This window comes from Netta rufina (genome assembly GCF_964035555.1).
Source record: "Netta rufina genome assembly, chromosome: 8".
NCBI classification, from domain to species: Eukaryota; Metazoa; Chordata; class Aves; order Anseriformes; family Anatidae; genus Netta; species Netta rufina.
In genome coordinates this window covers 28,097,605-28,385,962 of record NC_140131.1, presented here as the reverse complement: position 1 = coordinate 28,385,962, position 288,358 = coordinate 28,097,605, and the positions used below count along the sequence as shown (strand labels likewise).

The following is a 288,358-nucleotide window of genomic DNA, read 5'->3' as shown; positions in this document are numbered from 1 at the left end:
AAAATATATCCGATCTACTGTAAAGCGGATTTTTTTTCTTTTCATTTGACGTCCCTATATCAACAATTTGCAGGCTCGTCTTTCAAGTCTTTTCAAAGGGAGATAATTCATAAAGAGCTTCCCTGCTTTATTGTTAAGACACTTTCATGAAAAATGAGACATACTCTGTACGTTGCCGACCTCTTTCAGATTGCTGTAGCATACTTTAAAATGAAATGGTTGCATGAAGAATTGATTTTAGCCTTTACCCTCTTCTTTTGGAGATTATGAATACCTACCTATAAAGATTTATTTATTTCTTTTTATCTTACCATTGTCAGGAAGCTAACTCTAAGGTTTAAAATTTTTAGTGATAGAAACACGATCTCTGTACTTAGACCTAATTGTTTTTCTTTTATTACATTTTTTCTTTATTTTTATGTGGCCTTTTTTATTTGACACCTTCAGCAAAAACACAGATACTTGGTTGTGCATTGAAGATGACCCTCCATATCTGTTGGTAACCCTCTTAACCTGAAGATTCTTCCTTGCTGAAGATTCTGTTTCTTTAGTAGCTAAAAATTTCACAAACATGAAATTCAGTGCTCTAATGATCATATTTATTTTCATCTCTATAGATAAAGCTAATGAATGGGCACTGAAAATGTTTCTAGAGAGAAAGTAGCCTCTAATGAAATAACAGGCCAAGGTTTTGTGTACTGTTTGTTCAAGGATAGCAATGAGGCCCATAGGATTTCCAGGCTGCTTTGGACTCTTTTGAAGAAAAAGTTCCCCTAGAATGTAAGCAGAATTTTGTTCAGTTTCTTAAGGTGTTTTTGAGTTCCAGCCACAATTAGCAGTAGTCTCATAGTCTGGTAAATATGCTGAAATAAAATGTTCAGTTTATCCCTTAGACTGCTGAAACTTTCATACTCCTCTCAGCCTCTCATGATGTCTTTTGCTGTGTCAAGATGGAGGACTTTGAGTATCTGATTTTGTTTTGCTTATCCTTTTCTCATTGCAGTAAGCATGATCTTGAAATCATACTAAAAGCCCCTTTGAACTCTAGTTTTCTCCCCTTCTGTTTTCCAAGGAATATCCAAACCTTCCAAGGCAAGTGCTGGCTTGTATCCAGTGTGTTCTGACACTAGGTGAATGGAATGGATTGGAACCCTTGATCTCAGTGATGTCCCCTTCTTGATCAAGAGATCTCAACAATAAACAATGACATTTTTTGACGTTATTTTTTTTAACATATATTTAGCATATATATATGTTACATAAAGCAAATGCTTATTTTTCAAGTATAACCAAAACCTGAGATTTTGGGGTTATAACACTTAAAACTCCTACCCATCACTTCTGAATGTTGAGAGAAATGCTGAGATAGAAACCCAACCTCATTCAAAACATAAACCTTTCCTATTCAGAAGGCCGTAGGATGGTGACAGTAGGGCCTTATATCAGTAAACCTCAAACAATCCTTTGTGAGATGCAAGACCCAAAAAGAGAAATAAGGATAGCAAGACCAAATGACAATAGACTTATGAGTAAGGCAAAATTGATAAGAAATTCTATGCCCTGCTCCTGAGCCCAGTTCTCGGTTCTGTTATTCCAATGTATATGCTACGTAATTCCACTGAGCATTTATTTACAATGTAAATAACAGATCACAAGGTATTTTGAGGTGCAGGCAGCAAAATGGTAAGGGTACAGTTTTATGCAAATGAAAAATAAGGGCAAATCTGTATACTTACTAGTGAGTTCACTCTGAGAAGTTAGGTGGCTCTAGGGAAACTATGGAAAAATATATTTAATTATTTGAGTTGGACCTGATGATCTCTTGAGGTCCCATCGAAGCCCTAAAATTCTGTCTGTTAATCTTCCCTGGCCAGAAGAGTTAGAATTACGCTAAACACACAGAAATGCAGCTTGAGAAGAGGAGGTACATAGCACCTCTGATGTGGAACTGTTCTTATAGAAATGCTTTCTAGCTGTAAGTTTTTCCTTAGTAGGAGTTATAATCAAATCCTTGGCTACTGTACATCTGTTGCTTTTATTTTTATTTAATTATTGATAACATCTTTTTTTTCATCTGTTAGTCACTGAAACATGCTAGCATTTTGGTGTATTCCTTCCTGATGCTTCCAAGTCCATCAAAAATCAGGCTATTTGTTTGACTCTTGGGTTTGCTGTGAATGATTGCTATAGGTCTTATGCTCACCCTTTTTTTTCCACTTCAATTTGTAGTTAGCTAGTTTGCCTGGATCCCAGTAATTTGTTGCTATGACTGTTGGATGCTGTCCCTTGCTTTGTGTGTTCTAATGAGCTCGATAGTTCATTTTGAGCTTCTGCATCTGGTAAAGATAATAAGCATGACATCTCTGTTAGTCACAGCCGTGCCTGCAGTGAAGGGCACACTGGGTTTTGAGTTTAAAATAGATTTCTCTTTAGTCTGTGTGCTCAAGCCCACAATAATTACTGAACAAAATGTTCTTAGACATTTGCCCGAATAGCAACAATCAATGGCACTGCTCATGAAGGAGAATGCTATTTTTGAGGCATAAAGAGAATATGCATATAAGCTGGCATTTACTTTCCTGAACAAAACCCAGACATTTTTGTTTTCATTTTAATTTAATCAATAGGTACACTTTGATCATGCCGCTAAAAGTCTGTATGTGCTCCTTCTGTAAAAAAACAGGACAATGAAAGGACCACTCCCCTTTGTTCTGAAATAATATACTGTTAGTTCCAGGAGAGGCTGTATGCAGTGTTACATCAATAGCTGTATTGGAGTGGCTTTAAGGAAAACTCATAAAGTTCAGCTATGCAACAGGGAACTGAAGGTAACAGAAATAAAATCCATGGATAATCTTTATGTACTGAGCATGCAGAAAAGGCATGGTGAGAGTGTGGATGAATTTTGGTTTATACATTTTTAATCTCTCATTTTGTAGACATTCTCATAGACTAATTTAGCCTGTAATTTTTTCAGGTTGTTCTTAGTAGTCATCCTCTTGACAAGTAGAGCTTCAGAGTAGATCAGGCAGCTTCTGTGGAGATCTGTATGTTAGCCTCTTCAGTAAAAACATGTAAGAATGTATCTTCTGAGTCAGCTAATGCCCCTTTTGCACCTTCAGTAGACATAGGATGAATTGGTAGAATATTTCTTTTGAAATGCTGTAAATTGGCTGTGCTCCATAGATTAGCAAATCAGGAAGTCATGGTTATCTGAACAGAAAGATCAGTAATTAGAGCATACTCATACAAACATGTTGCTTCGGAGTGACAGGTTAAGACTGTCAGCTGATCTGAAAGAACTGCCATAAGGCACAATCTTAGTTGGTCACAAATGCAATTAGAATTAGCTGAGCACTGGGAGTTGTCCAGGCGTGTAAGCCATTACTTAACAAAATATTATTTCTGATATGCAAGTTACTCAAGAATGACAAGGGAGTAACTGTGTTATGACCATAGGATACAATTAGCTTTTTGAGAAATGACAGTTTGGAGGAAACAGCAGTACTATTCCTGAAACAAATTATCCAGTGTAAGTACTTATTTCACAGGTCTAGTTCTCTGATAAAACAAAATCAGGATAGGATAAAAAGAATTTTAAAGTTGGAGAAGAACACAAAAACAAAACAGGACATTTCCAGTCCTTTCCTCCTGATATGAGGAACAACTAGGTCCATGTGGGTGTGAAAAGAAGCAGTGATGATTTCTCCCACCAGGTGAAAGAGGTCATCCAGATTGTATTAAAAAAGTTATTGCCTGTGATTCCCAAAGGTGAAAAGTTAGTAAATTGCAGGCTAGTTAAACCAGATCTCACATTTGATTTTTTTCCCACTTGAAAATCAAGAGGGGGGAGAGTACAAGGGTACTGTTTTACAATCTACAGAACCCAGATCTCTAAGTGGATTTACAGCAGCTAAGTTTTGCTTTATAAATAATAGAAGGGAAAGGTGGTATGTTCTTTATGGCAGCACTTTCTGATGAGTCTTGCACAACAGATGTGAATTGTGAAACATGATGTAAATAGGAATCTGAAGACATCCAGTAACGATTTAAAGCCGAATATGTAGCTTTAAAGTACTTAGCACATACAACTGTCATTTTGAAAATATGTGTTCATATTTGTTTTAGTTTGCTACTGCTGGTGTACAAGTAACCAGTAAACAGTCTGTGATTATAGAAAGCCAAATCAGTATCATATGACAGGTGGAGGTACAAGTAATAGTTTGATTGTCTTATTTTAAGGAACGCAGTCTTGTCTAGGAGCTTGAAAAAACAGTTAATTGAAAACCAGTCTTTTACCATGCGAAGAAATATCTGCATTATTTCATATATTTCTGAATCAGGGTCTAACACAAAATTGATTTCTCAGAAGATTGAAGAGTACAATTTCAGTTTCAGGCACTGTAGACTTCTAAATGTAGAACTGCCTACATATGCCATTTCTGTTGACATTACTGTTAATACAACTAGTCCATGTCTGTACAGGATCTAGACTTTGCATGTTCATCGGGCAAGTGCTTTGTATATGTAGGTCACATGCAAATAGAGAGACAGAGATGTGTGAATTTGGCCTTGTTTTCCTGCTGGATGCTTTGTAGAAATAATGTCAGTAAATGGCATTTACTCTTTTGACTAAATGGAGAAAGGGAGAAGATTTTAAGTGAAAGCCATGTTATTTCAAATTGTAAAGGCGTATGACATGAAGTGTATAAGTTCGAGTCCATCTTCTGTGAAAGTGAAACAACATTCATAAAAATGATTTAAAGGCAAATAGTGTAAAGTTTCCTGTTGTATTCTGGGTACAAAGTCTAAGTTGTTGAGACACAAGGATAAATAAGAAGCCTATTTTGTACCTTACATTTGTGCTGACTGAAAATGCAGAACTGAACTAAAATAGGTCACACTTCTCTTGTGACATTTACTCTAGAATCCTTAAAATCTACAGAGAAGCCTTTAGGATCCAAGAACAGCTTTTACAAATCAGATTTCTTTATTCTAAATTGAGTGCATCCATCAAACAGGCAGCTTGAAACTAGCATGACTTGGAAGAAGTAGATCTTTTCAGGATGGAGGGTATGATTAAGACAAGGATATGACTGATAGGATATTTTCCTCCTAAAGGCCTGCTTTCCTGGTTGGCAGACTGACTCAAGATGGTTGTATCCAACTATTTTATCTGCATAGAGCTCTTCAGAGTTTTTCCAGTCTGTAACAGAAAGTTTCACCATATAAGTAGTGTGATGAAAGTGTATTATGGAAGAGGGATGTGATAAACATTCTCTCACAATATTTAATGTTAATAAGATGAAATCCAAACAAGAATGATACTGCTTCTAACGTACATTGTAAGTTCTGGTGCCCAGTCACATCACTCTGATCAGCCTTGTTCCCTTTCCCATGTTTGCATGTTTCCTTCCTGTGTTCCCTTGGGAATTGTCAGGAAAGAAGCCTTGACTTTACAACTGCATCTAATATGGGAGCAAAAAGTTGCTACCGCTAAATTGTTGCTAGCCATATTAAAGCTATACAGAAATGGTAAATACCTCTAATTTTGCTTCCACCTCCAAATGCTAAAAGTAAGATTAAACAGGAACTTTTATATTCCTTTATATTTTTTTTTTCCCATTTTAACCAAGTTCCTGGAAGAAATTCTACTTATCTATTAGAAATCACTTTAATTTGATAAAAGAGCAGTCTGCCTCTACAATATGCAGAAGAAGAGACATTAATAATGAAAGGAAAACAGAACACAGAACACAGAATTTTCTAGGTTGGAAGAGACCTCAAGATCATCGAGTCCAACCTCTGACCTAACGCTAACAGTCCCCACTAAACCATATCCCTAAGCTCTACATCTAAACGTCTTTTGAAGACTTCCAGGGACGGTGACTCCACCACTTCCCTGGGCAGCCTGTTCCAGTGCCTCACAACCCTTTCAGTGAAGAAGTTCTTCCTAACATCTAACCTAAAACTCCCCTGGCGCAACTTAAGCCCATTCCCCCTCGTCCTGTCACCAGGCACGTGGGAGAACAGGCCAACCCCCACCTCGCTACAGCCTCCCTTGAGGTACCTAAAAAGAGCGATAAGGTCGCCCCTGAGCCTCCTCTTCTCCAGGCTGAACAAGCCCAGCTCCCTCAGCCGCTCCTCGTAGGACTTGTTCTCCAGGCCCCTCACCAGCTTCGTCGCCCTTCTCTGCACCCGCTCAAGCACCTCGATGTCCTTCTTGTAGCGAGGGGCCCAAAACTGAACACAGTACTCGAGGTGCGGCCTCACCAGAGCTGAGTACAGGGGGACGATCACCTCCCTAGCCCTGCTGGTCACACTGTTCCTGATACAAGCCTGAATGCCGTTGGCCTTCTTGGCCACCTGAGCACACTGCTGGCTCATATTCAGCCGACTATCCACCATCACTGCCAGGTCCTTCTCTGCCTGGCAACTCTCCAACCGCTCATCTCCCAGCCTGTAGCTCTGCTTGGGGTTATTGCACCCCAGGTGCAGGACCCGGCACTTGGCCTTGTTCAACTTCATGCAGTTGACCTCAGCCCATTGGTTCAGCCTATCCAGATCCTCCTGCAGAGCTTTCCTACCCTCAAGCAGATCGACACACGCACCTAACTTGGTGTCATCTGCGAACTTACTGAGGGTGCACTCGATGCCCTCGTCCAGATCATCGATGAAGATATTAAAGAGGACCGGCCCCAGCACCGAGCCCTGGGGAACGCCACTAGTGACTGGCCTCCAACTGGACTTGGCTCCATTCACCACGACTCTTTGGGCCCGGCTATCCAGCCAGTTTCTAACCCAACGAAGCATGCGCCAGTCCAAGCCAAGAGCAGCCAGTTTCTTGAGGAGAATGCTGTGGGAGACGGTGTCAAAAGCCTTGCTGAAGTCAAGGTAGACCACATCCACAGCCTTTCCCTCATCCACCCAGCGCGTCACTTTGTCATAGAAGGAGATCAGGTTCGTCAGGCATGACCTGCCTTTCATAAACCCATGCTGACTGGGCCTGATCGCCTGCTTGCCCTGCAAGTGCTGCATGATGACTCTCAGGAGGATCTGCTCCATGAGCTTTCCTGGCACTGAGGTCAAACTGACAGGCCTGTAGTTTCCCGGGTCTGCCCTCTGGCCCTTCTTGTAGATGGGCGTCACGTTTGCTAGCCGCCAGTCGATTGGGACCTCCCCCGATAGCCAGGACTGCTGATAAACGATGGATAGTGGCTTGGCCAGCTCCTCTGCCAGTTCCCTCAGTACCCTTGGGTGGATCCCATCCGGCCCCATCGACTTGTGCACATCTAAGTGCCAAAAACAGGTAAAGGAGAACTAGGAAAGCATAAGGCAGTTGCTCCTTCTATAACTAACATCTGTACAAACTGCAAACAATGGCATGAGTAACTGGGATTGGGGTAGGGTCTAGTGACCAGGAGTGGAAAATGTTTTAGCTCAAATAAGGTAGATATGGCAAATTGTCCCTTTGCAAGCAGCCTTACTATTCTGGGGACTAAGCACACTTACTAATTGTTGAAAACCTCTCAAAGTGATTTTCCCAAGAAATTAAAAAGTATTTTAAACAGCTACTGTATGTATAGTTTGCTTTGTTTATGTCTGAACATGAAACTGTAACTGCTTCAACTTTAATGTGTGACAGTTCCTCAAGAGTGGTGTTTTATCACTGAATAAGTTTTTTACTTGCACTTGCCACTGTAGCAAAATATAGGAACTTATTTTTAGAGGTGTATACTTTTGCTTAGCTACACAATAATGTTAGGTAATGCAGCACAATAGAGGGGAAAAAAACAAACAAACAAACACGAATAACATACAACAAAAAATGTTTATCATTGTGAGGAAGCACTGTCTAACTCACAGGCCAATTTTAAACCTTTCTAAGTTGCAAATTAAATGTAAATGCAATTTCCCTTCTCATATATGCTCTCCGCTTTGAATTTCTGCAGGTTAGTCTGGGTCACAGGTTATCTGGATACACTAGAAAGAATAGGGTCTTGGTGGGCTCTGATTCCCAGGAAACATAAAACTGAGATCCCAGTCTGAATAGTAATGTTCACAAAACAGTCTCAGTTTGTGTGTTTAACCGAAGAGATCTACTTCCTCATAGTGTCTGATTTAAACTGTTTTGAACCAGGTATTTTGAATGGCTCTCCTGACATTATCGTTGATCAAAATCAGGAGGAGCTGGGGTTGCTCAGCATCTGGCAGCCTTACGCAGTGTAAGGATTAAGATCAGTGGGAAACTTCTGCTGACTTCAGTGTAGGTTGGGTTGGGAGCTCTGCAGAATCAACTGCCAGGAGAGCTGCTGAATTGTGGGAGAGATGTGTGAATATGACCATGTACTGATGCCATTGAAATAAGACTGAAGGTGTTACAGCTCTTGTTCTATTTTGCAACACTAGCAGGAAATAATAGAAGAGGAATAGTAATTGTAAGAAAAGTAATGTGACAATATGTTACAGTTACCTCTGGGACTCAGGTGGCAGGCAATTACAGTGCCAAGCAGTTAATACTTTGTTAAGGAAAAGGTAACTTGGAGCTGGTGTTTTCCAGAGCTTCAAATAATCACCTACATGTTTTATACTTCTTTCAAGTCTGTGTGACATCCACATGGTTTCTAAAATGTTTAGGTCTTGGCTTTTTGAAATTGGCTGGCAAAGGAGAGTTGTTTCAGGCATCTCCTGTATACAAAGTAAAGCACCTGAAGAGGTCTTCAGAATGCATGTAGACCGATTGTATGCTCACACTGTTATTTGCTGTAGTCTCTTGGAAAAGAGGACTCTTCAGAACTTAGTGATCACATAATAATATTGTAGTGCCAGTGCAGGAAAAGTCCAGTGCAATTAAAAGTTTGTTCTAGGATAGACTCGGATACCTTTCTGAGAATCCTGGTTTAGGATTTGCACCATAGAGATACTAAGTTATATGGACTGGCAAAAATAATAATAATAATAAATAAATAAATAAAAGGAGGGGTGGGGAGAGAAACTGTTTGTCTTGGCTGTTTTGTAGTTGCTGTTTTTTGCTACTGTAGGTGTTAAACTGGGAATACACAGAGCTTTGGGATTTAATACCACCAAAGTTCCTTCAGCCCAAGTGAGAAAAGATTCCATTCTGGGCATTTTGCTGCATGATGAACTTCTGAATAAGATCCTATTTCCCAGGAATTATTTCTAGGCAGTCTGAAGGAACACACTCATTTCTCTAATGTTCTTTTATCCCTGCACAAAAAAAAAAATAAAAAAAAAATTACACACATAATTTCAATCTGTGTATGTAATTATCATAATATCAGTTAAGGATGTATCCAAGAAAGCAAGCTTTTGTGCAGTTCTCAGAGCTTAACAGCTTCTAGAGCCCTCTCCTCAACCAAGGTTTCATAGGGGTTGAAAATAAAGTTTAGTTTGATAAGTGCATAATATTGCAACTGAATTGCAATATGCAGTGGGAGAGGACCTGTTAAGTCTCTGCAGACTATATTTACTTAAATCTGAATAAGGATGATACATGAACATGGAGATTTCTCTTTGCTTTCTTACTTAAGCTACAAAGGGAATGTATAACCAATATATTTTTCTTATTCCATACATTTTCATTATAGCAGTTTTGAGGACATATCACTTAAAAAAAAAAAAAAAAGAGTAGAGGTAAAACTCTAATTGTATAAAAGCATTAGCACACTTAAAGACAAGTCTTTACAGATGAATACATTACATTAAATAATGTAATTAATACTTCAAAATAAGAGTTTTAAAAAAGTGCTCTTTCAAAATAAAATTTAGTAACTTTTCTAGCATTCCTATAAAAAAAAAATTCAATGGCATGGGAAGCAGCAATTTTAGTTTTGTACTGGTCTGTACTTTCTTCCAAGATAAAAATATTTTTCAAAGTGGTTGAATTCTGGCATGAAGTCCTACTGTCAGCTGTGGCTGAATTTACAGAAGTGCTAAAGCCAACATGTCAGGATAGCTAGAGAGACAATGCATGGATTTAATATCATTTGCCGGTGGGAATTCCTGGGGCACAAAGTAATGTCTTCTATGTTAATGTGCAGTGAAGTGAATGTAGTATTAATCTTCATTGAAAGTTCAGTTCTTCTGAGACTGTAGAAGGGTAATCTAAACTCCATTAACAGAAAGAAGCTAGGTAACATCATATAATTTTAATCCAATTGAAGAAAGTATCAATACTTTTCATCTCTGCAGTTTGTCAGAATTGAGCATTCAGGATGACAGATAACAAGTGTCTTGATACAACGAGCACCTGTATATGTGGCTCATACATCTTGCTTTAGTTTGAAATTTTAACACAATTCCAAAAAAAATATTATTTCTGAAATGACTATACCATCAACATTTATGCTATTGTATCTGAGGACCTGTCTACATTTACATTATAAATACCTTATTTTCTGGAGGCTGCAATTGCCCTGCAAAAATCATACCTTAAGCTGAATCTTATTTCATAATGTTGCCACCTGAGAATCAAATATTTAGTGGTACAGAAGATTGTTTGGTTGTTTATGAGGAAAGTGATGGAAGGTGGGGTGACTTCAAAAAAAAAAAAAAAAAAGTACAAAAGTGTACAAATGGAAATACATACCCATGGTTTGTCTTTTTTTTTTTTTTTTTTCCCCTTTACAGACAGAAAATCCTTGCAGAAGTAGTTTGTTGTTCTTTTAATTAAAATAACTCTGACATTAACTTTAACTTTCCCCTCTCATGGCATTATTCCTTTCTGTCAGTGTGATTAGAATGTCTTCACTTGATTTTAAGAACGACTTCACTTCAGGACCAGAAGGATGTGGGGTAAGAAGAAAGACACCCTGATGGTCATAGAATTTGATCTTGCAATTGAAGGTGTTTGTGTGTGGGAAGGAATGCTGAGCTACAAGTGTGGGATTTGATAAAGAGGTCAAAGGAAGTAGGAGGAGTAGAGTGGTGATATGGTAGGAGAGCTGTGCCCTGCATTCACTATGACATTTGTGCAGGAGCAGCAAGAGCTTTTTTTCAGATATGTCAGAATAGGATATCTGTCTCTATGGCTAACCCGTGCGACAGTTTCAGCTTACGCTTTTTGTTAAGGTCAGCTCTCCAAATACTTGGACAAAGCAATGCTCCAAGGAGGCAGAAAGAGTAGGATGACAAGGGGACTCTAAACTACATGTGTATTCACTGGGTTTTACCTAAATCAGCATGACCTTACCATGCCTGGTCTCTGCCCTGCAGCATAACTTCTGTCTCTTTGCATGTCAGGCGTGTAAAATTACTTACACTGCTGAATGCTGGGCACAATTTTACACCCCCAAGTTTTGTTGCATGTTCATTTTTTCATCACATCCATCTGTTTTGGTAGCTGAGGAGTACAGGGCTCATGTTGTGATTCCTTGTACAACATAACTTTTGGTGGCGTCAAGGGAATAGGGCTATCTAATGTCTTGGTTTACACTTGAGGAACCATTGCAATTCTGCCTTCAGTGAAGTAGTAAGGTTTAATTTATGGATGGTCATGCAGCACTTTGAAATTCCTGGATATACGTATCACTCAGTAAGCAGCGCGGTGCAGTTTCCTTGCAAGGTTCTTCTCTTTCATAGAAGCAGCCCAGACTTTCGGTAACTGTCCATAAAGTCAGTGAAGCTAGGTAGATGAATGCAGTTTTGGCTGGTGAATATCTCAGTTATTCTTGATGACAGTAAATAATTACAAAATTCCTTTACCAGTCAAATCCCACCGCATTTTTATAAGGGGCAAATGAATTTTTTAGTTAAAACATTTTTATCCTGAAAAATGCACACAAAATTATGATTTTTGCATGAAATTCACTTAAGTGCTTTGGCTAAAATAAAAATTGAGTGGAAAAAATTATTATTATTTTTTTATTTCTAAAAGGCACTTCTCAATGCTATGCTGGTTTGCTATGCAATTAATTGTCCATCATCTCCAGTGCTTCCACGGTTATTCTTTCTTGCCTGTTTTTGTGAGTGGAATTCAGACGTGGAGAGATTACCCTGTTTGCTGCTTTGTTCTGTGTGCTTTGTTGGGCGTGGGTTCTAGCATCCCACCTGGCACCACAGGTTCTATGTACAGCAAACAGAGGAGAGGAGGCCAGTGTGTTTTTTTAAATTTGATTCTGTCATTTCCACTTCTTCCTTAAGTTACCATTCTGTTGCCTAAACATACAGACTGTTTCCATTTGTTTGCTGTTTGACAGTGACTCCTATGAGAAAAAACTCAGATGTTTCCTCAAGCATATGAGTATCACATTTTTATTCCATTAGATATTTTCTTTTTTCCCTGGATACAGAAAAACTGCTTTCTGTGTTCAAAAAATTGTATAACCATATACAACTGTTTTTGTCTTTCCATTTGAATTTTTCATTATCAGGTTACTAGTATGTGACTCATGTACATGCTTAAAGACTGATAAAGCACAAACCAGTAAGGGTGGTGATAAATGTAGCCAACAAATTTTAATGGCTACTAAGTGAACAAATGCACCATGTCAGGGCCTTACTTACTAACTTCCTTTGCTGTAGTACTTCTATAATTAAGTCTCTCTTCTCATCAGCTTACATTAAGTGAATAAGGTTTACAGTTACTCCAGGGACTGCATCTTTCCGTCTGCAGTGCCACTGACAAAACAATGGAAGAAAAGGATATTTCAAGCTGCACCCTGTGAAATATACATGCTGAAAAGAAGGTTTTAAAACAAACAACAAACAAAACAAAAAAGGAAAGGAAAAAAATGCCCTCTTTGAAAGAAGATTTAAGCTACTGTACCCATAGGCAGCAGTAATTTATATTCAACCTTTTATGAGTGCTTTCCTGACTTCTTCATTATTCAGTGAAAAAAATCAATTTTAGCAAATGCTATATTGACATGTACTATAGGTATTTCTAGGACATGTCAATACAGTATTTTGCATTAAAGGTATGCCATTTTCAATGCCTATTACTAAAAAATCCTAAAGAAGATTGTTCTAAAGATTGATTGTGTGTGTGTGTGTGTGTGTGTATATATATATATATATGTATATATAATATGCATCTCTTCAATCTGTTTTTCTAATAAAGCTTTGAACTCCACGGGTGTATGTCAAGGTTGGTGGAAGAAGAAGGTACTAGGGCACTACTGCTGTGCATGCTCTGCAGTTTAAAGAACATTAAAGTCATTTAGGTCTTTCCATTCATTATGCTGAAAGAAAGGGAGTATATAACTCTTAAGTTGTTTTCTCAGTCCAGAAAGGACTAAATCCTGCACTAAGATCTGTTTCAGATTGCTGGCTTAAATTCATAGTCATTCACTGAAATATCTTGAACAAGAAGGTCTTCTGTGGCCATGATGGAAGGTTCCAGGGGATAAACCTGTGTGTTGTCCTTCATCCTTAATTTAGGCTCTTGTAGTGTAGGTCACCAGAACCATGTCCTTATGAGACTTTCTAAGTGGACTTCCAGCTGTTCTATACAGAAAACACAGTTCTTTCCTGTTTCAAACTCGAAAATGATTTCAAATACCTGTTCCCAGACCTCTTTCTCCTCAAGAGGGCATATCACCAGTCCTTAAGAATTCAGATTCTAACCTAAAGTTAGGCTCAATGTTATTCTATGTGTCTGCATCATACAGAAATGAAGACAGAAAACAAAATTCAGAAAATAGGTGCAGTGTGAAAAGGTAGGACAAGAAGGAAAAAGTAGGGGAGAAATAAGAAAAAGATGGTAGTAGTAGAGCAGGAAATAATAGCAAGAGAATAAACAAAATATGAAGACCACAAGGAAAGTGCACCCTGAATTCATTCTGCTTTCATTGCAAAAGATTCTGGTGCGTTTGGGAATATCTTGCACCAAGCTGATTTTTCTATTATTTTGCAAAAGCTCACAAAAATGCCTGTGGGAAGATTGTACTCATTGAGGTAAACAAGTTCAAGGGCTTCCACAGACATAGCACACTATGCAAATGGTATTTCAGTAACTGTTTCTGGTGAGGCAACAGTGACTTAATAGATGTGCAAGGAAAAAACAGTACTATGCAAATGATGTCCATGCAAGCTGATTTCTGGTTCTTTTTGATGCAAAATCATTATTACGTTCTCATACTTTTTTTTTTTTTTTTTTTTTTTTTTTAAATGATCTCTTCAGTTTTCCAACTTTTAAAAATAAGTAGAATGTATCTTCCAAAAATACACAGAGATTAGGTTTTATGCTCACAGATACTGGAGAGTAATATCGGACTTGTCATTCTAGTTGGGAGAAAAACCTCACCTCATGCAGTACTAGATTTGAATCCATTGGGTGATGTTCCTTGAGTTATAGCAGTATGTTTATCTGTATATGAAGAAGAGAAAGTTTCAGATTGAAAATCTATGCATGTAGGTGCATAGGAATTTTATAAGGAAAATAAGGAATTTTGCAAACTAGTTATTAAACCAAGTACTCTCTATGGCTTCCTCACGAGTAATGGAAAAGGTTATGTAACACTGATACTCTGGCAAACTTTTGGCCATCATTCAGGTACATTTCAGCTTAGAATGTGCCTTGCACGCAAGTACAGATTGTACAGTGGACAGCCAATGTGTCAAAGATCATATACTGAAGATGGTGCTATTAAATATAAGAGGCTGTAGTTTATAAACATATTGATCATGAGATGTTTCTGTCTCTTGTGTTGCTTGGTATTGGTGAATGAAGTAATGCTAAATATTAGCATCAGGAATGTATGATTTTTATTTATTTTTTTTAATTTTCACTCCAGTTTATACATATATGTGTTCATGTGGACTCTGTTTCTGTATCCTATGTATGTTTCATAGGTGGTGTGTCCAGGATTTTAGCTGACCTTGCAGTTCATCAAAATAAATAATTTGAATAGAATGGGGAAACCTTATCAGGAAATTTGCACAACATTGTAGCCAATTAATTTCTAATACCTATAGACAATTAATTTCTTTACTAATCTCCAGTGTTTATTTTCAGTGGAATACAACAGGGTGTAAGCTGTCTGTGGTTCTGTGTACTGTCATTTGTATTTTTGGGAGTGAAATAAAGTTAGTGAATTGATGGCTTCTGTCATAAAATGTGAGTATTTGAACAGGTGAGTTTAGCTTTCACAAATCGTCATGGAAGTTAGATTCCAAAGAAACAATGAAACTTAAATGGACACTCATCAGTAGTACTGGTAGATGTACTAGGACTGAATGAATAGGAATTTCATGATGTTTTTAATGAAGATACCTGTACCATAAAACTTTGCAAGATGTGCCATATTGTAAGTGGTGCAGGAATTACTATTTCACCAAATTTTAGGCAGTAGTTTTTATGCTCGAAATTGCAGTCAGGGCAACACGTGAGTATTTTTCCTGAGACCTCATTAAAACAAATATATTTCTCCAGACTGCAAGTCAGTGCTCCTAAATGGCCTTTCTGCTCTCACTGTCTTTTGGAGAACATAATTTTTTACTTTGAGAAAGTGTAGGAGTCAAGGATAGTTTTATCTTAGGAACCTAACACACTTCCCTCAATTATGTGTTACAAATTTCGCTGGCAGTCAAGCTCATCCTCAAGAAATTTAAGCAGTCACCATTTTATTCTGTGAGTGACAAAACTGTTAAGATTATTCAAATCAAGGCTGGTCTGTGACATCAGAAAAAGACTACTTCCTGAAGGCATGGAAATCTACTCACTGTAAATGCAGCTTCACACTTTATTGTGGTACTTGAAAAGTTTCAATGTGGATTGCTAGAAGCTCGGTTTTGGAAAAATTAATGCTACCATTGATAACATACTTTTTTTTTTTTTTTTTTTTTTTTTTTTTATGTACAATTCAATCTCAATCATTTCATAGGAAGTAACTTCTTTCTCTCTTTGATCTTTTCTGGGTGAAATAGATTGAGGATTATTTAAAGCTCATTTATTACAGAATGGAAACTGTGACATTGTGGCAATATTTGGGATAGCTTTGTATCCCTATGTCTTGTTTCTCATCAAGTTATATTTGGTATTTTTTAAAATCTGTAATGGAGTAGAAATGTACATCATTTAATAGCAAAAATCAAATCATTACTTCTTCCTTTTTAGTACCAAAATGAAATCTTATAATCTGTAGTGAGTCAAATGTTTGAGTGAGTGATTACTGGAAAGAAATGGTAATACAGAGACATTCATTGTTTGAACTAATAACAATCTTTTCTGCAAAGCTATGATTTAAAGCTACAGTAAAGGAAAAGCATTCAGAGTTCTTGAAAGGCACTCAAGGAATTATTATTATTTTTTTTGTCAACTTGATAATACTCTTGCCTAAAGATTAGAATGTACAGACATCATAAAGAGTTTTTATTTATTTATTTATTTACCTTTAGAGGGCATGAAAGAGAAAGTATTACCTGACTAACTTACAGGGAGAAATAAAATCTTTCTGAAGTGAGAGAGATCATGTGTGGTGTAAGGCATTGATTCAGAAATGCATTAAACTCATGCTTTAGTACTTCCCTGGATCTATGGCCTAACTGTGCAGCTTCATTGGCTGAAATCCTATGCAGGTGTAACAAAAGATGCTCTGATGTAAAGAACGTGATTATATGTTTTTTGTTGTTGTTTGTCTTTTTTTTTTTTTTTTTTTTTTTTTTTAAGATACAATGTGAGCTTTCAGTATATTTTATGGAATTTTCAATATGTTTTTTTTTATGGATTTTTCAGTATATTTTATTTTATTTGCAATTTAGGATGCAAAGAAAGTTCAAATTTACCAAAATTTATGTGGAACGTTTTCAAATGTACAGCATTTAGTGTAACACAGGGTAGAGAAAAAGAATTGTTTTGCTTTCTTCATGGTGTTTATAAAAGCAATAGAATATGGAAAGCTGGGGTGTGATACTATAGCTAAAGAATCTTTATGCTTTCGGATAAAAATGTTGAATTAATAGAATTTTGTGAAAAATCGGGTTGGAGGGGACCTCAGAAGGTGACTTAATGACTTAATCTAATCTTAATAAGCTTAATGACTTAATCTTAATCTTAATAAGCTAATGACTTAGCTTATTTTCCTGAGAGGAGATACGTAAAGTGTGGCTTCCTGGAAAACAGCTTTGCTAACAGGATACAGTGACGGGATATGTTTTTCCATTTAGATCTTACAGTTCAGAAAGAGGAGGAAGAGATTTGGTATTTGGTATTTGAAAAATCTTTGAGGCTTCATTGTTTTATCATTACTTTCCATCAAATCAGACTGCATGGAAAGGGTAATAACAGAAAGATGGGAAATACTCTAGAATTAGGAGAGAGAATTTCTGTTTATGTATTTCATAGACAACTTGTTCATATGTGAACTTCAGTAGCGATAACAAAGGGAAACCAGTATTGCAGAGGCTTCTTTACAAACTGATGAATGACAAATGCTTTGTTTTCTACTGTATTTTGTTTTGTGCACAACAAGCTGCTGGAGGAAAATAATGTCATAATCGTAAGGCAGAAGAGTGGGTTTGCAAATGGAGGGTTTATTTTCAGTCAGAAAAGTGGAAATGGAGGCAAATTATGTTGATTACTACTTTTCTTCTTGTGGCTGGGTCTCCCAGCATTTTCATGCTGTGTTTAATTAACATGCCATTCATATTTTATCAACTCTTGTTTATTATTAGTTAGAGATTTTTCTTCTTCACTGCGGGAATGTTAATACAGATAAAACTTTGCAACATGGGCAAGTGAAGACTCTTGTTTTTTTACTGTAATAACAGGAAGCGTATCTCACATTACATATTTTAATCAAGGCAATGATAACTGTTTTGAAGTTTTACTGTGCTCCCTGTGAATTGTACTTTCAGATAAAGGATGTTTGTTTCTGATTTCTTTCTAAATGTTTTAGGCACTGCTTGTAATAAGTTTTTGTTGAGGAGACTCTTTTTTTTCTTTTTTTTTTTTTTCCTTTTGCCATTAAATAAAAATAATCCTATGATTTTTATTTTAGTCTCAATATGTAGTATTCTATCTCTCAATATGATTATTCTTGGAAGTGGGTAGTTTCATTATGTTTGTAATGCAGGTGACTCAACTAGCTCCGGTGGGATGTTAAGTGATTAAAATCAGGAGTTGGTTTATAAGGATGAAGGCCATGTGATGAGGAGGCCTGTGCAGCCCTGAAGCCAGATGACAGCTGGTTCCCCTTCTCAATGTAGGTACTGATTTCTTAACTACTTCCATTTGCTTCAGAAAAATCTAGACTAGTCTATGATTTATGGAGACATTCAGATTAATTTCTAATTCCATCACTGTCTTTGCCCTGCAGTCCCATTATAAGTTACACATTCAAACTTTGAGTGCTGCTGGATCCTGATTAGATGTATCTTTATTTTTTTTTATTTATGTTTTTTTTTGCCTCGATATGAGAGTAACAATGACAAATCTTGATCTCTTTAATGGCCGCAGATGTTTGTTTATGGAAAGTTATTCACTACTAACTGTTTCTATGTTCAGTCTTAATTGAGATGAAAGACTTTGTATCCATAATTACCATTCCTCTGAGATTATTCAGGATAATTGTTCAAAGGTAATTTAAGCATTAGATTTGTAGATTAAACAAGAAAGTGTTTAATCTGATCTGTGTAACGTGGCAGTTTTGTGGCAGCTTTTCTTCAGGCTGTTTTTGCAAAACACATACTGAACTGATCAATGACATCTGAGAAGGTCTTTCAAGGCTGCATCATCCAATTCATTTGTATTTTAGTCCCTTTATTTGTGAACTTGGGTTGCTGTAGAAAACAGGACCTATTGCATAAACGAATGCTAAAACTTCAAGTCTTTTAAAACATTCTTTGTGAACTGTAGTTGCAAACTAAAATACTTCAGCCACTGAGGTCACAACAGGCTTATTTGGCTGACTCTTTAGTGAAATTTTTAAGTCCACTGCAGGAATGACTTGCATTCTGCTTTACTGTAGGAATGACTTGCAATCTGCTTTTGTTGGGATGGTGTATTTTTTAAAAAATTTCACAAGAAATGACTAGTTTCTCTACTACACTCTGGATAAAGTGCCATTAAAACAATAACTGAGATGAAATTACCTCTAACCTGTGTCTAATTTTGTCTTATATCCAAGTTATTTTTTTTTCCCTCCGTATATGTCAATGCAGCTCTGAAAGGTCATATTTTAAAGACAAATACAGTATTTCAGATTCTTTGCATGAATTATTTTGCTTTATGCTTTCCATTGTCATTTTAATGCCAATCTTATTTTTATTGATGCTTTTCTACCAGTTCCACAATGCATACAATTATGTTAAATTATTTTGTGAACATTTTTATTATCCTGCCATGAAATGAACAGTACTCTGTTTGTCTTTGGAAAAGTATTTTCTGCAGCATTTTCTGATCTTTAATGTTTCTTTCCATGATTCTAATGTATAGAGTGGTCATAAACTTTGTTACAGTGGTTATAAGAACATGTTCCTTGTCATTGGACTAGCCAAATATAAATTTCAATCCTTTCTGATATCACTTTTGCACTTACATGACAGTACTTAGAAAAAAACAATTTGGTTATATTGATGTAAGTATGCACTTACCTCACAACTGTAGCCTATATCAGAAACAATGTTAACTGGGCAGAAATGTAGAAAAGAAAAATATTCTTTGGTTTTACTGCCATATACTTCTTAAGCTTGCTTCTTGTTGTGAAAATACCATTTTTTTCTTCTACTTAAAAACAAACAAAAAATCCCACAAAATTTGCAGCCAACAGATTCCAAATTTTATTTCTCACAGATGGATAGCATCACTTCTGTAGTAACAGTGATGTTCCATATTTAAATTAAGCAAAACAGAAGAGATCAGAATAAACAGAAAAAGGAAATCTTTAAGGGTTCTATTCCTGAAAACTCAAAATATTCAGAGCAGAATGTAATTTTCTTGGACCATAGCAACTGTGATATGGCAGTGGATTTTGTTGTTAGCATAGGACAAAATAAAGCAAGTATTGCTTCACATCTGAATGCAAAAAACTATGTGTAGTCAACTTTTATTAGAATTTAATCCACTTCCCACTGAAATCAATATGAGTCTTTCACATGAGTTTAAAGGAAATTAAATAAATATTCTTGCCAAGATATGTGATGCTAAGAGTCTGGTTCATAAAGTAAATGGTAATTAACAACTCTGGTAACAGAAAATGCTCCTGAAGTTTTTTTGACTAGTTCTTTGAAGAATTTCCTATTTACATAAGTAAAAACAGTCTCCTAGAAAAATAATTTAGGTGACAGCTGTAAGATTAAAAAAGAATACAGTAAATCATAAGTTAAAAGTTTTCTTATGAACAAGGCTATCCACTTCAATCAATAAGCTTCAGTATCTGATTTTAAAAGCACACCGTGTTCTCTGTTAGAGAAATAGAATTCAGAAAATCTTTAACCTCTGAAAAGTTAGTTTAATGATTTAATTTAATGATTTAATTTTTTTTTTTTTTTTTTTTGGATGGGAATGAGAGGCTGCCACAATGTTTCCTGCCATTAGGGCTTTATAGCCTTCTTTATTTAATATAACATAATTGGTAACATTTAGATCAAAAAGGAGTATGTCATGCAAATCTTTTATTAAAGCACACTTTGTGTGCTTATGCAAAAGAATATTAAAATAGATATTTGAGGGTAAAACTGCTGCTCTACCAAGTGGCTGCTGGTGGTAGTTCTCTGAAAGAGCCATGTAGTTTTGGTCTGTTTGGAAGAAGCAGTTTAATTTTTTCTCTAAGTATCTTATTTATTTAATTATTTATTTTTTTCAGTGGTGGATCAATCTCTTTCCTTAAATTAGATTATTTTTATTTTCACATAAAAGAGTTTTCACATCATGTCTACTTTCCACAGAAAATACTGACTTTCTATTAAAAACAAAATGAATAATTACAGTCTGAAGCTGGGAGTTTACAGGACTGTTTAGAGTTGGATTGCATGGCTGCGAGAGAATTTTTCTTTTTATAATTTGCATTTAACTATTTGTCTCATGTTCTGGCAAGATGAAAACTGTTTGCTCTATATCTACCACATTAGATTTTCACAGTAGGATTTAAGGATTTAGACAGAGCAGGAAAAAATCCTCAAAATATTTTAAATTCTTAAACACCAAACTTTTTTTTTTTTTTTTTTTTTTTTTTTTTTCCCCAACCCCAAACCTTCTGTGTTAGGAAAAATAAAACATGATACTTAATGTTTATGTAAATTGTGTTTGCAACAACCTCCCCCTCCCAAAGGGGGGATTAATTCCATCCCCTATTTCTACCTGTGAATTTGTTGTTCTGGGCTCTGAACAACTGTGAACAACTGTCCTGCGCTCTGAATAACTGTCCGTCCTGCACAGAAATGTGCAGAGAAGTCTTAAGAGATTAAAGAAAGTATTTTAATGGTTCACAATGTGGTAATTCATTTTACAGAGCAACATACTAAATGTTGCTGGATGGTCACTGTCGCTACGATGTTGTGGGAGTAAATTGATCAGTTTATAATGTCTGAGTAAACAATCCTAATTTAATCTTATACATCCAATCTATTAGGAATTGATTCCCCTAAGTATCTTAAAAGGCTCAACTGTGTTCGATTAACATGTTCATAAAATAGAAATATGTCTTCATTATTTAGAAAATTGTGTTCTATACCTGAAATGTTAAAAGTAAAAGGTTTCAGATGTGTGGAGATGAAGCCTATGCTCCTGTGCATAGTCATGCTTCATGAGGAAACTTTCAATATAGCACTGTATAAAGTCACAGCTCTAAACATGGCTACTGCAAAGATGGTTGGAGAGTATCCTAGGAGTTTTCACTGTAACTGTGCTGTTACACACAGATGCGCAAAATCTGAACCAGCTGATCAGCTCCAAGGAGTTTGGAGGATGAAAAGGCCAAAAAGAAGGTGATGAAAGTAAAGTAGCGTGGGAGGACTTCGAACCAAAGGCTCCTGTGCCCTACCCATGACCTATAATGCTTTCTTTTAATTTCTTAAAATGTTTTGGATATGGTAAGGAACAAAAACTTTTATAATGCTTAGATCTTAAAACACATTAGATATCTTTTCTAGGATATCTCTATTTCTTAAGATGCCCCTCTTTATTTCTTTGTCCCCTAACCCAGAGTGTGTGCACAGAGAGAAATTGCCTTGAAGTAAAATGTCTTTATACTTGCTGGATGTAGAGGGAGCAAAAGACACTATGGCCTGATGGGAAATACTTTTATTTATAGGAAAAATGTAGTACAAATTGAGCTGTCTGGGGAAGCCATATAAGTTCCTCAGATGTGATCCAGAAACTGTCATCTTGGTTCCGCCATTCATCTAAGTGACTAAAAGCAGCACTGTTGCCTTGGCCTTTAATGAGTGATTCAAATATTTACTCCTGTGTATTTTATCTCTGCAGACACAATCTTTTGGTCTGTGTCTGGCAGAAGTGTATTTCACCCTTAGATAGCTATCTGTATACTCTCGTGTATTTTGATTTAAACTAGTGATGGGCATTGTTGCTTGAGAAATTATGCAATATTATTCCTATTAGGTTCACTGAAGTACTTGATAAAAGTTTTGCTCAAGAGGCTACATGGTTGCTGCTTTCTTTTAAGCTGTAGAAACTGTGCCACAGAAAAGAAAGAATCTTTTCTAAGATTGACAAAAGCTGATGATGTCTGTTACCAGCTATTCATGGTCAAGTTATATTTATTGTTAACTACAAATTGAATTCATTCATAAAGCCTGAATGACAAATAAATGGTTACTGAGCACAAGAAATGGAAAAAAATACAATTATACAAATTAAATATGTACAAAGAAATTAATCCATTTGTAAGGTTTGGTCATTTTAGAAAAAACTTTTTACTAATGCTTTATGTCCTACCAGAAAAAAATCCCTTTTTTGGTCTTGACTTTCACATACCATTTGCTGATAAAAAGCTGCTGCTTTTCAGAGACAATGATGTTAGGGGAAATAAAAAAGCATGCTTTGTTTGTTTGTTTGCATTTGGGAGGACAGGGACTATAATATGTTACCATCCAACTGAAATACCATCACCTAAGAAATCTGAAGTTTAATCATATCTACTTCCCCCATTCGTATAGATTTGGGAAGAAGTATGCTATTCTGCTGAAGCTCTTTTTCCCATGGAGCTTTTCTTGAGCAGAAATTGACACCTACATTTGGGCACTGTAGTAAGGGAGATTTAGATTCTTTTCTAATCATTGCCTTTATTACCATTTCTAACAACAAAGCTTTACTGCAGTGATAGTAAACAACCACTTTTCTTCCAGCTGTTCTGCATTACACTGCCTTGTTTGCCTTGTTCTGCTGTCTTCCAGTGCAGACTAACAGCTGCAGCACTATTTTATTCGTTTTTCTTACACCTAAATAATTTTAGGTTTAAGACAGATTTGGGCTGTAGGAGTAAAATGCTGGTTATACTTTTACTTATACTTTTTATTTATACCAAATTAGAAAAAGAATAAGATTCAGAAACATCTGCATAGCCATTTTCAGTTGCTTTAAATGGGTTAATGTTGATTTGAACAAATTACGTTTCTAATGAAGTAAATGGCTTTGTAAAAATTATTTTTGAAGGAAAAATTGTTAAGAAATTTTAAATATCTTTGCACGTTTTACATCAAACATTTTTGGTATTAGGTAGCATTTGGGGAACTGTTGGAAAAAAACAAACAAACAAACAAAAAAACCAGAAATTGTGGAAGGCAGTAAAAGTTAATGAGTAAAACTTGAAATGTGTTTTCTATTTTTAAATTTTTACAGAACTCAAAATGATTTCTGGGATGACTACAAACTTAAACTTATGTATTGAATTTCTAGAGATGAAACCCAAGTTTGGAGCTCCATTTATGACAGTAATCCATATAGAAAATGGTCCAAATTCTCTTCTTAATTAACAAATTAAGAATGTCTGCCCCAAACATCTCTCTAGGCCTCAGGGAAAAAGCTAGAATTTCTATGCTATTGATCTATTTTACGTGAGGCTAACTAAAATCTCTTTTGGAGAAGAGAACAGGAATCATTAGTAGCACTGTGGACCAGGGAGGAAGTAGATGTGATGAAGGCAGAGCTTGACTAGTGGTTTTGTGGTGGGACAGAGGTAGTCCTTGTGAGCATTACTGTGACTGGTGCTGCTGAGAGAAGTGGTAGGACATAATAGGGAAGCTGATATGTCAAGAATGATGTTACTAGTAGGACATGATAGCTTATAAACTGTTAATTCTCCTGCTTTTACTCTCTGCTTTAAAGAGAAAAGTGAACAGTTTTCATAAGAGATGTGCTTAATTAGTCAGGTATATTCAGTCCCACCTTAATACTTCTATGAATCATAGACCTCAAGTTTCATTCTTTTTGTAATCTTGGTTGAGCAAATGGAAGCTTTTTGTAAAACTCATGCTATCTTGTGTTTTCTTCGTATTAAGCGTTATTTCATTTAGCATTATTGATTTGTTGCTGTCTTAATAATTTTTTTTTTTTTTAAATCAGTTGACTAACTAAAAGCAGGAGTTTGCATGTGAATGAATGATATTAAATTGATATTGTTCCCTTCAAAAAGCTTTTTGTTTCTATTAGTAAAAGGACACATTGGAATACTATCACTAAAAAGGGTTAAAAGACTTAAAAAATAAGCAGCTGCCCTCTAACAAAAACAAGTAACTCCCACCCTCACCTCTCAGCCCAGTATATATACATATATATATTTTTTCTGGACTCCACCTTTATTGGCTTTTTGAGTTTTGACAACTGTCAGAGTAAGCTAACCTTAATTTCTACTTTGAATTATCATTAGGCTGTGTTCCTCACTGTCTGTGTGGCTCATCTGCATGACATTGAGGAGAAAAAGAAAATGTTAAAAGAAAAAAAAAAAGTCCCCCTTCCTGTGGGCTATATCTTTAAAAGAATGTGTGTCCTTATTGGAGAGACAGCAATGGTTTTGTACTTATTTTTGGACAAGAGCATACTGTGCTAAATAATAGAGAATTTGCTTTTCTTTTACCTATTGCTATTTTTCGTGTGCTTCACCAGCTTTTCACTTACGTTCATTCTGTGATTACAGTGATTATGTTGGGAGATAAAGGTGTGGTGGTGGAGGTGTGTGTAGCTTTATTTATTTATTCCAATAATATAGTTGCTAATGTTATGGGTAGGTTAGGAAAAGGAAGACATATTTGTTTCTGACATGACCAATGACTTTTTTTTTTTAATTATTTTTTTTTGGTGGAATTCTTAGCTAAAATCAGTTCTGTCACTAATCTCAGAACTTTGCTTAAAACCTTACGGGTTTCTTTACCACAGTTTTCATTCTTAGAATTGTAAATCAATACCCTTTGATCTAAACATAAAAGCCTGCAAGGCTTAAGTTGCATATATCTTCCCCAGTGCCTCTCTTCATTCAGTTCTCTTGCTAAATCTGGTATAAAGAAATGAAATGCGATACTGAATTGACAATTAGTAGCTCTGCTCAAGACTACCAGAAAGTAATTTTTAAGAAGCTTGGAAACACTTTGCGTTGTACTGCTCTACTTTATTTCTCTTCTTTAATACTCCATTTAGGATATAGAAGTTGTTTTCTGAAACTAGAAATAATTGAAGGTGAAATTTTTAAGTACCATTTTCTTAAATTAGAAAATTAGAATTTTATGTATAATAACCCTCTTTCCCCTTTCCTTATTGAAACAAATCCAATGAATGTATCTGAAAACGTTAAAAAATTCTGAAGGGAAAAAAGGTACTTTGTAAAATCATAGAATCGTTAAGACTGGAAAAGTTTGGACCATCTGGAGTAGAATCATAGAATCATAGAATATCCTGAGTTGGAAGGGACCCTTAAGGATCATCAAGTCCAACTCTTGACACCGCACAGGTCTACCCAAAAGTTCAGACCATGTGACTAAGTGCACAGTCCAATCTCTTCTTAAATTCAGACAGGCTCGGTGCAGTGACCACTTCCCTGGGGAGCATGTTCCAGTGTGCAACCACCCTCTCTGTGAAGAACCCCCTCCTGATGTCAAGCCTAAATTTCGCCTGCCTCAGCTTAACCCCGTTCCCGCGGGTCCTGTCACTGGTGTTAATGGAGAAAAGGTCTCCTGCCTCTCGACACTGCCTTACAAGGAAGTTGTAGACTGTGATGAGGTCTCCCCTCAGCCTCCTCTTCTCCAGGCTGAACAGGCCCAGTGACCTCAGCCGTTCTTCGTACGTCTTCCCCTCCAGGCCTTTCACCATCTTCGTAGCCCTCCTCTGGACACTCTCCAACAGTTTCATGTCCTTTTTATACTGTGGTGCCCAGAACTGCACACAGTACTCGAGGTGAGGCCGCACCAGCGCAGAGTAGAGCGGGACAATCACCTCCCTTGACCTACTAGCGATGCCGTGCTTGATGCACCCCAGTAAGCTGTAATTACAAAAGAAAGTATATTTACATTTTCTTTTTCCCAAAAAATAAATTTTGAAGCTTTTCGGGGTTCTTTTAGGTTACCTCTGCAGACTGGCACTGAATGGTGTGTCATCCCTTTTGATTGCTATTGCACAGTGAGCATTGATGTATTTTTCTTTTCCTTTTGGTTGAAGTCTGGACAGCAGAAAATAAATGTGCAAAATGTTATTTTTCACTATGATTTGTGAGATTATTTCAGTGATACAAAATGAAAATTTGAGGAGGAGAGAGGCCTAGTTCTTCTGAGGAGTTTTCTGATTTTGGCCAATAAATATTGCAGTATAAAAGTCTTTTGCTAAATTAGCTGCTGCAGGCAGCTAAAATTTAAAACATGGCATTGAGGTCTGTGAGATCATCAGAATCTGTTCTATGGAAAAAAGTTAAGCTCAATGACATGTCTGAATGTAGACTTCAAATTTAATTATATTAAAATATAATAATCATGTTGGGATCAAGCTCTTGATATTTTAAACAGTACAATCCTTTAATGTTTATAAAATTATTTTAAAATTAATATTATTTATGATATGTGATGATGGACTAATGTTGAAAGGACTGAGGACAGTGAAAAACGAAATGCCAATTTGTTTACCAGAACTTGTACTTCTAAATTATTTGAATGTCTTTGAAAATCCAACCCTCCGTGATTTAAACCCAAAGGATGTCAATTCCTCTCATTTCAGTTGAGAACTGAAGCTATAATTTGATGGAAAGTTCTTAGAAGTTTCTAGAAGAAGCTTTGGTTATACTTTCAGCTCAATCCACTTTGCAATTGTGTGTGTTGGCCAGAATGGAAGAGGCTGTGGTGACAATTTGTGGAGGCCTGAAGAGAACAGGACTATTTCTTTCACATGAGGCAATGCTGTGTATGAAGCTCAAACTACAGCATTTTATATATTGCTGCATCTGTGTGCACGATACGTACAGTGTATGGATTCCTAAGGGATGGAGAACAACAGCTTACTTTAGACAATGAAAGAAGAATGAGAAAATGCAAAGATAAAGTGCTGACAAGAAGTAGAGAATTAGGACCATTGTAAAATAAATTTTAATGTGTATGGTAGCAACAGAGTATAAATGTATCTTTGTAACATAAATGTCATATGTAGCTATGTGATCAAGAAGACTCAGAGGTGAAGCAGTTTTATGGGCCATTTGTAAAGCTACCTTCTCATGAAAGCCATTACATTTTTGGCAAGTGTCCCGTCCACACTAACAGTTTCCAACTTGGGAAAAAAAAAAGAAAGAAACAAAGACACAAACAAATCAACAGAAAAAGCATGAGGTTTTTCTTTGTAAAGACTCATTTACCAGGTCTGTCTGTGTTGAGGTTAATTTTCTTCAAAACAGAAAATCTTGTTGGGGAAGAGGAGCTGGCTGAGGTGTGTAGCTGCAGTCCAGGGCTAACCCACAACAGCTCAGAATCTCTCACCAGAGAGATCTTGCTCTTCCCAGTTACTGCAGCTGCAAAGAACCAAGATGATAGTGAAAGAAGTTATTTGAAATCCCGTAGCTACATAAGGTGAGAGCTAAAAAATCTGAGTAGTTCTCATCCTTCCATTTCTCTCATTGTTGGCTCTTGACTTTCACCTTCTCTTTGTTCCTCAACTGTGAAAAATGTAAATACTTCCAAATTCCAGTTAGAATGTAATATAGATTTTAATAGTTGAGAAGTAAAAAGTAGCTAAGCTGATTCAGTTAATACTCTTTTTTTTTTTTTTTTTTTTTTTTTTCTTCCCCTTATTATCTTTTTACTTTTCTAGGAGTTTTTTATTTTTTGTAGGAAAACTGCTTAAAGAAAGACAAGGATTATAAAAACAGAAACACTCTATTTTCATATCACATGTTTATTTCATGGCATTTTGTTACAGTAAAAAAAATCTTAATTCTTCCCCTTTAAAGGAAATGGCGATACTCTGATTTTAATCTTAGTGACAACATGAACACTGAATGTTTCTGGCAGTTCTGTTCTTTATGTGACAGGTCTATGGATTAGAATAGCCAATTAGGTGGGGAGGTGGTTTTAGTTGATTTTTCTTTGCATGAATGCAATTTAAAAAACACAGTGCTTTTCAAAATGTTTTTTTTTCCTGATTAGTGCCTTGATATATTAACATCACTGTGGCATATACTTCCCTTTTCTATTGAATACAAATATATTAGGACTCAATAAAATGGCAACTGTTTTATAGTACGTTAATAAATGTACACATTGTGAAAAACACAATTTGTGAAATGTCAAGTGAAAATGTAGACACAGGCAGTATGAAATATATCATTAAATAGATTGTGCCATATTAAATTCAAGCAGATTAAATAGACTGAAAATAAGAATAATATTATGTGTACTAGTTTTTACCACAGAAGTAAGTTCTAAAGTTAACCATGAGGACCTGTGTATAGGATTGCTTTTCAGCTTTCAATATGAAGTTCCTTAGCTTGACGTACTTTCATTTAGCTCAAATTCTCTTCTTCTTTATCCTGAATAATACCAGTTTTGAGCCTTTTTTTTTTTTTTTTTTTTTTATATTTGATGTTTTCTCTGGGCTCAAAAAAAATCACTGACATTAAATCATTCTGTTGATCTAATAAGTCTCTGAAAACTTGTTCACAGTTGCAGTAATTAAAATGGTTCACGTATTATTGTTAGAATTTGGGTTGCTCATAGTTCCTGTGTGATATTGATAACTTTTTAAAGAATATCTTCTGAAAGGAGAGTGAATTCCAAATTAGCAAATCAAAAAGTTATCTCTTATTACTATTATTCTGATTTAACTCTATGGGTGGCTTTGACTATTTTAAGTTTCTTTTTTTTTGTAATGCTTTCAAGTGGCATAATTAAGTTTATGCTATATGATTGCTGGTATTACTGTAGATAAACAGAAAACTCTATTCCCAGAATGGAAAGTAGGAAAAGCTGTTGACTTCTGAAATGAAGAGTTATATTTTTCATATTTGTAATAATAATAAAAAAAAAAAGACTCCTAAGGGACATTCTCCTAGGAAATAGCAACATGCATGTTTGTCATAATTTTTCAAATATATTGTGTTATACAGATTGCAGAATAATAATTCTTTCCTTTTCCACAGCATCTTTCAGAGATTTCAGAGCATGTTGCAATTAAACCACAGTACATTCCTTTAAAGCAGTTGTTATTATGTGTATTTTAAATAAGAAAATAAGCACTGACTTCAGGTTCACAAGGTGCAAATGGGAGGATGGGAAATAAAGACATGGATTTCTTCTGCACTTTAGTTCTTTGGGGCACAGTGCAAAGATTTAGGGAAACCAGAAAGAGGCCACAGACTGTATGCTGGTTCCTGGGGTCAGTATGAAACTCTAAATATCAGTAAGCTAGGCTAAGCCTCAAGAACTGAGGGTTCTGTATACACAGTATGTTATACAGAATAGTCTGTGGACAGTTGAGCAATAGGAGGTTTAGTGTCTAGCATAAGTAATTTGTCTACTTTCCTCCTGTAGTTAGAAGAGAGAAAGACTTCTAGAGGAAGCCTCATCCCTTCCTATCTCTCTCAGGCTGCAGACAGAACCTAGGCAAGTGGCCTGTGAGAGATGCCTAGATGCCAAAGGAGTACAGTTATTGAGGTGAATTGGATGCCCAGCTGCTCCCTCTTCTGGTACAGGCAGGGGCAGGTGAATAAACGTGGAGGCACTGAACCAGTGCCATGCTGAGGAAGAGTAAGGCAGAGTATTTTGTGTGTGCTACACCCAGATTAGGACAAACTCCAAACTCCAAATCTTTACAGTAAGAAAAATCTTTACAGTAAGAAATGATAATAATAGTAAAAAAATAGTTATTAATAATAAAGGGCAGACCCTTGCTTTGTATAGGACATATTCTCATCTTGCAAACTCTCTATAAAACCGGACTAAGGATTCTAACAGCTTCATGTGTTTATGACATTGTATGATAGGGTCAAGGGTACAGGCATAATCTTCTATGCCTTGTTCATGTGAGTACTCCCCACAAAGTTGCTGTAACTATTTGCATGAGGAGTCAAGTGAAAGTGCAGGTGTACAAAATAGGGACTTCAAGTCAGATCTTTGTTTCCACAGATGTGGACTTCTCAGCTAATGGACTTTCGAAATAACTTTTCTGACCAAAATCACACTTGAAACTCTGAGCACACAAATGCCCTTGTAAATCAGCTTCTTTTGGTCCGTTATGTGATGTGCTCTACCAGATGCTGCTTATGTTCTACCTAGTTTATTTTAAAGAGGGACAACATATGTATTTAAGGCTATGTTCTTTGGATTCAGTTTTTGTCTTTGAAGTCTTACAGCCTTGTCCAAAAAAAATTAGTAATGTTTTTTCTACAACAGTAGCCATTGCCTTTTATCTCAGTTTCTGAATTAAGGAGGCTCATGTTAAATTTCATGTGCTATACATTAGTAATTAAAAATAAATATCCATTACCTTAATGACCTTTCATTCTAATGAATTATTCCAGGTCCTGATTAAACAAATGCAAATGACTGAATCAGTAGAATTATAGAAGTTATGAGAATTATTACCACAGGAAACTTGTATTGCTTGATACTCCCGTGTATAAGTCAGTGACATGAAAGAGCTCACTGAGATGAAAACACAAAGCGTCTATGACAGGAAGAGCTTGAAAAAATTGCAAGGGCTAGAAGGCTAAAAATTTTTGCCACTGTGTTCTCTATGAACCATAAAATAAAAGTTCTTTATATTTAAGGAACATAACAGATGATAAAATACAGTAAGTCAGTGTGCAGCAGGAAACAGAATATCTCACGAAGGAAGTCAAAAGTCACTGGTAAGAGCAGTTGCATTTTTTGCGTATATGAAAGTTATGAAAAATTAATTTTCCTAGGTATGCTGTGATTACAGTATATTGTGCTAAATTGACATGGGTAATGATAATACAGTTTAACATCCTGATGCCAGGATATAAAAGTTTTCCATGCAAAATCATATTAAGTAGATAGGGGGTATAACTACGGGGCAGGAGCTGCTATTTCCTTCAGGTATTTGAACAGTAGTTGCTATGGCATCATTCTGCTACTGTTGTTAACAGCAGTTGGTATCTTAACCATTAACATGTGAAGGGTGCTGAATTTGTTTAAAATGGTGGCAGTGAACTCCTGGAGTAATGCTAAAGAAGTTAGTTGCTATTCACTGATGCATGGGGAGACTCTGAATGGGATTTTGTGCAGTTTTGCTTTCTAGTGAAATATGCAATCTGTCTTCTGAATTGTTATTATTCAACTAGAGTAAAAGTGTTACTTTAATGTCTCATGTTAGTCATCCTCACACAGTGTGGGAATATGAACTATTCGTACTTATAAAAGAAATGAGAGATGCATGGAGGGGAGTTGTGCAGTTCTTAAAATTTTCAAATATTCTATCTGAAATGTCTCATTGCTTTTCTGCTTAATAACATTCACTTGTGCCCTTGCTGCTTGCTTCATGTGGATTCTCACACTGCTGCTCATGAAAGAGGAGAATAACTAATACAGAACTGTGAGATGCAAGTGCAGAAATCCTCGAATATTTTTGTTCTCCTTTTCACTCTAAAATAGCAGGAGATGGAAAAGGAGGGAATGTAACTGAATTGTTTTGCTAATTCTCCTTTTAGTATCATTAACCTAGGGACATGACATTAATTTAGTGTTAGAATTTTGTCATGTGTTCAGATCTAAGTGCATAGGAGAACCTCAGAGGCTATAAGTCACTTTCAGTGTTGCTCCACCTCCCTGAGCAGCCTGTCACAGGAAGAATGCCATTGCCTGGAAGTTCTCTTCCAGTGGTGATGGGAGCCTTGACACATGGGGTGAACTAGTCTCCTGATTGCTTGGTACTATGTGGCTAATGTTAGATGGGGTGAATCTTACTTGTGGATCGTCTGTGACTTCTTTAGTCAACCTGTTTTTTGTACCACTGGTACCCCAAAATACCATTCAGTAAGCTACTTAGGTAGATCCTTCACTTTAGGTGTATATTCATGCCTTATTTATTTTATTGGTGTACTTGCGAATTCCAGAAATTCATCAGGGATTTGTTTATTGGGACCAAATATATATCCTGACATGGTAAATCAGTATTGAATGACTACAATAAATTGTAGTCATAGGACTATGTTGTCTTGAATACCAGTGCGTAGTTCTTCCTCCCACCCAACATAATGCTCACTGATTTCTAACTTATTTAAACTGTCATTTACAACATTGGAAGACTCACTAAAACGTGCAGTACAGCTAATTCATTCTTTGTTGTGAAAAATATTGAAATTTATCTAAATGGAAACTGTGATGTAAGAGTTTGCTTGCTAGTACTTTTGATCTTGGATTATGCTTTTTCCATATAATTCTGTCATCTATTTTCCAATCTTCACCACCACTGTGTCACCACCACATAAGGGAAGAATGGATTTTCAAAATACGAAAAAGAAACTTTACAGGATCTGTTTTGAAGAGGTAAAGGGAGAGGTTAATGGTTAGATAGGTTTGGATCCTTGTGAAATAATGCTAACTCATTGTAGGTTGCTGTATTATGTGGGAGGTGGTACATTTTGTGCTTTAGTGGGTGGAAGATTAATTTTAAACTCTTTCTTTATTAATTTATCATTTTTGCTGTTTCTAATGTATTTTTGAAGTTTGCATTTCATTAAATCAGAAGGAAAATTAAACTACATATATATATATACACATATATATTTTCTGAAGAACTAAAATGGTGTTGTTTTTGAACTTTTTGTGACTCACCTAAAACTGCAGTAGCTCCACAACCATAGGTAATTGTGTAGTGGCTAGTCTGCCATTTTTTGATGAAAATAAATTTTACATGGTAGTTTTTCAAACTGCAGCGAGAGATAATAAATATTTAATATGTATACACATGTGTACGTAATTATTTATATAAATGAATTCAGCTGAAAAAGGATAATTTAAAGTTATTCAGAAATAGTTTAATAAGACTGAATTTTACATGCTTTATATGAATATTTCTGTCCTGTTCAAAACAGCAAAGGTAAAAATCTCACAGACTTTTAGAGGAAGCCTGTCTTTTCCTGCCCTTTTTTTTTTTTTTTTTTTTTTTTTTTTCCTGCCCCCTTGCTCTTAGAATGTACCTGAGTGGACGTAGCTCACACTACATCTTCCCAACACTGACAGCATTCCTGACTGCTTCAAGACCTGAGAAACTGACACTTCCTAAATCCAACTTTGTCTTCTCTTGAACAAAGATGCCAAGTCCTTGTCCAGATACAGTCTTCTGAAGTATAAGGACCTTTTTATTTTCCCTTGAGTCAAGTGGGACTATTAAGAGTATTCTTCACATTGACAGAGATATTTTATTATTATTTATGCTTTTTGCTGAAACAGTTTTATGTTCTGTTTGGAGAAACTACTGTCTATCAGATACGAATGTATAACAGGTAGTTGATATTTATAGATTCAGATGAAATCCAGGGAACAACAAGACTAAGCTATGCTAGTTTGAAAAGGAGCCGTAGTCCTGCTTATGACACAGATCTGGTGCTGTCAGTGAAATTCTGACAGTGAATCTGTGAGTAGGAACTAATAGAGAGAAGGTAGATAGAGCAATGCAAATCTGAAGAACTTCCGAGACACAAACTATGTAAGCAAGATTTTGAAAATATACATTATGTTGCATCTTACTCTTACACCATCTAACACACCTCTCTCTTTCCTCTCTTCTAAAAAGCATTATGATGAGACTTCCTTTAATTTAAAACTAGTAAGCTTTCAAGAAGAGCAGAACTTCCTCTGTGATGCAGGAAAAAGCTGTCTCCATGGAAAAGTCCCTAATGGGAACTCTGATGACACGTTCCCTGAGGAAAGCTGCCACCTTAGACTGTGTCTCTGCGGGAGAGAAAGTGAACAACTTTCCAAGTGAACGATATTCCAAGTACAAAATGTGTGTGCGCATGTGTGTGGTGACATGACATAATGCTTTGTGACAGTTAATTTTATTCTGGGTCCTTCACATGACAGATAAAATGATTTCTATAATTATTCTTAGGTATAAGACCCAAAGCCAGTTCTATTAATGCATATTCTTGGACTGTTTGACATAAAATACATTTAGATACCTTATTTAAACACCCCTTTGGAAAAGAAACAAACAAACAACAACAACAAAAATCAACAAAACCCAACAAAACTGAGGAGGTCAGAAGTGACTGAGTAGATAAGCTGCATTTGTATTGCTCCTAGGCCCAGGAAAAAGGCAAGTACAACTGGCTGATTCTCATTGGAAATGTCTCATTTGCAGTGAAATTTCATCCCAAGGCTGCATAGTCAGACTTCCTTTTCTTGTAGCTAAATTAGCTCTCATTTTACTTCTTAGTTAAACTAAGATCATTGCCATTTTATGCTAAGGAGTAGGAGAAAATTTAAATATGTTTATATATTTTATCACCATACTGGTGATAAAATGTTATTTGTCATTACAAGTTTATCACTGTTCGTGATGAAAAATTAATAATAAAACATACTGATAAAGAAATTACTGTATATAGAGCTATGTCTTCTTATGGGTTATTATTTGATGGGAATATGTAATATCTTCAAAAATATCCAGTATAATTAGTAAAGTAAGAATGAAAATGAATGTAGTCTACTAAAGGTAGAAGCTTAATTCTGTCTGTATTTGTCATGTAACAATAATACAATTTTTATTATTAATTCAGAGGAAATTTGCTTTAGTTTTGGTGAAAAATTTTCTCTTTCTGAATACTCAGTGTGTCTTTCATCATGTATTTTTAGGTTTCCAGCAGAAGTGTTTTGTTATTCTTTCCAGCATTGAAACACACATTCAGCTGGTGTGCTTGGTTAAACCTACCTCAATGGTATATAGGGTCTGCAGAAAAACTTTTTGCAACTTACATAGTTGAGAGAGGGAACACATCCAAAAATATTCCCCAAGTCATCTATCAAAGGTGCTACCACAGCCAGTGGCTTTATTTCTCAGCAAAGCAAAATGGGAGGAATGGAAGTAGTGAGTGACAGGGAGACTTTTGATTGCTTTTTGGGAATATTAATCTGTGACTTTTTTTTTCTTTTTTTTTTTTTTTTTCTTTTTTTTTTTTTTTTCAAAGCATGTAATTTGCCTGAGGTACAGCAGAAATAGCATGAAAAGCACTGATGGAAACTCATTCCTGGTTTAATTCTGTATCAAATGGTGTGATTGTATCAGAATTTCATCATGAGCTCTAGAAGTCTAGAGACAAATGTGGTTTGATGTGTTCAATAATGTTAGCCTTGAAAGATTTACTGGAAGAAAAAAATGGAAATGGGAAGGGAGAGAAATTCTTACCTATCTCAGTGGACCATTCACATGATAACGAAGAAGCTAGCATTTTTCCTTTGGTCTGTCTTTGCTTAGGCACACAGGTGCACCCTGTACTAGCATGCCAGAATGATGGATTGCATAAGGCACAATCTGCGTGCTTGGGACTAAAACAGTACAGATGCTCAGAGTTAATACAGGTGCTGTGGAAATCTGAACCCTTCAAAAAAAAAAACTAGGTACATTTTATTATCATTGTCATCAGGAGCCTTAAAAAATGCCAGTCTTCTGTAGTGTGCATTTGTCTGGTATATGCTGTTACACCCTTCACTCCTATGCTGTCTGTCGATCTGAACGCTTGTGAACCCAGAGGTTTTTGAAAAATTCAAACAAGCTTAAAGCGTACTAGCAAAGGTAAGGCACAGACAAGGTCAAATCCAGATAAGACTAAACACTCTGGGAGAGAGAACAGTAAAGGCTAATAGAAACTTTTGCTATCTGTAGGTATTTTGGGAAGGATAGGGAAGATTTACTTCTAGTAGAACCTAATTTGTTTGAAGTATATCAATATTAAGGTAAATACTGTGACATGAGTTACATAATTCTGATGCACATTAATAACTGAAATATGGATAATAATGCTGCTTTTGATCTGTTATTGCTTTATGTTAAAATGGCCAAAGTTAAATAATTCACAGGGATACACTTGACTTTGTGAAGTTCAGGTAGTTCTTTGTTTCAGAAATAACAAGCTTGATGGATAAAATATTGCAAAAGCATATTTGTGCAAAAATCCTCTCCTCTCCAATATTTGTTTAATCTTAGAGTGTTTTGCTATTAAAACCTCCAAATAGACCTTTCAAATATAATTAATGCTTCCAACCCAAAGATTGGCAGCCCTGTGTCTGTGCCCACAGCAGGGACACAGTAGCAAAGGAAAATATTGTGTTCCTTCCCCTATGTGATGCTGTGAAGGCTCTCTGAGTCCAAAAAATCTCAATTTACTATGGCTGTAAGATAAGTATGGATTCTTTATTTATAAATGTGACAGATAAGACAGCTGAGATCAATTATGATAAAACTGGACTAAGTATATTCATTCATTACACACACAGAACCAGACAGCCATAGATTAAATAGTGTGGTTGGCTTGTTTCTTATACTGTGGGCCAAGTTAGAAATCCTGACTAAGGGAAACTGTGCAAGGTCTTAGTTCAGTATATGTATTAATGGCATAGAGATATAAACAACATTTACTTCTTAGCATTATTTCTTTAGTCTTTTGAAAGCCAAGGGCTCTGGTTACAAAAGGCTGATTGCCCAGTTTCAGTTTTTGGCTCTTTTACCCTGAAATTATTTGAAAAAGCTCCCCCCAAAATTACATCTGAATTCAATACATAAAACATGGTTAACTGTGGCAACTTTGCTTTTTAATCTCTCTCTTTTTTTTTTTTTATTAAGTCTTTGATTTTGTTTTCTGATCATATACGTAATGATGTAAAATGCATGTTTGTATCCACTTGTGAACTTTAAGAAAATTTATGATGATAGACTTAACATTCTAAAATTTATCTTTGACTGAAAAACTTATTTCATCTTCTTCCTAGTCCTTGTCTATGATTACTAAATCTCAGAGACATGTCAGATTAATTTAATTTCTCTAGATGCTGTGGCCTTTATTCATTACAGGATCTTGATCTTTGCTAGTTTTCCTTAGAAGAAAATGACCATACAGGAAGTCTTGTTACCCATAAATTAGTACTGATATCAAAGGAAAAGAGCCCTCATTTTTAAAATTTTATGTAGAGAATGTGTATGTCATGGTATCTTTGTGCATGTATCTATAATGTGCATGTATTACGTATTCGTATGTATATTAGCATAAATTAGTTATGTGTTGGCCCAGAAATACAGATACACTAGGTCTTAACTAGTTTTTTGTTTAAGCTTAAAATTCTTTAGGCCAGTATGTGACACATCCTGATAAAAGTCCTGAAAAGGGTCAAAGGAGAATGCATCTCTTTGGGGACATTTGTTTTGTACATTTCTCTCAAGAGGAGAAGGTGAGCAAGCCATGGAAAAGAGTTTCCAGGGCTATTGTTTATCACCCATGAGGGGTAAGGGACCTCAAAAAAAAAAAAAAATATAGTTTTAGTCCAGAAGGTGGATAGCAGCAAATCTTCCTGAAGAGTCAGTCACAGTCTGGATCTGATCCTTCTTCTCTTAGAAAGTACAGGGCCAGAATATTACTCTATTTGTCCTGTCTTGTGAAATGCTGCATTTGACATTTGTGTTTCCATATTAGAAGAGAAGTGTAGCAGAAGGACCAGCTGATCTGTGCTCACTTCTACCTCTTTCTTATTTGGAATGTCCTATCTTTTCATATGGCAGATAGATTTTCTGTAGGGTTAGAGAGAGAATGGCATGCATCTGCTACAGTCTTTTTCAATGATCCCACCCATTTCTTGTTCTGCATGGCTTCTCTGGCATTCATTACTCAGCAGTTTGCTATCAGTAGTGACTGTAAAGTATTGAGAGTTTGATTTTTAGAAGATATAATTTCCTTGTTCCTTTTATTCTATTTCCACATACAGCATTTCACACAGAGGATAGAGATGAAGTGTCAGAGAAAGAAATTTCAGAGGAATTTTCTGTGGAAAAGTAAAAAAGGCCAACTGAATGAAATCATGACTCAGTGTTGTACAAAGAGCCATGTCTGAGACATTTGCAATGTTTTGAGAAAACAGGCAAAGGCAATTTGAAGCTTGTAATAAGAAACAGCATCCTATCCTTATGGTTATCCATTTCCTATATTCTCCTTTTTTTTTTTTTTTTTTTTTTTTTTTTTTTTTTTTTTTAATTTGGGTGAATAACAATACTTAGTCTTGTTTCCAACAGACTTTCATCTGAGGCAAAAGACTTAGAAATTATCAAAGAATTTTAAAATTCTTTGGCTGATTTACTGTATTAACAAGTTTTTGTTTTTTTTTTCAGAGGAAAATGATGTTGTCTGTACTTCTTCCTGAGTCACTTCAGGCTGATCAGTGAGCATAAATTAATGAATTCTCAAGGGAGCCAAGCCAATATAGCACAGAAGAGGAGTAGGCCTTTAAGTTATTTGTTCTTTTGTCTGAGGTGTAGCTGCATTTACAAGTCAGTGGTGGTATGGTAAATTCTGACTTTCGAACTGTTAAAAGACAAAAATATGTATAATCAATACAAGGAAGACCAAGATGTTTTACAGGTATCAATACCCTTATTCCATCCAACTGATTTAGACTAAAATTGCATGCCTGTAAATAATTATGAGGTGTAATACACTGACTGACTTACAAGATCAGTTTCTTTCCCATCTGTGTGCTGAAAGCCTTGAAAATCTACTAGTTTATGTTCAGAATTTGTATTTCATAATTGAAATTTTTACAGAAGTTTTGTGGAGGACTCATTTTTTAAGGAATTAAAAACAATTCAATGTTTATGCATGTAACAGGTGAAAGGTCTAAAACCTGCTGAAATTAAATTTTGGTCTCAGGTACTAACAACCCTCATTGCTCTCAGAGCTGTAGCATTTCCAAAGAACATAGATAAGTTTTCCGAATCACAGAGTTTAGTCTATAGCCATATATCAACATCATTAACATCCAATTTTTGTAAAACAATAATCTCATTGCTGGAAAATACTGGTTCAGCAGTTGAAGATGCAGTGGCATATTCCTTCAAATAAATTGAAATTACAAAGTTGCAATAATTGGATGAAACCTCAGAGAATTCATCTTACAAAAATAGTATTAAAATGAAATATTTATTAATGTTTCATTACTTTAGCTAGAACATTCCATTCTAGTGCAGTTTTTTTTTTCTTTCCTTTTTTTTTTTTTTTTTTTAAATATTTTTTTATTTTTAATTCTGGTCTGAACAACATTCTTTCATTATGCTGTTACTTTGTGATATCTAATCCTGTATATTGTAATTGTATCATCAAACAATCCATAAGCTGATGCTGTGAAGCACTTTTGGTAGCTAAGAAATCTCCTGTTCTTTGACAGGCTTATATTTGATTATTCCATTGCTGCTGTACTTGTTATTACATGCTACTGAGTGGTACTTCTGGTACTGACTGTGTGGGAACATGTCTGTCTTCATCTATTTCAGTCACATTCAGCAAAGAAAGGGATAAAGCCCTTCCTTGCTGAAATTAGATAATTTCAAGCTAATACTTAAGCTAATACTTAAGAAGTTTTTTGCAAAATTGTCTGCTTGAGGCTACTTTACTGAGGCCTAATGCTTGTATCCATTCATCACAATTAGATAGTCTTAAGATCTAAGAAAGAAACTTCAGTTTTGAGACTTGATTCAGCCTACATTCAAAGAAAAGGGTGTGTATAGGAGTGGATTTTCACACGATATGGAAACTAAGCATCAGACATTAAGTGTTATGATTTCTTCACTGTGTCATGGAATAAGATAATACATCTACCAAATGCATCTTGAAAATTTCTGCCTTCTCCGCTTTCCAAAACCATGATCCTACAATTATTTAAAAGCAAGCAAACTTTAGTGGAAAGCAAAGATGAGTAGTTGTAAGGATCAGGTTGGAATTCGAGAACTACTAGCTGAAAAAGACAGTGCTATATAGCTAATAGTTCAACTTATTTAGATGTTTATGTGGAGAAATGTATGTCCAGTAAGCCTGGAGAGAAGCATGATTTACAGGATTAGGCATCATTTTTTTCCTCCCAATCCTACCGATATAGCTAGGAAAAACTGAGAAACTTGTAAGTATAGAAGCTCTTTTGTGACTATCATGGCTTCAGGAGCATGGAAAATACTCCTGCAAGATGGAATCAGATAGGCTTAGATTTTTTTTTGCTAGCTGTCTTGTCAGTTATGTCAAGTGCACCACTGTCAAGTGTAAAAGTTCTCAAATGGTTAACTTTAGATCAGATCTAGAATTTTCGTAAAATACGGTTTGATCCCAACACTGCCTGTAGAACCTTTGAATCTTCCTATAGATTTAACGTTTTATTTGTATAGTTAGGAAAGGTATTATTGCAATAATAAATGCAAGTGTATTTCATGGACAAATGTATAATTTAAGATTATTAGAATCATTGTAAGAGAGCTCTGAAGTGTATGTGCCTTACCTTGAAAATAGGTTAAATAAAGCCAGTAGGAAAGACTGTTAATTACATCTCTGTGTAGAGAGGAATAACTGTCTGATAGTACAGAACAAGAAGTTCACTGTTTCTTCCTTTTATACAGAACTGTAAATGTGTAAATGAAATACAAAAACTAGGGAATGGATGGAGGGAAACCAATATCACTGGGGAAGCAAAAATAAGTATAGGCAAACTCACATGTTTAATGAATACTGGACACGAGTAATTTGTATTTCCCAGAGGCTTATATCTTTGATTATATAACTACACAGTGTAGCAAAACCACTGGTCACTTCAATGTACAAATCTACTTTAGTATAGCTTGTAAAACTGCTAGATCCAAAGAAACTACCCAATCATATTTTATGTTTCAGGTTATTTCCTTATAACTGTTTTTACTGATGCAAAACTTCTGCCATCTTGTACTATTTGTAAGTAATAGAAAAATGTTTTGAGAATTGGGGCTAGTGAAATAATTTTCTATTTTTACGTCACATCTCAAAGCAATGTGAACAGAACACTTTGTGATCTCTATTATCTGCTCATGAATGGATGACAGTTCCATTAAATAAAACTGATAGATAAGTCACATTTTATTTTTTATGTCTGTGCTTTGATTCTTGCAGGAATAAATACAACAGTTCTACTAACGTGCTTTATAATGACAGGTCTAAAACTTAGCATTGTTCCCTGAGTGTAGCAGGGTACAACTGTAACAGGGTATGTGTCCTGAGGCTGCTGCTTTGGATTGTCTGCTGGGAATGCTGCCAGGAAGGAAGCAATGGGGACAGGCCTGGGTGAGAGGGATGGAGCAGCAGTGAGCAAATTCTAGTCAGACAGGGCAAGGATCTGCAATAAAGAGCTGCCCTGCTGCCATTCAGTCCTTTGCCCTTGTTTCCTTCACATGGCTGTCTCTGAGAAATTTGGGAGATGTTTGTTTCCAAATCTGGGGTTTGTCGCCTGTTGTGTGTTTTATGGTCATTCAGTGAGCCACTGCCTTCATGCCACTGCTTCCAGCTTCACCTACAGGCCTAGTCATACCACTCTTCCATCCTTTCTTCCTAGCAGGTTCCTCCTGATGTGCCTCTCTGCAGAGATACCACCTACTGTCAGTACCTCACTACTCTGAGAATTTTGTGTGTTTCTGTAGACCATGTCTTGTAGGAAGCTGAAACAAGCTAATTAAAAAAGTGATGCTGAGGGGGCTGCTGTTCCACCTAAACAATTCCATACAGCTAAACATATTGCTATAGACAGGTGAAAAATCACACTGGATCAGACTTCTGTGTAGGCTAAATTTCAGGAGGTAACTAGATTGAATTTGTTTAGTGGAATAAAGGAAAATGCATTCATCTGAAAATTATTTGGCATATCTGATAATGTACTTTATACATGATAAAATATTTTAAGAACCTCTTGATACTTGCACAGAAAGAACACAAAATCCAGTGAGAGTTCCCTTCTTAAATAATTCTGAAATAATGTACCTATGGGTAGCAAGAAAAATAAACCAACATTGTGATATGCCAACTTAAGGCTTTCAGAATAGTTCAATGTATGCTAGTTAATGCCCTAGAGACATTACTGAAACATGGTTTGAGGAGAAGGAATGATTAAGACTAATTTCCTTTTAGTATTTATAAGGAATAGGTTCCTCACAACAGAGGGAAGGAAAAGTACAAGAAAAAACACAGCAGCACAAATATCCTTACTGACTAGAATGATTTTTGTTTTCTGTTTAATGCAAACACACGATATGTTTGGCCATAGGATTCCCCGTTTTTTGTGGAATTTAAATCTAATAAAACAGTCTACTCTCTCTGCATGGCTTAATTTTAGGTCTTCAGTGAGATCCTTCGGCACTTTAGCAAAATATTATATGGGCCCACATTGCTCTGAATTAATGTATCTGAAGCACAAACAAGGATGCTCTGTCAATACAACATACTAAGGAGGAGAGGTGTCTAGGGCAAGCTATAATCCCCATAAGAAGAAGGTCCATTTCAGTTTTTTGGTAACAACATTTTCAAGCTGCAGGTAACAGCTGAAAAAAATTGTTGTACAGGTAGAGACCTTCTCCTTGAAGAAAGAGTCAAGGTTGGAGTTGCATTGATTTCCCCAAAAATACTTGTATTAATGCATTTCTTCTTAATAAGAGATGTATTGTTTTGTGTGTGTCCCTTCTCTGCCCACCCCCATCAAAAAAAGACCTTTATAATGCAGTAGATTTTGCTTCTCGGTAGTGGCTGTAGTGGATCAGAGAGTTTGTATTTAACAATTATGTATGTGATATATACACACCTTTGTTATTATATGTATGTGTACAATATGTATACACTATATGTATGTATATACTTACTAAATGCACATGTATTTATATTGTAGGCATGTACAGTTATGTAGAGGAACATAACTGGGGGAGTATAAAATGAGGGAGTGAGAGAGAAGTCTGAAGGCATTTTTAAGCTCTGTTGAAGAAACACAAGGTAGCACTATTATTTCCAGTATGTGTCCCTTGGGAAGTGTTGTTAAGTATTATTGTTGACTCATAGTGACCCCCTTCAATATTTGCTCACTTCTTCAAGCAAAGGCATGGCATTCGTTAGGGTTATTAAATTCTTTCCTCTGTTCTTTATTTTCTCCCCTGAAAAAAAAAAAAAAAAGTGTGTTGTTCCTATTGGCATAGTTTTTAACTGGTGCGTTCTAAATGTATTTACATTAACGATTCAGAGTTTTCATATTTCTCTGGCAATGATACCTAAAATAAAAGATCCAAGCACCTTGGATACTTCTGCTGCACTTTTGTCTGCACCTGTTTTCAGTGCAGGCCAACATACTACTTCCAGATGCACCATGACAGCCTATACTCCCTTTCTTAAATCATTATTTTTCTTTATCATTATCTTTCATCATTTTATTAAAAAAAAAAAAAGAAAACACAGGGCAGGTTGAAATGGTATTCCTGTTGGAATATCAGAGCAATATCTTAGTATTTTATAGGATTCCACATTTCAAATGAACGTGAAAGACAGCTAGATTTTCCAGTAATAAAACACACGTCTTTAAAGTAGACAATAAATGGGATAATTTTTATGATATTATAGCTTCTTGGATGAGTCTACACTGCTACTTTTTAGGTGGAGTGTTAAGAAGTGCTAAGTCTAGGGGCAAGGTTGAGGCTGTGTCAGCAGAGTTTAAATTGTGCAGTTGGTGCCTGGCTGTTTTCAAATACATCTTTTAGTTCAAGGTAAGGTTCTCACAGATGATTTGAAGGAAGAAGGTGCTGGTGTAAAACCAGTGTAGGGCGATGGCTTGGATATGGCTATAACTCAGATTAAGATGGTGATTCAGAAGGTGCTGCTAGGCTAAGGTAATGACTGGTGCTAATAGGGACCTACAAAACTTAGGTATGTGACTTCAGGGGCTGGGTAGAATACAGTAAAGTGAAAAAGAGATTCAAGTAACAGAATAGGTGTGATTCCAAAAGTGCTGGTTAAGGTCACTTTTTTTGTTACTAGAAAGGATGTTTAGAGCAGATTTGAGTTGAACATTGGACAAATAAGCTAGCATAAGGTGTGAATTCTGAAAGGGGCTGTTACACTGATCTCAGACCTGAGACCTGTATGTGCCACCTGACAACAAGCTTTTAGCTCTGGTGTGAGAAAAGATCACTTAACTAGGGATAAGAGTTAAGATCTGAAGTTGGTGTTAAGGTTCAAGTACCAGGGTCATCAAGTTGGAGAACAATTCATATTCAAATGCTTTGTCTATGTTTAGTACTGATGTTGAAGGGTCATTGGACCCCTGGTGGGACAGGGGGCAATAAGAATGTATGTGGTAAAGGATGACATGTCCAGAACAGGCTGCTTCATGATGTTGATCATTGGAGCTGGTAACAGTACTACTATAAGCTATTGCCTTCTGATGAGATGTCACAGGTGTAGGACACAGAGGGGGCTGGAAGCAGTCATTCATAAAAGTGATGAGTAAGTGTCTTGCATGGGGTTCTATGTTCCTTCTTGAAAGAATATATGAATGGTAACACACAGGCATCCTTACCCATGTAAAACAGCTGTCACAGTTACAGAAAATGTACATGTGCAACTGCAAGTCCATATGTGTAATAATATGTGTGCAAGAATTATTTTAATAAGGGCTTGCAGAAAATAAAACCAAACATACAGTTTTCTCCTCGGTATGCAGCGTATATGCTGTGGATGCTGTTACAAAAGGAGATTGTGAAAGTAAAACAATTCAAAGAAGTGAGAGAGAGAGCAGAGAGATGACTGGGTTTACTCCTTTGTATTTGAAACTATTTGCTTTCTAATGCTCTAATTTTGTAAATCATATTAGCATTTGGTTAACCTTAATCACAATAATAGTCTCTTTATTTTAGTGTATTTACATAAGTAAAGATAAGATTGCGTAAGAATGTACAAAAGTAAAATAAGTGATGGTAATATATTTATATTCTTTCACTCATTTATATCCTAACACTGCATGTCCAAACCCAAATGAAGTAACACACAGGAACAGCATGTCAGTAATAACTACTTTTCATTATTAGTTTCCCACTGGGATTTAAGATAGAATCTGTTTTGCAGATAGCCACACTGCATTCCTTAGGCAAGTCCAGTCCCGCTGTAATTGCACTGGCTCTGATTTGTTTTCTAAACCACCTGTCTCTGTAGTTTTTTTAAATTTTATGTTGAACACAAAGAAACCTGAAAATGTCCTCAGTATCTCTAAGCATTTCGGACACAGACAAATGAGCTATTTTGAAAAAACACAATACAAGGAAAGTGTAATATTTACATTGGACCTTTAAATTGGAAAACCTGTCATGTATTTGTTTCTCTGCATTACTAATTACTTTTATATACTATTATTTTAATTATTGCTACATATGTTTTTGAGCAAAGGCAGTACCTTCCCCTCTCGTCATGACTGCATTTCCAGTTACTGTCAGTGCAAGGTCTGCCTTCTATCACAGACTTCCTGTGCTTTAGGGCTTACCAGAATCTTGGCAGCAGTAGCAGATAGCCAGGAGAGATCACTGCTTAGCATGCTTTATGATATTATTATTGTACCGCTTTTCTGTGCTTCTCCATCTTTTTGTCTCCGCTTTTCCTGTTTGTGATGAGACTTATTCCTAAAAGGGCATTCACGGAAATGTAGGGTGTCATAACACCTTTTAGGTACAGTGAGAGGTGTATCAGTTCCTTGGACAGATTATAGGTGAGTTAAGGCATTAAAATGGAGTACCAAGTCACCAGTAGGAGGCTTCTCCCTGAGAGCAGTCAGGAAATGCTAGCTCTACTGAAAAACTTCACAGTGATTCATGGCTTCTGGGGACCTGAACTCTTTACAGCACCAAAATGCTATAGTACTAAAGCAGTCTGTGACACTAGATTTTCACATGTTCACTGGGCTTGCTGTCCTTACCTCTTACAACTGCATTATGGTTACCAGAAAAGATAAACTCATATATCAAGGTCAGATGAGAGTCATGGTGCCCTTCACACCAAGCACAGCCCCTCAGTGTGCATCTGCAGGTCTCTTTCTAAATGTTCAAGTCTTTGTTGGTAACGTTTAAGTCTCACCTTCGCTAGGTCCTAACTTTCCATCCTCTTGAGACTGATAGATAATTTGAACTTTGTCCCAGGGAAACCAAGCAGGTCTTTCCTTTCTTTCCTCACTATGATAGATAGTACAGTAATTAATTATGAAGTGAGTAGTCCAGGTTCACTTGTCTGTTTTGACTAGCAATGTTCATGTCTACGTGGCATGTCATTCTAGGAGATGCCCCAACTGACATGATGGGGTGGAGAGAAAGGGACCAAAGGAGAGTAGTCTCTCATGCTCATGTTGAAATTGTTCCCCAAGCGGGAATTCAGGATTAGTTGAGCTGAAAAGAGAGAACAAGTATGACTGATAGGAAATTCAGTACAGAAAAACAAAAAAAATCTACACTTAGAGAAATTAGCAACAGTAGTACAACTGGTCATAGCAACAAGTAGGCTGCCACACTGGAAGGCAGCAGTACTGTAGGGAAGGATCTGGAAGCTAGAATAGGTAACAAGTTAATTAAAATATGACATGGCAAAAATGACAATACAACTGTGATTAATATGACTTAAATAAGACTGATCTGAGACCTGAGTAGTAATTATTCCACTCATCTCAGCAGTGGTTAGTGCTTGACTGGAGTGCTGTATTTGTGAATGACAAAGTTTTAGATAAATATAGACAAATTTTGGGGGAAAAAAAACAAACAAACCCTGAGGAAGATGAAAAAGTGGTTTCAAAGGTATGACTTAGGAGCATTTTCCTTCTTTAGCATAGATGAAGTAAGGCTTCAGGTAAGGTCAGTCTTACAGCGTGTTAGTGGGTGTTTAAATGAAAATAGTGGTCACTTGTTTTACATACCTAAGACAACAAAATATTAAAGGTCCAATTTTCAGTTAAAGGGGAAAAAAAACAATGTATCTAATTGTGGAAATTAACATCTCTAAAATGATTCTGAGCATGTATAATCCTTTCATACCTCTTGGAACAGGGTTATGAAAATGAATTCAAAAAAGGAACGGCTTATGAAAATGAATTAAAGCTTCCATTAAATGATTTGGTATCTAATTCTGATTCTTGATGACATTGTTCACTGATGATTTAGAGCTGCAAGATGTGGAGAACAACCTGATGTATGCAAAGAGAGCCCTGTGGGATTAAATATGTCTTAAACAGAGCATAGGCTGTGTGCTGGACCTCAGCATGGGAGTGGATGTAATCCTGAATGAACATTATAATCACAAAGAAAAGAACCTGCTTCATCTCAGAAAGTCTTTAATCAAATCACTAGATCTTAATTGAGTATGACTTCATCTATAAAAAAATTACTAAGGCTCTAGGGGTTAGAGAACTCTTCCCAAAGATTAGGATTTGGTGGATTAACAAGTATTTAAAAATAGGTATTGAGATAGGTATTGAAAAATCTAGTTCGGAGATTTGCAGTAATTACAGCAGGCATTTGGTGCTATACGCTTCAGAAAGTTACTCTTTGAGATTTCATTGTTATTTGTTAATTGCTTGACACTTTCTTCATTACTTTGTAAGTTTAATGTGATTAGAAAAAAAATCTATTACTCCTCTTGTAAGTGCAGCATCACGTGTGTTGTTTCAAAGAGTTTTATCTGTGAACATGTGGGAAAGATCAAGAGGTGAACAGACAATGTTATGTCAAATATGTGAGTGTTATGACAGCAAGCAATATATATGCCTGATTTCAGCAAACCTGGTGAAAAGAACACAACTACAATGCTCCAGATACATAGCATTCTTTCTTATCACTTCCTTTGGGCTTTCTTATCTTCTAGTGTGTGCCACAAAGGTTTTTCTGAGGCTGCCTCTTGCTGTGCTGTTTCAGGGCACTTACTAGCAGTTGTTTACTACTTATTAGGGTGACTAATCATAAGGATGAATCATCATGGCAGTAACTGGCAGCAAGTAAAGGCTGGGAGCCTGAAAGGTGAAGCTGACATTTTCTTAAGATCACTTGATTTTACATAGCAAGCTTCACGCAAATAACATAAATCCTTAAAGGGGTATTATCACTATAGCTGTATTTGTCTATGTGACCTTATTACTTAGTACCTCTGACACTATCATTGCATGTCAGGGGGATTCAGGCAGTATTTCTTGCTATTAGCCCTTTGGTGCATCAGAAATCTGTAGGGAATGAGGCTGAGAAAGTCACAGCTTCTATTTCTCGCTAGTTTAGTGAGGTTACTGATTGACTTTTAAAGAGATCACTTGATTGATTTCTTGGCAAGCAGCCATTGCAGAATTCCTCATTAGGCTGTCTCTTTTAATCTGTCCTAAATTATGGTGATGTCCAGGAAAAGAAAAAAAAAAATCAACTGAAAAGAAATCAACTTTTAAATCTGTTTCAGACAGAATAAAATGAGCAGTTTAGAAAAGAGCTTGAGTATGTTCTTGATGTATCTCTAGATACTAGTAGTTCTTATTCATAAAATGCTTAGGTCTATGGTATTTTGTTGCTGTGTGTATAGTACAGCAAACTTGAAGAAGGTTTAAAAAAAATGTTAATGTTACACATGGTGGAATAAAATAAGACCCAAACAAAATCTTTGCTTGTGTTAAGTCTTCCCATTTTTCATTAAAAAACAAACAACAACAAATAACAACAAAAAAAGCCCTATAATAAAGTTTACACGGGTAATTTCAGTTATTTGCATTTGCATAAATACTCCGTATCATTCTATAGCACTGAAACCTGGGAGATGAAAATGTGGGGTGTAAGAAGGCACCTACAAGCCAATTGAGAGCAGTTGAATATATCTGAAAATTGTGACTTATCAGTTATTTGGAAATCTGTGATATGTGTAGATGTTACTCTAGCTCTCACAGCTTGCTTGTGACTGCTTTGTTGAAGCAGAGTGTGTTTGTCTAGTTGGTTCTAATGGGATGTTTCTCTTTGTTGGAATGTAAAACTGTTAGCACCAGATTTAGAACACGAATGCTCACAAACATGTTGTGAACTCTTTGCCATACGCACTTTCTTTTCCATGGCATTTATCCATCATTTAGTTAGACAAAATCCTGAGGTAAAGGTAGTCCAAAAAAAGACTTTAGCAAATGGTTTCCAATTCTAATCTAAAATTTATTTGACTGTCCTTGCAGACAGGCTGTGTGGCTACCAATAAGTGCTAAGGTGGAGAATTAAATCCGTATGTCCTTGCCTTTTAACTAAGGGTACCTTCCTTTCTCATCTACCTCTGTTGCACCCCATTAAAAACAACATGCTAGACTGAATATATCTATGGCTCTTATTGATATTGACTTCTAAAAGTAAATGGTAAATACCTGTTGGCTTCATTACAATTGCACCCACTTCATGAATATTCATTAAAACAGCAAGAATATTATTGATAAGTAAACATAACAATGAGATCAACAAGAGCAATATAAAAATCAAACCACACAAATGTCAAGCCAGTGCCATCACCAACAATACCCTGGAAAATATTTTGCTGTATTTTAAAAATTATTTTTACTTTCTTTAAACAATTATTTTCAACATTGTTTAATTTCTTAAGTCAAAAAGTCAGTTAAAATTGTTCCGTTTTCTAAAGGCAAAATTTTAGGAGATAAAAGTTATTTGGCTGTAAGACCATTTGGAGTTGTAGAGGGAGAATTGAAGATTGAATATAGTGACCTTTTTAGAATACTTTGCTACTACAATTTCCCAGTGAAGTAAAGACATTTAAGTGGGATGATTTTTTCTTTATTCTCTTGAAGGTTCTTTCTCAGAAGGTATCATTTAGCTGATTTGTTTGATTTTTGCTACTATTTATAGAGTAGCAAAAATATCAAAACAAGAATGTCATCATGTGTATCTCTAAAGAGGTCATAGTAGAAAAAAAGGCAGAAGTATATTGAATTAAAAGAAATAGATTGCATGCTATTTTCTGGTGTATCTTTCTCAACCTGTCACATCTATAGCTACTGTTTCAGACTGTAAAATTTCTTTGTTGTTCTGTAACACCTCACAAGAAAGCAGATGGCTGAGTCAGAGATAATTGTGTTCTGATTTACAGCTTGGGTTAGACTAACTGGCTGTTCACATACCATCATTTAAATACCCAGCAGAGAAACAAGAATCACTTGATTAGGTAAATATACTGTAATGGGGTAGACACAATTTCTTATATTTCTGAGCTTTTTGTTGTTTTCTTCTTTGGGTCCCTCACTATTCTTTTATGTCTATTTAAAAATTGCGATATAATATGCAGTTACTATTAGTATCAAATGTTCAGGCTAATGGTGCCACACTTTTATATATATATATATATTTATATATATAATATATATATATAATATATATATATTATATATATATTATGTATATATTATATATATTATATAATTATATATATATATTATATATATATAAATATATATATATATTTACACTGTGGTTTTGTGGTTTTATGTAATATACTGTGTTTGAAATTAATCTTGTAAAACTGTACAGTAAAACATTACTTAAATTATTTCTGCTTTGTTTAACTTATTTAACAATCAGGCCTCTCTTGTGTTCTAGGAGACCAGTTCTACTGAGCTACAGAAAGTCCACTCTTGCCAGACAATTTTAGATTTGTAAGGCTTTTCTGGAGTCCCAGGCACGTTATTTTATTTTATTTTATTTTTTACAAACTAAATAAGGTTCAAATAGAGAGTCAAGCTCTATTAGCTAAGTAAGTCCCACAATCTAACTTAGTTTTCAGCATTTTAGGAGAATCATTTCTAAAAACAGGAAGGATTAAAATTCTTAAGCAGGGACAGTTTTTGTCTGCTGAATGATACACAAGTTGGAAATGTATGATGCGCTGCTGTTCTTGGGGATATTTTTATTTTTTAGCAATTTTGTAGGATCTTTTTATATGTGTTTGTGTGGATATTCTACTATTTTCTAAACATAGTGAAGTACTGCCTAAGTACTACATCCAGACTGTTTTAAACACTGTACAAATACACATTACATAATTTTTTTAAAACACTCATTAGGTTTCCCTAATCTGTGTTATTACAGTAGTGGTCAAATATCTGTCAAAATGAATGACAAAGCCAAACTTCTGTTCAATATGAAGCTCAATATTTGCTCCAAACCACACCTATAAATATTTTCCTTGTGTAATTAGTGTTGTCATTCTGCTTTGAAATTCTGATTATGTATTCTGCTTGTATGAGGCTACTTTAATCAGAACAGATATTAATAAGAAAAACAGTCTTTTTATGTTCTCTTCATATTTATGTTTTCTTCTGATTATTCTGTGAGAGACTGACATTACAAGTGCTTTTATTAACCTCACTTGAAGGGAAAATATTCTAATATTGTTTTCTGGATATATTTATTTGGCAGAAGGATTTCACTCAGAATTCTACTCCTGCAAACGCATATGTTCTCTTACTGGGTTGTGTATATTGTGTTTATTTAAGACAGGAAGTCTGGTGGGAAGATCAGTGCTCAACATTCTTCTATGCTTTCCATATTCCTTTAGTGCAGCTGTTTCAAGTCAGATAAAGCAACCTATCACAGTATTACACTTTTGGTTAAAATTTCCTTCATTTATGCCATAATAAGATGAGAGAAGGTGAAGTGTTAAAGCAATGCATTTAATGACTTCTGCATGTGGTTTTCTTGATTTCTGCAAAGGCAATGCACATTGACTGAACTGTATCAATTTTTTTATTTTGAGAATAATACTATACATATTTTTTTTTCCTTTAAACTTGGTGAGGGGGCTGGGAGGGTGTGTACACAAAACCAAATAAATGATGAGAATGTCAGTCATCATTTTATATCTGAATCATTTTGCATAACACAAGTTCAAATGTATTACCCTAATATGAAATGGTCCACCAGTAGCTAATGTCAGTAGAGTTAATGCTGTTCCTAACAGAGATGATTTTCATTAAAAAAAAAAAAAAAAAAAAAAAGACTGAAATGATTTTGATTGGTGTTTCCAGTCTGCATAGTTCCAGATGCCTAATACATGGAAGTGGAACATAATCTGTGTGTAACCTCACATACAAAATAATAGGCATCATCAGTAAAAAACGCCCCTCTCTCCTGCACCCTCTCTCCTGCACTTCTTCAGTCAATAGCTCTGTGGAAATGTGTCAGGATAGCTGGTTGAGGGCTAAAGGGACCTGGAACTGTGAGAAATATGTGCTGAACTGTAGCAATTAAAATAGCCTACTGTATTATTACCAAGACTACAGTCCCTCAGTAACATGAACTACCTGAACTTTTTGCATTTGCTAATTCTATGGTAAGAATATTGTTTATGCTCGCTGTGCATTTGTACATCATTGCTTTTATGTTCCATTTGGCATACTGCATCAGGAGGTGTTTAGAGATTTCACAACTCTTGCAATCCTGGAAATAGTTATCTGCTGGTGCCTTTCACTGATGAATTTTTTCTAAAGCTTGCATTGGTACGGTTGTAATGAGAGCTATAAAAATTTATCTAGTAACACCTTTACTCAATATTATACTTTTTTATTTCCTGAAGGACTTTGATCATGCCTTGTACAAATCAACTCAAACTAGTCTGTGACAGGCATGAATTTGAACCTTGAATTGTAAAGAATATTTTGCAAAATATTTCCTCCCAAGGAAGCCTTTTTTAGCTGGTCTCTTTTTAATGAATGGTGAATTACTAGAAATGTCATAATTACTTACAGTTATATTACTCTTCAGATTCATAACCCACTTAATTGCACCTCAATGTTTGCTCATTTGTTAGACTTTTGATTATATATTTTTATCCTTATAAAACCTCCTTCTGGAGTTTTAATACTTATTGGAGTAACACAGAAATTAAAGTTAGGGGGCAGCACAGTTTTCAGCATGACATTCCTCTCATACGTGTCTGAAGCCAATAATAAATTTCAGACAATTTATTCCAGAATGAAGATGATTCTGTTTATGTCATTCAAAGTTTGTATGTGAGTACAAATGAAACTTTCAGAGTATCTATCTAAGTACGTACTTATTGTCATCCTGGCAGTATTGAAACAACTCATCAATATATTCTATAGGATCAAAGCTACTGCGTTTCCATTTGTTTTAATTGTGTAACATTGTGGAGGATCTTTCATATCAAAGAGATTTTTAATTGCACTATTCTAGACAGCTGCTTTTGGTTCTAGCAGTATCTCATACTTAAACCCCAAATGCTTAAAATTAGATCATTCAGCAGAGCTTTATTTGATATTACTTGGGCTTTGTTTTCAAACTGAGAAATAACATTCACCAGAAGATTGGAGATTATAAACCATATGCTCTTGTCTGCTTATAGAGTGCAAAGGAAAATAGAACAGCTCTTACTCTATGTGTGACAGTAGAGGATTGCTACTTGAGGGGAAAAAAAACAGCTGCTTTCCTCAGTATTTGATTGCCTCTTCAACATGCAGGTTCTGTGCATGAGACAAAACATTAATTTCTCAGAAATATGGCAGAATTCACAATGTTGTCACATAATAAGTGTACTTCAGAAAGCAAAAACTATATATATTAGATTGTTATATTTTGATAATGCCAGTAAAATAAGGATCTAGGTTTGGTCACTTGAAGGAACTGCATATGCTGACTGCCCTTCTGGCCTTTACAAGAATTTGCATGTATTAGTAACACTTTAATTCTAAACTAAAAATCCAGTCCTCTCCAGGAGTATTATTTGATGCGATGGATGGTATACTTTTTTTTTTTTTTTTCCCCCAGTAGAGAAACAAGCTATCTCTATAGAGTTGTTAGTGGTTTTCAGATCGACTATGATACAGAAAAAATGATTTGAGATGACCAGCATATTTTGCTGTGGTGTTCACTTGTATTGTATTCTGATCAAAACTACTAAATATTGGCATCGTTAACAACTTTCATACTCAAAAGAACTAGTTATCGTACCCTCTGTAACCCTATGTGGGATATATATACTATATGTACTGACTATGAAGGACTGTGCCAAAATCTAGTTAGGACACAGAGTGAGAAGTGCAGCTGCTGGAATTCCCCTTTCAAGTAGGGAGCAGAACAGAGTTTCTGTTTGCTTTTGGAAAACCAAAACAGGCCTTTGAAGGGATTCCACTTCTTCAGTCACATGGCTGCAAACCACAACATTTTAATAGTCTTCCTCATTTAGTACTATAAGTTGCCAGAGTTCTGTAAAAAGAACTTACCAACACTCATTTAAATGACTCAGTGCAAAATCTATCCCTTCTATTTTTTCTGTATGTTCACCTACCTGCATTCCTGTTTTTGTGTGCAGCATGTATTTGCAAGAAGACAAGTTCTTGTTTCCCTTTCAAAATCTCTTAATGATTCTGATTTATTTGCAGTTGCAAACCTTCAAGACATTTCTGTGATTTAAGCAGAAGTGAATGGCAGTGTAGATTGTTCCCTCTTCAGGAATCTTCTGTCTTTGCACTAATCTTCCGTAACAAGAAAAAGTGAAGCAATATATTCTCCATTGTGTCAATCACCAGTTTCCTATTCTTGAAATAAATCACTCTTGTTTACTTTAGGTTCATTTCCTCCTCTTCCTGGCTTGTCTTTTCTAATATTCATTCTAAAGAGTAACTAAAAAGTAAATGAAACTAAGGGAAGTGGAGATAGGAATCACTACATAGTTATTGCATCTCACCCTAATTGCAGTTTTCATTATTCTAATAGTAATTATTCAAGTCATGTTGTATGGTAGACAACATACTCAACACACACAACCTTATCTTCACTACTAGTATGTTGAGCTACTAGTATTATTATTATGTTGAGCTACTAGTATGTTTTGCAAGTAATTTTGAACAACTAATGATACTTATTTCTGTTAAAATGAAATTTAGAAAAATAAATAATTCTAACATGTTTCTTTGCAAATAATTCATTCCACTGAAACAATGTCACTAACCAGAAGGCTTTTCTTCATGGACTTAGAGGCAAAGTTAATATGTAATCTCTGTTAAACTCCCAGGCTGATAAAGTGCTCTATAGCTACTGTTTTTTAAAATGGAAGTAAGTAGATATCTATTTTAGAAATGGCTAGTAGTCATTTTTACACCAAAAGCACCTCTAATTTAGGGAAGCTGTCTTACATTGTTGATAACAGGACAATGAGTCTGTCATGTAACAAACATTTCCTGATACAGTTCTGAGGAGCACAGATATTTCTATTCTGTTTCATGACAATGTTTTAAAGCCACAAATTTGCACTGATGCTTCTCTCCAAGACAATCAACTAATAAATGGTCTAGCAAGCTATCTCTGGCTGGTACAAATGCTAAAGAACACCCCACCTACATATACATACATATATATATATATTTATATATTTATATTTATATACATAGATGTTGATTAGAAATAATACAGATTTTGTCAGAGGGTTATCTGGATGCCTTTGCCTTCACTTATAAAAATAAAATAAATTGCCTCAGGTTATGAAATCAGTTTTCCTATGTTTCTGCTTTTATCAAAAGGTAATATCCATGACAAGTTATGTAAATACATGTACTTTGATAAATGCTCTGGAAGAATACAGACTGTTGTTTTGGAAACTGACAGAAGTTTATGAAGTGTTTAATCATCATTCTTACTTTAAGTGCAGGAAGACCCATGCTGGCCAAGAGTATTCCAAGTGAGGTGGAGGGAAGAGTTTCTTCCTCACCCCTAGTGTTTAGTAGTTACTTACCTGTCTCAACAGGTGGCAAGTAACACTCACTACAAATGTCAGGGAACAGCAACAGAAAGGTCTGTCTAAGTTGCTCAATATTGGCTTAATACTGTTGGTACTAAAGTTACTGGGAAAATATCTTGCAATTTTCTTTGAGGAAGTTAAGTACTTTTTGAGAACTTGAGTATATGCATCAATTAAGAATTAAGTATGACACAACTGTTAACAGAACTCTACTTCACTTGTAAACTCTTTTCTGAGGGAAACTAACTGCAAATTTATGTAACTACTGTCGGGGTATCCTGCAGGGTTGGCTGCAACTTGTAGCTATGTGGAGATCAAGAGGTTATTTAGTCCAACTGATAAATCTGATTTGGGAGACTGTGCCTAGCCCTGTGTGTGTGGACCAGTGCAATATAAATAGAAATCATGAGATTTCTATTGCATCATAGCCTTCTCTTTTGTCTGCCCATCTTTCCATTTTCTCTGGATCTCCAGTTTTCTTTTTCTTTTTTATCTTTTTTTATTTTCTGGGGCAAGGGGACTCTGTAGGTCTTGTTGCTGCTACTATTCAAATATTAAAGGTACAGACTGAGATAAATAAAAATCATCCCCTTCTTTTTGTTGGCTTGGCATCAATAGCTGGCTAAAGAATACAATTCTAAGAACTCTGCTAACATCAGCTGATGAAGCTTCTGTGTGCATCAGGGTCTTGACATGGTAGATTTCAGTTTGTGAGATGAAGGGTTTTTGATTTGGTAAGCCATGAAGAGTTGGACCAATTTCAACTCTAGTTAAAATAAGGAAAACTGTAGTTTTGGAGAAGTAGAAAAGGGTAAGAAAGAGAAGGCAGAAATTCATGTTTAAGAGTCGATCCCAGGATATTGCAAGCACTTTAAAAAACAGGTGAATATGATGGAAATTGGGTTAAGCCATCATCTGATTAGAAAACTCAGGTTTTACAGACCACAAACAGAGAAATTAAGAGGCCAAATTAAAATTGCTTGGTTGTTCCTTAAAGGTAGGAATATGCTTTATATCAAAGTAAAAACTAAAAATGCAACCACATATTAAAATAATCAAAATTTCTTGAAATTACTTTCATCATAGTTATTTAAATAAGTCTGTAGCTCCACGTTCATCAGTGCAATCATTCAAAGTAGCAGTATAGATTTGCATCTAGGCCAAATATGAATTATTTGGTCATTCTGACTCTTCTTCTGGCTTCAGGCTGCCTGCAGAATTTAACAGAAATAGCAGGGCTTAAGACAAAGCTCTAGGGCTTCCAGAGGAGATTTTTAGATGGAGACATTAACTAAGTTACTGGATCCTTCTGCTTAAGAGTGATACATGCAAAGGAGAATTAGGTGAGGGGGACAGTAGAAAAGCATATGAACTTTTTTTTCTGATTCTTTTATTAGGCTGGTAGTATGATGCATACAACAAAATATGTTTGTATGATAATGAGGATTCCTGTTTTCTGGGAAACTATCTGTACCTGGATTATTCTGGAAAGTTGTGTATTTTCTCATTATGGTGGACCTGTGTGTGTGTGTGTGTTTGTGCATGGTACAATGTGGTTATAGACATAAAATATCAATATTAAATATAAATTTTATATGCATTCATATTTTGAGAAATGGTGCATTTGTATCACTACAACTAATGGTCATTACATATTAACTGCGATTCTCTTACTTTCATCAGTGTTAGTTCATAAAACAACAATTTTCCCACATGAACATGTCTTTCTGAATTCCACACCATTAGTTTAATTTGTTGTTTCCAAACTGCCAGAGCGTTAAGTGAACATGAAGTTTAGTTTGAAATAAGTTTTACTGAAAAAACATACAGAAGAAATCTATGAAAATAGCCAGAATGTTTACCTCTGTTTCTGTCCTCAAATGTTGGGACAATAAAGATTTGTGAATAGTTTTTTGACAACTAGTCGTAGCATTTAAAACATGTCTTTCAGCTTGGGAGATTTAATGAACCCATAGGCAAGACTGAAGGTTTTTTTTTTTTTTCTTTTAAAGGCTGTTACATTGCAAAATATCACATGAACTTTTCTAGCTTTGAACTTGAAATGGCAATAGCAGAAAGCAAGGCACAGAATGTTTGCAAACATCTAGCAAGAGCAAAAGCTTTCACATCCAGCTTTGACAAAATTCAATCCAGTCTTTCACCTGCATTTTATGTTCTTGTTCTTATGTTCAATGTCCTCCATCACTTTTGGGTGAGTCTTGGTGTTTCCTTGGGGTTTGCTAGAATCATCAAGTTTTATGGTGATGATTTTTTTTTATGCAATGCAATTGATTAGGCTGCTATATTTTCAGCAGATATATTGCACTTCTAACCTACAAATACACACACTGCAAACTCACAACTGAAAGAATATGTTGCAGAGGATGAAAACGTAAAATGCAGAAATGCTTAAACATGAAAGTATTGTTAAATCAGATGCCAGTGGTGTTTGTTCAGTGCTAATGGAGAGATCTTGAACAATGATTTATAGGTTTTCACATTGTTATCATTGCTATGGATTCTTTTTTTTTTTTCTCTCTCTTGTCAGTGTAACTTGTATTATTTCTTTCATTCCACCTCAGATCCGTCCTCTTAATGTGATAGGGTTGATCGCTGTATATTGTTTTGCACAGAAAATTCTTGGAATAAAAAAGCACAGTAATAGTTGGAAAGAATAGCTCTGCTTATGTTTGCCTTTGAAGATTATAATAATCAGTATTAATATTGGACCATATAATTGATGACCAGAATCAACAGTATGACTAGTTTATAGTTTGTTTTTAAAATAAGGTATAGCAGACAACAGATCCCAAATGCAGACAGACAGATTTGTATTAATTTATTTTCTTCCCTTCTGCTAGAATAGATGAGATGTTTTTGTGCTAGTTTTACATGGATATTCTGGAATCCTAGGAAAATTAATTCAGACATAAGGCTATTAGTGGATGTATGTTGTGTATCATAAAAATAGCCTTGAGAATTAGAGCATTTTTCACCTACTGATATTGAAGTTTTCTTAAAGGGACAAAGCCCCTGATAGGGGCTTCCAGAGGAACTGGAAAAATATGTGTTTTTTATTTTATTAAATAAAAATGGAAAAGTCTTTTGAGAATCAGGGTGGACTAAGAATTTCAGCCTGGATGCTCTAATTTATCCATGTTGTGCTGCTATTGCTATGTGAAATAGGCTGAGCTCACTATGGGTGTAATAATGGCAGATGTACTGCCTGTATCAGTGATCTCTCATCCACCATGCCAGTGCAGCAAACATACAGAGAAGGTGTTAAAGATGACAGTCAGATAGATAGGTTTGAAAATCTTGCTATTTCTTTCATTTTTTTTAAAAAAAAAGGTCATGCAAAATTCTCATGTTTTAACAAGTTATTGGATTAGCATAATGCTGCAGTGGAGAGCGGAGGAGTTAAACATTTAACTTAAGAATTTATAGTGGCTCTCATCCACCTAAGCTATGGATGTGCTGGGAGGCTGCATGGCACCTTTGCAGTTCAGGCTCACAAGCTCTCTCTCATACAATACACCGCTATGATTCAAAGGTTAGCATTTACAGTGAACCATTCCCAGCAGGCAGTTCAATTACCTCAGTTAATTTATGACCATTGATAGTTTGACCACCAGGGAAAGCTTTCCAGCATTTATGTATCTTCTGCTACACCAGCTGAAGTGATAATGCTGTGTGTGCACAGATGAAATCAAGATTTGAAGAATCCCAAGAGTATCAGTAAATCAGACTCTTTACAAAGTAATACTTAAGGTAAGTGGTAAAACCAGATGTTTAATTGTCCTTGGAAGTTCTGATCAGTGTTGCCAAAAACAATAGTTTCTTCACATTGCTTAAGTGTATCATCACGTTATATTCCACACAGCTTTCAGAAATTTGTGTTGATACCTTAGCTTTCTATCTTCACTTAGATGTCAACAAAAAGAAATAGAAGTTCAGACATGCCCCAAAATTTGTGCCCAGGTGTAAATAATAATAATAATAATAATAATAATAATAATAATAATAATAAAGCCATGATGATGTAAACTCTCAGTATTTCATATCTTTAGAATGAGTTCATAAGTCCATTCTAATTTAATTAAACAAAAGACAATTCCAGTAGTAATGGAAAAAGGGAGATAGTATTTCTTAGGTGATTCATCTTTGCAGAGTTACTCAGAATTACTTACTCCTGGATCTTATCAAGTCCCGATCCTTTCTATATCCATTCCCCCAGACACCTTCTGTCAGGGTGAGTGTCTATATTAGCCTTTTTTTTCTTAAAGCTTCTGTGACTGAAGATTGTAGTTTAGAAGAGACTGACTAATGAAGTGATTTTTTTCAACTCAGAATTCATGTTTCCACCTTTGTTTTCTGAAGGGAACTTGAATGTTTGTTTTTTTTTCAGTGCTGTACTTTATGGACAATATCAAAGATGTGTATTTTAGAATCTGGAAACTATTCCAAGCACACAAAGGATGAGAAAGTGATTGGCAGTAGTCAGCCTGGCTTCACAAAGGTGAAGTCATGCTTGTTAGACCTGAAAACTTTCTATGATGAAATGACTAGCTTGGTCAATGAGGGGAGAGTAGTGGATATTGTCCACCTTGACTTCTAATTCATGCAGACACTAGACATTTCAAACTATATTAATTATGCTTATGCACATTTTTCTGATGTTACTTGAGTTCTCTTAATATTGAAGCTCTGTCTTTTAAGTTCTCCCAGATAATTTAAGAAATTATAAAAAAAAATATAATATCAAAGCATTTTTATTCTTCTTCTTTAGGATAATTAGGAATGATTTAGTTTTGCTGGAGAGTAATTTGGGTCAATATTAATAGACACCCCAGAATATTTTCTTACCACTAAATGCATGACCTTAAAGTAATTTTGGTATATATATTAAAAAAAAAAATAATATATATATATATATATATATATATATATATATATATATATCAATATGAATTAGGCACTGTTATCATCATAAATTCACCTTTCATTCTCATTATTTGGGAGTCCACAGTACAACTTGAGATATCTTTAATGCAGCTTTAGTGTATCGGACTAGATTCCAATGAGAAGAGGTCAATGCAACATCTGTCTTATTTTGCCTACACTGTAATGCATACTGTTCTGCTATTTCAGGTATCTCTGGAGTGTAACATAAACTCAGATGTAATGACTTGGAACCTCCTGTTTCAACTGCTATTTTGACAACCTGTTGGCCTGCTATATCTTACACAAGTCTCTTCCATCCTTCATGGAGAGTGGCTAAATTGGCAGCAGGTTTTATGTGCAAGTTTAACATATTTTCCCATGTGAATGTTCCAAGAGAAAAATGATGAGATGTGCAGAACTAAGAAAGTCTTGAGTACCTGACAAGTAAGTGGTCATCAAGTTTATTTATAGTATTATCATAGATACGAAGTGTTTCTTAATAAGAACTACAATGTTAATAAGCATAAGAGCCAGCTGAAATAGGAGAATTTACAACATATTTCTAATAACTGTCCTAGAGGTATGAACACAGCTTCCCAATACCACTGGATTTAGTAGAAATCAGGCATCTTTTTATCATCAATGATGTGAAAGTTAATTTCACTTTTCTAACTACAGATGGTCTAGAGAATGGTGTATGATATACCATAGGATATCACTGTGATGGTTTTGATACTTGGTGGCAAACTTCAGGGTAAAATTGGTGGTTACAGTAATTCCTTGAAATGAGACATACACCAGAGTTTAAGCTGTCCCATTACATTGTGTTTCTGTTTTAGTTAATGCTGCTTTCAGCTCTTCACAGGTTCCACTGGTTGCCTGGGAGGCATTTCCTTTCCCATGACCTTTATCTATGCTTCATGAGGACAAACATTTGAGATGCATTGGAAAGAACAATTCAGTTACAAGATTTTGTAACTGAAGTCTTAAAGCATGTTCTATGCATCAGTGAGTTACAAGGAGCAGAAAATGAGAAGTTGCCATGAATGTAAGTACATCAGAATCTTGCTGTGTTTACAGAAGTCTAATCATAAATATGCCTATGTCAACTATATGATATTATTTTGCCAGTACCTTGGTTTTATTGAGATCTGGATGTTATGTCTTTTTGTATCAGTGCATGGTGTCCTCGACTAATTATATGATTTTTTGTCAGTCTAGTTCAGCTAAATGCTGCAATGACAAAGTATTTTTAGATAATGTGATAATAAAAATCAGTTTCACTGATTGGTAAAAGCAGTGAACAAGCTAGATATAAAAAAGGAAAATGCAGGACTTAGCCTTCCACCTGTGCACTGCAGTTCTCCTTCGTACTCTCTTTTTAACATGAGAAAATATGTGTATCCAGCAGCCACAAAGTCAATGCTGTGGGAAGGAAATATTGACATTTGGACTGGAAGGAAGTGTTGTGCACTCTTTCCAGGTCACTATAATGAGTGGAAGAAGAGAACCTGACTGCTCACTTGATGAGCATCTGCCAAACAGATGTAATGCCTGGAAATGCCTTATACTGCATTAGCACAGAGTTGTTTTGGGAATGACAGGAGTGTGGATTTTCTCTGTCAATATATTATAACGAGTGATTCCTAGGTGAGCAGTGTGGGAAGAAGGAACTGTCAGAGGAAATATATGAAAAAAAGCATTTTACGTTACTGTATTTTGGAAATTAACTGTATTCTTTTACCCTTTGGGGTTTGTTTTCAGAGAAAAGTAATAAGAAAAAAACAAAACTCAAACTTAAAAGACTAAAATTGTTCTCTGCTTTTCTAAGACAGCAAAACTGATGTCTCTCTTGCTACTTCTCCTATGGGATGTAGCAGTAGCTGCAGATTGGTATAAGCAAATTATTCAGTCCTGAACTGAGGGATTGCTTGCTTACCATTTCAATTACAATTAAAGCTAGAGGGAAATACAATGCATACAGGATACATAATTCTAAGTCCCAGGTTCCTTCAGAAATATGTCAGCATTTCAAGTTTGTTAAACAGAGCTTATTTTGTCCCATTCATTCTAGAACATTTAAATCAGTGAAATGTTCTGCTTAAAATAAGCTGCTGTGATCTTTTTAATAGAGAAGATTCTGTGTTTGAAGCTACAGTCATTAAATGTTAATATAATAGTTAAAAATGAATGCATTAAAGAACCACGATCAAACAATTATATTTCACTTTATGGATTCAACTAATTAGTCTATCAATTGAAAATTAATTATTTTGTATTTAATTGCAGGTCATTTAACATATTTTTTTTCACTAGGAATTTGCTAGTCAAGTATCATGTTAGATTCCCTTTGACTATAGTTCATTCAATAAGTTTCAATACAAGTGGATTACTATAGAAATACAAGTTGATTACTTTAGAAAAGACATGTTGCTTCCCAGAGCGCTTTCCTGCTGAATCTAAGTCTTGGCTTCTATCCTGGAAACCATTTGACCACCAGAAACCATTCACAGATTTGGCTTTTTCACCTGACCAAACTAAGACCATCTAGAAAATGGAGCAGCCTCTGCAAGTGCATTTTACAGCCTGTCCTTGGAAACTTAAAGTTAATTTCTTCATGCCTGATGCTATTGGACAAAATCAAGAGGCCAGACACTACAGACATGAAAGTTACAGTATCCTTTCTTTTTAAATTATAAAACTCAAGGTCATACTAATTCTGCTCTTCCCAAATATAAAAAATGCTTATATGTGGTTGACAGAAATATTGGTGATTTAAAATGTTTTAAAATTCTAATTTCCATACACACTCACTATGATTTTATTTTTTTTGCATCTCGTCATCAAATGAAATGGGAAGGATACATCAAACATGATTCTGACATAAACAGTTATTAAGCTGACATCATTAGAGTCCTGGATAATACAATATTGATTTACTATCTGATTTCTGTTGTGGACACTTTCTTTGAGATATCCATGCACAGGTACACTTTGCTGCTAACAGGAGGAGATGAGAGGGGCTAGACTGAGATAAGGAGAACTTTTTTTTTTTTTTTTTTTTTTTCTATGTGAGACTGTTTGATCAGTGCAGCAAACCAGAGTTGTCCTGAGAACAATCTGTAAACATAATGATCTAATGGGGGAGATGAAACTTAGGGATGTGTGAAGATACTTTTTCTCCAGTACGAAGTGAAAAACAGAGCAACTCATAGACTAATATCCACTTTCACACATGTGCAACATCTTAAGCATTTTATTTTGTTTTTGAAACAGTCCAAATACTTTGGCTTTCTAAGTATTTTGTAATTCCTGTATCCCTGTCATTGTAATTTGTGATGAAAAATGCTGTATTATCTTCATTGTAACCAAGCACTTCTTACAACCTGAGTCAATGGCAAAATCTTTTGAAGCTCAGCTTGTTGTACACGGTGCAATAGCAGCTTGTATGGCAATGAGCTTTTGAGAGGGTGAGAATCAGTGGGTCAGGCAATGAGAGAGGCTTCTGTTTTTCCTAGTAATATGTGCTAAAAAGGAATTGTATTTTCTGATCCATCCTCAGGAACAGTGTTGGTGGCTTTGCTCTCTTTCTAGTGGATAAACATTAAAAAAATATCTAGAGGGTGCAGTGCAGTGTGAAAAAATTGAAGTGTTTTAGTTTCTGTGCGAAGTTTTAAATGTAAGAAAGCAAAAGAGCTTGCAAAGCAAATCTAGCACATAGCTAGATTCTAACTTAAACATGTCTATTGACTCTGTATAAATATACAAGGCCTACCTGTGTGTGCTGTTGTTCTAGAACAGCTTATTGTGGTTTTAACAGATAACAGAGATGTCCTGTACCTGACAATATTACCTATTAACTGAATCGGATTTACCCACATTTAAAAATGGATTTCTAGCTAAACATTAGGCAATATTATACAGCATGTTACCACTGAAGTATATGTGACTGCCATTTTGGATTATATCTTGTCACTGTTAGAGTAGTTTTTCAGAAGCAGCAGTATTAGCTGTATTTCCTTAGAACTATAAACAGTCTTGGGGGACTGTCATCATTTTCCCTTAGCATCTAGATTGCTGTTTTTTTCATCAGACATCCTGATTACAGAACCTCTACCAGAATTAGTGCATGAAAGCTGGTTCACATATTTTTATGCGCTATTTTAGTGCAATCGCTACAAGGCATATTACTAGGCATAATCAACACAGAATTTCATTATAACTTTTCCGTATTCTCAAATTAAAAGTGTGGTTTACCATTACTCTTAATTGAGCATAATATTGAACAGACATCATCATGCTTCAGTTGTGGATTCGTACCCTCTGCGTTTAGTGTAGTGATGATGTGCCTTTAAAGTTCAGTTTGCTGATCTGTTAGAAAAGTGTATGTTTTGCCCGTGGATTTCTGTCAGGTCTATAAGCTGTACCAGCTCACCTTTTTGACTGCATGATCGTTATTTAGAACAGGGGCAAGAAAAGCAGTGGGAGAGCAAGGTCCAGGGATAAGTTAGCTGAACTTTTTTTTGGAAGCAGCCCTCAATTATGCTACATTAGGGGAAATATGACACCCTAAGATACTTTCTCCTAGTTAAATGTGCAGTTCAGCATGGCTACTCATGATGATTTTTCATTCCCTCCCCCCATAAAATCAAAATCAAGAAGAATGACTTGCAAACTTCTCGTTTGTTTGTGAGAGTTTGTCAGTCCCTCAGCCTCTAACAAAGACCAGGCATTCTATAAGCAATAGTGTTAGTGTCTGATCTGTAATAGTCTGGGATGCGATTCTATAATTGATTTTTAAAAGTGTAATCGTGTGTTGTAGGCCCAATTTATTTAGGGTGATACCATAATCATTTCCTTGAGTAGAACAACCCTTTCTGTTAACCTACTTCTGGGAATCTTGTAAGGAGCTGATGTTTAATGTCTTTTATTATGACAAATAGTTGAAACATGAGATGTGAACCATGTTCCAATGTCATGTGTAATCTGTTCAGGAACATGTACCAACTGTTTTAATGCTTGCTGATGTTTCTGAACTGGCTGAGCTCACACAGAGCATTACAGACCTTTTAGAATAAATAACTGTTGTAGCAGAAAACCCACTTCTTGAACTATCAACAATACTAGATTGGAATTTACTGCCAGGACCCAAAAGATGGTGACCACAATTTTCTTAAGAGTTATAGAAGATCCAGTTCTTTTAATAACATATTCCAGGGCCTGAAATCTTTGGAAAATTCATTATTTTTTCTTATTTTCAACACTACTACCTTATAAAACAAAACAAAACAAAAAAAACCACCTATTTTCAAGAATCTTTCACAATTTGAAAATGTATTTTAATAGTAGACCATGTGACTGTTATATTCTCCAATGCATACTGTGAACCAGAGATGTCCTAATATACTTTTCCCATGGATCAGTATCAAATATTGGATGCAGGTTCTATTCACTGTGTTAATCTGTAAGATTAAGATAAGTAGTATCTATTTTAGTAAAGATTCTGTTCTGTTGTATTTCAGTAAAGATTCTGTTCTGTTGTATTTTACATTCCAGATAGGTTTCAGCAAGATTGATGTTAAGGAAATGCTTCTACAAGGTAATAAAGCAGCCTAAGCTGTTATTCTAAGTTTGTGAAGAAAAAATAAAAATAAAAATAAAAAATAAAAAAAAGGAGAGAGAAGGAGATTTTGATGCTTCTCTCTTTAATGAAATCTCTTGAAATCTCTGAATCACCCTAGATACAGAGAATCTATTGTTCTTTTCACTATTTACACTCCAGGGAGTTCAGCACTCATTCGAGTTAACTTTGGATGGAATTCCAGAGGACTGAAAATTTGCAAATTTTGCCTTTGGTTGCAATTGTAACCATAAAAGATGCTAGATTGACACCACAAAATCCAACCATTGCATAATCTAAAAAAAAAAAAATTAAAACAAAATTATTTGTTTCATACGACTGATTATATCCTGGGACCCTTACATGACTGCTTCAAAAATTTCAGCTATTTTCTGTTTTGGGATGAAGTTAATAGGTGTGGTAGGCCTCCAGACACACAGTGATTTGCCAGTGCAACTGAATCCCTCTCTACCAGGTTAAGATGTCACTGCTGCTTCACAGTGCAGAGGTTTACAATACTGTATCCACCGTGAAATCCTGTAAGGGAAGAAAGATTTTCTGACCATACACTTTGAATTATTCTTGCAATCTCATTTTCTGGAGCTGTCTGTAATAAACCAGCTTCCAAACTATGGAAATAGCAAGCTCCGTGTGAGACTTATTTCATTTTGGACCTTCCGGGAATCCAAACAATAAAATTGCCTTCCAAATGAGACAGTTATAGAATCATCTTGGCAATTTCACTGGGCTTCATATTAGCCCAAACATGCTGATGAATCTAAAATGTACTCTGGTATTTTTCCAAAGGTTTTATTTTCTCACTGACTTGAAAAGTCAATATGTATGCCCAAATATCTTGCTTTTTTTTTTTTTTTTTTTAAAATACAAAAACTATTGGCATATTCAGACTGTTTCTTGTAATGAGAATGTAGTATGAATATTGTCCTTGATGTCCTTTCTGGCTGATTCCAGCTTGTTTCTTCTACAGATTATCTAATTTCCTTATAGTTGTGAAGCATGCAGTAAAATTGTTCATTCAGTGAGCATGCCAGACAAGTGCATTTCCTGGTCAGGTTGTGTTGCTTCAATCTGTGTAGCAGATATAAAACAAGTCACCTGCATCATTTTAACCGTTGTCAAATAAATTCCAGTATGATTTTTAATACAGCTCGTATTCAGGAATCAATTCACTTCCTCATTCCGTCTGTAAAAGTCCCTTGCATGCACCTCTTGGCTTTGGGGACAGGTGATTGTGCAGAATTTCTGCAGTCTTGGCAAGTTTTGTCTCTGCTCTTCATAGGAGCTGTAAGACTGCATAGCAGCTCAATAAATGCTATAGCTTTATTTATCTCCATTCTGTTAAATAAAGTTCCTGTCATTTTCCTAACTGTGGTGTCAACACAGGTAGCCTAATACTTGAGGAAAAGTGTTTCAGGCAGGTTGGATTGGAGTTTCTTGCATTTCTTACTGGCTTGCACGTGCTTTTGGTTTAGCCCTGTTATAATAGATACACTGGGGTCATACAATGTATTTCAGCACCAGTACCACACATCCACTTAATCCCTTTTCTCCATGTTTTCTTAGTTTCAACCGCAGTTCCTGCTGAGAGGTGAAAGAAGAGTTTCAGCAGTATAGCAGTGACAGAGAGGTGACACTACAAGAAAAAACAAATTTTGTGTATTCATGTTTCAACAGTGATTTACATGGGACATGCATCATTGCTGCATATTTCCAACTGTTTCTGGTATACGTAGGACTCTAAGTATAATTTTATAAGCTCTAAGTAATTTTATAAGCTTTTGACGCAGCAATTAAATCAACCTAGAAATAGTATGGTTTGATAAGGTTCTCTTTGTATGATCTACAAAGTGTGTGATTTAATACAAGAAAGTCTATGAAGTTTTAGAGTGTTTTTACTGTTATTATCATAAGCTAATTCCTATTGATTTGATAATAGAAAATGAATACTTAATACTCACTTAGTGCTACAAAGTGCTTTACAAAAGTAATTAATTTACACTTCATTAGTTAATTCTTTTTAACACAGACTTAATGATCATTTAGACACAGTAAGATCCAAAGTATTTTCAGTTTCCATAGCACAATATTTGTATTGTAGTTCAGGAGCAGTTAAGGATGAATTTAAACATCATGTTTGTTTTCAGCCCATTACTTGATGCTGCAAGCATGTGTTCTCCATTTGTTGTTGTTAAGTGAAATCAGTAGGACCACTTATTAAATGAATAATATGTTTTAAGATCAATATAAGCAGTAACTAATACATGAATAATGCAATCTAATGCAGCCCCTGGATAATTTTCATACCCAAGATGCAGAATTTTACTCATACTACATGCATAGGCTTTCCTTTCCCCTTCATCCTCCTTTTCCTTTTTTTTTTTTTTTTTTTTCTTCCTTTCCAATTCAGCTAGAATAGAAAGAATTGCCATGCTGAAGACTATCAAGCACAGTATCCAGTTCCTAGGAGATGCCAGCTACAGATGCTATAACAGAGCATTCAACACAATAATTAGGACAATCTGCATTTTTCCTCTGATGCCCAATAATTAGCAATTGTCTTTAGCCACAAAGTAACCGGCATTTAGACCCAGTTTTTACATCCATTCTAAATCTTCCTTTCTTAATTCACACTATAACGGAACATTCCTGTAATTAATACAAAGTGTAATCCCTTTTAAATCTTCCAAGTCATGTGTTTATTGGCAGTTCTTCTTGAAGTCTGTTTCTGTGTTGTACCTTTCATAAGACTGCAATTAGTGTTTTTTTCAGTTTTGACTGCCTTGTTCTTATCTTCTGAGACAAAGAGAACAGAAGTTTAATCTACCTTCATTGTTCATATTTCTTAGCATCTCCTTTGTGATTAATCTTTTTCCAAATCAATAGTCTTGGTATTTTTAGTATCTGTAAATATACCATTCCTAGATTTCACTCCTCAATTACTCATTTTTTTTTAAATCAACTGACTAATGATGAACAAGATTAATGACAATCATATTGCCAATTTTTAGACATCTGTCTGAATTTGAAATGTTGGTTCCCCCCAAAATCGGAGGGTTACAACGAATACAGAAGTTAGAAGCTTAAAATTCATTGTGTTAATAAGGGAGAGAATAATGATTCTGTATTTTTGAATGGTTCTTAAATATATTCCTAGATTCCTCTTTTCTAATTTCTTTTGATTTTTGGATTGCAGCAATATTTTCCAAGAGACTGTATTTAGGTATCTGTGATGCAGCCCAGTTAAGTAGGATGTTGTATCATGCCATAGGTTTACTTGTAAGGAAAATATTTTGTGCTAATTTCATTTCCACATAATAAAGAAGCTCTTTCTCTTTTAACATACAGTTTTTTTCAAACACGAATTTACTGTCATAAAAAAAGGTAATTTATTTTTTTTGCTTAAACGTTTGTGTGCAAATTCTAATGTAGGTTGTTTCTACTACACAGAACATATTTACTAACATTTTGAATGGGAACATCTAAATAAAATGTTCTTTGTTAAAGTATTTAATCTGAATGTTATTAAATTTATATGAAATAACATACCTTTCTGAATCATGGAAAACCCTTGATTTTAACTGCAAGGTGTCACATATTCCATCACAGGGAAAACATCCTGGATATTTTAACTTGCTCAGTTAAGGTACATCAGTCATCCCTGCTAAAGAACATTATTTCTTTCACAAAGGTGATTTCATAAAAACTTAAAAATTAATTGCCCGTGACCCTGAACCATACTGTGTCCTGGCTGGCATGGTAAACACTGTGGTTTGCCAACTGTGTTTTCCTTTTTAAACTTTTGCAACATCAACTGTTACTGTTTAAAACAGGCTAGTTCTGCCAACTGTGTAGAGCAACAGGAAAAGAGCAGTCCCCACAGTCAAACACAGACGCATATACATTTACACCACTGTCTTTTAAGACACAATTAATTTATTCACAGTTTCCTAAAAGCAATTAACAACAGGCAGGAGTTCTAATGAAATAATGTGATGATTACCCACAGGGACTATTTGTAATGAACATTACAGAGTAGCAACAACTTCAAAGTGTTTACATTAAGACGTGATTAATTACAATGCCATTAAGCTACATATTGGCTAAAATGTAGACCTAAATTTAGGGATATTTTAATTAAGTAATTGTGTTTATTGGTATATTCCCTGCCTAACTATAATTTTGTTGAGGGGGTTGGCTTATTTAAGAGGGTGCTGGAACTCTTTTCTTGCAAGATCACCAGCATTCAGCTCACTTCTTGCACAAGTGTCATTTTCTACAATGTAATGGTCTAGTGAAGTGGGTTTGTATTGAAACATTTAGATGTTTCAGTTATAGTAAATGTCTATTTATGGTAGTTACTTGGAGCTGTACAGATGAGCTCTTAAGGGAATTAACTTTCTGTTAAGGTTAAACGTGCTGGTGGAAATTGAGTTTAGGGAGCTTGTTATAAAACCTGTCAAAAATTTAACAATCAGATTCTTAATTTCTGCATGGCTGAGCATTGAATCAAACATGCTCATTTGGAAAAATATTTTATAATTAAGGTTTTATCAAATGTCTGACTTTAGTTTTGCTATGTGTGACACTTTATTCCAGGTTTCTTTGGTGATTTAAATAAAACCTTTGAGATGTGGGCCTAGGATTTTTCATTGTTTAGATGTTTAGTGTGTTTAGATTTCAGAGAGTAATATGTAATCTAAGTCCTGTTTTGCAAAACAAAAAGAACTGGTAGTTGTTATAAAGGTGAAATTAAAAAATATTTGGGGACCTTTAGGTAGAATAATTATGAAGTATTATATGAATATATGAAGTATTTTCAAAGAATTTATGCCAGAAAGTGAGATTTATAGGAGCACATAAGTGAGTTAGAAGAAAAAACACAGTTTGAAATCAATGAGATACATGCTTCTAAGGAATTATTTAATTATTTTCTTCAGTACTTAAGAAAGTACTTTAAAAAGAAGTACTTTTAAAAACGTTTTAAAAAAGTTTTAAAAAGTACTTTTAAAAAAATGAAATACCATTTTTTAGAAGACTCTCAGATGCTTTATAAACTATATTGTGTGATATAATTTCGTAAGTGTTGGTATCACTGAACTCAGAGAAGTATTTGACTCCTCTTGCATTAAGATATTGTTACAATTGAAATTGTTACTTGTGTTCTAGTAACCTCAGTACTGAATGTCCGACTTTTGAGTGAGGATGTCTTGATGTTTTAGCAGATTGCTTGCAATGCCATTAAAAATACTGTCTTTAATCTGATTCACTTTTTCCCCATAGCAAGTTTTGAAATCAGTATCAATAACAATGATAAATGATAAATCAGTAATCAATATCAATGATAAATGCTATCTACTGACTCAGTAAACTAAATCTGCTTTCTTGATTACATTGTCTTGCTGAAGTGCTTTGAAAGCGTGACATTTTAAGCAAGGAATAATACTGTTTTCATTATGAAATCCCCCAAATCAACATAATCAAGTAGTAATTAACATTTACATAAGGTGACTTTCCAAATCAGAATTAATTCTCTTATCTTGGATTCACAGTCTTTTTCTCTATGTAATGCCCCAGCATCTCATGAGCATGAGGAAAACTAGTTTTAAGATAATTGGAGTTATTTCTCTTGAACACATGACACATTCACTTGCTTTTAGAACAGTTATTCAATATAGGGAACAAAAAAGCTAGTGCTAGTGAAAATATAAATGAAATAACATTTGTTCTCTGCATTAAAGTTATAAAGACCAAGTAAATAATTTGGCCCGCATGCAATAATACATAAGAAGTGTATTATAAGAAGTAACTGGTGATGATCTCAGTGTAGTAAATGAACTTAATGAGGCTATGCAGATGCATATGCTTACACTGGTGCTTTTTCCACTGAATTTATTGATTGTTGTGTTATTTGTGCAACTTCAGACATAAAAAGCTGTATTTTAAAAAAATCATAAAATCATTTATATTTTTAGAACTTTACTGATCCTAGTACTAGGAAGGTGAAAGAAGGACATAACATTTGTGTTCATAGGCAAGCTCCTAGTTTTAGATCATCTCAGGAGAAGATGGATGGTTTCCGCTAGGACATGTTAGCTGAATGCATTGGATGATTTAGTCTATTAATTAATATTTCAAATTTAAACTTGTTTCAAATATCTGGCCACTGACTTGTGAAACTTTTCTGTGCTTCCTTCAAGATCCTGTTTTTCGTTTTCATGAAGGTACTTGGCACACTAGTCAAGTCACTTGTCAAGCTTTTGGTAAGATAAATATACCAGTTCCTTTGTAAGGCACTTTTTAACATAATTCTTATTAAGGCAAGTTTCTTTTTTCTAATGTATTCTGTAGTCTCATAATTGTTTCGCTAAGCCAATTGTAAGAGAAATGTTGTTTATTCCAAATAAACCCAACTGAATAATTGCTGCTCTCCAGCCTTGAGCTGAGGATTAATTCCAAAGCTCCTATAATAGCTATAAAAGCACTACTACAAATTGTTGTGATAGGGCTCAAGTTTTATAATTTAAACATTTGTACCTAATGGACAAGATCATAAGTGGGAAAATATATAGTAACTTTATGAATAGGATACAATGTCCTTGGTATGAAGTTAAACAGAGTTTTGAAATGAAATAAATGAGAGTATTCATTCTGTTTTATTTTATGCCCATGTGAATATAGCAAAAAAGCAGTTCATACTGCCCCTATCCATGTCTTTTCTATAGGCTACAGCTGTCAAGGAAATAATGAAAAATCACACACCCCACTCCCCAGTAACCCCATTTCTGTGTGTTTCTTATGTACTAGAAGTAGAGGGCAGTTCTGAAAACCTGAGTTAAGCTGTGGACATTAAAATTACCAAATCCAGTAAATCATTTAAAACAGCCATAATGAAACAATGCCAATGTAATTAAGTATAAAAACTCTGCAAATTATACATTAATTCTTCCTTTAAATTTTCTGCATCACTTTATTTTAAAAAATAAAAATAATAATAATAATAATAAAAACCTGAGCACATCTGCTGATATAAAGTTGCTACGTATAAATTGTTGGAAAACTACTTATCTTTTAATAGCTCCATTTCCATTACATACATATTCAGATGTGTAATTATGGCAATCCAAAAACAGTCTGTATAGTGCACTATTAAATACAAGGCAGATTTTAAATAGAAACAGTAATACAGGTAGTACAGGTTATTAAAATACCTTGTTTGTGTTACTACTTAATAGAGTAGTGATAAAGCCCAACTTTTAAAAATTTTGATTTATATAGAAACCAAAGTTTCTGAAAGCAATATGGTAGCATTCATAAGAATTGCAACCTACTGTAGATGGTCTTTTAATATCTGAAAATTAAAACACAGTGATTCTTGTCAAAATATTTTGAGTATTGAAATGTTTTCCACTTGTGCTCATAACACCTGAAAATTGTGTTGGCGTTTTTACTTTCTTTTAAATTCTTACTTTTTTTTTTTTTTTTTAATCAGATTTTATTTCAGCAGTTCAAGTTCAGGGGAAAAAAAAAGGTTTTAAAATTCAGTTTATTTCCATTCCATAGGATCTATAAGAGAATGATTGTTAATTCTTCCAAACAGTATAGAGAAATAAATATTTAAATCTTGAGTTTACATAAAATAACATTTGAAATTAGAAGCAGTTTTCTTTTTGTTTTCATTTTACCTTCAATGCTTTTCTGTATTTTCTAAATTTTGGTGAAGAAAACCAGAAATGAATGAAAAGGAAAATCTCTGAATAAACGGATGTTTCAGAATCAGTAAGTATTGTTTTTTTTGTTGCTGTTTTTGTTGCTGTTGAACCATACATGTAGATTGTGTTTTGGTATGGCTCAAGTTATTGCACAGAAGGCTTCTTAGAGGGGGAATTACTGTTTTCTCTAGCCATTTGGGGTATTGTTCCTACTAAACAAAGGTAACTTCTTGATATAAAGTAAATCTAGGGTGCTTTGAATGTTGTCCAACAGGCATTCACAACAAGCAGCAAGCTCTGACTTTCTGAATACCAGTGAATCAGTTTTGAACTGTGCCTTTGCAGTTGCAGGAGTTCGTGGAATATGTTGCACATGTCTTGAGGCATTTTTTGAGGTAAAATTTACCAATAAACAAATGAAAGGATTGTGATTGAAAATAGATGTGTCTAGATTGCATTAGTTAACCTCTTCTATGAGGAAAGTAATTTACGAATATGAACAGAATATTCTGTGCAATAGGGCTGGAGTTAACTTTGTTTGCTAAGATTGGGTATCTAGTCTGAGCCAGTTACCTAGCACAGTGCTCCTGGGAAAGGGGACATTGTTCGTACAACGGCAAGGCAAACATGATATGTGAATCACTTTCTTGAAGTGTGTATCTTAACTGATTACAGAGGTAGCCAAGATGACTAGCATATAAAAAATGTCTAACTTTTGGATGGTTCATGAATCCCTCTCCAAACAATTTATTTTAAATGGGCATATTTCATTTGAACACATTAATCTTTAAAAAAATTGGAGTCTTTATTTCCTTACCTTCTTATTGTCTCCAGAAGATGCTCATGTTTCAGCTACTTTCAATACCTAGAAAGGGATAAAATAGAGCTTTTAACTTTGCATATTAAGGGAGTATTTTGGACAAAGAGACTGAAGATTGTTCTTTCTCTGATACAAGAATGGTCCAAACATTTAATTGTCAGAATTAGACTTGGATTGTATAGATGCAATATTATTCCTATTTATGTGACTTGGAACACTTCTTAAATTGATGTAGGATATAATATATTTCTATAGTATACATATATGTGTATATATATATATGTATACTATACATATAGTATGCTCGATGTATATACTCAATATACATATACTCGATGATCTTGAGGTCTCTTCCAACCTAGATGATTCTGTGATTCTTTATTGCAGTATCAACTCTTCAGCTGAATGCTTTTCTTTGACACTTTCTTTGCAGAAAGCAAATTATCTCAATGGACAGAATTGCGCTACTTCCTCATAACGTCATACACATTCAGATAGATGGTTTTAAGACATTATTTTGATTATATTTCAGAGACATAAAATCAATTTTCTATGAAGATGAGTGTATAATTAATGAATTATGTAAAAAGATAGTGGTTAATGTGTGCATAAATGGCAACACAGCAAGAGAAACTGACTTCACGCCTACCCCTTCACCTACTCATTTTAACCATTTTTGTTGTAGCAATCCATGCCATTTCTTGATCTGTTTCCATATAATTATATTGAAATTATCTTTCAAATTATTCAGGCTTCTTTTCCAGAAGTCTCCACTGTTCAGTCTTTTATGAAGCCAGTTTCTCTTCAGTCCCTGGTCATCTATTGAAGGACTTGTCCAGAACTTTTCCACGCTTAGCCAATACAGATTTTTTTTAGGGTTATGAATTGCTACACTATATACTATATATATATGCTATACTTTATATATATAATATATATATAATATGCTATACTTTAATTTAACAGAAAGTCTGAGTTTGACAAGGAGTGTTGTTGGCTTTATTCATGTTTATCTATGCATCATCCTCAGAACTCATCCTAGAAAATAGTACATAGTTACATAGTAGATATTCTAAAATACATTTCTGCTTGTTATTTCTATTGTCTTCTCCATTTTTAGATATTTCTATTTCTATAGGTCTTTTTACTGAAGTGTTATTTTATATTCAACATTGGCTTTGTCCCATTTTATGTGTACCCCATTTGTTTCTGTGTTCTCCTTCCAAAAGGAATCCATGTTTCCTTTTGCCTTCTTAGTTATTGTTTCACAAGTAATAAATAGCATTCCTAAGAACATGTATTTCCTTGCATCTCTGTGTTTAATTTATTCTTATTAGTCGATTCCTCTGTCTATTCATAAAGCTTTATCTTTTTTTTTTTTTTTTCTGAAATCTCTTAGTCTCCTATAACATTTATTAGCATAAGTAGCAGCATCTGTTCTCTGTTATCAAGGCAGCTTTGGTTCAGGTGTTGATACTGTGACCTGCAGTGTTCTGTAGGGCTTTATGCTTGTTTTCAGTCTGTATTGGAGTACTGAGCTTAGTAGTTTGTGAATACCTTGCCCCTTAGATATCTCAGTGAATCATGGCTAATCATACAGATTAAATCATAAAATAATTCAACAGCATGCTCTTCTTGTTTTTATATATATAGCTTTCTTCAATAGCCTCAGTGTCATTCATCCATTTGGAAATGAAGAGCTATATTTGTGCTATGTATGCTCAGAAAAATTAAAGCAGAACAAAGCTCTCCTAATGGGATATGTATACTTCTGAAGTTTTGAGTTACATTGTGACAAAGGAGTGCTTATTCCCTTAATAAATATTATCCCATGCAGAGAGGTTTCCTCTTTGAACTTGTGTGAATTGACTAAAGCTTTGTTACAGGTCTCTCTGGAGAACTGACATTCAGGTTGCTGACAGAACCCTATTCTACTCTCTCTTTCTCCTCTCTGGCTTATTCGTGAATAATACAGTGATGTCCTGTGTAAGATAATTCATTTTCTCTTGAGAGGCTTCATTGTAGAATAATGATTCACATTATCCATAGGCCCCAGATTATCAATCGCAGTACAAACATCTGTGCTTGAGGAAAGTTATTACCAGCTAAACAGATGAACTTTATGATCTAGAAGTACCAAACTATTAGGGTACCCTTATTTGTGACTGGCCCTGAGTTCTGCATAGAAGCTTCAATGTCAGTTACATGCGTGTCAAGCTGCAATGAATCACAATTCAAGAAAGAAATGCTTAAACCTAGGTACAAATGTAATGATAGTTTAACTGTTGCTAATACAGCTACATTTCTGATATTGTGCAGATTGATACTAGCTCATTTTTGCTGTCACCATATTTTGGTTGTCATTCCACATCCACAGAGACTGTTTCTGGAATCATTTACTTCATTTGAATAAAACTTGTATCTAGAGATACAAGCACCAGTGTAATGACTTTCATGCTTCTCTCATCCTTAGTAAACTCTTAGGAACTGTCCTGTCCCTTTCCCACCGTGTTCTCTACTGCTGAGTTGCTGTACACTTACTCTGTATGGCTATGTCCAGTCCCTTCCCACTTGCTTATTCTGTTTCCTTATCCCCACAGACAGGTGTGTAAGGACAGAAACTCTCCTCTCTCAAGAGCAGCAGTGTGGAGGGCGATGGCACACCAGCTCTAAGTTCAGGTACATGGTCCCTGATTTGACCATCCTACCACTTGTGACAAACTAAAAATACTAGACATCTGCTTCTCATAAGTTTAAATGAAAATTTCCACAAATAAGTCATACTAGATCAACAAAAACTAGCCTGATTGGGTTGTTTCAACATTTCTCTATACAGTGGAATTCATCCAGCGTTTAACTCACAGAGCTGGTAATTTTGTATGTTTCCCAGTATTTCTCATTAGGAAACCTTATTTTAGCACATTTCTAATTTTCCTAGATTTAATGTTGTTTGTTTTTCTTAGAGAGGGATTCCATGAGCTTTTTGAATCTTGTTTTTATTGATAAAATTTATGAAAATGCATCAGTTCCTAACTAGTTAAGGAAATAAAGGAAAAGGTTTTTCTTCAAAGGTAAATATTTCTATTGACCCTCCCTGGAAAAACCTTGGTGCCACTGTATTTGGAAGAGGGGTTGAAAATATGGCAGGAAGCATGCCTTAAGTTTCTTTTCCAGTCCAAAGAAATGTAACATAAGCATTTGTAAAATATGCAAGTTATGCATTCTCAGATGTTTTTCGGTTTTATTCTTTAAATATCACATCTGCACTAGACAGTCTTCTGTCCAACCCTAAGTGGTTTTATTACTTTTGTTTACCAGTCTGCAGTAACTGCAGAGTATGATTGATACTGAAATAGGGACACTGGCTTTCCCGTGCATTCGGTTATTTCAGTTAGTCCAGTGAATATTCTTTGTAACTCTGGTTTTCATCTGTGTTGATGAAAGTATGAGGTACCAATCCATAGTCATAGAAAAATTCCTAAAAGTTTGAAAGTGATTTTGCATACAAATATCTTGGATGTGATATATTCTGGTGTTATCCCGGGCATTATATAATCCTGTAAACACCTCAGTTCCCAAGTACTATTCTCCTTTAAAACAATATGTCAGTTTCTTATAAAGTGCTTTAACTTGTTATTCTGTACAGTATACTTTTTGTCGCAGTGTTATCAAGTTTCTCTTTTGAGAGAAGTGGAGAAAAACAAAATAAAACTTCAGGGAGATGGGAGCCATCTGCCACTGTTCCAAAGAACACCAAGGGGATTTCATCACTTTTCTGTTTTTCAACCAATGGCAGATTGTGCTAAGTCAGGCACGTATTAATTTAAGAAATGCCAGTGTTTCTGATTCATAAAGCTTTCTAAAAAATTGACTGGCCAATATTGTTTCAGAAAACATTTTCAATGATCTATCTGAAGCAAACCATATGGACATTTCAGCTGATCAGACAGGAATCAAAAATAAACATTTGGGCAGCACACTATAAAAGCAGTTTGCCCAGATAAATATGGAGATAATTATTGACAATTGCTAGAGCTGGTCAAGAACAGAATTTTATATTTTGGAAAAAACTTTTTTTCCTGCATTTATCGAAAATGGAAAAATACTAATACAGTTTACAAAATGAAATAAAACCAGAATCAATCAAAATCTTTCATCTCAATACACAAAAACAGTTCTGGTTTGTTTTGAACTTTCTTGATTTTCCAATGATACAGTTTTGTTAATATTCATTATAATATTATTATATTTATATCTAATATATTCCTAATGTATATATCCAATGTATTTATATTGGATATTAATTTTTCCATGTTGGAGAAGTTAGATTAGGTGGCTTAGAGTTTCATCACAAGGATTTTGTGATGCCATGCTTCTTTCAAAATTACTTTTTTAGACTAGCTGTGGTCTGCCTAATGCATAAATAAATAAATAATTCTGCCTCTTGGACTTGATACCTTTGTGAAGGTGCCATCTATTCTCCACTTAATTATTTCCCTTTAAAAACTGAGAATCTTTCACAAATTTTCATGAATTAGAAGCATGAGGCTAATAGGGTTTTCTGTGTATCTGATGCAGTCCCCTCCTTCCATAGACATAGCATCATGTAATACTGTTATATACTTTAAAGGGAGCAAAGCTTTTTCTCCTTGCTGTTCCTATAGGAATGCACTTACAGAACTTGCGTGTTAAAACATCTCACAGTTTCCAGGCTAAATTTATTGATTTCCAATTAAGAACCATTTGTTATTATGCTCACATTTTCTTTTAGCTCACATAGCTATCTTACGTGTTGAGCCTTCCTGCAGACATCCAGGATTCTTCTGGCCTTTTTCTTGCTAGACTGAACAAGCTCTCTGTCCTCTGCCTATGATGCCTCATTTCGGATAATGCCAGCAGCCTTACGCTTCACTTATTTCACTATGAATTCAAATTGAACATGGATGAACATAATAGTGGTAGTACACTTATTCACTGCATATACTGAAGATGTTGCAGGTATGTTTGCTTTTACTGACAATAAAAGCTGCTCTGTATAATTTCTGTAGAAAACAGCTTTTCACTCTTCACTGGTTTTAATATTAGTTAGGGGACCTCTTGTTGGAATGTTTAACTATAGGCTTCTAAAGTTATGAGAATTCCTTAAGACTGTTTTAAATAGTTGCTTAAAAATGTATCTAAAAACAAATGAAAGTCATGGCTGCATAGTAAAGATGCATGAGGTTATGTTTCCTGTATTGAAATCCATTGTTTCATGGAAGATTCCTAAAAATTCTACTACAAGAATTGATGTTAGCGAACAAGCGTTGTTCGTCCAAATGAAAGCTCATGTGGAAGTGAAAGCCAAGCAAAATCCTTTTCTTTTTGTGCATCATCACCATCCATAAATATTCCATGAGCTCAGTTAGGGCATAAGTTACACCTGTAAAGTTCATTCTGCAGTGAGGTTGCAGAACTATAAATAAGGACAGGAATGATTCTGCAATTGGTAATCCAGGTCAGATTCTCAGTGGGTATAAATCATCAGACATTACCAACTTCAGTGGAGCTCTTCTTATTCTTAGTACCTGCCATGCAGTTTATATGCCTGCCAATGTTTGGCGAGAGAAAAGAGAACATAGCTCACTTTCTCATAGGCTCTTCAAGGCTCATGCAATAAAATAATGTATTGTTTTGACATTAAAGTAAAGAGATGAGATTTGGAATACAAAGCAGAGATAAGAGCAGCTGAGTAGGAAGGTGACATTCCAACAAGATCATTTTTTCTGGTGGCTCTGTATTTGCAAATTTTGATATATTATGATCTAAAGGAGATGGCTAAAGTTATCAATGCAGGATAAATTCTGCACTGCCATTGTCAGAGCAGTTATTTATGTGCCAACAAGATGCTATAACATAGAATATCAATCACAGAGTAGAATAGCTGCCAATTCTAGTCTTCATTTTTCTGTATTTTATGGAACCACTAATTCTATTCTACTTCTAGCTGAATTTCTGTGTTACTGGATTAGCATAGCTGCAATCTTGTGCTTTGTGTATGCCATATATTTGAATGGGTATATGCTGCAAACATATTATTCCTATGAAAATAAGTTTTTGATTCTGTAGAACACATTCAAAGATGAGTTGTTGGATTATAACGCTTTGTACAACTTGCAGTATAAATGCATAGCCAAAGCTACTCTATGCTGATTTGATTCCATATGCTAGTTTCTCCTCAGTGAGCATATCCTCCTCCTTAGGTTTCCATCCAGCTGACAAGGATGGAACTTCCAATGCTACTTCCTTTCTACTACCTCACTGTGAGACTGAATCCTTCGTTCCTGGGTGGCAGCAGGAACCTTCTGTAAAAAACAGAGGTTTTTGTTCTCCAGCAATGAAAAAAACTGTACATAAGCTAGGTATATAATTCCATTTTTATCTGGGCATCATAGTTTTAGCAAATCAGTCATTGAAGTATCATCAGAAGGGAAAAAAAGTCAAAGCCCAGCTCTCATAATCATTTTTTCAGTTCTCAATTAAAATTAATATTTGCCTTTCCCTCGTGAAGCTCTTTTTTATTTATTCAATTTATTCTTGGGAATTTGATGTCATTGCTGATCTTACAAAAAAAAAAAAAAAATCTTTGTAAAAAGTAATTGAATCTATTGTTTTTGTTTTAAGTATAGTTTTATTTTTACAGGATTCACAGTCTTCACAGTCTTAAGGTGCAAGTATATCTTTGCACTGAAAAAAAAAAAAAGCAGAGTGCATTTACTATACACTTTTAGGTAATATAAGACCAAAAGCATGTACTAGATATACTTTGAAATGAAAGCTTCTATGTGCACACACATCAGTTATACGGGATTCCAAGGTCTGAACTTCATGTGGTCTTAATGCCCAACTATTCCTGAGCCTCAGCAATTATGATGAAGCAATACATGACTATTCATGGAAAACAGGTTCTTATGTCTGTTAAAGGAATGGAAGGGCATGTGTAGAACTACCTCAGAATAGTAATTGAGATAATGACATGTAAAAGTTTATCTTATTAAAGGCTACTGGAAGATTCTTCCAACCTAGAAATTCTGTGATTCTGTGATTCTGTGACTCAGGTGGGCTTCCACTTTAAATCAAATCCAAGGAAATGAGTTGATCACTTCCTGAAAAGGTTAATCACCCAAGTCATTTGTACTTCCTTCCCCTTGAGGGGGAATTCCCAACACAAACATTAATAATTCCTTCTGTTAACTACTTGTTCAGTATCATTTAAATCCTTTCAACTTGCTGTGCCTATGAAAAGTACTACATCAGCAGCACTGGAGAATAACTACAGTTTTTTTTTTCCACAATATCAGGTACAATATGGACTGCTGCACAGTAAGCTTCTGTAAGAACCATATGGCTGATTTAGAGGAGATCATATAAGTTCCTAATTAAACATACCAAAATTCAGTGAGAGACTAGGCTATGTTGCTCTTTGAAAGCACTATAAATCAGTGTATCCTTTTGTAGATTTTATAAAAGTCTAATAAATAAAAATAAGCTGAAGCAAGTACAGTGCTAGAAGTGCTTCTTGCCAAAGTGAGAATAAACTATACAATTACCAAATCAGGGTAAGAATATTTTTGTATGTTAATATTGCATTATAAGCAGAGCATGATATTAGTCAAGGTGCCAGATGAATATAATCAATATTGAAACTTTTATGTAGAAGGGCAAGAACGTATTCCATTTACTTTTAAATGAAACTAAAGAATTTGATTAGAAGTCATGTTTCCAGATTAATACCTAGTATCTCGAGGCTCAGACAAATGGTCACGTTATCCACCTCAACGCTTAAACTGTAGAATCTGTCTAAAGTGTAAACTTTAGCTCTCAGAAAATTGGAAAGGAAATACACTTTAACTGTTAATATTACAAAACTAGAAGATGAGAAAGATGCAAAACAGTAAGTTTTAGGGGAATAATTAGTTACAAATATAGGTGAGGTAAAGGCGAATATGATACAAGAGTGGATAGAGTTAAGGCATTTCAGGAAAGTGGGTGCTTTTATTAAAGCTTAATGTTGGACATGAAGAGCTGGAGGATAAGATAACATTGACACACAAAGTTCAACCTGCAAATGAGAAAATGTGATGTGTAACAGGGATTTATGGCAGAAGAATTATCCTTGTACTTCACTTGAAAAATATTTAAAAGCTGGATGTTTCCTGGGTTTTTGACTTTTAGTCTTTCCATAGTAGCTGTTAAGCCTGGAGAGCAACAGCTTCTTATTGAATTGCTGAGAAAACTTGTTTACTTAATTTTTATCATAGCTTTTAACAAACTTCAAACAAATTGAATGGGAAACATGGCTTAGTATCCAGTCATGTGATTCAATCACACCAAAATAAAGTTTATGCTGACATCATCATACAAAAAATCCACTTTAAGCTATATAATTTATTTATTTATTTATTTATTTTGAAATGGACACATGCCATGAAATTCTCACATAGTCAGAAATGAAAAAGCAGTTCCTACTTCTTAGTCTGAGTCAGAAGCCTAGGGTATCACCCTGCTTTTTTAATGCAGATGCAGGTGTCAACCTATGCAAAGTCTTAGTACAAAGCCAGCTGGCACCAGACACTTGTTGACCTGCAGACCTAAGCTGGGAACTACAGGAGTCAGATCCAGAAAAATCAAAGTATTCAGTTTTAAAAGAACTTTAACGAAAATGAATCACAAACCAAATGGCGCACTATAAATATTTCAAGAAAGAAATACATAAGTAGTATAATTTTATGTTCCATTAGGAAAGAAAAGATACTTACTGCTGGAATCCTAATAAACCTTACAGTGTGAAGAAGTACTAAAACATGGAACAGCCTGTTGGGGCTAAATTATCTTTGTGCTTTAGATGTTAGATCAAGGGAATGCTTGTCTTTATGTATCTACCTGTTTTGAAGATGGGTCCCTCTGCAAAAGTGTGAAAGTTGCTGTTATTTATTACATAGTAATAGAGTCATAAAATAGTTTGGGTTGGAAGGGACCTTTAAAGATTAGATTGGGTGTTGGACTATACAGTCACTGGCATAAAGGGTGTCCTTTTACAAATACGTTAAGTGGATGCACTAAATTTACTATCTTGTTTCTAAGCAGAGGAGATCTTTGTGCTCTGCAAAAAGATCTATGTTTTTCCTGTTTCCTGCTAATTTTACAGTAGGAAAAGTCTTTTTGCTCTGTTTTTACAGCAAGTTACATAGCACAGTTTTTGTCAGTGACTAGAGCTCCTAGTTGCTGCTGAAAGTCCATATACTTAATCCTCTTCTTATAAGTTAGCTCTCTAATAAGTTGGCAGTTTTTTTTTTTTTTTTTTTTTTTTTTGTAGCAAATCAAACTGCATATTTATCACTAACAATGATAATAGTCATAATGAAGTCTCAAGAATCTTTTCTCTGACCTCCTTGTTGGAGGTTTGAAAGTTGCAGAGTCCTACTAATAGGCAGATATAGTCAGAAATATATTATTGTCTCTAATTTTTGGCTAAAAATATATATTTTGAAAATACAATGAACTTTTGCTAGAGAGGTGATTGTTAATATCAAGTGTTAAATTTTTATATGCAATAATCAAATGCTTTGACCTAGAAAAAAAGTTTAACTCAGTAGTAAGAGCCCTTAAAATGTATTTATTTGAAACACTTATGGATTTTTTTTTTTTTTGACAAAAGCACTTTTCAACAGAATTTCAGAATAAAAATGGAATTTTATCTAGTGATAGTGAATGAACAAGACTTTTAAGGTAATAGAGAACAGAAAAGCAATGCCTTTTCTGGTCATTTTCTTATTTTAAGAGAGTGATTTTAAAAAACTATGGGTTCTCAACAAAAATAATTTTCGTTCTTAACAGGTAGCTGGAAGAATTAAAAGAAAGCATAGTAAATCTGACCATTTCCCTGTTAATTTTCTTCCATTTCAGAATCTGACTCTGTTTAATCACTGAAGTTTTTTTTTAATTGAAGTTATTTGAAAGAAATGAAAAGAATTTGATATTGCAGATAGTGTTGCAGAAGTAGCACAAGATTTTTTGGGGGGACAGTGGCTGAAGAAAATAAACTACGCACATAATTTTATATGTCCGTAGTGGTATTTGAACTTGGTATTTCAGATGCTGTGTAGAAAAAACACTACATCACAGGTAGAACACAACGTTAATAGAAACAAGGTATTTTCTTAAATCTTCCTCCATAAGTGTCACCTGTGTTCTCTCTGCATGTGAACAGACAGAGGGAGAGGGAGACTGAGAGAAACTGATCAACAAAATATCTTTCTGTTCCTGCCATTCTGTCCTGACCTGACTTACTGTTGCACTTGAACATCAAATGGTCTGTGTACCACATGCTCCTTAGAAATGATACTCTGAAAATAAAACCAGACTCTGGAGAAAGAAGAGAACAGAACTGGAGAAAACTGAGGAAAACAGAACTGATTTGGGAGGGAGGAATCTTGACGACCTGCAAGCACAACTTGTGGTAAAGATGTAGCCTTTCTTTGTTAGCATTCTTTGGTCATAATAATATGTATATTTGGTCATAATAATGTGTGTATATATATATGTATAAAATCCTATTATAAAAGTTAAGGAATCAGAGAATGAAAGAGATGGGAAAGACCATGTGTTCATGTTGTGCACCTCCGTGCCTATACAGTTACTCCCTGTTATGCACCTATCTGCATTCTTATCTAAACAATTGTGTAGTAGTCATCCATGTGTCCCATGGATGACTACTTAGGAGGAAACCATTCTATTCTAGAGTGAAAATAATTCTGATTTTTCTTCATGGTCTCTGTTTTAATATATCGCTTATCTTGTTTCCATTGTCACAGTATGTACTTCCTCATATTCGTGTGAATTATATTTTTCTCTTTGCTTCATGAATCATAGTTGTATGTGTGGATCATATTAGCCAGTGAGAGCTTGGTACTGAATGGACTGCATAAAACTAAGAGGCTTGTGATTAATTTAGAAATCAGAGTTCAAATTTTATTGGAATTCATCAGCTGTTTTCATTGCATGGGAAAGACAGCAAGGCAGACGGGTATCTGCATTGTTCTTTGTGTTCAGTTGTTTTATTGTAAGTTATTATATTACATAAACTAATTTAAAATTGATTTTACTCTTTGTAGAGCTAAGTGAATAGTAACTCTGGTTTATTAGATAGGTACCTAACACAATTAATGCAACGTCAGTAATTCTACATGGCCATGATTAAATGTCTTACTTAAAATTTTCATCTCAACCTCACTATAATTAGCAGTGGGTGCAAGGCTCTCTACTTACTTTTTTTTTTTGTGACAAAATACAGACTGTAGGAAACAAAGTTTAAGATTTCTGTCTTTGTAAACTGTAGCCTCAATTTCTAAAGTGTAAAATCTCTTAAAATGATACAAAGTGAGGTTCTTAGTCAAAGATCTAAGTGAATTGCTGTTCTGAAATGCATTCAGAGCTCAAGTCTATCCCTCACCATGTGTCTAAAGGGGAAAAAAATTAATGTAACACAGGAAGGAAAGGCAGACATTTTTTAAATGACAGACTTTATTGTGAACCTGTAGAATAATTACTAAACTACTGTGTTGTTTTTTTTTGTTTGTTTTTTTTTTTAAAAGAAAATTACAAATTTGTTTCCCACTAAAGAAGGATCATATATTTTTATTACTGCTGAATTGAGTACAGCTAAATGGGTTTTGCTGAATCAGTAAGATTCAATATTCTAACTGGTGTGTTCTAAAGTGGTCTCTTTGCTTATGGGAAAAGCAAATGATAATATCTTCTAAGATAAGAAAGTTCTCTTTTTGTAGTATGAAATAAAATAGCATTTGGCTTTATGATATATCACAAGTATCTCCCTCTTGTGTTTTGGTATTTTTGAAGCATTTGAATTAAAAAAAGTACAATCAAGAAAATAATGTTTAATCCAAAAGGAAAATGTGATTTGCAGAGAAAGGTCAAATGAAATTGTTTATCAGTCACTTTTTTAATGCAGCAGAATGTCTGAGATTTAGAGGAAAATCTTTACAGTTTCTTGAAGAGAGAGAAGCAAATTAAAACATTATTATAGTACTTGAAGCTTTATATTAGAAGAGGAGCCACTGTTTGCAGTGCCTTGTAAGGCATTACACAACAGTTCACAGTCTATGTAGCCATAAGATATAATGGTGTGGAGAGGACTGGGCACACGCTGATTTTCCCGGTTTCACTTGATAAGGTAGTCCCCATTCAGTGGGTTATACTACTGCTTACGTGGGAGTTAATGCATGGGAAGTGGGACAGAAGGAATAACTACCTTTAAAACTACCTTTATACCTAACTATGACTACCTTTTCTGCTCTTACTGCATGAAGCCTCTTCAGAGTGGAAGCACAGAGTGTAAGAGCAGCTGTATTTTGGACATACTGCAGTGATGGAAGATGAATTTCACCCTGAGGTTTGTAGTATATTTGAGTGCTGATGATATCACTGAAACTGTTGTGTGCCATATTTTGCATGTCTGTGCGTGTGAAATTGTGATTAGGATCCACAGGCTCCTAAGCAACTCAAAGCAGTGTGGTTAGGAATATGATATGAATATTGGGTTTGGGCAATGGGGATAGGATTCATCTCACTCTGCACTAAGGGGATTCACCTTTCCTTAATTTTGATGCTTAAAATGTAGAAGTTTGCGTCTGACCAGTATGTCTAGGTTCCCATGTCAATAAAATTAATCAGTTTATTCAGTGGAACCAAGACAGTTACCAAGCTAATTAGAGGTACCTGCTTTTATTATTTGGGTTGTCAATAACCTTCTAAATGCTGTTGACTGGAGCCTAGCTGTTGCCCAAATGTAGTTAGGTGAGCTGAAACATTCTTGGAATCCATATTATGAGCAGTGTGTCATCTTGTGCTACCTCTTCCCCATTTTCTTAGATACTTGAATAAACTGTCTGAGCTGCACATCATTGAAACAGGGATGCAGTAGTAAACTGTAGCCTTTGAATTCTACAATCAGCTTCTTCTGTGAGTCAGCCAAGAATATAAATTACATTGACTATGTCTTAGCAAAAGACTACCAAAGTTCAGATCTGTATTTTTTTTTGGCAAGAATTTGTTCTGAGTTACAAGGACATTTTGAGTAACGGAGATACCTGAGATTGCCTATAGCCAGTTACTATGAAGAAAAAGGACTACAGAATATTTTCATTGGACAATTACAGCTTTTTAATTAAGGTGGTAAGGGATGTTGAGGAGAGGCAACTCCAACCCAACATTGCCTAGCAGAATGATTTTCAGGTCTGAAACAGCCTCAGAAGAGAGCTCCACACAGGTAATGCCTAGAAATATGAAACAGTCATGGAACTTTGCTGGTGTTTCAAGCATGTTTGAACAATAATGAACACAGCAGTCAAACACCAAACATTCACAGTTGGTGCCCTGTAGTAACCCATTTTATCCAAAGCAGAAGAATAGAATTCTACCACCTTTTCTACCCTTTTTTGATGAATACTTAAGAGTAGGAGTCAGAAAGTTGTAGTTATGAAAGACACCTGTGCAAATAGCTTGTCACAATTTGCAAATTCGAGCAAAATACTATACTTACAACACATAATGTTTTCTTTGTAACAAGCAAACATTTAACATGCACTGAGATCAGAGCCTCAGACTAACTAATTCAGTTAACTAAATCATTCAGTTTTCACTCAAACTCAGCAACTACAGTCTGACTTCTTTGAAAACTCCCTAATTCATAGGATACCTACATGACCCTAACGTGCAAGTATGTTCTGCTCTCTGGACTGTAGGTTTAGCTCCATCATTGCTACCCAATTTTCTAACAGAAATTAGAAATTTCAGAGAAAATGCAGATTGTCAAAAAAAATTAATTGTAAAAAAATTAATTGTTATAAGAGAAATAAGTTTATCAGTTGGAAGCTTTTTTACTGGAAGCTCCTTCACTGACCTACCAAGGATAAGTCTGCATCACAAAGCACATCTTCTGACAGTAACTTTATGCAAGTGTTCAGCTCAGAATTCTGAACACCATTAAAGACCTTCACAAATGATTTTGTTATACATAGTAGTTGGATGATGAAAAGGACACAGTGTGGTTCTAAGTATTTTATTATTTCAGATTCTTTCCTTATATGTACAGTCCCAACTATTATATTTGTCTTAGATGGAAAAACTAATTAATTTTAATTACTGGAAGGAGTAGAGATCAATATGCACCAGTTTATTCTTCTATTAAAGGATTACCCAACTGCTGTGCAAGTTATTTAGAGGCAGCGCTGTGAGGAGTCTGACCTGAATTAATTCACATAAGAACAGGCCTTAACTAAATTATGACAGAACAGTATGAGGAATAAGTGAGAGAGAAGGTGACAGAGCTGAAAATAATCATGTTTACTGCAATGTGATGAGCAGCTTTAGATGAGTAAAATATTGTGTATTGAAAAGCAATAATAAAGGTAGAATGCTTAGGAGAATCACAGAACCACAGAATGGTTGATGCTGAAAGGGACCTCTGGAGGTCCTCTGGTCAAAATCCCAGCTCAAGAAGGGACACCTACAGCAGGTTGCCCAGGCATGTGTCCAGGTAGTTTTTGAAGATGTCTGTGGGGGGAGATCTTAAAAACCTCTCTGGGCAACCTGTTCCGGTGTTCCATCAGCTTCACAGTAAATAAGTGCTTCCTGATGGTCAGATGGAACCTCTTGTGGTTCAGTTGGTGCCCATTGCCTCTTGTCCTGGCACTGGGCACCACTGAGAAGAGCCTGGCACCATCCTCTTTGCACCCTGCCTTCAAGTATACTTTGATAAGATCCCCTATAACCCTAATCTCCTCCAGGCTGAACACTCCCAGCTCTCTCAGCCACTCTTCATAGGAGAGGTGCTCTAGACCCTTGCACACCTTGCCGATGAAACTGCTATGGCATTTGAAGCTGTGTATTTATTTAGTTGTTTTCTATTTTTTGCCTTTAGAAATATTTGCTGTCAGAAGAAAAATACCACTCCCACCCTCCAAGATCTCTAGACAACTTTTGTATTATTTTATGAATTAGTCTCTGAACATCTAATTACCTATTTTCTACTTTACTTTTCTGTTGTGGAATGGAATACCGAATATGCTATCTTCACTTAAATGATTTTTTTTTTTTTTTTTTTTAATGTAGCTCACCATAAACCTCTGGAAAATACTCTTCAGTGTAGTGAACTGTGATTAAGAGTTATTTGTCAGGAGATGTTTTGATTCAAGGCAGGAACTCCAGCAATATCTTATTTTGAATGTGTTTTTAATGAAAAGGGTTTTTTTTTTGTTTGTTTGTTTGTTTTTTATCACAGGCTCTTAATGATCTGTTAAAGTAGAATAAATTATTTTTCAAGACATTTCAAAGAAGATATTAAGCTTATTTGTTTATTCTAAAATAAAATAGTGAATTTACAGAAAAATGCAGAGCCAGAATTGGAAAATTCCAAAATTACAGATTCCACAGCAGTTTCGCCATATTGATCCATACTGGACATTTTCGTGCTATGATACAAGGGCAAATTAAATGGCTCCAGTACTTTCTTATTAGCCCTTACACATAGTCCTACTATGATCAATTGCGTGTAAGAGTAAGTTGCCATTGCAAATGTTGCACAAAGGCTTAGCAGTGTCTCATTAAACAACATAAATGGCTTGGCAACTAATATCCCACTGACTTTTAGTGAGGCATAGGTGCCTGTTGCCTTTAAAAACCTAAGAAGATCCCAGACTAAATAGGTATCATAGATGAGCAGTTAGTCAATGGATTTAAATTGGTTTTGAGAAAAATTCCTAAATAACTTCATTCCCTGAATTAAAGCATGGTTAATGGCAGTATTTCACATTTACTTCCTTCTTTAAAGTATTTTTTAGGCATATCAACGAGATCAACTTCTAATTGTTATGAAAAGAGTATTGAGGTCAGGCCATCATGGGTCAAATACCAGTAGGAGGTTGCTTGGAGATGGTTTTCAGCTTGTGCCTGATGAACTAATAGAGTAGTATCAGGTCTTTGCTGCAACACATAGCCAGAAAAGATTACTTCTATTGAAGTTTCCACACCACCTCATCAACTTTCCCAGTGCAGCATGAAGGTAGCTTGCATACCTAATTTATGACTGTGGAAGTTGTTTTGATCAAAGCATTGAGTTTGTAGGTGTTTATGTCCTTCATTGGATGTAGAAATCTTGAGAATTGTTCTAGTCATAAATACAATTTCATACACAATGTTGGAACTGAATAACTGACAAACATTACTGTTAGCTTTTGTCGCCTGAATACCTTTGTGATGCTCCATGCTTCACAGATTTAGCATTAATATTGGTTCCCTAATATCACTGAATTCAATGAGGCTGTGAGTTATGTAATCTAATCCTTAGTGGGAAAAATATTGATATAATCTAACTCTCAATGACAGAGCTAATGACCTTGGGAGGACCTGCACAATGACAGAATAAATCACACTGCCTAAGTAGGGCATCAATAGCCTTCTCAAGTAGAAAACAGCATGGAAGGACCTGAGATAGCACCTACTCCACCCCACTGCCCTCAGGCAGTATCAGCTATAGTTAACAATTCCTGTGAGATGCATGCCTGACCTAACGATGGACAAGTTCAATGACAGGAGTTCTGTAGATTAGTACTAGAATTGTCAAAATATACTGAGACCAAGCTGTCAGCCTCCACCTGAGATCAGTAGTAATGCACCCTTGATGGGATGGGAGTTTGATCTGCTCTGTTTTGTCAGGTGTTTCTCTTTCTCCACTGGCTGACAGCCAGATACAATCTCTATATTCTTCTGTTAAGTCTACTGTCTTCACTGTTTGTCTCTCAGCTCCATACATTTTGCTAAAAGTGTCCCAGTGCAGCTGTTGTATGTTGTTTTGAAATCCAATATTGCTGGCACTGTTGGGACAGCCTTCTCTTGCACGTGAATTATGGTGAAATTCAATTTTCTGCAGTTATTGGAGATGTATTGGGAAAAAGTAGATGGTAATGTGAGATACATTGACTCCCTATCAACTTCTTAGAGCACTGGCACTGCAATTCCATAACTTAAATCTTCCTTTTCTTAACCTTATGGTGAATGTACCAGAGGCCTAAAGGTTCACAGTTCTGTTTTTCCATGTATTCAGATGCTGTAAATACGTAGAATAAAAAATGAGCTTAGTGCTCTCTGTATTTAACATACATGCATGACTTACACTCAGTGATCATGGCAGCTGGTTGAATTTTCAGTTTTCCAGTATAGGTTGGATATTGACTGGGAGGAGAATAAGAATGCTTAATTACTCTCTTTCTCTTTTTTTTTTTTTTTTTTTTTTTTTTTTTTTTTGAGACAAATCATGGAACATTCCTTTGATCATCACGTGTCTACTCTAAAGTTTCTACTGAGAGATCTTCATTGGTGGAAAAGCAATTTATGGGATCCAAAAAGGTCTGTTCTTCCCAGATCATTCTCATTTGTGATAATCTCCAGGTAAGTATTTATAACTGGCATATGGGGTGTCTGTTTGTGTACCAAATTGAACAAAGAGTGCTCAGCATAATTATGAATTTCTGTTATGAACAGTATAATTATGTTATAAGTAGCCTTGAATCTGCGTGGACATGATCCTGACTGGGTTTAAATACAGTTACTATATGCTGTGAAACTATGACAGTAAAGAAAAAGGAGAGAAAAATAAGAGGATGTTAGAAGTTTGCAGCAGTTTCAGGCTGCCAATTTTGTGATTTGGCAGCAAATCATTTTAATCATAACTGCTTGCTTAACAGTAAGAATGTAATTTCCTTTAAAATGTAGGGGAGGATGAAGGTGACTACAAATATTTCCTCACAACTGTGTGAGATTAAAAAAAATCCTATTTGTGAATTTTGGTACTCAAGTATTTTAAATTTTTTTGTGAAGCTAATACTTTGGTATTTAAAGATAACAGTGAACATTGCTGCCATTACAGTCTTAAAAAAGGATGTTTAGAAATGTATTGAGTTATTTCTTGCAATCTCGTTCTAGACTGTATCAGCACAGTTACCATTTTTACTTAAGCAGTTTCAATTTAAAAACTACCATTGCAGGGGCTGCAGAAATATGTGTTCACAAATACATTAATCCAGCATAGCTATGTGCACCACAGTGAGCAAAGTTTCCTTGTTGTCTTGAAAATCAGTAGGCCTAGATAGCTCTTTTGGAAGAAACTAGGAATATGAGTGCTAAAGAGCTGAAAAACACACATAGTTAATTGATACTCCTTCACAGATTTTTGCAAAGACTTCAGGTACTCCTCCACCCTCCCCACCTCCCACCCCTCAAAAATAAAGCTTTTGTCCTCATAATGAAAATTTTCCTGTGAATTAAATGCGATATTCTACACAGCTGAAACAATGAATTTGGGTAAGCACCAAATTCCACAATCAAATTGTATTACAAACATATTCTCATACAGGAGAAATGGGCATGTTTATATTTGCTTAATTCCTGTACGAGCACATTTGTGTAGTAGGGAAGGAGTAAGAAGATTTCCCAGTCATACTAAATATTCGACTGTCTACTTAGAAATATTTGTTTTTGTTGCCTGTTAAATTCTTCTTCCTTGATGTAACGTATCAGTATTGACACCCAGTGGCTAGAGACTTACCTCATGTTAATTCACTAATATGGATTCAGCTCACTTTCTGCATCTTAACATATTAAGACTCTGAATTTAAGTTAGTATCTGTATATTCATGCTCACACACATACAGGCATGCAGGTCTAGGCAGAGAGAAGGAGATTATCCACTTTAGATAAGAGTATTAATGATTGGAGATATTTTCAGTAACACAAAGTGGCATTTGGATGTCCATCTTCTTTTAACATTCAACAGGAATTAGCCCCTGGGCTGACATTAATGCTAGTGAAAATCTCTTATATACTGTCCTTGTCTGGTTGCAATAAGTAAAGAAACATTGTTCCTGCCAGTCAAACAAGACTATTTCTTCCTAGAACTAAAAACTCCATAAGAACTACAAGTTTCATGTTAAAAGAAAAAACAAACAAACAAACAAACAAACAAAAAAAAAACAACTACACACAAATGCACCAAAAAAAAAAAAAAAGAAAAAAAGTATATTTATCCTGTTATTTTACACAATTCTCATGTTAGCATATATAGGGTTGGTGTTTAATATGATCAATGATCTCCTAATATTTTCATTCTCTAAACCAATATTAATGAACGAAAACTGTAGATAAGTATGTTTGTAAGAACTGGGGCAATGCTTTAGAATACAGGAAGAATTTAAAGACCAAGAGCACATAAATAATAGCACTTTGCATAGATGTGATACAAGTCATCAGGCGGTGGAAGAGAAGAAGGTCTCATCTTCCTTTTGTGGGAACACTGGAACATGATAAAGAGTTGTGACCACTGCAATGGCAAGAAGAGAGGTTCTGGCCATTTTTGGGAAAAATATATTTTTTTGTTACCCTAAGTTTTGAGCAGTATTGTATAGTTTTCTTGTTCTACTTCAAGAACATAATATATACCTAGAAGATGACTAGTGTATACTATAGACAATATGCATAGACTATTGCATAGAAAGCCTCTAAGAACAATATTTGGTTCACAAAAGCCTAAAGCATGACTTTAAACACTTGACAGATTTTGCTTATGTTTGCATCTAATGTGTTTGTTCAATACATGAATCCCACCTAAGAACAGTATGGTGTCTTACAAAGAGAATGTGCCATTAATCACTGTACTTTAAGCTGCATGAATTTTGGAAAACAGGAAATGTCTTCTGAATATTTTGTCCTGCTATGCAATATGTTGTACATATGTATGATATGCTGTACAATCATTCCAATTAATTCTTTAGTCACTATTTTGGATTCTTCTCTAAACGAAGCTATTTTAGAGTAGACCAATAATAAATCTTTTAGTCTTGCTGATAGCTTTGCTATGAACAGGCCAGACATTGGCAAGAAAATACATGTAATTAAAATAGTAACTGATGTGGATACCTCAGGTGACATATTCATGGATTACCTGCTTAACATGAATACATTAACCCATGAATTTTTCAGTGTTGTAGAGGAAACATTACACTCAACAATTAATCATTTGTCTTGAAAATCTGATAAACCCTTAGGAAGAAGACATTGCAGTAGGCAGAATAATCTGCATAAATAAAATCCTTAGAGTGAGCACTGTTTATTACCTTTTGAGCCAAATGAAGTAAAACTACTCACTAACATGTTCCTGCAGTAAGAGAGAAATTAGCTTGCCTGTATCAAGAACCTACTGTTATAAAAAAGTTAAATGAAAAAATGAACATATGTTAGGGAAATATGAATGAATGTATAGAGACACAGTGGTTTCAAGACCTGATTCCATATTCCAAGATCACAGTATTGTTTTTAAATATATATATATATATTATTTTTTTCAGTGTTAATCAGTAGAGAAATAAAAGTAAACATTCAAATACAAATAAAATCTCGTGACCAAAACAGGAAGTGAAAATGCACATGACAAACAAAGAATAAGGTTGTTTGTGTCCTTCCCATTCACTGGTTGAACTATATGAAATGGTAATGGTCAGCTAATACCCATGCACTGCTTATGTTTTTTAATTCTTATGTGATCATAAGTTATTATATATTACTGACATTAAAAATATATTACAAAGGTGTCTTAATTGTGTTTTGTTGTTTTTTTTTTTCTTTTTTAAATACTCTTGAGAACTATGACTCAATATCAGCTGGACAGAAGGACAGAATTTAATTTCATTTATTTTCCCTAATTGTAAAATTAAGCATTACTTTAAAATGGTTTGACTTTGAAGATGGCCCCTGAATTTCAGCCTGCCTGCTCTCTGAGTTAAAATAACTGGATTTCAGCCAAATGAAACCAGGCAATTTTCCAGAGTTTCCTATGTCTCTAGAGTTTTATAGTGGTTGAATTTTGCCCTTGGAGGGAAATGCAGACAGATTTGAATGAAGTGTAGTGAAATTTGTGAGGATATTCCTATATCTGTCTTTTAATGTCAGCTTCAATGTCTTTATTTTAGCCTTTACACAGAACTTTAGTTTTGCCCTTGAGCCATCATGGACAGGGAACCAAGAAGTCATCTTTCATTATTTTTCTCCAGTGCTTCAAAACCAGTGTGTTCAAAATATACAGAAATATTCACCGTCTTTTTTTTTTTTTTTTTCTTTTTTTCTTCCTCCTCCATGTAATAGGTGAGTGAGAAGAACTAGTAGAGATTAACAGTTTTATCACTTTCATCATTTGTGTTCAGAACTTTCCCTGTGTCTTTTCCTCATTTTTATTTATTTATTTATTTATGTCTCTGAAGACATTACAATGACTATGTTTTGTGTGTGGTACCCCTCACCCCCACACACCGTTCTAAAAGTATGATACAAAATTCTTAGATCAAAAATGCATTTTTTCCAATGATACAAATGCAACAATGACCATATTTAAGGTAATACCAGGCCGTTAATTAAAAATACTTGTAAAATATAGTAAAAATACTAATGAAAAGTAATGTTGCCTGAAGAAGCAATAACATCTGATAAACAGCGTATATACTTTCAGTAGCCATGAAGCAGGGGACCCTGCTTCTTTTTGTCTTCTGAAGAGGTTATGGAAGAAAGAAAGAAAGAAGGAAGGAAAGAAGAAAGGAAAGAAAGAAAACTCCTAAATGCTACTACTACTATTTTCAGTTCTACTCGCCCTAAAAGTTACTGTCAGCTTCTCAAACTTTTTCTTCAAAATGGTTTGAAAAATGATCCTGACAGCGTGTAAATGAACACAAATACTATGAAGCATAGTGCTTCTGTTCATAACACCTGTTTGTCCTTTATTCACTGGTATCTGAAAACAAATTTTTGTTTCATATCTAGGCAAGATCCCTCTTTTTGCAGAAACTAATTTTGCAACTTGAAAACTGTCAATGACATCATGTTCATTAAATATATTACTTTTATTGTCCAAGTATTGTAATGACACTGGAAATAAGAGCAAATACATTAAAACAGAGCCAAATATTTCACAACATGCCATTGCTGGTCCCTCTCGTGAAAGTCAGATATTTAAATCTCCTGTTTCAAGGCAAAAATGCACACAACTGTTTTTTCAATATGAAGCCTATTTTCAAGTGTGACCATGCTACCATTCCTTGGAATTAGAAGGTAGTGTTATTTTCGTGATTATTATATTTTTTGGCTTTTCATTCTATCTGCTCCATAATATAATTAGGACCATATCTAATAGCAGCAAGATGAGTCTGCAAACCCTGTTGTGCCAAATATGCAGAACTGAGCACTGCGTGGGATATGTAATTGCTGAGCACTCTAAAGAGCATTCACTGCTTGACTCCAAACTGGGAGGGGCTGCAAGCAAATTGGAAGACTAGAGTTGAATTCATAATGATCTGGACAAGTAGGAAAACAAATCTGAAAAATACTGAAGGTAATTCAATGAAAACAAGCGCAAAACATCATGCTTTGTAAGATTGGAATAATCGACTGCACAAGTAGAAGATGGGGCATGCCTGGCTTGGCAATAGTTTTGTAGAATCATAGAATGGCTTGGGTTGTCAGGGACCTTAAAGACCACCTGGTTCCAACCCCCCTGCCATGGGCAAGGATGCCACCCACTAGACCCGGTTGCCCAAAGCCCCATCCAGTCTGACCTCAAACACTTCCAGGGATGGGGCATCCACAGCTTCTCAGGGCAACTTGTTCCAGTGTTTCCCTCTGTGTGAAGAATTTCCTCCTAGTGTCTAATCTAAATATCCCCTCTTTCAGTTTAAAACTGTTTCCCCTTGTGCTATCACAATCTGCCCATGTAAAAAGTCACTCTCCATCTTTTTCATAAGCTCCCTTTAAGTACTGAAAGGCCATAAAAGTGGCCACAGAAGCTTTCTCATCTCCAGGCTGAATAACCCTGTCAATCCATAGGAGAGGTGCTCCAGACCTTTGATCATCTGTCATTCTGTTGTAAAAAGGAAGAAAAAAGCAAACTATAATGGGTATCGTCTAGTAGTTAATATAGTTATATACTCTTTGGTACAATCTTTACAGAAGTTTCAGTGTTATCTTCAGGTGTGGGTACTAGACTGTGATAAAGAAAATAAATTTTTAGAGTTGGAGCAAGGAAAGAAGAGATTAGAGAAAAAGAGTAGATTAAAAAACAAGGTCTTGGAGAAAAGATTAAAAACCCTAGGTTGTTTTGTTAAAAAATAAATAAATAAATAAAAAATTACAGCTGCTGTACTGCAGCCAATAGAACTATTTCCTGTCAGCTGCCTCTTGGAAGTCATGAGATTGCACTTACACCTGCCCAGCTTGTAATACAAAATATCTTATCTGAAGTCGTCTTTGTGGGGACCCAATGTTTGTGGCTTAAAATGGCTTCCTGTACTTTCCTTCACATCTACAGAGGGCAAAGAACAGGGGAGTTATACCAGGTGAGCAGATGGGTGGGATAAACACATTACCTGAGATAAATTTAGTATTTTTTTTTGTTCAGTGGATACACCTTGTGAAGAGACAGTAAGTTTTCAGACAAAGATTTCTGCAGAGAATATGTTAATCTCCATATTCATTGTTATGTATGGGAAAACAGGAAAGGGCTTCAACTACAGCATGAAAAAATGCTTAGACATTCTGCAAAGAATCTCCTTTCCAACCATAAGGATTGTTAAGTATTGAAGTAGATGTTTCTGGGAAGGCTGTATCATCTCCATCATATACATAGGATAGTTAAGAGTACACTAGGGAAGAAGCAAATCTGTAAGGAATTGTTTAGGTGTAGCTGGTACATGAGTTTCTTTTTCTTTTTCTTTTTCTTTTTCTTTTTCTTTTTCTTTTTCTTTTTCTTTTTCTTTTTCTTTTTCTTTTTCTTTTTCTTTTTCTTTTTCTTTTTCTTTTTTCTCTTTCTCTTTCTCCTTCCTTCCTTCCTTCCTTCCTTCCTTCCTTCCTTCCTTCCTTCCTTCCTTCCTTCCTTCCTTCCTTCCTTCCTTCCTCTCTTTCTCTCTTTCTCTCTTTCTCTCTCTCTCTCTCTCTCTCTCTCTCTCTTCTGTTTTTTTTTTCTTTTTTTTTTTTTTTTTCTGAGCCATCTCTGTTACTAGGATTTCATTTAAAAGGAGCTATAGGATTAGATCTGCCAAAGGAAGTCTGCACTTGGAAAGAGCAACATGTTTCTTGTCTGCATATTCTCATGCACACATTAATTGTTTTAGATCAGTGAAAATGAAAACTGACACAGTAACATTTCTAAAACTTCATGGATATGTTCCAAGCCAGAAAATGGCTATGGGTGTCTGATTGCATGTGAATTCTTTTAAATTAAATGTACTCACAATAAAGCAGGACAGTTGCATACATTGTGATGCAAGCAGTCCCTATTTGTAAAGCTCAAAGGTGGCTTTATTAAAAGCATATAGGACTTTCTGAATTAACAATTTTATTCCTTTTTGCTTTTAAAAGCAACTTTACTCTTAATTACATGTAGAGCAATGCAAAACAAATGTCGTAAAAAATTAGCCATTGATTACTATTTTCATATTGTTATACTTTTCTACTATACCCTCAAAGGAAAAAAAAAATCATATTTAGTTTCTTATGTATTTTACCAGACTAACTTTAAAAAAGACATTTAATCAATCAATCACTGGAGTATTCTGGCACACAGACATCTAAGTAACATAATATCAGATAATAAGAAACTGACATTTATCATACTGACTGATTTTTCGAAACATTCAACTACGCCAAAACTAAGTACTATCAATCTTTACCTGATATATAAATCTTCCTAGGAGCATATCCTAACACAGTAATTTCAGATGGAATCTACTACTTTCTTTTTCCTACCACTCAAGTGCTTATATTGCCATGACTACCAACAATTTCTAACTTCCTTCAGGGTTGAATGGGAAAAGACAATATTTTGAAACTGGGCAATGTACTTCCAAACAAACACGAAGGGGAGATTTTTCCATCTTTTTAACAGTGTATACATTCAGTACATAACTTTTAGCAATACTAGTTAATGAAAGAATGACTATCCACTGATTAAAGATATATGAGAATGAGTAATTATTAATGTAAATCTGTAGGTTTATTACGAGAGAGATTTACTCTACCACTGAAACATCTGTGTCTGGGTAGGGAGACTGAAGTAGAAATTAATGGCTCAGTCCTGCTTAAGCTGCTGGTACATGCAACTCAAAAAAGTGGAACATTTGGGCTGGTCTTAAGTCAAGTTGGGCTATAGGCAACTGATTTAGTTCATCAAAACTGTTAGCCCAGTAGCCATTAAGGCATAGATCTTACAGTTACTCAAGTTCCTATACATGCATCTCTGGGCATGCAGTGAAAGTGGTACTTTGGTGCAACTGGGTGAAAAAAGCACCACTTACCTGTTTCTAAACCCAGGTATGTCTAGGTTTCCTTTTCTTGGGGTTAGCAGAGCTTGCAGGGTCCACAGGAGAAATGCAGAGAGCTTTCGCCTGCAAAAGGCTTGTATATGCCAGACCACCTACAGCAACTTTCCACTGAGTTCCCTCTACAGCTTCACTACAACCTTTACTGGGAGCTGGGGTAAGGAAGGTCTCTGGAAACAAACACAATGTCCAAGACAATGGACAAACAGGGATATCTACTATGTTGGAAATATACTTAATTCAATTACCTACTTGAGTCTCAGCAGATATAAGAAAGAATTAGACTGTTCAATCTGTGTCAGGAAAAGTGGAAAGAAGCTGAAAAGGAGAAGAAAAAAGAGAAGAGGGGAGTAATAATGTTTAAAGATTTTTTTTGTTTGTTTTTGAGAAGATTCAAGTTTATTGTCTCCTGGACAGTATATTAAATCCCTTGATGTTAACTCGAGTGGCTTGTGAAGGGTCAAAATGTGATTTAGAGGTGAACTTTTCCCTTTATTCAGGATAAAGGGTAAAATTTCTGTGAGCTTGGTTTGATCAAGTCACAGATTAATATTATCAAAGATGTATCTCTGCTTCCTCTGCTTTAATTAAACTTTTGCCTTTCATGTTACAGGTGTATCAACTGTCATTAGAAGGTCGTGGAAGAAGTTGGTGACAAGAAGCAATACCTACAGTTATCTGCTCTTGGGACAGAGATTTTCAGGCTAACAGAGTCAGCTGTGGACAAATAATTTCTCCAGAGAAATTACAGTGAGGTGCTAGATAGTTTTTGATTGTTTTTGTAGAGCAGGGTTTTGTAGAAGTGGGATAGAGTAATTCTCACTGTTTGATTAGGTTCACCTCTTTGTATTTGAAAATATTGCCTTCTGTTTCAGCATCATCCCATTCTGCTAGCAATTTATGTAGACTAAGTAAGAAGAATAGGGTTTCTGATGCCTTTTCTTTTATTGTGAAAGAATCCTGTTTATGTAGGCTTGGATCTTGTTTTGCAGTCAGCATGCTATAGGGCATACTGAGATTTAACTGCACCCCATAAATAGGACAATAAAATGCATACAAACTAGACAATTTAGGGAAAGATATAGCAAACTTATTTATGCATCCTGGCATGTCATTTCATGTGCTTCATCTCTTTGGAGCCTTCCTAGATTTACTTTTCTTTTAATGTATTACTCATTCTGGAAGTGCTATTTTTTGTGCCTTGCTTGCAGTTAATTTTAAAGGCCTATTTTTAACTTGTATGGATTGAAAAGAGAAATGAATGGGGGAACAAGGATATAAACTCCTTTTACTCCAAGGTGAGATCTTTGAAATCCCACTAGCCATTTCTAATAAACAGCAAAAAGAAGTAATGGCAGATTTTGTCAGGATCAGCATGCAAAACACTCTTATATTTGCTTGCTGCAGATGAAAAACAGGCTAGTGAATTCAAACCAGTGAAGTAATGGAAGGACAGTTGCTAAAGGAAGAAATGCATGAGAATATAACAGACTGCCAAAATGAAAATAGATGTATTTGAAGACTGAAAGAATTGAGAATAATTTCTAATTTTAAATTAGAAATGCAAATATTCATTTATGTCTAAACTATAGATTACCATTTCCAGTTACTTAGATAAATAACACAATTCATCCAGCTCTTTAACAGCATCCTAGGGTGAATTGGTGATGAGTGAAGAGTGAGAGGTTCAGCTCAGCTTGCCTACAGTTTTAGAGTTTCTTCAATAAGCTTTACACAACCAGTCTGAAACTGAGAATCAGACTCTTACAGGAAAATGAAGACATCAAAAATCATTAGGCTCAACATGTAGTCTACCAGTCACTAATTGTCAGAAAAGATAGCTCTATATTCATAATGACATTAATCATTCTATAACATGAACAGAAATCTTATTCAAATGAAGATGTAGAAAAATACATTCTACGGCAAGAGATGGATTGAGTAGGAAGCCACAGCCCTGGAAGTGGAGGAATACAGTACTTGAAGTGAAAGAAATGGCTTGAAAGAAATGTTGAGGGCTGACTCAGAGGCATATTTTTGCCAAATAAGATAATTTCCAATCCTGTACTTTGGATATTGTCAACTCTATTATTGGTTTGTAAGGAAAGAAGATGAAACTGAATATAAAGTTTTGTTTGATAAAATCTCTCTGAGGAGTATTAAAGTATAATCAAAGTGGTTTTGCCCTAGACCTACCTCTGATTTTAGTTGTTATGTACAGCAAATAGACAGAAGGAATAAAACAGCAGTTTTTCAGGAGAAATGTCTGTTTTAATAGACTTTGTATACTTAGCTGTATTTTTACTGTTTTGAACTTAGAAAGGACAGACTTTTGAGGGTATTTCTAAAGTTTTAATTTCAATGAATTATTATTATTTTGGTGAAGTTTTTTTTTTTTTTTTTTTTTTTTTTTTTTTTTTTTTTGGTAAGAACCAGTTACATTAATTGGATCATAAACTCATTTCTTGGAAAAGGGGTGATTTTTCAGACTATGGTCTTGCTAGCAAAAAATTGAGCGGTTAAAAACATCCACAGTAACCAGGTAATATACAATACTAAACCAAATGAACAAAATCTAAAAGCTGGTTTATACACTGAAGTAATTAGAATAGTTCAGTAAGAGGTAAAGCAGAATAAAATTCCTAACAGTAGCAGTAGTTACAAATTGCCTATCTAAACTTTAATAGAATAAATCATGGTAACTGAGTATTTTCTTAATTAACTTTACCCCCTTTTCCCAAATTGTAAGAGAGGGGGGAAAATGCTTACTGAAAGCCTAGCAAAGTACCATGTGAAATTAACCAAAAGGTGAGAAAAGAAACTGAGAAATAGTGAATCTGTCTTGTAATATGTTCCACAAACCATGATCCTGGGACAGTAAGTGTCTGGGTTTCAGGCCTAATTTTCAATTTCTGTGGAGGACATGGGAACTCAACATATGGCTTTTCTTTCTCAAAGCCCCATGAAACTTTTAAAATAAGAAGGAAAAATTAGTCATTTTGAAGGACAATGATAAATTAGAGACTGTTCATCTTTTTTCTAGCTGTAACTGACAAGCAGTGGTGAGAGTTACAAAAGATCTCTTTGTACAGTCAGTCTTGCTTCCTGGATGCACAAATTCTTTAGACGCCTTAACACTAGGAATACAAGTATGGACTTTTTTGTAGGAATTCGTAGATACAAGTAGATATAAAGGGCAGGGGGATGGTAGATACAGATCAAAATTTTTTAGGGAATTGGAGTCAGCTACACAAAGTGAAAATTCTGCAAAATGTTGGTGATATTTTGGTGAATTTTGGTTACTGTTGTCCAAAATGCCTTGCAGTCTCTCTCTTCTGTCCTTTGACTATTGTACTTGTATTAAACTGTAATATCTTCATCCTTAATAAAGGGTTATTGGTAGAAGTAATATGTGGTTGAATTTTTTTAATGATTTGAGTGCCACCTGGATTAATTACAACATGAAGAAATATTCTGGATCAGAAGATGTCTTATACAGAAATCAGATAGTAACTTGTATGTTCCTTGGGTTCATAATTTTATGTTTTCTGATTTTAATAGTAACATGAACTAGTAACAGAAATCACCATCACTTATCCCAGTGGCAATGGATCGATGGAAAATGTGACCAGAATATCATTCAGTATGAAAGCCAAACTGTGAGTATTTGATTGTTATGCAAGAAAAGAGAAGAAATAAAATGAGGGAGTAAAAAACTAAAACCTGAAAATTCAGAAAATTAGGGACTAGCCCCATATGCTAACCTGAATAGACTCTGAATTCACGTGAACAGAGTTCTGTTGTGAAAGAAGTGACCCCATCAACATGATACATGTATATGCCAGGCTGCAGAGCTTATACATTAGGATGAAATTCAATGCTGTTTTTTCAGAGATGCAGCTCATTACTCACACCCATGGAGTGGCTCATGGGATAGTTCTGAACACTCCTAGGAGCTTTACAAATTAGTGCACTCTGTCTCTGCCTACAGGCCAGCAGCACTGCCCAGATCTCTGTAGAGCTACCTGCTACAGTCTTGTTTTTGAAAAACTGTCCCATTCCATCTTGTCTCAGGCATTTCCTTTACACAGGGTTTGTGAGGGAGTTCTTAGAGAACCACTATCATCTGTCTATCTTGTCAGTACTTTATGCCAAACCAATAATTTTAGTTAGTTGAAAATGATGAACAAAGCCTCATCCCAGGAGAACAGTTTTGATGGCTTCACATATAAGGAGTAAAACTGAATGATACTGGTGTATTCGTACAGCAAAGAATAATTGATTCTGAATAACAGAATCACAGAATCACAGAATCACAGAATTTCTAGGTTGGAAGAGACCTCAAGGTCATCGAGTCCAACCTCCAACCTAACGCTAACAGCCCTCCACTAAACCATATCCCTAAGCTCTACATCTAAACGTCTTTTGAAGACTTCCAGGGATGGTGACTCCACCACTTCCCTGGGCAGCCTGTTCCAATGTCTAACAACCCTTTCAGTGAAGAAGTTCTTCCTAACATCTAACCTAAAACTCCCCTGGCTCAACTTAAGCCCATTCCCCCTCGTCCTGTCACCAGGCACGTGGGAGAACAGACCAACCCCCACCTCGCTACAGCCTCCCTTGAGGTACCTAAAAAGAGCGATAAGGTCACCCCTGAGCCTCCTCTTCTCCAGGCTGAACAAGCCCAGCTCCCTCAGCCGCTCCTCGTAGGACTTGTTCTCCAGGCCCCTCACCAGCTTCGTCGCCCTTCTCTGCACCCGCTCAAGCACCTCGATGTCCTTCTTGTAGCGAGGGGCCCAAAACTGAACACAGTACTCGAGGTGCGGCCTCACCAGAGCTGAGTACAGGGGGACGATCACCTCCCTAGCCCTGCTGGTCACGCTGTTCCTGATACAAGCCAGGATGCCGTTGGCCTTCTTGGCTACCTGAGCACACTGCTGGCTCATATTCAGCCGACTATCCACCATCACTCCCAGGTCCTTCTCTGCCTGGCAGCTCTCCAACCATTCCTCTCCCAGTCTGTAGCTCTGCTTGGGGTTATTGCGCCCCAGGTGGAGGACCCGGCACTTGGCCTTGTTGAACTTCATGCAGTTGACCTCAGCCCATCGGTGCAGCCTATCCAGATCCTCCTGCAGAGCTTTCCTACCCTCGAGCAGATCGACACACGCACCTAACTTGGTGTCATCTGCGAACTTACTGAGGGTGCACTCGATGCCCTCGTCCAGATCATCAATGAAGATATTAAAGAGGACCGGCCCCAGCACCGAGCCCTGGGGGACGCCACTAGTGACTGGCCTCCAACTGGACTTGGCTCCATTCACCACGACTCTTTGGGCCCGGCTATCCAGCCAGTTTCTAACCCAGCGAAGCGTGCGCCAGTCCAAGCCAAGAGCAGCCAGTTTCTTGAAAAGAATGCTGTGGGAAACGGTGTCAAAAGCCTTGCTGAAGTCAAGGTAGACCACATCCACAGCCTTTCCCTCATCCACCCAGCGCGTCACTTTGTCATAGAAGGAGATCAGGTTCGTCAGGCATGACCTGCCTTTCATAAAGCCATGCTGACTGGGCCTGATCGCCTGCTTCCCCTGCAATTGCTGCATGATGACTCTCAGGAGGATCTGCTCCATGAGCTTTCCTGGCACTGAGGTCAAACTTAGCAAATAAGATATAAATACTTAAAATACAATTGTGTAGCAGATAGTAGAATGGTTCATGTTGTAAGACTAGAAACCTTGACACTTGGGGTTTAAGCTCTTGAAGAACTTGTATGTGAATGATCTGGTGAGATCATACAAACTGCAAACAGATCTAGGTCTCATATAGCCACAGTTGAATAGTAACATTAACACTGCTGTGGAGTGCTGTTCTCAAAATTCTCTGCACCTCTTGGAAGAGAAAGCAATCATTGTAAGAGACTTTGAGCTGTAGACTTGACTGGGGTCTTGTTAAACATTTATTTCCCAGGCTATCATGATAGATACTATCAATACCTTTTGGAAAGATTTTCTGTTTGTTGTGTGATATGAGCATCATGGACTTGTCAAATCAGGCTGCAAATAACATGATGGTAACAAATGTCCCATGCCTCCACAACTGATTTCATTTCCCCATTTCCTTTTTATTTACTTTTGAGAAAAAATAATAACAATAATACATACATACATATATATATATATATATATATATAGAGAGAGAGAGAGAGAGAGAGAGAGAACAGGCAAGTTATTCCTTCACAGGAATTTCAGTTCACAAATTCTGTAATTCCTGCTAACAGCTGTGAGATAGTAGGAGAGGAGAATCAATATTTAAAAGAATATATCATTCAGAACTGTTAAATACTTCCTGTCTGTATATTTTTCCTACCTGACAAAAATTTGCTTTCTGCAGTTTAAAAACATTGTTCTGAAACTTTCTTAGAATTAAGAACCTATGGATTCTAGGAGATTGAGAAATGTATGGGAAAAGCAGCTATTACAGGCTTCTCTTTGGGACTCAGACATTCAAATTGATCTTATCAGCAACTATGAAATACTACTTGAGAGTATCTTGAGGTAGCATAGTATTGTGTCTTCATAGTGTTGGAAGAAAATACCCAGATCACAGATTATCTCAATTAGTCCTAAGACATAAACACTAAGTATGATCATTGAGAGAGAAGTACTGAACATCTGGTATCTTGTCATAATGGTATCATTAGCTATGAAAATTACATGAGGATATTATGAAGTATATAGCACCAAAAATATTGAATGTTTAAAAGACAAACTTTGAAGGAATGGATGGAAGAGATTAAAACAACCTGCTGTTTACTGTGGAATGTTAGAGATGCTTATGAAATAGGGAGGAAAAAAATCACATTTATTTTAATAAAAATAAGGATAAAAATTTTATCTGATGTGGCTAGAAAGAAATATAGGAATACTTAAAAATGATAAAATTAAGTATGTAAAAGGTGCAGAGTATCTCGTACATGGCAAGGTAGGACAGAACATTAAAAAACTGCAAAGATGGAAAAATAGTAATGTATTACTACTGTATTTTATCATCACAAAGTAGCTTTATCATAAATGTTTTTCTCCTAAAAATAATATAGCAAGATAATAAAAATGTTATAATACTTTTTTGTTTTTTCAAAGAGTGAAGTTCTTAAACAAGAGAAAAAAAACAATAAAGATTAGTTCACACTCAATGAACAGATAGTTGTCAAAAATAACTTCCAAATTGGCATGAACATCTATTTATCTCTTTATATAGAGAGTGAAATATTTGGAAATGGTGATACAGAAATTATGGAGGTCCTGCAGTGCTATAGCTGGTAATTGAAATGTGGTAACTTTTATAACCCAACCCTAAGAAACTGCAAAATGTTATACGTAAGGGCACCCTTTGTAATATTCTTTGAGGGGACTCGAAACAAAATGAGAAATCCATTAGTTTCGATGCAACTGTGGGTTTTGTTAACTGAGCTGGAGGTCATGGGATAAATAAAACGTTACACGTAAAGACAGAGAATTCTTTGGAGCTGAGCTGTAGATAGGAGAACTCAGGTTACATTTTAAAACCTATGTAAATCACTTAAAGACACCAAAACATCACAATAATTAAGCAGCAGCCTATAGGAAAACATGAGACAACAATGTTGATTCTCAGTCCCAGAAGTGATTTGGGCCCTTTGGACTGTATTTTCAGAGGTATTTTCCATAAAACAGATGAAGTACATTTTTTTTTTTTTTTGGAAGAGTCTACTGACTTTCAGCAGAAGTTAGACACTTAAAATACATTTCAATACCATGGGTGAACCATTTAGAAGCAAAAATGGAATTTTAGCAATGTTTTCTTTAGGAAGATGGCACTTAATTGCTTCTTTGTCCTTGGAAAGATATCATTCTCTTTGTGAAAGAAACTTATGCCTAAGGATGCTTCAGTGTATGTTTCTTTATAATCAGTATATATATATTCAGTATATATTTCCTTATAATCTGTATCTCAAAGGCAGATAGGGTATCAGAAAAATTGTTTCATGGGAAAAATAATGCATAAAATGAGGGAAAGTGCAGCATCATAATGAAGCAATTGTTTTGTAAATACAATGTCTGTAAATGGGGAAAAGTGATATTGCAATGGTGGAGAGGCTGAGCTCATTTTATCTATTTACTGGAAAGAACGAAATAAAAGTACAGTGAGCAAAATATTCATGTTTTCAAACTGGGTAACAGAACAAATAATGACAAAAATCCTATCATATCTAGAGGGATTAAGATAATTTATCTTCTCTCTTTCCTTTATGCCAATAAATTATTCTGCTGTGTGTCCCGAGTACTCAAGGTGAAGTTTGGCGAGATTTCAAAAATTGATTTCTCTGTACTTCATCATGCTTTCAGATCTCTTTAATGACAACTTCTTAGATCAAAGTCAATTGGACTCTTCTGACTGTCTAAAATAAGATGGTAGCTGAAGTGTTTTACAGAGACATAACCAATGCTTTCAGCGAGTCTGTCACTAGTTTGTCCCACTTTTTTACAAATTAAGATTTCTACTTATAAGAATGACCACATTATTATCATTTCTGAAGTATGTTCTATATATACAAGAAATCATCTAGTGTATGAAAACCTGTTATCATCAGAAAAAAAAAATCATTTTTGCTAATTTCCTTTTTTAACACTAGGTACCTACTCTATGTATCAGTATAATTTTCTGATTTTTCAAGAAAGAGGGTGAAAAGTTTTTAATCTCTGAAGGTGGTGAAGGTGGAATTACATTCCAGGGTTGGGAAAAAAAAAAAAAAAAAAAAAAAAGTCCTTCAAAAATTGCCCTCTGAAAAACAGCTGCATCACAACTAAAAAAAAAAAAAATCTTCCGTAAGGATGCTCACACTCTCAAATATTATTTCACATTACATTGGCTGTGCTAGAAACCTTTTCCTTTCCAAAGGCATTTCCATGTTTTCACTTTCTCATACACACCAGATAAAGATTTAATTACATTGTGATTTATGCTTTTTAGGAGAGTCTTGATTTAGAGGGGAAAAATAAAACCTCAGGCTATCATTGTTGCCAAAACCAGCGACAGTTCATATTCAGAGAAGTGCTGTCAGCTGTACAGTCACTGAGTGCTTCTAGTCAGACTTACGTGCCAAAATGTACCTAACTGGCCTGAGATGTTGGGATCCAGGAATCTATTTCAACATTTGCAAACCTATTCAAAATTCTGACTGATTGGTTACAAGTAGGTGAAATTCTGTGTTTCACACCTGCATGTTATTAGAGCTTTCTCCACTGACACAGCAAGGGAAGTTAGGCAGGCTCATAGGCTAATATACTTCAAATGCAATGCAGTTCAAAACAGATCTGTGTGAGATCATAGAATCATAGAATCATAGAATCATAGAATATCCTGAGTTGGAAGGGACCCTTAAGGATCATCAAGTCCAACTCTTGACACCGCACAGGTCTACCCAAAAGTTCAGACCATGTGACTAAGTGCACAGTCCAATCTCTTCTTAAATTCAGACAGGCTCGGTGCAGTGACCACTTCCCTGGGGAGCCTGTTCCAGTGTGCAACCACCCTCTCTGTGAAGAACCCCCTCCTGATGTCTAGCCTAAATTTCCCCTGCCTCAGCTTAACCCCGTTCCCGCGGGTCCTGTCAGATGTAGGAGTTTTAAAGTATCGTTGGCAGTCTGGGCTTTGCATCCTTATTATTTGGCAATTTCTGTTCTATTATGTTGCTAGAGCCAGCCATGTCTGGCTTATTACATGAAAGTTGGCAGCTTTTAATGAGTGCTCCAATCAGAATGGCAGCTGCTACTCAGCAATTGAGGCTCCAGTATTGTCCAGCTGGGTATATTACACATTTTTACGCTTTTCTATGTAGCATGTTTGCTGGAATGAATTTCCCTTGCTGCATTGCCCTGCCAGAACCCATTCTTATGACAAAATTTCTAGTACCTGGCATTACAGTTTCTCAGGAAATGTAAGTCTTAAAGCAAAATCTGAATATTTGATCATGGAAATACAAGACAGATAATCTGCATGAGGGAATAAAGTGGTTGAAAGGAAAGGCTAATTCCATTCATGTGTGATCTTTATATAACGTTCCAAAACCAGCAACATGGTGAGAAGAAAATTGCTGAGTTGCTTGCTGAGAGGTAATTGAAATTCTAGATTTTTCATCACTTTTGGAAAAAGCCAAAATTATTTGCTAATAAATAGTACAGAAATAGTGTCTGAAAGGCATCAACATCAACAGACAATGCTGTCTCTTCTGGTACATAGTGAAAGTAAGATGTAGCATTCCAGGTACCAGTGCATTCTAGGGTTCACAGTCAAACTTCAGTTATTTAATTATCTTAAAACTATGAAATCTTCAGCTGGGTTTCCTTCTTTTTATACTACATTTTTTGTAGGTATACTGGAGATCATATGAACTGAGTTACAAAAAAGAAAACAGGTGGTTTTTACCTGTCTTCTAGTGTAAGACTGAAAGCTTGTTCCTAGGAAATGTTGAGATAATAACTCATCATGTTTTACTAGTGCGCTACTAAACAGCTGATAAGTTTCTAAACAGAGATGGCTACAGTGGTGAAGTGAAATCCATTGCTTTGGTGAAATGATCCCCAAAGTTTGATAATTAATGTTATTGTAGCTTTGCATGATCTTTTGCTTTTCTTTGGGACAAAATGCTATACAGAGTTAAAAGGTTAGTACGATCTATTAACAAGGCACTTGTTTTTTAGCACTGAAATTGTCCCAAAGCAAAGCAGAAGTTAAGAGAGACAGTGAAATGCAGATGAATGAAGACTCTTTTCCCCGTCTCTCTTGTCATGGCTTCCTTTTCTGTTTCTCCTTTTCCTTTGGCGATAACACTTTATTTTCTTGGTCTGGGAATTTGTAAAGGAAAAAGGGAAACACAATGCAGGCTGGGAAAGTAATTAACTACATAAAAATGAACCAAACCCATCATCTCTATCATTGCTTCTGTTTTAGACAATATTTATTTTAGGTAGAGACAGCATGATATGGAGAAAAAAAAAAAACAAATATTAGCACAGTAAAATCAGTTCTAGTGGAAGATTAATAAAATCTCTATATCTACCTCCAGACCTCACCTCTGTGACAGGATTAATTTAAACATTACAGCTTAGCAGTGCTATTTGCTTGACGACAACAATCACAGATGTCTCCAGGGCTAAATATAGTAGTAGAACTAGTTATTTTCATTTATTTACTGAAATCATAATAAAACTATGTTTTTATTAACTTTTTATTTATTTATTTATTTAATTTTTCCTACAGGGGAGCTCACACAAGTTTATCTAACCAGTTCTTATATGCTTTGGAATTCTTTGAAGGAACTTAACATAACAAAGCATATCTACTGTTGACATTGTTTTGTTTGGTTTGCTTACAGACATGAGACAGATAGCAGCATAAAAGCTAGCACATCTTTAATAATTAACTTGGCTGCCCAATTAGGAAATCTCTTTCACAAGACTGCTACTAATACTTTGTATTGTACTATTTTAGAGACTAGAAATCACCCGTTAGATTATATAGTTATACAAATTCTGTAATCTACCCAAAGTGCAGCTGGGTACCAGAGCCATAATGCATAGTTGCACACAAAAAACCCTTGAATTAATTCAATGTGTAGCATTTCAGCTCAATATATCCTAATGCAGATTTGAATTTTCAGGGAAATAAAACTTGATTTTCAAAGTAATGCCTGGCTGCTTGACATGTCAATACATTTTTTTTTTTTAAATATTCATATTTAGAGTTTAGAGTGTATTTTAATTAACATTGCATCTGTATTCACTGCAGCTTTATTTTTCTCCAGGGTTTGCAATTGTTATTAAAAACAACAATAACAACAACAAAAACACAAAAACAGCAAGGTATTCTGACAAAGCCATCTGCAAGAAGTCCTCAGGTGCAGGAGAAAGAACAGTTAGAAAAGCTCAGGTGCACAGTTTGCATTGTTTCTTGGCTTAGATGCATGAAGGACTTTACACATTTATGTAAAAAACACAGCATCATTATTGAACAGCTGTGAGACGATCACTAGAGACTCAAATTTCAGCAAGGAATATCCTCCAAGATTACAAACATCCTTAGATTTTGTTCTTAGAAGAGAGCAGTCATTCTGGGCACTTTTCTAACTGTGCATCTGAAATAAGGAGCCTAGTATTCCAAATAAAGAGTAGAAATGTACCTTTCCTCCTCTTTTTGAAAACAAAAACAAAAACAGAAACATAATTATTTTGTTTATGAATAATAATGAAAAAAATGTTTTTGAATATAAGAGAAATTTCCAAATCATATGGCAAATTCAAGGTTAGAATGGGAGGATTAGAATGGTGATGCCAGACAGAGCATTGAGCTTTACTTTAACTTTTGAAAATATAATCTACTACACAGTAAATAAATTTAAGACCAAATGTACTAAGTAGATCTGGATAATTCATTGTTGAGAATATTCTGAGGTGGTGATATTTTATAATTGCTTCTAAGGCATGTAATTAACTGTGCCAGTTACAAAATGGTACATTAATCAGTCCCCAGATACGAGGTCTGTGCCACCAGCCAGCAGAGCTACCATATGTTGATGAGATGGGCAGCCAAGCAGTAACTGGAAGACATAAATTAAAAATATGTGGATAAGGAGGAGATATGTGTATAAGGAGAAAGGATTTAAAGGCAACATGGAAGAAATAGGCACAGAAATAACATGAGATAATAGTATTGCTTATGGACACGTTTGTGCACATAGGGAATAGATATGGTCATTGAATTCTGAGTCTGGTTAATACAGATCTTGTTTTCTTGTTTTATAGTGAAATTGCCACAATTCAAGTATTTTTTTTGAGATTCCAGTCAACAAACATGGGAAAATCCCAACGCAAGGAAAGGATTATTGCTACATATGTGGTGCCTTTGATATTAGCCAGTTAGACAAGCGGAACCATAAATCTCCAGATTTTAGAAATATGAACCATTACAGCCTGAGCCAATTCTTCTCACACCAAAATTGAGTCCCTTGCTGTAGTTGAAACTGCAGTAGACTCATGATTTATTTATTCATTAAAGAGGTAGAGCATTCTTCTAAGCTGGTTGCACATGTGCCTATAAAGGAAGAAAGTTGAATTTCATGCAAGGGTTCTCTCTAGCAAATCTGCATTAAGGTGTGCTCTCAGGTGGACAGAATTAAGTATCAGTTTCTTGGCCGCTGGCAGTACAACATTGACACAACTATTAGAGAAGAATTTAATATCTATTAAAATTTTACTTGCAGAACAGACAGGCTGTCCAACCAGTTACAAACCCTGTCAGCTTAAAAATTTGAATACAATGTCTTAATATAAAGGGTGATGTAATGGGAGAAGTAAAAGAAATGTTCTTGTTATAATTTAAAGGCTTGAAGTTGAAATTCTAGGGAGGAAAATCCCCAAAGGATAATATCTTTAAAAGAATTGTATTACATCAAATTACCACACAGATTATAAAATTACATGATTATTTTTGAAAAGGAAATTACAGTTGATGCAGGGAGCCTTTTTGAAATACTCAACCTTTGCGCAGAGTTTTGCTGTGATAAAGTAAATATTTCCCACTTCTTTTAAGGTGACTTGTAAGGAAAAAAAGGTATGGGTCTCCTTTTTTTCCATTAAGTATGTATAATTCAGTGGAAATGCTGAAATTGTAAAGAAGGTTGAGGATTGCATATGTTTCCTTACTTGAGCCCCCCCCCCCCCCCTTTTTTTTTTTCCATTTTTGTTTGTTTGTTTTGTTTTATCCTGTATTTGGGGGGCTGTGCATTATTTACACCTTTTTATCAGCACCCTATAATCTCTTTGGTTGGATGATTCTTGCTTAATTTCAGCATTGCTGTAGGGGGTCACTGAATCACAGATTTATGAGGAACCTCTGGGAATCATCAAGTCCAGGCCCCTCCTTGAGGTAGGATGGTGGGACTATTACTAGAGGTTGGTCAGGTTAGCCCTGCTTTGTGTTGCTGAGAATACCTCCAGGTGAGCAACCTGTCCCTGTGTGGCATTACCTGCCTAGAAAAAAATTTCCAAGTAACTGTTCTCCAGCTTGTTTTTCTGCTATCAATTTCATGTTAAGCTTGAGCTTTTGAAGGGGAAAAATTCTTGCTGCTTAAATTTCAATTCTGTTGATCTGCCACCAAAAAGCCAACAAAATATTGTTTTGGTTTGGTTTTCTTTCAGTGAATATCACAATATAATCAAGGAAGAAAACATTATTCGTAATAACTCTGTTATTTTATACAGACCTCAAACATTTTTTATCTATTTATTTATTTATTTATTTATTTATTAGGGAATAAATAAAGTGAGGTTTGAGAGTTGGGGAGAGGAAAATGAACAGATTTTCAGGATCCTTTAAACATTGAAAACAAGCTTTTGTTTCCTTATATGCAAGAGACATTCTTGATCAAATCTTTTATTTTATGTTTTCAATAATAGATGAGATAATTAAATAGTTGTTAAAAAAACAAAACAAACAAACAAACAAAAAACTTCCAAATTGGCATGAATATCTGTTTATCACTTTATATTTAGAGTGAAATAGCTGAAAATAGTAATACAGAAATCTTATAATCTAGTACCAATTAGCTCTTTGGAATCTTTTTACATCTTCAAAGAGCAATGTATAAACTAATCCTAGCTGCATCCCATGGGTACAGTGTTCTTATGGGAACTAATTACTGGTGGCCTAAAGACACCTGCTTGCAGTATGTGTTCTCTCCCCAAACTTAAGTACTTCAACAAAGGACTGTAGGTACCTGATTTTCTTCGTGGCAATGAATGCAAGTGTATTAAGGCATCTGCATTACTTGAGAGATCCCCCCCCCCCCCCCCCCCCCCCTTACCTGTCTTCACAACAATTCTTCTCAATGATATTTATGGCTTTGTAGTACTCTGGGTTTAAATTAATTTCATTTGTTAGAATCCCCACCATCTAAACATGTAGTTTAAGATAATTTCGTTTTACAAATTCTCAATCATTTTATATCCATAAAGACAAATCAAGAGAAACTTCTACTCAAGACTCAAATTTTTTAACACATTAGAACCAAGATGAGCTTCACCAAGTAGTGGCAAATCACTCAGGTGCTTGTTTTGCAGCTGAGTTAAGAGTCTCTGGCCAGGAGTTTCTGTCGCTGGTTTAGTTTTCTTGAAGCTGAGACCCCCTTATAATCTGAAATCTCCTGTGAGCTTCCCCCACAGAGAACCTAATGGTCAATATGTAACTAATGTCAACTCTGAGCATTCAACGAAACATCATAAACAGATGATTTCTACATATGAAGCCTGTAAAGTCCAAATAACTGTTTAGATGATTTAGTGACTGATATTTAAAAAAAAATCAGCTCCCTGTCTAATAACAAATGTGACTTTATTATGAATACTGTAGTGTACCTTTGAGCAATGAAGCTATTACTCATGCAAACAGCTTGTAAACTTGCAGTTCTTTCAAAAAGAGAATTTTGAGAACAAGTACATTGGAAACTAGTTGTATGTATTTATTTTTTGTTGTTATCTGAGGGTTCTTATTTATAATAACAAGCAAATTCTATTTGACTGGTGAAACAGAATGAGAAATACAGGCCTGGATAATACATTGATCTAGTTTGTCAGGCTGAGTGCTGATTTGAAGGTCAGTCATATGTGTTTTTTCATCTATAAAATTACTATTATTACTATAAAGTCTGTAATCTAATTTGGAAAGAAAAAGGGTGTTCAGATTTCTGGTTATAACTTAGTTTAAGGTTTTAAAATAAGTATGTGGTTTTGTTTGTTTGTTTGTTTTAAGTGATAGAAACAACGTTTTATACATTAGTGTCCTTGCACCATTTTTGATCAAAGTCATCAGAGCCAGCTCCATTTTTGCCTTCAGTGTAAATGCTGACAGAATCAGAGCATGCTGTCCTACATGAGCTTGTCCCTGATTTGGAGAGATTACAAGGGTAGTGGGATAGAAATCTCACTATATCAGGTTGATGCTTTTATTTTCTCTACGGAGAATGGAATAGGCCAAGATAGTCAAGGCATGTAGATTCAATGCCAAAACTGGGATGAATCATCAATAAAATTAATTGTTCAAGGAATCTAAAATAACATGTGTGTATATAGAAGAAGCAGATTAATTTAGCAGTTAGCAGTGTAGGAGATTAGGTCTGATTTATGTATTTTCATTTTGGGTTCAGAACTGTAAGTATAAATAGTTAACCTGGGAATATATTTCTTCAGAAGTGTGTGTGTGTGGGGGAAGCTTTCCAAAATGGTGTCTAGATTTATTTTATTTTATTTTATTTTATTTTATTTTATTTTATTTTATTTTATTTTATTTTATTTTATTTTATTTTATTTTGAGAGCTTCTTTTGGAGAAGGTCTCCAAAATGGTGTCTGGATGTTTTTCTGGATAAAAGGAGGTTTTCCTGGAAAATAGGTACAGGTTTTCAAGGAAATAGATACAGGTATATCATCCACTGGACAATGTTGCTTACTCTCAAAAGCTCAGTTTGTGGTTGTTGTGGCTAGAACTAGTTGGGTGCTAGTTGGGTGCTACTTGTAATTTGACCCAGATGGTGGATTGAGGTATTCTGAGTCTGGGAAACATCAACTGTTATTTCCAGTTCTATGTCTGCGGTTGTCTCCCTGTACAGATATGTGACTACTATGCCAATAAGAAATTAATAATTTCTAGGCTACTAGTTCCTTACGCATTTTCTTGCAGAGTTCACTTTGAGCACTGTATTAACTCCCCTGTGGCTAATGCAGAAGAGAGTAAGGTATACAGAAAGGAAGGAGTGCATATAGGCATCCATCTTCAATGAAGATGTTTCTTGTCATGTGGACATTTTTAATCTTAAATGTATTTCAGTGAAAAATGAAAATGACAAATGTTTTTAAAACATGCCCACATCTGGTCTGATCTCAGCAAGTCCTTCGATTCCTCAAGTCCATCTGCTGCTGCATGGTGACAAAGCAATTTTTAGCTATGCACAGACCGCATGAGTTCTTATATACGTGAGCTGAGAAGCAAATCTGAGATACTGGTAAAAGCTGGTTCTTTACTGAAGGGAGGAATATTTAGTCAAATTAGCATATTTCCTTAGGTGTGCATTTTTGAATTTATGAAGTTCAGTTCTGTAAAAAGCAAAACTATCTTCTTCCATTCATACCCTTAGGCCTCAGTAGTTACGTTATCTTCCATTATGAAAGGTTGGGAGCCAAGTATTCATAGTAAAAAAATGCAGTAATGCCAAAGGAAGCAATAGATATGTTCACTATGATCAGTATTGGGGACAAATTTAGTATATGGACTTTATAATGCTGAAGGGGATTAGTTTAGTCTAGGATCCTGACTTCTCAATGACTGACACGAGCTGCTTCAGAGGATAAAAACAGCGGCTGGTACTTCTGTGAGACAGTATCTTCAAGAAAAGTTTTCCTCTTTGATCACAGTGGCTAGACATTTTAAAGAAGCTTCCAGTGGCCTAGTGTTTAGATGTTTTGTTGCATCTTTCCAAGAACGGAATATCTTGAACATCTAAGAGATATTCAGATACAATTCAAATGTGGTCTCAAAAAAGAATCTATGTTTTGTAAATACGGTCAGCTTCTACAATAATCACTGAATACCAGTGCCAGCATTAATGAGAAAAACAGAAGGTGTCAAAATGATCTAGAAAGCTTTTAGGCCTACTAGTCTCTTTAGCAAATTAACAGTTTTAAAACAGAACCTTTTCTGATGCTCATGCAGTTAACACAGTATGTTATATGATGCTGGTCTTGTGAGAGAAATATAAGAATTTCATTATAACAGAACCACTTTTACTGAAAATACCTGATATTTTCTGATTGCTTAATAACTCAGATTTCTTCTGATTTTCAATCCTGTAACAAGAATTACAAGTGAAATGACATGTTTCTCATGTGTTTTTTTTTTTTTTTTTTTTTTTTTTTTCTCTTTCTTTTTATTACTATGCAGCTGCTTCAGAAATTGTTTGTCTGCAATGGCACATTTGTTTTCCATCTGAGTGTTCCCTTAAATTGCATTTCATCCCTCATTTATATTTCTCATCTACATGATAATGTTGCACACACTGATGCATTTTCTCTTGTTATCATCCACATGACTCTTTCTGATTTCATTTGACACTATATTAAGGTAGACCATAGTCTTGTTAACAGTAATAAGGACCAGAGATGGTTGAATGCTGCTCTGAATGAAGACAAATGACCAGAGGGAAATATAATGAATATCTACACTGCAAAGCAAAAGGTCTGTCTTAATGGCCTGAAATCAGCTTGTGAGGATAAGATGTTTTCACTAACATATCATTGAGATGGAATTGATTGATTCAGCCAATAGCTTGCTAAAGGTACTTGTTTATTGTAGAGAATATATTTAGGCATAACATTTGTCCCTTCAATACTTTGAAATAAATAAAAAAACCTACCAGCGCGTCCTATGAGAACAGATGTCACATAGAAAGTGGGCAGTTCAGAGAATTGTTTACAGTGAAACTGGCTGTGAAATCACAATAAGATTTTCTCTAGTCTAATATGTATGGGTTGCATAACTTAAAATGTCATCTGCTAGATAGCACAATATACTTTCCAGTTGCAACAAGCATTTATACAAACACTATATTACACACAAAGAAAAAAAGAATGATAATGATTTTATCATGGTTAATGGAGCTATAGATTTCAGCATGATTATTCAGCATTTCTGTACAGAGTTTTTTTTTTTGTGTGTGTTTTTGTTTGTTTGTTTTGTTTTGTTTTGTTTTTAAAGTTACTAAGACAGGTGATTTGGAAGGAATACTAGTAGCAAATAAATTTAATGCTTGAGAGATGTTTGGAAAAAATACTTTAAATCCAAGGCAGCATTAAAAAAGGTGGGAGTTCTCAAATATTTTTTTATACTTCTGCTAAAATACAAAAGCATCACTGACTTTATATTTCCAAATATATTTTCCTTATTATATTATTACTTTGTTGTGTGTTTAGCAAGTGATATCACTGTCTACATGGACAATCTCTTCCAATATTTTTACACAGAAGACTCGAGAGAGGTGTAGTATTAATGTATCAAGCGTTCTTATTCTGTGCCCCAAGAACTTTCTTAAGAAAGTTGGGCCACATATTTTCCAAGAATTCCATGGCAACACAGGATATCATTGCTGTGACTCATTTTTGACAACCTGTATGTGTTGGCCAAGGATTGATACAACCAAGGAGCAGACTTAAAAAACAAAACAAAACAACAACAACAACAACAACAACAACAACAACAACAAAACAGTTTGTTTTGTTTTGTGTTGACAGAAAGAAGATATACTGAAAATCTCTTTGTATATCTTTCAGGACGGGCAAATCACTTTAGGCAACAAAGTCTAGTTGGACGACTTCCTATGGCACACACACATTGACTGTACTTGCTATTAGATTAAATGGATTCTTGTATCATGTATAGGTGTAAATACCAGAAATTTTAAGACCCCACTACTGGAACTTCCTGTCAGTTTGAAAGTGAACAGGGAACTGATTCACATTCAGATGCTGAGAATGTCAGTAATTTAAAACAAATGGTGTTATAGGTGTAACATCTACTCATGTTCAGCTCAGTCACAACATTACCTTCTAGGATTGCTATGGTAGTGAAGCATGATGAAGTGTATACACACTGCTAGAGTTCAGGTTATCTGTGACTAGTGGTTATAAGACCCTGTTGGTCCAAAGCAGCTTGTGTGTGCTATATTATATGCAAAGAGACAACACACTAAAAAGAGAGAAGTGCAGTAAGGGATTGATAGTACTGAACAAGAAACTCTTGATTGATCTGCAAATAAAGACATTGTATAAAAAGTAGAAGCACTCTTGAGAAGGAGCAGAGAGGAATGGCATAAATATGTGCAACAGACCCAGGAAATATGAAGTCACAAGTTTAATTGCATCTGGAACTTAAGGACAATGAGAGTTTCTAATAACTCCATTAAAAAAGGAAAGAGGAAAAAAGAAAATATAAATCTGATGCTGAACAGAGAATGGGAGGAGTAGCAGATAACAGGGAGTAGACTCATGCATTTTTATGTCATTCCATATAAAAGTGAATTATGAAGTTCAGTTTTTCATTTTATTTAACAGGAGAAAAGCAGACCAGAAGCAGCAGACCAGAAGCAACAACTTTTGTTGTTGTTGCTGTTGATACTTTAGACAGTGGTGTGGGTTTGGTGTGAAGGCTGTAAAACAGAATTCAACAATAAGTGCAGAAGTCCTACTCCTGGAAGAAGACATTCCCTGTGCAATACAGATAGTCTCATTGTCTGTGCGTTAGCAAGGCAGAAAAAGATCAGCACTTAAAATGAGTCATAAACTCAATATTGGCGTGGAATGAGAGGCTGTTTCAAGAAAGAGGTTGTCGTATATAAATCCTATGATATAATTATTCTCTGTTATTACAGCTGAGATTTCAGCTGTCTAATTCTCTAATTCTAGCACCGCTTTTTTTTTTTTTTTTTTCTTCAAAAAGAGGTGTGGATTAACTGAAGAGATATCCAGAAAAAAAATAATGAGAAATGTAACAAGATCAGGAACATTTCCTATAAGGAAATCACTTAAACATTGGTAGATATTCAAACCTCAGAAGAACCCAAAATAATAGACACAAATGTTTTTGAGTATGGTGCAAGCAAAGCTTTAAAAATACTTACATAAATTACATAAATGAAACTATTATGTTAGTTTCCATTGCAAAAATAAATAAATAAATACAGGTCTCAATCCTAGTAGAAATCACCTAAATCTGACATGTTGACAGAAAAACAACCACAGATACAGACAGTACTGAGTGAACACTGCTCAGACTGTGAATAACAGATGAGCATGACAAGCTCAGGGACAACAAGGACTTCACAACAATTGTCACTGTGCTGCACAACATGGACAACAAACTTCATGGAGGGAGTTGGAAATGAGCTCATGTTCCCACCCCAGCAAGTTTTTCACTGCTGTAGCACACACTGTGTCTGCACATGGGCTGGCAGCGTGTCAGCTCCTGCCTTAGGATGAGAAGAAAAATCTCTGCTTAAATGTAGAGATGCCAGGAAGCAGGCAATTCTCTGTCCATTCTGTCAGCACAGGTCTGCAATTTAATGACATAAATTCCTACTCTGCAAATTTCTGTTAAAAAGGTATTTAGAGAACCTCTGCTTTCCCTCTCAACTATCTCCCCATTAACACTCTTTGCTCATGCCCAAATGTGTCCCTTTTGCAATCAGGCAGGACCGATTAAATGTGTGGAAAGAGGGAGAAAAGAAGGGCCCTTGCATGCCAAAATGGATCTGCTAAGGGAGAGGGAAGTCTCTAAAAACAGCATTGCTATGCCCCAAAATTCAGTCCCACCTGCCTCTTCAGAGAGACTTTGGACTTGGTCTGTCTTTATTTCTGACCCTCTCTGTAGTTAATTTCTTCAGGTTCCCCATTCCAATTCCCCTCTTATTCCCCCGATTTTGAGGTATCACCTATGCTTTTTTCCAAGCTCTCCATAAAAATGAGAAACATAAGCTTGTATAGATGAATTTTCCTTAAAAAGACTAACAGAACTCACTATTTTATTATTTTATTTTATCATTTTATTTTATTTTATTTTATTTTATTTTATTTTATTTTATTTTATTTTATTTTATTTTATTTTATTTTTCTATAAAATCAATCATAATGCTAGTCAGATCAGAAGCTCTGGAAACCTTCACAAGTTTTCCTGGCAGGTGATAACTCCTCAAAATAATTTATCGTAGCAACAATTTACGATGATTATTATAGAATCATAGAATGGTTTGGGTTGGAAGGGATCTTAAAGATCATCTAACTCCAACCCTCTATGTTCAACATTTCTATAGAGTTGTGTTCTATTTTTTACTGACCCTGATCTAGTGGGAAAGTGTCAGCCACTAATGAGGAAATTTTCTTATGAAATATTTGTTGCTTTTAATCAGAAGCAATAAATGATTGTATTTCAGTTCATGGCTAACACCTTCTATACTGCAACTCCTTGATAAATTGATGCAAAAGAAAATCAATAGTAGCAAGATAGGAAGTATAAAGAATGGTGTTCATAAATGTCTTAATAAACAGAAGATTGCCAGTTACATTCAAATTATTTCTCTAATTGATGTAGATTTGAGAGTGGGAAATCTCTATACAACTCCTGTGGTTTGTGTCATGGTGAAAATAAGGGTGAGCTTTGTAAAAATTTTAAATAAATTTTGATATTTTTGTTGTGTTTATGCATGAGATGCTACTGTGAATTCATTTTAAAAATGGTACATGTAACATACTACATTCAGAGACCTATTCATAAAGTAACTGCCACGCTATTTCAAATTTTGCTAAATATTCCCCTGTTCCTGCTAATGATTCTGAGCAAGCAGGCTGCTTTACCCAGAGAATAAATATCAGAGACCTTAACTACCCAATGCTGTTCTGCTGTTTATCATTTGGAGTGATTTTTATTCCCTCCCCCCCCCCGGGACCACAGTCTTTGAAAATTTATTCTCCTTAGTCTACCTTCAAATCTCTAAATAAAACAGGTGATGTAGAGAGCTGCTTGCTGATTCTCTTCGGTACATAGCATTCCTTTGTTTGCTGAACACATCTGAAATGCTGAACTGCTATTTGGGAATGTACATTTTTAGCAGATTTTCTTCTCCAAAACTTTAGGCCAGTAATGAGCAAGTAGTGGAGTAAATAAGCAGGTACTTGACTAGCCAGTAAGTGCAGCTACTGGTCTTTATGCTAGGGATGATTACACTGTTTCCAGCAAGTGTCGATTTTGAAAGTTATTGAGGGGGATTTGGACTTCCAGGCCACTGCAAAATGATCACTGAACAGTCATTTGCTGGAGACGGTCACTGTTATTATGGCACTAATCCCACATCCCTTGAAAGCACTGAAGGATTGGTATTGATTTTTCAGTAGAATTTGCAAAGGGCCTGTGCACCTGACAGCAACTGGACCGTATCATTAGACTATCCAAGGGACTTTTCATCAAATATATTTCCAAAGGTAATGCTAATAGGAGAACTCTTAACCTCTGAACCAGAAGAAATATGTGCGAGGGGTTAGTATTTTAATGGAAAAAAAACTCCAAGAAACAGCTGCTAAAAGGCTGTTTGAAGTTATGGATCATAAACTAATCCTCTGATTTGTTAAGGCAGCACAGCAACAGTTTCCTAATTAATTGATCTGATTGTTCCGAAGGGTGCTGGATTCCTTGTATTCACAAGAGTCTCTGAATAGGAAAAACCTAATTCCTGGCTCTAAAACAGAGTGGACTCCCAACAAAAAGAAAAGCTCCTTTACCATACTTGTGGCACCTGTGGCAGCTGATGATACAGCATGCCAAGTTGAGAATCACAGACTGATTCACCCAATCTCCTCTGACATGTCCTTCCTCTCCTGTATCTGCATTTTACATATTCCCAGCACAGCTCTGAAGCTCCCTTGCTCTAATGACACTGGGAACTCAGGGCCACAGCCAAAAGAGTTCCCCACCCCATATGCAGCGCTGGAACTGGGGCTGTGTGTGTGACCCATACCCAACATGCAGTGGGAAAAACAGTTTGGCATTAGGCTTTCACTGACTGCATCTAAATGTGTTGCAGAACTCCTTACTGGGAGGTGGTAAAAGGATTCTAGAATCAGGCTAGTTTGAGCTAACAGATTTAGTTGAGATTACAGGAAGCATCACTTCTAGATACTTGAGCACAGATAGCACCACAGCCAGAGTCTGTCACTATTTCACTAGCAAGAACAGATTTCTGCTTCCACAATTTCAAATAAAATTTTAGTGGTTAACATAGAAACAATGGCATCTTTATATCTGACAAGCAAAAATTAAAATTTATTTACTGCAAGGAGCTACAATTCAACGAAACTACTTTTTCTATATTTCTATTTTAAAATGAATAAGTACATTTGATTTAAAAAAAATCAAATACATACATCAGATTTGTCTTTGATCAGTTTTAATCTTAGGTTCATGTGCAATCTACCTCACAGTTACGATAAACAGAATCTAAACAAGAAAGAATGTTAGTGTAGTTTGTTTGTTTGAAAGAAAGCATGTATTCCCAGGGTTCTATAATGAGAATCAAGTGAAAACATTAGAAAATATTTTTGAATTTTAGAACTTTCCTTTCCTAATACAATCTGGTAGTTATCTTGACCACCTTCTAGCTATTAAGTTTACTCAAATGCTAGTCACCTATTGTAACTGCTACTGAAAAAATGCTGATGAATAACTTCTACAAATTTGTGATATTTCTTGGCAAGTGAAAAATGTTAACATGAAAAAGCTGACAAATTTTTATGAGTCTAGAAATGCATTTCTGAAGAAAAGGATCAAAGTTTTCCCAGAAGTTTGCCTTTAAGAAGTCAAAAAGCTTAAAGATATTTACTTAAACCACAAAACTTTGCATGTGTTTTGCTTGTAAATAAAGGATAGTATAGCGCAAAAGAAGTTTATTTAAACTATGCATACAAATTTGTATGAATGCCAATTGGATTCAATTTATTCTGAGTTAATTTGAATTAACTTGATGGGTCTTTTGACACAAGCTGTACTGACTAATTGTTGCTTATTTGGGTAAGCTGTATCACTGAGCATGGCAATCAAAAGCTCAGCCAGATGTTCATATTTTCTTTGATTGCCCACAGACTTACGTTTGAAGAAAAGTCAATCAGCAAAATGATTCTTCTTAGCATCTGTCAAGGTATGGATCGCATTACTGTAATGGCATTTGAAATAAGCAGAATGTCTCTGATTCCCCTTTCACTTACCTTGGCATCAGCCTTCAGCAGTTCTCTGCAGTATTGGTTTAATATTATCATAAAACATGGAAATGATGTGATATTAGACCAAATTTCTTTATCTTTATAAGTAGCTGATATCAGTACAGTGAAGAGTGAATATACTTTTATTCTTGTATGTACTCCTATTGTGAATCACTCCTATAAAAGTATCTTTTATATGTTTTACACCGGTATGTATTTATGATGAGTTATTAACTATGTTTTCCAAGCATCAACGAAAATCTTTTAATAAGCTGAAAAAAATGAAATGTATTACATCATTGTGTAGGAAACCTAAGCTTGCTGAAGTAGTTTCTTTGGATTTACATTGAAAGTTTTGGAGACATATACACCAAGCTTTATATCTATAACACAAGCAATATTTTCAATTCAATAGTGTTTTCATGAGAACATACTAGAGAATTGTGTTTTTGTTTGTTTGTTTGTTTTTTCCTCCTTCTTGCGTATTTTTTCAGTAATTCTGAAGGCACCTAACCAATGTAGATTTTGCATTTTTAGGAGGGATACAGCTCAAAGCTATCTTAACTTTTTTCTTCTTTCCTTCCTAGGTGCTTAAAATGTGTGCTTGCATTTTCTGAATAACTAGATTCTAGTTCATTAAGAGTAAGATTTTTTTTCTGCAGTTCATGTAAGAACAGTTGTAATATGTAACACGTAACAGGAATTCATGGTTTACAAATGTGTTAATGTAAATTATGCATGGTCTGGAGTCCTCCCCTGCTCTGTCATGTTTTAATTTACAATCCCTACCTGCCTTTCTGGCAGCCAGATACTTTAAGCAAGAATTATCATTTCATGTCTCTCTCCAGGATAACCTTCACCTAAGACAATTCATAGCTAAGGGAAATGAGAGTCCAGGGAATACCGTATCCATTAATTTATTGCTTGTCTATGGGTAGAACTGGTGCAGATCTCTTACTTTGTTGTATGTGTTACACAGAAATGTCCTAAAAGTGTGAATTTAGAAGAATCCTTAAAGTTGAGGGACGGTGGACAGATGATTGCTTATTCTCAAACATCTTTCTTAAAAGCTGTGATGAAATGTCATTTGATTTCAGAAGTGCAAAAGCAGACCTGTGAACAATAACTGGACTGTGTGCTTTTTCTTCCGTTTGAGTAATGAATTCTGTACTTCTATTTCACACTGTTTAATGGTGTCATGTCAAAAAGATGAATTTAACATGACAGGTCAAGATAATAGGGGAAGGATTCTGGAAGCATTATAATGGGTTATGAGCTCCAGCAGCAATTAATTTTGGGGTTGAGTTTACTGAAGGAAGCTCCCAGGCTATCACAAAACCCTGAATGTGGCTTAGTTTTCAATCAAAGCTTTCAGAGGAAGAGATTACATGAAACAGGAGCTACCACGTTCACCACAAAACTGATTAATCTGATTCATGTCTCCATGGAGGACTTTTCAGTGGAAATGTCTTTAAACTGTTTCAAAACTAATGACACAAGTTCCTGTTGAGTTTATGCAGAGTTGTTTAAATACTTGTTAGTATTTTCATACCTGCTGTCAGAGGTCACACAGCTACAGAGGCTTTGCAGAAGTGTGTAGCCTTTTCTACCACAGAAAGACCTAGGTAAAGGAAATAAATTACTCCTTTTTTTTTTTTTTTTTTTTTTTTTTCCACCTTTACTTTTAAAAAAGGTTTCATGTGTTCATAGACAAGCCACAGATAGATGCTAACTCATGGGCTGCATGTCATTTGTTTGACGTGATAGGGGAGAAAACACGAGTGTGAGGTGCCACTGACCTGTGTGTGCCATGGGCAGCAAAGTAAGACTTGAAGGGGGGAAAAGAACCCTGAGAAATAACATCAGGATCACGGGTAAGAGGGAATTGGGGTGCATCTCTTTTACTCACACACCACTGGACGCGCTGGGGCTCAGAAATTACCTCACAAGCCTTAAAGCTGTCGCCCCCGAGGCGAGCCCAGCCCCTTGCCGTGAAGCGGTGCAGACGAGGAGCCGGTAGGCGCCCTCTGGCGGCGGCTAACGGCCCTAACGGCCCCGGCTAACGGTCCTAACGGTCCCAACGGTCCTGCGGCCGGCCCGGCGGGCAGTGGGGCACCGGCACTGGTACCGGCACCGCTCCTGCAGCCGCTTCGGCTCCGTTCAGCTCTGCTCTGCCCCGGGGAGTGTTTTTTTTAGACATTCTGTCCGAGTTACCGAAGCCTTGCTGTGAACAGGCTTTGCAAAAGTACCTCGGTGTCTTTGCTTCCTCAGAGTTCTGTGTCTCCTTAGGGTTAAACGTATCATTTCAGATACCATCGCAGTTGAGTTCCACTTGGGTACTGTGTATCCAAATGTGCTGTATATCTATATGAAGTATTTATCATTGTGTATATTAAGAAGGTATTAACTGCATGCGCATGTTTCAGCCTTCAGCTTGGCTTTCAAATTTGTGATTTTGCTTTCATTTTACTTTTATAGTAGATAATTCTAACTTACTCATTTAATTTAATGAGTATTCACAGTGGCTAGCTGCTGTTTCTCCATGGTATGCTTGTGCACAGAGTCATCAGAAAGATTATGCAAAACATGAGAAATGAATGCACACATGCAGAACTCATAATGCTTTGGAATAGTAAAGAATCATTTAATCGGGAAATTTTTCAGGTTCATGTGTACTTTTTCTTTTTTTTTTTTTTTTAAATTATAATTTACTGCTTTCTCCAGGGAAATTTTCACACAAAGATGTAACACTAGATCAAATGTGGTTCCTCAAGATATTATGGTTTTGTTTTGAGGCTGATGTGATTCCATGTAGTTAAATGGACCAACTTTTAGGAGGAGGTTTCACAGTCATCAGTATGACCCCTGTTGTTTTCATCTGACTTTGTTGTAGAGACAGTTCTCAGATAGAGTAGCCCTGCCTGACCCTCCTGCATCTCTGGTAAAACACAGGCAATGAAAAAGGCTGCTTAATTTCTATTCCTAAAGTAGATATGTGGATTACTCAGATGAGCTTTATGCTTTATGTTAGTTTATGCTAGCATGTTAGAGTCGCTCTGCGTAGATTTCCAAGTCTTCTCTTCCTCCCTTATTTTCCTCTCTTCCAAGTACCTGACCTTAAATGATGCCTCTCATTCTCCTTTTTAGATGCCCTGTGCTTTTCAGTAGCATCATAAAATGTGGCTGCTCCATGAGAATAAAGAGCTCTGACCAGGTAAAAAGCTGAGGGAATGCTAGAGGCGAACTTAGAAAGGGAAGGAGAGGAAAGCAAGGGACAGACAGGCTCCTGGCTGCAGCCAGTGCTGCAGACATTTGTGCCACCATGTTTCCCACAGAGGTCTGTGATGGTTGCTACTCCTTTTAGGTGTGGTTGTTATGTATCAGTTTTTCTGCTACCTCCTAACTAGGTGGCAGGTGCACCTTTCTGCTTCATAATGACTGCGAGAAGCAAACCTTGACCACTGCTGTACACCAGAAATCACACAGGATGCTCCCAGACAGGGCCATGATTTCTCACCCTGTAACCCAGGTTTGAGGAGAGAAAGAGCCAAGTCCTGCTAACATCATTCATTCTGTTGTACATGAAGAACTATTTTTGCTTGGTTTTGTTGTACCTTTTATATGGACCCTTATTCAACTGTCAGTACTTTACTCATCTCCTGTCCCCTTGTGCATGGGGAAACAATCTCAGTGTGGAAAGTAGGGGACCTCCTACCAGTCAAATATTTGCAGTCAGTTTGAAAAACAAAAAACACAACAACAGGAAAAACGTTTTCCAATTTCAAATGGAAATGTCACTATTTAGAAGGGGGAAGGTGAAACGTACTTTGTACTGTTGAGAAATGGGAATGCTATGGAAGTTTTTACTCTCTAAGATTCCATTTTTGGCCTCCTCTGACAGTAAATGTAGCTTTGAGCTTAATATTTGTGCATTGAACAAGGCTGCAGGCCTAGAGCAAAGTGAATATTTCTGAAACCATTCTGAGGAGTAACAAAGGATGAGCGATCCCTATACATCAAAATCAGGAAGTTACTGAATAGTGAATGCTATGAAGATTATATATTTATGCATTCTCCAGAGCCTGAGTGTTCACATTGTGCTGTGTTAACTTGTGAGCCAGTTTGGGCAACAGAAACAGAACCACAAAACAGAGCTACTCTCTTACCTGAACTATCATTGATATGTTATTCTAATAGAAAAAGGCATAGGCTTGAGAGATTGACTAAAATATAAAACCTTAACCCTTTTTTTTTTTTTTTTTTTTTTTGGGGGGGGGGTTAATATTTGAGAGAAGGAAACTCTTATGTCAGTAAAAATAATTCTAAACCTTTCAACTTTTCGTGCACTTACCTTAGCTGTTTTAATGAATGGTGCCTGCTACAGAAGTCATTCAAGTCAGTGCTAATGATCTGGGTGACTTCACTTGCCTTTCTGTATAAGATTCTGAGTAAAGTAACAAATAGTAAATAAGTATGTTGGTTTCAGAAACAGTAACTATTAGAATGGTGTCTGTGATCCTGAGCTCTGTTGACAATCTCAACGTTTAGTAAATATTTCTCAGTTAAAAACTCAGGTTTGTGGCTCTACTCTATATTTATTTTGCTCCAGGGAGGTACAGAGTTTGGAGGCTGGGCCCCTGCAAGCCACGCACACAACATCAGGGCCTAGTGCTGTTACAGAACTTGCTGTGCTGTGACTTTTTTTCAGTTTCTCTGTGTATGAAGTATTTTAGAGTGAGAGGGGAACTGAACAGGAGGCTTTGGTGTTCCTACCTTGTCACTGGGATGGCCTTGGGGCTCTGGACAGCTTTGCTGTTTCAGCCCTGTGGACTTGGAAAGATTCTTTTAATTATCTGTTACCTCCTCACAACAGTGAAAAAATAGCAGAAGATCCAGTTTAGAGAACTGAGACTAGAGCAAAAATGTTTTTCTTCTTGCAAAGAATTTTGCTGACCATCACATAAGGCACATAGCGAACACAGAATCAGTAGATGGCTTTGCATGCTGTAAAATAATTCTGACGAGTACTTACATTGTCATCTTTGATGTATGCAGAGGGAGACATGATAAATGTTCCAGCAGCTATTCTGTTTACTGTATCATTTGAAGAGTGATTAATTTCCCATTTTCTTATTATCTGTTCAGGGCTTGTTGACAGTGTTTATGGCAGATATTTTTGGTTTCAGAATCATGAAGGAGGTTGAGTCTCCATGCTGAGTCTTCGGTTGCTCTGAAAATATGAGCTGAGTATGAGAAAAAGCAGTAACATTAGTCACTTGGGTGTATAAGGACTGAGAATCAGAAAATTGGAAGCTACTACCCTTATTAGATTGTAATATCTCATGAAATATATATTAGACGTTGAAAGGCAAAGAAGTGGTCAGCATCATCCACCATAATGCAAATTAACAAAAAGTGATGAAAGGAAATCTGATAACAGGATTGAGGTTTTTACTGGAGAATGAGCTCTGGTCTGAACAGAACAAATGGCATGAAGAAATGATGACATGGCACAACCAGGAGAGGGAAAACATGCATTGACTGCTTATTTGCGTATTTTATCATAACCCATTGACTGGTCTTTGATTTCTTGGTCATCTGCAGTTTATAGAAATTATGTTTTAGTAGTGCATAATGTAATTGAGGCAAATTGGATCAACCAAATTTTAATTTTCATCTGTGGTTTAATCACTGGACTAGTTTGGTTTTGTTATGCTTTGGCAAGATTTAGCTATGATGCCATTGTGATGTTTTTGTTTAAAAACAAACAAACAAACAACAAAATCTTAGACCATACCAGGAATCAGTGAAGACAGTTAGATCCCAGTCCTGATGCTGAATCCTTAATCCTGTCTGTCTTACTGAAGTTAGCTGTGTTTTGATGAGGATAAGGTCTCTCCACCTTTGGGAAACTGGAAACAAAGTCAGGGTCTGGCAAAAGTCTTGACAGAAACTAGACAAAATATGTCCATGGTAGTATTGTGGGCTTTGGCTTCATCCTGTCATTAGAACAGAGCCTTCATTCTCATAGCTGAGAAGAAAAAAAAAAAGCCCAATTTTGGCTAAAGCAGCACATCTGCATGTCTGTATGTTTGCAGCCTTCTTTGCTGTAATAATCTTTGATGTCCTTATTGAAAAAAAAAAAAAAGGAAAAAGAAAGAGTTTATAGCTTTAGAGCAGCCTACTTCTTTGCAGTATTCTTGGCATTGCTTTTTACCAAATCAACAATGAGACTTTTTGATAATTTATATGCCTAGAAATGGAACACAAATATTAACAGTTTGGGGTAAATATAGTAGATATGACATTCAATATCCTGTCTTTTTCATTTTCAAGTTATTTTTGGTTGTCTCATATCATAGAGGATGTTCATTCACAAGAAAATGTGCATGTATAATAGAAAATCAGTTGCTATCATGGCATCTCCTACTAGTCATTAGCACATGAAGCTCTATTTTGTAATTAACAAGGTTGTCTCTGGGGGGAGGAGTCTTAAGTAAATAACTGTGCTCACTTTTTAAGAGAGATTATAGCTTTTTATTTCACAAGATGATTATTGGTCTTAGGCATAATGACTGCCCATTTAGAGTGAAAAGATTAATTGAATTTTAGGAAGTTTTACAGGAGATGTGCTGATCATGATGAGTTGATATTTTCCTATTCTGGATAAGGAAGAAGAAAGGAGAGAGAAAGAGAAGCAGCTTTACGTCTAAACATAGGACAGCTTATACTTCTACAGGCATGGCTTGTCTTTTAGATCTCCATCATGTGTCAATGTTATGCTGGACAGAACATTGCCCCAGTCTGTAATTTTGTTTGTTGGCTTGAGGGCGCTGTGTGTCTACTTGCTGCATTTCCATGCAACATTACAGTGACATACTTGTTTGCAGTGAGGAAAATGTATGCCGTCTCCACTATGGCTTTTCTCTGTTTAAAGAGAGGGTCAAAGCAGCCTAAAGCAATACGTTCCAGTCTGATCTGCGGTAGCACGAAACCTCAAGATCACAGAACATCCAATTTCTGTTTAGTTAGCTTCTAGAGATAAAATCCAGCTGTCATGTATTTCTGTGATTAAACAGGTTTTTCACTTGAAGTGTGAAAAAAAATGATCCTTATTTTCTTATAGGCTTGCTTGAAAACGGAATTTAACTTGTGTAGTCCCAGGTGACATAAGTCACGTCTCTACCTTGGACTCCTTACCAGTTCTGCTTGAGCTAGCTAAAAGAAAGTACAGGAGATGTTGTGTTGCAGTATGTTCTAGGTCATGGTCTAGTTCTTGTCTTCTGTTTCCCATCAATAAATAGGGTCATTGGTCTACCGTGTGGGAGCCTACAGGGATAAGAGCAAGATGATGAAGCACTCAGACAGTGTAGCTTGCAAGACAGTGTCTGGGTAAAGAAGTTCAGAATTCGGTCTTGAATAAGACTTTTGATAGTACTGCATGGATTTGTAGCTGCAGCGGTCAGCATTAAGTAAATGTGAAGTTAGATAGATTAGCCCCTGCTATGTACTGCCAATAAATAGCAGGATCTCCTCTGGTAACATTTCCTGTCCTAGCACTATTGCTCAGTACCTGGCAGGATATGCAGTAAGATTGTTTTTTTGAGGCTGGATGGTCTGGAAGCAGAGCGAAGTTACAGTAATGAGAGTGGGTGAGGTCTGGACAATGAAAAGAAAAAGAATGACCAATCCAGGTAGACAAGACTTGATTTTATTAATAAAATTTGTATTTTCCTCTTTGAGGTGACAGTTACAAACTTTGGTTCAAAAATAAAAGAAAATATGAACAGCAAGAAGTTGACCTTTGAAATCTCACTTTTACATGTATAAACGTGCATGAGAAAGAACCAGTTGGAAATGAGCCAGCAGAAGCTAGTACTATTTAATTTAACAATTTATAAGAAATAGAAACAAACATTTATTTTCAAGTCTTACATATATTATGAAAAATAATTACAAAAGGATTTGTGTTGCAAAGTTAAAATGTAATTTCTACTTACAGCTACCTGAATAAAATATTCAGAGGGAAGGCCAAACCAACTTTTTGGGTGAGATTTAAGAGCTAATGGTAGCAGTTTGGGTCAAAGACAGCTTTGTAGGAAGCAGTCCCCTACGTGTTGCTTAGCAACTATGTAGAATCACATGACCTAGACATATTGCATCCCTGGTCCTCAGTTGAAATAACAGGAAAAAATAATTCATATTAATGGGACAGGCAAATATTGTATAGGACCATTCTGTGGAACTTCTAGTATCCAGTTCAAGAAGCAAACATCCATTATTGCTTACATAAAAATCTAAGTAAACACTGCAAGAAATCCATAAATAACTGTTTTGAATCCAGTTTTAATACTTATGCAGACCAAATAAGCACAATGGAAACAAAATCAGATGAGAAACGTTAAGAAAAAAAAAAAAGAAAGCTATATGAATGATTTAATTCATACAGATTTTAACAGAAGTTTTTTTTTTTTTTTTTCCTTACTTGTTTCCCCTACCCAAAAATATAAACTTGTTTATTTTAGGTATATACAGGATTCTTATGAAATTCTGGAATTAGAAAAGAAAAAAACGTCTGAGGTATAGCACCATGGAACACAGCACCTTTGAGAGTGCTTTCATTATTGAAATTCATCATCATGGAATAATATCAGCAGAAAAGGGATTTGAGTGTGCTGCTCAAGATCTTCCAGTTTTGCCACCTTAAGTTTTTTTGGCGACTTCAAATAACAAAGCTCTTCAACAAAAATATATACAAAGGGATTTTATTATTAATCAAAAATGGAATTGGCTTCACTGGCAATTACATCTTTATTTTTTCAGAATACATACACGGTATTGACAATGTAGTTTTGTAATTGTAAAATAAGAGCCAGATGCAATTCAGAGACACATGCAAGTTTTGGAAATGGACAGAGAAATAACAGTATAGTACTGTACATAGAATAATTACAATTTATTAAACACTTTCATAACACCTCTGTTGTAGTCGAAGGAGCACCATGTCTTTTTTTTTTTTTTTTTTTTTTTACAGCACCAAAAGAATTCAAAGGGTGGTGTTGATAAAGTGAGCCCTATGTTGTCTGTCTGTGCCACAGCATTCTTGCAAAGGTAGTTTAAGTCATGTGATTCTGGCCCTACGAGGGCAACAATAACTTTCTAGATGAGACACACATACACAGCAAGACATTTTCTATGCCATCCTTATTCAAAACTTGCATGTGGCAGGAAGTGGGTTGGTAGCACCAAAGTGCAACATTTTTGTTGATTTGATCTTTGTCTTAAGTTTAACCAAGGAAGCAGACAGGACCAACCTCAAATCCAAACTTTTGGTTCTGATCACCAAAGTCATTGATCATCACATCAACTATAGGCACTTGGTCTATTTTGGGTGTGTTGATTTCAATCACAGTCTTTCCATAGCCCTTTCTTGACTGTTAAAAAAATAAAATAAAAAAAAAAAGCAAATGGTTATATATCAGAGGAGTAAACATGCTGTAGCTCTCCACACTCTACCTCTGTAATGTGGAATTAATAAATGCATCAGATGTTACAAACTGTAAAGTTTATATTTTCATAGGATTTTATTTATAACGTAAATATATTTTCCTCATGGACTGCCTCCTATTGTTATGCTAGTTTGCTTTTAATATTGTGGTCATACTAGCAAATAGTCTAGTTTCAGCACATTGGTGCTGACAGCCTGTATTCGTGCCAGGTTTGTTCCATTTCTGTTGCTTGGCTTATAAAAATAATAATGATTTTTGTTCATATATAAAAATTGAATAAGGGACTAGCGAACTGCAATTGAAAACTACTAAAAGGTAGTCTATTAAAAAAAAAAGCCTTTAGAAAGCTTTTTGTCAGGGGAAAGCTGTAAAATAAATGAATGTTTGATTTCTATTTTAATCGAAAGGTTGGTTTTGTAAAGAATATTCTGAACGTCTACTTACTGCACAGCCATCATGAAGCGCTTTGATGTACGGATTGTTGTCGTAAGACATTTCTTCATCATTTGATCCTAAGAACCTTAGTGCTTTGTCATAGCTGTCAGAAGATGCATCATGCCAAGCTATGGACTGATGACAATTGTAAGTGAAATTTTGTCTGGCAGAGGCACTCAGTAGTTTAAGGAATGTCATTTGGACCATATTAATGGAATTGCCTTCAACATCCAAATAGGAAAGCTGGAAAATAGAAGAATTCACATGAACATTTATTTGTTCCCTTTGTTAAAATGCAAAACAAAATTATTTTTGACAGAAGAACCACATAACTGTCTTTAATAAAAAATAGACCTACACATATCATTTTATGTGATTTTTAAGTTCAATGAAGCTATGACTCTGTAGTTTTTCATGTCATAGCAATATATTTAGGATGAAGAACTATATATTTTAGCTTTGTTCTAATGGGCAAGACAGAGAATTACCCCTATATAGTGATAAACAGCAGAATCTCTTTTGGAATCTGTTTTTAGTTAATTATAAAGTTATGTCAGCCTGCAGGCTCATTTTTGCATATTCAGTATATTTCCAGTTATTTAGACTGAAGCACGGGATTTGTGCTGCAGCTGCTTTACTTAGGTTCAGTGGTAACGTGTGGTCTGCTGGAAGCCAGATCGCACTGTCAGCTGGGTGGGTGAGTACCGGGATTGTTGTGCGTTTGCTGCACAGTGGGACAAGACATGGCAGGTGCCTGCTGTCCAGTGGCAAGAGGCCATGTAACTGCTACATTTAGGGCAAAAGAGCTGGAGCTGAGAAGCATTAAGTTCCTTATTGTTTATATTTGATCCTTCCTTTGATTTTGAAGGATTTTTGATACTTGATTTGTGAAAAACTGGATGCTGTAATGGCCACTTACAAGTTTGCCCCGCTTAAATTCACTAAACCAAGATCCTGGATTCTCCTTTGGCCATGATGAAATTCTAACCTGTGTGGTAAAACAGTAGAAATAGAGATATTTAGAACATATGTTAACAGATAAGTTTTTAAATTACCTGGGACAAATTTCACATAAGATAGTAAAGAATGGTTCTTTCTGAGTTCTCAGCCTCTGTAAAAACACTAAAATGGGATGTTTTTCTGGTATAGAATGCCTTCAGATTAGTGACTTTAAATGGAATCCAAGGTGATAGCTTATAAAGAGGGAGAATTCTATTTAAAGGAGACACTGTTGTCATCTGATAAGATTCAGGTAAATTGTTAGTGTAAATTGTTCCTGTGAATAGTGTCTAAATTAGAGTTTTCACTGGTGTTGATGCTGATAGATCTATCTCATTTGGATAAGCTTTTAGAAAGCCTTCCTCTATACCATATACCACTCAGGGGTAATTTACACCAATGACAGAGGACACTGTTTATATACAGCGTTCTACATATACTTATAAATGAATACATATAAATGAACTCACAAAAGAAACATAGTAAGAGTTTAACTTTCATGTGACAAACTCTAGATTATGCATTTCAACCTGTCACCCAGCTAGCCTACATTATGTAATGCAGTGGAAGGTTAGCAAGCAGGTGCACAAAAGCTCTATTTAAGCAAAAGAGTAGAAATGCTGTTTGTCAACTCAGTGTACCATTTTACTGCTTCATTCCAATTTATGCAAATTTAAATGTAATCAGAAAGACAGATATATGAAAATGTGACAATGTAATTATCCTGTTTAGTTCAACATTGCAATAGTATAGTAGGATATGTCAACAGCCAACTGAAAACACAGATTGGTACTTACTCCTTCAGATTTCTTATCTGGGTAGATGCAAGTTTCCCCACCTGCTGTGAAATTGCAGTACACTTTGAAGGAGTCTCCAGAACAGCCCTGGTTAGGATCAATCCAGTATTCCCCTAAAACATAAAGAAAAGATTTACCTTTGATCATAAAAATGGTATTTGGAAGATTGTAGTCAGGTTTTACTACCTAATAGCCCTCCAGAGACTGTGGTGAAGTTATCTGAATGATATGAAAGCAACCTGTTCTTTTCAAAGAATCACAGAATGGTTGAAGTTTGAAGGGACCTTTGGAGGTCATCTGATCCAACCTCCTGTTCAAGCAGGTTGCCCAGGAACGCATCCAGGTGGCTTTTTAATACCTCTAAGGAGGGACACTCCACAATCTCCCTGAGCAAGTCACCTTCAGTACTGGTCAGTCATCATCACAGGAAAGAAGTGCTTCGTGATTCTTTAATGGAACCTCCTACATTTGTGGTTTGTTGCTGCTGCTGTTTATGGAATATAACACCAGGATCAAAGTCTATTTTTATATAAATCCTTTTGTTTCATTCCTTCCCTTTCAATCCTTCTGTTCCCTTCCTTCTTTTCCCTTTCCTTCTCTCTCTCTGCTTCTCTCTTATTAACTGTTTTTGTCTCAAGCTACACGTTTTCTAATTTTTGCCCTTTCAATTCTTATCTAGCCAGGTGGAAGGGAGCAGTGAGCAATCTGCTGCGTGGTGCATAGCTGCTTACAAGGGTTAAACCACAACAGATTGGCATGATTGAGGATTCCGGCCCTAGAATGCTAGGGCGAGTAAAGGCTGGGGATGAAAGAGAGGTGCAGTCAATCTGAGGTCCATTTAAAATCAGCACATTTTAAAATCCACTATTCTAATTATAACGATGATTTCTGTGATGTGGATCCTTATCTCCAGATAGTTTCACAGCAGGAAAGCAAAGATTTTCTGACACTAACGTTCTAATCGACTTTCAGGCAAATAGTAGAGGTTTTGTAGAGGCATGACAAATCCTTTTACTGGTTCTGTATTCTGAATACAGAGCATAGAAAAATCATTTATCATATTTTTAAAATTCTATTTATTCAGGCTGTATTTATTGAAAACAGTCTTTCCTACATGCAAGTCTTGCCCATGCAGAATTTTGTATTTTAATGACTGCATTTACTTTTATTTTAACCAGAATAAGATTCCTTTGATTTGAAGAAGGCTCCAAACAATAAGCAAATACTGTTAAATGAAGAAGACAAACATGTTTTATAAAAACCATCCATTATTACAGAGGTACTGAATTGTAAAATATGTACTTTTTATATAGCGCACACACTGCTTAACTACTCCTCAAGGCAACCATCTGTTTTTATCTATCTAGAGTGAAAACAACAGAGTATTATTAAGCTGTCAAAATCTATTTTTTCTCCCATTTAAAAACAGAAAAATATTGCTCTGAACTGGGAAAAAATATCCATTGCAATAGAAAAAAAAGTATGAAAGCTTGAAAATTGTGTGAAGGTTGGCTTTCATTGAAAACCTTTCCAAAGGGGGTAAATTCAGTTACGAAAAAAAGAAAACAGAATATAATTAAATGAAAATACTCTTTCAGAGCACAGTGAATTCACGCTATTCTGCATTTTATTATGCTAGTGCTTAGTAGCATTAAACAGTACTAGAGAAACTTGAATGTCCATTTGCTGAATGACATGGAACAAACAGAGGCCATTCTGGACTGAATTATTGTTTCTAAGGATAAAAGAATAGTAACTTTTTGAGAGTCATATTCAATAATAAATCACGTATAATACCTGTGCTGCTTCCTATATTATACTAAGCAGTTGCTAAAATAATTGTCATTTCTTTTAAAAACTAGAAGCTATGCATTATGTCAGTATGCTGACATTTGTGATTTTACTTTCATTGATCTAAATGGCATCAATCTTTTATTCCTCTCCCGTTTGGATAATTCTGGAAATGCAAGGCCTACCTTCCTGAACAATTTTTTTTTTTTTTCTTAGCAACTTGAACGTTTTAACCCCAAAACCAGATCCGGTTTTGTATTTAAAGAATAACGGCTGTTACCAACAGAACATATCTATACTCACATTTCATAAACAGAACCCTTTTATACCTGCAAAAATGGATTTAGTGACACTGTATTTATTGAGCAACTATATTAACCATCTATCAATAATTAATAATTCTGCTAAAGTATCGTAGCAGATCATAACTTCAGCCTTGTTTGCCTTCATCATGCAATATTAACATACCGTCTGGGAAGTCTGGGTGGCAGAGTTGCAAGTCTTTGCAAGTTCGGGCTGGGTTGTTCTGAGTGCCCATTGGATACTTCATATGTTCAATGTCTTGTTTCAGTGAATTCAATGAACCAAATATCTCTTCCATGCCATCGGAATAATCCAGAATGTTATCACCAGCATCAGACACCATATAATCAGGAGATCGTCTAGTCTTTTTGGGTGACTGGATTGGCAGCGGCTGGATTACCTCACCTGGAGGACCCTGAATGGAAAACATACGTTTACCATTTCTGTTGGTTTTCCAAATGTGTAAATACACAGAGGAAGACGAAAGAACATGACATGAAGATGCTTTGAATAGAGCTTCTACAATTTATTTATTTTACTTATTTCATTCATATTTATGCCAAAACAGATTGTGGCAGACCAAAACATTGTTTTGCTCTAAACTCATCCCACTCCATTGCTGTTTGGGGAAGAGTATGTTGACCTCATGCAAGTGAAGAACTCATTTGTGATTGCCTTTTCATCCCCAGCAATTACCTGAAGCAGAGGCATAGCCTATAGCAAACAAAACTGTGGGTGTTCCCTATGATAAAATTTTAAAATTCCACTTGGGGTCTATAAAGCAGTACTTCATTTCAGAAAATTGAAACAGTTCATTCAGATTTTGACTGTTTTCATTTTAGATTTTTATGCTATGGAGAAGAAGTAGTAGAAACAGGAGAGTATTAACAGCAGGAAACTGTTTTCTGTGCTTCCATATGACACATTAAATCATCATTGCATTTTTTATTATTTCTAATGGATTTTTTTCAGAGCAGACAATGTATTTATATATGTGGTGGATTTGTGTTTCCTGACAAATTTATTTTCAAATAATCATTAATATTTTCCTCATCTGCAAGTTCACAAGTGTTGTTTTCAAACCCTGTCAAAACAGGTCATATCAGTACAATGTGCTTTTATGTAAAGTAAGAGTTCTTACTGGAGGACCAGGTGGACCAGGTAAACCACTGTCACCCTTTTGACCAGCAGGGCCCTGTAAAGGAATGAAAGAAATGTAATATTAACCATGTTACATAATGTTAAAAAATAACACACGGAAATTAAGTACAAAGACAGAAAATATGGAGGAGAATTACTCACACTGGATCCTTTGGAACCTTTTGGACCTTGAGGACCCTATAGGGAAGAACATAGGCACATAGTTGGAGTATCTTCCACACAACATGCGAGTGTTTTGAACAGGAGGACTGGATGAAGTAACTTACAGGTAAACCAGGAGGACCAGGGGGTCCAAGTGGACCAGCAGGACCAGAAATTCCCTAAGAAAGAATAAGAGAATAAGTCCAGAAATACATTTTACATAGTAGACTGGATTCAGAAATGCATATGTATCAAAAAGGTAGTCCTTGTAAGTGTCCAGCCCCGGTGAGTTTTAATTTAGGCTATTCACTAGTGTCCAAAATAGTCTTTGAAATATGATCTGACAGTTTGAGTTGCATATATTTGTTCTCATGCTCCAACATTTATAGTCACAACTCTGTCCACGTTCAGATCGGCTTTGAAGCCTCAATTTTTACATAGAGGCTTAAAACATGACCTTATAACTAGAAGAGAAGCTATTCTGGGTAGTACATAACAAGATTGGTGCCGTTAGTGTTATCTCATCCCTAACTTAGGTGTATGTTTCCTCCTCCTGAAATGCTCTATGACCTGGTTTTAAGTTGTATAGCTTCACTGTGTTTGTCCATTGTCTAGGAAAGCTTTAACCTCTAGGAGGAAGCTCTGGTGTTAAGAGTTTATAGTAACTTTATATGTCTCTTTCAAAAAAGACATGCATATAACTTGAATGAAAGCATATGTTTTACTTACTGCGTCACCCTTGGCTCCAGGAGACCCCTGTGGGCCAGGAAGACCCCTATCACCCTTTTCACCCTGTTCTCCTGGAGGTCCAATCAGGCCAATCAAACCAGGATGTCCCTAAACAAGATAGAAGAAAGAGTGAGAACTCAATATATATGAAGTAGATGTGCTTTGCAAACAAACAAATTAAAGCTTTCAAATGACATCACAGTTGCTAGTTATCAATTAACTTGAAAAAAATACACTGTGAGCATATTAAATGTTAGTTGGCTTTTTCAGATTATTTGCAAGCTGTGAATGCTTATTCAGTGAAAGACATCAAAGTGCACCATAGTCCTTTCTGAAACTGATGCAGAAATAATAATACCTATAGATTACATACCACCTTTTATATTTTGATACTTATAAGCATATTACAGAGCTGCACATAGGATTCCACAGGTAATAGAGCTGTATAAACAGCTGACCTAACCATATAAACAAAAATCGTAATTCACAAGATATTTTCATATCCTTTTCTCTATACGGTTCTTCCCTGATGAACAAGCAATCAATAAATTGTTGGGACTCTATTAGAAAATGGTATTCCAGATCTCTCAATCCGTTATTTCAAAAAGAAAATATAGCTGAAAAATATTTGCATTTTGTTGTTATAAAATTAAAATCTCTAACAATTTTAATTTCCATTTATTTATTTATTTATTGTGAAACCAAAGGTTCTCTTTACATCAGTTTTTGGAGTTTTCATTGAAAGGAAAAAAATTTGCATGGTCATTAGATTACCATACAAGACAGTAATGTTTTTCTTTCTACTTATCTCCAGGATATCAGATGTTACTGAAAACTTCACAATTACCACTAAAGCTATGGAAAGCTGATTGATAGATAGCTCAGGTTGTCTTGCTTTCTGATACAAAACAACAACAAGAAAAACAACAAACAAACAAACAAACAAAACACCACAGCATTTCTTTCTGCTAATTTTATACAGTCCTTTAGACTGGGCCAAAATAACAAAGGTACAAACAATGAATAAAAATATAGACATTCTTATATACCTTCTCTCCTTTGGAACCTGGATCTCCTTTCAGGCCAGGTAAGCCAGGTGGACCCTAAATAAAACAAGGGAAGAAATGAAAAAGTAAGTTTTTACATACTGCACAAATCATGTTTTCTTGAAATATTTTAAAGGCAGAGTAACTGAAACTGTGGAGGCATTCAGTGGTTGATGGTTGTGATTTAGGGCTCAAGATAATATCGATGTGTATGTTTAAAAAGGCATAAAGATGATGCTATAGCATTTAAATTTCTCTATAATTAGAAATCTATAAAGAAGGAAAAGGTCAATTAAATTCTTAAACTGCACTGAAAGCATCCAGTAAGCTATATGATACTCAAACATTTCAACTGAATTTTTGTTGATTAGCTTAATTTTGCTTGTGTTTACATGATATGCTTTATTTTTACTTCCACCTTAGTTGATGTACCTATCCAGAAAGTAATATGTATCTTCTCCAGTTTCTTATTTTAGCCCTTTATATCATAAGACAGTATAAAATATCCCTTGTTTTCTACCAGTTCAAAAAGATTTTCTACATTTTTTCTACAGCCCAAAAAGATTATTGCAGAATAAAAATCAGGTTGTTTATAGTAACTGCTCCTCAATATTTTTTTTTTGTTGGAGAACTACTTCATAGTTTGATTCCATACTTAAGGTATGGAATCATACCTTAAGAGGCTGAGAGGCTGATTAACAGGAAAAAAAAAAAAAGATTAAAAGTGAGAGTAATCTCACTTTTAATCAACTTAAGTTGACATTAGTGGTTTTATTTCTTTCAGATTTACAAGGCTTTTGACTTCAACTAGTCCTGAGAAGATAGACCTGCTGTGGAACTATCAACATACTTAAATTAATCAATGATAATGGATCTGTAGACTACAAACTCTTCTAAAACACATGCTTAAGTAGAGTTCATCTATTTCCCCAATCATATGAGAATATTCAGCTACATAGTATGTACTTGTAGGGTATCCTGTAAGGATAGAAACGAATAAAATATTCACAGAGCAGTATTTCAGTAGGTTTTCAGAAGTTCAGAATTTCTACCAGTCATTAGTTTGAATTAATGTTTTGAATATGATGTTCAGAATTGCAATCAGTATTTCTGAAGTTTTAGCCTCAGCTAACTTAAGGGGCCTTAATATTTTCCTGTCTCTAATAGCAATCCAACCTATGACCATATTTGATTTTTAATTCCTTGACACTGTTTAGGAATTTTAATTAAATATTCTAAAAACTTTTTATATGGTGGAATATAAGAGAAACATTATGCCCTATTTTGCTACAACAATTTTCTAATTTTTAAAAAGTTAGACCCCTTGGAATTTAGAAGTTACCTAGAAGAAAATTACTTAAGTAATAGCCTGTAACACTGATGACATAAAATTATAAGAGAATTTGATAGTGTGTCATAAGCATGTACTTATATATATATATATACATATATAATTATAGATCTTATATATGATACAATAATATTGAATATTTTTGAATTACTGCTATACAGACACCATTCCAAGATATTTTCTGAGGTTCATATGAATAGCAATGATAGTTTTCTATAATTTGAACAGAATGAGGTGAAAAATTCAGGCTATGCCACGTATATGCAAGTACCAAAAAGGTATTCATTTCTCAGAGGCTATTAATCTCACACTGAACATGTACGCATTAGGAGCTGAGCTGCTAAACTAAGTCAGTATCTCATCACTATTAGTCTCCAGCTGGCGGTGGACATCTGTGAAGTTATGATACGGATAGCAGTAATAAGTGACCTTTTCAACCTGGCACAAACTCAAAAGTGCCATAACACTTCATGTACAAAATATTATTCAGTGTGTATCCTTTCCATCTCTACTTCAGAATATCATTAGATGCAAAAGCCCAGACAAATACATAATTCATGAATAAAAGGTGAAATTTTAAAGCCTCTGGAATACAGAATCAGGCATTCTCACCTGCAGTGTATTGTGCTCTACTGTAAATCTACTCTCATGCTCTTCTCCTGATAGCAAAATGCTGGGGAGGAAGGGAATGGAAGGAAGGAGACCTCATCTCAACAACATTTATGTTATAAATTTTACTTACTTAAAAAAAAATAAAGTTTAAGTTGCAGCAGTACATCTAAAAAAGTTCTTGCTGAGCTGACAAGAAGCCAGTGCATTTAGGATAGATAATACACTCAGCTTCATATTTGAATTGAATGTTAAAATGGAGATTTTGATTTTGATGATGTATTTGGAGGCTTCTGGTGACTGACGTGAGAAATGGATGTTTCTTACTGCCGAATAATTTTTCATTGGACTCTAGCTTCTTACTGGGGAATGTTCTCTGGAAAGATTTTCAGTTTGTGTATATGGCATAAGAGCAAAAACTTTCAGTGTTACGGCTACCCAAAGACCTGTATCCCCTTAAGGCCATACAGGAAAGGAAACATGGGATTTCCTTCACATTTCATACACACAACCTTTCCTTTTGCCTTTAAGAATCATATCATATCTGAAATAGAGGATAGGCCCTTAACACCTAGTATCCTAAGGAAATCTTATTATCCATGTTAGCATAGTTAATCTTCAAAATAACAAAGAGTATATTTTACTAAAATTTAGTAAAATTTAATGTGATAGCACTGCTTGCAGACTGTAAGATGTCTTCAGAGCATAACTTTTTTTTTTTTTCACCTAACTTTAACAGTTTATGTTTTGTTTTGAAGTTTCTTATTCCCTGCGTGTCATTCAACTGTGATAATATAGGTAAATTCTACTTCAGTGAATTTGGAGAGAAAAGAGAGATAAGAACTTTTTACTAAATTGGGTCACCTTTGTTTGATCTGTGAAGAAATAAAATGCTGGCCATATAGTTTGGATCTGAATTTCTACACATAATGATATCAATATTTTGTAATTCAAAATATTTTTTGAATATCATCAATATTTTGTAATTTGTGTTCACAGTGTTTTTTTTTTTTTTTTTTTTTTTTTTTTTAGTTTTGTAGAAAAATGTACTAAAATAGCAAGTGTAAATAGAAATAATGATATAATTTTATAGTATGTTATGTCATCTAAAAGCTTCCCTTGCTTTAATCATATTAATAACACATAGCAAAATATACTTGGCTAGTTTGCCATACAATGTTCAAGGCAACCTAACAAGAAGGTATTTTGTCCAAGTTTTACAGCAATTAGGTCAGTGTGTAGAAGTAATTTACAAAGCTACCAGTAACTTGCCTTACAGTATAAACAGATCTCTAAAAACATCTCAATATGCTTTTTAGGACTAACAGGCTGCTGTCAAATTTATTAACCAGAAATCATATAAACTCAATTCTAGCTGAAATAATAGAAAAATTCCTCATGAAAGGTGACTGATTTTATCTAACAGCATGGTTAAAATTGGAGTTGCATTATTTTGTTCATAGGAACAGCCAATGCAGATAACTATTTTGTCTGATATCTTCCTATTTGATCTATACTGCTTATCTATCAGCAATGATATTTTTATGAGTCTCACAGTTGCACCACTCAGTACCTTCTGCTACATTATAAAACAATGTTTTCTGTGATTCTGTGATTCTGTAATGTAAAGAGCATTAATATAAATGCTTGAGAGCATAAAGAAAAGGAGGATGGCCAACAAAGTGTATGTAATTCTGCTGGCATTGCTGTAAGCAAAGGGGGTTGAATCCAAGAGAAATGGGGTATCCAGCTCCAGCCAATGCTCTAGAAACCGGGAGCTTGGTTCATTCAGACTCTTTTAAATGCTTTGCTCATGAATTTTATTTCCTGGGTCTGCCACAATGAAAAACAGACCGGATGCTGCTGTTCATTTTTATAAAACTAGCATGTTTTCTTCTTAGGTAGAAGTATCTTTTTGGCCTTACTTCAGAATTAATCTTTTTCTTTCTCTAAAGAATAGATATGATCTAATCTTTTTCCTAGGAATAATGCTTTCATACACTGGCAGTCGTTAAAATCAATGGATGCATAGAATTTATCACTGTTAAGGAAACAAAATGATTTAATATATTAAGCTTTGCTGATGTGGAGACTAAAGTAGATTTTTTGATAGTAAGCTTCACTGGTTTTATTCTGAATTCTACTGCGGGGATTTCAGGAATGTGGTTTTAGACTGCCTTATTTCACTCTTTAGCTGGTATAAATCAATATAGCTACCTACTGAAGTAGAGCACTAGAATGAAGGAAGTCATATGCATCAGTTTCTAACATGACAGAAGAACAGCAACTTTGTGCTAAGAACTGACTTATAAATTATTTTTTCTATAATATGCACAGACATCTTAATGATGTCCTTTAAAGGTTGCCTTTTCTATTCTGGCACTGAATGGAACGGTACTCACCAGAGGCCCAGGAGGGCCATCCTGACCTGGTGCTCCAGGTAGACCTTGCTCTCCCTAGAGAGAACATAATATTTGTGTTACTGGAGAATATACGAGAAATACAACATTTAAAATATTATTATATGTTCAGTTTACTCACCACAGGGCCAGGAATACCTCGAAGACCTTCCGGGCCAGGTTTTCCTGCAGGTCCCTGAGGACCAACCGGACCCGTTTTTCCAGGAGCCCCTTCTGCACCAGGTTCACCCTAGAAAGAACATAAGCAAGAGGTCAGAAAGGAAAATTGGACTAAGATTGGCACAGTAGCTGCAAAGTGAGAACAAAGTTTCCTCGATCCATTTTTCAAAAGATATTCCAAAACAGTGTTCCAGAACATTTTTCTGAATGAAATTATGATAGCTTCATATAAGCAAGGGGGTGTCAGCAAAGCATGCTTATCCTTCTTTTCCACAGGGGTGAGCTAAGTTGGGCCTGTAATGGTCAGAGTCCACCATGGGCTCTGTTATGTACTGCTACTAATTCTGGATCCTAATTTGGATTTTACAGTTTACGAATTATTACTTTAATAAGTTTCACACTCAGTGAATGATAAGCAACTTACTTTTCATTTATATATAATTTACATTTTCATGCTCCTACAAAAAAAATAAAATGTATGTGTTACCTTTGCACCTTTTTCACCTTGTCTGCCTTCAGCGCCAGTTGCTCCAGGAGGTCCCTGTGAAAGATAGAGACTGAGCTCATAATCTCAGTTTTCTAAGATATTTCTACAATGAAAAAAGGGCCATTTCCACTGTATTAATGAGTAATAAATGCTAAAAAATACCCACAACATTATATTTCTTTCTAAAAGAATATGTATCACCTAATATCTCTGACAGGATAAGGTTAAAAACAAAGAAATATCTTGGAAAAAAATCAAAACAGGTTATAAAAGTAAAAGTATAAGAACAATGCTTCTTATACATATACAATGACAGTTTCAAATTTGCTTTGCATTGTATTATATCTATTCACTGTAATCTATCTAAGATTTCAAAAAAGAAATCTATCTAAGATTTCAAAAATCTTGCATTATACAATGCCCAGAATGGCACATACTTCTTTATTCTCAAAGTCAGTTATACGCCTTTTAAATGTGTTTGGAGCCAAAAGTTGATACATGCCTCAATATTATTCAGTAAATGTGAAAGAGAAAAAAATAAATCGCATGACTAGTGGTTGTAAGGAATGAATAAAATACACAGCAAACAAGCAGTTCCTGGTAGTAGGTTTTGTGCTATTGCTCTACAAAAGCTCTATTTTACTAAGAAAGTAAAACTTGGTACTGAAGGAGGATGTAATAATGGGTTACATGTAAGTTTCAGGTGAAGGCCATAAGACAGGAGTTGCTGGACAGTAGTCCAGCAGCACTGTGTTTACCTATTGCTGATGTCACCCATTTTTAATTTTCTTAAGGTTTCAATGAAAAATAAAAAAGCATTTTTTTTTTTTCTGCCAGAACATCACAGTTTAATTTTCAGGTTGGGGAATTAATACTCATAGCCTCAATTACGAAAAGAGGCAGTATCTAGAATCTAATGTACTGTTCTAAAAATGGCTCTCTTACATATACTTAGTTTAGAAAGATGCACTCAAGATTATGGACCAACTATTTTCCTACAAGGTTAATTTTTAGCCTGGGAAATGTCTTTACTACAAATAGTTATTTCTTGTCATCCAATGAACAGCTTAAAGCAAAGGGATAGAAAAGGGACCATAATCAAACACAAGGTGATTTTCTGAATTTATAAACTAACCCTCTAAGAATAATCTATTCATTAATGCAACAGTTTGTAATGTAGAAATATTTTAAAAAATGTTCTAAGCTAAGCAACAGAAAAAAAAGGAAAGCCAGCTATTTCCATTTACTTAGTCCTTTTAAATTCACAATAGACAAAAAAAAAAAAAAAAGTTTTGTGAACTCAAGGCCTTAGATCTCAGTTTGATCTAATAGCGTTTTTCTTTCTACACATATTTCTTCTTTTTACATACATTATTCCAGAAGAAAAATTTGCATCAATATTGTTACAATAATAAGTCTCTGATGTGTAGGTTGTGATAGGTTGGGTGGATCACAATTTGGCATGATAATTTGAAAAATGATTATCAGGTTATAAAAAAAACACACAGGAATATTTTAGAAGTAGGGTGTATCTTTCTTACATGAATTAATTTACATGTCCGTTGTCTTTACTTCTAGGAAATTCCTTTAACTCAAGTTCACGTATCAGTTATAATCTATCTTGCCTAAGAAACTAAAAAAAAAGTGTGATAGTTTGTACTTAAGAAATGTCTCTACAGAATCTAGAAATGCAGCTGCAACTTGAATTAACAGAGCTCAAAACACTGTGATCACTAAATTGCGAATACAATGAATCATGATTGCTAAACAAAGAGGGTACATTCATTATCAAACAGTGCCAGTGCTGCACCAAGCACAAAGCAGCTAAATGAACTGCACTTGCTAACAGGCTGTGATTGCTGGCATGGCACAGACGGTGTTTCTACATTGAAACACTGCTAATTGTTATTTAATTTACCTTCCTACACTTGAGTTGTTGGAGTGTCTGATAAATTTAAAGTGACAAAAGATCTCGATAGCAATAATTTACATTAATGCATGGCTCCCCAACCTCACCACCCAGCTACCATGATGATTGTTACACTTTAGTTTGGATGTATTGCCTTATACAGAACTGAGAAGACAGAAGAATTTATATAGAAACAAACCTGTTCAGAATTTTTGTTATGCGAACCTACTGGACATTCCTGTCTGTTCTTCCATATCTATGATTTTCATTAAAATAATTTCAACTGTTTTTTTTTTTTTTTTATTTTTATTTTTTTTTTTTAATAGCTATCTGTCCTCTAACCAAAACCATGATTTCCAACACAGAAAAACATGATCACATTTCATCAGTCTGTTAAGATAGCAACCTAGTCTGCCATATTTCTAGGTATTTCATGTATTTTCAATCACAAAATGGCTTAATTTTTAAGTGGTGTGTGCATTCTGCTGATATCCTGTATGATATTATAGAAAAAATAGATGCAGAACTTCATAGAAATGCTTATTTTTTTTTCTAAATTCTTCAACATAGTACATAAAGGGAACTAACCAAATACGTTTCTAGTTCTCCAATTTTAGAAGTTGGTTATGGTGCAGAATTGACATCTGTTTCTTTATTGAAAGCAGGCAATATACACTCCACATTAGAATAACAATGTATCTAAGTCTTGAAATTCTTTAAATTCTAACTTCTTAGAGTAATATATGAACCTTAGGTGTATGTGATCTAGACATATAATTGAGTCTAATAAAATGGCCAAGCAGCTAATTACACAGCTGAATGGCCTAGCACACCGAAAGGCTGAGAGAAACGTAAGCGAAGCCTTCCTGTGTTGACTTTTATCAACTGGGTATGTTATTTGTTGTAAGAATGGATAAGAAAATGAATATTGTTTTATGGTGCCTTTTCCTCATGCTGTTTTTGTCATTTGTCAGATAGAAATCAAAGCATTCAAACTATGCTACCCATACTATGTTACCCAGTACTCTACAGCAAAACAAAAAAAGTGCAAAGAGTAGGTGCAAAGAATTAAGTTGCAGAAAAAAAATAACAGCATCATGTTAACTGTAGAGTGATTTAGGTTTTGTGTCTACATTTCTAGACAAGCAGACATTGGATCAGGAAATATTGACCTACGGAAGCCTTTTCAGATGTTCCACTTTTCAGAGATGACAACTCACTTATCTCCCACATTGAAAGCAGAAACTGAAAAACATTCTACCTCTCCAGAAATGCAATCTTCATACATTGTGCTGTTGGCCAATGCTGGTGCTGTTATCAGCAACAAGAATACAGCAGAGAACTCTTACTGCAATTTGTGAATTCCTTGGCTGACTCAGATTGCTCCAGGAACACAGTTAACTTTAATGCAGTTTTTGTCTTCAGAGCACTTAACAACACTTTCAGAATCACCCCATCCTTCTGTGGGGCAAGTTTCAGTCTTCTTTTTTGGCAGACAGAGAAATTCAGACAGCAATACTACAAATGTTTAACACACATAATGGGAAAACAGTTGGAAAAGGGGTTCCTAGTACCAAAGCTGTAATAGACTACTTGTCTGTTCAGCTTGGAAGGTAATATGCATACATGCAAATGCCTCAAGTTTTCTAGAGAATCTAGGCTGACTTCCATCAGTGGAGAACTTAAGAGATTCGATGGTGTGTCTGACTTCAATAATAATTATGGCATGCTTTTACTTCAACACTACTTTCATTCACATTCTGCAATCAGTATTCCAGTAGCTGACTATTTTTAACTAAGAAAGATCAGTAAATGTTTCTGAGTACATCCCTTTTGTTTTAGAACTATATCCTTCTTTGAGGCTATTTAATACAAGACAACATTTTTAAACCAAAGAATATACATTTTCTCCAAATACTTCCAACATTTACTCCTGAACTTTCATTGTTAGAACTATCTCTTCTTAGAAGTTATAAACCAAGATAGAACCTACATAGAAGAAAACCTCTCTTGACTATCCAGCTAAAGTGACGTGTGTATCTATGTAGCTATATTTTTTTCTTGTGCATTCAAAATATTGAGTAAAGCCTTTTGTTTCATTGACAAGATGCTCCTTAAAAGAATTATTATTTTGGAATTCTCCTATCATTACAGTTAATGGGAGTTTTATCGCTGAATTCAAAACCAGAGTTCAGTCAATACTAAAGTAGTTCCTGAAAGTCTGATCAAATTAAAATGTATTTTAAAATCTGTCACTATTTTGTTGCATTGATCCTCTCTTCTGTTGAACTGGAGAATATGGCATTTTGGTTGTTAATGATAAAATCGATTTGGCTGAGTGTTTCCCTTGATGGATTTATGGTCTAATTTTCTAAACAGTATGTGCACAAATCCATGGTAGATTTGCATGCACAATTACTATGGTTACTTGCACCATAACTAGTTAGATGTATAAAGCCTTCTGAACATGTATTTATCTGATTTGGTCATAGCACCTTCATTGAAATTGTGTGTCCTTCAAATCTGTATGAAAGGACACTGCCTGAGGTTTTTGTTGAAACTGATTCTACCATGCTGTTGTGAAATGTGTTCATCTGATTCGTGTCAATATGGAACAATGCTAGGGCCACATGGTATGCTGGATGTGACCTGTCTTACATACCCTTGTATAACCACAAGTCTAAGCAAAACAGAGTGGTTAATGTATACAGTTCTTGTATCTTGCAAAGGAATAGTCCAGCAATTTGTGTCAATAAGAGAACAAAGGGGTTTCAGAATAACTGCTAACTATTATGACTATTGCATGGAACATGATATCTGGCCAAGAGATTAAGGTGAAGGGGAAAGCTGAAGGATGACTAAAAGACAAAGCTTGCAGGGGACGCTGCACAAGTTTCTGACATCTGGCCAAGATGGACAAAGGAGGAGGACAAGAAAAAAAGCCTGGGAGGAAGACTACGAGACTTCAGCACGAGAGACCCCAAAAGGGACCACCAGAGACTGATACGCATGCACCAGTAGGAGGGTTCGGATTCTGGGAACTAATTATAGTAACGCTGCCTTTCCTAGAAGTCATAATGAATATGTAGTAGCCTAGGAGCATAAAAACCAGCTGCCTGATGTAACCTGTGTGTGTCTTGGTGGAGCAGAGACTCCTGGTGCACCCAGCGCTTTTTGCTTACCTCTATTCATTTAATAAATTGTAAACTTCGATTGCAATCCTATTTGGGACTTAGCCATTTATTACACTACTGATGAAAAATAATGAAGAACATTTTTTACTGTTCATTCTGCTAGCAAAGTATGAAGCCTTCAGTTATTCACTATTTATCTCTAAAATGACATCAATACCATACAGACTCTCTACAAGCTTGAAACGTTCAGGTAGTCAAGTAATGTAGAATCTGATTCTAAAAACTTCAGAATTTTCTTCAGAATACAGGAGTGAGATTACTTGGCAATATTTAGATGGAATCATAGAACAGTTTGGGTTGGAAGAGACCTCAAAGATCATATAATTCCAATCCCCCTGCCATGGGCAGGAACACCTACCACTATAGCAGGTATCTTACCATACATTTTTCCTTTTTTTCTTCACAGTATTCATAAATTGGAATTGTGTCAAAGCCCAGGTGACAGATGCATTTGCATTTCTGAAGTGTTTTTTACCTAGCTAGAAATAGCAATATATCCTATCTACTAGGAATGAACTACTGCCTTCCATATAATAAAGTAGGAAGTTCTAATCTGATGTAGAACAAACATACTAATTGAATTATGGCTCAACTGAATATTAGCAGTTCTAGTGATAAGGTTGTTAATGCTACCAAAATCATTTATAATATTTTAAATGTTTTGCAAGCTTGTGGAGCAAATAGATTATTGTGTAAAATAGATAAAACTAATTAGGCATGTCAGTTCACTCAAGCCCATTAAATAGAGCAATTTAACACATTTTGTTAAATAGCTCTCAGCTTACATTTAATGATGCTCCCCCTATCTTTTTTTAAAGTGTAAAAACTGCATCTAATTGCTGTCTGAGAGAGATCTGAAGGTTGATACATCTACTACAGTTCTGTAAGTATAACATTACTTACTGTTTTTGATTAACTGTATTTGTAAAGCCTGTGAAGCTTCAAAGATTTTAGAAATAATGAAATGGCTTCATAAGCTATAGAAATGTCTGCTTGTTAATTTTGTATGTGGAGGGGATGACATAGATTTGCGCAGAAGTTGTGTTCAAATTATTTTATTTCATAAGTGAAAGACACCAAAACAGGCACTTTCTTTCTGTTCTCTGCCAGCAGTCATATGCCTAAAGATGATGTCTAATATTACTCTCATTGTCACACTCCTATTAGCAAACCAGGAAAAATGCTAGTTTCTTAACCTTGCAGACACTGAATTCACTTGGGTGAGAAGAAAAAACATGTTATTATAGACAAGTATAGACACTTCCCCATGTGTTTTTGTTCTGCTTGATGTTGGCAAATAAGGGCATTTGTGCTGATGGATATATACCTCTCGTGATTTGTCATGATCTAAATGCAGCTCTAAATGTAACAAAATTTACTTCTGACAATGCTTCTAGACCACCTTAAATTTACTTAATATTACAAATAAACAAGTAGCTGAAGTGCTCTAGAACATGTCTCAGAAAGGGAAACGTACAAGAGACAATGAGAAATGACTCACCCTCTTTCCAGGTGGACCAGGTGGGCCAGCTTCACCTGAAGGACCTGGTGGACCCTGCAGTGGAAAGTGGTAGGCTTAGTGGTAACAAAAGATAAAAGTTATAGTCCTTCTTAAATTCAACAAATGTCTGCAATGCGTTGATCCCCTTCAATAGACAGAAAGTCTGTTGAAGTCTATGTAGTCCATAAATATACATACAGAAATGATACTTGCTTAATCAGCAAATACTTTCTTAGGGTAGTCTTTTGCAGATTTTAAAAGGTTTTGTTAGTGTACAAAATGCAACCACTCTTTTCTTTTCCTGCTTAAAACAAATCATTTCAGCCCAGAGAGTGGCTGCACAGAAGTAGCATATGATCTTAGACTACTGCCTACCTCTATTAAGAAGTGTTTCTTGTGTTTTCAGGTGCTCAAGTTGCTACTTTTGCTATAGTTTTCACTAACATCTGTAAAATAAATGCCCCTACGTGGTCTTCTATTGAAAATATTTTGTGCACTGATAAGCCATTTGCCTAATTCATTTAGGTTAACCTGTAATAATCTTTTAAATATTTTGGGGTTGCTGAACAGTTTTTTTTTCTTCATGAACACAACACTCTAAAAGTACTTATTCTTGAGTAAGACATACAGATGCTCATCCTGAAGTTTGCAGGTTAAACCCCAGTTTATAACTTAGTTGCAACCATATGTCCAATGTACTAACATTTTTCTTTCAAGTTGTACTGTACTGTACTGTATTTCCCTGATAACTAGAAATTCCAGAGCTGTTAAGAGACTTTCCAAAATGGAAGCCCTAGCTTTTTGCAACAGAAAATGAAATTCATAATGCTTTAACATAGGAATCTCCAGAAATGTAAGAGCTTTTATGATTAATATGGGTATTACTCAGATAGATTTAACATGAAATACAGCAGAAATTCCTAGATTTTGCTTCATTTCAACAAGTGAGCTAATGAAGACTATTTTGCTGCTGCATTACTTTCTTATGCTCAGAGTTGCTCTATTTTTAGTGCTTCTCAGCAGCTCCAGCACAAATTCTTAACACATTGTTTGTTTCTACTTCTAAAAGAAATTGACCTCTTGCTTTTGTGTGTATTATATAGATACTTCTATCTCTACAAGGAAATAATGAGATATTTTTTCAGTACAATACAAAAAAAGAATCCATTTAGAAAATATTTTTTAAGAGCATGAATTTACAGAAACCACTGATTCAGCAAAAAGTACTTTCTTAGCGTAGGAGAGAACATGCAGCCAAAACAAAATGAATGAAACAACTCACAGGTTGACCAGGATCACCATCTTCACCCTTCTCTCCACCAACACCATCTTGACCCTACAGAAATCATGTGAAAATAAACAAAAGACAAAATTTAGACAAAATAAGTAATTTACTTTCATATATCAAGATAAGAATACAGTTTTTCTACAAGGATTTCTTCTAAGGACAGTCATTTTCAAAACTTTTTAAAGATTTCCAAACCTTTTGTTAGATTTAAGAAATATATGAACAGCCAGAACAACAGCTCTGACAAGAAAGACCTCATTCTCAAACAGAGAAGAGGTGAGAGTAACTAGAATTCAGTGAAAACTAAGACCAGGACCTAAATCTGTTCTTAAAATATACTTACAGCTGGACCAGGTTCCCCAGGGGGACCAGGATCTCCAGGAAAACCAACCGGACCCTAAATAAGTCAGGAAAAAAAAAACACAGGAATATGTCATCCATTGAGAAGCAGACAGCAGTCAATAGAAATGTTTTGTGAAGAATATAATGAAGTTAATTCAAATATAGAATTTAATTTGTAGCTCTGTATTTAGCAGAACTTCAGCAGTGCTTCACAATGCTTTCTGTTAAAATTATTAAGCTTACTTACTGGGTTACCCTTAGGGCCATCATCACCTGGAGGTCCTTTAGCACCTGGTGGTCCGGCTGCTCCGGGTGGACCAGCCTCACCTTTTTCTCCCCTTTCACCTTTTGGACCCTGTAGAAATCATGTGAACACAAAAAATATTGTCTAGGAATCAAATGCCTAAAAACACATTAGTGGCAAAACTGTTTTTCAGATCTGGACAATGTTATTCAATAAATGTTTGCATGTGAATGGGAAATCAGGCCCTCAGCCTCAGATTGGAAAACCTGTGTATCTCAGGTCTGACTGCCAACATCTGCACCCAGATGCGAGTCTGAACCTATTCTGCATCAGTGAACTGTTTCCAGAGAGATAAATACGCATATAAAAGTTAATACTTTGGGAAGAACAAATAGGTACTCTTTTACGAAATCTTCACAGCTTTATTTTCTAATCATTAGTACAAGATGTGGCTATAATTATAAGGATACAAATTGCATTTCAAGTTCTTCACTGAAAATTTAAAGACAACATACACAATTAATCTGATTAAATGCTTTCTAAAGCAAGCACTACCAGATACCTTTGTTAACCATACAGGTTAGTAAGACAAAATCAAAGTACTCACGGATGTTCCAGATTCTCCAGGAGGTCCAGGGTTACCAGCTTCTCCAGGTTCACCCTGTACATGTGTAAGGATAAATTAATGAGTCATCAGGTAGAATATTTCTATGAATTTATTCTGTTACTACATACCGTTGCATGCTTATTCATGTTAACAGCTTATAGGAACTGTCTTTTATTGAGACTACCTAAAGGCAGTTGTTACATGTGTTTTTGCAGAACTGGAATCTGAAATTTTTGAAAGAATCTGTCAAACTAAGCTTTTAGTGAGACAGGAAGACAAACTTTCCCTGTGGGCTTTGGAAGTTCTTCCCTTTTATTATCCCATACATTACAAATTTCCTGTTTGTCTTCTTCTTTTCTAGTCACAGAAAAGCCAAAGAAGTATATTGACTATGTATATATGTATATTTTCCCTTTAAGATATATTTTTGCCTGGAAGTAAGTCCCTACAAATAAGAAAATACTATTTGGAGATTAATTTCAATTGAGTAGAGACATTATTGCTGAAGCTACTGTTAAAATAAATAATTACATAAAGAAAATCTATTAGGATAAAGTAATAGCATAATCATTAGTAAAACTTTTACCACAGGCCATAAAAGCACATGCTATGTAATTGCTAGTGATGGAAATTGTTTAGTAAACCAGATGGCTTTGAAAACACCATATGAGAACACCAATCCATACAAGTCAAAGATTATACACTATTAATTGAACATTAAAGTTAATTCCTTCTTTTTTTTTTTTTTTTTTTTTTTTTTTTTTTTTAGCCAATACATAGTATTATACATGTAAAAGATTCTTTGTCATTGTTCATTTTCAAATTTAGTTATGACTGATTATTTTCTAGCTCAGTGGACTGATAAATAAACCTTTGTATAAACTACTCTGTTAGTAGAATATTTAGCTAGTAGTGTCACAGATACACAAATCTGTGAAAGGATAACAGAACTTGCTTTCCAATTGTCATGGAGTGCTGTGGTAACAATATATTTTTATTCCAGAGGATTTTTTTCAACTTGTGGTTGTTAATAGGGGATTTTCCCCCCCATTTTCCCATTAAACTTGTGTGTCATTCATATCCTGTATGACCTGCATGCCCCTGTGACAGTTCAATTAATGCAATGTGCATCTATCTCATTTCCATGCAATGGAAAAGTATAAATCATAAAATATGAAATTTAAACAAACCTCATACTGTAGATACCTTTTTTTTTTTTTTTCTTATAGAAGCTAACGTCAGCGTGATGACCTCACTAGGACCAAAACTTGGCCAAATGTAAATATTAAATTATATAAATGGAATAGGATATGACTACCCAGGTGAATTCCAGAATCAGGTAATTAACAGATTATCAGAATTTTAGGGGCAATATTAACATACCTTTTAGAAAGGACACTTCTAAAGGGTAAAGTTGCCTTTAGAAACTGTGGTATGTTTAATTAGACACACTTAATTTTACAGTGATCTTAATGAATGATCCCTCTTAGTACTTAAAATTGTTTATGTGATAAAGCATATTTTAAAATATGTCTGGTGGATGGATACTTCAGGTCAATAAGCATTGAGTATCCTTTGTAAGAAAATTCATAATCTTCATTTCCTTATTATTTTCTGAACAGTAGTTTTGCTTTCAACTGATGTAAACATCCAAGGCCCAGCTTTGCAAAGTTTTGAGCAATTTTGAGCAAATATTTAGAATATCCTTATGTTAGGCCTTTGATATCAAATTAGAGATCAGCGTGTGCTGGTACATTCTGTTTTTCCCCTTTTTCTTAATTATAAGCAGAACAAAGAGAATAATTGCTGGGCGGAAGCTGGTTTTAGGTGGTTCTGGTTGAGTGTAAGTCTCTAAACTTCTAGACTGCTCCACGGAGGATACAGGCATTAATAATGCAAGGCTACATGCACGTTTGTACTTCAGATTTCTTTGAACATTTAAACCTTCGTGTGTACAGCAGAGGAACAAACAAGATAGCTAAAAATACATGGCACTAAATGTGTCAAAAAGTGTTTATAATTTGACAGAAGGGGTCTTTGTATTAATGATAAAAGATCTTCTGCTACTCCTCAACAATGACGGGAAGGATGCCAAAATATTTTTCCAATCAGCACTGCATTATATTATCTATAGTATGATATATCTCTTGAGGGGGAGCATAGGCCAAAGTATGCCGACATAATAAATAATAACAACAACAGTAATAATAATACATTGGGGGGAAAAAAGTATGTGGGAAGAGGAGGAAAAGGGAAAAGGCTTTGGTTTTGTTTAAAAGCGTGAACAGTCCTCCTATTTAAGTAACACAATGTGATAAAAACAAAACTCCTCCTGACAAAAACAACTCTCCATTATTTCTCAGCTTGCAGAACTCATTAAATGGAACTGAAATTAAGAGGAAAGGAGTCTTAACTAGGAAAACAAACGGTCATATGCTACAACTTGAGAAGGAGGAAGGAAGTAATTAGAAGAAATAAAACCTCCAAAATAATATACGTGGAAGCTTCTCTGTATGAATGCAGATAACACAGGAAATAAGCAAGAGGAAATAAAAGTGACAACTAGGGATACACAAATCTGAATGTCATGTTGAATTAAATTTAGTGTGATGATTGTTGGGATTCTAAATCTGTTTCCAGATTTTCAACTAGCTTAAATCATCTTCAAACCTTTAACTTTATTGGAACCATATCTATTTCTACGGGGAACAAACACATATTGATGTGACTTTTGCTTCATCTCACAGATATGTTTACCACAGATACATTAGACAGTATCTTATATTCTTAACCTTCCAGGTGGAAGGCTACATGATATTCTAAGCCACAGCAGTATAAAATAAAAATAATACTGTTGAAGCCAATTATGTTACTTTAAACTGTGTAACCAAGGAAATCACCATAGCCTTATACTTACTAATCATTCCAAAAACTACATCTTCTCCCCCAAATCTCTTGCCTAATACTTAAATAATTTTGTGATGTAAAATGTGAAAGAAAACAAACAAACAACCAAATAAACAACAATGGTAAATCAGCCATTAGAAGTATAGGTTGATTACTATTAATAATTACTAACGAAAGATATTTGGGAACTGTAACATATCTGTATAGCACCAAAGAAGAATCAAAATGTATATTCCTATTCCAACATTTTCTCCTTCTAGGTATGACATAATCAACATTCTCACCTTTTCACCAACACCTCCAACAGAGCCAATTGAGCCTGGTGGGCCTTGGGGACCCTGCAATGATACAAGATGTTATTTCAAGTACAGTTACCCCAAATATATTGCTTATTACTGAATTTCAAAAGGAATTTAAAGAGAAAAATAGATTAATTCTTACATCAGCTCCATTTGGACCTTGGGGACCTCTTGGACCTGGAGGACCAGGTGGACCCTGTATCAAAGAGACAATTTGGTATATTTAAAATCATAGAATAAAAGTCCAGTGGGGCTTCTTTGGCCAACTATAAATCATATCTTCAATCTGTAAGAGACTTTCAATCTTCACAGTGCCACAACAACAGCAGGGCTAGATTGCAGCCCACTGCATGAGTTCACAAAAATATCCAAGATACATAGTACATGAGCTGAAAATGATCTAATGATTGCAAATCATGAGGACTTGTTTCCCTGTGCGTTACCTACATATCCCTTCCAATGCACAAAGACCTCAGAGTAGCTTATCTGTCTGGTAGCACCCATATGGCCGTACCGTACCATGGTGACTACAGATGGGCAGTAAAAAAGCAGGCAGCCTTGTGTTGGAGGCACACACAAAATGTAGATAGCTTGCAATTCTGTCAAGACCAGCACAGAAGGCATTGTGACAACAGCATAAACAGTTGAAGAATGTAGTCTCAAGATGACCCAGAGAAACATAACCAAATAATGTTTACCATCTTTTGGCATACAATTACAGTCCAATGGAAAATGTGCCATTGATCCCTGATGCTATGGTGCAATGCCCTGAAGTTCCTATTTCAGAAAAGCAGTTCCAAATTCTTCAGCGCAGTGGTGTCTTTTCTCTTTCTTTCCTGACCCTGCTTGCCACTATCCTGTCAGGCAAACTTGGGTGCTTTGCTACCTACTTTTCAGAGTATTTTCTGAAGTTATATAAATCTTTATCTTAGAGTTAAGATGGATGCAGGAAAGCAAAATAAATCCCAGAGGCAGTTCAAAATGCACAAATGTTTCATGCTCAGGCTACAAATTCAGGAGTAAATTATCAAATTGTGAGCTACAGAGAAAATACAATAATATAAGGATGATACTCATTGCCCCCAGAGTGACCGATGAGGACAAAGTCTTACCATTGGGCCCACATCACCGTTTTCACCTTTTTCACCTGGTGGGCCAGGCAGACCCTAAAACACAGGGAAGAAATATGAAAACTATTAGTAGGGTATCTGGAATGATGAGATATAAATCAATATAAAACAATATATATACATGTGAAACTTGGGCGGGGAAGGGGGGAACAAAAGAAAACCAAACCAAAACAAACCTATTTGTAATAAATAAATAAAATGAATTGTTCATATTACAGCAAATGTATATGTAGTCCTGGGATGTTTAAACAAGGTGAATCAGAAAATTAAAAAAAAAAATAATGGACACACATAAACGCTAGGGTGGCTGACTTGAAAAACAGTGTCATCATTATCCAAAACCCAAGTGGGCGTTTGGATAATTTGATTTATGCTATGATACATATATATGTCAACAAAACATGATCAATGCAGCACAGTGAAGTGGCATGCAAAGATGTCTAAGCTACCTCAGTATTGGAAGCCGTAAAACTGCTTTAGCAAGGTGTCCACTGGAGGTAATGAATCCTGCTGAGAGGCATTGCATTGCGTTATGCAAACATTCTTACAAGCAAACTGTCCAAGTTTGTCTAGTAACAAACATCAAGAGAAGGAAACTGTAGATGATGCTAATACTGATACCTAGCATAATGTTCCCCCAGCTAGAAACACTATCACCACTAAGCTGGGCAATCCTAAATGTAGGGTACTTGGCTTCTGCATCAATCCAAGGAGTCCAATAGCATTGTAGTGATTTACGTTATATTAAGGTCTGGTTTTAAGTTTCATCTCCAGTGTTCTGCTACTTCCAAAGTATGTATCAAAATATTACCAACCAGATTGGAAAGGGCAACTTGTCATCTTAGCTACAATGCTGTATAAAAATTAGGAAGTACAAACATAGCCAACACCATATCTATTTCTCAGCTGCCCTCCTACTTTGACACAATCTGAACAACAGAAAGACTTGTTAAAATTCAAAGGTATACCTTTTCTAAAAATGATGTATGTCTCTGTTGTCTATTACAGTGAAAACTTGGCTGACCTGTCAGTGCCTTGTAGTTGTTGTGAAAGCTTATTTACTATTAAACATTCAACATGAAAAAGCCAACGTTAACTCATCAGATACTGCTGTTTTTTTGTTTGTTTGTTGTTTGTTTATCTATCTATCTATATGTATGTATGTATATCCATTGCTTGTTTTAAAAGTTGCAATCTCAGGTCCTGATTCTTCTAATTGTTTCTGTAAATATTAAATTTAAAGCACATTTTGCACTGCTTGCAGAGGCCATATTTATGAAACCTCAAAGGCAATTAAACATTTAATTGATATTTATGTCTTTGAAAATATTATCAAAAGCCATTCAATGAACACCTAATTGTAACACTGAAAATTTCCTACTGATTTCACTGAATTGCTATTTCATTCATTATTGGACATGGTATTTTGGGAGTCTTTTCAGTTCCTTTTGGCAAGATGTTGTTGAGGTGCTTGATATTTTTATATTTCAATATTTAAGTAAAATTGCCATAAACTGTGAGGTAACTTAGATATGTTAGTAGAGTTTTTCAGATTTTCTTGATTTTCTACTCTTTTTGTTAGAAATGCCCTTCTTTAAAAATACTATAAAATATATTTTGAACAGCAAAGAAATTCATAATTAAGGTAATAAATATTCAAAATAACACATTTTCACTTTTATGAACAAAAATACTTTTCCTTAATGACCAATTTAAGTATTATCACTAGAATTTAATTGAAATAAGTGTAATAGAATTACCATGGAATATTATATATAAGAAAGAAAAAATTACTCCTCAGTAGTTCATTAGTACCATGATAACTGCATTACTTGATAAAAGAAATTCCTAATTTCTCAATGATACTTCATACAATTAATATTTTGGTCCACATACATAAAAGACAATCAGAATCAGAAAAATAATTCCTCTCTTTAAGCTAATTTATTTTTATATTTATGTAGCTTCGTGCTGATTAAACATAAAATGGGAAGGTAAAATATACTAGTCTTTCCAAAAACATCACCTGAAACAGTATCCTAAATTTGAGAAAAATAAAAAGGACAATTTCACTCTGTTTAAAATGGTAAAAAACAACAATTCATAAGAAAATTTAGGATTTTTTTTTTTCCTGATTGATTATTTCTGAAAATAAAGAAGTTTTCACTTTCAATGGCAACATGAATCTACACAAGACATACATGTCAGTGCAGTAATAAACTATTTACCTTCCATGGAGGTTTGCAATATTTTATAAACTTCACTAAGTTTTGTGAACCATGTTGTGTAATAGAATTTAATATAATAATAGGTACAGATTAAGGTTTGGTTTACTGAATGAGGTGAGTCAATTCACACATAGTAGATTGAGAGGAGACGTATTCTTTAATATATTAATTACTATTGCTATCATTTTCCAATTTTCAAAGGAGAGTCCTGTATTATTTATACTACAACTTAAAGCATGAATTAGAAATAGTTTCAAAGTGCTTTCTTCTCCATTGTTTTTGAGAGAAAGAAATGTGAAACTATAGGTATACTGCTAATGATGGCAGCAGTGTATAAACTTCACTGAGTTCTGCTAATGTTTCAGAACACACATGATGGCTGTAATGATATATCATTGAGAAACACATTACACTGCCAAAACCTATTTTGAAAATGCGGCAAATGATTAGGACACATTAAATACTCGTCCAGGTTGAATATTTTCTTTAAAATGTGTATCTCCAGTAAAAAAAACCCTGCTCTTGATAAAACAGAAATTGTTTGACTCAATAAACAAATGAATTACTGAATGACATTCTAAAGTCTACAGCTGCCAGGAATTCAGTTTCAGAGCATCTTGCCAATCTTCTTCAGCATTAAATCTGTTATTTGTACATGAACTGTATGAATATGGGCTCTTTCAGCTCTTACTAACTGATACTAACTGATGCATTTAATAGAAGACAATACTCATTCAGTTTCTAACACAGAAATAAGGCTTCTTACAGGTGGAGGGTAAAACATTAAATAAATGTACCTGCAATCCAATGGGGCCTGGGGGGCCAGGGAAGCCTCGAGGTCCTTCGTCACCTTTTTGCCCAAACATCCCTTGCTGACCTCTTGGGCCCGGCTCCCCATCACCTCCCTGTTTGGAAAGAGCAAAAAGCAAAAATATCGCAGGTCAGATAACAGAAGAAGCTCTTGTGATACCACTGGCAAAACAACTAAGAGAGGGCTCAGAATCAGCCCTGATATCTTTACAAATATCATACATATCTTTACAAATATCAATATCAATTGAGTACACCAACTTGATTGAATTAAATCTGTTGTATAAACAGAATAGCAGCATATGTCTTGGTTTAATGTAGGTCAAACAATACTACAAGTCTCACAAGAATTTTCCCTGAATACCTCTTCACTTTCACATCTGCATAAACTTTCTTGGTATTGAACACCTACATATTAGTAAAATATGAATAGCACATAGCTCTACCAACTTTTATGGCCAGAGAATTCAAAACTTAAAAAAAAATAAATCATTTTGGTACTAGGTGTATTTTAAAAAGAGATGCTCTCTTTTAAATGCATTTAGTATCAAACTGATTTTACTATGGACTGTTATAAAAAAATCAAACAAATTAGCTGAAAGGATGGGCCCCATTCATTACTTACACAATTTCATTTTTAATAATTCCTTCAAATTATGTCCTGCTGCAAATCAAGTAATAGATGCGCAAGCTTGTTTATAATAAACAATTGAATGTAAGGACACAGCAGTTAACAGTGATTTGAAGTCTCTTCCTGAGCAAGGAGCACAAATTACCATGTGCTTCTCAGAACTTCTAAGGAGAGTTATAGGAATATTGTGGTTTGCTCTGAACAAGCTACTTACAGCTATACCAGGAGCGCCTACAGGACCCTGAAGTCCTGGTGGTCCTGGAGGGCCCTGCAACAACAAAAGGAAAAGTTAGCAATTATGGCGTCTGGAATGAGATTAATAGCAAATCTATTTGCATGATCAAACACTATTAAATGCTTCTACATTTCTCCATAGAGATGGAGATTTCACATTTAATTATTTTTTTTAATATTTTTTTTGAATAATAATTAAAAATTGTGAATAATTTTTCACATAATTGTGAAAAATTCACATTTTTTTTTCCCTTCAGTACAAACAAACATTTTTTATTTAGCTCTCAAAGGCTCAGATTTTTGTGTCTATAATAAACTTTAAACTGACATTTATTGTAAGCACTTACAATGTTTCAGAATATTTAAAATAGAATCTACGCAAAATTGAATGAAGATGAAAACTATTTTTTCAAAATTAGAAATATCAGACCTTTCAATGAGATTTCTGGAGAAAACACCAACATTTAAAGTATTACCTAACGATTCTCCTTTAAATAAAATACTTATTGTCTGGATTAGATTTATGAAATCATAATTTATTTATTTATTTATTTTGTGACAGCACAAAGTTTATTTTGACACCTATGAGGCATGAGAAAAATCTAACACGTGAATGCTAAGTTCTTCTTGAGCACTGGGATCCACATTCCCTTTTATATTAAATCCTTTTTTCATGAGAAGAAAAAATATCTCTGAGAAGAACGTAATCTTTTTCAGTCAGGGAGATTAGGAAAAGGGACTTCAAAGTCCATTTCTTTTTTGGGGTTCTATGCATATTTTAGAACATCTTATTTTCTAGGGAGTTGGAAATTTCAAGATATGTATTCCTTCTCTTTTATTCTGAGCTCCTTTTTTTCCTTTCATTTCATTTTTCCTTAACATATATATTACATACGTCATGGCAAAAGGAGAAACAAAGCTTTTTAGCCTGTATTGTTACATATCTAAATTAAAGAACTCCTAGGAATGCTCCTATAGACTGGGAGGGTTACCATGAGGAAGGGAATTAACATGCACAAATTTTAAAATATTGGAATGCCCTTATTCTACACACTGCAGGATGCTTCTACCTCTTCCTTAATTTTATAGGGCCCAGAACAAGACATACAAAATGTTAACCTCATTTGATACTCATTTTGATGCAAAATATTGTTTTAAGGTACTTTAATACTGACTAATGAAAAGTTATTTGGACACATGCTCAGACTCTCTTTTCCACTGCTCTGGCGGGCAAAAGGAGAGAGACTGATCAGAACTGCAAGAGATTATGCAAGACTAATTTCAATATGAAGCAGGATTTGTTCAACAATTTGGTTACATGTATGTTTCTTGGAGAAATGGGTTTTATAATAGAACTGCTCTCTCATCCGTATGTATATTACAGGGTCTTGCAAATAGTTTATTATTAACACTTGTGTTTTAATCACAATAGGATTGTGAATAGTATGTATTTTCAGCCTTGAAAACTGCAGAAGCAAGTCTTTCTCACATAAATAGTTGAAAAAGACAAGCCTATCTTTAAAAACAAACAAGAAAATCTTGTAATTTTCCAGCACATTTTGTCTCCACATTTTTTTCTACAAAATTATCATAAAACCATGAAATGCTTAAATGTGTATGCACAGTCCCACAAAACATCATCTAATTCTGTGGAAGCCATAAATTTTCTGCAAATTTTAGAAGCAATCTACTTTTATGATGCTCTATATGTAGTTAGTCATAATAAGCTCAGTGCTTTCAAGACAGTAAATATGCTTAGCTACGAATACCCCTGTGTTGACTTCTGAGTTTTGATAACCGTGAATGTTGGTGAAAAATAATATAAAACTGAATTTTGGGATAAGAAACAAAACAAAACAAAACCTAATTTGATTCTTTCTTGCTTCAAATTTTAAAGTAGGAAAAAGCTTGGAAGAGGAAGTGCTGTAGAAATAATTTTGAAGTTCAAAAACAGCTCATATGAACTCAGAAGCCTAATTAGTCCCAGGTTTACTGATGGGCCTAGTGATAGTGTTAGAAAACTTGTATAAGCCATTTCTTGTGAGGTCTTAGCTGTTCTGAAATGTTGAAACCAGTTAAGTTCACTCTCCAACAATTAGGTATTTTTAAAATAATTTTAAGCTGTATTAATAGATTTCTCTACTAAGTCTTCATCATTATGGCTAAGAAGCTAAAGTTGGTTGTGTCACATAATCCAGAGAGTCAGCTTAAACACAGTAAGACAATGTATACTCTTGGCCTCTCCAAGTTCAAATGCAAAATGGATAAATTAAAATGATATAGGAAGGGTGCTTCGGAATGTAGTTTAACCCATTTACTTTTTAATGATTCTGTAGGCTCAAGGAACATGATAAATACTAAACATTTGCATTTCTATTTAGTATTTCTAATACTCTGTTGAAACTCAACATTATTTTGAAGAAGCGTTTTAAAATGTGTCTTTGTTCCTATTTATTGACGTAGCAAAACTATATGAATACCTTTTATTTATGAAAAACAGAATGGACAAAGGATTTTGCTACTCACGTTTTCTCCCTTGTCACCTTTACTACCTTTTTGACCCGGTTCACCAATTTCACCCTGTAATTGAAAGTTAAAGGTTAGTTTTTGTTTAGAATGGCCTCCTTCACATTTAGCTGACACCAAAATCACAGTATCTTTAAATGTTCCATTTGATATGATTACTCTGTGTTGTATGCTTCAGTTTCAAGTGTCAAGGCCTAAAGGGCCTTCTGCACCATTCAACAGTATATCATATTAATCCAGATATTAACTGTTATACTGCAAAGGCCCACAAGATGTAGCTTTGAAGTATAGCGATACTAAGTTCTAAATAATGGAAATTGTGTTCCTCACCTTTAATATGAACTTTTAACAACAGTACAGTGATTTACAGGCTTATCTAACTGCATGTGACTGAATAATTGTTTCTTACTGCCATGTACAATATTTCAAAACTCTAATATGATTCATATTGCTAGGAAACCATGTCAGGAAGAAAAATTTCTTTATACAAATAAAAAAAATCACAGAAAATTCTGTGGAACAAATAACACTATAGCATTATAAAAACAAACCTCGAAGTCCTTACCTATACACTATGTTAACAGAACAGTGCTGGATCAAACAAACATGCAAGATAATCCTGAAAGGTGCTGTGTCCTGAATTCTGCCAGAAGTTAACAGAATATCTCTGCTGCAAGTACATTTTTCTAACAGTCTCAACCTATTACAAATGGTTCTAAATCACCATCCATTATTGAGAATATTTAATCTTACTAATTCCATAGACCAAATTTCTAAAATAGGCAAAAATGAATTTTGATATCATGTGACTTGAATTATTTTGCCACACTTTAATCCTTGTTCCTTTGCCAGGATAAATGTTATTTTTCTATCTCTTGAACACAAATCCCAGTCTGCTGTGGCATCTGTCACTCAGACATCTGATAAAAGAAGGCTGTGGTTTGTTTGTTTGTTTTTTAATTTTCAGTGTATTGGGGGAGTCTTAGGGGCAGGAATGAGTCATTTAGTTGCTGTATTTATTGTGAAGAGACCTGAAACCAGAAAACTGTACTTACAAACATTCTCACAGGTATATTAGTGGTAGTTATAATGATTCACCTTGTCACCATCTTCACCGGGAGAACCACTTGGACCAGCAGGACCAGGAAGCCCTACAGGACCTTGTACTCCATCACGTCCAGCTGGACCTTGAGGACCTTTTTCACCCTGGTTTTGAAGAAAAGGAACTGATCCACATTATCACAGGAGACGAACAAAGCTTGCACTGCAGTGAGTCACGTTAGCAATATGTAAATACAGTCCAACCCCACCCAAAAGATGTTCCAAGATAACACCATGTCCTCTATTCAAGTAGAAGCAGCCTTCAATGCCTATGTTCTCCTGTCTCTCACACCTTCTAGAAAATGAGTTTACTAATATTCACAGTCATCAGAAAACACAACAAATGCAGAGGTCATCTCTGTAATACAAGTCTTTAAAATGAACATATAAGCTTAGAAATGCTGCTGTAACAACGAGATTACTAAATGGGTAAATTATTTCCAAATTAAAATTTAAAGACGTCATAACTCTGACATGCGAGTGAATGCAGGTTCACAGCTGTGATACAGATACATATTTTCTTAAACCTGATTTCCTCAAAAATATGTTTTGTGAGGAATTTCAAGTAACAAAAGCCTCTGCTCTCAACAATTGCTGGCATTATGTCCTTTTATTTTTTTTAATTTTTATTTTTTTTAATTTTTTTAATTTATTTTTTTTATCTTTTTTTTTTTTTTACAGCTGATTATTTTGCCTTTTCTTTGCTGTGTAAAATGCAGAGTCCAAAAACATGATTTCAGTTTAGGAAAGCATGTTTTGATGTTTCAATAACTGAACTTAGAAATACTAAGGAAAATGATATTACCTAAACATCCATAAAACTGACTTTGTAAATATTTCAAATTATCTGAATATTTCTCTAAGCTATATAAAACTCATTTGCATATAAGTATAGAACTGAACATGCACATTGTAAAGTTATTATCAGTTGTTTCACATTATCTGAAATTCTCTCAATGTATTCAATGAGAGAAAGGAGGAAGTTCAAAATATTTATAGGGATATTACAAAAGAAACACACAGAAATGAAAATGGCAGGATGAAATGACTGTAGTGTTTCAATAATGAGTACAACAAAACATTTTAAAAATCAACAGGTAGGAAACTGTAAATGGTAGAGAATGTATCAGAAAATTATGCTAAACAATAATGGTAGCTGAGGACAAATATACTTGTGCTCTACTGCAGAGTGGCTGGATACAAAATCTAAATGTAAGACTGATTTGAGAACATTTTTTATTATAATCACTTGCTGCTGTGATATTAACAAGTTTAATACTTCTTGAGTTTTAGAGAGCATCACAATATATGTTTTAGTATTTAATTAATTTGATATATTTAATAGGCAAATACCATAGTGGGAAAAAATAATGTAAAATTTAAAAAGTAAAATTGAAAAGTAAAATTTCTGGAATGAAAAGTCTGTGCTATGCCAGTTAAATATGACTCTGTGATTACTTACAGGAGCACCCTTCTCTCCTGCAGGGCCTGGAGGACCCTGAGGTCCAGGACGACCTGGTAGACCAATTGGACCAGCAGTGCCTGCTGCTCCACGTTCCCCTGGTGAACCCTGGAAAGGAATAATACAAAAAAAAAAAATAAAATAAAAAAGTAAGAGAATTTTGATGTAGCCCTGATAGCTGTTGGTGGTATTCATAACTCAGGTCAACAATTCACATTTGCCAACAGTGAAGAATACCTGTGCTACTCAGTGAGATTTAACAGTTGGTAAAAGGCATGTGTACAGTTAAAGGCAAAAGCTGAAAGAAGTAACCTGAAGTTTGCAGTTGATAGTTCTTCTTCAACACTTTTTTTTTTTTTTTTTTACCTCTTCCTGTATTTGTTCATCATAATAGGAATGTGCTTCAGCCTGTTTTCAAGATCTTTTCTCTCTATGAGTTTCCAAAATACATTAACATACTATCTTGATGAAAGAATACCCACCATATGAAGACACAGAACTAACTAACCTACAACACAACTCTAAATTTTCATCAGGTATTGTACTGTACATAGCTGCATTGATCAATATGTTTCTGCCTTTCAATTCACTTGTGTAAATCTCGAGTATAATGACTAATTTGATGTGTCATACAAAGGAGGCTTGGATGCACTGGTATTTTCAGATAAGCATATATAAATTTTAAAACACAATACTGCAAATGAAAGGAGAAAATAGAAGTGAAAAAAGAAAAGAAAAAACACTGGAATTCTGTATTCCAAAATTGTGTATTCCACAAAAAACAGCACGTACAGAGAGGTAGGAACATGATGGTCTCCTGCATACGGACAGCGTATGGAGAACGACAGAGTTTCTTTGTGCCTTTTTAGAACTGGCTAAGAACTCTAACAGGAAATCCAGTTTTGCAAGTCTTGACACTAAGGATGTTGTACATCCTCCTGCTACTGCAATTTCAGTAGCTGTGGCAGCAGGAAAAGAAAGACAGCTGAGTATTCTGTTCCATTATATTTGAGCTATGGGCTAGTCTTGTGGCTACAAGTCTAAACTATGTCACTAGCAGTAACACAGTTAACCTTGAAATTTGTGGACCTACTGGAAACTGAGAAACAAAGAGAACGGTCCTATACACTTCTACATTTTGTTCTCCATGGCATATTGCTCCTGGACTTATTCCATTATTATAACTTGTACTGGTTACATAGTAAGGTGCTTTTCCCTCTAGGTTACTGTGGCAGAATAGAGTGCTGAATGACTGCTCCAAAGAACAGAATGCTGAACAGTTATGCTGAATGCTTTTTTTTCTTTTCTTTTTTTCCTTCCAAATTATCCGATTTATCAAATTAGATCTAATTTTGCATTAGTGTTCAAGCAGTATTTATACAAGACTTGTATGACTTTATCCTTCCATGTGTTTTTTTTGAAAGTCTGGGTGGATGCCTAAGTTTGAATCCTATTTCTGTTATTTCACTTCCTACGACTTCAGTGAATTAAACAAGAACAATTCACAACCCTGCAGCCATACTGCCATGGTCTCTGGTCCTGTCAGATCTCATAAGCTAAACAATTCTAGGTCAGCTCATCAGTAGAATGCAAGAATAGAGGGGAAAAAATAGAAGGGAAAGTAACTCATGGACCTTTTTTACATTAGACAGCGGACACTACCAGTGGTCACAGTTTCTAGTGGTTCTTTCTACTAGGCCAACTTTTCACTTGCATTTTTGCATCACTTTTATTTGCCATACTTAAATTCCACTTGAGGCATGAACAGAAAGTTCGCATTCTGTTTTCAAGAATCCTCTGATTTCTTTGTGAGAATAGCTGCATAGCCTGTGATCAAAGTAAAACATATTAAATTATAGCCACAATTCAGAAAAGCATTTTAGGTTTAGGTCACTTCCACTATGAAATAATCGTATTATCAAACTCCCTATTAACCTGTGATCTTTCAGTACTACTCACATCTTTGTATCTTCTTTTATCATTTTTTTATCAATTTGTGGCTTTTTTTTCTTTTTCTTTTTTTTTTTAAATAAAAAAGAAAAAAGAATGGAAGTGAATGAAATGCTTTGTCAAGTATTTCTCTTATACAGACAATAAGCTCATTAGTGACTGTGTATATCTCACCTTCTGTGGAGAGATGTAATTATAGATTTGCATACAGTATGTGGACATAATAGTACTATTTACTGATTGTTAACAAAATGCTCAACAAGTGAACATTCCCATGACTGAAAAATTTCATGAGATAGAGGAAGATAGCTCTATGCAGTTCAATGCTGATAACTGGGTAGCCTTTAGGTGGCAAATTCCGAGTCCAATTTGGGTATCCTATCCCTAAGTTGGCTAATGAAAAATGACTGCTTGACATTCCAAAGATCTTTCTCTCAACAGAATTCATCATTCCATACAATAGTGTGAGAAGGGAATAAAAAAAAACAGAGGACAAAGATAGCAGATAAGAGAGAACCGTTAAAAAAGAAACCAAAAACAAAACAAAAATAAAAAAAAGAAAAAAATGGTCTGGAGTGCATTCACACATCTCTCTCTTTTGTCTAAATCCCTCTAAACACAGTAATTGGCATGCATAGTATTTGGAGCAGCCATTTGTTTGGTATGCTTGCAGATGTACGTGCTAGCCAAATAAATCGTATAATTGACCACATATATACTAGTTAGAAGCAATTGGTATTGGCAGGGAATTGAAGGAAAATCACTCAGTGGCATGAATTCTCTTCCTCTTATAAATGGCAAATGAAGACTCCATTATAATTACACTTCTACGTGTACCCTCTGTTGGCTAAAAATAGATGGGAAAATATTTTAGGACTACTTAATGTTCACAGTCTGCTATGAAATGTTGGGAGAAAAAAAAAAAAAAGCTGTTGTGGTTTAATTATGGTGCTTGCAGATGTACAGAAAACTGGTATTAAGGGCATCTTATTCACTGAAAAACAATTTGAAAATAAGAAGTTAGTAATTAAATGAAATAGAAAAAAACACCACTAGACTTCTGGAGTATTTTCAGGTCAACTTGGTGCTGTTTCTGCCTCAAGAGGCCTGTTTTGCACAACAGTAAACTCAAAGTAAATTTGTCAGAAAAAAATATTTTTCCTTCAAGCTCTTTCCACTTTGCCCAATATTTCTGCTACAACTATATATAGTTGTTTTTTTCCCTCAAAAACAAAACAAAACAAAACAAAACAACCAACCAACCAAACAAACAAAAAAACCTTGCAAATAATTTTGAGCTTCCTACGTGATTCTTTTATGACTATAACTTAGCAGGAAGTGTGGCCCCAAAGGCATGAATTTGTAAAATGAATCAGTTGGTACTGTGGTCCTGATACCCATGCTCTGTGTATTTCTGGAGTAAACTTCACACTGACTCTACTCTGACAGTGAACTCCTATTAGCTGGTGTGTATTACAAGGGCTCCTGGAATTTCTCTTTCAAATTAGTTTCACATTAAAGAAATACAGTTCAAGAGCTCCAAGAAAGCTCCATGATATGAACCAAAACATGGTTAAGTAGGAACGATAAAGACATTCACCTCAAAAAGACCTGATGTTCTAAACTAAAACACTAATAGACATACTCTATAGGAAGTAGAAAAACAGGGAGCATTTGAATTTATATTCAAACACAGGTATATCAGAATATGGACAGCCATCATGAAACAGAGTATGTTTTTTTCCTCACAGCCTTTCATGACACATATATATGAGAAACTATGATATTTCTGACACAGTTACTGTGTGCACATCCTGTCTAGGAAAGTGAAGTGTGCTGAAATGTCAGGTATGCTTGAGCTGTCTGGTTACTGCATGCTCTTAAGAGTTCTAGTTCATTGCACCTGAGCTGACCATCCGCTTGAGAGGTTAGTCCACCCTTAGGGCATCCCTTAACAAAAAATGATAACATGACCTTTAGTTTGAAGACACTATTTTGGTCTATGCTTTCTTGATTTTGTTTCATCTTTTCTTCTAACAGTTTGGGTTCTTATACAGTGGACCAATCATCCCTTTCGACTCTCCCTTTTAGCTTCCACTGCATTCATAGTTATCTTCTTCTGATGCCTTTTGAGAATGTACACGTACTGCATTGTGTTAAGATCACAAACATATATTGATTTAAATAATAGAAGCTTAAAGGCATAAATAATTCAATACTTCATTTTAAGAATTAAAATTTTAGGAGTTAAAATTAAGAATTAAAGCTTAAATGTATGCTACAGTAGAACTTTTCCAATAAAGAAATCTAGTGTAACACATCGAGATTCCAATAATATAGAAATAATCCAAAAGCAAGAATTCTTATACTGTTTTTTTTTTTTTTTTTTTTTTTTTTTCTCCCTGTTTAATGCATTCTAATCCCAGTATGAATTGTAAGGGTATCTGAGAGCTTTGTTACTGAAATATATAGAATTTCAGCTCCTCCATTATTTTTTTGCCTAATGAATAGCTTTTTTTTTTTTTTTTTTTTACCTCCCCACTTCAGTTGCACTGAATGGAAGAGAGAAATGAGTTGACAAGATGGTTGTCAAAATCTACAGTTTGTGTTTGGGGATGAGTGTACCATTTACATCTAGTGCATCCCTGTAGAACTTTCTTGTATGAAAATAACAGAACAGGCAACTTTAAGCAAGTATCCTATTTCAAGTACTTTCAGTGAATGCCTACTACAAACTGTAATGAAAGAGGCAGCATGTATATATCTATAGTAGTAGTACAAACATGAAAAAAAATCTAAATATAAACAACTATTGAACACAGGACCATCTAGAAAAACAAAACTACTCATACTACCTAAGAATTATTTACAATTTTTGAGAAGTAAGTACATATTTTCTATCATAATCATAAAATGAATACCAACTATAACACAAAAAGTTGGAAAATAGACTTTTATACCTATGTTAACCTTAGGGTGTACAGAACAAATATAACTACATGACAAGTAGTTAAATTCAAAAGATTTTACATAGCATCATTAGCCAAACAAATATAATTTGTAAAAGTTTCACTGAGCCTGTCTCTAGACATGGTCCACACAAGAACATATAGTGAAGACAAAGTCATCAAAGCAATGGATGGTTTTTGGTCATCTTATCTACAATTATTAATGATTGTATAATGCATCATTAAAAAATATTTATAATACAGCATTTTTAGTAGGCCATTCTTACATTTTTGCATGATCTATTTTCCCATGGTTTTGAATGGGAGATTTACAATTACATGTTACTTTTTTCCAAAATAAGATCATTTTTGCCATGTTTATTATACCTTCTCAAAGTTCTTAAGCTTACTCTACAACTTCTGTTTTCTACAGAATATAAACTTTAATCTGAAAAATATTTTTTCAATGAAGACGTTGTGGCACAAATAATGGTTTGCAACAATAATATCTTCAGACTTGTTTTTTGTTTTTTTGTTTTGTTTTGTTTTGGTTTGGTTTGGTTTTTAGATAATAAATAAACTAAAAAAATGTAGAATAGTTGTGGAAAGAGATAAATTATGTGATGTTTCCTAACTACAAAGAAATTACTGGAGATGAGTATCAATAAAACATTCTGGTATCCTTGGTATCCTAGTCTAAATAAGAAAAAAAAATCACGAGTTAAAATGAATCTTACACTCTGTCTGGTGTTTGGCTTAAAAGATTAGATGTAATAATAAGGGCACACAAATGGTGATGTAATATTTTTAAAAGCTAGCTTAGGCGATGCGGAACACCAGCAGTATGTTTAACTTTATTTGGGTCAACTGTATGAGTAAACTTCATTTATACCAAGGGGGTATAGCATGAGTCTAGTATCTGTATCCAGTATCTTTCCACTACAGAAAATCTCTTACATCTCAACAACTTGTGTTGAGTATGTAAGAGATTGATGTAAGAGAGTGTGTGTGGAGAGTATTGACCAACAAAAGCATTTCATATCTACTGTTAGCAGAGGACTTCAGATATTCACAATCTTCACATTCCTCAAGGTATAGGTTTATTAGTATGTGCAATTAGCGGAAAACAGTTACTGATCACTTTGAATGACATACATCCGTCTGCTGTTTTACAGACTGTGTTGGTGTAGATGTAGAGTTTGGTGACAGTTTAATGGTGGATTTGACAGTGCTAGGTTAATTGTTGGACTAGATGATCTCAGAGACCTTTTCCAACATAAATGATTCTATGATTGTATGAATCCATAATGAAAACATCACAACATGTGTAGAAGAAAAAAGGTTACTTTGTGTAATATTGTTTACATTATCATGCAATTGTTATGTTTACTTACAACTGGGCCAGGTGGGCCTTGTGGACCTTCCCCTCCTTTTAGACCAGCTGGACCCTAAACATTAGAAAAATGCTTATTACTCACACTGGAAAATTCAAGAGTTAATTTTGCAACACATGGAGTAAGAAAAATGTAAAAATCCAGAGACAAACAGCTGAATAATAACCTTTCTGAATAACCTTTCTGGTTATAAAGCCAATGATATTTAACAAAGTTGGATTCTTGATGTCTTTTTGACTACTGCATTAATTTTTAAACACAGTATAAAGTTCCATGAAATAAGAGGGTTAATACAGTGTTCTCATTTATTTTCAAACTATTTTTCATAGTGCTTATATTATACCTGAGCTCCTGGGAGGCCTCTCTCTCCAGGGAAACCACGAAGACCTGCTGGTCCATCTTTCCCAGGAATACCTTGAGGGCCTGGATCACCCTTGAAAACATTACATTTTGATTAAACAAAAAATGTTTAAAATGTTAATGTTTGTCATTTCCACAGTAAATGTGTGGTATGAATTTGCTTATTTTTTGTTACAATAATGCTAATCATTGGCTCAAAATATTTTTAATTATTTCAGTGGAAGCAGAAACAACTCTAAAATTGGAATCTTTCAGCCTTCAAAATCCTTCTGTGGGAAATGTGTCAATAGTATATCCTGGTTTTATTCTGTGTGTTATACATGACAATTTAACATGAGTCTGTTGGCAATTTATCTGCCCCTTCCGATTTGTTTCCCAAAGCCACATCATACCTTAGCACCTTCTTTTCCTGCAGCACCTGGGAGACCTTGTTCACCTGGTGGGCCAGGAGGACCCGGATGACCTCTTTCACCGATTGGGCCAGTCTCACCAGTAGGACCCTAAGCACAAAGGTAAAACCCCAGTCATCTTAAGATACTTAATGTCTTTAGGGGGTACAGATTCTTATTATCCAGCTGCTCTGAGTGTATGGTACAAAATATCACCATTGGTTAGCATACATTCCTCACCTTCCCCTCCAGGCAAAGCTGACTTACAAAATATCTTTGTCCTATAAAATAAATCTTGCATTGCATTTTGCCTGCAGACACGTCTGTACAGCTTCCACAGATTGAAAACCTGACCTTGCTCCTTAGGCAATGAAGCTTAAAACACAGTGCATTTCTACATATGGGAGGAGGTTACAAAAAGGACATGTAAGGGAAATCCATCTACTACGTTTGTCTTAAAACACTGTCTGTACTGTTGCTTTTCTGAATAATATAAATTGAAAAGTAAGAGAGTTAAAAGATATCTCTTCAGGTTCACTAGCAGAAAATTTTCTCTGAGGGAATTACCTAAAAAAAAAGCCCATGCAATACAAATGTCTGATTTTACTGCAAATAAATAAGATTAGATAAATTAAATTTTAATAGAGAAACTCTCAACAGTCTAAAAATAACTGAAACTTGGCCTCTGACAATACTGCCACATGATGTCTTGTTCTTTCTAAACTATTTCACATAGTTTACTATCTCACTCAGCATTCTTGACTTCTGCAAACCTTCAAATTCATGATTACATGAAGAATGCTCAAAAAAATAATCCAACATTTGAATATTTTGTGGAATCGCTGATGATCACTATGAATAATACTAAGTAATTAGAAGTTTCTAAAGTTGTTATGCATATTTTGTTACCAAAGTTAAGATAACCATTGTTACATTAAAATATCTTTTAATACAACAAAAATAACTGCCTTATGCGCTAGCTATAATATAACCATTCAAAAATGACTTTTTGAAGTTAAGTATGAAATTAAATGACATACCTGAGGGCCGACAACCCCACCAGGGCCAGGAGGACCAGTTTTTCCTTGAAAACCCTGTAAAATAATCATAAATGCTATGTTACCTAGAACAAGATATAGAAGACCAAAATTCAGATCTGAGCTGAAGAGGAAAAACAGAGATTCCATGTCAGAGGGTCTTCTCTTCAGGAAATAAAAATTAGATACTTTTTTTTTTTTCTTTTTTTTTTTCCCTGTGTATACTTAGAAGTGAAGTACTGATTAATCTTTCCTAGCTCTATCAGTTCCAATCTCTATGAGGAGATTATCACCTGTGTAAAAACAAAGGTGTCATTTTTTAGAAATGTTGGGGCCTGCTCAGCATTCCTCAGGGTAGTCTCACTGACAGGTGCCCAACTCCATCAGATCCAGTTTAGCCTTTTTTTTTTAGTCTTCATTGAACTGATTCTCCTCTTGCTGCAAGCCAGTTGTTATCATGGTTCAGTTTGGCCTGTAACTGGTTAGGCATTTTTTTTAGGCATTTTCTCTCAGACCTTTGAAATGATCCAGATTAAAAACAAATACAAAATTCCTTTGCTCTAATTACTGAAAATTAAAACTGCTACAGGTTGAATCATTCATGTGTCTGTCATTCCTTTACTTTGTCAAAACTTTGTCTGAAGCCTATTGTAAAGAAAGATCATGTTCGTCAAGAAAGGCAGGTCCTGCTTGACGAACCTGATCTCCTTCTGTGACAAAGTGACACACTTAGTGGATGAGGGAAAGGCTGTGGATGTGGTCTACCTTGACTTCAGTAAGGCTTTTGACACCATTTCCCACCACATTCTCCTCAAGAACCTGGCTGCTCATGGCTTGGACTGGCATACGCTTCGTTGGGTTAAAAACTGGCTAGATAGCCGGGCCCAAAGAGTTGTGGTGTATGGAGTCAAATCCAGTTGGAAGCCAGTCACTAGCGGCATCCCCCATGGCTCAGTACTGGGGCCAGTCCTCTTTAATATCTTTATCGATGAGGGCATCGAGTGCACCCTCAGTAAGTTTGCAGATGATACCAAGTTAGGTGCATGTATCGATCTGCTCAAGGGTATGAAGGCTCTGCAGGAGGATCTGGGTAGGCTGGACAGATGGGCTGAGGCCAACTGTATGAAGTTCAACAAGGCCAAGTGCTGGGTCCTGCACTTGGGGTGCAACAACCACAACCAGCACTACAGGCTGGGAGATGAGTGGTTAGAAAGCTGCCAGGCAGAGAAGGACCTGGGAGGTTTTGCTTGATAGTTGGCTGAATATGAGCCAGCAGTGTGCTCAGGTGGCCAAGAAGGCCAACAGCATCCTGGCTCGTATAAGAAGCAGTGTGGCCAGCAGGGCTAGGGAAGTGATTGTCCCCCTGTACTCGGCTCTGGTGAGGCCACACCTTGAGTACTGTGTTCAGTTTTGGGCCCCTCGCTACAAGAAGGACATGGAGGTGCTCGAGCGAGTCCAGAGAAGGGCAACCAAGCTGATGAGGGGTCTGGAGAACAAGTCTTACAAGGAGCGGCTGAGGGAGCTGGGGTTGTTCAGCCTGGAGAAGAGGAGGCTCAGGGACAACCTTATCGCTCTCTACAGGTACCTTAAAGGAGGCTGTGGAGAGATGGGGGTTGGTCTATTCTCCCACATGTCTGGCGACAGGATGACCAGGAATGGGCTAAAGTTGTGCCAGGGGAGTTTTAGGTTGGATGTTAGGAGAAACTTCTTTACTGAAGGGGATGTTAGGCATTGGAACAGGCTGCCCAGGGAAGTGGTTGAGTCACCATCCCTGGAAGTCTTTAAAAGACATTTAGATGTAGAGCTTAGGGATATGGTTTAGTGAAGGACTTGTTAGTGTTAGGTCAGAGGTTGGACTAGGTGATCTTGAAGGTCTCTTCCAACTTAGATGATTCTGTGCTTCTGTGATAAGGGATCACTGAATGTTGCCTATTTCTTGAAAACAATTTGAGAAGACTTGCTATTTCCCAGGTTTGCAGAACACATTGATATTTTGCAGTATACTCAAAGATTCCTGATGCTAATGATAGTCTTACTGCTATGCTTTTTCTTTTATGTCAAAAATGTATCAATTCCTGATAGATTTACTTCAAAACAAGTAATAAGCAAAAGAGATTTCAGCAGCAAATATTCAAGATGACTTGAACACCCCGTGGGTTCATCTAAAATATGTAGTAAAAAATTTACACCAGTGTCTCATGCATGTGCTTGTACCTAACTACCCTCTTTTTTTTTTTTTTTTTAATTTTATGTGAAAGACAATATAACACAACTGAGTTTCTTGTAGTGAGATTAATTGATTAATTCTAATTGATGAAACAGCTAGTGCATTTCTATTTTGTCCTTTCACAGACACAAAACACTAAATTCTATTGTAACACCTGGCAATCTAGAGAGCTCTGCAGCTGATGCCTCCCACCAATCTGTGATCAATATCTGAAATGAATAATAATTTCTAAAGAGGAACTAGTTTTATATTGGTTTCCAGTATCTAGGTTATTCCTACATTCCAAATTAATTATAACATTAATGTTCCCGTCTCAGCAAACAATGGCAGTTCTTCAGAGAAGCATATGGCTTAATGGGGGAAGAAGCAGTATCCTTATTTTCACTGATATTTACCTCAGTTCCTGCCAACATACAGCTCTTAGTCCACAAACAAACTGCAATCCAGGAATTTTGCTCCCTAATTTTTTAAGGCTGAGCATGTTTCTTAGCCTGATTGCTATAATGCCTACATGCACCATTGAACTTTAATGAGACACAAATGAGAAACAGAATTCTAAGACCATGATTTAACCAGTGAGATCAATGAATGTTTTCTGATTTATACATTTTTAAAAAATCAGAAATGGAAATCTTCTTGGAAAAAAAAAAAAAAGAAAGTCAACGAAACTACTTTCTATTTATTTATTAATCTGTTTTTATACAAAAAATATCTATGAGAATCCATGGGGAAAATACTTTTAAACTACTTCCTACTAATAAGCTGTGTTTGTGCCTGAATTACTCAAATGTTATATCATTTTAATCCTACTAAACCCAAAAGATATAAAATTAGAGTACCATCGTACAATGACATAGTCCATAGTTTTATTGTATTTTGCATCTTCCATTTCTAGTAATGAGTGAAATGAAAAACTATGGAATCACAGAATGGTTGAGGCCCATGGAGCCTCTGAATATCATTGGTCCAAGTCCCCTGCTCAAACAGGGTCACCTAGAGACCATTGCCCAGGACCATGTCCAGATGGCTTTTGAAGATCTCCAGGAAGGGAGACCCTACAACCTCTCTGGGCAACCTTTGCCAGTGCTTGGTCATCCTCATAGTGAAAAAGTGCTTCCTGATGTACAGATATAACTTCTTGTGTTTAATTTGTGCCCATTGCTTCTTCTCCTGTCACTGGACAAAACTGAAAAGAACCTGGCCCCATTTTCTTTACACCCTCCCTTCAGGTACACATTGGTAAGATCTGCCCTAAACCTTCTCTTCTCTAGGCTAAACAGTACCAGCTGTAGAATATATACGTAAATAAATATATTTGTTACTTTACTATTTTCAAATAAAATGTTCAATACAAAACTAAAGTTTTCTCAACAAATCTGCATCCATTTAAATTCATTTTGACAAGCGAAACACAACTTGGACAATTGTATGCAATTCGAAATGCAAACTAATGTTAATTTTGACCCCACCAAATAACCTTCCTACAAGAATACATGTGTCAAATTGTGAGTTTGAAGTCACTGAAAAAGAACAAATAAGCAGTAAATAGTGTTTCTCTCCCATGAAACAAACAAACAAAATACCACCACCATCATTGCAAAGCAATGGCATTAAAATGTCAGAGGAAAATACAGTTTTTCAGAATGATGTGTCACTCCAAGGTCTATGCTCCCACTTCCAGCAGTGGAAGTGACTCAGCACTCACTTCCAGATTTCCAGTGAAGATGGAATTCCAAACATATTCATCATGATGAGAACATTTCTCTCTAATCTCATTTAATTATTTCCCTAGCTCTGGAAAACCCAAGTAATAATTTTATTTTATTTCAGTGGGAGATAAGTCAGATTTTGGCACTACAGAAATATATATTTTTTAATAATTCTATTAAAAATGTTGTGTGTTACTTTTAAAATTTTGCTTCCAAGATGTACTTATGAGGATTTTTAGGGGAATTGCATAGAATACAGTTTCAAAATTGGGCTCTTTTTTTCACAGGTTGAATCATTCCTGATAGCACTTTCCAAAGCTGCTGACTTTTGAGTTTCCTATCTGTTTAGCGTTAATTAGTAATTCTTTATTATGCCATGTTACATGACATTCAATCAGAAAAGATGATATAGTGATCAAAGATGATATAGTGGTTGCCTGACAAATCTTTACTAAATTTGAGATCTGAGTATTAATTTTTCTACTTCTATTGACTAGTTAAGCACATTGTGATGTTACTAACTGAGCAGAGCAAAGAATAATATCACTTTTGTAGTATGGAAACAAAATAAAGCTTTCTTATGCCTAAACTACTAAACCTACAAAGAAAACCACAGTTATCTCTGTTATCTCTGGTTCTTTAGTTTTGGTCACATTATAATGTCCTTAAGAGGTTTGCAACACTAGCACAGCAGAGTTTATTTACTTACAGTTTCACCCCGCTGTCCTGGATGCCCTGGCAAGCCATCTTTTCCAGGTGGCCCCTGAAATTGTAAAATACATAAATAATTTCTTATACATCCGTAATACTGAAAAAAAGCATATGATTAGCTGTATGAATCTCTGTTGTCTCTCACTCTCTCTCCTTTTTTTTTTTTTTTTTTTAGACTAGTCTTCAGTACAGTTTAACTGCTCTGATATCAGCTATGATTTTAATAATACATTTTCCCTGTTTCCTCCCTTGATGCATGTTAACAATTGTTTGGAGAGTGACTGTTGGTTTGTCTAGTACATGAATGTTAAAAATGGATTTCAGTAAATTCAGAAGTCATAGAAAGTCCCTATACTTCCTTTCCATTTTTCTTTGCTTAGTGACTTAGTTAACACAAAACTAAGCATTATGGGAATATTTGATGAAATTTCAGTTTCTGGCATTGGAAATAAAAATAACAATCATATGGATAAAAAAATCATAGGTGGTCTGATGCTTTTGTACTTACTCCATGTGAGCAGAAGCACACTAGAAGAGCAATATGACTACTTCGGGCTGCAGCTCAAATGTGTAACATATATGTCTGCTACTAATGAATGTCTCCTTCCTCTTCATTTTTTCCTCAATTGATCAACTGTTAAAAGGAAATATACACTAGCAGAGCAGTATTTTGCTTAAACTCAGCTTGTCACCTGGACTTTGACATCAACATACTAGAGAATTTCCATTTTAATATATTATGCTGAATCGACATGAGCTGCCATGATGATGACTCATCTACCATTTTGAATGTGAATGAGTTCTTGTCTTAGCTTTAAACCTCCATAAGCATGGGGAAAATTTTCCTATTGGTAGGAAAACATCTCTTAAATAAACCTTCAAACATTACCTGCAAAATCATTATTTGAAAAATAACAGTCTCCATATTGTACCTACTTATTTTAGAAGATACTTACTGGAGGTCCTTTTGGTCCAGGAAATCCAACAGGTCCCTGAGGCCCTTGTGGTCCCTAGTATAAGGGCAACCAAACAGGCAAAGTTTTACTTCAACTTTCATGACACTTAAAAGTTTGCTTCAATTATAAAATATATGAACTTTGTAGATAATACATGTATATGGTTGTAAGTCTAATCTCCATTGCCATAAATATTGGTAGCAACAGTTCACTTGCATAGGCTGAAAGCAAGACTAGCTCTGTAGGAATGCAGTAAGAAAAAAGAAAAATTACTTATATGAAGTATGTCTGTGTTTAACCCCTGAAATTGTGCTTAACAGAGTAGGAGTTAGCTGTGAGTAAGAAATATTGTTTTCTATGTTGCATAAAGCATAGTAATTCATTCATGGTCTGTTAACTGAATGCAACATTCATCCTTGGCAGTTCTTTCACTCCGAAAATATTTCAAGCTATTTTGATAACAGTTCAAATTTCCAAATAGAATAAGCTTTCCCAAGTTACCAGAGACCAAGGACAACATTCATGTTTTCATGAATAGTAGTTGAAATAGATGAAAAAAATAGGATGTATGAAAATTTTATTTATGTAGTGTTGTATATTTGTATATATATGGAGATAAAACTTTCATGCCACATGGCTTTACAAATATAGTGAAAGATGATTATATGAGTTAGTACATTGTATATGTGTATTTACAAGCATATATGTGTAATATGTACACAGGTCTACACGTCCACGTAAATCTGTGGTCATATATATTTACACAAATTGCTGTCACCAAACAAGACAGAGGCAAGCTTTTAAAATTCACTGCTGACATGCTGAAAGTGACCGTCAGCTTATTAAAAGATTTTGTTCTTTTTATTTTTTAGTGTACAAAATCAGAGTAGCAACCTGAAAAGCCCTATTTATTCTACATGGTCCCAAAGCGGAGAGCCATGTACCCTAGTCATACAGTGCAAGACTTATCCTACCCTACTTGGTATACGATGTGTGGTTTTGCTACAGCACCAGCTGTCAAAATATGTTAGAAATTTTGGTTTTAAGTTTGATGCAAAAGACCTGAAGCAGAAGGAGGTCACGTCTCCCAAATTATGCTACTCTTTAGCTCCTCTGATAAAGTGCTGGCTGTTTCCAAGTTCCATAAGCCTCATTCATTAGAGCCCAGGCTCACAGCCAGAGCATGGCAGCCTCCTGCAGTAGATGAAGCATTATGCGAATGTAACTGAGGGAGAGGTCCCTTCTGCCCAACCTGGAGATTTTGTCCTTAAGTGAATCTTATTCTAGTTTACACCTTGATTAGACTCTAATAATAAATCTGAGTCAACTGAGAAGTGCTAAGCAAAGCAGGAAATCCTTGTGACCTTACTGCACTATCTTTCTCATAAATTCTCACTGTATTTTGACTCTCACATCTTGAGGCTCTTGAGGCTTTTTAACAAAAGATTTGTATATTTTTTATTGACAGTATGGCTTGTAGATTTCAAAGTACTACACTGATGGATTATGTGAGAAAAAGTACTAGAATACTAACAGCATCATGTTATTATACTTTTTTTTTTTTTTTTTTTTTTTTTTGTCATGGAGTTTCATTTTAGCAGTAGCCACACAGAACGGATTATTTAATATTTACATGTCTGGTACATTGAATAGTCTCAGCTGAGTAGAAATGCCAGTTTTATTTCTTGGCTGACATTCACCCCTTTTGGGAAGCAAACAGATACCTCACATGTATCACACAAGTGACTTAATATATGGTGTTCTGTGATACCTCATCTCTTTGCTCTAATCAATTTCTCTCCGGGATGCTTTCATCTTGGATTGATGTCATTGTTTCAAGATCTGTTGGAGTTGTTAGCAAACCCCTGCTTCAGCTCTGCTCTTCAGCTCCTGGTAGCCTGCCTCAGATGTTCCTCCTCCGTGTAAAATAACATACAATTCCTTTTATGGACTATGCCTTGTTCTTATATCCAGCTCGCTACTTAACTTATTGCTCTTTTGAATCCCAGTTTCCTGCCCTGGCATCTCTCTTCCTTGCCACATCATTCCTGTTTCACCCAAACTTTGCTACCCACAATCCACTTGAAACACTGTCATTTTCTTGATATACAGGTACAAACCTGATCTATTAATATCAATATTTTATTTGCTGCTGTGTAATGGTCTGACTGCATATTGGATTTGTGTATTGATGAATAATAGAGTAGCAAGCAGAAAACTATTTTAACAAGCACAATAGGCTTTCTCAAGCATGCAGAAAGTAGTTTGAAGGGAATTCTTAGAACAACGACAAAAAAAAAAAAAAAAGCAGCTGTTTCAGCAAAGAATCTTCTCAAGATGGCTTGAATGATTTGTAAAAACAAGTATCATGCTATGGTAAATAAACTATTCTTAAGGGCATAGACTCATAGTCCAACAGTAATTTGCGTGGATATAATACAAAGTGTGTATGAATTCTCTGTGCCCTATTTATACAAAACTGAGCTACAGATAGAAGAAGCTTTCAGCAAACTTGAGCTTCCCCATTCCTAACTTTGTGAAAAGCAGTATCTTTACAATTAATATTTTGCTAGTTCTGGTTACTGTGGTCCAAGAGGGGTAAATACATAAGAAGGAATACTAAAAATAAACCAACTCTCCCACACCCAAACCACACTCTATACAGTGGTGAAAGACATGCATATAAATAGCTTTCACATACCCTTTCACCTGGTGGGCCAGGAGGACCGTCATTGCCTGCAGTACCCTAGAAAGAAAAAAACAGTATGTTCAAAGGTTAAACCTCTATTTTCTTTAAAAGAAACGGCCTGCAGCCGACTTACATTGTGTGTCTGACAATTACCTTTGGACCTGGTTTGCCAGTTGGACCTCTTGGACCTCTTGAGCCTCTTGGACCCTGTCAAAGAAAATAAAAAAAAGATACACTTAGTCATAATTGTTGAATTCAGTAATGACTTCAAATCAAAATAATTCTTCATAGTATAGTAGAAGCAAATAATATAGAAAAGCCTCTAAGTTGCAAAACAAATGTATATACCGTTGGTCCTCGTTGTCCTCTTGGGCCTGGTTTGCCATGTAATCCCTGTGAAGAAAAGTTCACAGAAGTCATCTTAACAAACACCATATTTGAGAGATAATGTTTTATACTGAAGTGGGGGTAAAGTGCAACTCTCTTATGTTTAAACATTATTTTAAGTATCTACTTCTCATATTAATTTACAGAATCATGGCCCTTTATAAAACTGTCTTTCTGAGTTCATTGAGACTTGTAGTCAAACACACTAAATTTGCCTCAGAGACAGATTCTGTCATAGGCATTAGAACGTCTTAAACTATTTTAAGATAGTAGTGAAGATGCCACACAACAGAGTCCCTCTGCAATAGTCTAAAGGACTTGGCATCATTTCCAATGCAATAATAGCCTTGAAGACAGAATTACCATTTTCCCCATGCACAGTTCCACAGGCTAATGTTGAAAACAAAGGGTAATCCTCTCTCTTTATAAGTATATATATATATGTATATATGTGTATATATATATATATATATACACATATATATATATATACACATATATATATGTGTATATATATATATGTATATATATGTGTATACACATATATATATGTGTATATATATATATGTGTGTATATATATATACACACATATATACATATACACATACACATATATATATATATATACACACATATATATATACACATATATATATATGTGTATATGTATATATATATATATATATATATATATATATATAAAACGGAAGTAGGGACTGTAGTACCTACCAGGATTCTGCACACTTGCACAGAAGTAATACAGAAATTGTCAGAATATTAGCCATTCATTTTTTTGCTACACGATACCTCCTAATCTTACTGAACAGATTCCTTTCTTTAGGCTCGGTGTTAGGTTAATGTTGCTGTGCATTCTAATGAAAGGAAGCTTTACATTCAACAGTATTCTTCAGGTAGAAAAAATACTTGATGACTGCCACTTTCTATTCTCTGTGGTAAACACAACAGCAACAGTAAAGCAGCAGTGACGTTCTAGCATAAAGCTTGTTCTTATTGAAAATGAATTAAATGCACACAGCTATTTTCTCGAGGTGTTGTTTTTGTGTTCTTTCTTTCTTTCTTTCTTTCTTTCTTTCTTTCTTTCTTTCTTTCTTTCTCATTGATCTTATTTACTTATTAAAATAAAAATTATGTTTTGTTCTTATAATGCTACATAGCTAGTGAACTTCTCAGGGACAATTACTGTCTTATTACCAGTGCGTGTGGTAGAATATCACAGAATGATATGCCGTTAAGTAAGACTCATAATAATACCTACTTCACATTACAAAAACAAACAAACAAACAAACGAACAAAAAAACAACATACATTGTTGTTTTATTGATGGTCAGCATAATAACAAAGTATATAGGCAGTCCAGTATTAATTAGGTCATTAGAACACTAGCTGAATTAAAAACTTTATGAACGCCTGGGAACGGATCAATATAATTATATTTTCATAATTTTAAGTTTGTTCTTTGATGAGTTTTCATTTTTCTTTTTTTTGTTTGTTTGTTTGTTTTTAATTAAATCTGATACCCTGATTACCAGTAATGTCCTATTTTGCCCAACAAGAATGACCTGAACATTCTTATACTGCTTTTCTGTCCATAACAATATATCCTAGCTAAAATAACACAAGAAAAATCTAAAGTATATATAAATAATGTAAGTGCAATTGGATTTCACGTATTTCATCTAAAAATCATGAATTCCTACTTGTTTTCAAATTAAAATGGATTCTTAAGAACAATAATGATATACATAACTTTTTTTTTTTTTTTTAATTGAGTTTGACTTAAAGCCATGGTAAGCGGATCATTTCTGTGAATTCTGACCCATCCTCTCACTTCTGTTAATTTTATCAGCTTTCTAACAACACGTTCTGCAATTAAGCTTTAGAGACAACACTAGTTTTCTTTCAAATCTGCATTTCATTTTTGGTTTGAAGAATACACCTAACAGATTTTCCCCTCACCAGCTTCCAATAAACAAAGCAACAAAATCTGTCATTTTGCATCTATTTATTAATAGCATATGTTTTTAATGTTGTCTAGTATACTTTTTTTTTTTTTCTTTAAAGCTCAGCCTATAAAAAAATTTGTGGTAAATCTGAATACTTATGAAGTACATGTTGAATTTCCTTGAGGGTAAATTGCATGGTAGTATGTTAACTCATGGGAAAACAGTCCTTGCATGATCACTCATCTGTACTGTTAAATCAGATGTTCAAAGGTGATTTCTGTTCACTTTCCAATGTATAATTATGGTAGCATGCCCAATGAGAAAGTATCTCAGTTCCTGTATGCTTAGATTAATACCTTAAGGAATGAGAACTATTGTCTCAGTATGTCCTGTTTTACGTAACTGTAGAGATTTATCCTAAGAGTGAAAAGTCTGTTTTTATAGTTCCTTAGCTAATAGCTTATACCTCTATTTTTCGGTGACTTCCCATATCACTGAGTACAAAAAGATAATTGTCATGAAAGCAAGAATGATCATACCCTTGCACCTTTCTCTCCATTGGCACCCGGAAATCCTGGGAAACCAGTTGAGCCCTAAATAAGAAATCAATACAAATATCAGAAAATATCAAAAACAAAACTCTAGTGTAGCCATCATTTAATTTATATGTAAAGCACACCTCCAAAACGAAGAACATTTTACGTCATGCCAAATTTGCAAGTGTGGCAACTCTGATAAATAGCTGCAAATTAACTTACCATAATGCCTCAAGTTCAGAATGCATTAAGAAACATCAACGCATAGAATGGACATTATTTGTCATATTAGACAATCTTCATTAAATCTTCACCAGTTTTTAACAGTAGGAAAGAAAAGATCATTAACAGCCCACTAGAAATAACTCTATCATAACAAAGAGAAATAAACAAGGCCTTGCTACCTCACAGTACAATAATTCTCGGACAAAATAACTGCATTCAAAGCAATTGCAAAGTGTTGCCCCATCTCAACAGTGGTTCTTTATTCAATTTACTGAGCTGTAAATGACCTTGGGTGGTTTATTCACTGTAAACTGACCGGTTTCATCTAACTCATGCAATTTGTAGATGTGTTTATATGTGCTTCTAGTAAGCAGAATTTATTGGGAGATCATCTGGCTTGATTCTATGTATAGAAGCTGCTCGCAGAAGTTACTCCTGCTTCTCCTTTTTCTTCCCTTTCCTCCTGCTTACTGCCCGTTTAACCTGAACAGTACCATTTTCTTCTTGATTTATAGTATACGGGTCCAAAGGAAGAGCAGACGGGTTACCTGCCAATGTGTTAATTTGTCATAAGGGAGTTGGGGTCAAAGAGGTGATTAACTTAATAAAAAAAAAATAAAAATACTTCCAAGCTACGGAAGATGAAAAATCAAAGCAGTGTTTGGTTTGGTCAGACACTAAAACTACTGGACAGACTCCCTGCTGTGATATTGCATTTATATCAATAGAGCTTGTTATTAAAATTATGATGGCAAGTAAAATGCATATGACAAAAATTTCAATCTTATGTCACATGAATCATTCCAATTATCCAATAATGAACTTGGGGGCAGTACAACTTCATTGACAGTGACTCTAATGAAAACCTGACTGATATTCATTGCTGTTGTTTTTATTTATAATAATAATAATTATTATTTTTTTTAATTCTTCACAATTTACAACTTCAAAAGTGAATGAAATTGTGAAAATCCTACTCCATAAAGCCCAAGTACATTTATGATTAAAAGGCTGGTGGAAGAAACAACTCAAATGATATAGGCATGATTAGGATGTAAATATCTTACATACAAAGTACTTTCTGCAATTGTGCTAATCAAAAGGGACTGTCAGGATTAAAAAATGTTGTGAAAATTATCAGATAATGGCAGTACACTATGAACAAGAAGAAAGAAGAAAAATAATGAAAAACAAGTAAATAAAAAAAAATAGTGTGAACCTTCTCAACAATATTGGGACAGAATTTCTTATTTTCTTTACCTGGCTTTACCTAGCTAATAAGCTTTTCTGCTGTTTCTTTTTTTCCCTTCTTCCTTATATTAGTTTAACAGGACTGTGAATAAGTGTCAAAACAATTCTCCAGCATGTTGATGCATTGTAGCTACTATTACTTTTTCCTGAAAGTTTAAGTGTCAAGTTAGATGAGCAAACAGTGAATGCAGTTTGAGAACCATATTCAATTTTAATCCAATGAAAATATAATATAATGTAAATATTCTTTGCTGAAAAAAGAATCAGTCAAATTTTATTTGAAGTGTTACCTCAGTTTTGTTCTTAGAACTGAATAATGTAAAACTTCTTTGATCTTAGACTTTTCAAAAGACAGATCTCTAAAGGAGAGCAAAAAGAGACTGAAATCTGAGACATTTCAATTAAGAAGTAGGAGGGAAAAAACCCATGCTTGTCAAAGTGAATAGTCTCCATACATACTTGGTTTTGATATTTTTCATTAACACAAATGTGTTCAGTGAATAAACATTCTTCAGATAGTTAATTTACTTGACAGAAAAAATATTCAGGAGTCTACCCTTTGCTTAGCCAGACAGGAAGTTGTAGTTCTGCCAAAAAAGTCGTATTTTCAAATTGGAAGATAAAAATACATCCCAAACTAGAAGAAAATTGAGGATTTTATTGCAGGTGATTATTTGGTTGTGTAGAAGGGGTACGAAATTCTTCTACTTGCTCTACATGAATTGTCCTTCAGACAGTCTGGAGATGCAATGTCTCATGGCCTTATGTCAGGAATTGTCTGTAAAATTATGTTTTTATTCTATTTTTTCTTTCTTATTAATCTCAGAAAGAGACTTTGCAATTACTTTAGAATGCTCATTTCCTAAAGCTGTGTTAGGACAACCTTAGGACAACCTTTTCAAAAAAATGTTTCAAAAATGTAAACCTTCAATTCAGAAGCCATCTATTTTAACTTTTTTTTTTTTTTTTTTTTTTTTTTCTTTTGCTGCAATCAAACACAGAAGATAACTGAAGGATAGATATAGGCACATGAATAAAATAAGGGTTGGGTTTTGTCATGTTTGTCTTAACAAAAGCAAAAGGAAAATATGATGAAAATTGTAAATTTTATGTTCCAAAGAAATATGGCTTACTCTGTAGAGGAAGCAGTAATGACACAAATGGAATCCTTGTACCACATGAAAAATTGACATCACCATCAGCATCCATTTCATGGTTAATACAATGCTTATTCTCTTTCAAATATAAAAGCAGTTTCTTCTTTCTCAACATCATTTAATATATGCCAGCCTGATGCTGACACAAAATACAACTCATGAAAGGATGACAAAAGTTTGAAGGTAGCATATTTAATAGGAAAGTTAGTGTTCCTTGAAGATCTTCAGGGACCCAACATTTTAAAAGATTTAACTTCAGATCATGATTGTCAAGAAAGGAAATGTGAAAAATAGCATAAGATTTACAGTTCATTTAAAGCGCACCTTTGGACCTTGCCTGCCTGGATATCCTGGCAATCCCGGCACACCAAGCTTACCCTGCAATAAAAATACAGTGTTAAATTTTAATTTATCATCCTCCTTAGTGGTTCAGCAAACCTTTATGGAAAGCATTTTTTTCCACAACCTACAGTGATAGCACTTTATAAAATATAATATTCAATGAAATCAATTACTCATTTTAACTATTAATCACCAGTGGGCTTAAATCCTCAAATCTAAATAAAAATCCCACTCCTATTAATGAGATCAGTAAAGTCAGTACCTCTAAGATGTGGGACTAAGGTCATTACACTATTAATATTCTGTATGAAATCAGGGCATGAATATATTGTAAGTGAGAAGTTCTTTTTACTTTATAGGGTGTGATGTCTGCTTTTTCATAGTTTTTTTTTTTTTTTTTTTTTTTTTTCCCAAATAGACATTTGAAGAATCAACCATTTTTGTTGAAAAATTCTAAGTTGTTTGTGACTATGATAAATCACACTCCACTAACTATTTGCTAATGATAGATTTCTCAACAAACATGACTGCTTTCCTATGTTCAAATAGGACAACAGGACAAGCAGTCTGATCAACACTGACATTACTGATTCCTACAAATGAAATACAGTACCCCATGGAGTTGATCTCTTCAGATGTCTAAGGGATGATTGATGGTTTGCCACTTTCAAAGGTAGGGGGAAAGCAGTTTCAATCTTTGAGAGACGGGAACTCTAGGGATGAATTTGAGTTTTCTAAACACAGACCATGTTCCAGGCTGTCACATTTTGGAGAAGATTTCAATGTAAAATATATGATTATACTATATAATATGGTACTCAGCAGTAACCTTAGATAATGGAAAAGAGGAAGCAGGTACCTTTATGTGGAAAGGAATTTGTGAAAATAAACATGCTTATTCTTAAAAAAAAAAATAGAGCATGTGAATAAAAATGTCCATTTTCATATTAATGTAAGCCCACAGGTCTGGCTAGTACATTATTAAAGAAGAATTATTTCCTCAATTTATAAAAATAATTATAATGCTGCCACACTGTGCACTGTGCTACACTGAAACAAGTTGCATGCCATACAATGATTAAAATCTTTTGCAGCATGACACTGCAACAAGTCTTGCTAAATTCAGTGAAAATTTTGTGCCTCATTTATGATTGAGCAAGGCTCAACTGCCTAGGTTTTAAGTGTGGATATGGATGTTTTTTTAAGCTCCTTCCTGACATGTCGTTCATTCTTTTGACACGGTCCTTTCCTATGACAATGCTGCCCTAACCTGCTTGGAAAAGCTTTCTTATCACGAACATAGAGAGTAAAAGACCACTGTAGTACTTTAATTACCAGGGAAGAGTAGTACCTTTGTATGAAACAAGTCATAGGAAATGAGAAGGGAATAAATAGGACACTGATAGTTGCTCTTACGGGCACTTCCCTAATACTATGAGGAAATCTAAGAATTCACAAATCTCTCTCTCTCACACTTTTTTTAAGGACAATATACATATGTTTGAAATTTCTTTTTTGTTTTATTTTAATCATTCTTTCCCAGGTTTCCAAAATGACACTTTCTTTTCAGACGCTCTCACCCAGTGAGATATATATGAATTCGTCATCTTCCTTTCCTATTCTCTATCCATCCCTAGTGTTTTTTGTTGAGGTTAGGATTCTACAGGGATTTGTACTTACCTGTGTGTTTGTTGCCTCATGTATTTTATTTTCCTGTCCTTTATTCAGTCTTCTCTTTAAATAGTACCTTTCACTTTTGCCAAGCTTGTTCGGGATTTCTAATGAGGATATGTTTTCTGTTTAAACCAATCTTAATGACACAATTTGCTATCATATGACTGAATATTAATTCACTCTCCTGCAGCACCTTTATTCCTCCTTTGTACCTAACTATTTCCTCTGAATCATATTTTTTGTAGTTGGTGTGCACTGTATGTAATTTAGAACAAGAAATTTCCTGCCTTATGTGCCAATGAGATGCTACAGTGTTGTTTTTTATACTTGCAAAAAATGATTCCAAATACCTGTTCAAATGTGAACTCTGGTGACCTGATGTAGTAGTGTTTCATAAAAACTACTGTTAGATAGCCTAAGATCTTGCAGATCTGGATGTTTGTCTTTTTAGTGATGACAATAATGGGCTACATCTATGTTATGAGGCAATTACATGTTTATGTTGATAAATGGCTACTGACCTTTTCCCCAGCGGGACCAGCAGCACCTGGGTCCCCAGATGGACCTGCTCGACCTTTTGGACCTTCTGGCCCATCTTCTCCTCGTGGACCAGGCTGACCAACTTCTCCCTAAAATACAACACTATATAAATATGGAGCAATTGACTGTGTGCATATAGAAGCAAGACTACCTACAATTACTTGAAAACAAATTTTTATTAAACATAAATGGAGATTAGAAAAATGCCACTACTTATGTTCATTATATAATGCAAATGCACAAACTCAAAAAAGCACCAAATATTACTTGCACAACTGTTAGAGGCCAGTGCCCTTGTCTGAAGAGAGCTCATTCTGGAAATTGCATTCTTATTATTTCTTCACTAAATTCTTTTGAAGGCATTCTGACAATCCATATATGAAAAATTTTTGGATCTAAGAATTTTTATTGTTACCATCATCACAGTTATTTATGTATACAGATTAACAGATACAAGCCACTAGCCTCTTGTGATTTTTTTTATTTTTTTAAAAAACTTCTGAAACACTTTCTATCAAAAATGTGTCCATTGTATAAAATAAAATAGGCACATTTGTATTATACGTTATAATGTATTTGTATACATTGTATAAAATGAAGTACATTTTGACAGAGATTTACTAGATACAAGGTTGGAATGGAAACATCTTATTCTGCATAGATTAATCTTCCTCAGGCAAATTGTGGAGGATCTTGGAATCTGGAAAAAGAGACTCACTAGGAAGAGGTGCAAATGATATCCAAAATTGACACTCTTCCTCTTTATAACTGTGCCATTGTTAATTCAGAAGAACTAGATCTGTGGCTTATATCTGTGCATGCACAAGGAATAGAAACAACATAAACTAAAAGCTTTTACTTTATCTTCGATGTAAATTTACTTGTTCCCTTCAGTGATCATTTCAAAATAATATTTACACATTTTAAGATCCTAAGAGACATGAATAAATGCTTACCCGATCACCTTTAAGACCCATGTCACCTTTAAATCCCGGGAAACCATCTTCACCCTAAAGAAGGCAGAAATAAATGTAATAAGACTTTTAGTAATAAAGAGCTGTTTTTGTTGTTGTTGTTTGTTTTCTGCAGACAAAATAAGAGAATACATTTACTACAGATTCAAATAATTTGCTTAGATAGAGAATATAAAAAAAAATCGAATATGGCTATTCCTATGTTAGAGAAAGTGCATAAGTACACTATACAAAATGACTTTTTAGTTTGAAAGTTCCAAACAAGCAACGGTTTAAAACTGTTTAAAAGGTTTTTTAAAGACATAAACAAAATAATTCTTAAGTTTTATCATTAACTATCATATAAAATCATTTCTTAACTCCTAAACATTTTTGGATTATCACCCTTTTTAATAAGACCATCAATTTAATTAAATAAAAAAAAATGGTGACAAATTATTCAGTGTTTTTCTTTTCAATAGCAGAACCTCCCTTTTAACTAACTTTTCTTTTAAACTAGTGTCTTAACAGTGTCATGAAAGGAATCAAAGAATTGGCTGGTAATGCTCATATTAATGGTCATAACCACTAAAGGAAGAAGTGGTCTCTATACAATTGTTGGTTGTCTGGCAACACAGCCTTGCCTACTCTCGTTGGCTGATGTAATGGAAATAAAGTGGATAAAACAATGGACATTAAGACTGAATTTTTATACAGTGGCAAAAACAGGTGAACATTATTTTTTATTCTTAGTGTGAATTACTTATTTACTGCCTAATAAGTTCTGGCAGAGAATTTACTCCAGATATTTTAATAGGTCCCCATAATGAAGTATAAGCAGACAGTACTTGTACAAGTTTCATTTATACCCGTATGAGTTATTTCAGATACAAACAGAAATCTCCAGAGTTGTTCAGTTTAGTTGTGCACAATTTAGTCTAGCATATTTGATCAACTTTTAGTTCAGTCTTCCTTAATTTAACTCATCATACTCATCATTGCTCCAGTATCACGGGATCATAGAATGGTTTGGGTTGGAAGGGACATTAAAGACCATCTAGTTCCACCCCCAACCCTGCCACGGGCAGGGACACCTCCCACTGGACCAGACTGGGTTGACCAAAGCTCCATCCAACCAGACCTTGAACACTTCCAGGGATGGGGCATCCACAACCTCCATGGGCAACCTGTTCCAGTGCCTCACCACCTCCATAGTGAAGAATTTCTTCCTTACATCTAATCTAAACCTACCTTTTAGCCAGACAACAAAAGATTACTGACAGTGCCTTTTTATCTGATGTTTAGTTGTTATCCTGGGAGCAAAGTTCTTTGTGATGAACGAGCATTTAGTAAATGCATTTTACTGTGATGCTATTAGTTTTTTTTATACAATGAAGTAATATTGCTGACTTTGAATTTGAGTAACGTTTGGACTGTCAATAAAGCCAGGAAAGAGCAATATCACGATCCAAATGTTACTGAAATAAACAAAGAACAAAGGCTTTGTATTTCATCCTCATTTCAAAAAAACGTAATGCATTTTGCACTCCTGGGCCCAGAATATTTTTGTCTTCTCCTTGATCAGGGAGACAACTGTGAAAGCTTGCAAGGCTAAAGCCATTTTGACTCTGTTCAATATTCAGAAGTAGCCATGCAGAATGCAATAAATAACCCTAGAAAGAATTATTCAGATTTAAAATAGATTTGCTGTGGTGCTAAAGAGCTCCAAATAGTTGATGAGATATTAATATTATAAACAAACAAAAAACATACACTAGCAAATCTACTTTCTCAAAAGTATGCGTTCATGAAAAAAAAAAAAAAAGAGGTACCCTATCATGAGTCATTAAAAAAAAAAAAAAAAAGAGACTGAAAACATTCTACAAGCAGGTTTCATGTGCTTTGCAGATGGTGAAAATAAGCTTTACAATGTCATCTTAAATTGCGTACATTAAAACTCCAGGGTGGTCCTTCTCAAAATTTACTGAAATTTTTACTGAAAAAGGTAGAGTGTAGAATGTGGAAAAAAATCTTCAGTTGTAAAAGCTGCTCCCAGTTATGACCATGGTCAGTACTAATTATATGAGAACACTTTGCAGCATATCAGTGAGAAATGACCATTTGCCAACCACTGACCAAATGGCTGCCAAATGAATTGAAACTCTTCATCTTTCACAGTGAGGTTCCAGCTGTTGAGATCTACATAGGTTGATTTTACTCCATGTAGGGGGAGAGAACTGAATGCTGTTTCTTCATTATTGTTAACATACATACACAAATACTAAAGAGTTCTAGTCACATCTACTGATCATAAAGAGATAGACCTCCTCTGATATCCCTGGGGCCATTTAAGACCTACAGGAGCTTTTCTGACTGATCAGTTTATTTATTTCTGTCTCTTACTATACTTTCTGATGAGTAATAATATCTAAGTAATTTCAGTAAAAAAGGCCTCTGTGTAACTGCCATTTACAGCATGGTGAGAACCATCTATGAAATAATTTGTGTGACCTTTTGAGGTGTTCAGGGGAGTTCAATGTCTAACTGCAATTGTGAAATCAATTTTTAGGAACACAGGAATGTAGTGGAGATTATTCTAATCGGCACTCATTGATACATGTACATACACACATCTATTTAGCTTACTTGTATGTGAGTCCTGTATTTTGTCCTAGATGTTTTTTAATCAATCAGTAAGGCACAAGTTGCTTTTTTCAAGTGTCCAGTCTTCATAGTTATTAAACATGCTCCTCTTTTTTAGATTAGATTTAATAAGCAACTCTAAAATGAGCATGCAGGCTGGACAAACTGTGGTGCAGGAAAGCCTGAAAATGTACAGCATCTCTTGGCATCTGAGCCTGAAAGACAGATCTCTAGTGTTCAGATCAAGGGTTTTTGGCAAAAGTTGGTTTTCTGATTTAGAAATACAGTTATAAATGTATACACAATAGCCACAAGGTAAATTTGCCTGTGGGGACAGGACTGATGGTGTCTGTTATCTGTCGCTGATTCTGAGGGCCAAGGAAATTGGCAATTTAAACTCTATACTAGCTGTAGTTTCAGCCACTGCAGGCCATCAGAAGACAGTAGAGATGGCAGCACTGGGTGTTTGCTATAGTAAGTGCATTTGCACTGTGTAAAGAAGTAATGTTATCAGTAAAAGCTTTCTTCACACTTATATATCTGCATCTGACTGGGGCAGTCCATCACTAAGGAAAAGACCTGGGTCAAAAATACCTGGAACCTAGAAAGCTTTTGGAAAAATTGGGTACAAAATATTTAAAATCTAGCATACAGCCTTATCAAGACAGTTAGAATGACACTGTTGTTACCACAAATCTCTCTAACAAGCTTCTCAGCATCCACATCTATATAAATAACATCTATCTATAAGGCAGAGAATCTCTAATTTTGTACTTAAAAGCAGCTTAGAGAGAATTCACTTTAACTGGTGCCAAGAGAATCCAAACCCATTTTAACAACTGAATATTTTATATTTATATTGTACCAGCATAAATACTCATAGAGGTCACCGATTTATGAACCGAGCTTGGTATGTCCTTAGGCTGAGGCAAAAATAAACCCACTGCTGCAAGAGAAAACACACGGCAGTGAAGGAGACAGAAGACACTGCAGTGAAATAAAGAACAGAGAAAGATAAAGGAATTACAAGTTGTCATAGATTTACCTTTTCACCTTTGGATCCCTTGAGTCCACGGACACCATCAGCTCCCTAAAGATAGAATATAAAGAATTACCCACATGTATATAATCAAAAAGTGTTGGGGGAGGGATCCAGCAATTAAATCTTACCTTTACACCCCTAGGACCTGGATAGCCAATTGGACCCTGAGGACCTGGAGGCCCCTAAAATAGATTGGAGCAAAGAATCTTTGTTTGTACAGTAGTTGGTTAACAAGTACTTCTTAGCCTAATCCTTGTTCTTTTACTATACTGCAGCAGTCGTGTGTGAGACATCAAAATAACAGTGAGTTGATAGACTTTTCAGGCTGCCTGACATAAACAAAAGTTATGTCATCACAAAGTAGTCTTCAATATCAATATAAAACTATTAATGTATTTATGAACTTGGGAAACTTCTATCCACAACACAAATAATCTGAAACAATGGTAATTTGAGAATGTGCAAAAAAAAAACAAACACAAATGAACCAACCACCACCACTACCACAAAAAAGATGCCAATTACACAACTAACGGTGTCTTACTGGACAAAATCTATATGTTAATTATGATGATGGCAAGTCAAAAGTACAATCCAAAATAATAATAATAATAAAAATCATGGTGTCTGGGAAAAAAGATTACAAACCTGACAATTAGAAGGCTCACAGTACTTAATAATATTGACTGGTATTTGGATGTTGTTAATTACTGTTTGTTGAGCATTTAAAAGATGCTTAACTTGGATACTATGTAGTTGCTGTTGGTGTCTAAAGGAACTGAGTTCTTTAACCTATGAAAGCAAGGAAGCCTGGAAATGTTCAGATCTGTGCCTGAAGCTGAGCTGCTTTGTTGGTTCTTTGATGCTGGAGATAGACACACAGCACTGTCTTCCCCTAATAATAAGGTGTTCTGCTTTCCAACACTGTCTTTTCACAAAAAAAATAGGCCTTTAACATCTCTGAGAAATAACAGTTCATTTCAAATTTGGTTGAAATTTATCAGCAAATTCAAGAGGTATAAGGAAGAACTGACATGGTCATGTATATATATATACATATACACATATATATATGTATATATATAATTTCAAAACATAAATCATTTGTGTAAGCTTTAATAAGAAATGGAGATAAAATCTAGAGGGCTGTAGCAAACAGCATGCAGGACAAAAATTAATATGCTAGTGTCAGTGGAACTGTACTTTTTGAAATGTCCTATTCATTAATTCATTAATCCTGCCTATCTAGAATAGGTATCCTGTTATTACTGTCATTGAAAACAGTACTGCAACTAAAATCAGCTTTACAGAGCCCCAAGACTCTTTGATGCTTCATTATATTAAAAGTATTACTTCTCACTGCAACTGACTTTAAGGTAGCCTAAAAAAGTACAGTTTATATGCATGCATTTGTAAGTTTCCAAAAAACAAGGTTCTGAAGAGTCCTAGCAGCTACTATATACTGCAGAATTGTAAAGTCAAACTATTTACAAGCTATCCATTTGACATGTAAGCAACTTCTATTGATTACCATTCTGTCAACTCCATAATCAGTTTTACTTTAAAAGAGTAATCTCTGTGCTCATATTAGTAATCTCCTTTAGAATATAGTTAATATGTTTGCACACAGATATTCTGCACGTATCATGGGTTTTCTGTTATCTTCGTGAATAGTTCCTTGAGTAGCAGGTGTACCATAAAACAGAAAAAATGCTATGTAAGTAAATAGAAAAGTTTTGAAACTCACCAATGCACCTTTCTCTCCAGACTGACCCTCTTTTCCAGGATGCCCCTAGTTTAAAAGAAATGTATCTGGTTTGGAAAATAATCATTTTGGCAAATGATATTTCATTATAAAAACACAGTTATTTAAACACTTTTAAGTCACTAAACACACTTTCAATATTTCTTATCTGGAAAAGCTGGAGAATAGTTAACATGACTTTTTAGGAGTATTGTGATCACTCCTTTTGTCTAGTTAATGTTTCAAGAGGCTTTTAATACAAGACATTCAAATTTGATTCTGAAACAAGTAGGGTGATTAATACTAAAGCACAAACAAATTCCTAAAACACTTAAAAAAAATAATTATGGGAATTATTGCAGAAGCCAATAGAAGGTTGATCTACTTTTAACTACTTTTTATGCTACTTTCAATATCTTTGCTTTAAATTGTGACTTGTTTTTAACATAAAATGTTTGTTTATTGGGAATCCTTTTTCTATCTATGTTGATTGGTCTTATTAGAAGAGAATAGTAAAACTCTTGTTTTGCCAGATGTGCTTCCAAATAATATGTAGCTATTTACTAAAACCACTGATGTTTTAGTCTTGTTTACATCCCATAATGTTTTTGGTGTGTTAAATATGATATGATTTTGTTGTGGCTGCTAATCTTATATAACAAATTCCTATTGCTTATATTAAATTTATTGGTTTGGAAAACAGTTTAAAGTATGTAGTTTATTAAAAGAATCATAAAATAAAAATTATTTGATTTTAGCATTAGTATTGATTTTTAATTTTCCATTAAAAAGTTTGTCTAACATTTAATATTTATTATTTTTTTAAAGCATACATGTGTCGATGGTTTAATCCACACCTCCTAGAAGATAATTTTTTGTGCACAAAATTTTATATCCCCATCCAGTAGCAGATGTATCAGTAACATTAAATAATTCAAGAACTGCTGCTGTTTCTGAGCACATTTGTATCCCTGTAGATTTCTAATAATTCCAGGAATAATATACCACTTCTAACAATGTCTGTCCTTCAAAATAGAATGACATCTCCTTACATAGAAGTGAAGTGAAAAGAAATAACATAGCAAGAATTTACCTATCTTCTGAAAAAATGCCTTTGAGCTTTCAACTGAATAACACAGATACAGGATCAGATACAAAGCTCACAGCCATCAGGAAGGTATTGCTCATTTCCTTCGATCACAAGTATAATTCTATGGTTGTAAAGAGGTGTGTCATTTAGAATGAACTTAGTTTAACCTACCTCCCTTGCATTTCCTTGGAACAAACCTACTTGTTCACGAATGAGATAATTTTGGGTAAGTATATCAAGTATTGCTGGGATGGAGTTAATTTTCTTCATAGCTGTCCATACGGTGTAGTGTTTTGGATTTGAGACTAAAACAGTGTTAAGAACACACCAGTCTTTTGACTATTGCTGAGCAATGTGTGCACAGCATGGCAGTTTTCACTTTTTACCACTCAACCCCCAGCAAGTAGGCTTGTGGTGGGCAAGAAGCTGGAGGGCGACACAGATGGCATAGCTGTTCTGAACTGGCCAAATTTCACCACCAGGGACCACACTTTAAAAGCCCACAGCCATTTTTAGCAGCAGCCACAAAAAAAAAAAAAAAATAAATACTTCTAAAAGCTTTAGAAGCACAAACGATACAGTGTTTAGATGTATTTTATAATGCTGTTGCCAACTAGGATTACTGGTCCTTTTATTCTATATTTTCTTTTTGCAACACAGATATTGTTATACATTATTTGTTAGGACTATTTAGACATTCAAGGGATGAAATATTTGGTTACTTACAGGAGGCCCATCGGAACCAGGAAGGCCAGGCAGGCCAGGCTTGCCTTGAGGTCCCTAAATGCAGTAACAGAGACATATTTTAAGATTAATAGTGAGCATTATATCATTTGCTAGGATGACAGAGGATCATTCTTGTTCAGGACTGAACTTAAGCAACCAGCAAACTAATGTAGGTCATTTTGGTATTTCAAATCTCTTTTAAAACAGCTGGCAAATCCACCCCAGATTTAGAGTAGCTACAGAATAGGTGGAGAGTAACTGAGATGTAGAGTAAAAGATGTAGAATAGCTAAGGAAAAGAAAAGCAGTTAAGGAAAAAAGGAAAAAAAAAGTCCACATTTAATACATTCAATTATAAGAGCAAAGAATATAAAATGTAGGTACACCTAAAAACAAAGAAGAATCAAGTCAAAAGGGGAGAAAAGTGAACCCAGTTTAGAATTCAACAGTGACATTTTTGAAATTGACAGAAGACATTTTTCAAACCACAGGAACATGTACAAACAGATCAGGAAAAAAAATACATAAAGTGACACTACAGCTATGCCAATTACACCAAAGAGTTATGTCAAAATATAATCCTTGTAAAATGAGAGCACAATCAACCATCAGTAGATAAAAAACTGTTATAAAAAAAAAAAAAAGCAATAAAAATAACTTTCACAGTTTGCTGTGAAATTAATCAACACACAAGTATACAAAATCTAATAATGTAGATAGGGTTCTGAATATAATAAAGGAAACAATAACCCAAAATAAAGGGAGGAAATTATGCTTCTGAAAAAGTATAAATGAGAGGAAAGCCAGGTCTCCACTGGTTATTTATTTATTTGATGATTTCAGGAAGATTTACTCATTTTGAGATCTTAGGTTACTACACTTTAAAACATAGCAAAGACCTTAAGCACTTAAGCAAGACTGTCGCACAGAACTGACTGTGAAATACCAGAATAATGCTGTAACTTACTTTTTCTCCAGGAGGTCCAATAGGACCTTGTGGACCAGGAAGCCCCTATTAGAAAGAAACTAGTGTGAGAAACCAGGGAGAACAATATACATACATTCACCCTACTAAAGGTCCCTCATTAATCTGTTTAAACACACTGGCAAATATGTGACTTTTTTTTTAGCCCTTACCAGTTAGATCAGGAGTTTTGTGTGAGCCTTTTGCACAAGCCACTATTCTGGCAGTAGGTCTGTAACAAGATCCTATTCAGAACCCTCCTCCAGGTGTGGCCATTCCTGCTGCATTCCAGGAACACTGAATGAATCATTTTTCTCCTGAACAAAAAATCCCTCTGAAAGCTTACTTGAAAACTCTGCTCTCACTGCCCTAGGCACACATGCATAATTATTTATAAAATCCTTCAAGCTTTATCAGTTTTGCACGTGAAAAGCTAGCTTTGCACTAATTTCATCTATTAAACATTTGCTGCAAGTCACATCGTACTTTTTGAGAGTTATTTTACACTTACTTGCGGGCCTGGGATTCCTTGCTGACCAGGAGGTCCTGGCTCCCCTTGAGGACCCTATCATGCAAAAAAAATATCAAGGCATTAGGTTTGCTTTTCTGCACTACAGATCCTCATTGTCAGGACTAAAAGGAATACAAACTCATCTTTGTTCCTCCCTCTTAAAACTCTACCACCAACTTTCTATCCAGTATGATTTTTTTTCATGCTAATGAATATCATGGTCTTTACTTTAAAAGAGACTAAGAGTCCACACATGGGACCTAAGCACTGGAGTCCATGGTGCTAAAGGAGCTTTAGAGAATGCTTGGTTAGGTCTTTTGGCTGAAGACTAAGCAATAGAAGATTCTCTTTTCAGTGTAAGATCATGAAGCATCTGAATGGGATAACATAAAAGTTTAATAAAATGGAAGGGGTAGCACTGGCAGGGATGAGAGAATATAAAAAGGATTTTTAGAATTCGCTCCCTTTTTAATTCCCAATTTATTTACTCACCATGTTTCCTTTTGGGCCCGAAGGTCCATCAACACCCGCAATGCCCTACAACAAATGATAAAAACACAAGGAACTTTCAATGGACTTTCATTTTTCTTCCAGAAATTGCAAATATAAAACACATCCTACGTACAGGTTGTCCAGGGGGGCCAGGTGTACCTCTGGGACCCAGTAATCCCCGTGGACCCTGTAAAGAGAAGAAATGCTTATTAACATCTGCATGAATATTTCTGAACAAGGAGAGCCCCAGGAGCAGGACTGGGTGAGTTCTACGACAAGGAGCAGGAATGATAATGGGATGTCAGCATAGGGGCTAGGGAAGAAAGGAAGAAAGGAAAAAAATCACTGATCACAAATTCTCCTACAGTCTGTCGTATGCCTGAACAGAACATCACTGGAAGGACAAGTTTCGACTCAGCCAGTTGTGTGGTCATTTCAGAGAAAGGTGGGAAATGATTGTTTCTACTTCCTGGTACAGAACATTGGTACAGTATCTTCCACTGAAGTTTCAGCTTTGTCTTGGCCCGAAGGTTTGACCTGAATTGTAGCATACATGTTTGTACTCTCATCTTTAGAAAACACGGTCTATCATACTCTAATACTATTTACAATGAGAAACAGTGTTTTTATTTGTAGTAAAGATCCGTTAAATAATTAAAAACTACTAATTTTTTCTTATAAAAAATGCAAGGCATTCTGAAAGCCCAAATCTGGTTTGTTACTCGTACCCCTCAAAAAATCCAGAAAAGACCAAGGGCTATTCTCCTAAATAATGTGAGCAAGATTTGCTTTGTAGCTGAATCTTTTGACATTACACTATGGAAATTAAAATTAGTTTTCATCATTTGTGTCATCATTCATATCACACGTGCTAACGTAGGCAGAAAAGTTTCCTCACGTATGATGCATAGTGATACATATATCACTAATACTCTGACTGTAGCATTTTCTTCCTACTTCGAAAGTAGGCTGCAGTATATCATACATTTAGGGTAAAAATCGCCTTTCTGAACTTGATTTCTTGCCTGCAATGCAGAACTCTGCTCTGCAGTGACAGCACCTGCAGAATTATAACTGACAGCAGTAGAAATTCTGTATTGAAAAAAAATGTAAAAATACACGACAAAGCACAGTAGTGGGACAAAAAAAAAAAAAAAAAAAAAAAAAAAAAGGCCTTATTTTCAAAAAAAAAAAAAGGCCTTATTTTCTAATAAATAGATGTCTGGAAAGTACTTTCAAAGTAACAGGGGTTTGGTTATATTCTCATGTATCAAGGTCTGCAGTGATTGATTTTATACTAGGTCAATAGGATAGCGCTTGTGACTCTTGTGGTTGTGAATACGTGTCTGGATTTTTCCCTGGCTTTATTGCAATTTTGTGAGTAGTGTTTCACTCCTAACAAAACTGTTCATTTGCTTACTTTTCAGTTTTCTCTACATATACACACACACACACATTGATTATTATGCTGGGAATACAGAGCAATTCAATAGAAAGGAAAACAAATCTGAGAGTGACTTTTATTTGTAAAACAGACTATTGGCCAGAAACAAAAAAATAAAAAAGCATTGCTTACAGCTTCACCTGGGAGACCTCTTGGTCCAACTTCCCCATCTTCTCCCTGTTTTTGTACAAAGGGAATAGGAGTTTTAGGAAAAAAGTCATGCATTATGACCATATTCCCATTACGTGGTTCAAGTTTTATGGTGTATCTCAAGTAAATAGCAACTTACTCTTGATCCATCTTCACCAGGTAAGCCAGGAGGTCCCTGTGGGCCACGGTCTCCCTGTAGAATAAGAAAAGTAATTAATATGTGTGTGGCTGAAAACAATAAAGGATGGCAAGAGAAATAAAAACAAATGTGTTAGCTGCAGTCTGATGTGTCAAAACATGCGTTGACATAATGATACAAATCTGTTATAGTATTCAGTAAAGTCTTTTATTACATTACTATAAAAAAAAGAGCTTTATTGAAACAATGAGCTATCTGTATTTGTAAAATTTTGCTCTGTAACTATTCTTTGCCCCAGAACATACACAAACTACCGCTACAAAAGGTAGTCTTAACGCGTACCCACATTTTTCTTAATGTGTACCCACATTTTTCTTTGTCTCATCAGCTCCCCTCCCTTCACATAATGTATTTCTGCTAGGAAAATAAGGAATGTGTACATGGGTCAGAAGTTAGACAGCCAGTTGCTGGGCCCTGGAATATACATAGTGAAGTGCACTGACCACCTTTCAGAACCACCTACCCTGGCACCAGTCGTTGAGAGCCTTGGGACTGATTTGTCTGAGGCTTTGGAAGGCAGCCAGATTTCACTTCCCCTCTGAGGCTGGGGCTTTTCAAGTCTATGCAAAGTCTCAGTACATTCTGGACCATACTTTTAAGATTTATTTTTCTTTCCCCATTAAAGAAAACTAGTGTGTTGCATAGCTCAAACACCACTGACTGACCTCTTTCTAGGCAGCAGGTTTTTAGACTGTGACTTCCTTCTGGCATTGGACAACAACCAAGTATTCATCCTGTTTTCCTTAATTTAGTGCCTCCAAGGAGCATGACCACTGCTGTGGATCATAGCAGAGATACATGTAGTCACTCTTTAGCAGCTCCATTCTTTACTCTTTCAAACTTGCCAAGGGGATTTTAGGTAACTTGGTCTCTTACTCCAGAGTGCCCTTGTATTAAGGATGTCAGGATTTTATTCCACTGTTTTTTCTGTCCTCTAGAAATAGGAGTAATCATTGGAGAGAATGAAATTCTATGAACTGCATTTTCATAGCCCGAAAATGAGTTACAACAATAGTTTCTACATTTTGCTAAGCTTTGAAACTATTCAACATGATCTGCTGGTGGTACAGCATTTGGTTTTCTACATGCCAAATGATGCTACTGAAGGATTACTCATGAGATGTGTGATCTGTGCTCTAGCTTCCAATTAATATCCAGGTGAAAACTGACTTAAGCCTTCAAACGTTGAAAAGGTTCAGCCCCTTAAAGGCTACCTTCCCTATCTTGCAGTACCATAGCACTTAGAGTTAGATTAGGAGCTCTCATTCCCTGTCCTGGTATTGTCATAATGTCAGAACAAAACATCCTATCAGCATTCTTGGATCTTGCATTCTATAATTCTTTCCTTCCCATGTTCTGCCAAAGCCTCAATTTCTTTTTCCTTTGATCTTTTCTTCTAGTGCCTTGCATATTAAATAGTTTAAAATGGGTACATTTCTATTACATCTAAATAAAACATATTCAAAGTCAAAAATATTAAGGCTAAAAGAAATATTACACTGGTCTGATATCCTCTACACTACAGCTCAGAGAATCTCATCCATTAACTCCTGTCTGAAAACTTGTGTTTGACAAAAGCATAATCTCAGAGAGACATACAATTTGCAACTCAATTCAAATTTGAGTAATTCTAAAATAAGTCCTAAAACACCTACTTCTGAAGCTACAGGTTTTCAACATCAGTTCTTTTACACTGAAACATAACCACAATATAAAAAACAAAACAAAACAAAACAAAACAAAACAAACAAACAAACAAAACCAACAACCTTTCTCTTGTCTTTTTGTTCTCTTTATTGCAAGCCAAAGAGAACTGAATATTTTCATTATGTGCTGTTGATACTTCTGAATCCATGGAGCTGCAGCTATCTTGTCTGGTTTTGAATTGAGCTGTTTCCTGAGAGAACATAGTTTGTACTTCTAAAGAAGATTGTCTCAGACACACAGAACGCAGTGATTTTTAAATTGTGGGATGAAAACAAATGATGAAAAGTCATTGTTTTCATATGATATAAATTTTAATGCAAACTTATTCTTCTATTTCATGTTTTTAAAGAAATTTTTTAAGAAATATGAATCAAATAATATATTTTGAAGAAAAAGAAAAAGGCTTGATGACATGGAAGGTCCCATGGACTGACAATTCTACTATTTGAGGGTGGAGAGCAGGCGCATAGGCTGGCTCTGAACCAATTTCTGCTTAGCCTTCAGAGAGTAGTAGCAAGAGCTTAATGTCTAGCCCCCTCTGCTGGTCACCTTCTGATGAAGCCAGATTTTAATTCTGTGAAGTGCTGATTGCTGTAGTTTTTAAGAAAAAGGAATGACAGAAGAGGACCAAGATATTCATGCATGACACTAAAAGTTCTTCCCCCATAGCAAAAAGAACTCAAAAGAGAATCCTTAGATGCTATTGCAAAGCCTTATGGGCCAAAAGTCAATTCTGATGACTTTTCTGGGAAGGGCAGCAACTGTGCTAACCCATTGAAAAGGGAGAGCTATAATCATTCCTTGGTCATCAAGCATCAGTGCATATAGGAATGTTTTGTTTTGACATTTCCGCCCACTGTTTCTTTTATGGTGCACTGCATTTACCAGGAGTTACATTCAGTAGCGTCTGCTGTTACAGCCATCTACCTTAGGGTTTTAATTTAGAGCAGAAAGCCTCTGCTGTGATTCTTTCTACACTTTGTAAGGAAAGATGCAACCTCATCTTACAGATTGGTAGGAAATACAGAGCAAGTACCCAAGTTGTTTAAATATTATTTCAAGTTATCTAACTTCCAATCTGACTTTGATCTGTCTTTAAGCTGAAATTGTTGGAATGGCACACACTAAACAATTTACTTTATAATTCAAACACTCAAATATATTTTTTAAGCAAGCTTCTCAGTAGGTTAAAATTTATTATGCCTCTGATATAGAAACTTCATGCTACTACAATACTACTATGTGCTTTAACAATCAATTTAAATCCAGCAAACAAATTTCTAAACTAAAAAAAAAAAACGACTAGCGCAAAACCTAGCTGAAGATGTGATCTGAATTATAAAAATACATTTAAATCAATAATGTGTGAATTGTCATCCGCTAATTGACATTACTAAAATGTTTTATAAGAAATACATTATGTGACAATATAGATGTTATTCTGTAGTATGGAATGCTGACATTCTATTTCAGCTATTCTTAGTGAATAATATCTTATTTTGGTGACTGTATCAGTATGTTGTTATATACACATGCATGTTTTTCTTACCCTGTTACCTTTGTCACCAGGGAGGCCAGGAAGACCATCAAATCCTCTGTCACCCTTGGAAAGAAGAAATCACAGCTTCAGTAAATGACCATTACATTCTGTATTACTCTGAGTAAATTGTTCCTTCTCTCTCTGTTAATTTGGAGTTATGGTACACTTATTATTGAATGACATACATGGAGGGGAAGGAGCACATCAATCAAACTCACTAATTTTCCTTCTATGCATTAAAGCAAGAGAATATGCCACACCAGCTTTTTCACTGCACTGTTGTTATTTTATTCTCAAACAGAAGTCTATGCTGAAATGAAAAGATTGATTCTGGCCACCCTTTGCAGTAGCAAGACTGACTTTACTCTTGCTGATACTCTGTAACTAAAAAGTGACTCAGAGGGATAGGAATCATGCCCAAAGAATCAAGTTACTTCAAGGTCAGACTACTAACCATTACCATTAATTAGCATATTTTAAATAGATGATTCATTCTCCACTCTTGCATCTGACCCAGCCATCTGAAACCTCAATATTTTCACTTGAGAGTAGAATCTTGGGTTGGCCTGCAGACTGTGGTACTTAAAATCCATCTAGCCCATTCCAAGGTCTTTTTATTTACCTTTGCACCAGGCTCTCCTGGCATTCCTCTGGCACCATCAGCTCCAGGACGACCCTGCAAAAATCCAAAGGGGCAAACATTTGAAAATGTGCTGGAATCTGTTAATTTTTAAACATATTTAAACAGCAACTATTTACCCAAAGCAGGATTGATCTACGTGCTACCTACCCTTTTGCCAGCTTTTCCACTTGGACCAGGGGCACCTTGAACACCACGAGGACCCTGAATTTAAAGAATACAATTCTTAGAATCACATTCACGTCAGCAAAAAGCTAGTTAAACATTTCATCTCAAGAAGAGGATAAACTTTAAAATGTTGAACGTTTTTTGCCTCCTCCCCCCCAACTCGGAGATCGATTCTGGTTTTCAAATTCCTATTAGTTTTAATATAACACGATCATCCAATCTAGCTTAACACTACCAATTTTAACACGAGTCTTTACAAGATGACAGTACACGTGGTACAATTGGCCCCTTTAACATAAAAGCTTGTTACATTCTTTTGATTACTTTGGAAATCTCAACCCTGTGATTTGAAAATCCTTGTTCCTGTCATGCCAAAGTTATTTCAGCCACAAAATTATTTGATGAAAACTGAAGAGTGCTTATTTCAGAGTCCTAATTCATATGCAAACAAGAGTTGTGCTACTAAATAGCTCACATCCTGTCTTAGTTTTACATAGCACAGTTTTAACTAGAGGAACACCAAATAACCCCAGACTGAAAAACCTAATTCCACTGTTAAGATATATGTAACTTTCACTGTAGACTAACTAGGTGGGTGTATGTTTCTGTGGAACTGTTTTTATCCCCCATCAAAATGTGTCTCCTTCAGGTTGAAATAGCAATGATATGTAAAAATATTGAGTAGGTAGAGAAACAATGCTAAAAATGTAAGTAAGCAAACTAGAAGGCTGACCAGCTGTTCAGTGCTTTTTTGTTCACTTCCTTTCTTCTTCTTCTTCTGCAGATATCCATGTGCAGTTTTAAGACAGGCATTTAATAATGTAGCTGATCCATGATACCACATGGCAAAATTATTGTCCCAGAGACTTCTGTCGCAATTTCTTTAATAACTCCCTATTACTTTAAGGTTTAAGGTGTAAGATTTCAAAGTTTTTCAGTGCTCTTTTACTTCACTGCAGGATCTGGTATAGTAGTAAGCAGAGAAGAAAAGCATGTACCAATTTCTAAAGATCACTTCTTGTTATATCATCGAGTCCTTCTTTAAAATTTCCTGTTTATCTACTAACTAAATTCTACTACTCTCACCTTATGAGACCTGAAGGCTCGAGGTCATACACTTGCAGACTCACATATAATTATTGAAAAGAGATGAGATAAAAGCCCAAAGAGCCAATATTAAAACAAGTTTTCAAGTGAACACACTACACAAGTTACAATTGTTCTTTGTTATGTAAAGGTAGATTTACTTTCATATATTAAAATGAACAATCAAGCTATTGCATTTAATTAAAGCCATATTCTAAAAGCTAAGTTCCTTCAACTGCATGTCACTGCATGCAGTTGACTGATTTCATTGAAGTGATATGAATGCATTTTCTTAAATATAAAAAAGCTCAAACAGCCAATGTTATTGTACCTGGGGACCTGGTTCACCGCTTTCTCCCTTGGCACCTGCTGCTCCAGGTCCTCCCTTGATTAAAAAAAAAAAAAAAAAAAAAAAAAAAAAAAAGGAAGAAAAAAAGCAACACATGTTATTTGAATGTACAACAAAACTTGAATAAGTTATTTTCTATTCCTATTTTCTATTTTCTCTCTCTCTCTCTCTCTCTCTCTCTCTCTATATATATATATATATATATATATAAAAAATATATATATAAATGACATGGAGAAAAAAACAAACAGTCCCCTGTTTATTAGGTAATGTGAATTCACCATCTGGATCTGAAGGTGTACCCTGATGTACCCTTGTTTAGATACTGGGCCTAACGGCCAAAAATCTTTCTGTTACCAAAGAAAAACTCCCACAGGTTTAAATGGAATCAACTACGACTTGAGAGCTAAATATGATCACAGTAAGAACATAAATCATGCAAGCAGAAATCCACCAGTTGCAGAGAAGTCAACAGAAATGAAACCCATCTTTCACCTTTATCCATTTCTGTGTTGTACAGAAAATAAGTTAGTCTCGAGTGCAATCCAAAGACCACTACAGTAATGCAAAATCCCCTGTCTAATATTACATAAACTACAGTGATATTTTAATCAAGGTCTTTGTGCATCTGCTCTGAAAAAGTGGAAAATCTACTTAACTGCATTTCTTTACTCTGATTAAATAAAGATTTTCAGAGGTTTACATATAAACAGACTGAAAATAAATATTCATCCAGGGTAAGATACTGTACAAGAAATCTAGGGCAAAATTAATTAAAGGAAGTTTGTCTTTTCTTAATAGTGATCTTCCAAAAGCTCCTGACATGCTCACATGAAATACAGCCCAGGGAAGTAACATACCAAGTTTACTGTTACGGGCAAAAGTCTTTTTGCATTTCTGACCCGTGAAACAGGTCATAACCAAATTAAGGTATTTAATATAAAAAGAATCTTGCAGACCTTGGAAGACTGATCCACCTTCTGTGTTCACCATAGTAACCATTCAAAGAAAGAAGTGGTCTTAAGGCTTTGCTTAATGCTAAGCCTAGCATCTTGGAGTGGAAAAATTCCCACTGACCTCGCAGGTACTAAATTGAGTTCTAATCAAATTGAAAATCAGATCTTAAACTGGTACTGGCAGTGGAGAGAATAGTGGCTTTCCTAAGTGGTGACTGTCTGTTAAGGTTTCCCTGGTGTAAGCTCAGACTCAGTTGAAGCTAGATTTCGGCTACAAGAATCCTGTGTTTAAACCATGTAATAATTGATACGCATGTTTGTATCTTATTGGCTAAAAATTAGATTAAAATAAAGGTCCTATTAAGATTAAAAACTCCAACGTTTTAATTGTTGAAATAAGCTGGGCACCACGAATGTACCAAGAACCTGTAGCTGCTTCTAAAACTCTTGGCCAAAAATGTTGCCAAACCAAAGAGTTGAATTTTTAGAGCCTCCTGGTGGCTTAGTAGAAAAATATCTATTAATGTTACTTAGTTGAATTTTGCATACAGAGATACATGAAGACTTTGAAAATACACCTGGTACAATGTACAACTAAGGGTATACAACTCACAGTCAATAATATACCTGTCTCTACAAATGAATTCCTTGCTTACAGAAGTTTTATATTTATTTTGTTTGTATAAACTGAATGTTATCCTGCAAGTCTCACTTTAAATACACTGCTGCAAGTAACGTATTAGTTTGTTAAATAAGCCCCATGTGTCTGACTTTTTGTATCACATACCTAATCATGATCGATTAGAAGTCTGTGGCCAAATTCTCTACTTGATAGCAACAATTCACTTTGGAAAAATTACTCTAGAAAGGAATTGCTCTTGTGTAGGTCTGCTTAAAAACACAACTGAAGCCCCATTCAGTTTCTGGGGCCCGAGTGAGATTCTGGTGGGATATTTAGCTAAAATTTACCTGAAATCAATAAATTTCACCTAGATTAACACAGCTGGGTTCATGAGACTGGATAACTTGGAACACAGCATAAACAAAGAGGTTTTTGATGCCATAAGAAGATGAGATACAGCACTGTCAAGCCAACCCAAAGTACAACTTACAGCATTGGAGGGAATAGCAGGAAGAACCATTTGCAATGTGATGGATAATAACCTGACCAGTATTTTTTGTCAGTAATAGTAGGCTACTGTACTCATGTTCGTCATTTTCCCTTTCTTTATTTTCAAACCTACAGTTAAATTCAGGCACTGTACATTAAGGAGGGTGGGTGTGAGAGGGGAAGAAGAGAAGGCTGGAAGGGAAGGTCTTGGTTATTACTGTTCGGCAATGAGGTGTTCCACTGAAGCATTAAAGGAGGAAAAAAGGACAAAAGAAGAGAAAAGAACTATATTTCTTATACTACAGTTCCATGACTTCAGAGGACCAAACCTCCACAACAGGTATGAATGGAAGGAAACTGCTTTGGAGGAGATTGTTACTGCATTTTGGAGAAAATCAGAAAAACTTCTGTTGCTGTTTTGTGCGTATGCTGCTATAGTTATGACTCACATAGCACTGCAGTCAATTTTTCTTTGCACAATAGAGTAACTTGCTTTATCCTTTTTCTCTTGGTTACTCAGTGATCATTTGCTTTTATTTCTCAGTAGTACATTGTAGTAGTTAATATTGTAACATTGCTCTTTGTGTCCATTACCATAATAACAATATAGAGATAAAAATTACAGTAGGTATAGGTAAAATTGAAGAAGCCAAATATTTTGCTACCTAGCTGTCCCACCAAAGTATACAAAATAATACTTCCCAAATTAAGTGGATCTTTCAAATATAGATGCCATACTAACTTTAGAAGAGAATTTCACTCTACATCAGACGATAAATACAGTCACCTGGGAGAAATTCAGAAAAGACTTACTTTCTACAATGCTTATGATTTTGGCTGCAGCATTTATTTTATATCATGGTACAGATGCTCTGTAATAGCTTTTTGAAAGATGTTAAACACTATATTACACCATTTATTGGACTGCTGAGTCTGAAAAGCATCCATTTACTAAAAGAGGAAATTGGCATTGCAAGATCAATCTGATGATTTTGGCTTGTGAAGCTTCCTACCTATTTGTGTACTTTTGTGGTGGACATTGTCTTTTTAAAGTGTTTATAGGGACGCACTCTTAGTGATCAAAAAGTTGTTTTACATGTCCTTGGAAAAACTGTTTCTGTTCCATGTACATAAATATTTTAGAACTTCCCATAGGGCCATTTTCCAGATCATTTGATATTAGCCATAATACAGGCCAAATTCAGTTCTTCAGTAAAAAAAAAAAAAAAAAAAAAAAGCATTTTTTGTTTAGAAATCTGCATGACTTTTGATTGCTTATATAAATGCTTCTTAAGAACTTTCCAGATTCACCTTAAATAGCAATGCTTTAATATCTCCTTCTGTACAGTTTCATAATTACCACCAGAAACTTTGTAAATATTGTTAGAAAGATTACTGACTATAGAAGCATATGTAGTTATTTATGTAAGGCTATTTTCTAGTTTTGTAAGACAATCAGTGTCCAAACACTGCAAAATCTACATTAAAAACTCATTTAGTATTCAGGGTGCATTGCAGATCTTAAATAACAATACAAACTATGACCTTAATTATATCAGTTTCTTTTCAGATAAGTACACATACAGAGGTGTAGGCAAGGCCAGCATGAGATCAATGTACTTGTGTTACTGTGTTCTTTAATCTGTGCCTGTTTTGTTTACATACCACAGGACCTGGTCTTCCAGTGAGTCCCATGGGACCGGGTGGACCTCTCATAGCAATCTGAGAAAACAAACAGAACAAAGCACCAGGTATCAAGAAAAAGCTGCCAGCCCAGCATACAGGTTCTATATTAATACTATTTCATAATGCATTAACAAATAGCCCCCATCATTCTCTCAGTTGTCAATAAGGATAACTACTGTCATGAAATGATGCTTACAGCACTTTACTTCACACCCTGAATGCTATAAAATGGAAATTTATTTGGAGTTGTGCCTTTGTGGCAGCTATATTTGCTGGTTCCTTGTGCTTACCCTAGCCTGCTGAAGAATAGCTTGTGCTTGAGCTTCCTGAGCTGAGATTGTTGGGCCCTTCTCACCGTCTCCACCAAAGCGAAACTGCAGGTATCAAAACAAGAAAAGGAATTGAGAATTTATTGAATGAAAACCATACTTAGTATACACTGCACCTGTGTAAACCTCTTTGAAGACACTCGGTCTCAGTGTTTAGTTCATTCTACTAACTTTAGAAGACTGCTGCATTAAGGATGGCCACTGGACCCAGCACATATATTAAGTAATCAATAGTTTAAAACTAAAGCACAAATCTAATCCCTTAAGAGCAAACAGTGTTGATTTCGTAGGATTTTTGTTTCTTTTATTTTTTGTTCAGAAGGAGGCCAAAATATACTCTAATAATCTGCAAAACCTCATTAAAATTTGTATTAAATTTAGCTAATTCTCAGTACAGTTGTAGCTATCCACAGAAAAATTCAATTCAACCTAAGGCAGATTTCAATGTGAAAAACATTTAGTACGTAAAATGAACAGTTTTGTGTTATTTCTGACAATTTCAAAATAAATTAAAGAATAAAGTTCGTATGTTACTGGTCTACTACTGCTCGTGAAACTGCTTGTAGAAGCTTTGCAATGTTGCAAGGACATTGAGCTTCACCCTTGCTTTCCAAAGATATGGCATAGGCATACTGGATGTCATGGACAAGAATCTTTCACTGCCTACAACAGTTTATCTGGTTTACCTAAGTTGGCGCAACAACCAAAGTCTTTCTTTTGCAATCATATTAATATCAGAACGGATTTTTTTTTTTTTTTTGTAAGCTGTTGGGAAATTATTTTAAGTCCCCACAAATGAGCACCTGACTTTTTTTAATAAAGGAAGAGAAACTGAAATGAAAGGAAGAGAACTATCAAGCTTGCTACCACTTGAAAAGAGGCCATGTGGGTTTGTAGGCATCCACATAATGCAGAATCAACCATATTGTCAAAATGTTGTTCCAAGCAACTGTGCCTAAATTAGTTATCTTGCATTGATTAAAAAGATGAAAACATTTTCATGAATTCAGGCCTCACACATAATGATGAAGAGGCACACATCTCACAAAAGGCCTCTCCCACATGTTAGTTAGTACATTGAATGTATATCTGAGATGAGACAATCCAGTACGAGATTTTATTTCCTCTGTTTACTCATTTACACCAGAATGGCTCTCAAACTAGTGAGCAGGTCATCTGTAACAAAAGGACAGTTACTTTTAAGTGGGGCTTAAAAATAGCTTAGGGAGAAAAAGCAATTAGGAAGGAGGATGTGCCTATCACTGTGATGACAGCAGCACTGTCCAGAGCAATAAAACTTCCAAGAAATGCTCATTAATTTTGAAACCTGTTAATAATAAAAGTGACATTTTATATGCCAAAACATCTGTCCTCATTGGGTATTATGAAATATTTAAATAGTTTCTGATATTTAGGATAAACGAAATGACCACTTTTCAGCTGGAACTAAACCAAGGGGATACCAAATTTTCCACTGAGAATTTACTAAATGCTGCAGGAAAAGTAGGAAAAACAAAAGCAAAATTTCAAATTGTTAGCAAAGATCAACCTAAGCACTGACTCAGAAGCAATGTGATGTCCTGAAAATGTTTGATAATAAGATAGTAGATGTGGAAAAGAAGTCTGGACAATGGTTAAACTACTAGTCTGGAATATGGGAGACATGAAGCCAGATTTTTCCTTCCTGAGAAATTTCTGTTTTGATTTTGTAAACCACTTGTGGACAGACTCATTTAAAAATAAAGCTTGTGGTATTTTCTAAACTGACTTATAGGCAAAGTATTATTTCATACTTACTACCTTTAATGGAGCAAACTGATAGAAGATAAATCGACCTCTGCTGGTATGGAAATTACAGTTGGAAGAATGATTTGGGAATAATTCCCCTGAGGAGTAGTGATATTTTTACATCAACTGATTATTGGTAAATACATATTTCTGTTACAGAGCCAACCACGATAACAGCTTTTTACTGCAAGCAGGAGGTCAAAAACATTTATTTACTTTAATAATCTTTCATTGATTGCTTCTTATACAAAAAATAAACTTTACAAAATCATCCTTTCCTCATTGATGTTGTTGGAGTCCTGCCTCCTATAGCAGAACTGCAGGAACTACAGCTCCGAGTCTTTTTACAGAGTGTATCTTACCAAAAATACTGCCCCTTCATTTATTTGCAATTGGTTTGTCCATACTCTGGGATGGTAGTAGTCATCAAATCTTTCACACACAGACTTACACTTAGGAATGATGAATTCCATGCACATAGTACCTTTCATACTACAAAACTGCAAGGCACTTTTAACGGCTTTGAGCTTGTTCCTCCACCTGCTAAAACAGATGGTGTTTTGCTTTGATTCCAGTGGGAGCAAAGCTGGCTATGTGCATGTATTTCTATTCAAAGGATGCACTGATTCTTCAAAGAGGACACTGAAGTCCAGTACTAAGCATGGAATGCTTAAAATTCTCCATGTCAAGGAGACTTGAAAGTACACATGCCTGCCTTTATGAAACAGCAAACTCCTTGTTTAGGACATATGGTAGCAAATAATAGTTACTGTTGAAAAAATAAGGACAATTTTAGTATGTGTAATACAATCATGTAGGTTCCCATCTAGAAGGCATGCAGGAGTTAAAACCTATGCTTTGTCTGAGGAAAAAACACACCAAATGATCTTTAAATGATTAAACCATACAAAAAACTCTGTACTATCTCTTGTTCCAAAGACAAAATTAGATGAAAAAGAAAACACTTTAATCTTTTTGGAAACTCACTACCCTGAAATCATAATGCAACTTACCGGCAACATTAACATGGTACCTGGGGGACCTGCTAAACCATCAGCACCAGGGAGACCAGGGCGACCAGGTGGACCCTATCAGAATAAAGGGATGAGTGAAATGGGTGAGAATGAAAAGACAGATATATAAGGTAAATCTTCTGAGTCACCTCACACATACTACTATTCACAATGACACACTTTACTTTCTTTACAAATGATTTGGGAGTGCTAGTCATCATTAGTAGAGTAGAGAAATCTACTTAAAGAAGTAGATTTGGCAAAAACATTCAGCAATGGGGAGGAAAATATTCTCTACAACTATTGTGTGAGTTGTATTAATAACAGAGTAAGGAGTACCTAACTGTGGAGGCTTTACTAAGATTAGTAAATTAGGTTAGGCTGAGCTGAGATTTGCGTTGTGTTCCTGTGGTTACTTTATCTGATACAGAGAAATAATACTGCTTATCTTCTTTAAACACTTTGAGTAAGCTTAATTTTCATAGGCTACTTAAGTCCTGTAGTTATGATTTTAAATCTATTTTTATGAAATCTGTCTTCTGTTCCAGTTTAAAAACAGCTATACTTTTTTGTTGTATATTCATGATTATTGATCCATCAGGCAATGCTACATGGATAAACACTGCTGCTATGACAACTCATTAACCTAATTGCACCTTTCCTCCCTGCAATTTGCATGCTAGCTGAGGCTATCAATGATCTGCAAGAGTGCTCATTTCCTGCTGCATGTTTGCCAAACAGAGTACCCATTCACCAGAATAACTGTGCAGGGTTGCAATGACAAACCAACAAATAATCTAACTTAACTGGCTCTTTTTGCTGCTCGGGTGTCAAACAAAACAACTGTAAAACTGATCCTAAAAAACATGGTGTTTTTCCACCTCTTAAGGTATTAAGACCAGTAGTCTGTTATTTTGAGCTCTTTTTTCAAAAAAGCCTGGAACACCAAAAAGCAAATCCCTACTAACAAACACTACAGATAAATAATAAATAGAGAATTATTACCAATTATAAATAAAATATTGAATAAAATTGTGTAATTATTGGAAAGAATTGTTATATATCTATGAATTTCAGAGTTAAGGTTAAAAAAATAACTAAATGCACTCACAAAGCACCCAGAGAAATGATTGAGTCCTTGTGTTCCCAAGTGAAACCAAAGATTAGTTTCTCCCTTTTTTTTTTCTCCCATAGCACCATTTTATATGAGTGAAATTTATCTGTGCAGTGAGCATAAGTGAGACTTGTACATAAGTGATCCTCTCTAGAAGGATATGGTCATTCTTTCTCAATTGTCAATTGAGAAACCCAATTTTAGGATTAGAATGATAACATAAGTTAGTACAAACACTGAAGTACCATAGACAACTACAAAAAGTGGTGGATTTCTCAACAAATTGTTCTGTTGTTATCTGCTTACACAACTTTCTCAATTATATAGGCATTAAGGTGTTCTGTTTTGTTCCAGTGCTCTTTTCTGGAGTGGTAATGTTACTTTTCTATGTTTTTTACCTAAGATGAAAACGAGTCAGAATAGCTATAGCAAGAGCTAAAGTCTTTATTCATGTATGCTAATTGTTTTTTAAGGAAAAAAACAAAACAAAACAAAACAAACATATACAAATGCATCCACATGAGGTGAAGTCAGACATGTTATTTCATTAGGATGGAATTTGAAAGCAGAATCTGGTTGCAGACATCTGTATTGTTCTCAGGAGTTTGGTAACTAATTTCTACAATTATTTCTTTGTGTAGTGTGCCTTTTTTAATATAAGAAATGAAGTCTATTCCATAGCAAGCAAAGTGTTTATTCAAGAATTTTGTTATAATGAATTTAGCAAGCAGTTAGATAAAAAAATAATTATTATCTAGAGTTATTCCATTATAATGTGTCAAAGTTCCCATTTTATCAGCTTAAATTCCAAAATACATTGTTTAATTAATCTGCACAAAAGAAATATGAAAGAAGTGTGTGCTGACTATCAAGGTGGAGTGCTGTTGGAATTTTAACATTATCTCACTAATATTACTGAGTGAAGTAAATGCATCTTTTCAGCTCTTCCATACACAAATACAGTATGAATATGCTAGACTCTTCAGTAAACTATTACTCATAAATGTCAGGAAAGTTTCTTTTTTTGAAACAAATTTCTCGTCAACTAAGTATATTTAGGCTGTTTTAAAATTGTGTTATATGTGGCAGTAAGAAAAAGCTTGTGAGAACATGTAACACCAAGGTAACTGTTTAAATTTCTGTTATATTCATTACGTAATAGTTTAAATTTCTATTATATTCATGACCGGATATGGGTTCTCATGTAGTACACTATTTAATATGGCCAATAAATTCTGTCTAAAACATCTAGATCATCTAAATATTGTCCATTTCTTGGACAATTGTTCCATGTGTATTTTGATTCTGTACAGCAACATCATTGTTTTTCTCACATGCAGAGAAATATAGACAAATGGAAACCTTTTCCCCCCTTGTATTTACAGTAGATATTTCTACCATTAATTAAATATTTGCTCAGATTTTCACTTGATTTACTCAATTGAGTAAATATGTGTCAGCTTCAATTAAATTTCTTAAACCATGTGTATGCATTTCAGATCAGGATCTAATTCACTTACTCTTGTACAATTAGTGAAAGACATACTATGAATACCCAGGAAAATCTGTATGTTGACTTACCCTTTCACCAGGGTCACCTGGTGGACCAACAGGACCTTGTAAACCTGGGGGACCCGTAAGACCCTGTGGAAAATGAATGACGAATTATTATGCTGAATAATGTCATCCAGCATGTTTTTGAACTTTTTTTTTTTTTTTTTGTGCAAAGTTTTATTGAATATAAATTTGGAAAAAAAATCCTATATAAGAGGTATAAGAGGGCTTTTTTTTTTCTTTTTTCTTTTTTTTTTTTTTTTTTCTCTTACAAGGACTATAGGCAATATTCAAAAGTATTTGATTTTCACATGCACTCAGCTTGCAGCATGCTTTCTCTGAAAATTCAGATGAGCCTTTTTTACTCCCTTCTTAAAATTCTAAGACCAATATACCCCTTGGTAACTATGGTGAGACTAATTTTAATTGTGTTAACTCATGAATACCAAAGAACGGTGGATAATTCAAATGCAATAAAATGAAATTTTAATTAATCTACATACAGCAGGTCCTCTTGGTCCTGGTGGTCCTTCAATAAGCATACCCTAGAGGGGGGAGGAAAAAAAGATACTAAATTAGTCATGTCTTGGACAAAGATATAGAATAACTTCTTAGTTGAAGTGTTAAACCTAATATTTCTGAGTTTTATGATAAACCTTTCTGAGGATTTCATGCCCACATAGTTTAACAGTATGGAATTTTGTTGAGTAACTTTGTGGAATACCTTACTTTCTGTCCTATGAGTTTTCAATTAAAAATCATTAACAAAATAAATACATATGATATTTTAAACCTGTTTTGGTTTCTTTTTTGAGTAATTATGTTGGGATCTTCATAGATCATTTACTGGAATTAGAATTTGAATTCTGTTGCTTTAAAAGTGAGAAAGAGTTCTAGGGTAGAGGAACGTCATAGTACTAGATTCTCAATAACAATTTATTTTTAATATACCGTTATAATAATTTTATGCAAATAACATTATTTTTATGTTGTGTGTCTTACAGCACCTCCTAGTTCCTTTTTTTTTTTTTTTTTTTTTTTTTAAGTGCAGATGCTAGTCTGAATTCCAGGTCACAGTAATAAGACACAGGAATTTGATTCCCATTTGTACCTAGCTTTCCATAGGAAAGAAAACTGGATGAGCAAGCTGAAAGCTATCTGCAGTGAACTCCATTTGCTGGAGAGCGGATACCTCTTCAGTATTATGGATACCTCTTCAGTATTATGGATGTAAAGTAACTGTATCTTGCACCAGCATGGGTTAAACATGCAAACATTTATTTAGCTTCTCAGAGGGACTTCCCTGCCCATACCTGTAGTTACCTGTGCTGGAAGCTGGAAGCTACCTCTGTCCAAGCTGCAGTTACTATCTAGCCTGAAGACCACATTCATGTATTGTCTTCTCCACAAGAAGATTCTCTTTGTTTTATGGGACCCGTGGTTAGTCTCTCATGCAACAGAAATGGAAGGATGAACAGGCTACTGTTTTTTGCACCTTTACACAGTCCACACTGCAGGTGATTGTTTCAGCTATCATGGATAAGAGTACTGTCATCGTGTCATTAATGACTTAGTTTGAAAATGATTTCTCAACAGTCTACACATGTGAGTGAGTTTTTCTTTAGTGCTGTATAGAATTTGTACTTACAGGTTCAATCACAGCTGGTTCTCCCTTTTGGCCCTTTTCTCCATAAGCTCCGTGTCCAGTCACCTGACCAGTAAAAACAGCCCCCAAAATGAAAATTAATAGAAGGCCTAATGACCTGGTACAATAAAAAATTGCAACAGCCTGTAACTGAAAGCTAAAGCTGGAATTGATCTATGCTGTGAAAAATACATCACAGGTACAAGCTATACCAATCAAAAAATGTAAAAAAGAACATTTTTTAAAAAATGCCCTTTTCTTGAAAGTTCCAAGGTACTGAGTACTTTTCATCTTGCCTTTCGCATCAAAGTTAAAACTGAACTTGTTTAAAATGCATTTGCACGTTGTCCTGGTTTCAGTTAGAACAGAATTAATTTTCTTCCTAGTAGCTGGTGGAATGCTGTGTTTTGGCTTAGGATGAGAAGAGTGCTGATAACACCCCGATGTTTTAATTGTTGCAGAGCAGTGCTTATACCAAGCCAAGGACATCTCAGCCTTTTGCTCTGTCCTGCCAACAGGCAGGCTGGGGGTGCAGTAAGAGCTGGGAGGGGACAGACCCAGGACAGGTGACCCAAACTAGCCACAGGGGTATTCCATACCATCTTACGTCATGCTAAAAAATATATAGTGGTGGCTAGCCGGGGGGAGGGGGCTGGACTGCTCGGGGTTAGGCTGGGCATCGGTCAGCGGGTGGTGAGCAATTGCATTGTGCATCACTTGTTTGTACACATTATTATTAGTAGTACTATTATCACCATTGTATTATTATTATTATTATTATTGTTATTATTATTTTCCTGTCTTATTAAACTGTCTTTATCTCAACTCACGGGCTTCACTTTCCATTTCTCTCCCCCGTCCCAGAGAGGGAGGGGGGAGGGTGAGTGAACGGCTGCGTGGTGTTTAGCTGCCGGCCGGGTTAAACCATGACACACATAAAAGGAAAATGATATTATTTTTTGGTTCAGCAGATGAGGACTGTAATAAAGCTGGCACAGGTTAGAGCCTCGGTTCTAATTCTAGCTTCCTGGCTCCTTCAGTTTTGGAGCAAGGCATTTAGAGGTGAAATTTACACCAGGGGATAGAGTCTACATAGCCATTTGCTTAATGCAGGCACAAATGGTGCCTTATGGGCTCTTTGCTAATGCAGATAATCTGACTTTTTCTGTGTCATTCTGACAGTGTCCCCAACTGTGCTAGATGGAGAAAAGCAAGCTTGTATCTCATTGCACAGATAAGGATCATTAAAAAATACAATGACCCCAACAGGGCTTATAAAGGAGTGATAAATGAAATACAGAAGTATGGGTTTCAAGGTTGGCAGAGAAAAGCAATCTCACAGCATTTGCTTTATTTGTTGAATCCTTTGTAAACTGAAATTTCAAGTTTGTGAGGAGAAAATAAAGATAAGACTGAGCAAATACTGAAAAGATAACTCCTTTCCTACTATACTCAGGGCCTTCTCAATTAAAAATCCAAATGGGAATTAATTCTGCTTCCAGTCTTAGTCACACTAGTTTTCTTTGCAGCTTCTACAGTCCGATAAACTGGTAAATGAAGATCTTGGCACAACTAAGGGAAAATTAAAGCCTTTCTGTGAAGCCTGTGATTAAGTCAGAGGGAAAGAGAGAGCTATAAAACACAGAAAAAACAGCATGATTCACAGGATCCACCATGTCATTCTACCTTCCTTTAAATATACTGAGCTGTTAAGTCGCTCCTGCAAGGTCATAAAACTGTCACCATTGACAAAGCTTATTTTCATGAACGAGTTCACACCTTCACCTTCCTAATCATTAGTTTTATCCTTGGAAGGTTGCAGAGGCAAAAACATTCTAGGCACTTAAACACATTTCAGCTTCTTAAGGTAATCATACAGCAACATTGACATTTTTTTTACAGCTTTTGCTCCTGTTTTAGAAATTACACTCTTTCCAGCTTTAGCTCTAGTTTAGAAAGATTTAAAAACTCGTGTTCATTTTATTATTTACTCTTGGAATTACATCTCTTCTCTTGTCTTTCCCTCCTATCTTCAATCTTCCCTTACTCCCTACACCAGAAGTTACAAAAAAAATGAATTTAATAAAAACAAAATGTACAGGATTACTAAAAGAATATAATGGACTTGATTCAAAGTCTATCAAAAATAGTGTGAATACACCTCATATGTGCAAAGAGCTTTGCATCAGGTTCTTTACAGTTCTGAGACTATATAACTATAAAAGAATTGCTAAATTAAATTAATCTGCATCATGCTTTCAATCAACTTACGCTTGTTTCTGTGATATCAGTCTCTGCAGGAACACCTGGACCAAACTCCTCATTAGTGGAATCAGTTGGTTTCTCTTCATATTCTTTATATTCATAAAAATCATATTCGCCTAAATCTCCATCTACCAGAAGATCAGATTCACTGAGGTCTACTCCTCTGCTTCCATATTCAGTTTCCTCAGCTTTTTTATCATAATCCTCTCCAGTTACGTATTCTTCAGAAAATACTTCTTCAACAGGATTTTGCTATTCATATCAGTAGCAAAGATTTGGGAATAGGAGGAATACGTGGGTTAATGTTAGTAAAGCAATATAAGCATATGCTGATCCACCATGATGACTTCAAAAAGAAGAAAGAACAGTAGAACTACAGCATATTGTCTTTTAATTAGAGTCTCAAAGAATGAAGTCCATCCTTTCAGAGTAATTAAAAGATCTTTGTACGTGTAGTACAAAGAAGTAATGCTTTCATACACTTCTTTTTTTTTTTTTTTTAAATCTCCAAAGACTTTTAATTCGATGTACCCAGTACACTATGTGTACTGCTTGCTTAATGTTACTTTAGTGTCAAATATAGCTGTTTCCCTGCTTGATCTCACACTTACAGGTATTCACGAATGAACATATACACAGCAGTGAATCAATTCAGAGCTAACATATACGCCACAATAAGCAGTGAATCAATTCAGACCTGTTTACAATAATAATGTGCAGGAAGTGCAAGCATCACTTTTGTTAAGCTGAGCCACCTTCACTGTCTTGTGTCTACAAATCCTGATGCCAAGCTAAACGTTTCAACTCCTTTTCCACATGATTTTACAGTTTATTTGTCACTCAAAAAGTCTTGACTCATGTCTGTCACGGCAATTTATACGTATTTTTAGCTTAGTCAAATTCCAACTGCAAAACTCAGATTATCTCAACATTTTTGAAAGCCCAGTGTTGCTTGCAGCTTTCACCTTCAATTATGCAAAATGTTAAACCAAGCAATCAACTTACAAGCACCAAAGCTGTTTGAACGAATGCTATATCTGAGATGTACAAAACCATTTGGGGGGGGGGGGGGGGGAAGGAAAAAAAAAAAGAATTGTTTTATTCTGTTACAAAGATCTCTTGAAAGGATTGTTTTGAAATGAATCAAAGCTAAGATATTGCTTATATGAGATAGTTATTCTAGAGATGAATTAATGTCATCTTAAAAAATATATATTAAAAAGCTAATCAACATCCAGCATTGTTAAAAATATATTGATCAAATTATGATGTTGACATATATTTCAGTTAAAATAAAGGACAGATTCTGATTTAGCAGTTGCCTAATTCCATTAGTTCCAGGACTAGGACTTCTGTCTCACAGCTAGAGTAAATGCAGATCTGAGCCAATTTTCAAACAATTCTCAACCAGATTTTGCCTCTAAGGAAAAGTATAGAATTTAGTAATTTTACTCTCTCTCATTACAATTGTACTATTGTATAATTAGCCTGCCCAAGAAACAGAATGATTTAAAAATGCCTCTACACATCACCAACTTGTGAGAGGTAAACATGAGATTTAACACAAGAACTGTTTACACTAGAACAAGTAAAATATCATTTAATTTACCTTCACCTTCCAAGATGCATAGGAGGAAAGCAAAAAAACAAATCAGGATCCTTTTACTCTCTTTCATTATGCTCTTTAAATCAAATGATGTATTGAACAATTATTACTTTCAAATTCAAAACATAAAGCTAAAATGCTTTTGAATTTCAGGACTTTATGTTCAGGGGGTCAGTTTTGTACATCTTATAAGCAATGTAGCTTCATTTTGCAAAAAATATGCAAAAGGAAAATGAAAAAAAATCCTATAATCAGCCATCATTTTTCTAAAACTAGCATTTATTAATATGCAGACATATTAATCAACACTGGCTTTAGGTGTACTAATATTAACAAAATGATGTTGACATTTGTTATTGTGGCTTTCTAAAAATATGGTTTCTAAAAATATGGTTTCTGAAATAAAATAACCATTTTATCTTTTTGACATTTCAAAAGGCAACATTTATTTTGAATAATACCTCAGTGAGGTATTATTCAAACAATTATTCAATTGTTTTCAATTCAAAAATTATTCAAACAATTTGGTTGTATTATATGGAGAACTGTTAAAAGAAAATATTGTCTTCCAACTCATTTTCAGTATACTGCTATGGTTGCGGTCATTTTTTGCTTTAGTTAGGCTTGTTTTATGCTGTGTCTTAAGAGTAGCATGAAAAATTAGAGACTTCACTTCATCTTAGAGCAGGAGGACTATGTTTAGTATTTAACCTAGTTTAAACTAGACATAGCCCCATTCACATTCACACTGAATGCAACAAACCTTGCATTCCCACAGCATGCATCACTGAATGATTCCCAGAATCATGAACTTGACAGTCTAAAGAATAAGCAGATTCTACAGAATCAAGGGGAGTTTTTCCCAGGAAAATACTAGGTTCCATATTGGCTGAGAAAGCATAATCGCTATTATAGGTGCATATATCTTCACAGACTAATATTTATCCTTTAACAATGTGTTTGTGCTGTATTAATCATTTACACCTGATAGGCAAGTATATTTGCCTATAATTTTCTCAAACATCTTTATTACCTCATTTGCTTCAGTAGTTTTGGAGGGAGCTTCTGTCTGAGACCCGTAGTCATTTTCGGTTATGCTATACTCTTGAAATTCATCAACAATGTTTGCCTAGTATTAAAGAAAAAGTACATTATTAAAAAAAAATGTAGGAAAAAAAATCAAGAAGTATCACTTTTATTGAGGTTATGTTATTAGCCAGACATTTTATCTGGCTAAGTGTATTTTTTCTCATTATCAGAGATCTTCCAGTCTTGGCCTGGGAAAGATCTTGATTATTTCTTTGCTACCTTTACCCCTAGTTTGTCTTTTGTTGCTGCTTGATAACTTTTCTTCTTCTTGGTTGCATAGTTTTCAGATTTTTTTGTTGTGGCCTTTTGGGGTTTGTCCTTTGAGCTAGCGGCCACTGTCCTCTTCTTCTTTTTGACCGTGGCTTTCTTTTTCTGCAAACGTTATGAAAGATGGAATGGCAAAACATAAATAAAATGAAAGGAAAATGGAGAAAGTATGAATGAAAGAAGGGTAAGTGAACATGAGATGAATGCTGTCGGCTGTGATGCCTTCCATCGCTAAGTGAAAGCAAGTGTTACTGCTACAGAGTAAAGAAATGAGCGAAAGGAAAACATTAAGCTTATATACAGAAGACACAAATTGACAAACCACATGGTAGGGGACAGCTGGACACCACACAACAAACAGATCAGATTTTGTTACCTCTGTTTGTGCTACTGTCTCTTCAAAAAGTGGGGGTCCCTCTGTTACAGAGTCAGTTTCTTTATAATCTGCATCCCCATACTCATAGTCATATTCGATAAAATCTTCTGGCGTGTACTACATAGCAAATGGAAAAATATCAGGCATTCCCATGTTAGTGGTAGCAAACTAGATTAGCAATACCGGAAAGCATCTTAACCTTTACCTAGAAGTAAAGCTTAAGGTAATTAAAGTAGCATGAACAATTCAATATAGTTGGGGGGAAAAATACAATTCCATATTTCTTTCAAAGAACAACAGAAAAATAATAAAAAAGCAAGTAGTAGTGCCAGGAAAAAAATATAAAAATCCTCTTTTATTGGACTGCATAGAAGAATCAGCTATAATTTGGATTATTAGGAGCTCCAACTGACCCTTGAGAAATAATATATTTATTTAATCTTTTAGGTGCAAATGTGTCTTTACCAATATTCTTTTACCTGTGTTTTTTTCAGGTGACCAGAAGAGCTGAAGAGATGCCAATATCTGACATTAATAGGGCAAAGAATTTCAGATTCAGGGAAGAGGCCACAACTCAGAAATAACCATGGCTATCCTTGTGTCTGCTGGAGAGTTCCCCAAATCAGGACAGCTCCATTATAAACACTGCCTGAGCCAATATTTTACTGATACAATTTCATTTAAAGGTCACATCCTCAGCTGCCATAAATCACTCCATAGCTCATATATCTAAAATAACTAGTATCAGATGAAGATTTGCCCACAAATGTTTTACAAGAGAAAATATGCTGAAAATTGGCTTGTGTAATGTTATGAACGCAAGCTAGAGCCAGGAACTCCTGAGCTATAATCTTGGCTCTGTCATGAAGATACTGGTCTAGGTAAGGTGTACCAAGTGCTACTCAAAGGGAATCTTTAAACTTTCTTACCATGTCCATCATGCTTGAAGACACAGGGACTGAATGGTCTTGTAAATAAAAGCAGTCTCATGGCTGCTACCAATTCTCTTTATGTAAGCCAAAGGAAGGTGGAATTGTGGCCAGAATCTCACCAACTTAATGCTTTCCCTTGTTTAGAATCCTAGAAGTATTCTAATAATGTGCACCATGAAAGCCACTTCTAGCTTTTAATCTCCTCTCTCCTACTATAAATCAGCATCATTGTCTGTACAATGAAGACAATATCTATTTCTTCCATTAGATTTCCGAGGGGATTACATTTCTAAAAAGACTGTGATGATTTATGGAAGCCATAAATGTCATCATCTTTAAGAGAGATTGGCATTTTAGAAGAAATTATAAAGAAGATTAAAACAGATATCCATATTCCAGAATATATTCTATCATGTGACCAAATGACTGGCTTAACTGATTTCTCTGGCAAAGGCTTTTGATACAATTCTTGCACTTATACTTGAATACATATTGAACAGAAAATATGGAGAAGTTAATTTCCTCAGGAATTACAGTAATAACATCGGAAGTCCTTAAACATATAGAAGTCCCTTTAAACAGGTTTCTGTTACTTCACTCCTGTGACTCCTCATAGTATTAGTATTGTTTGTTTGTTTGTTTGTTTTCTCATTACATATATTTCTTGTATTTACAGTCAGCTTTTCTTAAGAAGATAGTTTTTTGTTGTTGTTGTTTTTGTTTTGTTTTAAAGTTAATGATTCTTATTTGATTGTCCTCTTGATTATTCTACACCTGCACACATGTAGGTTAGTCATGAGATTTGAGAAATATAGAGAAGGAATTTGACATACTTTTGGTAGTTGTCCAAAGCTATATCACATATGTATGAGAACTTCAAAATATATTTAAATAATAAAGCATGACTATTTTAGGTGTAGAATTGTAGTGGGTTTACGTGGCAAGGTTTTGGTAGCAGGGGGCCATAGGGGTGGTTTCTGTGAGAAGGATCTAGAAGCTGCCCCATGTTTGGTAAGGGCCCCATTGTTTTCCAGAGTTGAGCCAATAAGCGATGTTGTTTTGTGCCTCTGTGAGAGCATATTTAAGACAGGGAAAAAAACCGCTGCGCCACACAGCAGCTGGGAGAGTGAGAGGAGTGAGGAACAGCCTTGCAGGCACCAATGTCAGTGCAGAAGGAGGGGGAGAAGCGCTCCAGGCGCCAGAGCAGAAGTCCCCTGTGGCCTGTGGTGAGGACCATGGTGAAGCAGGATGTCCCCCTGCAGCCCATGGAGTACCACGGTGGAGCAGGGTTCCACGCTGCAGCCCATGGAGAAGACCATGGTGGAGCAGGTGGCCCTGCACCGAACGGAGGCTGCCACCTGTGGAAGACCCCTGCCGGAGCAGATTCCAGGCCGGACCTGTAGCCCGTGGAGAGGAGCCGACGCAGGAGCAGGTGACCTGGCAGGAGCTGCTGCCCATGGGGGAGCCAGGTTGGAGCAGTTTTCTCCTGAGGGATGGATCCCGTGGTACGGACCCATATCTGGAGCAGTTCTGGAAGAGCTGCTGCCTATGGGAAGCCCACGCCTGATCAGTTTATCAAGGGCTGTATCCCGTAGGTGGGACCCCACAGCACAGGGTATGAGAGTGACCGAGAAGGAGCGGCAGAGAAGTGCTGTAGACTGACCATAACCCCCATTCCCCCGTTCCCCTGCGCCGCTTGGGGGGAGGAGGTGGAAGAGAGTGGATGGGGGGGAAGGTGCTTTTGGTTTCTTTCCTTTGTTTCTCACTTCTCTAGCTTCTAAGTAATAAGCAATAAATCTTACTGTCTCCTTATGCCGAGCCTGTTTTGCCCGTTACAATAATTACTGCGTGATCTTCTTGTCCTTATCTCAACCTTTGAGCCCTTTTCATCGTATTTTCTCCCCATTCCTCTTTGAGGAGGGGGAGTGAGAGAGTGGAGGCTTTGGTGGAGCTCGGTTGCCCATTCGAGCGGAACCATGACAAGAATATCCTCTCTGTAAAGTACGTTTGCATTTTATATCCACCTCATATATAATTTAAACAATGCTTTGATTTCATCAGCGGTATCATTGGCATTACAGAAATAAATTGATTCTGTTTATACTTTTCAAAAGCAGCAGCATTTTAAACTTACACCTGGTACAGAATATGTGATTGTTCTCTCCCTATTCAGTAAGCTAAGACTCCATCCTAAGAGCAGTGAAGTCAATGAATCATTTTGACTGGTGAATGATATTAACCAAAGGCCTCATGGGCAGTGAAACAAGACCAGTATCTTGTATCATCATGTGTCTTGTATCATACAAGATCTGAATGTGTAAATGTATAAAAACATATTTTCTGACTTGTGCAGTTCTGGAAATGCAACTCAGTACAGCTTGTTTCTAATGAAGTATTCCAATGATACCCAGAAAAGAAAACATAGTGAAAAGTTTCTAGGAGATCATAAGTGGCAAGAGAAAGTAAAGAAATAAACACATGAATAAAAATAGGCTTTTTGAAATAGTTATGGAATAGCTTTGAAACTGATGTATTTGTCTGGAAATAATTAAAAAAGTGTGAAAATGCATAAAACCTGCTTTCCTTCTGTCAAGAAGGCTATGCAAACTAGGTTGCATAACCTAGGAGATAAAACAGTCTGTAGTGGAATATCTCTTCATATTCAGTCATTCTGGCCTACTAGTAACAACCCTTTATGCAATTTTGAATGCTTCCTTAGTGAAACAACATGAATCAAACACTCTCCTATGTGATTTTTATTGGTACCAAAACAATAGACAATAAGTGTGTTAAATATTATTCAATATCTTAAGGGGCAACCAGAGGAAGATTTTGGAGTGCGTTACTGTTTCATTAGCAAGAATAAAATTTAAATATGCTGATTGGGCTTTGTTTTACTAACTGCTGGAAACATAGATTCCTTTTTAGTAAGCATTGTAGAACTATTCTGAAACCAGAAGCAGTCATCTGAACATTCATTTTGAACAATTAGCAATTCAAATATAACTCTGTGTTGCTCAACTGATTTTCAAATCTCAGTAGTATTGCTTCACTCAAGGTAAGCTGAATGGCTGTGCTGAAATGTGCCAACTAAGCAGCTAATAAAATTACAACAGCAAGTTACAGAAAGTTCTTCAGAGGCCATAAACTAAACAAAAATGTTGACTGGAAAGAAAAAAAAAAAAAAAAAAAAAAGGAAAAATATCTGTGCCAAGTATGTTAGTTTTAAAAAAGAAAGTGGTGACTAAATTGATATTTATGCTATAATCTGCCAGAGGCATAGTTTGGAAAGCCAGACATTTATGAATGAGAGCTAGAAAATGCTCATACTAAAGCACGAGTATGTGGAGAGATTTACTGCATCATGCATAATCACATAGAAAATATTTTACTTTGGAGGACTGTGCTTTACTCACTTCTATTAATGAAAATGAAACTTTTGTGATATATGAAAAATACTATCACAAATACAGTGGTACATTTGGGTTGCGACTCTATGCAGGCACACAGACAAAAAGAACAGGAATGGATGGGGAATGCCAGTTTCCATGCTGGAACTTGAGTACTGCCAAGCGAGTGAAGATCTCCATGAACTTTTTTTCTTTTTTTTCTCTCTCTCTCCCTTTTTTTTAATTATTTTTTATTGGAGGGGTATTATGGAGAGATATGGTTGTTATGGTTGTACTGCTAATCATAGAAAGTACATTTGCAAATGCAACAGAAAGCATCTAGAATTAATGAATGTAAATGGATAAGTATCCTCTGTGGTTTTCTAAATTTAGTCAAGACTACTAACTCCAGCAAGAAATCAAAGTAGGGAATGAAAACAAGTGTGATAGAGATGAAAAACGTCATGGAAGTCAATATAGTTCTGTTAGCTATATAACAAAAGAAGATACTACTGGCCAGGAATGCAGCTAGAAAATCAAGAAACTGGAATACGATCTAAAGGGACATTCAGACTGGAACATTCTGATAATCCTCATATGGGTTCAGGCATTACCAAGTGAAAAATATACCTACAACAGCTGTGCAAGTTTATTTTGATTGATTACTTCAATCCTGCTCGAGTTGAGCTTTGTCTATGACAATTTACCTATACTGCTACGTAACGGGATGGTTACAGAGAATTCTGAGAAAACAGAGATGAGATTCACCAAGTGCTTATAGTAATAGCAAAATATATACAATTTTATAAACTTTTCCAGTGATTTCTCATGAATATCAAAAAGATTAGCTGCATGGCATTTGCAATTAGGTTAGGACCTCTAATTGGACAATAGCTGGAACCTGGGGAGGGATTTCAGCTAAGAGGCATCAGGTAACACATACTTCAAACATAATGCAATTTTCTGTTGTTTTTCTTTCTTCTGTTGTAAGACCACCAATAGTTACAGAACAGACGTTCTTGTAATGAATATTGCATATGACTGTTTTCTTACAAATGAAAGGAAGAATAAAGCCTGCTGTTTCTTGATGGGACAAAATCTTTCCACCATGACCTCATGCTTTCTTAAGCAGAGTGATTATATTACACTACCAGATCACCATGCTATTCCAATTAAAGAGATGAACTGTTTTCTTCATCAGATGAATTTTAGAAGCAGATCATCAGTGTGCAAGGCCTATTTCAATGGTGGAATGGCTTAAATATTCTGAAGATAGCCTTATTTTGAAAATAGATTCTTCTGCTATCCATGCAGAAATTATGCTAAAATTCTTCTCCTCTGTTCCCAAGATGTTAAATTAGTTATTTTTACTTTGCCTTTTGAAATTACCAGGAACCAGCAATCTATATGCTAAATCAAAGTGTAATTAGCCTATTTTTTATTGCCTAACACTATGTTAAATCATCTAGCTAACTAAATATGCAAAGATTACTTTGAAAGATTCTAGGCTAACTTTTTATAAAATGCAATAAAAGAAGGGATATAAGCAAAATGAGTGCTTCAAAAATCTTTTATAGTAATATAAAGAAATATATAGTAGCAGATGTCAATCCAAGGGCAGAAGGAAACTTAAAAGTTTTAAAAGATAGCATTTTCTCTCACACAGTCTTAAAATTGTTCATAACAGTAATATAAACAAGGAGATAAAAGGAGGTAAGAATAAAATCTTCAACTTTCAAAGACAGGCCCTGTCAAAATAAGATGACACTTGCGGTTCTATATTATAATAATTGATTAGTGAAAAAGTCTACGTATCTATACAAAGAAAGACAATGTTAGGAAGATCACTATTTTTAACACCTGATAAGTTAGCTAACTGCAGTTCTAAACATGATTGAAAATAAACATATTTTCCTATATCTTCATATTGTTCAGAAAACTCGTGGTTCTGATCAAACACCTGAAAGAAAGGACACTAAATTATCGTGGTCTGAAAGGATGCCTGAAACCTTCAAGTTGGATGTATTTGGGAGCCATATGTATCTTTACTTTACCAAGGTTAATTTCTTAAAGGCAAACACGGGGCTGCGTCAGGCTGGCGGGCGGTCACCAGTGGGGTCCCTCAAGGCTCCATTTTAGGGCCGGTACTTTTCAATATTTTTATAAACAATCTGGATGTAGGAATAGAAGGTATTTTGAGCAAGTTTGCTGATGACACCAAACTTGGAGGAGTTGTGGACTCGAATGAGGGTGGAAAGGCCTTGCAGAGGGATCTGGATAGGTTGGAGAGCTGGGCGATCACCAACCGCATGAAGTTCAATAAGAGCAAGTGCCGGGTCCTGCACCTGGGACGGGGAAACCCTGGCTGCACGTACAGACTGGGCGATGAGACGCTGGAGAGCAGCCTAGAAGAGAGGGATCTGGGGGTCATGGTAGACAGCAAGTTGAATATGAGCCAGCAGTGTGCCTGGGGTGCATCAAGCACGGCATCACTAGTGGGTCAAGGGAGGTGATTGTCCTGCTCTACTCTGCGCTGGTGCGGCCTCACCTCGAGTACTGTGTGCAGTTCTGGGCACCACAGTATAAAAAAGACATGAAACTGTTGGAGAGTGTCCAGAGGAGGGCTGCGAAGATGGTGAAAGGCCTGGAGGGGAAGACGTACAAAGAATGGCTGAGGTCACTGGGCCTGTTCAGCCTGGAGAAGAGGAGGCTGAGGGGAGACCTCATCACAGTCTACAAGGGGGTGTCGAGAGGCAGGAGACCTTTTCTCCATTAACACCAGTGACAGGACCCGCGGGAACGGGGTTAAGCTGAGGCAGGGGAAATTTAGGCTTGACATCAGGAGGGGGTTCTTCACAGAGAGGGTGGTTGCACACTGGAACAGGCTCCCCAGGGAAGTGGTCACTGCACCGAGCCTGTCTGAATTTAAGAAGAGATTGGACTGTGCACTTAGTCACATGGTCTGAACTTTTGGGTAGACCTGTGCGGTGTCAAGAGTTGGACTTGATGATCCTTAAGGGTCCCTTCCAACTCAGGATATTCTATGATTCTATGAAACATTTAATTTCTTCATGTAATCTGTTAGTTTGGGATAGATCCAAAATAAATGAAGGGGAGTTCTTTTGGAGAGCAATTTCTTCAGCAAAAATCAGACAGTATGATTTATGGGGTTGCAGAAGAATCTTCCAAGAGAAGATCTGAAAGCCTGATAACTGGGGCCATTGAAAATTAGACCTGATGACACTCTACAAAATGTAATATCCAACATCAAGGAAAATGAAGACTGACCTTGTCTTTCCTTGATCTAATTTCTGCAAGCTAGCCAAGCATATGTGATTGAATGAGAACTGAAATAAATATACTTCCATTTATAGTAGAAAGGGTTGTGAAAACAAGACAGCAGCCAGACTATTCATGAGGTATTTATAAGAGAAGCATAGGCACATAACTTCCTGAGGAAAAGTATTACTGACATTTTTTAATGTAATTTCATTCCCATATTTGATTCTTAAAATCTAATTATATGTTCAGCATGAAACAAATGCAATGGTTACCAAAATAGCGATAATAATAAGCCTCAGTATAAAAAACAAAACAAAAAAAAACAATCTCTAGGGAAAACAAACAAACAAACAACAGAATAGAGCAAGAAGCTTAAATAAAAACAACACAGAAGGTTCATTTCTCCCAAATACACTTTCAACCAAACTTGCTAGTATCTTCATAAACCATGCAACGTATACGAATGGATACTACCAGTAGCTCCATAGTAATTCATGCCAACATTTCATTCAGACATTCAATCAATATTGTTAACCATCAGATTTTATTGTTATAAAATTCTAAGATGGAAGGATAACAGTCCAGTGCAGAGAACTCATTTCTTGCTCATTTCCTCTGCCTACTTGTTTGCAGCTCTTTGTGCCTTACTTTGCTTTCTTTACCTAAAAACCCTCCAAAATTTGCATGGTCAAAGGACCATCACACTAGACTGAAATAATGCTAATGCACTATTATGATTATATTCTAAAGTTCTCAGCCAGTTTGTTTGTGGTTTAATTATCCCTATTCAAAAGCTATTTAATCGTACCAAAAAAATCTGAACTCCTTAGCTACTCTCTTTTGACAGAAGATAATAATATTCAACACTTAATGGATATATTTCAGGATATAATACGTTCCTCAGAAGATTTGGCAGCCTCAACCCTATTGTAAATCAAATACAATGACTTTTCTTGGAATTTCTGAGAACTGAGAGTTGTGTTCATCAAGTAATAATTTGGTTTGGTGCTGCCATTTGGGAAGTTCTCTCCCTTGCTGTATGACTGTATGACTATTTTCTACACTCAGATACCCTTTCTTTTTACTCCAGAAGCACAATTTTTTAAGTAACTACTAAGCAACAATTTTTGGCGTAGAGGTAACAGCTGAGGTCATCATTCTGTACTTGAAAAGTTATGGAGATTCATACCTAGCTATCTGCAAGTAAGCTATACACTTATTTCAGTTAAAGCGTGTCTTCAAAGTGGAAATAAATGATAATAAAGAAAAAAATAAAGTGTGTGGATACAACTGTTAACCTATTTATTATTACTCTAGCACTTTCATGTTTTCAAATTCCAAACTGAATGACACATAGGTCTGATGAAACGACCTAAACACAGAGGAATAAAAGCATTCTGCAGATGAAAGTCACCCATGTGAATTTCTGTTCTAATGGCTGAGCCTAAACTGCTCACAGAAACCCCCACAGTCCTGGCAAACAGCCAAATTCAACAGATTTCTGCAGAGCCTATACACAAAAGGTAGTCAAAGCTTACCCAGTTAAATGGACCTTGTTTAGACATGTATCACAGCTACTTGAATCCAGAAAGCAGCTGATGCAATTAAAATGGAATGGGAGATACAGCACCTAGCTCCAATGCACAGTCCAAGGACCCTGAAGTCCTTAGATCACTCCTACCTAACCCCCACCATAGGACGGGAGAAATGACGGCAGAGAAGGCAGGAGGTTGACCTTAGGCAGGTATGAGTATAGCCTAGGGATCAGAACAGCACAGCTGAAAAAGCCTGTAGAGCAGGGTGGAATTTAAGATACGCCCTCCATTTGTAGGCTGGCTAGGTCAACGTCTTTGAGTTTGCTGGTTTTGTGAATCCCATTGTGAAATGGTTGATTCTTCCTCAACTTGATTTAGGATGACCCCAGCACTTAATTTAGGGATGAAGGGAACCCACAAGTAAAAAGTAGGAATTGAAATGTTCTCTGCTGCATGACCCAAACTGCATTTTAAATCTGATCCTAATGTGAAAAGAATATGCAAAAAGAAAAATTCAGTGCAGCATTTGAGATCATCAGTAAGGTCACTCTAATTCTAAATTAGTGTTTGATAAATCTACATATGAAAACAGAGTCAACCTTTTAAGCTAATCCACTTGAGACAAACCCCAACTTTGTTTCAAATGCAACTATTATTAGGGCTACAAAGCTGGTGAAGGGCCTGGAACACCAGTCCTGTAAGGAGTGGCTGAAGGAACTGGGATTGTTTAATCTGGAGAAGAGGAGGCTCAGGGGAGACCTTATTGCTCTGTATAACTACCTGAAAATAATGTGTGGGGAGCTGGGGGTCAGCCTCTTCTCACAGCTAACTAATGATATAACTAGAAGGAATGGCCTCAAGTTGTGCCAGCGGAGGTTCAGATTGAAAATTAGGAGACATTTCTTCTCAGTAAGAGTAGTCAGGTGCAGGAATGGGTTGCCCACTGAGGTGGTGAAGTCATCAGCCCTGGGAGTGTTCAAGAGATGGCTGAATGTGGTGCTTAGGAACATAGTCTAACAGGTGATTATGGTGGTAGGGTATGGCTGGATCAAACGATTTTGAAGGTCTTTTCCAACCTTAATGATTCTATTATACTCCTGATCTTGCAATAATGTGAGCCTCAGGCTCATTTACTGTGTCAATTAATTCTACAGAATGTTCTATTATAATCCATAAATACAATATGTTTCATTATTTTCCTCCATTTTATGGTTGATAAATTATTTTTAGTCTAGATGAAATATCTCAGCCCTTGCCCCCCACAGATGCATGATCAACTCTGCCAGCTGAGCTGGGAGGATGGCATGGGATGGAAATGAGTACAGAGAAGGAAAGAATGCATTTAAGCCAGCACTGCTAGTGCAAGAAATGCTCACAAAACCACAACCTTTGGTATTTTAAATTTTCTTCTACATTTGGCTGTTTGCTCCTTTGCAGAAGCAAGTATTGCCTAGAGCAATGTTAATTACACTCAGTTAAACAAAGTACTTTTGTGGATCTTGCCTTTAAACCTACATCTTCTTAGCCAAAACCTTCTTTCCAGCTGTTACTTTACTGGTTTAAAAATCATCCAGCTTTTTACAATAACTGCATTCTCAGGCTATGGACATGCCAGGAGACTATAGTGATGTGTGATATCAAGAGAAATCCTCTTTAGCTTCTTAGGTGCAACTCTACAAAAGTGATTTATTATTTCATGGACAAAAGCCAACCACTTCCTTTGTGTTTTGTAGTCAATGCTGGAAACACATTAATAAGCTCTGCAATCACATAATTTAATTCTTTTCTCTAAACCACATATCAGTTTCTTTTTCTGGTCTGCAATAATTCAAAGGCCCAGAGATGTAAAGCCAGAAAGGACTATTAGATCATCTTGACTAACTCCTTTATGCTTTCAAACTTCAATACTTCTTAGTTACCCTGTAACTGAGCCAACCAAAACTTAAATGACATTTCCTTAAACTTATCTTTCAAAAGGGCATCAATCTATCTTCAGTTTGAAGATACCTGGAGATACACCATGTTGGTCATTTGTTCTTCCATTGCTAAAAAGTTTAGTCAATCCTTTCCTATCTGAAAGGATCAGACTTTCCTTCTCTTTATTTTCCCTCCATTTGTCTGCAGTCCATATTTCCTTCTTGTGAAGGTTCTTTGCGTATGCTGAGGAACCTGTCAAGTTTTTGTCATTACGTGGACTGGTCAATCGCACTGAGTTTTACAGTTCCCTAAATCACAACGATTCTGTAGCTTTTATCAGAATCATTTCCATTTTTGAAATATTTGTTTTGGTGACTAAACACCAAGACGATCTGTGATGTTCTAGTAAAAGTTTTAATCAACGGCATAAAAGAAGAAACATTACATCCGAGTAAGACTGCCCAACCATTCTGTGATCTGTATTCTCATTCCTTTGTTTACAAACCCAGATGTGCTGCCCTTTTTTGCTACACTTTTGCTTTGAGTGCAAACTGTTTCCCTAGTTGAATATCCAGTCTTCTGAGGGTACCATCCAAGAGCTATTTTAAGGTTCTGCTGGCTTAAGCCAAAACTGACATTGAAAGCCACAATCCTTCCTAGTTTTTAGATTGGTATTCTCACTTCCTTCTGTCTATCAGAACGGTTTTTGTGAAAACATGGAAGATCAAACCAGGAAATCAGTCTAGCCAAACAGTAAAATCTTCATGTTGGCTTTCATCATGATTAGGATCCCAGTCTGGTAGATCATATACCTCCAAAATTGCTTTCACTGGTCAGGCAGGAGATGAAGCCCATAGGTGGGGACAATCAGCAGCATGCAAAAGGTGCTTTTGTGATCACATGTAAGCAGGCTGCATTGCACTGTGTGTTATACAGTTCTCTAGATTTGCCCTACATTTCTTTGTTTTCTTCTGTGTGTAACTTGGCCTTTAGTTGTATTATCATCACTATCTACCACTTTGCAATATCAAGAGTATGACAAATTTGAATAGCATCTTACTTTTATACTGCTAGCACATCTCTTAAACTCCACTAAAAAGGTAACTCAGAGATGGTACTCTTCTTATAGCAGTTTCTGAAATAAGGCAGCCAGATTTGGATCTGTTTGTCAAGTACTTTATCCTTATCATACAATGGCTTTTTTTTTTTTTTTTTAAATCAGACACTCCATGTTGACAAATTAGAGGCTTTATGAAAGTCTAAGTCTGCAAATTATATCAAGTATCACTATCAAACTTTTAATAGACCACTTGTAATTATATATCTTTTAATACATTTACATACATAATACATTTTAATAAATTTTTGAATTAACCTTGCAATCAACAGTTCTAAAAAATAAAAATAAAAAAAATCAGCATTGCTCTCTTCTGTAATGTTACATTACTGAAATAAGACATGCTTCATTTCTTATAGTCCACACAGAATCATAGCATGATTTGGGTTGTAAGGGACCTTAAAGATCATATGATTTCAACCCCCCTGTCATAGGCAGGGACACCTCCCACCAGACCAGGTTGCTCACAGCCCCATCCAACCTGGCCTCAAACAATTCCACTGGTGGGACATCCACAGCTTTTCTGGGCATCTCAAAAAATTATGAAGTAGCCTACATTAATAAGCTGCTTTATTATCCTTTAGAAGAAAATTATGTCATTTGGGGCAATTCAATCTGTCAGTTAACCTATTTTACATTCCCCACACCTCAAATATTGAGGATATGATTACTTCAGATTACTATTACGCATGTCAAAAAAGATTCACTGACTATGTTGACAATATTCATACATACTTATGTTATAAACTCACAGATAGCAAAAGAAAATTGTGTCTTCAGTTCAGAAAGCAAAGGGATTCAGCCACCACTCAGAACAATAAATGGAAACAAACAGAAATGGTGGTTCACCACTTAAAAAAAAAACAAAAAACTTCGCTTTTTTTTTTTTTTTTTAAACTGACTTAAATATATTACATTACAAATTAAGACATTTTTTTTCCTCTTTTTATTTTTTTCCCCTCTGTAGGTGCCCCCAGAAACTATGTGTAACCACAGGGTAAAAAAAAATAAATATAGAAAAATTCATTAAAAACACTAACTCCAGGAACATTTTTGCAATTGCTGTTGAACTTAATAGTAAGATATTTCCTGACTTCAGTGGCTCCTTCATTGGGCTATAGATTAAGTCTATTCATGATGCTCAAGGAGAACTGTACCAATTGCTTTATGGTTCCCTTTCCCTGTTTGGTGCTCACAGACTGTTTTCAACAGATATCTGATATGTAACTAGGCATTCTATATGATATGCACATAATATGTGAATAAACATAGATTTTATAATTATATTAAGGCTTATTTTTGTTTTGATCTTCAAATGAGTGTTCTCTCTCAACTGATGCTAGTGTTAAACAGCTTCAATATATTTACATGTAAGCATAATATTTGACAGCATGAGATTTAGCATCCTTTATGGTCCCTGCTCTATTTTATTCATGTTGTACATCCTTTAGAAACACTAAATTACAGTCTAATAATTCACCTGTATTCATTGTTAATAATTGAATTATTAACAATTTAATTATTCACAATTATTCATTCCTGTTTAATCAAAGGAATAGACTCTGAATCTACTGTCTGATCCCAACTGGTTTCTGTGAATTCCAAGCCTTGTCCACGTGCATTACACTGAATAACAGGAACCATTATTGCCATCACTAGTGGTCAAAGCAAACAAGTACCTACAATATCACAGAATCACAGAATTTCTAGGTTGGAAGAGACCTCAAGGTCATCGAGTCCAACCTCCAACCTAACGCTAACAGTCCCCACTAAACCATATCCCTAAGCTCTACATCTAAACGTCTTTTGAAGACTTCCAGGGATGGTGACTCCACCACTTCCCTGGGCAGCCTGTTCCAGTGCCTCACAACCCTTTCAGTGAAGAAGTTCTTCCTAACATCTAACCTAAAACTCCCCTGGCTCAACTTCAGCCCATTCCCCCTCGTCCTGTCACCAGGCACGTGGGAGAACAGGCCAACCCCCACCTCGCTACAGCCTCCCTTGAGGTACCTATAGAGAGCGATAAGGTCGCCCCTGAGCCTCCTCTTCTCCAGGCTGAACAAGCCCAGCTCCCTCAGCCGCTCCTCGTAGGACTTGTTCTCCAGGCCCCTCACCACCTTCGTCGCCCTTCTCTGCACCCGCTCAAGCACCTCGATGTCCTTCTTGTAGCGAGGGGCCCAAAACTGAACACAGTACTCGAGGTGCGGCCTCACCAGAGCTGAGTACAGGGGGACGATCACCTCCCTAGCCCTGCTGGTCACGCTGTTCCTGATACAAGCCAGGATGCCGTTGGCCTTCTTGGCCACCTGAGCACACTGCTGGCTCATATTCAGCCGACTATCCACCATCACTCCCAGGACCTTCTCTGCCTGGCAGCTTTCCAACCATTCCTCTCCCAGCCTGTAGCTCTGCTTGGGGTTATTGGTTATATGTTTAAGACATGTTAACATCTACTTAGGATTTGATGTCAGTTTGGATATGACAGTACATCCCACTTAGTTAATATATTTTAAGTATTAAGATATATTCCTGTTAAAGAAAGATAACAAGGGGTGATTTTAACAACCTTTCCCCAAAAAAGCAGTTTATTAGACTGACTCCTCTTTGGTCTTACTTCAAAATAGCAAAGCACTAGCCTATTCAAACCTTCCAGGTCTTCACACAGGAAACAGAAAAAAGGATCAGAGTCCCAAGATGCACAGCAGCAAAGCCCAGAAGAGTTTCCCAGCAAAAATCTCAAATAACTTTAAAATTAAATGATGAGGAAAAAAAAAAAAAAAAAAAAAAGATTGTTATCTTTTGTTTTCTTCCCATAAAACACCAACAATGTGCTTTCAGCCTGATCTATTTCGGAACACAAAAGGAGACGCATGGAGATCTACATAGCCAACCACACAGACAGAAGGTTTAAATAGCACTCACAGACAAAAAAGACTTCATGTACCATAATGTAATGTGAAGGCCTCTGCCAATGTGTAATTGACACATCTTGAACTGCACCTCAAGTGCAATGAATGTGGGAGTCCCTTTAAACTACATGTAAGTTCTGGGCCACGTGGACGTTTACAACTGATGACATGATTTTCAGTCAGATGGAATAAATAGTAACAGCAAATAAATACATTTAGGAAAAGTTCTGTCTCAAAATTGGCTCAAAGCAGTCATCTGAGAACAATTCAACAAGTTTTTAATACTGATCTCCTGAGCAATCAGTAACAACAACCCATCAGATCACACACAGTTGAGTGCATACCAACTGTCCAGAGCCAAGTTCAATTAAGACTAACTACCTTTTGCAAAAGCTTTCCACTTCGCAGCAGAAGTATGAGAACAATATTATTACAAGTATATGGAAAATGTATGACCTTATGCATGAGAGGTCTAATCTAAGGGACTGTCTTGCCGTTAAGTAAATTACTTAGTTTATGGTTGTGAGACCTGTCTACAGTGACAAACATTTTCTGTGAACATTTTTCATTGCCTGAGGAAAAAAAAATCAGATTCTATTTCATCCCTGTTGACATTTACCTGCTACCACCAGTGGAGCTAGCCAAAATAATTGTGTGTACTTGCATTTATGTACTGGTCACAGATCATTAGAATACATGACAATTCTAGCAGAAATATTTCACAGTTCCAGAATACTCATATCACCCATATCTTTCAACTGTGGTATTTGAGGGTTTTCACTCATCACCAGCGAAATCCCAACAGTACACAGGGGGAACAAATAGGTACAACTTGGCAAATGTGTATTGTTATCTTCTTTAAAGAATTACAGTTCAACTCCGTTGAGCAAACTGGTTATTCGAATACTAATGTGATAAGTTCCTTCAAACGCTCGACATAAATGAGTGCATAGCAAAAACTAATGTACTCCTGCAACCTTCCTTCCTCATGTCTGGAACAATGCATGCCATTTAGCTGTAATTAAATGCTCCCTGGGTAACTTGTATGCAGCACAACCACTAATGTGCAATAAATCTCGTAATACATGACTGATTACTCACCTCATCAACTTGAGGATCTTGAGCCTGAGCAGCATTGGGCACCGGGGAATCACAGTCTGGGCTATAATGCTCACAATAGTCATATGCAGCTCTGGGGTCAGCTATAATCAACAGCTGCTGGATCTCACCCTGCAGGAAAGCATATACAGATTAAATTAAAAAATAAAAATAAAAATAAATAAAAAACAAAGGTTGTCTGCATCAGAAGACTTTTCATTTAGAAAACAAAACTAGGTGCATTATACATTTATTAAATATTATATTAACATTTGTGTTTATATGCAACTTATCTACTTAATTTTTTCAACTGTTCTGAATGACATCCTAATTATAGTTCACAGCACTAAGTGTAAAATTCTGGCTGAACATGCTGTCGGGCTTGGAAAGGAGAGGGTGGAAGGTGTAACTCCTGCTCCATCATTTTCATGCTGTTTGTTTACTTCTTCACTGGGAACCAGTCTAAATTCCTAAGATTTAATTCAGGGCACTTCCTACTACCAGCATGCAGCTCAGCATGCAAGTGATCAACAGTATAATTCTGAGAGTTTCCATCACATCTGAACTCTAAAAAAAATGAGGGGAAATAAAATAAAAAAAGGCTGTACCAGACACACAGTTCTTGGAATAAAAAATAAAGAGGTAAGCACTGTGTAAATACACAATATATAGTTTGTTGAAAAAAAAAAATTATAGCTAACAAATGTTATTTTCATCTCTATGCCCATATATCATGTGTAAAAAAAAACATCATACTAAAGAGACCCACTATACTGGATAATAAAAATGGCTTTGCTGAGATCCCCTACAGTGGCCTTGTATGTTTTTTTATGTTTATCATTTTCCACAGAAAGCTGTCTGGTATTCAGTGTATTTCTTAACATAGTGGTACCATTTAAACAGTGTTAGGTAAATTCCTGCCAAGATTTCCACTATAAATTTCCTCATTCAGGAGCTTCAAATGCTGTCATAAAAATAAGGTTGTTGAAAATTGGCACATGTTCTAGGTCAAAACGTATTAACTTCAATCTCCCACTGTATTTCCCCATAAGGAAGGGGGGTGTGTGTTAAGCTTTTATATACTTCTAATGTAATTTAATTTTCTTTTTAACAAGAAGAGGGTAAAGGAATAACTTTGTTAGTACACTTCTGCATGTTCTTTCTTTATGGAGAAAACATCATAACTGGTGGAAATGTAGAACTAGAAAAATTCAAAATTACCTCAGTATTTCCAAAATCACTTTAAACCTCTCAGAATAGCACCCTTTAACAAATTATCAAAACTGGAGAATATCTTAAAATAGGAAAGCATAGTTTGGAATGCTCCTTCCTTTCAAAAAGAGAAATGACAGAAACAAGCATAGAAAACCCTAATTGGAAAAAAATAAAAAATAAAAACCAAAACTCTCTCCTATTTTCCTAGTTCTATATTTTACTATCTTAACATAAAATATGAAATACTTAATTTCTTAGCATATAATGGCTATACATTACAAATCTGTTTGCTATAACACTCTCAACTCATTTTACTTTACATAGTTAAGTGTTTCTCAGATTAATATCTGTTCCCATGTCAGTGGTGCTGGGCTGTCTCTTTCATTTTATCTCTGCTCATTAATGCTTCCTTAGTTGGACACCTTCCTACAAGACCTGCTGTACGTACAGAGAAATTTCCCTGTTGATTCTTTATACAAATCCCTCAGGAGTACAGCTGAGTGCTTTGAGATGTCCCATAGTCAGTCAGTCTGGGCTATGTAATCCCTTTCTCTACCACTGAGTGATTCAAAATGCTCTGCCCTTCCTCTTTCACCCAGCCAAATTAAAACTACGTTAAGTAGAAGAATAAGATATAAAGAACTAGCAACCAAAAGACAGAAGAGGTAACTCTTTTTGACCAACCATTACCAAAGGATACGTGGAGCCCCCATCTGTTGAGCTCAGGTCCTTGTCTTGCTGTATGCCTCTGAACATACACAGCTTTCTAAGTTGCCCATACAGACCAGTGTACAGTACACAGTGTGCCAGCTAACGTAAGTAATGCAGAAACTGCTCCTGACACTGATGTCTGTTTAGTACAATATGCTAAGAGAACCCAGTCAGGGGAAGATAGCCAGTATTTTGTTGGAGCTTGCTTTGTGCTGATCTTGAATGCCATGGAATTTTGGCACTGGCTTTTGTTGGATTGTGTGCTTGCAAGAAGCACTCAGCATGCTGTTACCACTTGGCTTAGATGTTCCTAATTGCTTAAAGCTGTTCCTGATCCATTGACTGTACTTCCCAGCCCCGCCTGTCTGCCTGTCATGGGTCCACATAGAGGGAGGCCCTCAGAAGTCTTGCATATTATACATGAAATGCTACTGGCTATTCATGTGTGATAAGTTAACTAAGGAACTGATTGATTTTATATTTGGCATCTCAAATGCTAATTTTCCTCTTTTTCTTTCAAGATCTCCTATAAAAGCACTGTTTTTCAGTTTTTGTTGTTTTTTTTTTTTTTTTTTTTTTTTTGCTTGTTTTCAATTTTGTCTTTGCTAATTAAATAGCTTTTTTGAGTATTTGTATGTGATGCATTGACAATGCAGACTCACTAGTCAGTGAAGAACTTTCCTTTCAGATCAAATCAGTCATCTCAGCACACAGAAATTATTGTGGATTTCACTATTGTGACTTAGTCATCAGGTAGTCACAGGTATTTGTCTGACAAATCTACACTTTTTTTTTTTTTTTTTTGAGAAATTTTCACAGAATGACATCAGTCACAAACACGTTCTTTGATTTTAACCTCTTGAAGTCTTGACTTTGTGAGGCTGAAATGGAATTGTAGAATTTCTTCTTTGTGAAGAAATTACAAAGACTTAAACTGGTTATACTTTAAGACCTGGAGTCATGAATTAGGCACTTAATTATCTACCTGCACAAGCCCCAAAAACTTTAAGTGAAAATATGAATAAATGAAGTCATGGGTTAATAAAAATTTGAATAATTAACCTCTAAATTAACAGTGAGGTACCTAAATACATATGCATATGGGCATAATATTACTCTTTTATAAAACTTGTGTGATGTAAGGAATTCTCACACAAATTATGAGAGACAGAGGGCAAACAGATGAGGAAGGAGATAGGAAAACGGGGTTAGATTCACAAATACATTTGAGCATCCTTAAAGCAACTAGCAGTACTCTGAAAAACGTATACAGAAAAGAAAAAAAAGGCATAAAAAGGCAACTGTCTGTATAGAATAGTTCCATTTCCTTCCCTACAAAATTGTCATGACTACCTTTGTTGGTGTAGCCTGCTCAAGCAATTTTATAGGCTTCCTCATCATGGATTTTTCCCAGAAAAGGAAAGCTGAGGTTCTAACAAGACAAATAAGCCTGAAAGCATATATACTAGAAAAAAAAAAAAGTTAACCAATTCCAGTGAATTCAGTTGAGTAATTTTTTTTCTCTTTAGAAGAAGTTTCATTTATTTTACCATAAAATTAAGGGTAAGATGCAAAATAAAGTAATGCAGTTACAAAGTTTCATAATCCTTCTTGTTCTCCACCAAATTTTACCAAATCCAAGCAAAATACATTGAAATAAAAGGAAGTTAATTTTCAAAACCAATAAAAGTTACTGATTCCTTTGTGGGGATATTATGTGAGCTTAAGATACATAACCTGCACTTACTGTAGACAATGGGAACGGCTGGACACAAAAGCAGGGAAAGAATTAGAAATCCCTGATGTACGAGAAAAAGAGAGGGCAGAGTAATAAGAAGAGAAGTGTCAGGAGATGGGCTTGTTCCTAATGTCACAACTAATTCTGGATTACAATCTGTTATCTACAAATATGAAAAGATCTACAGATGATATATAGTGCATTTTACAAATCAACTGTTTGCTGACACTATTGAGTCAGTCTTCCAGGAGGACTAGATGTCAGTGAAAGTAAAAGGCTGGGATAGAGAACTTCTGGTGAGGCATCAGACAAATACACAGCAACTTTTTCATGTTACTGTTTCTAACAATGTGCATTGTTTAATTTGTCTGGAAAAGTGCTGACAGCCTATTTAGAAGAAAAATGTGTTTCCTTACAACAATTTTTATCCTGGATAACAATTATTATAATGGTTTTTAAGCATTGTTTATTGGATATTTAATGTTATTGCATATTGGAAATAAGAAAGTTGAGATCTAGATCTCTGCCTAAATTGCCCACAGGTAAAAGGAAACATTCAGCAACGTAATTAAGTCTACCTAACATTAAACGTAGAAGTACCTCTTTTAACTAAAATGGGTCAAATTGGAGATTTAACATTCAGTTTGGATCGTAAATACTTTATGGAAATAGACACAAAGTTGGTGTCAAATACAATAAAAAACTCACAAAGTCAATGTGTAATTGAGTAATCTATCCCAATATGGTACAGAAATGGTTAAAAACTATGCATGTTTTAACATTTTGGGGATGTTAAATTAATAATTAAAATCACAGTCTTTTGAACCAGTCTCAGTCTCATGGTTATATGGAATAAGCTCCCTGAGAATCATAAAATAATGTACCCATCAGTTACACCTAGTATGCCAACACAATACAGAGAGATTACTTTTGTGGCATTACTCCAAAAGGTACTGCATCATGTAAGCTGCTCTTTGCAGAGTGCTCCAAGACTGTTAAAAGGATTTGATTAGATCTGAGGAAACTTTCACTACTTTAGAGTGTCTTTGTGGCATGCCAAAGCAAATGTGAAGAACAAGACTTCAGAGCTTCAAGGGTGGGAGAATATGCTCAAATTTTTTGAATGTTCCTATTGGAGCATTGGCACACTCACTCTAATTTTTCTACAACAAGGAAGAGCTCAGCTATGAATAAGTATGTGGTTAATTCATCTGTTGAAAATTCTTCTGTGAATGTCAGACATTCCACAGTGACATCACAGAATAAGAGTTTCTGTACAGGTATTTCCAGGTTTGGTAGAAAAAACACACCTCACTAAGTAGTTAATGAACTGGGTGAGCTATCCACACTGAAAACACTCTCCTAATATCAAACACTTCAGAACACACAAAAAAAAAGAAAAAAGATAATTTGTCTAATAAAAAATGAAATGGAGACAATTTGCAGGAAAGCAATAGGCTGCCATGTTCTTTTCACAATTTTACAGATTAAATTTCTCTTGTAATTATTGCTTTGGTTAGCCTCATGATAGTTATCCCTATATTTGATTCTACCTTTTCAGAACTTTTGTTAGATGCCACAGAAATATCAGAATAAAGAAAATTGACAATTAGATACGGTATCTGACTCTCAATGTTGTAAATCATTGAGGGTCTCAGTCGTAAGGAATGTTATTATATCATTATAAGCAATAAATGTTAATGTCTCCTTATTATCTTAATTATGACTTAATAAATCTTATCTTTATTATATATTTTATTGAAGCATTAAAGAAAATTCTCTTTTCCTCTTAACTATATAATATTACTAATACTTTCTAAATATGGTATATTAGAGAAGTACGACCATAATGTAGTCCATTTATAGTCTCTTTATCAACTAAAGGTCTCTATCATTGATGAGAACCATCTCTGATATCACCTGCCAGCATTATTAAAAATGTGAAAGTATGAAGTTTTTACAAGGCTGTAAGGGCAATCATGCCTTGTGAATGAATTAGAGCTAAAACTGGTGTTTGTTTTGTGTGTGTGTGTGTGTGTGTTTATTTTTCTCCTTCCAGTATTAAAATGTTTATAGTCTATTTCCCTAGCTCTGCAAGAACCGTAGACAGTTCAGTTGTACAGACAGATGTTTGGCACATCAGTTTTACAGAAAGCTTAAAAAAACAATAACTGCAAGGTGAAAGTGACCTTTATCCAAGGAATATGAGGTAAATATTTCTTGAGAAACTCTGGACCTTTTCACGGGAGTAAAAACACATTTTGTGAAGTTTTTGTTTGTTTGTTTGTTTGTTATGCATCTAGGATGCTGCATAACAATGTGACAGGACGAGAGCTTAGAAATCAAGTTGCAGTTTCTTATTATAAAATAATCAGAAGAAAAATACTTTTCTTCTTCCAACTGAACTAAAAAAAACCACAACAATGAAAAATAATGCAGGAATTAAAATAATGCAGGAATTACTTAAATGCATAATTTACATATCAAAGGCTCAGAAGGAACTCTCAAGATTCATATCCTGGACAAAATAAGAATTTCTTACATGCTTATATGGATAACTAGCTTTTAAATACAACTACCTAAATGGAGATAAAAGAATAACATGACCAGTGCTATGAACATCAATATCCTTAATTTTTCATATGATGGCTAAAACCTAAGGCTTCCAGGGTAGACTCTTCAGTAAATGACCAGAAACTGTAACCTGTATATATGTGCGAACTTTCTTTAATTAGTTATGTGACAGTACAACTATAGACTCAAAAGAACAAAAGTCTAGACAGCTTGGATGTTATTACTATAGAACCTAGAAAAACCTGCTGCAGAATTCATTTAATCTTCCTGCAAAGATTTGAGGGATTGAGGAATTCCAGGGGCCCTTACTATAATATTCCATAACCCAGGCCCAATTCACAATATAGCTAGAGAAAGACATTTAGAGCCTGCCAGAATGAAACACTGTAAAAGCAATATATTGTGAATGCAGAATCTTGTACAAGTCAAAGTTTCCATAGAAATCAATGTCTTCTTGATTCTTTGAAACCTTATGGTTACAGTAGCATATATTCAGTTTGGTTAAGAAATAGGTTAATATGTTCAATTATAAATTTTAACCTTCAAAACATGGCTGTTCACAGAACAAACTCCACTGAACTCTTGGCCGAGAGATCTTATTATATGTATAAGATCTGCATATAAAGCATATGTACATAACATACACATATATACAGAATACGTGACTGTTGCTTAATGCTGTACAGAAATACTCCCACAAGAGAAATAAGATGAAGTGTGTCTAAAGACCCGAGAAGGACATCCTATTTTCTGGATGAAACACCTGCAAATCTTTTACGTTGTTGCTTATCTTTGAAACCTCATCTATAGATGTTCTTTAAAACTTAAATGTGTATTACACACAATATCAAATATTTTGTATATTTGATATACAAATCTGATCTGTAAAATTCCCTGAAGCTGATGCAACAATCAGCTTTCATGTCTTGAAAATTAACTTGAACTTCCCTGACTCTGCTTTTAAAAGTAAGGAAGGAAAACAGAAAACAATTTTTTTTTCCCCCATCCTGCATAAGATTGGTAATGCTATATTAAACAAACAAACAAACAAACAAACAAAACCCAACAAATTACCATTTGAATGGAAACAGAGTTTGCTTTTTTGTTGTTGTTTATTTGTTTTGTTTTGCTTTTGTTTTTCTTTTTCTCCTAACACTGAAAGTTGGCCAGTTCTCTCATGTTGATAGCTAGAAGGATGCTTCTAAATATTTTTGCCTGGAAACTATTGCACTGTTTGTTCCATTTACATTGAACTTTTTTTTTTTTTGTCTGACTGACACTAAACATTTAGTTGGCCAATAGCAATTATCAAAGGTGACACATAACCAAGGAATCACTTTGGCTATGTCTACATAAGGTAGTAGTACAGCTCAACAGGATAGTGTAAGACAGACGATACTGTTAACGCCTCATTCATACCACATGTCTTCGGGGATTTTTATTTTTGGCTACCTTTCCCATTCTACTTTAGTTGTGCAGCAGTTTTGGTCAGCTAGTTAAAACTCTACCGATTCTACTACTGCTGCCATCTACACAGAACACGCACACTGACAAGTGGCCTTTCTGCTCTTTTGCACTGGGGAATTACCATCCTTAGAAAAGTATGAAGTATGATTACTCATCTAAATGGACTGATAGGTTAAATCATTTTTTTGTCCAAGAATTATCACCACAACTTCAACTTCAAATGCTCACTCAGGTTATTAAAGGACTCTTACGTTATACATAAGTGTATGATTTTTTTTTTTTCATGAGACCAGATTCAAAATCTACACTCTTTGTTAATAAGGACTACACAAGGATTTGTTATTGCAAACTGTGTGTGGTTAAAACTTTTATTGGCTTTAAATCAGAGTTACATACATCAGGCTTTGGCTTGTTATTTGTAGCATAGTGCCAATACAATCATTGTATCAGTCTGACACCCAGGGAGTTTTTGAAAGACAGTCTCTCTAGGGAATTATCTGCATAACAACTGTGTTAGTTAGTAACAAAATACCTGTTGTATTGTTCACACCAACAGTGCTAAATGAAGAGTGACAAATCCTTAAAGCTGGCAAGGAATAAAAAGATCCCTGCTTTTTATTGACTATTTAAGCTAAAAACATATTTCAATGGACATAATTCAAAATCATTAAATTATTTTACTGGGTGCCATACACCAACTTTTTTTTTTTTTTTTTGGAGGGGGGGGATATATTTGTGTGCTACAGGTAGGTATTCTCTTCTTTACATGAGATAATTATGAACCATACTTCCTTGCACTATGCTTTTGAAAACATATGACATTAATTTCAAACAATGTCTAAAAGATTGAAGTATACTCCATCAGCCATATAAAAACAAGCATTTATAAATTAGTACCACTGATAGCAGGAGACCCACTTCAGCGAGCAAGTGCTTAGCAGGGTAAGTGAAGGCCTCATAATTTGGAAATTAGTAATGCTTTCTAGAAACTGAATTTTAACTGTTATTTTAAGACACATGCAGTTTACTCTTTGTTTCTCAAGCATTTGTATGCACCTGATGCCAATGCTTACTTACATCCAGTACCTTTTTTGTAACATCACATTGATTTCCATATTAACAGAGCATGATGAGCACCAGGGCAACTCATAAGCACTCACAACAGATGCCTCTTAGCTTTAGCACTAGTAGGCTAACTTACCAAGGAATATTAAGTTTGTTTCATATACTAAGTTAGAAAACTGGATAGTCATTTTTCATGGCCTGTTAGGTCATTATTCAGTTCCTTTTCCCCTTTCAGTGGTGATCTACCTGATCTCTGGACAGCTGGTATGCTTGGGATATTGAGCAAATGTCAATGAATGTGAATACAGCACAACTTTACATAGCACAAATAGAGAAACTACTGTACCCTGACACCAGGCAGGCGACTTCGTTTTGATACATAAATGTTTGATAAATACAATATGGGTATTATTTTCTGACCTGTAGATTTTAACAAGTTTGGCTTTGAAGATCAAAGCCAAAGTCTAACATCTTATATAAGAGAATAAAACCACGAAAACCAGTATGACTAAGCTAGACAGAATAGAAAGAAGTTGCACCCTGTACTGGAGGTTTTTGCTCATGGTATTCTTAACTCTGAGATGAAAAAAATTAAATAAACCCATTTCCAAAATTTCGTGTGTGTAGGATAAGACATGTTGTTCTTTGTTGTTGTTTTCATGTGTTTGTTCATTGTCTGTTGTGGCTTCAAGATACAGCAGGGTTCACAACACAGAACTACCAAGCAGAGCCATGGAACCACCAGACATCATTGTTATCATGAATGTGATGAATGAAGCATTTAAGACAACTAGGAGACTTGAGCAGGAAACAAAATCCAGGGAAGAGCCCTAAGTGTTGGAGACTTTAGCAGCAGTGGCTAAAGGATGAATAAAGTCCTGTTGATAAAGCAGGAGGGCTATCTGTGTAGAGCAGAAAAAAACTTGATGAGCTCAGAAAGAACTAGGCTGCATTGCAAGAAGTTGGAGGATGCGTATAATTAAAACTCTATATGATATAGGAGTTTGTTCAACTTTTGAGGGATATTCCAATTGCGTATTTTCAACACATACTTTTCTAGGTACATATGTTCACTGTTACTTGACTTGAATCTTTATAAATATGGGCCCTACAGTAAAACAGAAAGCAGAAGTCTATCCCAACAGAACTGTAAGTTGCTGGTTTAAGAGACTTTGGACTAAATCTTAACCTCCAATTACAAGAACAACCTTACAGGAACGTCACTAGTTTCTCTGGGTAACAAAGCAGAAAAGGGGCACAATTATGTATGTAAGGAAATTAATCATTGAAGGAATCTGGAAATCTACAGTGATGGAAATGGTGGAAATGTTGCTGTTCTCAGTGCTGAATGTCAAGATTCAGCCTGTAAACTGGCATTAGACAGCTGTGCTATTTATGTTGAGAGTCCAAAACCATCTTTCTTCTCAGTGGATCTTAGATGGAACTGAAGGACTGATTTGTCAAGTCTGCAAAGATTACAATTAAAAATTTCACAGTGGATCACTGGCTTCTTTTTTTTTAATCCTTGCACATATTTTGATTTTTTTTTTTCCCCAAATATACATGTTATGGCACATGGTCTCTGACCCAAGAAAGAAATACAAATGAAAATTTCAAGTAATTATCACAAGTGGAGACCAGAAATGCTTGCTCCACACCAGATCAGGCAGCTGTAGAATTCATCTTCAAAGGGAAAATAATGTTCCTATGATGTGCAAACTTTACTGTTGACTCCAGATAAATTAAGCTGTCAATACCAAATGTGTTGCATACTGTTTGACCCATTAAGACATCCCAGAAATTCTCCTACTCAGAAATGTTCATGTTTTGTCACATCCAGGAAAATTCAAGGAAACAATGCCACAGTGTTACACTCACAGTTCTTATTTCTCCCTTGATACATATACAGCTTCTCAAGCATATACACTCCTTAAAGCCAGGATTGCATCTGTGTGTTTATAGAACACAGATGTCCTGTATGTGAAGTTAACTACTGATCTATATTTTCTTATTGTTCAGTTCTAATTTACCCTTGATAGTTTTGACTGTTGCATAATAATATTATAACAGAAACTTGATACTGTAGGTTTAGAGAAGTTTCATTATTAGCCTGCAAAAATAATCATTGACATAAGAATTCTACCTAAAAAGGCCTCATGATTGGCAGTCACATACTTCCTTAGAGGCATTTTACCCTTCCTATATGTACTTCTTGGCCAGTAAATGATGGAAACATATATGTCCTGGTTGCCAAAGTATGTTCCAGTTACTGGAAAGATTAATAAGTGGGATAAACAATATAAGAGATTCACATCACACAGAAAGCTTTCCAGGTCCTTCCACCCCTCTCCCAAATGCTGTTAGAATGCACGAATATCTGTAACTACTTCAGAGAGACAGAACTAAAATAGTATCATCTCATAGTATCATACTACTCAATACTACTCAACTTTGCCAGATTAAGTCTCCTAAATACCTCAGGTATCTCAATACCAGGCAGAAAGACTATAAAATAAACTCATTCCAGATACAACTTGATCTAAAGAACAGAAAAATGCATCATATTTTCCAACAAGACAGACACTTTGTTTAATTCTCTTTCATTTCAGCCTATCCTAACAGGTTCTAAAAAAACAGTTTCTATGTTATATCAACTTTGCCATTCAAAGTTTATTCTAACCCGCACTAACTAATCTACAAAAATAAATTACTCAATTCCATTTGTTCCATATTGATTTTTACCTCAAAAACTTCTTCGTCCAGAATCCTGGTTCCAAAGACAGTAATACCATTGGTGTCCACAATGGTTTTGTCACTTCTTTCCAGAGGTTTTGTAGTTTTTTTGTTACAGTCAATGATCATTGTAACACTTTTCTTCTCCACACTAATGGCTACTCGATGCCACCTAGTAAAACATAATTCTTCTTTAATTTCTGTTTTTAAGAGTAGGCCAAAATGTTTATTGCAGGCTGTGCAAAGTCACAGACAACATTTTAAATGTCTCAATTTTTTCCTTCATACATGCACAAATGTATAGTGTTTTGTCCTTTGTACTAAGGAATCTGATCCAGCACCCATTGTACAAATACTATATTAGATGAAATTCATGCTGACCTTCCCTGAAGCTTTACCCAGGGAATGTTAGTAAACTCATATTAGAGCTGTGTGCACTGTTTACATTTTATTAGATTAGACTGAATGATCTGTCAGCAGATTTTTTTTAAATGAAATTTTGTTTTTCCAAATTACTTAAGAAATTATTCATGCAAGTAAATGTGTTTCACACAGAGCAGATAATTCTTTGCTATATTTTACTATTTGTTTTTGGTGATTGATCACAAAAAAATTATGACATCCTTTTGCCTGTTTGAATGCTTCCCATAGCTATAGAGATTTTTCAAAGATGTACAACAGTTCCAACATAGATGCATTTTCAGATACAGATACTTAGAAATGCTTGCTGATATTCCTGCAACCATGGTTCCATCTACATAAATACTCACCAAAAAAGTGAATGAAGCATTTCAGAGCACTGACAAATTTATTGTAATGGCATTTTAGATTTTACTAATCTATTTATTTGTAAACAATTTGATAAACTGCACTCTGTCCTTTATGGTACTTCATTATAATGACAGAACATATTAATTAGTGAATCTCTCTGCTACAACAATTTAAATATCTAAGAGCAAGAACAAGACACTTTCTAATCTAACACAAGCAAAAACTGAAAGCATCTTCGATAGCTCAGGGCAAAAAGTGTAAAAGTATGCCATAGTGGTGACTGGCAAGGAAAAGGCTAGAATCAAACTATTTTAACTGGCTTTTGTTGTCACTAAGTTTTGTCTGAATCAGAGAGACAACTTAGACAAAGAGCGGCTGTATATCAAATGGAACACCTCAAAGCTAATAGAATCTGACTGCTAAAGAGTATCACTGAGCCAGAACTCTAATTCCATGTTTTCTCTGGAACACGGTTAAACATTATCAGTATAAAAGCAAACTGTCCATGCATCCTCAGGCAGATTACACTGTTTACACTTTTTTTTAATATATTTCATTTTGAGATGAAGATTGTTGCCCTAGAATCATAAAAGAGCCAAATCAGTAGAAAATTGTTGGTCCATCTTTTGAAGGCTTGCAGAGGCTGAGAATGTGAAAACATAGCTCATTCCATAGATATGATTGACTCCAGTTGATTTAGAAGTTGTATAGTCTCACTGAAGTCTCACTCTTGTACCAAGAGAAATTGATTTTGATTTTTTAATTTTATCATACTCCCAATATTTTGGGTGAAATTATGAGAGCCACATTCAGGTTTCATGGTATAATTCCATCCTGTGGCAACACATGGGCTAGAAGACAATTACTTTTTTTTTTTTTATCCTTTATTGAGTTACAAATGTATTTAATTGTTGCTGAATTTACTTGCTCTCTCTTCTCTACCAATTTATTAAACTGAAAGCTTTAATAAAATTTCATTCCATGCATCTCTAAAGATTGTAGCAGCTCTTCTTGGACTGCAGCACAATAAATAAAAAACCTTTGAAAGGACATGTGTCTCTTGAAAAGCAACAATAATGGATGTGAAAAGCACTAGATTGACATTCACAGAGAACAATTGCTTGTCTACAAAGGCAAGTTAGGGGACAAAAAATTAGCAACTGTATTTAAAATGCAATATGTGTTGGAGAGTTATTCCCTTCAATAAGAATGAAGTATGAATCCTCGCAGCACTTCAAATTAATTATTTATCTTATTCTTTCCCAATATCCTTACATATAGGTATCGTGAATGATCTTATTTATCCACTGTTTTGGTTAAGGAAAGGATAAACATACTGTCTTGTCAATTTATCTCCAGTCATTTATTTATCACCTTTAAATGTAGAAGAGTGTCTTTCAAGTTAGATTATTATTTCAGTCTTTTTGAAAACAGTTTCTTTTTATCTTGCACAGAATGAGTCTTCATATATTTAGTTTTGGTGGGTTTAACTTCTATGACTATTTCCTCACTCAGATTTACAGAAATAGCAAATAAGAAAGGTGGTTTGACTATATCTGTAGCTCTATACTCATTTTCAAGCTGGAACTGTGTTCTGCTGCAAAGATCCCCTGATTTTGCACCACAGCAGTCCAGCTAGCTGGAAACTGTTAATTATTTATTCAATTATTTACAACATCTGCTTGTAAAGACAATAATCATCTATACAGTGGTCCGTAACTTCATTTTACATCTTAAAATTTTACACTTACTTGCCATCAGCAATGTTGACTGTTCTGAAAAGAGGATAGTCTTCCGGGGCAGGTTTTCCATTTTGGTCTTCGAAAAGGAAGACAGGGGATCTACCAACTTCAACACCTACTTGCTGAATTCCTTGTTCATTGTAGACAGACAGAAGGAAGGACTGAATACCCTTTTTAGGTTTTACTGTCATTAATATTGAAAAATCTTCTGGGAAATCTCCACCTGTAAACAAAATGACAGATACAGTTACAAATTCAGAAGAGATTAAACTATCCTATGAAGGCTTCAATTTGTCTATAGGTATAGAGGATCCTGCATACAAACTGGTTTTTGGTTTTCTTTTATTTGACAAAATGAACATGTATGAAATTACACTAGGAAAAATTTTGCTTTTTTTTTTTTTTTTCCTCTTTCTTGCTTTAACTCCCCAAATATATACCTTAAGGGTTCTTAAAAGCATGATTTGTAAAAGTACTGTGAATTTGTGTAGTACTGATTAAATATATAGAATAAACATGCAAGTTTCAATTTCACTATTTTTTTCTATTCAACTTTTTAGCAATTCTAATTTAAAAAATGTGCACTATAAATTCATTCTGCAAAACAAGTATACATTTTAGTTTACAGCAAATATTTTCCCAGGCACTTCATCTCCCTTGACAGTCACTTTTTTTTTTTTTTTTTTTCCCTCACAATATATATTTGTATCTTTCTGCAGTGATATTGTACATAACACTGAAAAAAATACATGACCAGTCTTACATACTTAGCATTCTTAATTAATAGGAGCTTTAGGCATAAGCAAAGAACATTTCATTTTCATTTATTCCCTGATTCTCTACTCTTTGAAGGAGAGATTATATGTAAATCATTGCTTCAACCTTTATAACTAAAAATAAACAAAATTAGAAGTGGATACAGCTTATTTATAGAGGAAGACCTGAGGTCTGTACTCAGTATTACTCTTGTTGAATCTAGTGGTAAATCTGCATTTCATTTGAAGTGAAAGTTTACTAGGCTTAATAACAACAAATGATGTGTAAGATTGAAATTGTAAGCCAGAACATACACTGGATGCGTGTAGCCTCAGCTACAATTTGACTTGCAAGAAATAAAAGGATTAGAATCTAATCATAGTGATGGTAATGAATATAACTGCAACTTTGTGTGCATGAGTGGGTAAAATGTTCTTAAACATTTTAATACAATAATAGAGCAAATTTTAATACAATAATATGAAATATATTTTTGTGATGAATAAAACCATGAAAGACATCATCTTAAAGCTTATTTAGGAATTCCTTCTAATGATGGAAAAAAATACAAGATTATTTCCAAGACAGGTGTTGTGAGAAAAGTCTTTCAAGATTCTGCATAGTTTTCAATAAAGACAAGCTCCCAATGGCATTAACTCTTTAGTTACAATATGAAAAAAAATAATGCATAAAATATTCATTGCATTTTAAATTACATACTACGCTTCTAAAACTGAAAATTCCTAGTCTTACACTTATTATATTGTCTGCTGCATTGTTATTTTAAATACTTTTTATGATCTTTATAACTTTTGTAGAAGGTTGTTGAACACTGTAGTAACGATGACCAGTTTAGGGCTTGTTTTGAGATTTTCTTTTGAAAGGATAAAAGCTCAGTAAACAGGGAGAATTTCATTGACTCTGATGAGCTTTCAGTCAAGTTTTTAATGATGATGAAGCAAAACTGCTGGCTTTACAGATTAAATTAAACTGTATGTTATGCCTTTTAAATGACAGAGTAAAGAGTAAAGAGATGACAGTAAAATGAGGAAAAGAAAGAGAAGATAACTGTGAACAAAGGCCAAAAAATTATTTGAAAAGCATTGAATACTTGCCCTGTCTGCACTGTTAATCTGAAAGATCTATTGAAAATGCTTACAATGGGTGACATACATCTACTCTGAGCCTGTGCTCCTTGATCAGATAATATCTTATAAAAAAAACAGCTTTCTCAGATAGGTGACTGATGATGAGTTGTGTATCTTGGTTCAGTACTTGCTGTTATCACTACAATGGCATAATATTTCCAAATTTCTTACACATACATGCAATAAGTAAGTTTCCTCCATACACTGTTGATTGAAAAAGTCAAAAAATGAATGACTTTCTAACAGAAATGTGTATAAATGTTTACATATTGTAACATATGTATAGCTCTATATATAGACACTTAGCGTCCAAGAGCTATTAAAAAAGCAAACGTTTCAGGATTTTTTTATACTCTTATTATTATTTTCCTCTACAGTTTGGGTCAAATGACAAGAGTGACAACAAAATAATGGAATAAATCTTTCTTTAACATCCAGTTAATCTTTCCCAAAATGTGATTATTTCATTTTAGAGAAATTTGAGAGAAGATGGAATCACATTACTTGATATCCTCAACTAGCCTTGTTTAGTCCCCCAAATACCCAGAAACTCTTAGGTAATTCTTAACAGATGGTAGTTCTGGGAACAATTTTGCAATGGCCAACCACAACTCATTTCTAGCACTATACCATTGGTCCAGAAAGTACTGCTTTTAAATGGACTACTGAAACTGAAGGAAACATGCCAAAGCCACCAAATAAACTTTCTTTCAGATAGAATCATGAAATAACAGGTAATATGACTTACAGACTAGTTCTGGCATTGGTGCAGAATTTGATGAAGAGCTTTATGATTGAAATCAATAAAAATGGCTTTATCCAGTGGATTAAGAGAACATCCTGTCATTCGTATGCAGGTCCACTTTTAGGGATAACAGAGGTGCTTTGTGGTACTTATGACAGACTACATGCTGTGCTTTAGATACTGTAGCACAGGCAGTAAGATAATTCACCAAAGTAATAGCTTTCTGACAATCTTACCTGGGTACAGCTGCTTTGTTGGGGCACTGAGCTGTGCAGTTTTTGAAACTCTGTAGGCAACATCTGATCCTTTTGAATCCCTTCTGTTTGTGCAAAATCCTGTTGTTCTTGATACTCCTTCTGGCATATTGTGAAATTCTAATGCTTTCAGTACATCAACTGGTTCAGCTGACAAAGAAAAAAAAAAAAAAAAAAAGAATTACTCATCTTGCATCTTCTCACATTTCTACAATATGCAGAGTCTAGGAAGAAAATGAATTTCATTGCAAAAGTGTATGTGTAACCATAAGAGTAGTTGCATAGTTGCATCTTGGTTTGATTTATTGCAGGCTACTCCTAAACCAGAATATTGTTGTAGCAGGATTACTCATTTCTAAATATGTAAGAATTCTTCTCATCTAATGTAAATGCTATGGTCAGATTTTTGAATGCTCTTTGAAAATCACAGTTGCCCAAATGGAAGGAAACTTGGTGACTGGATCTTACAACACATTCTTTTACTGAGTGACTTACAAAAAGTGTAATTGATTTAAAAAGTTAGCACAAAAGTTTCAGAAGCATTCAACTACTAGCAATCTGCTATCAGAAACTACTATTGCTAACATTAGAATGTATTCTGATTACATATGACTCCTTTCTCAACAGAAAGTGATAAGGAAGAAACTAACTGCTTTTCTCTTCCAGTTAGAGAAAGAAAAAGTTACCTTATTTGCCTGCAAGAAGTGAATGGACTGGATCATAGACTGGTCCAAGTTTGGGGAATTACTTCCCTTCCACCTTCAGTAGCACCAGAAAAGGGATGTAGTTAGAAGAATCAGAGTTTATTTGACAAGCAGATATGCAGAGGGAAGGTTTTTAATGTCTAAAGAAAGTACGTTAGTGGGATGGCTGATTTCTTCTAGTATTCTAATATAATCGAGCCACTCATCAGATCTCTACTTAGGAATTTAGTAAAAGAAAGACCTGTGCTACCTAGCTAGCCCTTAAAGAGACATGATAGTTTTTGTTTATCTTCAAACCTCTATTTTACTAACACAGTGAAGTAGAGTGTGTTACTCAGAGTCACCTTGTGCTCTAAGCAGCCTTTCATGCCATCCTACAATTCTTTGTGATGAACAAACCTGATTCGATAAAAGTACAAAATGTAAGTAGTAGTTACTAAACATTCCAACACAAATAAATTGGATAGCCTGTATTATTTTAGCTCATAAGAGTGATTAAACGTGGAACTGTGGAAAATTCAAGTTGGAAGGGACCTCATGACATCATCTAGTCCAACTTTCTATTCAAAGCAGGACTAGGACTTTTCTGCAGCTTTCATGTTGGCAAACTCAGAATGACTATTTGGAAAGAAAGTCTTACATGACTTTTGCTTTTAAAGCTGAGTAATATATATCAGAAATCTGACCTTTCTTCATATCTATGAAATGCACTGTTGCAATTAACTATAGCTAATTTATTCTCTGCTATTATTAACTTTGTAGGTCAGCAAATACCAACTTAAGGCCCAAAAATGGTTGTGAATATTCAATTATTTTGATGATTATTTGCAGACAACAAATAAAAGAGTATGAAAACATAGGCAAAGTGATAGTCTGATTATGGATACATCAGTATCTATTTCTTGACAACTTGTACAGTTCTGGCCAGTGTTGATGTGTTGGCTTTTTCCTCACTGTATCATCTCTGAAATCATTGCACTATGTGCTGTATCAATAACAAGTAAGAACAAATTTAAGTTTAATTAGCTCAACCTATTTTTCTCCTGGTATTGCCAAATATGATGAAATCCACTTTGTAGTTAAACCTAACTGAATAACACTAAAAGTGTATTCTTTAAACACAAAATCTGAGGTTTTATTAATCTGCCTAGAATGACATAACTAGACATAACTTCTTCTGTTTTAAAATATAATCACAAATAATACTTGTGAGCTTTTCTTTTTTTAATAATTCAACAGCTTGTTTTCATTTTTCATCAGATCATGCTATCAAATACAAATGAGGTTTATTACAAGCTAATACATTTTGAAAGAACGATATAGTATACACCTGCACTAACTCAGTTACTTAAGATCCATATATCCTACAAATTCAGTTTGTTCACACATTTCAAAAGTAAAGTTTCAGGAGTGTGCAAATTCAGAAGCACTAGCCTTACCTCTCTGTTAAGTACTGTCTGAAAAATTGTGAAGAATATAATGTATTCTCTACAGGTATACCACACAATTCTGAAGTTCTTACCATGCTGAAGAAATTGCCACATGGTTTTCTGGTAACTGTGGCTATTTTTGCAGTACCTATAATAATTTGAACCAGTAAAGTAATGTAGAACCAGTCACGGGAAATATCAATAAAAATTCCAAGTCGCTGTATAAGTCAACCACTGGTACATTCCTTTTTTCCTTTGCTCTTTCTGTAATTTGTACCAGATTCTTTTTCTTCATTATTTTTTTAGAATAATGGCTGTTCCTTGCCCGGCTGACTGGAAGGGTATTCACCCTTGAACAAGACTATTCATTACTCCACACTAGTTCTGCTGCTAAGAAGTCTTCCAGTCAAGAAACAGAATAATAATAGAAAAGAGCAATCTTCAAACCACAAATTCCAAATAACAAAAATGAACATTTGTTAAGAGTCTGTAGGTGACATTTATTTCCACAAACCGCGAGTCAAGAAATACTAATAGCAAAAGCACGAGTCAGTTCACCATCATTTCTAAATAGAATAGACAAGGCATATAAAGTTAAACAAAAAAGATAATCAGTCTGTCTCAAATAATAACCTACACAACAGGATTTCTGAGTTTGTGCTCCTTCCTCCTAAGTGTTTTTGCATCATTCTTGTGTGTGCTATTATCTATCCTTGGCTTGAGGCTCATCAGATATGGTGCAACCAGCCCCATATTTCAGGTGGGAGGCTGCAGGCCAAGCTGCCACAATTTTGGGCTTCTTCAGATGCATCCTCTTTCCTAGGAGAAATTTTGATGGTGAATTTCAGTTTTTTTCTGCATTTTCTGAAATTATGGCAACCTAGCTGGTACAGCCCTGACCAGGTTGGCATGACATTAGTCTCAAGATTCATGATAAGCCCACCGTGTATGTTCAGATCATCTGCACAGTGCTTCTACAGAATACACCAGACACAGCTACTCTTAATATGCCCCAAAGCTCACATACATGTAGGAATCCAGTCAGAATAAAGAGGTCTTGAAAAACAGTAGAGCTTAGATCCTACTGTTCAGAGGCAACCCATTTGAAGTGTAAAGGAAGATGAGAAAACTTCACACAGTCAACAACTGGCCTGTTTAGAAGACCAGTGTAAAGAGATAAGACAACTCACACAGTCAAGGAGAACATAGGCTAGAAGCTCAAGTGAGACTGGGAGTTCTCTCTGCCAGTTTCTGGAGGTTCTGCAGTGCTCAGCGTCACTGTAACCCGGGAGCTTCAGCTCTTCCTGGGAACCGCCTCTTCTCGAGCATTCTTCTCCCACACAGTTTATTGGAATGGTAAGAAACAGCCAGAAACAGCACCAATGCTAAGGCCATGCAACTTGCCTACTTGCATGATGCACAAATTAGGGTTATAGTTTGTATTTATAAGGGGCACCGTTAATTTAACCTAGATATTGACAGATATAGGGCCTCTCACAAGAACTTCCTCACAGTGCACAGCACAGTTTACCTAGATTACTCCCTAGTCTAATGTCCCTGGATAGTTTTTTCAGAAGAGGAGTAAAGAAAATTGAAAATTAATGATATACGATGTAATACTTTTTCATTCATTTTGTACTAAGATTTGAAATAGCAAAGAAATAACCCACAGATAAACATTATTTAAAAAGCTCTGTTCCCCAGTCTTTGGACTACAGTCAATTCTCCCTGTGAATCCTAGATACCAGTTTTGTAAAACAGACTGTGCATGCCATAGTAAGTTTTCCAAAATGCAAAGTCCAGACACTGAAAGTCATTCTCTTCATGCAGGTGTTCATGGCCACGCTGAACTGATGCCTGAAGCCTGTCTCCTTGAGACACACCAACCAACCCCCCAGGATCAGACTGAAATCAAAAAGTGAGCTTCTGTTCTGCTCTGTTTCCTTGATGGATAACCAACTGCAAGAGATTATTTTTCACATTAAATATCATAGTATGGAGCTCCACAGCTTACGTTTTTGATTCAAAAAACAGAGTTCAAACAGAGTGGCAGTGAAAGCTGCACATCTAACAGACTATGCAGTAGTAGCCAGAGAAAAAGAGTTTAAAAGTGCCTGAGCTTTCTGCAATGACAAAGGAGAATACTTTAAAAAAATCAGTCTTAGAAGGCAGAAGCATGTGAGATAGGATCCTGCATGTACGAGCGTCTTTCAGTATGCCAACTATGCCAAACTGTTAATCAGATAGCTCCAGTGTAAGTTCCTGCTTTTTTTTTTTTTTTGAAAAGTACAAAAGAAAAGAAGTACAAAAGAAAACTACAAGAAAAATCTAGTTGTGTAATACCTCAAGACCTGAAATAACTTACAACTTGCAATATTTCAATTTGTAGAGCAAAATTCTGGTCTCATTACTGTGGCATAAATACTAAGTACATCTATTCACTCAATGAAGTTTTCATTTATAATGGTATGGATGAGAACCTTTGATCCCACATATTTCATATTAAATATAAAACACTAGCCATATTTAATCATCCTTTGCTCCCCTCCCCATCTCTCATGCACAAGGTTCCTATTTTACCTCATATGGAAGAAAAACACAGCAAGACAATGCTAGATTGACAAAAACATAAGAACTTCTAAGACAATTTAAATGGTACCAAAATATGTGTAAGAGCATTTTAAGAAGAAGAAAAATCCACCTCTGACAGCATCTCTCTGCTGGAAATAAAGGAAAACAGTAAATAATACCAAGAGCACAGTAATTTTATTCTGATCTGGTCCTGCCAAATGAATAAGGAATATCCAGAAATTAATGAAAGTAAGTAGTTATAAACTGAATCCTAGATCACACTTTTACACTGCAAGGTCAAGACAGATTTTCAAGGTGAATTACATGAGGAAAACCTCATGTGTTTTCCATGCTTTTGAAGAGGAGGAAAACGTACATAAAACCTGACTTCCAGTTCTGGTTAGCACTTCCAAACCTAGACTTCCTATACATACAATGACACATTTATTTTAAAGCCTATGGCAGAGCATTATCTTCAATGCTTTAATAATAAAAATAGTCATCATAGACTCAAAAGAGTGCTTGTAAAAATCTAGACTACATTTTGATCATATATTCACAGTTAAAAATATGGTTCTCATTTCATTCCATTCCACAACCTCTAAATGGAAATAAAAACTACAATATGTCATCCCTATTAATCTTAGCTGGTATTTATTCAATAACATGGCTCTCCCTTTCTTTTGGTGGAAACTGCTTGTTGAGAAGGTTCCCGGATAATAACAATGCAGATTATGACATTAGGGGAATGAAGGACTGAGAAGCTGTACATCAATGCAGACTGAACTCCTTTGGATACACATTCTGTGTCGATGATGTTTATTCAAGATGTCACATCAAGCCTCCTTCTGTAAGGGATGACCTTAGTTTTCAGTATAAATGCTTAGCGCATCCACAGCTCACTATGATAACAATTCTTGTAGGAGACCACATATGCCTCATATGTGCAACATGTGCCAAAGGATACATGTTGCAAAACAGGGACAAGTTGTGTCAGTCAAGAGAATTTGCCTTGGCCAAGTCTGGATCGTAATGCTTGGATTTTTAAACTCAAGGGCAGATCGTAATGAGTGGTGTTTAATCATATCTTCTTAGTGTATAAAGTATGTGTTCACTCTGTAATGAGATCATGGTGATAGGCAATAAAATTTCTTGGGTTTGCTCCAGCAGCCACCATTCAAATTCTACATTATTATAAAACCCATCTGACCCTTCAAAGGCAAACTGTACAGAACACACAAAAAAAAAAATGTATCAAAAGTGCATCCAGCACTTTTGGTAGCAGAAGTGTCTCTGGAATTACACCAGCAGCAGCCACTTTGGATAAAAGGGTAACATCTATACAACATACTACCTTTCTAGGTAATAGGAACAATCATGTTGTAGGGTTTATTATTTTAATGCCTTTGCAGTTATAAAAGTGTTTTGATTTACAACAGACCTTTTTTTTGTTTTGTTATCATTTTCAGCTACTGACCAACTGCAATAACGATCCAAAAACAAAATAAGTTTTCATATAGGGTTACTCAAATCATATACAAATATAATAAATATATTAATACAATATATAAATCTATTGAATGACATGAATGCAAATGATGGGTATGTAAAAGTTAGGCTATTAACACGCACTGCAAATAGAGCTCTAGTGGTTCACATAAGTAAAACATTCTCTCCCAAATCACGTGCAAATCAAAGCAGCTCACTTGTTGGTATCAATTTACTCTTTAGCATATGAAACGCTTCAGCTCCTGTTTCTTACCATGTTTATCAGCTTTCACTCACAGCATCTTACTAGTAACTTTAGTCTGTTGCTGTCAACTAATTTGTGACAAATTCTGTGTTGGAATAATTTCATTGATAGCAGATGACCTGGACACTCTATTACTAGATTTTTTTATTTGCAGAAAAACAAATTCTCAGCATACTTATATAATGCTTCTGCAGAAATTCTTTCTGACCTATATAGGTTAGTTGGTTATCAGAAAGATTTCTAACTTTCTAATGATCCTTTCCTACATAAAGCTCTATTGAGAAGCCGTTTATAGGTCAGTTCCATGAACCACTCCGATTTCTCACTTAGTATTTCATGTCTTAAATCTTATGAGATCAAACATTTATAGTGATCCTACCACAGATGCATGCAGTGGTCCTCAGCAGATTTGGAATACATGTAGATTGAAAGATGTAATTCATTGAATTGAGAGCTGTTTTTCTGAGTTAATTTAATTATTTCTTCAGAAATAATCAAGAAAGTCAGAATGGACAGCTAATTAACCCTGTAACCAAGTTCCACATCTGGAGTTGTCCTCAATTCTAAACAGAATGGGCTGCAAAACTACTTGGGGACTTCAGCCAGGACTGAATATAGCCCTGAACCTTTCTAGATAGGCTATACCAAATAAGACATCTGTTCTTTGCCCATGAACAGTACAGAAAGTCATTTTTTAGCTGCAGTTAAAGGTGTTGGTGACTTTTAGGCCGAACTGTTTGAGAGACTTTTCTTCAAGATAGGATATGCAGAGGAAAACAATCAGCTCAGGTACTTTCAGAAGAAAGGACTTAGCCATCAGGCCTAAAAGAGAAATGCTCCGGGACTGACAGGAAAGTGACTGTTGTGGCAATTTCAGGCTACACAATTCATTCCCATGAGAAATTGTTCAGGGGATCAATCATTTAGACTAAAAAAAAAAAAATGTATTTCTGTTTGAGTGCCTAATGAAGCATAGAAGTTGAAATACTATTATTTTTAAATTTTGATTGGGTAACTCCTGGGTTTAAAACTCTTAATTTTATAGCCCAGGCATAATGACCCTTCCCTATTTAAAGGTTATATTCACCTATATTTACAAGATACTCCCAGATGCATGCTGGTGGACATACTGTTTGCTTTATTTCCATTTAAAGTAGTCTTTACTTCACATAGATAAGTCTTAGCAATCTGAGTGTGCAAGAGTTTGCTATGCTTTTAATAGCTTCAGTAACGGTGGCTCTTCCTTTTTCATATATAATAAGCACTATTGATTTTCCCTCTAAGTTATCATTATTCTTCACCAATGCCCTTCTTCTGATTAATGTGAAAGTGAAAATATATCAGTGATTGCCCCAGAAACAGCCTGTAAGAATTACAATCAGTAACTCATAACAGGTGAGATACAACCCTGGCATAGAAAAGAGCTTAATTTGCCCCAGTCAAAGAACTTTACATGATAAATTAGTAAGACTAACGTTTCTAAATTACTATTACTCTACTTCATATTTTTCCATGGAAATACGTTTCATTCTGCCAGCAATCTGTTCCAATGGAACCACTGCAAAACGAGGAGTGTTGAAACATTCATCTTCCATTCTAAATGGAGTGTGTTTTTAAATTTAGTCCAGTTTTATTTTACTATGAGAAAGCATTTAAAAAGTAGCAGCTATTATACCCTGGTAGGCTAACATACACGTATGCATATTTGGTGGGTACTGATGAAGGGCCTTCTTGTATTTGTGGTCAAGACTTCCAAAATAGGTTAATTTATGGTTAGATTTCTAGGTGTATATTTAGGAATTTAAATAGAAGGTACTGGCTGCTCCTCAGTGTTTTGAAACCACGTTGCCTAATAAAGGCATAATAGCCTACAGTTAGTGATTTTTCTTAAAATTTTGTATCTTCATAACTCTAAGTGTTCATTCTAAGGACTCTCCATGCATTATATATAGTCAAAATTAAAATTACTATGATGATGTTTCTAACTTACACTCATTAGGAGGCTAATAGCTTAAATAATGTAAGAGCTGAAAGTATTTTTATGAACAAGAAAAAAAGTCATATGATGGGGTGGCCAGTAATCAGTTTCTGCTGCTGACCTCTCAGAACAGAGCTGACAGGCTAGAAAAAAGGAGAAACATTTTTCTTTTAAAAACATTCTTAAATACAGACTGTGTCAAAGTTCTTCTACATAGTAGTTGTTTGTTTGTTTTAAGCTACCATTTGTCAAGCTGTTTCAACAGTTATCCTTCTGTGAAACCTGATAACTTTCCTCTCTTCATGTTCCTTTTCCCTAATTATTAGGCCAGTTTCTGATTCTGACAACAACAGCAAGCAGGTTCGTTTACCAGGTAGACCTAAGTTTACTAGAACATAGGGAACAAGAACTATTGCCGTGTTCCCAGAAGGTCAACGCACAAGTCTTCATTAGCAGTGTTAGAATCTGGATTTGCTGAACTGTTAGGCTTTTGATCTTTAGGACACAGTGCAAGACCCGTCTATTACTAGAAATTTGCACCATTACTAATACAGTGGGAATATTTTCATTCTTGTTCTTACCACTGCACATTTTAGTTATTGTCATTGTGGGCAGTTGTGGTGGGATAATTTTTAAAAACAGAGATACAGGTAATTATTTTCTGTACTTATTTACTGTGTTCTTCATTTGTTATTCACTAATATAGGAATAAATGTCAAAAAGCAGGAATTCAAATGCACATTATGTGCAAGATGCTTCAATGAGCTCCCCAGTTCTTAGAAGAAATGGATGCTATTGCCTTCTCACCACAGGCTCTAGTCTGTCTATCCCAAGCAATGATTCCTTGCAGTCCTGTCATCCAGGCACCAGAGGATCAGAAACTCTCCAGCCCTTAGCATTTCCTACCAGCTAGCTCTGGACAGATCTGTACTTCTCCAGTGCTTTTAGGATTGTCAGTTTGAGAGCTGCCTATCTCCTTGCCCACTGCTGAGAGCCCAGAACAGAACAGCAGAACAAGACTGCATTCTGGGAACAAGCACCAAAAGCATCAGATCTGCAGTGCCCAGTGTCAATACTTTTAATTGGCATTGACCAAAGGACTTTACAAAACTACATATTATGTTTTGTGGACTACAAATGTGGGACACAGAGCATCTTCTAAGTACAAACATGAAGCTTCCTGAAGTAATTACATAGTGCTCGTGAAAATCAAGCTTCCACCCTGTCTGCCCCTTAGATAGCTAAATAAAAATTTGTGAGATTAACTGAATGTATATTGCCCATATGTATTCTTCTAGAGACATATTTTCCAATGAAAGGCTGTTTTACATATTAAAAGCTTTCTTGCATGTTATCTTTAAAATGAATCATTTAATTGGGATTTTGGCTGGTGGTATATTTAGAGGAAGGTGCTTTCATACTGAGTGCCTACAAGAACTAGAGATTATCCAGATGCATACAGGAATGCTTTACATGGCCTATAATTGAGTGTTTTGCCAACAGAGGGTTTGTGCAAAACTGCTCAGAACTTCTGCATCCACATCAGTTATTTGGAAAGTTTTCATTCTCTTCCTATACTGCAAGCATATTAAATGCATATTAGCCTTTCAAAGAAAATAAAAGCAGACTATGCATACGTGGGACTTATTTTTGATACTCATCAACTCATTATCTCTCCTTTTAAAGACCAATCTACAATACTCCTACAATAAATAAATAAGCAAACCCCAAATTAAGACTATTGGGAAACTTGCCTACATACTTTCAATGAGGTTAACCTGCAGGCTTACTTTAGCTGAAGTACTCAGCAAAAATTAAGAAGTGTTCTTTCTGGCTTTTGATATTTTACACAACTCTAGAGTGTAACCTAGATTTTGAGGTTGTCATTTCATTTTGCATGACACATTTCTCAATGCTTAAAAGAAAACCTTCTTTGAGACCAGAAAGATTGTATCAGCAAAACTTCTGAATCACTTGTTCAGCAAGATAGGCTACAATTGAACACTGAAGACCTGATCCTGATTCCATAAATTGTTTCATTTATTAGCTACAAAGGACTGAGCAAATTTATCTGGTGTAGTCCTCTATTGATCCATCAATTTGCAATGTTAAAATATCCATCTCAATACTTCTGTGGAGTTATTCCTACTTCACACAACAGCAGAACATATCAGATCTGCAGCCCAAATGTCTAACTATGCTGAGGCCTCTGGTAAACATTCAAGAAATTTGTTTCTTAAAGATGGTGGAGACAGTATTCCCAACTGTGAAAATCAGCGAAACAAGTATTAAATTGCCAGAGTATCCTGTTTCTATTACCATTTCAAATAAACAAAGTTACTTATTTGGAAATAATCCTAATAGACTTCAGAAATATCTCTTAACAAATATGAATTTTCAAATGTCAAACATATGTCCATTGTCAGTTTGTGTTTACATTACTATAAGCAATGAAATATGTTTGGAAAAGCAAAGCACAGCTAAGGACAAGGTTTACAAATGATGCCATTTAAAGTAGCTCTATTTAATTCCCTAGAGAAACAATTAAATGATTTTTATTAACCATACAACTCAGAAATTACTCTCACTGATGTCAAAGATTTTGACAGCAAAATGTTTTATCTTCCTTTTGATAGTAAAACAAGAAAACCAGTCCCAATTCTATACCCTACTGACACTAGCAAGACTACTGCTTAACTACTTAAATAGATAGGAAAGTTGCAAAACTTCAAATGTTCCCTCCCTCCCCCATCTTCTTCTACCAAGAATGCTTGATAACTTATCCTCACACAGGAGACAGAGTGAATAAAACTTAGGTTATGGTAACACTATAACAAAGTGACCATGGTTTGATTTATAACTGCAATTAATTCATATTCAGGCTGCCAGTGTCTTATTCATAGCAGGATTAGAATCTTCATTTTTTAATCATATTTTATAATTTACCTTTCAACTTGCTTTGTGGTAAACACTTTTCTTCCCTAAGATTAGCTCTGCCAAATAACTTCTACTTCACATACTGTATGCATTACCACTTTGACATACAGTCAAGCCCCAGACCTAGAATTTACAAAGATTTTTACAACCCCTTATGTGTGATAATGTAGTAAAACAAAACAAAAAAGTACTGTCAGATTCTATTACTATTGTAATAACAGGGTCAGCAATTAATCCTTACATTTATAGTCTGTAAACTTGGTATTTACTACTGGGTGGTACAGTCATAAGCCTTTTCAACAGGCATGAGTGTTCACCTAATTCCTTTCAAGTGGCTGCTGTCTTACTGGGTCCATCCAAAGAGCAAATCTGTATCACTGCACAAGACTTCATCCTCAGAAAGAGAGGCTTCATCCTTCACTTGATATTTCACCCAAGCTCTGGGTGAAAAATTGAAATTTGAAAACAAGTTTCCCCATATTAGCAACAAATATACAGAATAACAATAACCAATGCTGGGAGGATTTCTTCTGAAAAGAAACAGAGAGCTCTACAGAGAAAAGCAACTTCTTAATCTTGCTGGCAGATGGAAACCCTACTGTTCACCACTGTACAAAACAAATCCAGGAGAGACATAATTGTTCCAGTATGTTTTAGGTATAACTTCAGTTCAGCAGTATTGTCAGGGCTCTTTTATTATGCTGCAACCTTGTTGGAATTAAGGGCCCTATTTTGAGGAGGCCAAATAACTTTGGGCAAGACAACTGCAATACTGAGTATAATGACTTCTTTACTACATTTTACAACTGCCACTGGTACTAACAACATTTTCACTTTTTTTTTTTTTCCAGCAATCACAAAACGCCATAGCACCAGACAAATTTACATCAAAAATTATTCTTTCTAGTGACATTCCAATAACAGGTGCTAGAGCTAGAGATGCTTTCAAGCCAAAAGCACTGAACCTTTGTGTATATACAATATGTACTTATATTCATACATTCATTAGATATACACAAAATTGAGGTTGAGAAATATGCAAGTTTTCTTTCTGCAGAGCTAGTAAAAAGACAGCTTCCTGCAGTCTGAATAGTTCTTTCTGGGATCCTTGTGAAGTCTCCTTCTAAATTAAATGCAAAGATTCATGCTCTAGAGAACTTAAAACAAATACCACTCATTCTTCTGTCAGATGTCTGCTACTGAGGTTGAAATAACTATTTTACCTTCAAAATAAATTTTAAAGTTCTATATTTTATACTATGTAGTAAAACAGATACGTGCATGCAAGTCTCTTTTACACTATACTGGGAAGACAGGACCATTTCACCTGCTGATCCCTGGGACTCAGAAAAATATCAGCTAGGACCACAAGCTGAATCCAGTCAAATCTCCCTTTGATTTAATCATTTTTGTGAATGTTTATCTGAGAAAGATATATATACCCTGTTTTTGAAGGTTAATAGCATTTTATTCGACCAAAATTAACATGCAAAACTGTTTCACTGTAAAAGAAAAAATTAAGTGTTTCACATTCTGTTTCAACCTGAAATGGAACTGATCAGTTATGAGCAAAAGTGTTTTATATCACCGATGGTTCTAAGAAGAGATTCATCATTTTCTAGTTTAAAATATCTTTTTTTATTTCTTTTTTCTTTTAATACAGGGTTAAGAGTGATCAGATACATTGAACAGTTTTCATTTTATAAACAGATCCACATCTCCTCAGGGAAGTTTACTAAGCAATTACAATTGAGCAATAATGTTCAGTCCACAAAGAAAACTCCTTTTGCCATTACTGGTGGACCCAGGTCTGCATTCCTTCTGCACCTAGAACTCCCACCAGTTTCCAGGCTTGTTTGAGGAAGCACAAGGAACCTTTGTATTTCCTAAGATGGCTGTAAAAAGTATCTCTGGTATACTAGAAACCAACCTGCTTGTCACTTACACAGAAGGTCCCAAGTATATATAGACCGTATATATAGCTTCACAGATTCATTTTCAGTAAGAATTCTTAAAACTTCTTGCACTCAGAGTAAGAGCTGGATTTCTAGTTGCTTAAAAAGCTTATAAATAATAAAAAGTCTGATTTTTCATTTCTAGCCCATGAAAATTAAATCAGTATCACAATAGTGCATTGATGCCAGGGCCTTACAAAAAAATTTATAGCGTTGAAGCCATGCCATTTTGACTAAATGAGTTTATTCATTCCAAACACATTACCAACAGGTTTAGTATTAAAGGTGAGGAAGGGGAAGGGAAATCAAAGGATGTCTTTTAAAATACTGAATGCTGTTTACTTTTGCCGAGTCATAAAGCAAAAATATTTTCTAAAAAGAGCTTCTTAAGAGTTGGTGGGCACTAAGTTGACCAAATATGAACCACCAGCTTTCCCATTCAGTTCTTTCTAATTTCTGTAACTTTTCCTGTCAAAACAACAAATAGCTCAAAGAGACCTTCACACCCCCTTTCTTGGTGCTGTGACGGACACCTCATACTTCTCTTTCTTTTCTGTGTTAAATAAAGCAACTTGAAAGACGGACAAGAATTTTAGGAATCTTTTGAGGTTTCTCTAAATGGAACAGATTCTGTTGTCTTAAAAAGAAGTCACCGCTGTAGGACTCACACTTATATGAATACACAGTGAACTTTTCTCTACATTTCTTTACAAAAGGATATTTTTATGAAAAGACCGTTGAAGAATGCTGGATTCAATTTAACAGGATTTATAAGGGCAAAAATTCATATTTTACCCTGGTCAACCCTTGCAGCATTTTCATTTAGTCATATTGTTTGCCCGCTACAGTATACTATTTTATTATTTCTCAGTATTTTCCCTCACCTACTTTCAAAAGTTAGCCATTACATCCTACTTTATCTTTGAACTACTTTAAATAAGATTAGAATACATAAAAGATGATTCAGAAATATCTCCCTTGTACTCCATTAGGGAAATTAGGTCAAATTCTACTCCCTCTATAGTTAGTGGAAATACTCTGACTTCAGTAACAGAGCAAGCCCTAAATACACAGCTCCCCAAGCAAATGAACTTGTAGAGAATACAGTATTCCAAGTACCAAATTCTCTTCAAAGTGCTTCTACAAACGCCAGAAGACTGTAGTATTACTTCTGAAGTATCCCTTATAAAGAATGCTAGAGGAAAAGGTTTTTAATAGGGCTTTTTCATTTTTAATTTAGTTACCAAACAGCTAAAAACTAATTACTGTGCCAAATGTTGCTGAACTTTTCTTTTTTTTTTTTTTTTTTCCCCCCGGACTGCCTGGGTTTAGATTTTTATTCAACTTTACACAATATGTTGGACACCAATGAAGAGATAATCTACATAAATCTTGCTTACTAAAGAAAATTCTACTGCAGTTGCGTGAAAAGCTGCATAAAACTCTACCATGTCTTTGAGTACAGATTTTTTTTTTCTTGAATAGATTTAGTTTTGACTTAGCGACGAGGAGTCGGACCTTTGCAGCTCGGTGAAGTTAACTCGCCCTCAGTGCAACCCCACCGGGGTCCGGGGGCTGCCGCGAGGCTGAGCCGTGACCCCGGCCGGTCCCTGTCAGCAGCTGGGGCCAGCAGGGGGCAGAAGCCCTGACGGCTCTGACACCGCCAAGGTTGTCCCCAGGTATAATGGGCTTGAATGGAAACCCTCATCGCCTTACTGCGCTCCCCCTGCGGCGCCCGTTGATTGAAAGAGCAGAGGTTCAGACGGAGAAATACCTCGTTACGATAATAAACGCGCAAGAATTCGACCTTTCTTGGCGGCGGTGAGTTAAACCCCTTCGTGAATGTCAGACATGCCGAAAACTAAAAACCTCAACCTCACACCCAGCTACACCAGAGCGGCCCCGAGCAGGTCTGCTCCTCCCGTCTCGTCCCCTTTTTCCTTTACAAAGGAAAAAGAAGCGAGGTGAGATCGAGGGAGACCGAGCAGGGAGCCTCCACGCCCGGCTCTCCCTGTCCTCGCCCCTCAGGGGAGGGGGCTCCTTGTCGCTGCTCTGCAGCCGCTTGGGGAACTTCAGCGGCACAGAGGCTCTGGGGTCAGTAAGACTGAAAACCTCACGCTCTACAGTGCTGACGGGAGATCACCGCATCCACGCATTTCTTTCGCTCCCCATCCTGCCGGCGCATCCCGGCCCGCAGCGCTCGGGACCGTGCCCCCCGCCCTGCCCTGGCACCCCGGCGGCTGGCGGCCCTTCCTTACCTCCTCTGACCTCTGCAGCCCCGAGGAGGGCGGCGAAGGCGACGAGCACGGTCACCGCCGAGTCCCAGGGCCACCTTTTCGTTTTCCATCGCGTGGACCATCTCTGCACCTCCATGCTGGGCGCCCGCAAGCGTGAGTTAAACCCGGGCGCCTTCGGCTCGCAGCAGCTCCGTGCTACCCCAGTATTCCCGGAGAGGACGTCTCCTATGGAGCCATGCGCGACGCACCACCAGGGATTCCCTCTCTCTCTCTCTCTCTCTCTCTCTCTCTCTCTCTGTCTGTCTCTGCCCCTCTCTCTCTCTGCCTCGCAGGCCGCTCCGCCCCGTCCTCCCCGACAGCCCTGCCTTCAGACCGGCGGGAGGCGAGGGGCTTTAATCAAAACGCGGAGAGCGCCGCATCCCCCTAAAGGCAGCATCCCGGCGGAGGGCTGGGCGAGCGGCTGGCAGGGCCAGCCCCGCCGCACGACTGACAGCCCGCCCGCAGCCCAATGGCGGTGCTGCCACGGCCACCCGCAGCACCGCCCCGCCACCGCCACACCGCCCGTGGAGAGCGGCCCCGGCGGGGGTCTCGGGGGCTGAGGCGGGGGATGCCGCCGGGCTGTCCCGGCACGGTCCCGAGCACCGCCGCCCCCCCAGCGCCCCCGCCCCGGGCATGCGCAGAGCCGTCGGGGGCGACGCCGCGGACATGAGGAGAGGGGCAGGCGGCGGGGGAGAGAGGGCCCTGAGGGGAGAGAGCGCCCGGGGTGCCCTGACTGGGATACCTGTGGTCACGTTTTGGGAGAAGCGCATCTCAAGACTGTAAAACTGGCCTGCTTTGAGGTCTTTCTACGCTACAGTAGAAAAGTGTAGTAGTTACTTGTTACAGTAACTAATAAACAGATGGTTTAACCACAAAGTGTTACTGTTATACATCGAATTAAACATCATAAGTGTATTACCATTTCCTACAGTATCTATTGTTTTACTGTGCTGTAATCATACATCTAGCTCTTTCTGTCCTTGATTTTCTAACAGTTAGCATTGTCATTAGGTTTACAAACAAGGAGACCAAGGTGTAAGGCATGGTTACACCCAAGCTCCCTTCAATGTTAATTGGGTGCAGCTCTGTGAAGAGATACACCAGGTTGTAGCACTTAGTGTAGTTAGCCACAGTGCAGTGGTGAAGCATCAAAATACCACATCTACACCACTTGTAGAAAACTTACTTCTTCAGAATTAGTCCAACAGCCATCTGCCTTAAACTCTAACCACATACAACTCCCCAAAAGTCAGGAATTAATTACTGTACTAATAGTACAAATAGTACTATGAACTGTTACCCTACCTGTGTTGTCCTCAGTGGTTTACTAGATGCTTCCTAAAACACAAAAAGTTAATTCCTTTGGTGCCTTCTTCTCAACGTCAGTAGGTAGTCCAAAAGGCAGTTTATTCTTTTCACTTAATACTTTGTTACTGAAAAAATCTCACGTGCTGTAAAGTTTCAAGTTTTCTCTTGATGTTTATAAATCAGACATCTTTCTGTCACCAGCCTTCTTGCCACATCCAGTCTCATCACATGTTGCCTGTGACACTTTTTTTTGAACCTTGCTACAATGGCTACAATGTGGTCCTGTGTCAGTCCCAAGCAGAACGACATGGACTAAATGCTGACCATTTAGCGTTCCATCTTAAAACTTTAGATCTGTGCTAGGCATTAGAAGGAAAATGTATTAATCCAGGTCAGGTAGAATGCTTACATTAATATACAGTTCTGTAGAATTCTGTATTAATTCTACGCTAATTCTAGTACCAGAACCACATTTTCTAGCACTAGTTCAGTTATTTCTGAATGTCACCATATCAAACCACATAGATTTGTAATAAATTACTATCACATTCATTGGATGCAAGACAGAAGTTACACACAGTTTAGGTGCTTGAAGATCCTCATCTTGTGGCACATCAAATTCAGTATTTAAGTACTACTGATTTTCATTTAACTGTTTTTTGTTTGTTTGTTTGTTTGTTTGTTTTTTAGGTATTGTTTGTAATCTTTTTAATTGCCACAAAGGTGTCCCAGAGTGAAGTAATTACAGTCTAGGTGGAGTGAAATTATATCAAAGAGTAGATATGTTTCAAAGTGTAGATAAACACTATGAGAACCATAAGATTATTTGTAAAGATTTTTGGTAGAAAATTTAAGCCCTTAAATGTAATTTCAGGAGAAATATGCTCTTTCTTGAATCTGAAAGAGATTAAAACATGAAAATGTTTTCAAAGAAAAACTGAAGAGAATAATGCTATTTTTCAAATCAACTATGATCCATAGTGGTTTGTTTTTTTATTAGCTTTCTTGTTCCCCATTATTCTTCAAGACAGTTTTAGTGAAAAGAAAGACTAAGCACCATGACATTCATTATCTTCTGTCTCTGACACATCAGTGTTGGCAGATTAGTCCATGTTTAAATATTAGGAATTGCTCTCTTGTATGTACACAGATGGGTCATTGTTGTATTTTGGGGCAGAGAGGGGGAGGGTTTTGAAACTATGGAGAAGGAAATGCTTGTTGGCCCAGTATAGCTTGCAAGAAACTCAGGGGGCAGCACTTTCACCTTCCTCAGACTATACGCACCATGATGAAATATAACTGTATAATGTTCTTTTGCTCTCTTGTAATCATAATGTGTTTTTCCTAGCACATTGCTTGACATCAGCAAAAGTAGAGACATGTCTCAGTATATGAAGTTATTCCCATGTCACTGGGAATAACTAATGCACTGGAAAGAACAGGATGCTTTTCTTGGTGCTTTCCATGTATCTCAGGGACACTGGCGTGGCTTAAAGTACTGTGTTTCTAGCTTCACACAGATGTTGACACCTTCTCAAACCCAAACTTTCTCTAATAGTGTTCACTGCACACAAAATAATTTTGCAAAATAAGTGCTTGTCAAAAAGGTCACCACTCACTGCATTGTCCCTGACTTCAATTCTTTTGATTTGGGTAGACGAATCAGGCATCCTTGCCTGATTTCTGATGCAGATTTCTGTTTTCTAGGAGTTTTCTGTTGCACAATAGTACTGGGGGAAAAAAAGTGAATTACACTGCTTCAGTGAAGTGGACTCCTGTAGAAAGATCTCTCTTTTTTAGAAGAGAGGAATGAAAATAGGAGATTAGTAGAATAACCTCTGCTAGGTGAAATGTTAACAGGTTTCTTTTTGTCATTTTTCAAGGGAGAGAAGTATATGCATGCATGCAAACAGAATAAACAACAGCATTTATTTCCATGATTCTATCTTCAAGAAGTGTAATAGACCATTTACTATTACCAGTAATAGCTTACTGGACTCCCCCACTTCCATTGCCTAAGATTTTGAAGGACAAACTCAAGGCCTTCTCTGTTCTTCACCCGAGTCTTTGGGCTAGGGAATGGCTCAGTGTCCATTGATTCTTTCATTCAGATGCCCAAGAGCTAGGGAGGACCGATGATATTAAAAGAAACTGATAAAAAATAGCATTGTTCACTACACATTACCTCAGGTACCCAAAGTCTATAACAACATTAGCATTACTAATTTATTATTATTAATTTTTTTCTAATTAGAATGCAAAGAAGCCTTTTCAGTTAACACAGGCAAAGCTAGCCTGGCTGGATACAGCGACATTGCATGCTGTGCATTGTTAACATATTCTGACTGGATTTTATACCCTTACACAGCTCCAAAGGTAGGAGAATGATGTGGCTGCAAGTCGGACGCATATTTGTTGCTATATGTATATCGACGACAGAATTTGTACAGTTTCTGGTAAAAAAAAATCTTAGATTTTTAACTGAGTGTGTACTAATTGGAGTTGCCACCGGAAACACCAACATGAGAGATTAAAGCCTGTTGGTTCATGTAAGAAATAAAGCTAGTGTTTAGGTTAGCGTTAGGAATTAAAGGCTCAAACAACATGAGAACAATTTGAAACAAAGGCTTTCCTAATGTGAGATGGGGACTGTCATTGGTAAGAGCCTAAACATTCACCTCTATTTTGCTGCAGGGCTTTATCCCCTTTTTAATATGGTTAATATTGAGAGTTTAAAAATTTAACCTATAAAAACTGCATTCTGTTCCTCAGCATCATGAAGATAATAAGTCTGGTTAAAAGCAAGACTATAACTTACACTATTTTTCACTTTAGGTGAGATCCCTTGTACATAAATAAATATAATCCTTCTTCCAGAACTTCTGTCAGAAATAAGGGTTACTTTTTGTATTTAAGGAAGTTTTCTATTATAACGGAGGCTCAAGTCCTCACCTAGAAAGCCAGGAAAATTAAACTGATCCGCTGGAAACTGCTTCTCCTCTGGGAGCTGCTGTTTCTTTGCTCCCAGTAGGCATCACTGCTTTTCCATTGTATGCTCATGTGTTCCCCTCCCTTTCTACTTCGTCTCACTTTCTGCCTCGAGAGCCTCTCTCGAGTTTTCTGGGAGGGAAGACAAAGGCATGTGAAGCTTTTCTTCAGTCTTAGGACTCAACTGCCAGGTTTCATAAAGTTAGGATTAGAATAGGGTTAAGTCAGGGTTTGAAATACGAAGTGTCAAGGTATTAATTTATTGCGAGATTCTGCAGTCCTCCAGAGATAAAATTATGGCAAGCGATGACTGAATCTAAAGTTTTATTTTACTTTTTTTTTTTTTTTTCCTGTAATGATTAGGTTCTAGCTATTAATTAAGTTATGAAAGACATAAATCCCTACTGGACCCTCCATGCTTCTTCCCTGCCAACCAACCCCCCTCCCTTCCTCACTTAGAGAGGAGTTTAGGGTTAGGATTAAATAACCTAAAGAGTCATCAACCCTGACTGGTAGTGGATTGTGCTGAAACTCAGACCTAAGAGCACCAGGACAGATAGAATCCAAAACCTATGTTTTGCTGTCAAGAATGATACCCTGGTAATAAATAATGTTAAAATAGGAGAGAGTTTGGAAACAAAAGCACCGAGAACTGTAATGTGGACCTTAGAGTCCGTGAAGAAGCTTAAAGAGACCTGAATCAGAAAAGCCATTGCTCCTTACAGTTCTATAGTGTAGTGATTAACACAGATCTCTACGTAATTTGTATAGAGAGGTTTATATATGGGGTTTGGTCAAGGTTTTGGAAATTCTATTTATTTTTATTTACTTATTTTTTTGATTTCAGATTTTGCAGATTATACAAAGATTGCTGGGTTTGATAGAAACCAATACCTGATAATGTCTCTCCTTGTAGGCATTCATATTAATATTAGCAATAAGAAAAGAGCAAAAATTTGGTGTAGGGTTAGAGCTGAGGAGTTTGAAGTCTTAAGAACTTAAGATCGTTCCTGGACCCTGCTGAACCTTGGAGATGGTACTTGTGTTAGTCTGGATAGAAACATGTGCTTTGAGCTGCATCAGTCCAATGGGAACTAGTACACTATATGTTTAAGAGGTAGGTATGACAGAGTTAGAGTGAATTCTTTAGCAAAGAACTCTGACCTTTCTGAAATTCCCCCCAAATTTAAGAGTATGACCGGTGTTAGTGGAAGCCACTAATACTATGGGGTTTACTCCCTTATGTGCTAGTTAATACAACTTACAGTTAGTGTTCAAGTAATTGTGTTGCAGTTTGAGAATTGTAACTATCCTAAATCTTGAGTAATGCTCAACTGTGCCAGGCAGCCAGAGATGAGTATTAGGGAGGTATTTATAGAATCTGATGTACTGTTTTACAATATCCTGTAGAAACTGGTGTCCCTTTTAAAAATAAAACTACTAGTAGAAATGAGTTTAATGCTGACACTCACATCCTGCATTACCACAATTTTCACTTACATTTGGAACCTGTGTGAAACAAGGAGATAAGAAAGAAGAAATAATTGTCAGAAGCCACTGCCTTATACCAGTCATCAGAAACCAATGCCTTAGTCTCCTGTAGGCTAAGAATAATCTAGTGTTAGGCAGAGGGTTTAGGTCTTAGCAAAATAAAGCATCAAGAGGTAAATTCATTTCTCATAAATGTATAAGTCTTGGCAGCAAGCTTTCTGCTAGTGTAGTTAGCAGCCAAAGCCTTTCGTCGTTTTCTTCCTCTAGAGAAAATAATATTTCTACACCAGATGTAGAAATAAGCTTAGGGTCTATATTCTGTTTTACAGTTGGAATTCATTGTCTAGGACTGAACAAGGCTTTTGTTACACTTGAGGTTAGTTGTTTTAATATAGTGTGTCTGCATCTCTGAGTAATGTTCTATTCTAAAGGGTCCCTTGCAGATTAGCATAAAAACAGTATAAATGAAAGGTAGAGACATAATTTATCTTATATTACATCAGTAGGTTCATATATACAAATTACAAATTAGTGTCGGACTCTATAAAGGCTACAGAGGTGAGAACTGGGCAGATACTTCTAGGAGCCTTCTACTGTCTTTTTCTGTGTCAGTCTCTATGGGGATACTTGCCTTAGGAGAGTGGTGTTAGTATTTGAAAGAGATTAAGGGTAGGTCTTTGGAAATGGACAAGCAAATACAAAGGGCATACCTTATGGTACACCTACAGTGTTCCCAGAAATAAGAATTAATAAGATTCAGCTTATATGAATAGGATCCAATGGCTTTTTGTCTAATAATTGATCCTGTATTAATAATCACAGAATCACAGCCTGCATACTTCTGGAGCAAACCCTGCATGTACTGCTGTCAACAAAATAAAACAGAATATAGAATATACATGTATAATGCAAGAGTTAGGAATGGACTACAGGAATTAGAGTTAGGATTAATGTTTGGGAATCTCTATTATACAATTTAGTAAATAAAACGGGCCAGGGACTCTTCTGTGGCCCTGACATGGCTGGTCTTCTGGATAGGGTTGAGATTAGGTTTACTATCTAGAACTCAGTTTATTGCTAGTCTCTGGTAGGTTCTTAGGGTAGGAAAGAGACTAGTGGTGCTACAGATGCCATTTGTCCTCTTTTAGTAGTGATTTACAGTCTTCCACATTATGATTTGGGAAGTGTTGAGGCCCCCATTCATCGTCAGTTTATACAGAGAAGAGTTAGGAAGGTTGCTGGCAACAAGGGAAGAGGTTTAGAGGACTCGATAATGTAATTCATAGGCAACACAATTGATTGGTTCTAGCCATATCAAGTGGACTGGTACCATCAAGAACCAATATCTTATTTTCAGTTTACTATCTTTTTCATCTGCTAAACTTAGAAATGGTTGCTATTAGAGTTAAATACCAAAAAAAAAAAAAAAAAAAAAGGAATTCAGGAGACTGGGTTATTGCAGGGAAATATGAAGCATCTTGTTGCTCTTGGTGTCCCATGCCTTTTTTTTTTTTTTTTCTCCAGGACTGTATCTGTATTTAGCTACCTGGGTATACTGAAGGTAGGGATAAGACTGTCTTTAAGATTAGGGTAGAAAAATAATATTTGCGAGACTTACTTATGAAAGCTTGTGGGAATAGGAAGTTTGATGACATTATCCTGAGCTAATTTTCTTTTCAATAACCACATGTATGTATATAAAATTAAGGGTTAGTGATGCAGTTAAGACATATTGTTTGGAAAATCAAATGTTGAGCATGCTGGATAACTGTTGGGTTCTGCACAGCCCATTTTTATAAGAAAGGTATAATGTTTTCATTTTTCTTAGTTCAGATATTGCATAAGTGTTGCCAAAGATGCGACACCTAAAGTTATAAATCAGGACAGTCTATACTGCAGTGAAAGTAAGGGTTAGAATTGGGGTTATGTTTTGTGCTTAAGGCAATAAAAATTCAAATGTCTTGCTGTTTCCAGACTGCATGGCTTGCTACTGCTATGAGGGTGCGTCATCTTTTGTTTTGCTATAAGAACTTGTTACCTAGCTATGCATTAAAGTTGAGCTTGAGAATTTGCTCTGAGACCCTGGATTATCAGTTGATTTTGACTGATCTTCCTGATTTGTGACTGATCTTCCTGCACCTTTCTTGGTAGAGATAAAATATTGCTGAAATACCATTTTACAGCATATAAACAGTACATTACTATCCTGTTTAGCAAACAGCAAGAAGTGTCAAATATCATGCAGTATTGCTAACCCAGCTTGGCAATTTGGGTAAAGTTTTGGGGGGTTATTTAAGCCAAACTCTCTTCCCTTTTAAGGTTCCCCTACTGATACTCTATAGCACAGCACAGTATGATTGACATAGCAGCCCACCATTCCTTTTTTTTTTTTTTTTTTTTTATCCACATGGATTTCTTCTGGGTATCTATGCAGGTCACAACCTTTTGTAATCACAATTATACTTCATTCAAGAGAAAAAAATATGTCTTCAATAAGTGTAATGTATAATATGTCTTCTAAAACATGACTTATTAAGGATGCCAGAATTTTCCTTGTTCAAGACAACTGCAAATGCAACTTCCACATTTGATATTGGGATTATCTTCTCAGTTTCTGTCGAGTTTTTATATACACACCAGTAATGGCTCCTGTCTACATTTTGACTACTGTTTCTAAATTTGTGCAACAAACAACATTGAAAATTACCTTTAATTAGAAATCTTTCATGGTTTTGCAATGCAACACTTGCCTCAAATATTTGCCTTTAATTGTTAGAATCTAAAAGGTCCTTTTTCTTTTTTTTTTTGTTTTTGTTTTTGTTTTTGTTTTTGTTTTTACAATTTATCTAAGACTTGATTTTGATGCAGACCAGTTGAACCAGATACATGGGCTGAGGGAACTAATAGGACTGTTTGGAGAAACTCATTTTATTTGTCAACTGTGTATCTGACTATCAGACAAAGTCTTACTGATCAGTTTTGCTTTGATCAGATTTGTTCTTGAAGCAGTGGGCCAGCATCTACATACCACATCCCATTTTTAATTATGACTTGTAGCAAATTAAGAACACAGATGTTTACGTAAAAAAGGCCTCTTACAGGCCCTATTCTACATTGTTCTATGGCATTGTTTTGTTTTGGGGGAGTACTGGCAGCCTATCTAATACACAAGGAGGCAGTGCAGGCACAGACTAATGGGCTACATGTGTCACACACTTGTAACACGTTTATTAGTTTCAGGCAATGCTATTGCCCTCACAGTTCCTTTGAACTGGGGGGAATTAAAGACAGTGAGAGGACTAAGAAGGTGAGTAGCTAAGAGCAAACTGAATTATGTCTGTCCTGACAGTCCTGTACTTCCACTTCCGATGTATAGACATCTCTCAACTGACTCACTTGTTGAAGTACTTTGAAGTAGAATAAAAGTTGATCCTCTTCTATAAGAAAGAGCACTGAGAACACTGAGATAACATTTCAGGGAGGCCTTCTGCCTTAGGCCTTCTGCCTTCTGCCCTGCCTCATGCCTGCCCTTTCATTTACCCAAGTTCTAGAAGATCAGGATGATAAACTCAATTTGCATATAAGTAAATAAAAATAAAAAATACATTAGTACACTATTGTTCAATAAATATTTAAGTGCCATTATATTAAACTCATTTGCTTCCAAAATAATGTGTCCTGTGAAAGGACTTGCTGGGATTGCACTGACAACCGGTTTGGAACATAATGGTGCTGCCAGACTTTCTCATTACTGACCTTGGCTCATAACAAAGGTTTAAAATGGCCATTTTAATAGCACTAGCTGATGATAACTGAATCACATGCATTAACATGCTGTGTAATTACTCTTTGTTAAAGACGCAATTCTATCTCACAGAAAAAAATAGAAATCCCTTTGACAAAAGTAGTTGAGTTATGTGTATTTGCTTTAAAATTAAGATATGGCAAAGCTTTTAATTTGATTTGATCCCTTTTAATTATTTAAGATTTGAAAAATCTGTTTAGGGCTGTCCAGGCCATTTTGAAATGTGAGGCAGCCTTCAGTACATAAGCCCAATCAAAATCTTTGGGACTAGTCCCAGGAGGCCAGTGGGCTGTACATGTTAACAGCAGTTCCCAGAAGGCATCAAGTAGTTCATGTGACAGGGAATAATGAAACAATGATTGCACAAAAACTGCCAAATTGCTTTGAGCTTCCTGTTCATGGGCATGGATTTCTGCAGAGCACATAATTCTTCTCTTAAAGGCAGTGTATTGACATTTCGTTTGTGCATTTCTATGGATGTTGAAAAGGCAAATCTCTTGGAAATATTATTTTAATCCACAATAAATAAGCATTTTTGTTTGTTTGTTTGTTTGTTTTTAATAAATAAGCAGTTTTCAGAATACATGTACTCCCCTTTCTTACATTGCTTAATGTAATTAAATGTGAATACTTGCTTCTGAAGTTAGGATAACCAGAGAATATAGCTGCTCTGTGAGAATCACAAAAGGGTAAGTAAATGTAGGACCAGCAGAACATCTGTACATACATTGTCCTATTTGATGATATCTTGAAATTTTGACTCACATTTTTTCTGCTTAATGTTTGTTATAGTCAATGATCAATAAGTTGATTGCTACTTCATTCAGTCTTAATGGTATTCATTTCTCCTTAACACTTTACAAACACATCAAAGAAGTGCTCATGTACTTCATTAAGCCTGCCGCAGTCTGTAATAATCTCAAGAGCCCATATTTTGATTTTTTTTTTTTCCCCAGAAAGTGATTATTTTTGTAGACAATAGCATGAAAATTATTAACTTTATCAGGAAAACATCAAGTTTTTCTTTCAATACATATCTTCAAAGCAGCAGTGGGTGTCCAGGCCCTGCTGTCTGCCAGGCACATTGCCCAAACTATAAAATAATTAGATTCGTTTGTAGCTAGTCTGGACTGAAACAAAAAGTAATGAGGTCTACTAGCATGGTGGTAGCTGAGGAAGATGAAAACAGTACTCTGTAAAAACATATATTCTTAGAAACAAAATGTAAAACTGCGGGTTAAAATCTTTTTTAATTTATTGTTATTAATTTCATGAGATACTATAAAATATGCAATAAAAAGATAGGGATATGAATGTTCACATTTGGATTCTCAGTTAAAGGAATACAAATTCATTACATTGCTTTTTTTTCCACTACTGTATTGTTTTATGTGATTCTGACACT

General features: G+C 35.5%; 1 protein-coding gene across 3 annotated transcripts; it reads right to left on the bottom strand.

Annotated features, from left to right (window-relative positions):
* Nucleotides 1-134,902: 134,902 nt before the first annotated feature.
* COL11A1 (collagen type XI alpha 1 chain) lies at nucleotides 134,903-277,458 on the bottom strand (the record flags this gene model as incomplete). 3 transcript variants are annotated; one of them, XM_084291221.1, is made up of 68 exons in its annotated part: nucleotides 134,903-135,049; nucleotides 135,569-135,802; nucleotides 136,479-136,547; nucleotides 137,356-137,468; nucleotides 139,615-139,864; nucleotides 140,591-140,644; nucleotides 140,752-140,787; nucleotides 140,877-140,930; nucleotides 141,481-141,588; nucleotides 142,530-142,583; nucleotides 146,889-146,942; nucleotides 147,028-147,135; nucleotides 147,553-147,606; nucleotides 154,157-154,210; nucleotides 155,439-155,492; nucleotides 155,788-155,841; nucleotides 156,034-156,141; nucleotides 156,638-156,691; nucleotides 159,829-159,882; nucleotides 159,986-160,039; nucleotides 160,956-161,009; nucleotides 163,999-164,106; nucleotides 164,857-164,910; nucleotides 167,403-167,456; nucleotides 168,501-168,608; nucleotides 169,966-170,073; nucleotides 176,258-176,311; nucleotides 176,601-176,690; nucleotides 177,010-177,117; nucleotides 178,047-178,100; nucleotides 182,689-182,742; nucleotides 183,647-183,700; nucleotides 186,348-186,392; nucleotides 186,489-186,542; nucleotides 186,684-186,728; nucleotides 189,228-189,281; nucleotides 192,182-192,235; nucleotides 194,395-194,502; nucleotides 195,370-195,423; nucleotides 199,055-199,099; nucleotides 199,180-199,233; nucleotides 200,799-200,843; nucleotides 202,612-202,665; nucleotides 203,578-203,622; nucleotides 204,086-204,139; nucleotides 204,578-204,622; nucleotides 204,711-204,764; nucleotides 206,154-206,198; nucleotides 206,311-206,364; nucleotides 209,627-209,680; nucleotides 210,240-210,293; nucleotides 210,408-210,461; nucleotides 211,843-211,896; nucleotides 215,593-215,649; nucleotides 215,904-215,987; nucleotides 218,744-218,818; nucleotides 221,439-221,501; nucleotides 221,915-221,956; nucleotides 223,060-223,122; nucleotides 225,328-225,573; nucleotides 227,961-228,056; nucleotides 228,242-228,388; nucleotides 228,660-228,776; nucleotides 244,842-244,970; nucleotides 256,351-256,513; nucleotides 258,864-259,077; nucleotides 261,740-261,907; nucleotides 277,344-277,458. In XM_084291221.1, the coding sequence occupies 68 exons, from the start codon at nucleotides 277,456-277,458 to the stop codon at nucleotides 134,903-134,905; spliced, it is 5,571 nt and encodes a 1,856-aa protein (XP_084147347.1). The 3 variants fall into 3 exon arrangements, with proteins under 3 accessions (XP_084147347.1, XP_084147349.1, XP_084147348.1); XM_084291223.1 differs by lacking the exon at nucleotides 228,242-228,388; XM_084291222.1 differs by lacking the exon at nucleotides 228,660-228,776 and having other exon boundaries at nucleotides 228,236-228,388.
* Nucleotides 277,459-288,358: the final 10,900 nt, after the last annotated feature.